General features: G+C 36.9%; 1 protein-coding gene across 3 annotated transcripts; it reads right to left on the bottom strand.

Moving 5' to 3' along the window:
• Window positions 1-111,895: 111,895 nt before the first annotated feature.
• Window positions 111,896-278,932, bottom strand: CTDP1 (CTD phosphatase subunit 1). 3 transcript variants are annotated; one of them, XM_020986907.2, is made up of 14 exons: window positions 278,848-278,932; window positions 259,478-259,561; window positions 257,247-257,340; window positions 254,880-255,011; window positions 251,916-252,066; window positions 244,819-244,909; window positions 241,055-241,221; window positions 238,753-239,829; window positions 232,984-233,094; window positions 227,320-227,461; window positions 225,149-225,379; window positions 194,685-194,850; window positions 169,395-169,567; window positions 111,896-112,945 (listed from the first exon to the last, which is right to left on the bottom strand). In XM_020986907.2, exons 2-14 carry the CDS (start codon window positions 259,516-259,518, stop codon window positions 112,804-112,806), a joined length of 2,718 nt encoding a protein of 905 aa, XP_020842566.1. In that variant the 5' UTR covers window positions 259,519-259,561; window positions 278,848-278,932; the 3' UTR covers window positions 111,896-112,803. The 3 variants fall into 3 exon arrangements, with proteins under 3 accessions (XP_020842566.1, XP_020842567.1, XP_078009681.1); XM_020986908.2 differs by lacking the exon at window positions 232,984-233,094; XM_078153555.1 differs by lacking the exons at window positions 111,896-112,945; window positions 194,685-194,850 and having other exon boundaries at window positions 169,456-169,567.
• Window positions 278,933-288,358: the final 9,426 nt, after the last annotated feature.

Here is a 288,358-nt window from a genome sequence, read left to right as displayed (position 1 = left end):
CAAATGAAGGCTGTTTGATAATTTGTCAGGAATATTGTGATTGTTATTGTTATGAGGTTATCTAATTTGGGGGAAGTGGTTTCTTTATAACTAGAGCCTTAAAGCAATTTGATTTGGTTATCTATTGTGTTCACAGGGCACTTTCTCAATTTCTGAAACTAAAGGAATTTCTGATTTCATAAAACACAGACCAGAAGTTTTCCTGTAGGGATAATATAAGAATTTTATTTTTAGAAAATATAGCAAGGTTTTATACACACATTTATGGAGATCTTAGGAATGGACCTAGCAGGAACATAACATTACCTTTTCTCATTTTAATTCATAAGTAATGGATAGATTATTACTACTAAAATGAAACCCTGAAGAAAGTAGAGAATACATACGATATTTTTTAATTGATTTCAAAAGCTAAGATTACTATGCTATGACAAAAAGTTTTACACATTGCATGCCATAGAAGTAAAAATTTGAAAAAAAATTTTTAGATGAGAAGCATTCCCATTTAAGTAAAGATTTCTTTACACTTCTAGTAATTCTATTGTTTATCTCTGTGATTTTTTTTGAAACTAACTGAAATTTTGAATAAGTGTTAGAAAGTAAGAGGAGAGTGCATGAAAAGGAGAATAAATGGAAGAGGATACAAAAAAGTTTTAAAGGAAGAAGAAAAAAGATAAGAGAACAGAAAAGGGTAATTTCAGTCTTAAGAAAAACAGGTATTGGGGGGCACCTAGGTGGTGCAGTGGATAGAGCACCGGCCCTGGATTCAAGAGGACCTGAGTTCAAATCCGGCCTCAGACACATAACACTTACTAGCTGTGTGACCCTGGGCAAGTCACTTAACCCCATTGCCTAGCCAAAAAAAAACCCCCAAAAAACAAAAAACAGGTATTCCTTGAGATGTTTATTCTCTATCATATCTGGTATATACTTAACACATTTACTCTACTGTAAAATGATCCATGAAAGAAATACTGTTTGTGAGATCACTCTGTTAGTGTGAGAATTTAATTATGATGGTATTTACTAAAGGTCTACAATGCACTACAAACTTCACAAAATAAACAGGACACTTTTGAAGCCATTTTAAGAGCACAATTCACAAATGATGTGTAACATCTAGGGCTCTCCTTTACTTGTGGGCCAGAAGAAATACTACCAAAGTCTAGAGTCACTGTGTGGATCAAGACCCCTTCAAAACTATAGCTAATAAGATCAACCATCATGTTTTCTTTTTACCAGCCAACCAGAGGACATGCTAATTAGCAAAAGATTTATTCCTTCCACATTGTAGTTTTCCCCATTGTGGTTTTGCTATATTATGGATCAGTATAAGAAATTAAATGGGGTTTTTTGGGGAATTTTACAGAACCCACAGGTGACAAGCAAAGGCTAGCTAACGACACAGAAAAAGTTTCAAACTCAGAAATGTATAAAATATATGTATAGTATTACACAATATTAACATATTTTATCTTTTAATATCATAAAAACACACAATTTCTTCTTCTCTGGTATAAAGGGAGGGCCAAAAAATTTTACACAGATTTTAGATATTATTGAGGTGGGGTGGGGCACCATGCTTCTAACCTCCATGATGTGGAAGGGATAAGTGTATAATCAAACACTGTAGCATAGAAAAAGAACAGAAAACATTGTAGCATAGCAAGAAATGATTCCCTTCATGCACACAGAGATTACCATGCCATCAGTGGGGAAGTGCCCATATAACCAGGGAACACACGTGGCTGGCACTTTGTAGGGAATATATGGCCAAGGGGCATAAGAGAAGGATCACACACAAGAAATCTTAGTAGTCGGGGAATGTATGTGGAGGGCACATATGTCAGGAATCCATGTAGCCAGAGCTCATGCATGGCCAGGGCAACTTATACTTCGAATGGTACAGAGTTGCCAGCGTCCTCTTGTTACGTCATTTCCTTGTTCTCTGCTAAATGCTGCATCTCTGTTCTCCACAGGGCATCTCCTGGTCTTCTGTTCACAAGGCTGTGCTCTGCTACTATTGGCTGAGTTTCAGTTATCTAGTCACTTCTGCAATAACTACTATTCTCTAATAATTACTCAAAAGGGAATAGAGAAAATACAGTCCCTGGAGTGGAGAGCTTTAGTGTTTTGAGGACTTAGCTAAGGATCATAGCATTATAGATTTATTGTAGGAATGGGCCTCAGAGATCATTTAGCCCAACTCCTTGTTTTACAGTTGAGTAGACAAGATTAAGAGGTATGAACTGACTTTTCTAAGTTCACATAGGTAGATGGTATCAAGGCTAGGACTTGAAGCCAGGTCCTCTGTGTTCAAAACCAGTACTCTTCTGGAAGCCTTCATATTCATTCAGGCAGCCAAAGAACCAGCATAACTCTCTAGAATAAAATTTAAGGTATTTACTAAGGACCCATAGTGCATTACAAACTTCACAGAATAAAATTAACTCTACATAAAATTATAAAGGCTATATAAAAATTAAGTCTAACCTTTTGACCATTCTTCCTCTGGTGCCAACACCATTACACTCCTATTAAATCCATGATAATGAGACTATAACTCCAAAATCTATTTTGGGGAATTTTTCCCAACCCCCCCATAGGAACTGTGTAGAGCCAGTAGAAATTCGGAATCCCTCTATCCAAAGACGCTCTTTGGCTTGCAAATGAAGCTAGAGGTAAGGATTAAAAACTAAGCAACCATCAACCTCCTGCCTTAATTATGTATTTCTGCCAACAACAAAAATGCTAATCCTTTATCTTGCTACATTTAGCCCTATCACAACCTTGCTAGTTTCCCTACTTCATGTTCTCCCTGCTTCCTACATATATATTGTATATGTACACATATACGTAAAATATATACCTAAATTACATTGTTTCTATTATATCCCTTCTTCCAAACACTATTTTCTAATATTTGTCTGCATGTTTATGTGGGGAAATAGTAGAAAAATTCCTAGGTTGATAGGTCTAACATTTCTAGAGTTTGAATACTCTAAGTCACAATTGTACATTTCCATTTAGATTTTTTCAATTACTTCAAACTCAACATGTTTAAAAAAAACTCCTCTTCTATTCCAGTCACCCAGTTATAAGCTTTAGGAACCATCTTTGACTCACCCCTCTCCTTTGTACCCCTTTCCAATTTATCAATAAACTCTGTCAGTTTTGCCTTTGAGATGTATTTGGCATATACCGCTTGCCCCATTTCCATTGCTATAGTACCCTCATCACTTCATGTCCAGATTACTGTAGTAAACTCACAGAATCTGAGTTAGCAGAGACCACCTCAGTAGTCATCTACTGAGACCTCCCAAAGAGTCCCTATGCCAAAATACTTGCTAAATGATGATCTAGCTTCTGCTTGAATACCTTCATTAAGAAGGAACCCATTACCTACCTAGTCATCTTATCTCATTTTTTGATGCTCTATTTGTTAGGAAGTATTTCCTTTAAAAAAAACAACAACTAAATTTGCTTTTTTGAAACTTTTACCCATTTGGTTCTGATTCTACTCTCTGGAACTAAACAGAACAACTTCTATATGAGTCAACTAATCAACAAGAATGTACTAACTGTTTTGCTGGGTGCTGTGCTCAGCATTTGGAGTACAAATTTAAGTGTGGAGCTCCACCTCTCACTTCAATTGAATTGATCAATAAATGGACTTTATGAAGTTTATAATGTGTAAATGATATGTTTTACACCCTGTGATCTCTTTACAAGGTGTGGACCTGTTTGACAGGATGAGGAAAGAAAGCCAAATGACTGGTTGAGAGGATCACTCACATCTATTGGACTTATATATAAAAATAGCAGTCAGTACAATAGTGACCTCAGTCAACCAATAAACCAGTCTAGTGATGAATCAGTTCTAGTTCAGGGGATTCCAGGTAAGTGCCTAAGAGGAAATCAATTACTCTTGCTGGAGGCTAATTATACAGCTTCTCTCTCTCTCTTTCTCTCTCTCTCTCTCTCTCTCTCTCTCTCTCTCTCTCTCTCTCACACACACACCACACACACACACACACACACACACACACACAGACACACACGTATATAATCAGAGCCTGGATCAGAGAGGCTCGACCACTGGAAACACATTTATCTGGGAGTGCTAATCATCAAAGGAAAGGTAGCTTCATAGATCATGACCCTTTGTGGAGGAGAGTAGTGCTGGCTATGTTCTCTACTAAGGGACTGACTTTCTGCCAGTTCTAAGTAGTCCTATCTCCTTGAAGATTTAAAAGAAAGCAATGAAGAGGTGGGTTGCTTTTCTTGAATACCCAGTTCTAACTCAGCAATCCTGAAGTCTGAAGCCAGTTAGAAGATTTTGGGTCATCACACTATACAAACCCTTGACTCATCCATGTGACTGCTTAGATGAAAACCAAGTAGGGGAAGATATGTGCATTCATCACTTTTGATATACAAAGAAAGGCAAAAATAGCCACTACCCTCAAGGAACTTGTATTCAAATGGGGGAGACAATATGTAAATAAATATGTATTTGTAAGATGTACACAGTGTAGATAGATGGTTTAGGATCAGTTTAGAGGAGAGGGCTCTAGCAACAGGGGAGAATGAGAATAGCCTCCTACAGAAGGTAACATGACAGTTGAGTTCTGTCTTGATGGAACCTGAGTATTCTAAGAGGCAGAATTAAGGAGGGGGAACATTTCAGGCATAAGAGGCAGTGGACAGACACTGCAAAGACACAGATATTGGAGATGGAGTATCATGTGCAAGGAAGAGCAAGGGTCTTGGGGGCCACTCATATCCTAGACGAAGCCTCAGCAATGGAGCCTGAGAAGGAGTGAACAGATAGGTAGGAGAGAACAAGAAGAGATCAGTATCATGAAAACCTGTAGAGGAAGGAGTTTTAAGGAGAAGCAGGTGATCTACAGTGTCAAAGATCATAGAAAGATCAAGAAGAATGAGGACTAAGAAATGATCATCATATTCAGCAATTAAGAGATTTGAAGACAGCAGTTTCAGTTAAATGATCAGCTTAGAAGTGTCTAAGTTCCATGCCAAGAGTATGTTAGATTCCCAATTAGTACTTTTTTTGTCTGCTGGAAAAGGTGAGAGGCAACATGATATAGTTAGCAGGGGTGGGGAACCTGTGGCCTTCTAGGTCCTTGGGTGCGGCCTTTTGACTGAGTCCAAGTTTTACAGAACAAATCCTTCAATCGCTTCATGTCCAAATTACGGTAGTGAACTCTGTTCATCTAAACTGTGAAGTTTGGATAGAGAACTGACCTTGGAGGCCAGTGAAGATAATATGTAAATAAATGCCAGGAAAACCTGGGTTCAAATCATTCTTCTATGTGACTGGCTGCGTGACCTGGGGCAAGTCACTTAAATAGCCTAGGCAACTCCTTCAACATGCCAGCCTTCATTGTTAGTGGGCTTTGCTAATTTCATTGAAATTACAGGTCTGGTTCCTCTCTTGATTACTGAAATGATGGAAATTTCAGACTGAGCAGACAATGTGTGTGTGTGTGTGTGTGTGTGTGTGTGTGTGTGTGTGTGTGTGATGTCCTGTCAGATATCTCCAGAAATGGAGAGGTCTGAGGGCATGCCAGCCTTCTCATTCTCTCTGAAACTACATTGCACATATCACCTCCTACTTTTATGGAAAGACAGAGCCAACTCTGCTTGAGTGGATCTCTTTAACAGTGAATTTTAATTTCATTTTCTAAATTGAAAAGATGACATCTCTCATAATTCTCTACGTTCCCATGGTTTAAATATTTCTGAAAATTTCTTCTTATCAGTGCAGAGCTGAGATTTAGTTAGCACAGGGCACTCTCCTTATGATTGCAGATTGCACCCCATCTATACCTAACTAGATCATAGGTTATAGAGCTAGAACAACAGAGGCCCTTACAGGCCTTATGGTCAAAGCACCATACTTTACAGATAAGCAAACTGAGGATCAGGGAGTTTAAGTCATTTTCCTAAGCCAGTGACTACATAGGTAGTGAGCAACAGATGTAGAATTTGAACCCAGGTCTTCTACTCTTAAGTTCAAGACTCCATCTTTGGTGCTGCCTCTATCATTATGACTCAGTTCCAGGACTAAACTCATACCTGGTCTGTTCAACCTATGTTCTTCTACTTAGCTTACTCTCAGTCAGTCAGTAAACATTTATTAAGCACCTGCTGTGTGCCAAGCACTATGCTAAACTCTGGGGATTAAAAAAGAGCTCCTGCCCTCATGAAGCTCACAGTCTAATAGAGGAGAAAACAAGCCCAAAAAAATGTATAAAATAGTTATATATATATGTTGAATAGGAAATAATTAAGAAAGGCAAAGCACTAGAATCAAGGGAACAGCTTCTTGCAAAAGATGGGATTTTAGTTGGAATTTAAAGAAAGCCAGGAAATTCAGTAGGCAGATATGAGGAGGGAGAGACTTATAGCCATGGGAACAGCCAGAGAAAACTTCCAGAACTGAAAGATGGAGTATCTCATTCATGGAACAATCAGCAGGCCAGCAACCCCGTATCAAAGAGAATGTGCCGGGGAGTAAGTTGTAAAACGACTGGAATAGTAGGTGGGGGCTAGGTAAGGAAGGGCTTTGAACACCAAACAGAGTATTTATTTTGTTTTTGATCCTGGAGGGGACAGGGAGCCACTGGAGTTGATTGAATAAAGAGGTGGTGACAAGGTTGGACCTATGCTTTAGGAAGATCATATTGGTGGCTGAATGGAGAATGGATTTGACTGGGGAGAGACTTAAGGAGGTTATTGAATAGTCCAAGTGTGAGGTGATAAGGACCTACACTGGAGTGGTAATTATGTCAGAGGACAGAAGGGGGTATATTTGAGAGATGTTACAAAAGTGAAATCAGCAGGTCTTGGCAACAGATTGGATATGGGTTGGGAAGGAGGGAGAAAGATAGTGAGGAGTCAAGGATGAGACCTAGGTTGTGAGCCTGATGTACAGGGAGAATGATGTTTTTCTCTACCATAATATGGAAAACAGGAGGAGGAAGAGTTTGGGGAGAAAGATAATGAGTTCTATTTTGGGCATGTTAAATTTAAGATGTCTACTGACACCTAGTTTGAGAAGTCTGAAAGACGGTTGGAGATTTGAGATTGGAGGTCAGCAGAAAGATTGGGGCAGGATAAGTAGATTTAAGAATCATTAGCAAAGAGATAATCCATGGAAGCTGATGAGATCACCAAGTGAAGTAGTATGGAAAAAGAAGAGAATCAGGCCCAGTTAGAGGGCATGATTCGGAGGAGGACCCAGCAAAGGATACTGAAGAGTGGTTAGATGAATAACAAAGAACCAGGAAAGAGTAGTGTCCTAAAAATCTAGAAAGAGAGTATTAAGTAGAAAAGAGTGAGCAACAGTATTAAAGGTGACAGAGAGGTGAGGGATAATGAGGACTGAGAAAAGGCCACTAGATATGGAAATTAAGAGATCACTGGTAACTTTAGAGAGAGCAGTTTCAGTGGAATGATGAAGCCAGAAATCAGATTGTGAGGAGTTAAGAAAAGAATGAGGGGCGAGAAAGTGTAGAGACCTCTTGTAGGCAACCTTTTCAAGGAGTTTAGCTACAAATGGCAGAAGAGATATAGGATGGTAGTTAACAAGAATGGAAGAATCAAATAAAGGTCTTTTGAAGATAGAGGAAACATGGGCACATTTTGAAGCAGCAGAAAATGAGCCAGTAGACAGGGAGAAATGGAAAATAAGTAAAAGAGTGGGAATAACAGAGGGGACAATTGGAGGAGACCAAATGGAATGGGATCTCAGGCATGTAGAGGGAGAGCCTTGGTAAAGAGTAAGGCTACCTCATCATGTTAGGTAAGAGTGAAGGGAAATAATGGCAGAAGCCAAATAAATGATATGAGATGAGGAAGAAGGGAGAAGAGGGAGCTCATGGGGCATGACCTCAAATTTTTTTTTCTGTAAAAGATAATGCAAAGTTCTTAGATGAGAGGGGGAAGGGAAGAGGAAGCCTTGGGAGATTAGGGGAAGGATGAAAAGGTTTGGAAGAGCCCCTGCAGAGGGTAGGACAGTGAATTGATAAGTGAGCTGAAAGATCAGACTCTATTGTTACTAATTGTTTCAAAAATATATAATGTCCTTGATAAATATTTGGGGTTTTTTGATGGCCTGCAATCTGATATAGGCTATATATGTACAATTATATTACACATATTTCCACATTCGTCATGTTGTGAAAGAAGGATCAGAACAGGAAAAAAAAAACATGAGAAAAAAAAAAAAGAGAAAATAACATAACTTCAATCTGCATTCAGACTCCATAGTTCTTTCTGTGGATGTGGATAGCATTTTCCATCATGAGTGTTTTGGAATTGACTTAGATTATTGCATTGATGAGAAGAGCTAAGTCTATCAAAGTTAGTGATTGCACAATGTGGCTGTTACTGTGTACAATATTATGCTGGTTCTGCTCACTTCATTCAGCATCAGTTCATTTAAGTCTTTCTAGGTTTTTCTGAATTCTGTCTGCTCATCATTTCTTATAGCACAATAATATTCCATTACATTCATATACCACAACTTGTTCAGCCATTCCCCAGTTGATGGGCATCCCCTTAATTTTAATTTTTGGCCACCACAAAAAGAGTGGTTATAAATATTTTTGTACATGTGGGTCCTTTCCCCTTTTTATGATCTCTTTGAGATACAGACCTAGTAGTGGTATTACTGGGTCAAAGGGTATGCACAGTTTTATATCCCTATGGGCGTAGTTCCAAATTGCCCTCCAGAATGGTTGGATTGATTCACAACTCCACCAACAATGCATCAGTGTTCTAATTTTCCACATCTTCTTCAACATTTATCATTTCCCTGTTTTGTCATATTAACCAAGCTGATAGGTCTGATGTGGTACCTCAGAGCTATTTTAATTTGCATTTCTCTAATCAATAGTGACTTAGAGCATTTTTTCATATGATTATCGATAGCTTTAATTTCTTCACCTGAAAACTGCCTATTCACATCCATCAATCATTTTGATAAATATTTGCTGCAGATGATTGTATATATGTAATATAGCTATTATTTTTATTATATGTTATATATTGTGAGGATAAGCACACTTCAACTGTCTTTCAGTACAGTATGCACATATGTGTGTATGTTATATCTGTGATATACACAGATATAAAATATGTGTTCATATGGTTAAAATTTTCTTCTTTGTAGCCTTTTCTGAAGCTCATATGGGAAATTCGAGCTAAGCGTATACATGGTCTACTGTGACATCTGTCGTGTATGTGTTGTTCTCATGTCAAACTGTTTCAATAGATTTTAAATAGCATTGGCATAGCATCTGTGATAAAGAACATTTAAAAAGATCATATAAATCTTGCCATGTAGTGATTTACGTCTGCCATTTTGATGAGGCCTGTAAGATTTTTTTCCCCATCTCTTAAAAAAATAGAAACAACTCTTTGTTGTGGAAAGATCAACCCTGAGAGAATGGTAGCTTTGTAATTTGCTTCTTTATTAGACAGTAGTTGTGTTACTACAACTTTGCTGAAAGGCACTGAAGTGAATACAGGGAGTATAATCTTCTTTCCCTAGTTCCAGTTCCAAGAATTGTAGTGGGCAGAATAGAGGCTGCTTTCCTGTTCCCACTGAAGGAAGATGTACTGGATCTTAGAGCCTTAAATAAAAAAGGTCATCCTCAAAACAGAATCTGCTTCACAGAAGACTAAATAGGTTCCTTTTCAGTTAGTTTTCTGTTCAAGGTAATGAGATAAGAGTTTCCCTGAGCCAAGACCAGAACACCTAAACAGCCCACTAAATTGTTATATCTCAACTATTTTGCACAAGGTGAGGTAGGCAGAGGGGAGAAGGACTCAGTTGGAATCCAAGAGCAATAATTCTATAGAAATTCCCAATATTTTCAAACCTCACATTGCTTCTTTTCCTAAAGTAAAGATTCTCTTGGATGATTTCTTTCTTTCTTTCTTTCTTTTTTTTAACAGCAATTCAACAGACATTTATTAAAGATCTACTAAGTGCAAATTCCTATGGTGGGTGTTGGGGATACAGAGATGTAAAAAGATGTAGTCCCGGGGCAGTTAGGTGGTGCAATGGATAGAGCACTGGCCCTGGAGTCAGGAGGACCTGAGTACAAATCCAGCCTCAGACAATTGACACTTACTAGTTGTGTGACCCTGGGCAAGTCACTTAATTCCATTGCCTAGCCTCCCCCCAAAAAAAAATGCAGTCCCTGCCCTCATGGAGCTCACGATAATAATAAGAATTTTAATGAATCTTTTGCTTATGCAACTAAGTTTTAAAAATCATTTTTATTTGGTTAAATATTTCCCAATCACATACAAATTTTTTTCAACAATCATTTAAAATGGAGTTCCAAATTCTTTCCTTCTCTCCTACTCCTCTCCACTCCTTGAGATGGCATGCAGTTTGGTAGAGACTGTACATGTGAAGTTATGCAAAGCATGTTTCTATATTAGTTATGTTGCAAAAGAAAATGAAAAACAAAATAAAACAAAAAAATAAAGTTTTGAAAAAAATGTGCTTCAGTCTGCATTCAGAGTTTGTCAGTTCTCTCTCTGGAGATGGACAACATTTTTCATTGTGTATCTTTTGGAATTGTCTTGGATCATTGTCTTGATTAGAGTAGCCAAGTTTTTCACAGTTGATCAATATTACAATATTGCTGTTACAGTGTACAGTATTCTCCTGGTTCTACTCAACTTACCCTGCATCAGTTGATACAAATCTTGGCATGTTTTTCCTGAAACCATCCCTCTCATCATCTCCTATAGCACAATAGTATTCTATCACAACCATGTACCACAACTTGTTCAGCTGTTCCACAATTGATGGGCATCCCCTCAGGTTCCAATTTTTTGCCACCACAAAAAGAGCTGCTATACATATTTTTGTACAAATAGGTCCTTTCTCCTTTTCTTTAATCTCTTTAGATTACAGACTTAGTAGTGGTATTTCTGGGGCAAGGAGTATTATGTTCCTAAGTTTTAAAAAATTCTTTCCTTTACAACCATATGAGAAAGGCAGTATAAGTTTTATTGTCCCTGTTTCATGGTTGGGGAAACTGAGGCTCTGAAAAGTAAAGTGGCATGCTAAAACTAGTAAATGTTAGGCATAAGCATTTCAGTTCAGGTCTCCTGACTCTTAATTCAGGACATTTTTTTAAAAAGGTACATCACAGGGGCAGCTAGTTGGCACAGTGGATAGAGTGCTGGGCCTGAAGTTCAGGAAAACCTGAATTCAAATCTAGTCTTAGACACTTACTAGCTGAGTGACTCTGGGCAACTCACTTAAGTCTGTTAGCTTCAGTTTCTTCATCTGTAAAATAGCTGAAAAAAAAAAAAGGCAAACCACTCCTGTATCTCTGCCAAGAAAATCCCAAATGGGGTCACAAAGAGTTGAACATGACTGAAAACAACTGAACAACACCACCATCACAGCCTAATAGAGTGCCAGCATGATATAGTGAGTAAAACACTGGACTTGGAATCAGAAGTCTTGAGTTCAAATCCTACCTCTGAGACCTTGTGGCAGAATGGTCATGGACACCTTATTTTATGCCTCTAAGTCTCAGTTCCCTCACCTGGAAAATAGAAATAATAACATTTTCAGTACATACCTTTCAAGGTCATTGTGAGAAAAGCATATTACAATCATTAATATATAGAAATACAAACCATCAATAGGGGGAATATGTGATGTTCACAAAGATAATATGAGGCGAAGTAGACTAAGAGGGCTAAAAGATGCCATCAAAATAAAATGCTATAGGAAAATCTGATGATGGAAAGGCCTTTTAGATACGTAGGGTGGGAACCTTTTTTAAAGGGTTCATAGGTCTAATATGGTCATTTAGGCTATCCCACTGTCTCTGGGTAGGACTGTGCTTTAGTGATGTCAAACAAACTGGCAAAAAATAGAATCAAAATGCTACCCCTTGTGAGTTCCTGCTCTCAGTCACATATATTAGAAGAGTGCATCTTGAGAAAAGGATTAACTTGAACCTTCATGGGAGTGATGAAATAAGTACAGAAGTCTGTGTGGACGATACATGTTGTCAGCAGAGATTTAAAGGTGGGTGGGGAAGATGAACAGAAGATGAGAAGAAGCAAGCTCTTCCTGGAATAGGAGGTAGGCCAAATGGGTTAGGGAGAAGAAAACAAATATGATAGTGAAAAGGACAGAGAGAGAGAGAGAGAGAGAGAGAGAGAGAGAGAGAGAGAGAGAGAAGAAACAATTTCCTTCCAGTTATGAGATATCTGGTGGGTGAGAATGTCAGCCAGTTTTTGCCTTTTATCTCATTCTTAAATCTTCATTGCTTTAATAGAGCATAATCTGCCGCTTCATGGTGCAGTGGGGAATGCTCTAAACTTGGAGGAAGAAGCCTTGGGTTGTAGTCTTGGCTTAATTAAGTTAAATCCTATGGATTCAATCTCCACCACTCTTCTCACAACTGTCCCCCTTTTCCCATTCTCATGGCCATCTTCATTTAGGCTCTTTTAGCCCTTATTGTAATCTACTGTAATAACCTATTTTTATCTTGTCCTCAATGCCTCCTTCCTCTCAATCTCCATACTTCTTCCTAATTGTTCCCAAGGAACAGATCTGTCCATGTCACTCTCCTGACTTATTATTTCCTGTAGGATAAAATATAAAACCCTCTGGCTTTTAAAGCACTTCACAATATTACTCTTATGTATTTCTAGACTGATTTCACAAAACACTCCCTCCCCAAAGTAGCCTAGTTCCTGACACCATGCCTTTGTATAGGTTACTCCTATGGCTAGAGCGCTCTTCTTTCTCCTTAGTACCTCCTAAACTCAACTGACTTCCTTTGAAGCTCAGCTGAAATGCTGCTTCCTATTCAAGGTCTTTCCTGATTCTCCCAATTATTTGTGTTCTTTCTCTTGGCTTGGATACCACCTTGTGTTTACTTGTCATATCTAACATGTGCATGAGATGGCTATCCATGTTGTAGTTATCCCACACCTTTCACACAGGGTGTGTGGTTATCTACTCACTTTTCTGGTCTGGCTAGGTTTTTCTTGCTCTCACACTGGCAGGCCTAGGTTTCCAGAAAAGAACCACAACTATTTAGTTCCATTCAAATTCTCTTGGATCCTAGGTGTTGTGGGGGGAACGTGTTCCTCTTCCCCTTAACCATCAAGCCCTAACTAATGCATTTTCATTTACACAAAGCCAGTTACTCACAAAAACAATGACACTTTTAGATCTTAATTACGACTATCCACCTAACAACAAGGCAAAAGAAATAATAAAAACATCAAAGGCATTCATATGTTAAAACAAATACAGGAATAATTAACATAGTTCACAATAAACTTGGGTCACGCTCTCCAATCAATGCTCTTAGTATATTTGAGAGAAAGTGAGCACACACTCACAGAAACCTGCCGTAGAGGTACATAAATAAGAAAAATCCATATGTCCATGTTATTTAACAACGATGGAACTATAAGCTTGGTTGTCCTCTTTCTGTCTCAGCTATTGTCCATAAAAGTTTCTTGATGAACATATCTTCAGTGCTGAACTGATTCTTCCACTTCTAAGTTGATCCATGCTGTGCATAACTCATACTTTACTAGGAACAGTATCTCAGCTGAACTAATTCATCTACTGGAAGACTTCTCTGATTCCCTGCTTCCAAGTTGTTCCACTATTCAACTAGACTTATTCTCTAATTGCAACTGTAGTGTCTATCACTTCCAGTTTCAAATTTAGCTGATACAAGTCTGAAATGTATCCTTTCACCTCTCTCACCTTTTATCTTTCTAGATTCAGACTTTGAGTCCGCTCTGCGAATGACCCCACCTTAGCTTAAGGTTAGCAACCAAACTCTCATCTTTAGTCTATAATCAGAGAAGCTACATTTGTCCCATAATTGCAGAACAGTTCTGGTATCCAGTTCTCTAGTATAGCACTGCTTGTCATATTCAAAATTCAACAAAGCGACTGTTTGTTTCAGAATTCTGGATAAAATAGATGTAACTCAGCAAAAAACTTCTCCCCATGAAAGAGCAGTACCTTAAAAGGACAGTACCTTACACACACACACACACACACACACACACACAGAGTCCTTATTTATTAATATGAATACGTTTCATTTCACTCCAGTAGAATGTAAGCCCCTTGAGGGAAAGGATTGTTTTGTTTTTGTCTTTCTTTCTACCCAATAGCCTAACATACAACAGGAGTTTGATAAATATTTGTTAATTGAGCTGATTTTACTCATTTGTTGTATGAGTTTGGGCAAGGCATTTCATCTCTCTGAGATTCATTTTTCCTTACTTGTAAAATGAGAGTGACAGTACTTATATTGTACCTATCTCACAGGGTTACCATCACAATCCAGCAAGAATATGTATGTGCAAAGCCACTCTAAAGCATTATGTAAATGTAAGTTATTTTTCATTTTGGTACTTCACTGAATCCATTAATTCATGACCTTAGAATCATCATATTGGGAACCTCATGAAGAAAGGTAATACAATCTCCACTAACACTGCTGACCAACTACCACCAATAGGTTAGGCAGGCCAACTGAAGCCCATTGCTTACTGTAATCTAGAATCGATTGACCCCTCCACATTGCTGCCAATACAATAGTTGTGGAGACCAAAGGGTGGTATTATTGGGAGGTGGCTTGTTTCCTGCCAACAAGAGGGAGGTGAAAGTGTCTGCTCAGCATCCACAGAAAGGGGGTAGTCCCTTAGAGGCTTCTGATAGGAAAAGATTTTGTCTTCCCTCCCCTAGTGGAACTCCCAGTGAGGGAAAAGGTCCTTGTTGGTAGGTAAGAGAACACTTAAGTACATAGTAGATGATGCAGGGTAATTCTCCCTGACTTGTAAAGAGAATTGTTGACTATGCAGGAAATATAATCATTTTTGCAGTAGTCCTGATGTTCCTAGCGCTGCTCTTTCATATGGTCCCCTGTTTACATGGAGATACCCACCGTGAAATGCAAAGATTTGGCACCATCCATTATCACATGGAAATGATCATTTAGACCAGGAACTAGGCCCTTCTAAAGGTGGAGGGAAGGCTAAGTCTGGAATTTCTCATCTTTATTCTTCCATATTTTGTCTCTCCTTCATAAGGCTGTTATATTGTTTGTTTTTGCTATGTTTCTATTTAGTTTTTCTTTTCTTCTATTAGTGCTACCTATATCAGGCTTCTTGATTGCCAGAGGTCAGGGTTGACCAGTAACAGCTCTAAAGTTATTTAAATGGTGGAAAGTCCTTTAGAAGACATTAAAGACCTTACCACCAATGGGTGGAATGTGGTAAGAAGAAGCTCCCACCTCCATAAAAGTTAGTTTTTCCTTAAAAGGCATTGAAACTAATGCTCAAGACTTGATTGGCTAAAGGGGTTAAAGGTTCAATTTGTTGACATTATTTCCTGGTCACCTTAGTACAAAACAGCTATGAGGAGCTGAAGATATGAGCTGATCACCATAAGCTCTTTCTCTGCTGCCTAGAAACATGATCATATTTTCCCCATCTTAAAGAAGAAAAAAAACACCCTCATTTGATCTTGCCATTTTTGCTATCATCTTATCTCTCCTCTTCATAATTAACTTCCTGAGAAGGCCACATACATTTGTGCTTCTTCTCCCTCTCTTGTAAACTCACCGCAACCTAGCTTCATACTTTGTTATTCAAATGAAAATACTTCTCCCCAAGTTACCAATTATTTCTTCTGTAAAATTTCAATTTCATTTTGTTTTCCCCATCATTGTTCTAATCCTCCCACTTCCTCTTCCTGTCCCCCCCACCACTATCGACAAAGCAAGAAAAACGAACTCCCTAATGTAAACATGTATAGTCAAACAAAACAAATTCAAAACAAATCCATATTAAAAAGATATAAAAGTGTACTCTGAGTCCATCACATCTCTAACAAGAGGTAGGGGGCGTGTTTCATATTGAATTCTTTGGAATTAGGGTTGGTTATTTTTTGATCAGAGTTCATAAATCTTTCAGAATTGCTTGCTTTTACAATATTCCAAAAATCTCTTAATCACCAAATCTAACAGGCTTTTCTCAATCACGATCCTTCTTGATTTGTCTCCAAAGTCTGACACTGTCGATTACCTCTTTTTTTCCCCCTGAATAGTCATTCCTCACTAAAGGAGCCATTATCAAATCTCGTCATTTCTACTTTCACAACATATCATCTATACAACCCTTCTCTCCACTCATACAGTTAATCACCCTACTTCAGGCTTAATCCCAGCCCCCCACCCCAACCTCACTTATACTATTGCAATAGCCTTCTAATTGATCTCCCTGCTGAAGTGATTTTTCATAAGACATAGATCTGACCATCCATTAATCTTCACTAGATCTCTATTATCTATCTTGAGGATAATTATGAACTCCTTTGTTTAACATTTAAAGCTCTCCTTACATGAGTGCTCTCTTTAACCATTAACCATAGGTGTCCCTCCAGGCCCCTCTTTTCTTCTCCATTCATACCATCCCAATTGCTGACCTCATCAATTTCTATGCATTTAATTATCATCTCCATGCAGTTGATTCCCAGATCTAAATATCCAGTTCTAGTCTATCTCTTGAGGTTCAGTCCCACATTAACGAACTATTTGGACATCTCTGACTAGACGTTCCATAGGTGTCTCAAACTCAGCGTGTCCATAGCAGAACTCATTATCTTCCCCCTCCCCTCCCCCACCTCTCCTCTTCTAAAATTCCTTATTACTTTCAAAGGCACCCTCATCTTCTTGGGTACTTTGACTTGCAACCTTGGTTTCATCCTTGACTCCTCACTCTCACTCACCCCACATATTCAAGTCCTTGCTAATTCTCATTTCCACCCTCCTAATATCTCTTCTATACAATCCCTGCTCTCTCTGTCCATACAGTCACCACCCTAGTTCAGGCACTCATCCCCTCACCCAGACTATTGCAGTGGCTTTCTAATCGGTCTCTCTGCTAAAGTGATTTTCATAAAACGTATATCTGATCACATCATTTCCCCTACTCAATAATCTTCAGTGGCTCCCTACTATCTCAAGGATAAAACATAAACTCCTCTGCTTGGCATATAAAGTAACCTGTGTACTTCCTCCCTTTTCAGTTTTCTTATACATTGCTTCCCCCCACATATTTCATTCCAGCCTATTTGCTGTTCCTCACACACAGTGATCCATCTCCTGCCCATTTGTGCTGGCTATTCCCTGTATCTGGAATGTTTTCCTTCCCCATCTTTATCTCACATCCTTGGCTTCCTCCAAGACTCAGCTCAAATGCCACTTTCAGCAAGAAATGGCTTTGAGTATTCCATCTGCTTGTGTCTTCCTTCTGAGGTTACCTTCCAACTACTCTGAATGAATATATACATATATAAATAATATATGTAAACATGTGTATATATAAATACATGTCTATATACAGCTACATGTGTATATACAGGCATGCATGTATGTATGTATTTAGTTATTTCCATGTTGCTCTCCACATTAAAATGCAAGCTCCTTGAGGGCAGGGATGAAGAATTGCGATGATGTGGAAAGATTGGAAAGACTGTGAAACATTTGCAGACACATAGTAACTGGCTTTGGATGGTTAACAGCATGGCTGGAGGGAGTCTTTTTCCATTGGCTGCAAAGTCAGAACTGTCCATCCGAGAGTTTTGGCAACTCTTTTTATTGAATTTGAGTCTGGGGGATGGTGACTACTTCACTCTGTAAGTGAGAGATTGTATTGCAAAGAGAAAGGCCTCAAGGCCACCTTCTTCCTCTGAGGTTATATGGACCCTGAGAAAACAGCCCTGGTTAGTCTTTTCATTCACTCTTTTGTAGTCTAGGTGAAGGGAGTTTTAACCTAGAGAGAGTGCCACAGGAAACAGGATAGCAGAAGGCAGGTCCAGTGTTGCAGCCAAGCAGGCATGGATGCGCTGCAAGGCAATTAGTAGTCATTGAGAGTATCCTTTGAGACCTCTTCAGGCTATCTTTGGATGTGAACTTGATGGGACCATTGTGATGTAGCAGCTGAGCTAAGTATGAGTCTATGCCCTCAAATACTGAGAAAGAGGGAGAGCTACCTCACAGACATTGGGGAAAACATTTGTGTGCTTGTTCTTGCAGTATCTTTGAAGTAAACATCCCTTTCTCAAAGCCACTCAGAGTTAAGTTGCTATATAGAACTGGGGAACTAATCACTGGCCCCTAACAATGGGGGTGGGTGTACGGAGAAACAACACATCAGGGAGGCCTTTTAGCTAATGCAGAAAAGAGACACTCTACAATCCACTCCAGGTACCCAAGAACTGTGAGGGAAGTTGTAGTCACTCTAGTTCTGGAACAGAGGGCCAACATGCACATGTTACAAAAATAATTTGATACAGTATTTGCATAGCTCCTTATTTTTCCCAAGGTACATAATCTTTTCTTTTCCTCCAAGAGATTGGTCTTTTTAACATTCATTGATTGGGGGAGGGGAGCTAGCTGAGATGAGTGGGCTGTATTTTCATTATTCATTCATTAAATATACATGTTTTGACATCTTGAACAGAAATGACTTAATCTAGTAACTATGTTTATGCAATGCCCCTTCACAGAAGTTGCTACTAAGCCCAACCTCAAGGCAAGAACCTGACATAAGAAAATTTGGTTTTCAATAGATTGAGTCCTTTAATTTTGAATTCTTTTTGAGGAAAATCACTGAATTAATCAACTATTGCATCTCCTGTATAAATTCTGAGCCATTTACTTCACTTTGATTTCTCTGAAATTAGCCTGTGAAATCAAAAGACAGAATAGACACACACATACACAATTATGTAGTACAAACAACCTTTTTTTATTGGAAGCCCTACTTAAATCACTGCCTTGGTTAGTAAAAGACAGCCACCTACAAGTATGAAATCGCTTTCTTTTTCTGTGGATCTTTAAAAGCTAATGATATTGACAGGTAAAAAGAAGCTGAAGTGTAATAGTAGCCTTCCCTTCCCAGAGGAGATAGTGAAGAGAAAATATTAAGTTTGGAAAATAGACACATCAGACAAGTCATTCAGCAGAGGTGTTAATTCATGAAGGACAGAAGGAATTGCTGCCTCTTCTTTTTTCTCCTGTTCTATACTTAAAAAGCTGATATTTATAGACAATGACTGGGAGGACAGTGAAGGATAGAGGGATTCAGTTGGTGGGGAGTACTAAGAAGATGTTGAGGAAATGATCCAATTATTTTCCAAGTCTTATTTAGAAGGAGAGATGGAAGGATGGGAGGTCAAGATGAGAGAAAGGGAGAGAGAGAGAGACAGAGACAGAGACACAGAGATGGAGAGACAGCGAGAAGAGAAGAGAGAGATAGAATCAGATGGAGAGACAAAGAGATTTCAGAGTTCAGCATCAAAGAGGTTGTACAGTTAAGGGTAAAGGTGAGATCTAAGAGAGGACTGTCACTGTGATGATAACTATAGGTCTTGGGAGTTGAGGAGGTTGATTCAGGGGGAAGTCAGTGTGTTAAAAGGTGCCTCAACATGTGTATTGGGGCAGAAGAGAAGACTCTGAGCCAGGCACTGAACTCCTAGAGAAAAGACAGAAAGTGACCTGATATTGGGTATATGGCTAGTCATCATGACTGAAACCAGGTGATACAAATACAGTGAATCTACAAAGCACAGAGATTGCTGAGTAATAATTGTGAATATTCAGCCTGGAAGGTGGCAGTGAGGAGTGAGGAGTATGTTTACACAGCCCCCTGCTTCAGTGCATTGGGAGACCCAAGAGAAGGAAAACCCAGTTGTCTCGGGTGCCGTTTTCTTTCCGAGAGAGAACCATGTTTCTGTGAGCTCAAAATGAAAAGAGTGAAAGGAAGGAATCTAGAATAGGGGAAGATTTAATTCGCAATAGAACAGAGTTTTATGTGGTACAATGGAAGGGGAAGACAAAGGAAAAGAAAAGTAGAGATCTGGAAGTGGCAGGGGTGAGCTGGAAGGAGATGAGACATCTTTCATCTCATGAGGATAAGGGTACTGTCAAATCAAAGAGAATCAAAGAGAAAATGGGTTGGAAAAATTAGGATTTTGCTATTCATGGGGCAGAGAATGCATAAGTTTATTTGACAAAGTTCCATAATAATGGAGGATAGCATCACCTTATTACTCTCCAAACACCAGGACATAGTGGATGGAGGAAGAAGGAGTCTAGGTTGAAAAATCCATGGTGAGCAAGTGCCCAGTGACCCAAATAAACCCATATTTTAGCACTTACCATGGCACCTGGCATATTAAGTACTAGTGAGTACTTAATAAATTCTTGTTGACTGGTTGACTGACTGGGGGTTGGGTGAGAAGATGCCAGGTGTCTACACTGACAGCTTTTTTCAGATGGTTCGATAAAGTTAGGAAGAGCAGGTCCTTGCACATGCGGCAGCTCCAGGGCAAGGAATCCTTTAAATCCAATCTCTGAAAGGGACCAGATTTGGAGCCTCACCCTCCTTTGTGCACTGATGGTGCAAGGAAAACAGGAGTCTAGGTAATGATGAGCCCTGAGTGTTCAGTGGATGAAAACCTTTGGGCCTCATTATTTTCTTACATTTCTGTAATAAAAGACAGCAGAGTTAGGTCCTAAAACCTGGAGACCTCCAAAGCTACCCTGACAGGTCAACTGATGGAAGCAAGTAGTCCAGCACTGATGGTGGCAAGGTTCACCACTTACTAGCTGGGTGACCCTGGGCAAGTCACTTAACCCTGTGTGCCTCAGTTCCCTTATCTGTAAAATGAGCTGGAGAAGGAAATGGCAAACCACTCCAGCAGCTTTGTCAAGAAAATCCCAAATATGGTCACAAAAAGTCAGACATAACTGAAAAATGACTGAACAACAACAAAAGCTGAAGGTTCAGAGTTCTTATTTCTACTAAGTACCTGCAAGTTTGCAGGACTATTGCTGATTTGTATTGGTAAAGGGAATTTCTTTACTGGGAGCCGCCTTACGGCAAGGAAGTCTCAGGTCTGTACCCTTCCCTTGACCCACCCTGGACCTCAAGGGTCAGGATTCACTTTTGCAAAGTCCACATTGGTTGGTAGCATATTTCAGGGGTCAAGTTTTGTATTTGTTCATTTTTCTGCCATTTCTCATTGAGGTATACCATTACTTACTGTCTGCTGCTTGAGAAGTAACCTCAGACTAGACAGATCATTGGGCAAATCTGCTACTGTGTCTCTTGGTCCCTGCTGAGTTTCTGCTGACATTAAAGCTGCCTGAATGGTTTTGAAGAAGAGTGGGAAGCAGAATGGGGAAAGTGCCAATGCAGGCTGGAGAGAATGTGTTTTACTGTCACAGATGAAAGCTTGAGTGAAGAACAAAGCTGTGTACTCCTCACTATTCAACTTCCAACAGATAGAGACTGATCAGAATGGATTAGCCCCCATCTCCCTTCAAAATAATAGCAGTCAAATTTTCTCAGTTTTTTTCCATAGTATGAATGCTGATGCTGAATATAGCCCAACACTCAGAAATAGGCTTAAACTGATGTCAACATATCAGCAGGATGTAGTGTGGTACAATACAAAGGATATTGTCTCTAGAGGCAGAGGACCTGGGTTCAAATCTTGCTTCTTATTAACTTGGTGCTAAGTGAACCTTGGCCAAGTCAATTAGTTTCCCAGACCTTCAGTTTTCTCATTTGTAAAGTGAGAAGTTTGGGCTAGATGATTTCTAGGATTCCTTGCAGTCTTAATCTTATGATACTGTGAGGTGGGCTATTTCTATAATGAACTGATGTTCAATCTAACTGAGGTCTGAGTTGTTGGGACATGTGTAAATACACATAGCTGAAACATTCCTACATTTAGGAAGCATTTCTTGTGTTCAAGTCACTGTGCTAGGTCCTGGGGATAACGAGACAACTATTTGTGCCCTCAAAGAATGCATAGTTTTGGGGAAGGGAGCAGCATACAATAAATACACTGACACACACCACAAGGAAATCTTAGAAGAGATAGAGACAGAGATACACAGAGACAAAGACAGAAACAGAGACAGAGAGAAGAGAGAGAGATAGACAGAGAGAGAGAGAGAGAGAGAGAGAGAGAGAGAGAGAGAGAGAAGAGAGAGAGAGAGAGAGAGAAAACTTTTCAGTGGAAGAGTGCTTAGATTGAACCTTGATGGAAGACAAGAATTCTAAGAGACAAAGGTAAGGAGGGAGCACATGGGGCTGGTGCAAAGCTATAAGTATTAGGAAATGATTTCGGAGTTTATTTTTTCCCTTGTTTCCACAGTCTTCAGAAAGAAAATAAATTTCACACTTCACTCCCAGAACAAACTCTACAGCATATGGGAGAAATCAGCTGATCTTAATCATGTAAATACTGATTAAAATGAGTCTTTTCTGCACAATCACAGTCACAAATGACTGATAAGGTCATTACTTGTAAAATCACAACTGGGCTTCATCAACATGACACTTCATCCCCTGCCCCCTTCCCTCCACTAAAAAAGGTTGAAAATTGGGAAGAAAAAAAACCAAAACAAAACCGTGAATTTGAATCAAGTGATGCCAACCAACTTGTCAGACTCACTCTTGTCACTTCACTGATTGAACTGATGGATGGTTCCCTTATCTTGTAGACAGGAGCTAAAGAAAATGTATTTTCATGTTCTTGTCAGTATTCTAATGCTATAATTCAAATTCAATTGTAACGCATTGGAATTAAATTGCTGATCTATTCTCCTATGGGGTAGATTTAAGACCATTCTGGGTTGACAAAATATTTGAAGTGGAGACTATACAATTTTCGCTGATTGCTTTCTGCATTCTGTTTGGTTAGGCTGAATTTTTCAACAAAGCTATCTTATTAAAATCCTTTGAGGTGACAAGTTAGATTGCTTCAGTTGTTGTGATAAAGTGAGTAATAAAGAGCACTTAAAGAATATCCATCAATCCCTGATGCAAAAATTAGATGAATGAGCCTAATAGCTAGAATACAGTGTGATTCTGACTTCTTAAGATACAATCTGACATGTACAATAATTAGCTAATTAAAATACAGAATACAGAGCAAATTTAAGAGACTCAAAAGGGGAAACTAGTGGAAAGTTATAGCTTTTCTCTGGAAAGACAACTAAATTGTTACCTGTGTGTATGTGCTATACATGGGGACCCAACTAAAGAAGAGAGGCAGAATTGTAGGCCTTTAGAATTCTGAGTCAAAAGGAAACTTGCAGAGGAATAAGGCTATTTCCCTCTACAGGATTTAGTCCCCCTGTGGCTGAGAATTTTACTTGGATGAATTCTGGGTATAGTGTCAAGAATATTGGACTTGGAGTCAGAAGACAGAAGTTTCAGTCCCAGCTCTACCTTTTACTACTAGTGAGACCTTGGGCAATTCAGTTTTCTCCTCTATAAAATGAAGGAGTTGGACCAAATGGCCTCCAAGGTCTTCTTCCAGGTCTGATTTTTCTACGATCTTTATATCTACCAGACCCTCCCCCCACCCTAACTCAATGAATAGCCAATTCTGTGAACACAAGCTTTTAAGTATGAGACAGTTATTGCATGTGGTGTAGCCAGCAGGCAAAAGCAAAGCACTGTGTTAAGCACAAGAGCTAGGAGTCTTTGCCTCCAAGGTCCACATCCTGACTTATGTCTTGCTGAACTCTGATGACTGGAGGAGAGAGTGAGGCTGATGACTTTGCACAGATCTGCCTCACTTAAATCCAACTCACTTGCAAGTCGAGACATCACCTTCCTGATGTCATTGGTCCTCTTAGAGAAAGATAGATGGACAACAACAGCAACAACCTTACATCATAGCACAATGCTTTGTAAGCAGTAGGCAAGGTGGCTCTAGTAAATGCTGGTTCTCCAACAGCTTGAACTTTCTATAGTCCTTGGAACTGTCAAATAGTTCAATATCAGAAACAGATAGGATTTTATCTATGGAAATAACATTAAAGAAGAGGCATAATCTTCTCTTTTGCCTTTCCACTCTAGGAACCATAGGATCTTTCCATTTGACTTGTAGCTAAAATCTTTTATATGAGTTAAACACATATAAACTCATGCATTCCTGGAAAGCAGGGACTGCTATTTTTCTATTTGTATCCTCAGCATTCAGTACTGTGCATTACACAGAATAAGCACTTAATGAAAGTTTTTTTATCCTTCCATCCATCCATCCATCCATCCATGCAACCATTCATTCATTCCTGAATGGTGCTCTGTTTAATAATTCTTGCTACCTTGCTCTGTGTTACGTACAAATAGCATTGACTTTGCAGTAAGACTAAGTGAAATCAAGAAAGAAAACTTTTACTTGGTATACAGGAAAAGATACATAAGCTTTCCCTACTGACAACCCATATCTCCATTGAACAGGACAGTATAGTGCTTTCCCACCTCCCTCCCTCCGCCTGCCAGTCCATCCTCCAAAATAAGGGAATTGGCTGTTTTCAAAAACAAACAAACATAAATATTTATAAATCATTTGAAAGTGTTACTAGAGTCCTACAGCTTAATTGTAGACAGATTGTTGTTTGCTGCTTTCATTTAAGAAGTAGGTTGGAAACATTCAGGGAGCCTGCAAGAGGAGTTAATAGATAATCTTAAGCAATTTGGTGCCAATTAATTTTGTAGAACATTATGTTTCAAAGGCCAGGTAACCAGGGAGAAGATGTCAGGTAGAAGAAAAATATTTCTGTTACCTCTTGAGTTGCCCCACATGAACTAAAACTAAAAGGGATTAGTGTTCCACTCGGTGGTTGGACTAGGTGATTTCTGAGGTCATTCCAGTCTAAGAATTTATGTATGACCCAGGTCTGCAAGAAAACTCAGCCAGCTCTGCAAAAAAAATTAAAATGTGGGGACAGAGGAACAAAAATATATCATTTACATTATTATAATACACATTCATACACATGTATATAATGTATGCACACATGTATATATGTACTCATATATATGTACATCTAAATGTGTAAATATATGACTTCTTATTCATTTTTTCCTCATACTTAATGCATAATAGTTGTAAAAAGTTGAAGTTCAAATTGAGATGCAAATAATGCTTCCCAAAACAGTTGTTGTATAGTAATTATTTAACAGCTTAAAAATTTTTTTTGAAGAATTGAAAGGAATTTTTCTTTTTAATTTGTTTTTAAATTTTGGGTTCCAAATTCTCTCCCTCCCTCCAGTCCCTCCTGCACCCATTGAGAAGGCAAGTAATATGATACTCCTTACACATATGATGTCACACAGAACATATTTCCATATTAACCATGTTGGGGGGAAAAGCAAGAAAAATAAAATGGGGAAAAATATACTTTAACCTGTACTCAGAGTTCATCAGTTCTTTTTCTGGGGATGGATGGGATTTTTCATCATGAGTCCTTTGGAATTGTCTTGAATCATTGTATTGATCAGAGTAGCTAAGTCTTTCACAATTGATCACTGTTACAACATTGCTGTTACTGTGTACAATGTTCTAGTTCTGCTCACTTCACTTTACATCAGTTCATATAAGTCTTCCCAGGTTTTTCTGAACCCATTCCTCTTGTCATTTCTTTGAGCATATTAGGAAGATTAAATAACAAGCATATAGCACAACTAGCTCAACCATTCTCCAACTGATAGGCAACCCTTCAGTTTCCAATTCTTTTCTACCACAAAAAAGAGCTGCTATCAATATTTTGTACATATAAGTCCTTTCCATTTTTCTTTAATCTCTGGGATACAGACCTACATATTGGTATTTTGGTAATGGGATTGCTGGGTCAAAGGCTATACACAGTTTTAAAGCCCTTTAAGTGTAGTTCTGAATTATTCTCCAGAATGGTTAGATCAGTTCACAACTCCACTAATAATACATCAGTGTTCCTATTTTTCTACATCCTCTCCAGGATTTGTAATTTTCCTTTTCTGTCATGTTAGCCAATCTCACAGTTATGAGGTGGTATCTCAGAATTGTTTTAATTAGCATTTCTCTAGTTATTAGTGATTTAGAGCATTTTCATATGATAATTGATAGCTTTTATTTCTTATTCTGAAAACTGACTACTCATATCCTTTAACTATTTATTGGTTGGGGAATGAACCTTATTTTTTATAAATTTAGCTTCATTCCCTACATATTTGAGAAATGAGAAACCTGATGTAAAAACCCACCTCCCCCCCCTTCTTGCTTTCCTTATAATTTTGGCTGCATTGATTTTGATTATGGAAAACCTTTTTAAATTTCATACAGTCAAAATTACCCATACCTCCTGTAATTATCTTTTCCTCTTGTTTGGTCATAAACTCTTCCCTTATCCATAAATCTGACAGGTAATTTTTTTTCTGTGCTCCTCTAATTTGCTAATGACCCTTTATGTCTAAATCTTGCAGCCATTTTGATCTTATCTTGGTATATCATGTGAGATGTTGGTCTATGCCTACTTTCTGCCAGACTGATTTCCAGTTTTCCCAGAAGTTTTCATCAAATAGTGAGTTCTTGCCCCCCAAAGCTTTCGGTTTATCAAACATTTAATTGCCAATTGTTTAGTGTTTTCAACATCTTTAATATGCTTATCAAGATTATTTTGTATTACAGTAACAGAATGCCATGTATTACATCCCTCACTAGATTGTAAGGGCTGGGGTACAGGATGTGTTCAGGGAAGACTAGTACCTTTGATGCTGAGCCCTTCCTTTCAGGGCTGCATTCCACTTTTGGTGTCGACCTGATTAATCTAACTCTCACCTGTGGCTCCAAGATGCTATAGCACTCTTAGCAGCCACAACCTGGTAAAGTGTTTCAGCAGATGAGCTAAACCAAATTGAGGGTAACTGAGGGATCTCAAACCCATTGATGAATTGGGGTGGGGGGGGAGTGTCTACCCGAAGCATGTGAAGACTTCCCCTGGTGGAAGAGGCAGATGAGAACAATTTGTTCCAACAGCCATGAAGGCAGCTGAAGCTTAACTATATGCAACCTCACCTAGTTTTAGTTTCTGCATCTGTGAAATGAAAGGGTTGGATCAGATGATCTCTGAGGTCCCTTCCAACTTTTGACCCAGGATCTACTTCCACCTCCTATTCCTGCTGGCCTTTTACTGCTTCTATAGTAATCTACCCAAATTTGTCTCTCTATTAATCCTCTAAAATGATTGATTCATCCACCATTTTCTCTCCCCTGGCTCCAGTCAAAACTCCAGTCCCCTTAATGCCAGAATCCCAGCTCTCAAAGGAAGAAAGCAAATTAACATCAGGCATTTATAGCTAAAGGAAAATCAGCTCAGCAACTTAACTATGGCATGTATTTTAGAAACAGGCATTTGTCGTTCCAAGGGTGGGATTTCACAGGCATGGCAAGTGGGAGGGGGAGCTATTCTGAGGCAGGTGGGTTTCCTGATTCTAGAATATTTTATTATGTAGGTGGCTATCTACTTTGCCTAGATATAAAATTGACCCTAGGCTTGGATAGAGCTTAATTCTTCAAATTTAATAGGTTATATTCTCCCTAGTGTCTCTAATCTTTCCAACTATTATGTTAACCACATTTGGAGGAAGACTTTATCCAGGAAGAGTTCTTTATCAGGTGCAGGAGATCAGGTAAACAATTACTTGAGTAAGCAGATAAATAGGGGAGCACAGCTTCCCTCTGTCTTCTTTGAAGATATGCTCAGTGACTCTACAGATAGAAGCTGCCTGCACCAAATTCTACTGGGATTGAGAAGCGTAAACTCGAGTCTAATAGTTAGAGGAAGTCCTCCCCAGGAAGAACAGGATAGGCCATGTTGCTCTGGATAGGTCATGTTCAAAACTGGGATGAAGTGAAACATGCATAGGATGATTTAATAGTTAACGAAATTAGGCTTGATTTACCCATAACATGGAAAAGCTATTTAGCATTGATGCAGGACATAGCTTTCCTGCCTCTGGGTTGGTCTGCCTGTCATATGCCTAAGGAAGTATGGAATCTTTTGCAGTCAGGACACCAGGGAGTTCCATCAAAGACCTGAACCTTAGTCCTCTGAGCCAACTAATTATTTCTGGAGAACAATTTTGATACTTTTAAAGAAAAGCTGGCTTAAGCTTCATAAGGTAAGGCCTGAGAATAATGCTTCTACTAATAGGTCCCCATTTTTATTTCAAGTCAACCCACCGGGGAGGAGAGTTAACTTAAGCTGCTCAGGGTCAGGGTCATAGTGTCCTAGCCTAGTCCAGACACCCAACACATTGAATGGACCTCCATTATCGAGGATTTATGGATGGATATAGACAAGAGTAGCAGGGGGTAAGAAGGCAGATGTGGTTTGCAGCCTATGTCCTTGAAGGGTGTACCCAAATCATGAGATCACCGAATCATCAGTAAATCAAAGTCAAGGCCAGCCTAAGGCAGTGTGTGAAGAAGTTTAGTTTCATCTTTAGAGCCCAACCACATGCCTGCTTTCTAGACGACCCTTTGTTCTAAGAACCTAGTTGTAATCTTAACACTATGTGTTTCCTGGATGTACTAGGTCCCTCTATGGCAGAACTTGAGCTAGATTTGCTTTCCCCTGTTGCATACTTGGCTTATAACCAGGGGTGTGCTGGAGCCAGCTCTAACTAGTTTGCAAAAACCAGCTGTTAAAATTTTCAGTGTGAGCATTTGTACCTTAGAAATCATCAACAGCTACAAATTGGGGCTTGATTTGTTGCTGATTGTCTAGACTTAAGAAAGCAGACTAAACTTAAAAGTATTTGTGCAGACTTTTGTTTTTCTGGAGAGTCTGGTTGTTAAACATTTACCACCACATCCTTGTATTGCTCTCAAAAGCACTGCTAGAACTCAGTAATAAGAGCACAGCAGAAGGCTCAGGGAATGAAATTATCATCAAACTGTAGGCCAATATCAACAACAATAATAACAACTGGTATTTATTAGCTTTAAGATTTGCAAAGTGCTTTGCATTGATTATCTCAGTTGAGCACCGCTAATTAAAACCTTTCCTTTCCCCACAACCCCATGTAAAACTTGCTGTCCTTATAGCCCATTCTTTCAATGGCCCTGTTGGTGAAGGAATGAGCATACATTTACTATGGACTGGTTTATGAGTTGTTGAGTTGCCTCTTCCAAATAAGATATTTATACCACAACAGGAGCTTCTAGAGTTACCTTAACCTGAAAAGAACAAAAATGATTCTGGGAATTTTAGATACTAAGGCAAATTTTTTTGAATCATATAGCCTTCAAAATATTAGGCTAGCCACCATAGGGATAATAATAGGTTGCTTGAAAATGGTGACTCACAGGGCAGCTAGGTGGTACAGTGCATAGAGCACTGGTCTTCGAGGCAGGAGGACCTGAGTTCAAATTTGGCCTCAGACACTCACTAGCTGTGTGACCCTGGGCAAGTTACTTAAACCTCATTGCCTCCTCTTACCCCTGAAAAAAATGTTTAATGAAAAGAAAAGGAGAAAACGGTGGCTCACTTTACTTGCAGAGAACAAATGAGGCACAAGAGAGAATCTGGATCAACAATGACTTGGCAGCCATTGAGCACTTGATCTTATCAATGAATTGGGTGGAATGGAATCAACAGTCTGCAGAAGACCTGGGTGCTTAGGTCTTGGCTCTAACAGAACTTAGACTTACAGAATCTCAGTTGGTAGAGACTTTAAAGACCCCCTAATATCTTACCTATAAAATAATGCCTGTTATTTATCAAATAAGGATGATAATACTTAATGTTACCTTCTTCATTGTCTCTACAAAGGGATGTAATGGTATATAAAAGTGATTTGTAACCACAAAGTGCTACAAAATGTAAAGCTATGATTATACCTAACGCCTCTGAGAGACAACCATGATGCAGGGGATAGAGCTTTTCTTGGAATAAGGAAAACCTGAGTTCGAATCTGGCACATACTGACTATGTGACTCTGGGTGTGTTCTCAGAAACTTTCTAAGACTAGAAGTTAGACAGAAGGTGCCAACCTACATTGGTAAAGGGGGTTCTCTTATTTGGGATTTCTTTAGATCAATGAAGCCCCATGGCCAACCCATCTAATCACCTCATGATTCCCACATCTTCTTGGGCACTCAGAGCTGCCTTCTAATAATTTTGCAATATAAAAGCATTAATTCTTAATGCAAAATACTCAGTGATCTCACAGGTATTTACCAGAACACAAAGGGGTCCAGATCTCATGATGAGTTCCCTGAATGTTCCATGACTAACAACTTTGCTGCAGATTTGAGTGGCCCTGAAGAGCAATTGCATATTATCTAGGGTGCTTTTTACTGATTTATGTCTTTGGAACTTTTATTGGAAGGAAAACAGTAATTTATCTTCTGGAAATGAAAGGTCCTGCAGCATTCTAAACACTAAACTGTGTATCTCCTCTACCATCTAGCCCAGGGCTTTGCATTTAATAAATGTTTGTTGAATGAATGAATGAATGAATGGATGGATGGATTATTCCCCCACCCCCTATTATACTGAAAGCATCTCTAAATTCATATCCCCTTTAGCAACTAGCACGGTGACCTGAGCTTAGGAGACAGTATCATTGCTCCGGTGATATATAATAGTGATTGGGCTTCCCTCTCAACACCTCCCCCGCAACTTGGTAGTGCTCTCTCTCCCCTTCAAATCACTTGGTATTTATTTATATGTGAGCATATCACTGATAGAATGTCAGCTTCTTGAAGGCTAGGAATTAATTTTGTGGTATTTATATCCCCAGCACCTAGGCTTATCCATAGGAGATGCTTAATATTTGCTGAATTGAATTAATCAGTGTTTGTTGAATTGTTGGTGAACAGAATTCTGAGTATTTTAGTACAACAGGGAGATGTAACAAAAGCTCTATAAATAAGATGAAAGTTATAAAACCAGTTAAGTGTAGGTGGGAAAAAGTCATTTCTTTTTCAGCTCAGCAACTGAAAAATACATGCCTAGAGTCCACAATATATTAGCAGTAAGTAATCGATGATTAAGTTTTATAAATTCAAAATGTGCAATTATATAATGAATTCTCAATAAAGAAGATGATGTTCCTTCTTTCCTTTCTGCAAAGATCTCCCAGCCAGTCACAGATGACATCTATGAAAGAAAAAAAAACTTGTTTAGTAGGCTAAAATTTTTTTTTAACCATCAATGGCCATAGAAAAGAATTAACCAAGTAGGAGAAGATTTTGACCTGTTGTATACATGATCTGACTTTTTGTGTTTAAGCAAGAAAACAAAACACGTTGTAAAAAAAAAACACAAATCACATCTACATCTAGGGCTGTGTCAATTTCCTTTTGTGTTTGTCATTTCCCATTAAGAAAAGCCTAAACTGTGTCATGAGATTACATAATCTCAGAACATCAGAGCTGAGAGAGACCTTTGAGATAATTATTGTAGTGTTGTCATTTTTTAATTTTACTTGGATTTGAATGGTTTTCTTTTTAGGAAAACAATACCTTTTTTTGAGTATTTGTAATTTTTGTTAGTATTCTCTACTTTTGTGATTCTACTTCTCTCATTTATAGTTGTTGGTAACTAATCCAAGACAGTAAGGGAGAGAAGGGACTGGCTAGGGAGAATATGCAAAGAGTCCTTAGCTATATACAAGGTGTACTCTACCTGATGCAATTCACTGCCTCAAAGCTTGGTGAGCCAGATTCTGAACATGCAAAATGGAGAGACCTTACGATCCTCTGCTGAGCTGGAACTGATTAGGTATATAAAAAACACTAACCAGACAAAGTGATTTCTCTCCCTGGCAGCACTGGAGTGAGGGGAGAAATGCTACAAGCCTCCTGTGGAGAAAAAGGCTTTGGGCCTTTAATTTCCCCAGTAGCCACTGCCATAAGGCCCTTCAATGCATGACTTTGCTGTTGTATTTCACCCTATTGTGTCTAGTCTTTGCTACTTTCAAACGAAAAGGTACTGGAGATATATGACTCTCTAAGCTTGAAAAGGTTGGGAAGCCATCAGGGGTCTTGGAACTGGAGTCTGTACTAGTCTCTTCACACTTACACCTGGTGAGCACCGGCATAGTCCTGAGTGACCATAAGATCTAGCCAAGCAGTGAATCAACTTGGTAGCTGAGATACCATGTCCTACAGTCAGAGAGTGACTCATGCAGTGGCTGTGCTGTGCTCAGAAATGAACTTGGTGGGGTGAATTCTTTTGCAATAGCCACCTTCAGCCTGAGCCCACTATACTCAGTGACTGAGGCAATATAGGGGAGAGTGTACCCCTGGTTTAGAGGAATGTTTTGTACTTCGGTTCTGGCTTTATCTTTTCAGGAAATATCCCTTCATAAAGGCTAATTTATGTTAGTTGTCAATTAATATCAGAGTGCTAATAACTGCTGATTGATAATGTGGAGAACACATCAGAATGAAGGGTTAAAAGAATCACCTAAACTCTTGGAGAGTATCACTAGAACTCTGAAGGAGAGAAGAAGGAAGGAACTTGATTTACCAATGCAAGTGGAAGTTGAAACAAGAATACTGTACCTCCCTTCCTCATCCCCAGATTCTGTCTGGATTACAGGTGTCTAAAGCCAATTCAGAAAACAAGAAAGCAGTGAGTTTTTGTGCCATTTCTGCTGTAGGGCAATCATGGCACAGAAAGATCTAGTTAACACTGTTGAAACCTGCCATTCTTAGAAAACAAGGGGCAGTTTGTGAGGTTAATGCTTTTTTTTTCTTTTAAAACCAATGCTTTATCTTTGAAAGGAGACTTTTCAGAGATCAGCCTCATTCCCAGAATGATGTGCAGTAGCAACACATTTCTGGGGGAACTGGTCTGAATAACATTTTTCATGATGCTGTGGGACCAGAGAACACACTCCTCATTGGGGAAAGGCCCTCATAAGGGCAGAGAGGCACAAAAAAAAAATTTTTAAGCCATGCAACAAAAGAGAAAGGCACACAGACATCAATGGAGAGAGTCTGCAGTACTACACCAGTGTTTCCTACATACCCCTAGATCATCAGCCACGCTTTTAGCTGGCCCCCACAACCTTTAAGGGAGAAATAATTGTGGATAAAGAGCCCACTTTCCTCAAAACCGCTAATACCAACTACTGACCAAGTGCCCCCAAGGGGCAGGTAAGCCCAAGAACCCTGGGAATTTCAGTGCCTCCTGCCCCAGACCAATCCTTTCAGTATTGCTTTAGAGCCATCAACCCCTTTGAAGATGTGACCTGGCAACTGTTTTTTTTTTCAGGTGCTGCAATCCCAGCCTCCTCAGCAACCACAGCTACTGACGACCCAGAAAAGAAAGCACTTTAACACTCAAGTCCTTGGAACTATCATATGGTTCAGAATAGGAAACATAGGATTTTGCAAGCAGAAATTACATTAAAGATGAGGCATTGATATCTACTTTGCCACTACACTCTAAGAACTATGGGAATTTTCCATCTGATTTGCATCTAAAAGCTGCTATATGTATTGGCTCCCCCAATAGAATATGAGCTCCTTGAGATATGAACCTGTTTCTATTTTTCTTTTTATATCCCCAGTGCTTAGTACAAGCCTTCATATCTTTTGTTCAGTCATTTTAGTAATGTCTGATCCTTCGTGACCCCATTTGGGGTTTTCTTGGCAAAGATGCTCTGCCATTCTTTTTCCAGCTCATTTTACAGATGAGGAAACTGAGGCAAGCAGGATTACAGTTAGTGAGTGTCTGAGGCCAGATTTGAACTCATGAACATAAGTGTTCCTGACTCCAGCCCTAGTGCTCTATCCACTGTGCCACCTATTGGTCCTTTTTGCATATAGTGACTGCTTAATTAATGTTTTTTATTCACTTTAAGAATGTAAACAAAAGGGGCAGCTAGGTAGCACAGTGGATAAAGCTCTGGCCTTGGAGTCAAAAGGACATGAGTTCAAATCTGGCCAGCTGTGTGACCTTGGACAAGTCACTTAAACCCAATTGCTTCATTTAAAAACAAACCAAAAAAAGTGTAAACAAAATTTCAATATGTTAACTAGATGGTACTCTGGGCAAACTTGTATAGCTACTTGTTTTCCAAATGTAAGGTAACCAGGATTGTTCATTAGTTCTGGACTTAGGAAAACATTAGGCATTTACAAGCAGTGTGACCATGGATAAGTCACTCAACCTCTCTGTGTTTCTGTTTCTTCAACTGTAAAATGAAGAAGTTGGACTTAATGGCTCCTTACAGCTTTAAATTTTAAATTTTATGATCCTAGGAATACTTCTGGCATCAATGTCAACATATTAGCAAATTGGTATAAACAACCTCAAGTATATTGATTGGACATTAATTAATAATCCCAAATCCCACTGGCTGAACTGATCATAAAAAATCAGGCTAGGTCAGGCCTGGGGCCCACCATTTATTAGGACCTATCCTTGGAGTACTGATCAACATCTTTAGGTCAATAGGGTACTCAAATAGCTAACTTTGATATGAGCTTGGTAAACAGATGAGAAATCATCCCATGAGCCTCCTGGCTGTCATCAAGCCCAGAATAGGATAACTGTACTCAAACAGGTTACTGCCCTTGTTGGTTGCTGGCTCCCAAATGTCATTGCCTAAAGCTCTAGACCTGACTGCTTGGAAACCACTTCAACCCTGCACAGCACTGGACCACAGACCTGCAATTCCTATTGAGTTTTTTGGGCATGGTAACATAACTTCTTGGGTGGCAGAGTTGATGCTGGACTAGGAATCCCCATCTACTAATCTTCAGGGAATTGGATAGTTTGCATTGCAAAAACCTGGCAAGGAGCTTATCCCTTCTTGGTGATTAATCTAGTAATCTATTGTTGAAAAATATGTTACATACACCAATGTGACTCACAGTGATCGCAGCATACCTAGTATTTCAAATTTATATTCTCTTGTTTCTCTGGGGCAGGTACCTGATAAATTGTGTCTCTTCTCATAATGTAACACTTCGGGTACCTGTACTAAGAAAGCCAAGAAACAAACCCAGAACTTTAATTAAGCTTTAAAAAAAAATCACGTCCTTTAGGTTTAAAAGAATGTGAACAGCCTAGATCTACTGGACAGAAGTGGTCAGAGGTTGGGGGATGGGAAGGGCGAATATGAGCCAGTAAGTGATAGCAGTGATCGACAGATAACTCCTAGACAGAACTTGGGAAGTAATAGAGGGAGGGGGGTGCTGAGTGATTGACAGTTCTCCTGTAATCAATCAACAAGCATTTGTTAAGTGTATACTGTGCTAACCATTGGGGATACAAATATATAGAATGGAATAATCCCTACTCTCAAAAACCTGACTTAAAGGAGCTCATATTCTAACATGGGAAACACACACACATACACATGTGTAAAATATGTACATGCGTGCTTATATATGTATATATACACATAATATATATAGATGTGTACATATAGACACATGCATACCTATACATGTATGTGTTTATGTATAAGTATGTATATAGCTATATGTGAATATATATGTATATATATGTACACATATATAATAAAGAGAATAAATACAAGGTAGTGTGGTAGGAAAGGCAGCTGAGGGATCAGGAAAGACTTCGTGTAGCTGATACTTGAGCTGTATCTTGAAGGAAGAGCGAAAAGTAAATGAACTCTAGTCATGGGGAGTAGCCAATGAAAAGAGACAGAAAATGAAATGTCATGTATGATGAACAAAGACAAAGCTAATTAGGAAGAACTGAAGAGCAGAAGAGTGGGTGTAAGATACAATAAGGCAGGAAAGGTGGGTTGGGGCCAAGCTATAAAGGGCTTTAAAAGCTAAACAGAGAAGATTCTATTTGATCCTAAAAGCAATATGGAGCCTCTAGGAGTATTGAGTAGGAGAGTGAAATGATCAGGTCTATGTTCAAGGAAAATCTTTTGATGGCTATGCAGAGGAAGAAGTAGAGTGGGAAGTGGCTTGGGGCATGGAGACCAATTAGGAGACAATTGTACTAATCTAAGCCAGAGGTGATGAGGTCCCACCACGGGTTATGGCTGTGTGAATGAGAAAAGGAGTTGGCTGCAAAAGATGTGGAGGGGAAATGGCAAGATTTGGCAACTGATTGGCTATGTGGAATGAAGGAAATCATTTACAGAGTCCAGAATAAGGCTGAAGTTGTACACCTAGGAGACTGGAAGAATGGCGGTGACTTTGACAGAAATAGGGAAGTCTGGAAGAAAGATAATGAGTTCTATTTTGGGCATATTGAGTTTGACATGTCTCAGGGACAGTTAGTTTGAAATGATCAGTAGGCAGTTGGTGATGTGGGACTGAAGCTCAGGATTAGGCCTAGACATATAGATCTGGAAGTCTAATTAAATCCATGGTAGACGGTGAGGTCACCCAGAAATAGACTGTGTACAGTGAGGAGAAAGGAGGGCCCAAGACTGAACTTTGGGGGACACAAATTTTTTACCTCCTTCATGTTTCTGTCACAAGAGCAAGGACCCATGGTCCTGACAAGATCACCCCTGGTTACATTTTCATTCTCCTTCCTCCTTACCATCCCCCATGAAAGGTTTCTCCCCTTCTCCTTCTATCACGTAACCCTCTCATAAAAAACAAAAACAAAAACAAAACATTCAAATGTTGTAGTTGTCTTAAAATGGTAGAGGTTGGATTTTTTTTTTTTGAGGAGGGAGGAGTTGGACCAGTGGGGATTGCTATCTGGGTTACTAGGAGGTTAAGTCACTTACCCAGGTTCACACAGCCAAGATTTATTAGAAGTGGGGCTTGGTTTTATATTTTTCTGACTTGGAGGCCAGTTGTCATATCCCCTACTCTATGTTGCTTTTTTTTTAAAAGATGGTGTTAATTGGGGGCAGCTAGGTGGCAAAGTAGATAGAGTACCAGCCGCAAAGTCAGGAGGATCTGAGTTCTAATCTGACCTCCAGACCCTGGAGCAAGTGATTTAAGCCTGATTGCCTCCAAAAAAAAATAGTGTTAATCCAGGCTAAATCCTCAATTGTGGGGGGTAAGATTCTGGGTGTAGACAACCTGAAAAAGAATAATAAAGCCTAGAAACAAGGTAGGAGAATCACTGATCTGAATCTAGTAACTACTCATTTATTCCAAAGGGAAAAAACCCATTTTTATTGTTTTCTCCTAGAATGAGTAACCTGGTAAGAAGAGGCAGTAACTGTCTGGTTTGATAAATGGATACCATTTAGTGATGTTTCTGCTAAAGGAAAAACATGTTTTTACTTCTGCACAGTCCTCAAAAATGTTGATGATAATTCTTACACACTTTCCTGCTGCTGTCAGAGGATGAGTTCCCAATCTTTATTATGTATAAAAATAGGCAGGGCATGTCGAGTAATATAGTGGAAGGGACACAGCACTGGGAGAGAGGATGTGGGTTCTGGTTCTCTCTCTGCAACTGGAAATTGCAATTTGATTAATTTCATATATTCTCAGTGTTGGAACCACAGGGGCCATCAAGTGTAATTCATATCTGACCAAAAATCCCCCTACTCCAATCCTGGCAAATAAGCTTCCCAAGCTTTGCTGAAAGACTTCAAGAGAGGCCAACCAGTCTATCCTACTTTTGGATGGTTATAATGGTCGGAAGGTTTTTTCTTATTGCACCCATCAGCAGCTTCCATTCATTGTTTCCACTTCTGCCCTCTGGGGCCAATCCAGCCAGGTAATTACAATTCTTAATATCTTTTGTTGTTGTTGTTGTTGTTGTTAAATGATGGATTTGGGAAGGGGGTAGAACTAACTCATATTTAAAGGCCCTCCCAGCTCTAAAATTCTTTAATTCAATGAATCAGCAAAAAAAAAAAAAAATCAATCAATTACGTATTTACTGTTTACTCTATGCCAAGCACTGTTTTCCTCATTTTTTTTTAAATCAGAAGGGTACATTTCTATCCACCAGGCATCTATTTTTCCCTTAAATAAATATTCAGAACCCACTCCATCCCTTTTAAAAAAGAAGAGATATCACTTACTTGTCAATTTATGATTTGTAATCAAATTAAGCTCAGTTTTCTCATCTGTCAAATACAGGAGATGGACCTGTTAGTCTTTTCATTCTCTTCCAGATCTAAAGTGCTATTACCCTATGACTTTAGCACTATTAGGGCTCTCAGTTTCCATTATGAGACCTGCTGGTTGTAAATGTAACATTACTACCCCATATCTGAATCTTCTTAAATTTAAAGATAAGTCCAGGTTGCTGGATGATTACTAGGCAGGTCAGGGATGCTAGAGATGAGATTTGTGCTTCAGGATTCAATGGCTTCTGAGGTTCCTTCCAGTTCTAAGATTCTTCGGTTCTGTGAGAGCCATAAGGCACAGTCTGCTAAATTCTACTCAATGTATTATTGAGACCAGTCATGTTGAAACATTCCTAGTCAATGGTGACAAACTGCTAACCTTGAAACTGCCACATATCCTCCAGGGCTGGACAAATGTAATATCAGATTTATGACTCCACCAGATGCTCCTGCTCCTTCAATGCCTATCCTTTCTCTGCCTCACATTACCTTTTTTTTTTAAACCATTAGTTATTTTTAGGGGTTTTTAACCTTGGCCCTTTGAATTTGCTTCTCTCTCTCTGTATATGTATATATACAGAAAGATACATACATATATACAAATATATGTATGTATATATGTAAAAACTATTTCATATATTTCATCAAATATATGTCATCAAATATTAATATATTTCCTATTTGTATTTCACTATAATTGGTTTCCTTTAATACCCTGATGTATTTTACTCTATGCTTTTAAAAGCATTATTCTGAGAAGGGCGTCTTAGATGGCCGAAGGGGACCATGACCCAAAAAAGTTAAGAACTGAAGGGATGCCCACCAATTGGGGAATGGCTAAATAAGTTATGGTACATGAATGTAATGGAATATTATTGTGCTGTAAAAAATGACAAGCAGGTGGATTTCAGAAAAACCTGGAAAGACTTACACGAACTGGTACAAAGTAAAGTAAGCATAACCAGCAGAACATTATTCCCAGTAACAACAACATTGTGCAATGATCAACTACGAATGACCTGGCTATTCCTACAATGATCCCATACGATGATCCAAGACAATTCTTAAGGACTCATGAGGAAAAATGCTATCCAGATCCAGAGAAAGAATGCAGATCAAAGCATACTATTTTTCACTTTTTAAAAAAAATTTTCATGTTTTTTTTTCTTTTGGTCTGTGTCTTCTTTCACAGCATGACTAATATGGAAATATGCTTTGCATGATTACACATTTATAACCTATATCAACCTCAGGGAGGGGGAGGTAAGGGAAGGAAGGAAAAAATTTGGAGCACAACTTTTTTTTTAAATGAACATTAAATTATCTTTACATATAATTGGGAAAATTTTTTTTTAAAAAAAGCTACATTCACAGCATGCCTTCCTACTGATTAAAAAGTGAAAAACTATGTCAAGCGTCTGAATTCATTTCTGTAACACAAAAAGGTTAGTTTTGTTTGTTTGTTTTTGCTGAACCATTATCTGGGGGCTCTGGAGACTGGCAAGGACTAATTCTATTGTTTTAGCGTCGAGAATCATGATTCATTTGGAATGGGTAGAAGAAAACAAAACCAAGCAAAACAAAAGCTGTGTCTGCATCTTCTGTTCTTTCAGGTTCCTTCTGCAACATTTTCTGTTTGTCCCCATTAAAAGGAGGCTGTTGAAGTGAGCAGAACCAAGACGACTTTGTACACAATAACAGCCATGTTATGCAATGATTAAGATTGTTAAACTGAACCCTTCTCACCATTACGAGGATCAAAGACATCTCCAGAGGCCTCGGGATGGAAAATGCTGTCCACAACCAAAGAAAGAACTATGGAAGTCTAATCGCTATCACTTATTTTTACCTTCTGTTGAGTTTTGTTTCATCTTTCTGATGGTTCCTCCTATTGGTTTTAATTTTTACTTACAACTTCACTAATGTGAAAATATGTTTAATAGGTATGTAAATGTAAATCCTATATCAGATTGTGCGCCGTCTTGGGGAGGTTGGGGAGGGAGGAAGGGGGAGAAAAATTTTCAACTCAAAAGCATACGGAAGTGATTGTTGATAAATCAAAATAAATTAATAAAATTTAAAAAATAAATAAATAAAAGGAAGCTGTAAGTCTTCTTGATTTCCAGGAAAGACTTGCACAGTAGGGAAACAAAGTAATTAGACTTAGTAAAGTAAGCAGCTTGGAATCCACATTCAGCCTGGGAGGTCATTCAGCTGATTAGAAATGAGTGATGTAATGCTGTGCTTAGTTATGCATGGATGACAGAGAGAGGGCTGAAGATTGTAGGGGCTAGATCATCAGAGTTCCTGAATGAGAATTGGCCTTTGGAGTCAGAGAGGACCCGATATGTAACATGGAACCATAAAGTAATGAGGCATTATTTATGTAACAACTCATACTACAACTCATCTACCCCAAATGAGTGTTTTCTTTCCAAATGGTCCTCTTGGGAGGCCAATCATGTATCCCAATGATGTTCAAAACATATTCAAAAACTGCATTTGGAGCTACTTTATGAGACACACAAAACAATGTCTCATTAGTAATTTTTGACCAAAAACAGTACTGCTCCCTTGAAAGAATGTATTACGGTCTCTGAATGAAATTCCCAAAGAGCAGTCCAGAAGTACTCTGAAACATGACTGCATCAATGGAACAAGTATAAAACCCCTTATGTAAAATTTATTAACCTCTTTTGTATCATGGATCCCTTCAGCAATACAGTGAAGCATATGTATACGTTCTTAGAATAATGTTTTTAAATGCATAAAATATATAGAATTACCAAGCGAACAAATTATATTGAAATAGTTACTTAAAAAAAAGTTTCTGGACCCCAGGCTAAATTCTGGTGTATCCTTTAAGAACTGTCTTATTACTTTTTGATCACCTCATCTCTTTTCATATAATCCTAGGCACTAGCTCTAGATAGCCCCTTTTGTTTTCACACCATCTTTCAGTCATCCTGGCATGGGAGTTTGTGGTGAAGGAATCAGATGCCTCAGAATGGAGAAAAATCCTAAGTGTAGATGTTTTTACATTAAATCTACCAGTCATAGGTAGGTGGTACACTGCATAGAGTGCTGATCTTAGAGTCAACAAGATTCATCTTCCTGAGTTCAAATCTGGCCTTAGTCACTTACTAGCTATGTGGGCAAGTCACTTAACCCTGTTTACCTCAGTTTCCTCATCTATAAAATGATCTGGAGAAGGAAATGGCAAACCACTTCAGTATCTTTACCAAGAAAACCCTGAATGAGCTTGTGAAGAGTCAGATATGACTAAAAAATGACTCAACAATAAAAATTGTAATGGAGTAATGTATGGAGTGTGAAGGGGGTATAATAGCCAGTTCAAAGACAGAGAGAGAATTGTGTGCTTCCTTATCTTTAGGACTATTGTTAATAATTCTATTTTCATTTTTTATGGTGGGAAAGAACTGGAAACTAAAAGTTTGCCAATCAATTGTGTGACATCCAAATATCATATATAATTTGTTGTGATATATGAATATAGGAATTCTACTGTGCAATAAGAAATAACAAAAGGGACAAAGCCTCAGAAGACTTGTATGAACTGATACAGATTGAAGTGAGCAGAACCAGAAGAACAATTTATGCAATAACAATATTGTAAAGACAACTATAAAAAATAAGGACTCTGACTAGGACCTATGATGAGGCCAGCTACCCACCTCCAGACCAAGAGGTGATAGACTCAGGTGCAGAATTGGGCATTTTTAAAAGTAGGGCTCACCAATTTGGGAATTTGTGTTTTTTTTTTCAATGGGAGGGGCAGGGAGCATGGAAGGAAGAGAAAATAGATCATTGTTCAATGCAAAAAATAAATCAAAATTTAAAAGAAAGGATTCTATTTTCATTATAGTCGCTTGTATAGTTGTATTGAGCTAGGAACTAACTCTAATAATGATAGTACATGTACCCACTAGTTCTTAATTTATACTTATAATGAATGAAAAAAAAGAACATATTAAGTATTTAGTGTATGTTAGGTATTGTGTACCATACTTGGTTTTTATGGTTTCTATTAAACTAAGAATTGTCCTTATAGTCCATGTACTTGATGGTTCTCAGTGAGTACCTCTTATTCTCTCTTCAGTCAAACTCTATTTAGTGTTATTCAGCCTGCCAGGCTTTCTATTGAACAGTGCTTTGAGGATCTGAAAAGCCCTGGGCCCTGGCAGAATAGGGAAACCACAGCTCATTACCACAGTCACTGTCCCAGTTGTCAATGAGTGCTTGACATCTGCTTTCAATGGATTGCTCAGAGGCTGCGGATTCAAGTAATCAGTTCCCTTAATACCAATATATACAAATATCCCCAGGCAAAAACAACTACCCCCAATAAAAGTAGTTAAAAAGCAATTCAAGAAAGTAAAAGCAGGTGACAAGGAGGTTCTCTGAGGTTTCCAGAGCTCTAAGCTAAAGCCCAACATTTATGGTACTTTATATTCTTCTTGCTCAAAGGACCCATAGCTGGGTCCCAGATCAATCCACCTGGAGGCAAAGTTGACTGACTTTGTCTCAGTTGGTTCATAGTTGTCAGGGCTGTTGCTGTGGGAGTGTAAAGTATAACTCTCACCTCACCAGTTTCACCAATGATCTGGCCCTCATTAGTCACCCACTTTCACAGTTTTGTGAAATGTCATGAAATGCATGGGACTTCACCCTTCTTGGTCCATTTCTGTTCGGTCTGCTGGAAACAGTATATGAACTTGAAGGTTCTTGGTTTCAATCCTGGCCTAGCTAAATGAGAAAACTATGTGGCCTTTCTGTACCTCCATTCCCCTTTTCATTAAAGGGGATACTAAATCTTATGCCTCCCTTGCTCCCCCATTATGGAATGTAATATGTGCCAGATTCCTCTGATTTCCCTGGGTGGGCAAAGACATATAGTCACTATAGTCCAGGAGGTATATTACACTTACGTGTAGACCAGGGGCTCCACTGCCCTGCTTTCCCCAGCCTAATGTTTCCTAGAAGACTGAAAGCTACTCACCACTTTGCTGATCATTGCAACTAACCTTAGGATCACTCACCTACATTAACCACAGCAAGTACTGATAGAACTCCATCCTCTAAGGTTTTCAACTGGCCTTCCCAACATTATTAAATAATAACACTGAACAATCATATTTAGTCTCAGGAGGAAATTCAATGAAGTTACAGCAGTTCAGCAAAGGAGGCTTAAAGAGAGCTCCTGTCCTTTGTATTCCAAGTTCCATAAGGCTCATAGGTTGCCTGCTGTTTCTGAGTCCCTGCTCTTAAATGAATTACTAGTTTCCATTTTAACCCCTTCCCAGCAAGGAAGCAGCATAGGGTAGTGGATTGAGCTGGCCAGGAATCAGGATACCCTGGATTCAAGGCCTTTTGTTTTTTGGCCTAGGCAATGGGGTTAAGTGACTTGCCCAGGGTCACACAGATAGTAAGTGTTATGTGTCTGAGGCCAGATTTGAACTCAGGTCCTCCTGGATCTATATCTAGTCATTGGACCCAGATGGCTCTGGAGGAGAAAGTGAGGCTGGTAACTCCCTCGCTTAAATCCAATTCAATTGCAAATCATGGTATCATCTTTCTAATATCATGGTCATCCTCGAGAATGAAGGACAAAACACAACAAGATGTGCTCCTGGAAAAGTCATTTGGCCTCTTACTGGGCCCAGGCAATCCTCTAAGACTTTAAATATAAGAACAATAGATTGGTAGAGAATTTTTTTCTAACTTGGGAGCTCCCTATGCCAATGAAGTCACAGGATGAAGCAAAAAAAAAATGTTTCTGAGTTTGTCATGATGCAGCAAGGTGAAACAGTGGATATATTGCCAGACTTGGGGCCAGGAAGGTCTGAATTTATATTCTACCTCAGATATATTAGCTGTATGACCCTGGCTTTCCTGGCTTCCTTCAAGGCCCAGATAGAATTCCATCTTCTATGGGAAGCCTTTCTCAGTGCCTCTTTATTCCATATTTTACCTTTCTCTGTACCCCCAGCACTTATCACAAGTGCCTGACACATAATGGACTCTTAATAAATGTTTATTGACTAACTGATAACCTCTCTCAGCCTCAGTTTTCTCATTTGTAAAATGGGAATAATACTGCCTATCTTACAGGCTTGTGATGAGGATGAAATCAAATTACATGATATGTAAGCCTTAAAGTGCTAGGTAATTATTAGGTATTATAATTATTTGTTATAACATTGTCAGTTCATTTCAATTATATTCGGTAAACATTTATTGAATGCCTATCATGCAAAGCTCTGTAGAACAGATACAAATATAAATAACAATCCATCATATATTAAGTGCCTGTTGTGTACAGAGCACTGGGGTAGGTGCTGAGGGAGATGCACCATTTGCAATCTAATGGGAGGGATGAGACACTAACACAGAAAACCATAAATTAAACAAGGATCTTAATTAACTAGTAGAAGAGACAAGATATACTTCACAAACAACTATAATAAACCAGAACATGCCATCGAATTTTGTAACTTTGGGAGGTGCTTAGAGATATTTCTAATCCAACTCTCTCATTTCACAAGTGAAGAAACTAAGGGCCAAAGAGCAGAAGAGGCTTGCCCCAGTCATAACAGGGTAGTAAATGGCAGAACTAGTCCTAGAATCTAGGTCATCTCTTTCCCAATCCAGGACTCTTTCTCCTCCACTACACTTTCTCTCTGAAGGAGAGACACAAAGTGCTTTACTATTGGACTTATTTGATACTTATTATGGACCCCTTAAAAATCTCCCTAGACTGAGAATTCTCAATATGACAGATTCACTATACCAGGTTATAGTGAGAACATTGCCTCAACTGTTAGCAATATGTATTTCATTTCTACACTATACTTTTTTGGCAGCCACATTACATGTACCCTTAGTCACTTGGAAGAACCTACTCCTGTTCCAATTTCCCATGTTTCTGTCAAAGATACCACCTTCTTCTAGTCTCATAGAGTCAGAACCCTGGTGTCATTCTCAACTCCTCTCATTGACCCAATATATTGAATCAGTTGCCAAATCTTATTTATTCTTCCTCCACAGCATCTCTCCTAGCCACCATTTCCTTTCTACTCATATGGCAACCATTTTGTTTCAGGCCATCATTACCTCTTACATAGATGATGTAACAATTTCCTTGTTGGTCTCCCAACATCCAGTCTCTCCCGTCTCTAATACTTTGATAACACTCTAAAAATATATTTTATAATAATTGTTGGAGAAGGAAATGGCAAACCAGTCTAGTATCTTTGCCAAGAAAACCCCATAGACGATATGGTCTATGAGGTCACAAAGAGTCAGATGTGACTGAGCCACTGAACAACAACACAACTCTAACCTTTTCACTTGCTTGCTCGAAAAACTTCAGTGCCTCCTTGTCACTTCTGTATTTGGCAGAGACCAAACACAGAATGTTCTATTTATCGTTTAAAACTTCATAATTTAGCTCCAAGCTACCTTTCCAAATTTATTAAAGTTAATATGCATTGATTTAGAAGGTAAAGAGAAACCAGAGAAATGGGCTAGTGACATAATTTAGAAGGCAAGGAGAGAGAAAAAGGCTTCTCTTTTCCTTTTCAGGAATGTTTGAAGAAATGAGACTGGATAGCTTAGGAAAGAACTTGGAAGTAGCTAGAAAGGAAGAGGTGTTTCTATTTAAAGCTAATCTGTATTATGTTACAAAGAAGAGATCTAGATGATGGTAGGTCAATAGAGCACTCATTACTTGCTTATTATGAACTAGTGAATAACCATGCAAAGTGCTTGGAATACAAATACAAGCAAAAAGATAGTTCCTACTTTCTGGAAGCTTACATTTGATTAAGGAAGACAAAACATGAAAGGAGGGCAAGATATAAAAATTTGGACAGTCAGGGTTGGGCTCAGGTCCCAAGTCCCCATTTCCCTGGTTTCTCTTTACCTTTATGCACCCTCAAATCTAGTTGAACCAACCTACTTGCTTTTCCTTTACACATGCCCTTTCATCTCCCATCCCCACGTCTTTGCCCAGGCTGTGCCCTGTGGCTGGAATTCAGTCTTTCTTCATCTCAGTCTCATAAAAATCCTTCATTTCCTTCCAAGTTCAGATTATGTGAGCCATTGCTTACAGGAGGCCTTTCTTGATCCCCTCACTTGCTAGTTAATGCCTCTGCCTGCCCCAAATAGGTGTCTGACATTTATATTGTACATAGTTATATGTGTGCGTGCTGTCTGCTTTTGTAGAATATAAGCTACATGAAGGCAGAGACCATTTCATTTTTGCTTAATTCCTTAGGGGTATGGTAGCCATATGACAGATGAAAAAGGTGGTCTGGTAAGGTTTGGGGATCAAGGAAACAAAGAAAATCCCTGAAAAAAGAAAAAGAAAAGAGTTGGGAGGAAGGAGAGTACAAATGGAGACTGTGAAGACTCATGAAGAGCCGTACGTGTAAATTGGGAATAATTTGCTTGAATTGTGGGAGAAGAATTGTCCTTATTGTTCCAGGTGTACTCAGTACCACCAGCCATCACATTCTCTTTGGATTCCTCCTAATAGCATTGCTCTCTGACTACACAGAACACCAGGATAGAGAAGGAAGGTTCTGATATTCCAGAGCACCTTACTCCCACCAATCCAATCCAACCAACATTTATTAAGCACTTACTGTGTGTCAGATACTGTGCTAAGTGCTGGGGATACAATGAATAAAAAGACAGTCCTTGCCCTCAAGGAGCCTACAATCTAATGAGGGGAGACCCACACACTTAAAGGAGGCAGGGAAGGGGCGGAGGAGGAGGAGGAGGGACACTAGGGGGCACATTGTTCCATAGAGTTGAAACCAGGCAGAGCTGCAGATACAAAGTGGAATGAGATAAAAATCCAGTTTCTGCCTTCTCTATAGGAATACATTGGGAGAAATTTGGTATGCCACCCTCCAGCCCTCCAGTCAGAGGGGAGAAAAGGCTGTGGAGGTGGTGTCAATCAACGGTTGAGTTAACAGCATGATGATGAGATTAAAAGTGAGTTTATCCTGGGAGGGGCACTACACCAAAACAGTCCCGTGGAAATTAAGGGTGTGCCCTGGAGGGAGCCAAACAGTGGATAAAGGGTTGAACTTGGATTCAGGAGAAATCCTGAATTCAAATCCAGTCTTAGACATCCTGTGAACCTGGGCAAGTATTTAACCTCTTGGCAATTCAGTTTCCTTATCTGTAAAATGGGGATAATAATAGCACCTACCTTCCAGGGTTATTGTGAGGATAAAATTAGATCATATTTGTAAAATGCTTTGCAAACCTTCAAGTGCTATGTAAATGCTAGGCATTACTATTATTACTATTACATAATGGGTGGTCCATAAATAGCCATGAGCTGATGCATTAACTTAGAGGGTAAAGAGAAGCCAGAGAAATGGGCCAATGACATAATTGCAAAGTCAAGGAGAATCAGATTTTTTTTCTCTTCTTCAGAAGGTTTGAAGAAATTAGATTGGATAGCACAAGAAAGAACTAGAAAGAAGGGGCAGCTAGGTGGCACAGTAGACAGAACACAAGTCCTGGAGTGAGGAGGACCTGAGTTCAAATCTGATCTCAGACTCTTGACACTTCATAGCTGTGTGACCCTGGCCAAGTCACTTAACCCCAATTGCCTTGCCAAAAAAACCCAAAAATAAAAACTAGAAAGAAGTGATAAAGTCATAGGTGTCTGTTCCTTTTAACAATCTCAAGAGATGCAGTATTTTATTTTGCTACTTGTGCATTCTTTGGTATCTGAACGTAATTATCTTTCTTGTGTTCCTGTTGTCTGGAGTATCTGTAAACTGTATAATCTGTCCACTTCTATGTGTTTTTTGAGCATGAGTGCTTCAAATGTCTCTCTTCTATCAAATATTTATCTTTTTAAAGATGATTAGACTCAGGCTTGCAGGGTATGGCATTTTGGGTTGCACCTTGAGCTCTTTTTCTTTTTGGAAAAATGAATAATTTTCTCTTCTGGGGTTTCTGGTGAGTGACCAAGTCTGTAATTCAAATTTCCTTTCTTCATATTTTAATGTCTTTCTTTTTGTCCTCCACACTGATGGCCTGTCTGCCCTGGAAGGAATTACCTCCCTGTGTCAGCCATTCCACTGAGCTTCCAGTACCCTCTCTGGCCTCTTACAACACTCCACACCAGTTGCCTTGCCCTATCAGGGTACCCCAACATCCTGCTTTGCAACTACACTCTACTGTCTGACAACTTGGTCTGACTCCACCCTAAAGCCAAACCCCAAGGGTCAGTCAGTCAGCCAGTCACCCATTCCTTCCATTGTGCTCTCTGGAATATCTTCTTCATAGGTAATAAACTTGCTTTCATATTAAATCTTTTCCTTTCTCATTCCTCCCAACCTTTTTACTCATTGAGACCCACCTCCTTCCTCATGACATCCACTTCCTTGTCCACTCTTTTGAACACTTCTTGTACTCTCATTGATATCCTCAAACTCCCTGGTCATGATTGGAGGAAGCAGAATTCTCCTTGCTCCCCATTCCCCACTTTCAGGTTCTCCCTCTCATCATCTTAGGAACCTCTCCTTTGAGGGTCATTCAACCCATATTTACTTCCCAATAAACATTCTAGTAGTTGTCATCTACCAAGCTCCAGGATATCTTCCTTCCTTTATCAATTAGTTCAATGTCTAGCTCACAGTCTTTTTCTCCAAATCTTGCCTTCATAATTAGAGATTTCAACATGCATATTAATACTCCTTTAAATACCCTACTTCTTCAATTTACTCATTTCATATGACAAACTCCTTCATTCCCACCTCAGCTATATACATATCCTTCATTTGCCATTACTATATGTTTCACTTCCATGTTTGCGAACTCTGAAATTCTCAGATCATAATCTATCGTGATTCCATATCTCTCTCAGCTTTAGAACCCCTAAGTAAGTCCTTCTTCTTCACCATGATCTTCAATCCTTCCAGTCTTTAGTTCTTCCCAGGCCATCACCATTGCACTAACTATAATCTCCTCTCTTTCTTATCTTTACCCCCTTGCCTCCTTTAATCTATCAAAGATCTTGCCCTGCTAAGCCTTAGCCTTTGGTTGCTCCCACCATCCACTACCTTCACACCTATTCACACATTTTTGAACAAAGCTGGAAAGAAACCCCACAAAATTTGGATGCTGACTGGATCCACTACAGATTTGTACCTCACTACATCCTCGTATATCTCCATTGTTGAATCACTATCTCACTCACCACACCAGCTCTTCTAAAAATTTTCCTTCTTCCTCAAACCTCCATGGCTCTCCTTCTGACATCATCTCATCTGAAAACTTTGCTTCATGTTTCACTTTAGAAAACTGAGGTCACTTACCTAGAGACCTCTCTTATCCCCTGCTCCACATCTCACATCAATCAGAGGCCTTCCACCATTGTCTTCATTTATTGCCCTCTCCTTGCCAAAACAAACTCTTCTATGTGCACAAATGATCTCATTCTATCCCATCTTCTCCAGCAAATTACCCCTTTCTCAAACCTCCTCTCTCACTAACATTGAATCTCACCCTGTCTACTGTCTGCTTCCTCATCACCTACAAACATGACTATATCCTACCTTACTCCCATCTTTGAAAAACCCCTTGGAGGCGGAGCCAAGATGGCAGAGTGAAAGCAGTGACTTGCTTAAGCTCTCCCCCAAACCCTCCAAATACTAATAAAAAATGGCTCTAAACAAATTCTGAAGCAGCAGAACCCACAAAAAGACAGAGTGAAACAAATTTCCAGCCCAAGACAGCCTGGATGATCGATCAGAAAGGTGTATTGTGCCGGGCTGGGAGCGCAGTACAGCACGGTGTGGGCATGCAGGCTGCAGTGAACCTGGAGCAGGCCTCAGAGGACTGAATCTCGGGCAGCTGTGGAGGTTTCCAGACTCCTCAACCCACTAATACCAAAGGCAACTTAGAAGGTCAGTGGGAAAAATCTGTTTCTGTTGCTGCTGAGAAAGGAAGGCGGGGTCTCAGCTCCATTCCCCAAGAGTGTGGCCCTGGGGGGGGCAGCTGCTTCCCCAGCTTCTGGCCCACAGACTGAAGGGGAATCCAGTGGCTGATCAGAGAGGGACTGCAGGGATCTCTTTGCCAGTGCTGAGGCAGAAATCTCTTGCTTTGCCCATGTGTGGATCTGGGTCACAGTTCTGGGCTGCGGTGCTGGGGTGAGGAGGAGCGCTGGCTAGGCGGAGCTTGTAGTGGCTGTGGAGAGAAACCCCTCCTCACAGTTACAGAACAGAAAGGAGTACTTGTGGTCACAGGCCAGGAAAGGAGTAAACACTTTGCCCCTTATCATACCACTTTAGAAGAACTGAAAATTTACAGGTCCCTACAAGTATCTCTGAAAACAGCTGTACAAACCCCCAAAGCTTGGGACAGTACATTCTCCACATTGGAAGCAGACTCTTACCTTCACAAAGAGTTTAAAACTCAAGTAATTGGCCGGATCATGAGCAAGCAGCGCAAAAAGAGTCAGACTATATTATCTTACTTGGTGAAAAAGAAGATCAAAATATACAACCAGAAGAAGAAGACAACAAAGTCAAAGCTCCTACATCCAAAGCCTCCAAGAAAAATATGAATCAGTCCCAGGCCTTGGAAGAGCTCAAAAGGGATTTTGAGAAGCAAGTAAGGGAAGTAGAGGAAAAACTAGGAAGAGAAATGAGAGTGATGCAAGAAAATCATGAAAAACAAGTCAACAGCTTGCTAAAGGAGACCCAAAAAAATACTGAAGAAATAACACCTTAAAAAATAGCCTAACCCAAATGGCAAAAGAGGTCCAAAAAGCCAATGAGGAGAAAAATGCCCTAAAAAGAAAAATTGGCCAAATGGAAAAGGAAGTCCAAAAGATTACTGAAGAAAATACTTCCTTAAAAATTAGAATAGAGCAATTGGAAGATAGTGACTTTATGAGAAATCAAGACACTGTAAAACAAATCCAAAAGAATGAAAAATTAGAAAACGATGTGAAATATCTCATTGGAAAAACAACTGACCTGGAAAATAGATCCAGGAGAGAATTTAAAAATTATTGGACTATCTGAAAGCCATGATCAAAAAAAGAGCCTAGACATCATCTTTCAAGAAATTATCAAGGAAAACTGCCCTGATATAGAACCAGAGGGCAAAATAGAAATTGAAAGAATCCACAGATCTCCTCCTGAAAGAGATCCCCAAAGGAAAACTCCTAGGAATATTATAGCCAAATTCCAGAGTTCCCAGGTCAAGGAAAAATATTACAAGCTGCCAGAAGGAAACAATTCAAGTACTGTGGAAACACAATCAGGATAACACAAGATTTAGCAGCTTCTACATTAAAGGACGCAGGGCATGGAATATAATATTGGAGGGCAAAGGAGATAGGATTACAACCAAGAATCACCTACCCAGCAAAACTGAGTATAATCCTTCAGGGGAAAAAATGGTCATTCAGTGAAATAGAGGACTTTCAAGCATTCCTGATGAAAAGACCAGAGCTGAATAGAAAATTTGACTTTCAAATACAGGACTCAAGTGGAACATGAAGAGGTAAACAGGAAAGAGAAATCATAAGAGACTTATTAAGATTGAACTGTTTACATTCCTGCATGGAAAGATGATATTTATAACTCATGAGACCTTTGTCAGTATTAGGGTAGTTGGAGGAAAAAAATATGTATAGATAGATAGATAGATATATAGATAGATAGATAGAGGCACAGGGTGAGTTGAAGATTAAGGGGTCATATCTGGAGAATAAAATTAAGGGATGGAGAGGATTATACTGGAGAAGAAGAAAGGGAGAGGTAGAATGGGGTAAATTATCAAACAAAAAGAAACAGAAAAGTCTCTTACAGTGGAGAGGAAAAGGGGGAAGGTGAGAGGGAATGAGTGAATCTCATTCTCATAGGATTTGGCTTAAGGAGGGAATAACACACATTCAATTGGGTATGGAAATTGTCTTACCCTACAAAAATAGGGGAGAAGGGGACAAGAGAGCATGATAGAGAGGAGGGCAGATTGGGAAAGGGGTAATCAGAATAAATACTTCTGAGGAGGACAGGGTCAAAAGAAAGAATAGAATAAATGGGAGGGCAGGATAGGATTAAGGGAAATAGAGTTAGTTTTTCACAACATGTCCTATGGAAGTTTTGAATAGCTGCACATGTACAACCTATATTGAGTTGCTTGCCTTTTCAATGAGGGTGGGTGGGGAGGGAAGAAGAGAGAAAATTTGAAACCTAAAATTTTTAAAACATACATTTAGAAGAAATGTTTTCACATGCTCCCGGGAAATAAGAAATACAGGAAATGGGGTACAGAAGTCTATCCTGCCCTACAGGAAAATAGAAGGGGAAGGGGATAAGAGAAGGGAGAGAAAGAAGAGGACAGACTAGGGAAGGGATATTCAGAATGCATGCCATCTTGGGGTGGAGGGTGAGAGGGTGAAAATTTGGAACTCAAAAACTTGTGGAAATGAATGTTGAAAACTACAAATAAATAAATTTATATTAAAAAACAAATTTAAAAAAATTTAAAAAAAGAAAAAGAAAAGAAAAACCCCTCACTTGATCTATCCTCCATACTAGTTATTGTCCTATATCTCTCCTTTCTTTTTTGGCTAAACTTCTTTAAAAGATTATCTTCAATCAATGCCTCCACATCCTTTCTTCTTACCCTCTTCTTTTTATTTTTTTCCAGCCACTTGGCTTCTGGCCTTATCATCCAATTGAAATTGTTCTTTCCAAAATTACCAATGATCTCATAATTGTTAAATCTAATGGTCTTCTCTCAATTCATATCCTTCTTGACCTCTCTGGCCTTTGACATGGTTGATCATCCTTTTCTCCTTGATACTCTTTTCTCTAGGCTTTTGAGACACTGGTTCTCCTTCTCCTGGTTCTCCTTCTCCCTTTCTCATTCCTTTCCTGGAAGGTTCTCCCTCTTCATCTTTGCCTCCAGGCTTCCCTAACTTAAGTCCTAGCTAAAATTCTATATTCTCTAGAAAGTCTTTCCTAGCCCCTCTTAATTCTCTCTGTTGATTATTTCCTATTTATCCTTTATATAGCTTATTTGTTCCTAGTTGTTTACATGTTGCCTTCTCCATTAAATTGTGAGCTCCTGGAGGGCAGGGACTGTCTTTTGCCTTTCTTTGTATCCTGAGCACAGTGCCTGGAACGTAGAAGGTGCTTAATAAATATTATCTCACAACTCCTCAGTCTCCTTTGCTATATCTTCATTCATGTCGTGCCTGCTAAGCATGGCTATCCCCCAAAGCTCTATCTAGGCCCTCTTGTTTTCTCTTTTTATGCTATTTTGCTGGACAATATCATCCTTTCCCATGGATTCCATTATCATCTGCATAGAGATTTATTTATTCAATCTTAACCTCTTTTTTGACCTTTAGTTTCACATCTCCAATTGTCTATTCAACATCTCAAACTGGATATTCCACAAACCAAAACTGAATTCTTCATCTTTCCTTCCAAACCTTCCTTTCTTCCTAACTTTCCTATTGCTATTGAAGGTATCACCATCTTCCCAGTTATTCAGACTCAAAATCTAGATGTCTTCTATGACTACTCACCTTCTCTTACTCTCCCCCCCTCCATATCCCATCAGTTGCTAACTCCTGTTGATTCTACCTTTGTGACATCTCCCTATGTCTTCTCTCTTTTGACACTCCCACAACCCTAGGACATACTTTCACCGCCTCATGCCCAAACTATTGAAATAGCTTTCTGATTGTTCTTCCTCCCTAGTCTCTCCTTATGAAGTAGATTCTCCACTCAATTGTCAAAGTGATCTGCCTAAAACATATGTCTGATAATGTCACCTCTATACAATAAACTCTAGAGGCTCTCTCTTATTTCCAGAATCAAAAATAAAATCCTCTGTTCAGCTTTTAAAGCCCTTTATATCCTTTCTTTTTTTTTTCTACCTTTCCAGTCTTCTTATACCTTATTCTTTTCCAGGTACTCCTTAATCTAGTGATACTGGCCTTTTTGCAGTTCCTCATACAAGATACTCCATCTGTAGATCCCAGACATTTTCACTGGGTGTGCTCCATTCCTGAAATGCTCTCCCTCCTCATCTCCACCTCCTGGCTTACTTCAAGCCTTAGCCAAAAACCTACTTTTTGTAAGATTCCTTTTCCAATCCCCTTAATGATACTATCTTTCTTCTGAGTTTATCTCCAATTTATCCTATTCATATCTTGTTTGCTCTCCATCAGGTTGTGAGTTCAAAAGCAGTAACTTTTTTTTTTAACTTTGTAACTCCAGGGCATAGAACATTGTCTGACACATAGTGGCTTTTAATAAATGCTTGTTGACTTGACTTTTAACATTTGCAGAATTTGCTGTTTGTCATTTAAATTGTTAAATTTAACCCCCATACATGTCCTGGAGTTTGAAGCATAGGATTTTTTTCTTTTCTGGAAGGCAATCTGTGATATTTTTTTTAAATTGGTGCTTCGTTTTCTATATTCAGAAGTTCTGGGCTGTTTTCTTTTATTATTTCTTGCTTTGTGGTATTGAGGTTTTTTGGGTTGTAATATTCTTCTGAGATACATATGGTCTTTAACTTGTGTCCATGCATCCTGAGATCAATATATTTTGTTTATTTAGAGAGCATGAGTTCTTTTAACAATATTGCATTTTGTTTTTCTTCTTCCAGATTGTCCTTCACTTTAGGATAGTTTTATTCCCAATTAGTTGTTTTCTCTTGTGTCTTTGGAGACACTAACTGCCATGGATTCAAGTTTTTCTATTCTGCTCATTATTTCTCCCATGCACAACATAAATTCTCCCGTTTGTTCCCTTTTAGCTTCTGTTTTCAAGATTATTTCTCTCTTGAGCCATCTGGGAACATCCTTTTGCTATTCTGTGCTCCTTTGGAAATCCACAGTGTCTTGTGTCTTATCAAGAATTTCTTCAATTTCCTTTATCTTGAAGTATTTATTTAAATACATTTGGATTTGTTTAGATGTGTTGGTGGCCATTTCTCCTTCTCTCTCTTTTTTAATATCTTTGTTGTTGATTTATGTATTTGGGCTCTAAGTTTTAAATTGGATTTTTAAAACTTCTTTATATTCACCCACCACTCACTTTCTGACTCCTTCCTCTTTGATTGTGGATCAATCCCAGAGGCTAGACTACAAAGATATCTCAGCCTCCCCAAGTCACTGCCTTAAGAACATACTTTCACTTTCTTGTACCTCTCTCTCCTCCACAAGGAGGTGTGTAGAGGTAAGGTCTCTGGCTTGTTCCTACAGAAAGGCAGAGTAAGGGCAGAGACTCTAGCAACACCAAGAAAACTGCTGAGTGGCTCCCAGAGCACAACTTAGTAAGTCAGGTTGTGCTCCTCTTCCTAAGTGCAGGGGCTGGTTAGAGAAGGGCTACTGAGTGATTGTTATAGAGATTTGTCAACTCTGTCCTTAATTCATCAGGTTGTTATTTTATTAGGTTTCTTGGGGACTTGGCCTATGAAGACAGCAATGGCTGCTTTATGTCTTGCACCTAATTCTCCCTTTCAGGGAGATTTTGAGAGTTCATAAGGACTGAAGAAAAGGTCTAGTCCTCCATCCTGCTGGTCATGTGGCTCCTCCACTGGGTGTTCTTACAGGAGCTGTCTACTAAAATATTTTCACAGCAGCATTAGGGGAATGGTTAAATAAATGCTGTTACATTAATGTAACAGAATGTTACAAACAATTAACATGGAGAGTTATAAAGAATAGAAAGAAAGCCCAAAAGATCTTTATGAAATAAGCAAAAAAAAAGTATTACAGACAGATAGGTAGACCTAGACATAGTCACTATTATCCCTCCTTATTTATTGAGGCCTTATCAGCTGCATGGCCACCAGGGTGTAAAATAATGGATGATATCATCCCACTTCCTTTTAGAAAAGGTTAGAAGCATCTTACCCTTTATATTTCCCTCCAAATACTGATGAGCACAGTACTGGGTACTACGTAGAATACAAGGAATACATAATACAAGAAAATCTTCAGCCTCAGGAAGTTTATGATTTAGAAGAGACAGTGGACAGAATACCCAATTGTTACAATTTGGTCAGGTTGTTGTTATTCAGTCATTTCAGATGTGTATGACTCCTCTTGACCTTATTTGGGGTTTTCTTGGCAAAGAGACTGGAATGGCTTGCCATTTCCTTTTCCAGTTCATTTTACAGATCAGAAAACTGAGGTAAATAGGATTAAGTGATTTGCTCAAGGTCACACAGCTAGTAAGTGTTTGAGGACAGATTTGAACTCAGGAAGATGAGTATTCCTGACTCCAGGCCCAGCACTCTATCCACTGTACCATTTAGCTGCCCTTCTTGATCAGATTGGGCATCTTCCATCAAAGGGAGGAGGGCAGATATCCAGACAATAACAGCTAAAATGACTGATACATCCATGGGTGCAAACACTGAATACCAAAGGAATGTTTACCACCCCCTGTTAGCATTCCAATTAAAATTATGCATGATTCATATATTGAAAGGATGGTGGAGTCTACTTTCCCTACGTTGGGGCATTTGTAATGTTCCAGATTCCTTTGTCTGTCCCCCTGAATATAAAATAATGCTTTCTTTGATCTCTTCAGGCTACTGAGATTTAGCCTGTAGTTCGGGGTAGCATTTGTCAGGTGGCACTGATAAATATGCTGCGTCTTCTCATAGGATCCACATAAATGGACACCTAGAGTGGCAACAAAGCAGATTAGTATATGTCTCCTTTTTATTAAAAAAAACCCCAAAGTTTGCAACCAGTGCTTTTTGTACTATCAACAAGCCAAAGTAGTTTGATCAATAGAGTATAAAGCTGCATTATTATTCCTTGAAATATTGGATTGGACTAAAGGAATAGTCATAAAATGCATGAAAAGGAATTAGTCTTTAGGTGGAGCCTGGATGACCACCTGTTGGTTATATAGAAGCGTCAAGATGGAAATCAAGATTTAGGTGTGAGTTGCACTAGATGACCTCTGAGGACTCTTTTAACTCTAAGTTTGTAATAAGGATTGTCACCATGATGTAAAGCTCTCAAGCAAGTGTTGCACATAGACGGGAATAACATTTTTTATGTGTACCTTGTCATGGCACTGGGGTAGGGAGGGGTCAGCCTTACTCTGTGTCCAAAAGAAGCCAGAGACTGAACTTATTAGGTCCATTGCTAGTAGGAAATCTGCTCATTATCCTGAGGAGTTCATTCTGTTATAGGGGGGCATTACAAACCAGCATTAGTCCATCAAGAACAGATTATGCCAGAAAGTCAATCAGGCAGAAATTGGGTTTAGATCAACACTTCATACCAGATTCTACATTAAGCTTTAAATGGATACATTATCTATATACAAATATAATACTTTAAATGGATACATTATCTATATACAAATGTAATATCACAAGCAAATTAGAGGAACAAGGAAAGAGAGCTAGCTACCTTTCACAGCTATGGATAGGCGAAGAATTTTTTACTGAACATGGGTTAGAAAGGATGACAGGAGGTAAAATGGAGAATTTTGACTATATAAAATGAGAAGACTTTGTATAAGCTAAAACTAATGTAGTTATAATTAGAAAGGAAAACAGTTAACTGGGGAAAAATCTTTGCAGCAAATTCCTGTGGGAAAGATCTGACATCTAAGATTATATAGGGAATGGTACAAATATGTAAGAGCAAACCATTCCCCAATAAATAAATGAGGAAAGGATAGGAACAGGCAATTATCAAAAGAAGAAATGCAAGCTATCAGGAAATACATGCAAAATGCTCCAAATCACTAATAAGAATAGAAATGTGAATTGAAACAGCTCTGAGTGATTACGTTAAATTAAAAAGAGGTTGTACAAATAAAACCTATGTAGCCAAGATTATAAGGAAAGCATAAAATTAGAGGAAAAATTTATAGCCAGTTTCTTGGATAAAGGTCTCATACCTTAAATATATAGAGAACTGAGTCATTCCCCAATTGATAAATGGTCAAAGGCTATGAAGAGACAGTTTTTGTAAGAAGAAATCAAAGTTATATATAGTCATATGAAAAATGTTCTAAAATACTATTGATTAGAAAAATGCAAATTAAAACAACTTTGAGGTATCATTTCACACCTATCAGGTTGGCTAAAATGACAGAAGGAAAAAAATGACAAATGTTGGAGGGGATGTGGAAAAATTGGAACACTAATACACTGTTGGTGAGAATGTGAACTGATCCAACCATTTCAGAGAGCAATCTGGAATTTTGCCTAAGGAGTTATAAAACTATGTATACCCACCCTTTGACTCAGCAATCCCACTGTTGGGTTTGTTTCTCAAGATGTTCATGGAAAAGGAAATGAAGCTGCTATGTGTTCTAAAATATTTACAGCAGCTCTCTTGTCATAACAAAGAATTGGACATTGATGGGATGCCTATCAATTGGGGAATGACTGAGTAAGTTGTAGTAAATGATTGTGATGGAATACTACTATGCTTTAAGAAATGATGAGCAAGTTGGTTTTAGAAAAACATGGAAAGACTTGCATGAAATAATACTGGGTGAAATGAGTAGAATGAAGAGAACATTGTGTACAGTAACAGCAATATTGTTCTAAGAGTAACTGTGAGTGACTAAGCTATTCTGAATAATATGATCTTTCAAATCTACCGCAAAGGATTTATGAAGGAAAATGCTTTTCATCTCCAGAGAAAGAAAAATCAGTTCTTTACAGATACATATGGAACTATATATTGTATGGTTCCACATATATATCTGTAGCAAATGTTGGCTTTCTATAATGCAGAGTTGGGAGGGATGGAAGGAGAGAGACAACTTGGAACTCGAAAATATAATAAAAGAATAAATGAAACAGCTCTAAGGTTCTACTTCATACCCACCAGCTCAGCACAGATAAAAGGGAAAAAGACAATTGCTGCAGGTCTATTGGAAGACAGGCACACTAGGGCACAGTTGATAGAACTGTGAAGTGCTCCAACCATTCTGAAAAGTAATTTTGAACTATACTCAAAAGACATCAAACTGTATACATTTTTAACTATCAATACCACTACTAAGCATATACCATCAAAGGATCAAATATATAGAGAAAAAACTCATGTGCACATAAATATTTCTTATAGCATTTTGTTGTTGTTGTAGCAAAGAACTGGATTTATTTGGGTTGGCTGAAACAATTTGGGAATGGCTAAACAAATGATGTTATGTGGATGTAATGGAATATTATTGTGCCTAAACAAATTATGAAAAAAAGTAGTTGCAGAGAAACTTGGGAGGATTTGCATGAATTGATACAAAGTCAAATGAAGATAAGCAGAAAGGTAATTTATACAATGACAAATAACTATGAAAGATTTAATAACAATGATCAATGAAATGATCAATTATAAGTCAAGGAGACTGATGATAAAGTCTGCTCCTTTTCCCTTGGCAGCAAGGTGATGGATTAGAAATATAGAATGAGATATACATTTTCAGATTTGGCTAATGTGGGAATTTGTTTTATTTGACTATGCTTATTGTAATAATTGAGTGATGATGAATGATAAAGAATTTCATTAAGCACTTATTATATGCCAGATACTGTGCTAAGTCCTGAGAATAGAAATGTAAGTAAGCAAGATAGTCCAAGGTCTCAAGGATTTTACATTCTAATGGAAGGTGACATGCAAAGGAAAGCTAGAAATCAGGGGGTACAGTTTGAAAATATTTGGAAGTGGCATGGAGATCTGGTTCTGAGCAAGATAAAATGAAAGCTATTCATCTATTAGAGCCCAGAGTCCTGGAAATAAAGTCCAAGTTTCCACTGGAAGGGGTTGAAGGATATCTGAAGGTGGTTGGAGTCAATGACCTCTGAGGTCCCTTCCAAATTGACCTCTGAGGTCCCTTCCAAATCTAAATTTCTTAGGAAGAAGAGTGACACTTATGTTGGTGCATCTTGCCATGATGAGAAAAACTCAAATTAGGTAAGTTAATTGTACTGATAAGAGAGAGAAAATGCATGTAAGGGCAGGTTAAAAATTTTGCAGAAGATGAGATAATTCTGAATTATATTCAGAGAGGAAGAGGAAACTTGTGAAATGTCCTTTCCAAAGGGAACATAAACCAGCCAGTGAAAGAGCCTAGCAGAAGCAGATCTCTAGATATAACACACCAAATTTTAGGCGGTGATGGGGAAATGTGACAAAGGTATATTTTAGTTCTAAAAATAGGAGTTATTTATCACAGGGCGTTACTGTCATTCCTTCTCCAGAAGGCTAAAGAATTTGTGATCTTTTAGCAGGAAGAAAGTAAGTGAAAGAGCTAGTAAAAATATAAAACCTCAAAGGGTTAATGAAAAATGAAAATGAAAATTAACTAGTCTCACAAGCTAAGTCTTCTGTAAAATTGCAGCCTGTCAGTGACACATGAAGCAAGTATTTTAATGAAAAAAGGGGCTGGGGGTGGGGTGGGAAAAGAATTTACTTTAGATGTAACCCTGGTCACTTAGGTATTCATTTTACATCACATGTTCCAGCACCATGATCAAAAAAGAAATTAGAAAGGATCAGAAACTAAGCAACATTTTGAATTTTGTATCTCTTGGGAATCCCAAGAGGGTGATGGGAACAGCCAACAGATGCATGAAAACAGGAAGTAATCACTGTAGAAACAGACATGGGAAAGCTCGGAATTCCTTCAAACTGAGTGAAACTTTGGAAATGGGTTTATTTGGAAGAAGAACCTGGAAGGAAATACTGGGGCTGGTGCTCTCCATGACAAAAAACATGACAGCAAGTAAGAACATGGTCTCGTTTGTAATATAATCAATGAGGTTTGACTTTATCATTGAAACAATATATCTTCCGGACAGAACAACATATCTAATAGATATGTTGACTGGTTCTATATATAATGGGTTGGAAAGGACATAGTTTCTTAATGTCAAATGTGCTTAAATGTTAATGACCATTAAATCATCTTAACTTTTACAAGGAGAGGCATATATGGTAGAGGAGGTACTCATTTTCCTAAAGAATTGATTCTGTTCTAGCATGACACTAAGAGCCAGCATTAATCCAGTGAGAACATCTTATGCCTGGAAAACAATCTGGCAGAAATTAGATTTAGATTAGCACTTCATTCTAGATTCTACAATAAGCTCCAAATGGATATATGGGCTAGATATAAAAGGTCAAATGACAAATTATAAAAACAAGCAATATGATACCTTTCACAACTCTGGACAGGGGAATATTTTTTTTGATCAGAAGTGAACTAGAGAGCATCATAGGAGATAAAATGGATAATTTTGATTACATAAACATTTTTCTCTGAAAAAAAATTTTAAGTTGAAATCAATGCAGTTAGAAATAGAAAGGAAAACAGTTAACTAGTAAAAAAAATCTTTGCAGCAACTTTCTCTGGGAAATATCTGATTATCTAAGATATATAGGGAATTGAACAATATACTATTTTGCTACATCCTATTTGTATGGCTTTGGGCAGGCCAGTAAACTTTTCAGTGCACTAGACAACTCCTGGGGACACAAATTATTGAGATTCCCACTTATATTAGATGGAGGGAGTTTCTATATTGGAAGTTCACTATGCTAATGAAAATACAGTTCCAGATCCTGTCCCTGACAAAATTCTCTAAAGCATGTTGAATTCTCAGGAGTTCACTGATGAGTCAGTGAGAGCAATTACGTTGTCACAATAGCTATAGTGAATAATAATAGATAAAGAAACTCTATCATTTATGGACCTAATGGTTGTTAGTGGACTGACAGATCCCATATCTTCAAAGAGATGCCATATCACTAGCCTCTGTCAGTACAGAAGATATAGCCAAACATTTCTGATGTGCAAAAGGGATTGCTGCTATTTCTTTCCTGCATCTTAAAATCCTCCAAACAGTGGGAGGGCACCCTTCTTCTGCAGTTATTATGCTCGTTTTTATAGAATACACTAGGCATTTCATCTTCTCCAGTTCCTTTCCACAGAAATGAGGAGCCAGCTTCCTGCAGAGCTCTGCAGAAGCTTTGCACATGGAGAATCAGCCTTTGTTGTTGTTGTTCAGGCTTTCAGTTGTGTATGACTCCTTGTGATCCCATTTGGAGGCCATCTCCAGTTGTCCTGATCTATATCTTGCCACTGGACCCAGATGGTTCCCAGAAAATGAGGCTGACTTTGCACAGCCCTCCCTCACTTAAATCCAATTCACTTGCAAATCATGGCATCACCTTCCTGATGCCATGGTCCTCTTTCAGAACGAAGGACAAACAACAACAAAGACACCATTTGGGGTTTTCTTGGCAAAGATACTGGAGTGCTTTGCCATTTCTTTTTCCAGCTCACTTTACAGATGAAGAAACTGAGGCAAACAGGGTTAAGTAGCTTGCCCGTGTTGAGTTACATAGCTAGTGAGCGTCTGGACCAGCCTCACCATAGTCTATATCCTAAGACTAGCCCTGTAAAGGATGCAAAAGGGAAAGAGGCAGGCATCTGGAGCAGTAAGATGCAATTTTTATCCTCGCTGGTTCCTTCAGGCTTTTGTCTAACTTGATGAATCTGCCACCAGGAGCCCACTTAATATTGCCTGGCAAGGAGAATTGTCTGACAAAAAACTTTCCTTCTTATCAAAAACAATTCTCTAAGGCAACAAATAATAAAAATAACTAACACATATAGTGCAATAAACTTTGGAAAGAACTTTACATGTATTATCTCATTTGATTTGATTTTCAGCCCTCTGTGAGGTAGGTGCTATCACTATCCTCTCTTCATATATGAGGAAACTGAGGTTGAGAGAACTTAAGAGATTTATCCAATGTCACACAACTAGGTAGTGTCCAAGGTAGGTTTCCTGATTCCAAGTTAGACATTCTATTCACTTTGCCATCTAGCTGTTCCTTTTTTTTTTCTTTTTGTAAAGCAATTGAGGTTAAATGACTTGCCTAGGATCACACAGCTAGTAAGTGTCTGGGGCTGGATTTGAACTCAGAAAGATGAGTCTTCCTGACTGGCCTGGCCCTCTATCCACTGTGCCACCTAGCTGCCTGTACCTAGTACAATCCCTTCAAAATACCAAATGTTTAATGAAAACTTGTTGAATTGAATTGAAAGTTCTTATACAAATTCTCACAATGATGGGTGAAGAATTAATAGGATTTCAAGGTTATCTTGTCCAACCCCTTCATTTGTCTGATGAAGAAACTAAGCTCTCCACTAAGAGGGGGAAGCAAACTTAGGAAACTAAGAGAGGCAAAATGATGTGTCCCAGGTCACAGAAAGTAGATGGCAAAGGTAGCATTCAAAACCAAGTCTTCTGACTTAAAATCTATCACTCTTCCCACTACGCCATGCTACTTCTCTTTAAGGAAATCATTTATGCAGCACCTATGATGTGCCAGGCATTTTATCAACATTATCTCATTTGAACCTCTTAACAACTCTGTGAGGTAGGTGCTATTATTGTCCCTATTTTACAGGTGGGAAAACTGAGGCAAATAGAGGTTAAATAACTTGCCCAGTATTTGAGGCAGGTCTTCCAATTCCAAGCCCACCACTCTATCCACTGTGCCGCCAGTGGCCACTTCTCACTTGTCACTTCAAGGGTATATTCTTTTGCCCTCTGGATCCTTGCAGAGAAAAAAAAATGGCCTTTTATAAGAGATCCTATGAGATTCCATTTGATTAAATGTGTTAGAACTTTGACTTCCACAGTAGTACTGAGAGAAGTTTAAGCCACAGACTTGCATGTCATGTAGCTCAAAGTGACCAATGGTTCTTAAGTACTCATCCATCATTCCCATACACCTCTATAACCCAAGCAAAGGAGCTGGTCACTGAGCTTCTTCCTGCCCTCTTTCCCTTTCTACTCCACCCAAATCACATACCTATAAAGCACAGGATTTAGAATAGAGTGAGGTGAAGGGGGAGAGAAGAGAAGTTGGCTGTCCTACATGCTCAAGAACATCAGTCTTGACTTCTAGGTTCAAATCCCCACCTTACAACTTACTACTTAGGCCTTGGGTCTAAGTTGAATTTCATTGAAAGTAATTCAACCTCTCTGTGCCTTAGTTTCCCTATATGTAAAATTAGATGTTGAGCTAGATTACCCTTAATGTTCCTTTAAGCTCTAAAAAGGCTAGTTGTAAAATTTTATAATATTCTGACCTTGCTTCTGAGAGCAAAGCAAACTAAGTAATCAAATCTCTCCATTACAGGGGCAATGACTGTTACATTCTAAAATCTGAATTGACTTTTCTAGAACATATGATCATTATTAGGGAGAAGGAGTTAGGGAGCAGCTGCCCTAGAAAAATGGCCTGGCCACACTTAAAAATCCCTCTGAACTGACATGTCACATTATAATATTACCTGACTTGGGAGAAAATACATTGTCAGCCCACATTGTCTGGTAAAGCTAAAAATCAAAGACCATATCTTTAGAAGCCTCTCATTTCCACACAAATTATTCCATTCTCTATTGGTGAGAGAACACAGGACCAATCTAAAGTGACTTAAGGTTACTTTGAATCTGCACCAACCTGCCATTTTAGAAGCCAGCCTGCTCCAGTGTGAAGATTCAACAGCTTCTCTCCTCTCTCTTTTGAAATAGTGATCAATCAAACACATAAGCATTAATCCATGTATGCTCATATGCCCACTATCATGCTGAGATTATGGGGGGAACAAAAAAGCATATCACAGAATTGTTCCCTTAAAGAACTTATATGTAGTTGCAGAGGCCTAAGTATAGATAAAATGCAATTAGAAAGCAAGAAGAACTAATTATGTGGTAGCAGGTATGGGGGTAGGGGGTAGGTACAGAGAAAGTAGAGAATGGTGCTAGTGTAAATCCCATCTACTTTTGTGTTATCAGTATACCTATGATTTTTTATTTAGAATCATAGATTGTTTAAGCTGGAAAGGGCCTTAGAGGTCATCTGGACCAAGTTATGATTTTTAAAGCTGAAGAAAATGAGACCTAGAAAGTGAAGTGACTTGTATAAGAATGACGCTATTTTGTAACAGGACTCAAACTGGGTCTTCCGACCTTGAATCTAGGACTCTTTTCTTTTTTTTTAATATTGTTTTTTCTCCAACTATATGTTAAAACTTTTTTACATTTTCTTTTTGTTTTGAGTTCCAAATTCTACGTCTCCTTCCCTCCCTTCCCTTCTCCTTCCCTGAGATGTTAAGCAATCTGATCTAGGTTATACATGTGTAATCATATAAAACATTTCCAGGACTCTTTTCATTACACATCCTTCCATTATAGAAATGGCCATGTCTTGATTTCTAATCACTGAATGTTCTAGAATGAGATAGGGGGGAAAACCCCAATAATTTCTAACAGTCTGCCTTGGGCTCACTCTCCCAACTTGTACCAGCATTTACAGGCTGGCTCTCCAGAGGGGTGACAGCTACTACTTTTAGGGCCTCAGAGAAAATCCTGTGGATGACTGTTCTCCTGATACTCCTTCTCCTTCCCTTTAGCAATTAGCTAGTAGATTCAGGGTTTTATTTGCAAAGGCATTTACCACCTTCATCACTACTTCTTTTCATTATTTCCTTGACAGCCCTTTCATATTTCCAGATGACTTTTTTTTTATTTTATCAAGTTCTATAAAGTGTCCTCTTTTACTTGATAATCTTAAAATAAGAATAGAAAGGGAAGGGAAGAATCATATACTAAATAAAATAAGAAAAGGAGGTAAAGGTTAGGGGAAAATATCTCACATCAGGGTGTGCAAGTAGAAGCCTATACAAATAAGGAAGAAAGGGTGAGGGTGGGGGAGTGGATGACACTTAAACTTCACTCTCATTTGAACTGGTCAAAGGAAGGAATAATACACATATGCAGAGCAGGATTTGGAAACATAGAACTGGATCCAGAAATTCATCTCATTCAATAGGGAAATAGGAGGGAAAGGGGAAAAGGGAAAAAAGGGGATTAAGGAAGTGATTGCTCCTAAGCAAAATAAACTCTAAATAAGAACGCAAAAATGTGAAGTTCTTTTTTGTGGTGGCAAGGAATTGGAAACTGAGGGTATGCCTGTCTATTGGGAAATGGATGAATCAGTTATGGTATATGACTGTGATAGAATACTATTTTGCTATAAGAAATGATGAGTGCAAGAGCTACCCAGAGGATATGTTCTAAGAAAATCTGAGAAGGAGGGGGTCACTTCAGTGACTGAAGGAAAGTAGCCCTGAACTGGGCTCTGTAGGAGCAGAAGGATTTTGGCAGCTAGAGATGTGGAAGAAAAACTCTCCAGGTATGAGGCACTATTGAGTCCAATCCCTCATACACAATTGAGGAAATAGAGACCCAGAGAGGATAAGTTACTTGTTCAAGGTCACATAGATATTAAGTGGCAGCGTTATGATTCAAACCTAGTTCCTCTGATTTCAAATCTAGCATTCTTTCTATTGTGTTAGGCTGCCTGAGATGGTAGCACAGCTGGTGAATATTCATGCCAAATATTTCCCAAGTGAATAAAGCATATTGTCTCTGGAAGTCAAACCTCTGTAGCTAGCCAGCACTTGGGGGACCAGCTATGCCCTGGGAGAACATGGATATCTGAAATTTTTGATTGACTTTCAGGCTTATCATCACTAGCTAAAATTGATCCATATGAATTGAAATGTGTATGAAATCTGCTTTTTATGTCCATTTCTGGAAATGGCTATGAATTCCATTTATACAATCATGGCAACAATTCCTTCTGGCTCCTGAAGCCTTCAAGCGTTCTTCTTGCTTCCTCCCCACACCCCACAGCCTCCTTGCTGAAGAGCTGTTCTGGACTTTCTTGCCTAATATTCTTTCCTATGGCTGTAATGTCACAGCACACACTTGCCCTGCTGGAAACCTCATTTCCTCCTGTTTCCTTTCTGGAGTCAGCAGGATCATCACTTTCTTGCTATTTTGTTTTGTCTTGCAGTGCTGCCCACCAGATGCTATAGGAAAGACAAACGTTTCCCATCGGATGCTGCTGGTAGGGAGCTCTGGATAAATGAAATCTATCTTCTTTAAAGATTTGGTTGTGAAAGAAGATACAGAATGGTTACAGCAACATAAAGAAAGTTATCTCACAGAGACCACAAAACTCCCTAATATCATTATTAGTTACATACTGTCAAAGTTAAAGGACACATCAGTTGCTTTCTGTTAGCCCTTAATAAATTAACAGTTGAGGTTGGGGTGGGGAATGTACTTTGTGAGATAAGGGTTTGGGTGAGTGGTGAGACCACACAAAAATGTACCATTCTAAAAAAAAGAAAAAAAAAGGAAATCAAGTGTTTGCAGTCCAAAAGGATTGAATCAAAGGATTCTCTTGAAAAGGTACAATACATACTTCCTCTCACTTCCCCTTTACCACTGTTCAGTCAGGCTTGAATGGATTACCCTAATGTCTCATAGACTTTGCCTAGTAGGGAAAGGCCAAGAAGAGAAAGGAGGAAATTCTTCCCACCTCTGGTAAGTTTGTATGCAAAACTTCTCATTTCCCTGTCTTTCTCTTCTAATTGATGCCCTTCTTGACATTCCCAACTGCTAGTGCCCTCTTCCTCCCCAAACACCTTGTATTTGTCTGTTTTGTATTCATTCTGTATTTATATGTGTGCATATTGTCCCCCTTGATGTAATAGAAGTTCTTTGAGGGAATTGTTTCATTATTTTTCTCCAGCACCTATCACAGTGCTTGGTATATAATATGTGCTTAATAAATACTTGTTAACAGATTGATTGATCAATGTAAAACACACACACACACACACACACACACACACACACACACACACGAAAAAAATTTTTTGGTTATATTGGTACTTTGGACTTTTCCCTGATCACTGAACTCTACTCTGAGGAACTAAGCCTCCTGAATGGACAGATAGATGGCTAGAAAAGCCTTTGTTAAACACTTGCACTGACAGCTGGAGACACAAAGAAAAAGCAAAACAATTCCTACCCCCAAGTAGAAATGGGAAGTTACAAATGGGGGTAAATTTAGGCTTGATGTAAAGAAAAATGTTATATTTGGAGCTTTCCAAAAGTGAGCGGCCTTGAAAGGTACTGAGCTCCCCCTTCACTTGAAATCTTTAAGCAAATGATTCCAGCTCCCATTTTTGTAGCTCTTGATAGTTTTTCAAAGCATCTTACATATACTTAGGGGTGTGCTGGAGCCAGCTCAAACTGGCAAAATCCAAGTATTAACTTTTCAGTGTGAGCGTTCACACCTTGGAAATCAGTAAACAATACAACTCAGTTTGATGGAATGTTTTGTTGCTTGTTTATACTTAAGAAAGTGAGGGAGAAAATGTTAATAATGCAGTTTAAAGTATGTCTATGAATATTTTTCCCCTGAAGAGCTGATTGTTAAACTTTTATCAACATACCCCCACCTATGTTACCTCATTTGATCTTCACAGAAACCTCATGAGGTAAGGGATATTATTATTTCTACTTTACAGACCATAAAATGAGGCTGAGAGGGGGTTAAACGAGTTTCCCAGAATCACACAAGTAGGAAGTGACTAAAGCAGGATTCAAACTCAGATTCATGCTATTCAAATTTCTTACCCAATCCAGGTCCTGGTGGCTATTATTTATCTATTCTCTCTCCCCACCAGGACATTCTCTGTTATTTCTCAATGAGTTTACTGCCTGGCTTATAGTGTTTCTGTCATCCCCATCTCTTGCCCTCTTACTAGGGATTTCAATATGCACATTGATGTCACCTCAAATATTCTAACTTCCCATTTCCTCATTCCACTTAATTCTTATGACCTACTCCTCCAGTCCATCTCATCTATACATAGAGATGGTCATATTCTTGATCTTGTGGTCACCCACAAATATTCTACTTCTTCTTCATGAACTCTGAAATTCCTTTATTTGATCATAACCTTTTACCATTCATTTTTTCCTTTGCCTTGTGATCACTTACTCAGTTTTTTGAATTTCTTGTGACCCCTATTTCTTCTGCCCATCAGCTTTGTCCTAGCTCAGCATTTCTGAACTTGCTACATTCTTCCTCCTTCCCAATTTGGACCCACTGGTCAATTCCACCCTAGAATCCCTTGCCACTTTGTTCTATCACCAATCATTCCTTGCCTTTGGTAATTACATCTCATCAGTTCCCTCAGTTACTTCTGCCCCTCTATTTGGAGGGCTGGAGGGCAGAGCAGAAAAACTCCTTCCCAAGCCTCCCTTTATAGAGGATTCTAAATCCTAGTCATCTCTTTGTTTGCCACCAGCTGCTCTCTTTGGTTTTGACTCTGCCATTAACTTCAAGCGTGGTTACCTTCCCAACACACACACCTTTTCAGCTTTTTTTTTTCATGCATTGTCTTCCTCCATTAGGTTGAGAGCAGGGACTACCTTTCTTTAAAAAAAAAAATAGCACAGTGCCTGGCACATTATAGGTACTTAACAAATGTTTATTGTGTTTATTGTATGGTATGCCAAATTTCAACCCTGGATTACTTACTCTATCAGCCTCCTCAAAATTGGCCTCATTTGGGGGCAGCTAAGTGGCGCAGTGGATAGAGCACCTGGCCCTAAAGTCAGGAGGACCTGAGTTCAAATCCAGCCTCAGACCAAACACTTCACACTTACTAGCTATGTGACCCTGGCCAAGTCACTTAACCCCAATTGCCTAAAGAAAAAATAATTGGCCTCATTTGCATGTTCCCAATTAATATGCTGCATTAGAAGTCAATCCAAGCAAGTTTTCTGCATCAGTCATGTAATTTGTTAACTTTGGTTTAAACTTTGTTGTCACTGAAAAAAGTAGAGGTATACTTGGAAAATACAATAATTTTGGCTATTGATTTGTGTCCTTGAGTGGCGGACAAAACATTTTGGAAAACTCTGACCTATTCTTTGCTTTTACCTTTCTTGTTCATTTATACAAGAAGTCAAAAAAAATTTGGATTTAAGAATACTCAACTCCAAACCTAGATTTTTTTTTTGGTTGTGGGTGGGAGAGGAAGGAGAGTTTGTTGGGCTGTTTCTTAGGAAGACAGCTTCTAAAATAATTCTGCATGTATATTGCTTAGTAATCAAACATTAAGTAGAAAGATGCAAAAATTTCTTAGTTGTTTAGCTTGGCTCCTGGGGTGATGAATCTTTGTTTGGAGAACTAATGTCTATTTACAAACAAGGTTCTGAATACTTGTAGATCTTCTTTAGGGAAGCAGAAAAACCCAAGCCTAAGAATTTTTTACTTAATATTATGACCAGGTATGTGAGGACCTTGCCTTTTAAGAGCATTGGAAGTTTTGGGCCATTCCATAAAAAGAGAGATGGCAGAGCCCACTATTCTCTTATGGGGAAGAAGTACTGTTGTCTGAGGACACCAGGGAGAAGCAGAGAAGAACTCCATGTTGTCATATCCAGTAGTGCTACACCTGGTAGTGATCAGCAGCATCCATAAGAGTGGATCTCTATCATGCAGCAGTCACATGCAACCAGCAAGGACCAATGCTTGGCAGAGACTATGTGCCATACCCAGGTGACTGGTGGATCCTGCACAACTGGCATCACCTACATGCCACAGCAAGCTAGATAGCAGTAGTTCAGCAGAAGCAGCATAATGATAATACCAGAAGACATCAGTGGCCTGGAGCATCAGAGGTTGCTCCTCCAAGTATTCCCTGGCTACACATTGCCTACATGTGTCATTTGTACTCCCTATTTATGTCTGCTTTTCCCAGTGATGGTGTATTTGTGAGAAATTTTGGCTCCAGTTTATGGGTAAAATGTTCTGTAACTATTTTTCTTACTATGTTATTTCATTAAATGCCTTGGCTTTTGAATTAATTGTATCTTCTGGCAAACTGGAAAAAAAAGGATTAGTGATGTCTTGTAAGCTATTCTTTTGAGCAAATGTGGAACCATGGAGTACTTGAGGTAGCCTTTCTGGGAGGGTCCAGTTGAGAACTATCCCCAGGGCTCAATATTCATATTTTAATTTACATAGAGCAGTTCTCTTCCTTCTCCTCAAATACAATGCCTTTTAAAAGTTTTATTTTTTTTAGTAATTGCTGAGAAAAGGCCTATTTACAAAATCAAAAAATATATTGGAGAGTACCTCAGGCATCATCTAATCCAATTTATACGTGAATAGGAATCCTCTCCAGTTTCTGCCAGAAATGGTCATCCAGCTTGATTGACGGAATGGGGAACTCACTACTTTGATCTATTCCATGTTTGTATAATATTGTTGTTGTTGCTGCTGTTATTCAGTTAGTTGTGTCTGACTCTTCACTACCTTGTTTGGCTTTTTTTTTTTTTGGCAGGGATACCAGAATGGTTTTCCATTTCTTTCTTCAACTCATTTTACAGATGAGGAAATTGAGGCGAATAGGGTGAAGTGACCTGCTCAGGGTCACACAGCTAGTAAGTGTCTGAGGCAATATTTGACCTCAGGTCTTCCTGACTCTAGGACCAGCACTCTATTCACTGTGCCATCTAGCTATCCATAATATTGTTAGGAATGTTTATATAATTTATTTGAGTGGGATGGATAAATTTTCCAGGTGATTCCAGGAAGCAGTTACTAATAAATAAGTCTAGTGGTCTGTGGTCTTTTCTGTGCTTTGAAGGAGTTGTTAAGCAGCAATACATTTTTGCTTTCAGGTATGACCTTGTGAGAACAAATCAGGTCTGCTTGGTGGAGATCATTCAAACTTACTGAGAAATTCCCCAGGGATGAGTGAACTTTTGTTGCAGGGGGGTACAGTGAAGGGAGGGACTAAAGTATATGGAATGTTGGAATTCTTTCAGGGAAGTAGGAAATGAATTAACAACATCTTGTTGTGTATCTTACTATTTTTGATTCTGATTTTACATTAAGGAATCTGATATGCATTACAAAGAGAAACCACTCTGTGTTGATGCCTAAAGTATCTCACTTATGCTATTAAGGCATAGTGTATAGAATGCTGGAATTAGAATTGGAAAAAACTACCTCTGATTCTTCCTGGCTATGTGACTACGAGCAATTTACATAACTTTTCTAAGCCTTACTGATCTCATTGTAAAATGAAGTGATTACCTATAATACCTACCTAACTCTGCTTTACAAACTTTAAAGTACATGTCTCTGTTTAACAATAATGCTAACAATAGCTAGCATTTATATAGCACTTTAAGGTTTACAAAGCACTATATCATTTGATCTTCAAGATAATCCTGGGAGGTAGCTGCTATTACCCCCTTTTACAGAAGAGGAAACTGAGGCAGACAGGTTAATTGACTTGCCCATGTCATCACGCAACTAGAGTCTGGTGTTGAATTTGAAGTCAAGTCTTCCTGGCTCTAGCTTCAATATTCTATCCGATGTACCCTTAGTTGCCAATTATTAGTATCACTATTGTTACTTCAAGAGCACCTAATATGACAGGATTTAACTAACTCTTTCTAGCAGTGACTACAAGGTTCAATAGAGGCAGAGAAATTAATCAATCAATAAGGCATGGGCAAAAGCAACAAGGCTAAAACAGTACTTCTGCTAAGAACTTTCTTTTTGTCCCTCAATTTCAGTCTGCGATCATTAGCATAATGGTACCAGGCAGTCTGTCTCATTAAACTAAACAATAGTGTATCAGTCTCAGAAATACCAATTTTCCTATGCATTGACTTACTGGATGATCTAGGCCTCATCAACCAATGGGAGGCACTATTAATATTGCTGTAAAGATTACCTAAAAAAAAAAAGGAATACATACTACTTTGCAAATTAAATAGATTTATAATGCTAGCCTACAGGTTTCCCTTTCATTTTATGTTACTGACATAATTCACATTTAATTAAATATGGAATATATCACTCAAACTTGTCTTTTAAAACAACTATAATGAGTCTCATACAAAGAGTTTCATAAACATTACTGTAGGAGTCTTCACATTGTCTAGTTCGAGAGGAACCAATTGGACTGTACTTTTTTTTTTAACTAAGTGAGGTTCTCATTCAGAGACATAGTAAGGCAGGGATGAGAGAGAACTCTAGCAAGCGAACCAAGGTCTCATAAATCCTAATTCATTACAGGTAAGTACCCCAGAATCTAGTTTTGATTTTGTCACAAACTGAATTGGAGACCCTGGCTAGTACCTTATCTTCTCTATGCCTTTATAAAATAAGGAACTTCATTTAGATCAGGAGTTCCTAATCTGGGGTTTGTAAACTTGTTTTTTTTAAATTGATAACTATTTCAAAATAATTTTGTGATATTATGTTTTATTTTGTTCATTTAAAAATATGATTATGAGAATGGGTCCATAGACTTTACCAAAGTCCCAAAGATCTCCATGACACAAAAAGTCAAGAACCTCTCATCTAGATGGTCTCTAAGGTCCCTTTCCAGCTCTAGAACTCAACTAGTTCAGAGGATGTCTATCCGAAACATGTGAAGACTTTCTCCAAGCAGAATGGGTGGATGAAAACAATTTGTTCCAATGGCCACGAAGGCAGCAGAAGCAGGTGCCGTGGAGTGTTTAGAGCTTGGTTAGACATTGAAGATGCCAAGGTTATCCATGTATTCTGGGCCAGTCGCCTTGACTTTTGTCCTTCTAATGGACTTTAATGACTCTGGAAGAGAGAGTGAAGCTGAAGAATTTATGCAACCCTACCTCACTTGAACCCAGTTCAGACACAAGCCAAGACATCACCCCTTGCTATCATTGGTCCTCTTTGAGAAAGGACAAACAACAGCACTCAATTATTCTAGATACTGAGAGATAGTATGGAAGCATGGATAGGATGGGCTTGGATGCCGAAAGGCTTCATCTGAGTCCTATCTTTAATACTCATTGTCTATGTGACCATGGGCAAGTCACTTAACCACGGTGTGTCTCAATTTCCTTATGTGTCAAATGGGAAGATAGTAATATTTCTTATATCACAGAATTACTGGAAGGTCCGAGTTTTCTGATCTCAGTGGAACCAGCCATAGCTTGTGCCCTTGTGATTTATAACCATATCTTTGCAAATTCCAAGTCACTTCCGCCTCACCATGAAACACTATAAGAGGATTTTTAAGTATGTAAATATAGGCTGCCTCTGGATTAGGAGGTTCCCCCTCATTGAGGTCTTCAAGAAAAGGTTGCTTATCAAATGTGATGTAAAAAAAAAAATTATGTCAGATATGGGTTGGACTGACGTCAGGCACTGGGCTAAGTGCTTTACAAATATTATTCCATCTGATTCTCATAACAACCTAAGTGCTGTCATTATCCCCACTTTTCAAATGAGGAAACTGAAGCAAGTTAAGTGTCTTGTCCAGGGTCATGCAGCTAGTAAATGTGTGAGACTCAGATCTTCCCGACTTCAGGTCCAGGGTTCTATCCATATCATATCTATAACTGCCATATTCATAGAAACATAGACTTAGAACTGGGAGAGAATCTTAGAGGTCAGTGAATACAACTCTATCATTTTACAGATGAGGAAAGTGAGGCTATAGAAGCTAAGCGACTTACCTAGGGTCACAGAGTGTTGGAGGTGAGATTCAAACCCAGGCTTTCTGGGCCTCTAACACTCAATTACACCATGTGCCTCTATGACTGCTATGATCTCTTCCAACTCCAAAATTCTGTGAGGTTCATAAAAACTTAAAAATACTATAATCATTATTGTTATTACATACTAGGTTCTTAAAAAAAGTGTTTGTTGAACTGAATTGAATTGCTGGCCCTGAGAGCCATTTCCCCACTAGGAACGGGTCCTTGGCATATGTCTTCCAGCTTTGCTGTTAAGTGCACACAATAAAGAGCCAACTGAACTCTTGAGGACTGAGTGCAGCTTTCTGGCAACACAAAATGGCTCCTGGAATAAATTACTAGAAATTATCTGGTTCCAAGTCACGATTATAGCAGAGCTACCTCTCTCTCAAAGTATTTAAAGAAGGCAGTGACTGTTAACACCAAGGTCAGACAAATTACCTGATAATGATAGTGCACTAGAAGATTTTATTATAATAATAATCAACGAAAAAAGAAATTATTCTTCTACTTATTCTCCAAGTGCTACATACTACTTAGCAGTTATTACAGCATCATGCTTAGAAACAAATCCAGCCCAGTAATGGCTCTGCTCCTCAGTAAGGAGGAAGTAGCCAAAACCTACTTAACATTTTTCAAGAAGGAACACTCCCAGTGCTATTATTTTAAAAGTATAGCTCTTAATAATTATTCCATATTCATCGCTTGGAACACCATGCCCACACAATCTCCTTGCCTCTGTCAAACATGCTGCTAAAAACCTATTTTTATGTTCTCAAAATTTAGGCTCATATCAACTTCTCAATGCAATTATTAAAGTCGAGTGCACCTCATTGTTCTAAAAGGGATATGTTTGTGAAGCAGATGATACCAACATTGCAGAGAAAAGCTATGCCGTCTCTTCTCCCATATGTTTTCTTCTCTCATTGTAAACACATCTTATTATGGAGCTGGTTGCTAGAACTGGGCATAGGAACAGACCTAGGGACAATGATTTACTCTCTATGAATACTATAAATTTGAACGTGGAAGATCAGGCCTCTTGGGAAATAGAAGGGATGTCGATACAGTGTTTGAGAAGATTACTCCAAAGAAGAAAGACTGGCTATGGGAGACTTTATCACCCTATTCTGGTGTGATGACTAAAGAGTTCTGAGAGACATAGTTTCTGGGCAATTTAATAATTTTATTAATAAGACCAACAGGTTATTAATAAAAGTATGGTCATTTAGCCATTTCTCTTAGACCAAAGACCCCTAATGGCTGTGGGGTCATAGTTTACATGCCCTTCGAAGAGGTGTTTCCAAGGGGTGCCTACTCAACTCTGATTAATTAATCATATGGGAGGTGGGCTTTCTCGGGGTGTATGACTTAGGTCACTTAAATCTCAGGCAAAGAGGCATCAGTGGTCCAAACATTTTGCCTGCCGAGAGTCCCCAACAACCTCAAGAAATAGATATCCAGTCTTTTGCATCAAGAATTCCAGTGCAAAGAAACTCATCATTTTAGACATCTTTAACTGCTAGGAAGTTTTTCTTTACATTAAAGTCTTAATCAGTTTCTCTATAGCTGCCACCCATTTCTGCTAGTCCTGCTTTCTGGGACCAGAGTGAGCAAATTCAATTTGTCTTCCATACAATAGCCCTTGAAACACTTGAAGACAGTTGTCATATGCTCACTAAATCTTCTCCAGGCTAAACATCCCCAGTTCTTTCAAATGATCTTTGCATCTTATACTCTCCCATCTTCTGACCATTCTGGCCACTATCTTGGGGATGTGCGCCAGCTGGTCTCTGTTGAATATATTATTACATTCAGGGTGACTAGAGTGTGGTGTGACTAGAGAAGAGTATGATTGAACTCTTACTTTCTTCATTCCAGTCTCTTTTAATATAGCTAAAGATATCACTACTTTTTAGCTGGCATATCCCATTATTAATTTACATTGAGGAAGAAATACATGAAAGCCCACAGAAAATTCTCATAGATTCTAATATCCAACTATGTTTCAAAGTCAAGCCCACTGGCCTATAGTTAGCAGAATCTATTCTCTTATTAAAAAAATAAATAAATAAAAAAGAAGGAACATTGGTCTTTTTTCAGTCCTGTGGTACCTATCCCACTTGCCACATTCTTTTAACATTCACTTACAGTGGCTCAACAAAAATATCTGCAAGTTCTTTCAGTTCTCTGTAATGTAGTTCTACTAGTCCAGAGGATCTGAACTCATTAAGAGAAGCTAGCTACTCTCTTACTATCTTCTCACTTATCTTAGGCATCAACTCCTTCTGAACTATTTTTATTTCATGGTTTCCAGTCCAAAGATCATTCTTCTTAGCAGTGAAAACCAAAGCAAAATAAAATTGAGCAGCCGGCTCTCTCAGTCTTTTGTTATCTATAAGCAGCAGTTCTATCTGTTTCTTTGATCTCCCCATTTTCCCCAAGATGTTTTTAACAGCTCCACTTCCTTTTTGCTGTCCTCACCTATCTTTGTCAACTTTAGCTCACTTTGACCCTTATCATACCTGCCTCAATTCTTATAGGACCACTATATTTTTATGCGATTTCAATACCTGCCTTTGCTTTGAGCTAATTGTGTCAGCTGGTTGACTATTAAGGATTAACTCACCTGTGGAGGTTTTTAAGCTATAGTTTTAGGAGTTCAAACTTCCAGAGTACCTTGAATCTGTGGTACCTCCTGGGAACTGAACCTGTGAGTGCAAGTTGGGGGTAGAGAGACAACCCCAGAGTGGGTACCACACAAAGGTTTTTTAAAAATCTAAGTTGGTTGACAAGTTGTCATTACATCTACATCAGTTTCTTTTAGACAACTTCCCCTTTCCTTTCTCATTGGAATTGTTTCTCTTTGTTTCTTTTTTATTTCTTTTTTGAGTACTTCCCAATTCTTCTGGGTTGCTTTCCCTTGTAGGGTTTAAGGCCTTGGAATCATTTTTCTTATTCTTTCTCTGAATCCTCTGAAATGTCTTAGTCTTAAATATAATTGTGTCAGTTCCCTTTGTCTTGATTGTGTTTCCACATTTTCCATGTCTTCATGCAGAGCCTGAAGATTCAGATAAATGACCCTTAAGTAAAAACACATTCAAATTCCTCCAAGGGAGATTGGTCTTCAATTCAGCTAAAGTGCATCCTAGGAAGATAGCAGGTAAATATAGCCAGCAAGTTCACTGGGGTTTCAAGAGCTTGCTGTTAGGGTTGTCTTTGCCCAAAAGGCCCACAGCTGGATCCCAAATCATTCCATTTGGGGCCAAGGTTAACTCAAACTGTCAAAGATCTGCTCCATAGTTTCTTCACTCACAAAAGCTCTGATTGCTATGTGGGGAGTGCTCAGAATATGTGGGTACTCTGTGAAGCTCTTTTTGGACTTCCTCTGGGAGAAGTGGTAATGGTGGGAGTCTCTCTTCTCCCAGCACCTAACTGCACTCACGTGGAAGCTAGAGTATATGCTGACGTAGGTGAACCTCACTCATGATCTCATATCAACCAGAGCTCTTTGAGGGCAGGAAGTATTTTTGCCTTTCTTTCTATCCCTAGCACTTAGCTAATGCCTAGCACATGGTAAGTAAGCACGTGTTAAGTAAGTGCTTAAAAATATTTGATGAATTTACTTATATAGGGAGAGATGCTGGTTTAAACACATTTTCTTCCTGTTTTCCTGGCAGTCCTTGTCAAACAGTGAGTCTTTTCATCAATAGTTTGTGTTCATGAGTTTATCAAACCTGAGTAGTAGGTCTATGTCACTGATCTACTTTTCTATTTTTAACCAATAGCAAGTAATTTTAAAAAATTTTAACATTCATTTTAAAAAATTTTCAGTTCCAAATTCTCTCCTTTTCTTTTCACCCTCCCTCAGCCCATTCAGAAGGCAAGTAATATTATATCAATTATACATATGAAGTCATGAAAGACATATTTCCATATTATCCATGTTGCCAAAAAAAAAAGCAAGAAAAATTAAGTGAAAAAAATATGCTTCAATCTGCACTCAGAGTTCATCAGTTCGCTCTCTGGAGGTAGATGTTATTTTTCATCATGAGTTCTTTGGAATTGTCTTGGATTACTGCAAAATCAAGTAATTTTGATGATTATTGCTTTATAATGTGCTTTGAGATCAGGAAATAATAGACTTTCATTCTTATTTTCCTTCCATTATGTCCCCTGATCTTCTAGATCAGGAGTCTGCAAACAGCTTGAGGACCAAATTCAGCTCTGCCTGTTTTTGGACAGCCTATGAGCTAAGAATGGCTTTTATATTTTTTAAAATACAATAACACTTTACTTAAAAATGTAAAAAGCTTTCTTAGCTAGCCAGCCACATAAAAGCAGGTGACTGGCTGGATTTGGCCACTGGCTACAGTTTGCCATTTATTCATTCTTCCAGATAAAGTATTGTTATTTTTCTAGTTCTATAAGGTAACCCCTTTGTAGTTGGATTAATTGAGCACTGACTATGTAAATTGATTTAAGGTAGTATTATTTTTGCTGTTGTGGCCCAGATATAATCAGTTTACATATATTTAATTTAAGTCTTCCTTTATTTCCACAAAGTGTTTTTAGTGGTATTTATATGAGCCCAGTGTGTATCTTAGTAAACAAATTCGATCATTTATGCTTGTTGTAGTTATTTTAAATAACCATTGTCTCCTCCTGGTTTTTCTTAGGTCTGTATAGAAATGTTGATGATTTTTATGGATTTATTTTGTATACTGCTACTCTGTTGATGCTGTTAATCATCTCATTCTGTTTCTTCAATGATTATCTAGGTTTTTCTAAGTAAATCATCATTTGCCATTTAAGTAAACTCACTTTGCCTCCTCTTTGCCATCATGTTATCTGTGAATGGGGATTATTTTGTTCTGTCATTGACAATGCTTGTAGCTTGAATTTCTCTCCTATCTTAACATTTTAGTTGGCCCTTTTAGTACCATGTCAAATAAAAATGGAATGTAAGGCATTTATGCTTTACCCTTCCTGTACTTTCTCAGAATGATGCCAGTGTTTTTCCATTACTAAACCTTAGTTTTGATCATATTTAAAAGGCATTATGGTGCAGTGGAAAGAGTGCTAGAGTCAGATGACTAGGGTTCAAATAATTGGCTCTACCACTTATTACCTGTGTGACATTGGGCAAGATCTTTCATCTCTTGAGTTCTTGGTCTCCTCATCTATAAAGTGAGGTGATTGGACTAGATGTCCTCTGAGGCCCCTTCTGGCCTGTGAATGCTTGTTTCATTTTAAATATATTCAAGAATGATATTTTGCTTCTGGTCTTTTCTATATCTATTAAAATGATCACATGGTTGTTGTGGTTTATGTAATTATGCTAATTGTTTTCCTAATATTGAACCTTTCTTGTTTCTTCCACTGCTTGGTGGATACAATTTTCATTAAAATAAACCAATATATTGTTTTCTGTTCACCTTTACACACTTGTCAGGGTATTCTTCTTAATGTAGAAATCTAATCATGTTAGTCCAGGAATCAGATACCTTCAGTGACAAGCCACTGCCTAGTGGACACAATATAAATCCATTAGCCTGTCATTCAAAATCCTCTAAGGTCTAGCTCCCATCTACCTTTCCAGACATTTCTTATTAGTTCTCTTCACATAGTCTATATTTCATTCAAGTTAAACTACTCATTATTCCATTTCTCCTATGCACTTATTATAACCTACCTTGTACTAAAGTTAATTGCGTATCTATCTTGTTTGACTCCTGCTCCTAAGATTCCAAGTTCCCTGAGGTGAAAAAAACAAAAACAAACTAACAAAACAAAACAAAAAAACCCAACAAAAATATGTTTCTTTTCTTCTGTATAGCCCCAGTACCTGATACTGAGCCTTTTTTATATTATACACTTATATATTCACAGAACAGGATTGAATTTGTATCCAAAAATCTTCTTTAACCTATGAGTTAACTTTGCTCATAGACCCTCATGGCTTTGGACTCCTATCACAGAGATGAGACTTTTAATGATAATTTATCAGTCTTGGCCTGATTGCCCCTATACAGTTAAAAAATGGAGCACTTCTAAAGTTAAATCAGACCTAGGTAATCAGTTACCATCATGAAAATAGATGAAGCCAAGAAATAATATTGAAACAAGAACACATTTAATGAGGATAGACACAAATTATAAGGAAATGAAAACAATATCCATGCATAACCCTGCATCAATATCATGTTCTCCCACTTCCTCCTACCCTTTGCCCCCAGTAGATATGGGAAATGGAGTCTTCCAAGAGACTTGTGGATTATATAGGATCCTTCTGAAGTGAAAATAAAGTGGAGAGAGGTGAAAAACTTCAGTACTTATAGCTTTGGTGTTGCTCTTTGAAAACCATCCATGCCATTCATTATCCATTGCCTGATATTTGTAGCTCACCTGGCCACTGCACGTCTCTGGTGGCTCTTAGTTTGTTTTGGCTCAGGCAGGATACCCAATCTCTGGCACTGCTTCTGGCTTTGCTTATCTCAGAGAATGACCATTCATTTCCATGAGATAATGACACAAATGAGAGACATACATACATACACACACATGCCTGGCACATATTAGGCACCTAATAAATACTTGTTCCCTCTCTCCCTGGCCTTCCCTGCCATGCCATTAAACTAGTTTGCCTCTCTTGATGACCTTGGCATAGGCATTCATCTCTTCTCCATTGCCTTGGCAAGGACCAATGTTTTCACTGAAAGGAGAGAAGAGTCACTTACCTCACTCTTCACAGGAGAAAACCTCTTTATTTCTTACATATGCATATTGAGAGACATAGAAACCATGCAGCTCTGAGGTTAGGGAGGCAAAGTGTAGGGAGGGATTGGCACCCAGATCAATCCTACCCAATGAAGATTTGCCAGCTACATCCAATTATTTTTTGGACATTTTTTTCCATCTTAGAGTTGTCATTGTCTCTCTCTTTCTCTCTGTCTCTGTCTCTGTCTCTCCCTCCCACCTCTCTCCTCAAATAGAATTTTAAAATCTCACAAGAGTTTGTTTTTCTTTAAGAATTGTATTTTCTTTTTTTATTTTTAAAGGCTTCAATCTCCACTCTGAGTTCAGCAGTTTTCACTCTGGAGGTGGATAGCTCTTTTCATCATGGGTTCTCTGGAATTGTCTTGATAGTTGTATTGATCAGAGTAGCTAAGTTTTTCATGGTTGATCATTATTCTAATATTACTTTTACTGTGTACAATGTCCTCCTGGTTCTGATCACTTCACTTTGTATCAGTTCATGTGACTTTACCCAGGCTTTTCTGAAACCAACTCCTTCATCCCTTCTTACAGCATAATAGTATTCTATCACAATAATATACCTAACTTGTTCAGCCATTCCCCAATTGATGGCCATACCCTCAATGTCTCTTTGCCACAACGAAAAGAGCTGTGATCAATAATTTTTTTGTGTATGTGGGTCCTTTTCCTCTATCTTTGTTCTTTTTAGGAGGTAGACCTGGTAAGGGTATTCTGGGTCAAAGGGTATACAGTTTTAAAGTCCTTTTGGTATAGTTCCAAATTGTTCTCCAGAATGGTTGGATCAGTTTACAACTTCACCAAGAGTGCATTAGTGCACCTATTTTTCCACATCCTATCCAGCATTTGTAATTTTCCTTTTCTGTCACGTTACTCATCTGATGGGTATAAGGTGGTGTATCAGAATTGTTTTAATTTGCATTTCTCTAATCATTAGTGATTAAGAGCATTTCTATGTAACAATTAATAGCTTGGATTTCTTCTTCTGAAAATTCCCTCTTCATATTTTTTTTGTTCATTTATCAGTTGGGCAATGGTTCTTATTTTTATATATTTGTGAAATGAGATCTTTATGTGAAACTTGCTATAAATTCCCCCCTCCCCCAAGTTTCCTTCTTTCCTTCTAATTTTGGCTGCATTGATCTTGTTTGTTCAAAACCTTTTAATTTAATATAATCAAAATCATACATTTTACTTCTCATTATCCTCTCTAGCTCTTGTTTGGTCACAAACTCTTCCCTATCCATAGACCTAACAGGTAATTTTTTTCCATGCTCCTTCAATTTGATTATGATGTCAAGCTTTGTATCTAAATTACATACCCATATTGACCTTATCTTGTTTTATGGTGTGAATGTTGGTCTATGCCTAGTTTCTGCTACATTGCTTTCCAGTTTTATCAGCAGTTTTTGTCAAACAGTGAGTTCTTGCCTCCTAAACTTGGATCTTTGGGTTTATCACACTAGATTACTGTAGTCATTTGCCTCTGTAAACCTAATCTCTTCCACTTATCCACCACTCTCTTTCTTATCTGGCACCAGATTATTTTGCTGATTACTGCTTTATAATATAGTTTGAAATCTGGTACTGCTGGCTGCCTTCCTTCATGTTTTTTTTTTATTGATTCCCTTGATATTCTTGATCTTTTGTTCTTCTGGATGAATTTTGTTATCTTTTCTTAGGTCTATGAAGTAATTCTTTGGTATTTTGATTGGTATGGCACTGAATGAGTAAATTAATCTAGGTAGAATTGTTATTTTTATTATACTGATTCAGTCTACCTATGAGCAATTGATATTTTTCCAATTATTTATATTTGTCTTTGTGTGAAAAGTGTTTTGTCATTGTGTTCATATAGTCCTTGGATTTGTCTTGGCAGGTAGACTCCCAAGGATTTTATATTGTCTGCAGGTATTTTGTATGCAATTTCTTTTTCTATCTATTTCTGCTGGGTTTTGTTGATAGTATATAGAAATGCTGATGATTTATGTGGATTTATTTGATATCCTGCAAGAGTATTGAATTTTCTTAGAATTGACCTGTGACTTTCACTTAATGAGTGTGTAATATTTTTCCATTAGGATACAGATTTACAAATCTGCAGCAGATGAGTTATTGGTGAAATGTTGAGCTTATTTCTGTTTCTAGAACACACAAATCCTATTCCCAAAACTTTCAGTAAAAGCATTTGTATACTCAGAGCTCAGTCTTCTAACATAGATTTGAAACTCTTGAGTGACATTTAAAAGTCAAATGGCCTGAATTCTTTCCTATTGCATCTTAATTATGATGCTTGACGCCTCTTCATGGAACTCTAAATGACATACTCTTTTTAAAGTATTTTTAAGCAGTAGTTTTAAGAAAGAAAATGTGGGGGAAACCTAATAAGCAAAACCTTTTTTTTTTCAAAACAGAAGCTGACTCTTCCCTTTCCCTCCCCTTCGCCCTTTCCCTGTCTTTCTTTCTTCAATTCCCCAGTCTCTCTTTGTCCCCTTGACTCCCCCCCCCCTTTTCTCTTTGGCAAACTGTCAGACCATAGGAGAATTATCCATCCTCTGGGAGCAGGGGAGAGATTGCCTAAGTCAGAGTCACAACTCGCCAGCAAATACTTTCTCTATTCTTATTTATGGCTTCAGTGCCACGTTATTAAATATAGTTATTTGTCAAAAGGAAAATCTCTTGACTGTGTGGTCAGTTGAGTTTCTGAAAACCTTGAGGCCCTCCTTGTTCCATCAACATAAAGTGTTTTCTGGTAGCAGCTTACTAAGGTTCCTTATGGATTCATTCATGCTGCAGATCAGGAAGCTAACTTAATCCTCTAACTGGCTTGAGAGTAGGGAGGAGAAAGTGGAAGGGAAGTACCTCTGAAGAATGTGGAGGTTCTAAATGCAGAATATCTTCAGCATATTGGATATGGATAGATGTGACAAAAGGTTTATCTTTGGGACATAGGGTGAATGGGTCACTCAAGAATGGTGGAACCTTAAGTACACAAAGGAGGGAAACTTAAAGCCCTGTCAAGTAGGTAAATCATTAGAAGCCCTTCACTTTTTAAATATCTCCTAAAGCCCACCTGTTTTTATAGCTATTAATGGTTCTGAGTTTCAGAGAACTGGCATAGGGTCCACCCCCACATAGCATTAATAGAAGATTTCTGTGCAGGCAGTAATATCCCAAGCCCATTAAAAGCCACCAAAACAAAACAAAGGCTCATAAGGAGACTGCATGTTTAGGAAATGCAGTAATTTGGTGTGTGTGCCCATGTATTCTTTTTCTTACTGCATTGGTCACTTTTGTAGAGAGGCTATAATTAAAATGTCATTTCCTAAAGTACAGAAATTAGTCCTTGAAGGGTATTTTGTGTAGGCCAGAAGGAGGTGGGAGTGGCTGGCAGTACATGGACTGAGCTTCAGCAGGAAATCAATAGTCTTTCTGGGATATATGAGACCAAAAACATTGCCCCATCCCCCCAGAAATGGCAACTACTTTGGATTTAGGTAGCTATTTTTTAAGTCATTCCTCAATTTCTTTGCTGGTAGGGCACGGAAACCAAGACTGAGCGATAGAGAGACCCTTTCTTCTTAAGCCACTTCCGTTTTTCCACCTTTAGCTTTGGGAAAAGTAATCATTTGTGTGAAGGATGGGTGGGAGTAGGACGACAGTGGAGGCAAGAAGACCAATTTGGATGCCATTACATTCATCCAGGTGAAAGCTGATGAAGACTTGAATTAGTGTTTATTTGAAATCATTGTCATTCACTTAAAAAAAACCCAAAAACTTGTCTACTAGATAGCAGAGAGGCAACATATGTAAAAGATAAAGAGGTAGAATTGGCAGGACCTGACAAATGATTTAATATGGGAGGTAAGGGAGAAGAAAAAGTCAAGGATAATATGACGTTATAAGCCTGAGTGAACTGGAAGGATGATGGCACTCCCAACAAAGACAGGGAAATATGCCCCATGTGAGATTCTGGTAGGATGTGCAGGTGCCAGGTAGTAATGAAGGAACAGATTTAAGAAGAGAAATTAAGACTGGACAACTAGATATACAGGTTTTTAGATTTGTCTGGTTAGTGATGACAAGTGAACCCACTGGAGCATATGTGATCAGAGGGAAAAGAAGGTTATGACAGAACTTTGAGAGACATCCCCCACTCCCCACCACATACTGCATGTGTACCCTTTACCATGGAAAATATTGCTACCAGAGACAATGCTTAACTTGCTTCTGTTTTCTTAAATAAAGAAAATTATCTTTAGTTAGGATAGTACTGGAAATTGAAAAAAAATTAATACCAAAATTAAGTGAGGTGATGGGTGATAGGAGAGCACCGTTAACTTCTATTATTATTTTGTTAAATATTTCCCAATTACACATACATTTTTTTATGTTCACTTAAAAAAACATGAGTTCCAAATTCTCCCTCCCTATAAAACCTGCACCCCCCCTTAAGAAGATTAGCAATTTGATGCCAATTATACATGTGAAGTTATGTAAGACATTTCCATACTAGCCATGCTTCAAAAGAAAACACAGACCAAAAAAAAAACCCAAGAAAAAGTTTTAAAAATATGCTTCAATCTGTATTCAGGTTGATCAGTTCTCTGTCTAGAGGTGGATGATATTTTTCATCATGGGTCCTTTGGAATTGTCTTGGTTCATAGTTTTGATTAGACTGGCTACATCTTTCAAAGTTCATTGTTCTTACAATGTTGTTATTACTGTGTGCAATGTTCTTTTGGTTCTGCTCACTTCACTCTGCCTCGGTTCATCTAAGTCTTCCCAGGCTTTTCTGAAACCATCTCCTTCATAATTTCTTATAATACAATTATATTCTATCACAACCATATACCATGACATGTTCAGCCATTCCCTAACTGATGGGCATTTCCTAAATTTCCAATTCTTTGCCACCATAAAAAGAGCTGCTATCAATATTTTTGTTCAAATATCTCTTTTTTCTTTTTCTTTGATCTCCTTGGGATACAGACCTGGTAGTGGTATTTCCAAATCAAAGAGTATACACAGTTTTATAGCCCAAAAGTATACCCAAAGTATAGTTCCAAATTGTTCTCCAGAATGGTTGGACCAGTTCACAACTCCACCAACAGTGCATCAGTGTATCTATTTTTCCTCATTGTCTCCAGCATTTGTAATTTTCCTCTTCTGTCATGTTAGCCAATCTGATAGTTGTGAAGTGGTACATCAGGGTTGTTTTAATTTGCATTTCTCTAATCAGTAGTGATTTAGAGCATTTAAAAAATGTAACTAATGATAGCTCTGGTTTCTTCTTCTGAAAACTGTTTGTTCATATCCTTTGTCCATTTATCAACTGGGCAATGACTTTTCAAGAATTATTTATTTATTTTTAGTTTTTAACATTCACTTTTATAAGATTTTGAGTTCTAAATTTCCCTTCCTCCCTACCGTCCACCTTCCCCAAGATGGTAATCTGATATGGGCTATACATGTACAATCATATTAAACATATTTCCACATTAGTCATGTGAAAGAAGAATCAGAATAAAAGGGAAAAACCATGAAAAAGAAAAAAAGAAGGGAAAACAGTATGCTTCAATCTGCATTCAGACTCCACAGTTATTTCTCTGGATGTGAATAGTATTTTTCCTCATGAGTCCTTTAGAATTGTCTTGGATTATTATGTTGCTGGGAATAGCTAAGTCATTCATATGTACATCATTGTATGATATTGCTGTTACTGTATACAATGTTTTCCTGGTTCTGCTCACTTCACTCAGCATCAGTTCATGTAAGTCTTTCCAGGTTTTGCTTTTATAAAAAATGCTTATTTATTTTTGGTTTTTAACATTCACTTTTATAAGACTTTGAGTTTTATTTTTTCTCCCCCTCTTTCCCTTCCCTCCTCCCCAAGATGGCATACAATCTGATATAGGATATACATATACAATCATATTAAACATTTCCACATTAGAATGACTCTTATTTTTATAAATTTGGCTCAGTTCCCTATATACTTGAGAAATGAGGCCTTTATCACAGAAACTTGTGGTAAAATCCCATCCTCACCCCTCAGTGTCCTTTTTATTTTGGCTATATTAGTTTTGTTTGTGCAAAAGCTTTTTAATTTTATGTAATTAAAATCATCCATTTTACTTCCCATGATCCTTTTTATCTCTGGTCATAAACTTTTCCCTTATCCATAGATCTGGTGGGTAATTTTTTCCCATGCTCCCCTAATTTGCTTATGAGAACATCCTTTATGTCTAAATAATTTATCAATTTTCACCTTATCTTGGTATATGGTGTGAGATGTTAGTCTATGCCTAGTTTCTGCCAAACTGCTTTCTAGTTTTCCCAGAATTTTTTTGCCAAATAGTGAGTTCCTACCCCCAAAGCTTGATCTTTGGGTTTGTCAAATACTAGAATACTATGGTCATTTACTACTTTGTATTGTGTATCTAATTTTACTTTGACCCACAACTATTTCTTAGCCAGGACAAGACTGTTTTGATGATTACCAATTTGTAATATTGTTTGAAATCTGGAACTGCTAGGCTGCCTTCCTTCACATTTAAAAAAAATGGATTCCCTAGATATTCTTGATCTTTTGTTCTTCTGGATGAATTTTGTTATTATTTTTTCTAGCTCTATAAAATAATGATTTGGTAGTTTGGTATGGCACTAAATAAGTAAATTAACTTAGATTGAATTGTTATTTTTATCATATTGGTTCAGCCTACCCATGAGAAATTAACATTTCTACAATTGTTTAGATCTTTTTTTGCATGAAAAGTGTTTTGTAATTGTGTTCATATAATTCCTGGGTTTGTCTCAGCTAGTAGATTCCCAAGGATTTTATATTGTCTGTAGTTATTTAAAATGGAAATTCTCTTTCTATCTCTTTGTGCTGGGTTTTGTTGATAGTATATAGAAATGTTCATGATTTATGTGGGCTTATTCTTTATATTCTGTAACTTTTCTGAAGCTGTTAATTATTTCAACGAGTTTTTTAGTTGATTCTTTTGGGTTTTCTAAGTATGCTATCATATCATTTTCAAAGAGTGATAATTTTGTTTCCTTGTTGCCTATTTTTATTCTTTCAATTTCTTTTTCTTGTATTATTGCTATAGCTAGCATTTCTACTATAATATTTGATAATAGTAGTGATAATAGACACCCATGCTTCACCTCTGATCTTACTGGGAAAGCTTTAAGTTTATCCCCATTACAGACAAGGCTTATTTTTGGTTTTAGATAGATACCACTTCTCTTTTTAAGAAAGACTCCATTTATTCCTATGTTTTCTAGTGTTGCGTTTTTTTTTTTTTTTTAAGGAATGGGTGTTGTCTTTTGTCAAAGGCTTTTTCTGTATCTATTGATATACTCATATGATTTTTGTTGTTTTGTTATTGATACAGTCAATTATGCTGATTGTTTCCTAATACTGAACCAGCCCTGCATTCCTGGTATAAATCTCACCTGGTAATCATGTATGATCTTCATGATATATTTCTGTAATCTCCTTGCTAGTATTTTTTTTTAAGGTGAGGCAGTTGGGGTTAAGTGACTTGCCCAGAATCACACAGCTAGTGAGTGTTAGGTGTCTTCATTGGTGGTGCATTCACCCTTTTCATTTGATGCTAGTAATTTGGTTTTCTTTTTTTAAATCAAATTAACCAATGGTTTTTCTAGTTTATTGTTTGTTTTTATAAAGTAGTTCCTAATTTTATTTATTATGCTAATTTTCTTTTACTTTCAATTTACTTTCAATTAATCTCTCCTTTGATTTTCAGAATTTCCACTTTGGAGTTTCATTAAGATGTTTAATTGATTTTAAATCTGTTCTTTTTCTTTTTTTATTGTTGTATGCCCAATTCATTGATTTGCTCTTTCTCTCTCTTACTAATATATGCATTTAGACATATGCCTTTCCCCCTACGTACTGCTTTGGCTGCATCCCACAAATTTTGGAATGGCTTGTCATTTTCTTTAATGAAATTATTGATTGTTTCTATAATTTGTTCTTTGACCCTAATTCTTTAGGATTAGATTATTTTGTTGTCATTGTTGTTTAGTCAGTTTTCAGTTGTATCCTACTTTTTGTGACCCCATTTAGGGTTTTCTTGGCAAAGATACTAGAGTTGTTTGTTCTTTCCTTCATTTTACAGATGAAGAACTGAGGCAAACAGGGTTAAGTCATTTGCCCAGGTTCACACAGCTAGTAAGTGTCTGAGGCCAGATTTCAACTCAGGAATATGAGTCTTCCTAACTCTAGGCCTGGCACTCTATCTACTACACCACCTAGTTGATTAGTTTCCAATTACTTTTTAATGTATGCTGCCATGGCCCTTTACTGAATGGAATTTTTATTGTATTATGGTCTGAAAAGGGTGCATTTAATTTTTCTGCATTTGGTCATGACCCTTATGCATGGTCAATTTTGGGGAAGGTGCACTATACAGCTAAGAAAAAAAGTATATTCTTTTTGATTCCCATTCAGTTTTTTTTTTCCAGAGGTCTATCGTATCTGACTTTTCTAAGATTTGATTACTTTGTTTCTTATTTATTTTATGGTTAGATTTGTCTAGCTCTGAAAGGAGAAGTTCAGGTTCCCCATTAATATAATTTTACTATCTATTTACTCCTATAATTCATTTAACTTTTCCTTTAAGAATTTGTATGTTATACCATTTGGTATATATGTGTTTACTATTGATATGACTTCATTGTCTATAGTGCCTTTAGCAAGATGCAGTTTCCTTGCTTAACCCTTTTAATTAGATCTATTTTCACTTTTGCTTTGTCTGAGTTCATGATGGCTAACCCTGCCTTTTTTTTTACACCATCTGAAGCATATTAGATTCTGCTCCAGCCTCTTATTTTAACTCTGTGTGTTTGTTTCAAGTGTGTTTCTTATAAATAACACATTGTTGGATTCTGGTTTCTAATCTATTTTGCTATCCAGTAAGCTCTTTTTCCATTTGGCCAACTTTGCTTTTTAAGTAGTTATTATTCCTCCCCTTTATAGTGTTTTTTTTAAAATTACATCTAAAGGCCAATTTTAACATTCATTAAAAAATATTGAGTTTCAAATTTTCTCCCTCTTTTCCTCCTTTCTTCCTTCCTTCTCCCCTTCCTAAGATGGTAAGCAATTTGATATAGGTTATATATTTGCAATCATGTAAAACACATTTCCACATAAGCCATGTTGTGAAAGAAGAAATAGACCAAAGAAAAAAAAAGATGAAAAAAATAAAGTGAAAATAGTATGCTTTGATCTGCATTCAGACTCCACTAGTTCTTTCTCTGGATGTGAATAGCATTTTTCTTTGCAAGTCTTTTAGAATTGTCTTAGATCATTGTATTGCTGGGAATAGCTAAGTCATTCATAACTGATCATTGTACAATGTTGCTGTTACTGTAAACAATGTTCTCCTGGTTCTGTTCATTTCACTTTGCATCAATTCATGTAAGCCTTTCCAGTTTTTTCCCCCTGAAATCTACCTGTTCATCATTTCTTATAACATAATAGTATTCCATTACATTCATATACCACAACTTGTTTAGCCATTCCTCAATTGATGGGCATCCTCTCAATTTCCAATTCTTTGCAATTAAGGAGTCATTTTCATCAGTGAATTATTGTATTTTTTTCTATTTAGCCAATTTTATTTTTTAACCTTTTTTTCAGTATTTTTGTGTCTCTTTTATCAAGCTGTTTATTGTCTTTTCATAATTTTCTTCCTTTGCTCTCATTTTTAACCTAATTTTTCCTCTACCACTTATATTTGATTTTGAAAATAATTTTTTTCACTCTTCTAGAAATTCTTTTTGGGACTATTGTTCAATACATTTTTCTTTGAGTTTTTGCTTGTAGCTGTTCTGACTGCATTGTCTTCTTCTGAAGTTGCATCTTCATCTTCCCTGTCACCATGGTAGTAAATTTTTATGGTCATGTTCTTTATTTGCTTGTTTTTCCATCCTATTTTTTGATTTTGAACTATATTGTAAAGTTGGGCTCTGTTCCTGCCATAGAAGGTGGAAAGAATACTGTCTCAAGCTTCAGGCTTTTTTGTACTGCTGTTCTCAGATGTTATATCTGCAGGTTTGGAGGTTTTTGGTGCTTCCAAGGTGGTATGATCTGGAGAGAAGTATGGTTACTGTTTCCTGGTCTGCACTCTGATCCTTACCCAGGAAAGGCTCCTGATCCCTTAAGACTGCAATTGATACTGCTCCTCAGGGTCCCTGATTGCTTGGGACTGTAAGTGATACTCTTTCTGAGGGATCCCACTCCATCTTGACCGAAAATGTTCTTTTCCACCCTTGAACTATGACACAGAACAGAGAAGTGGGTATAGGCAATGGATTTGCCAGGTAGCATCTGGTTCTGTATCCAGTGCTAGAATAGGGTTCTTCTACAAACCATTTCCAACCATTTGCCTGATCCCCTTACCATCTCTGGCTTGAGAGTTCCTGAAGCTGCTGCTTCTGTTGCTACCACTGGTGTTTCCTCCATATGGACTCTGGGCCAGCCTCCATCCCTCTGTCATAGATCTCTCTTTTAGATCTTCTAAATTGTCTTGGGCTCACTCACACCTTTTGTTAGCTCTGCCACTCCAAAATTTTATTTCAGATGCTATTTTAAAGCTGTTTGGAGAGGTTGACTGAGTGCTTTCTCTATTCTGTCATCTTCCACTTGTCTGCTTTTAATAAATTCAAATCACCACCCCTTGACAAACTATATTCCAGGGTATTATGAGAACTGAGTCATTACCCTTTTAAAACACATGAAAAAAAGAGTACTCCATTGATCTTTGAAAATAAATGGAAAAATAGAAGAAATGAAACAACATGAAAACAAGCAACTATCTGAATTCTTAAGAAGGGAAGAGAGTGAGGTCTTTAAACTAGTCCTACAAGTCCTAAAAATTGACTTCAATTTCAGGCAAAATCCTAGAACGCATTTATAAAAGAAAGGCTTGCAATGATTTAGAAGGAGAAGATCACTAAGATCATGACTTTATCAAAGATAATTCATGCTAGACTAATCAGATTTCTTTCTTTTTTCCTCTCTCTCTCTCTCTCTCTCTCTCTCTCTCTCCTCTCCTTCCTCTCTCTCTCTCTCTCTCCTCTCTCTCTCTCTCTCTCCTCTCTCTCTCTCTCTCTCTCTCTCTTCTTTCTTTCTACAAGGGTAACCTGATAAAGGGAATGCCTTACGCATTAGCATGCCTGCACTTCAGCAAAACATTTGACAAAGTTTCTTCTACTATCCTTGTAGACAAGGAGACATTTGAGCCAGTAATAATTTCTTTCCCTCTCTTCTCCTTGTATACCACTTACGTCCTTAATGAGTACCATTAGTACTGGCTATTTGTGCAGGACATACAGCCCTTCTGTCTCCCACCACTGAGAGCTCTAGGAGGGCAGGGATATGAATATCTTTGAGAGCTCTCAAATACTACCAACAAAAGTACATGAAATAAAACTAGAAATCTCTCACAGCAAAATCAAAATGAATAAAAATATTAAAGAAATGAAATTAGCAGAATATCAGAATGGGGAAAGGAGCTAAATATATCTTCTTTTTCAGGCGATTGGGATTAAGTGACTTGCCCAGGGTCACACAGTTAATAAGTGTCAAATATTTGCTCTGAGGTCAGATTTGAATTCAGGTCCTCCTGACTTCAGGGACAGTGCTCTATCCACTGCGCCACCTAGCTGCCCCTAAATATATCTTTTAAGAGATGGAGGAACTGACAAAGGAAAATTCTATTCTGGATCCGATTTTTACCAATAAGAAGGAACTAGCAGAAATGATGGGAACCTTGGAGGAAAGTGACCATTCTATTTTAGAATTTGGGATAGAGGAGCAGATGAAAGCCAGCAATAGTTTGACGTGTGATCTAGATTTTTGAAGAGCAGATTTCAGAGGGGTCACAAAAAGTATAGGCAAGATTCAATTGGCTAAAATTCTAAATGGAAAGTCAGTAAAGAAAAAGAATACAGTGAATAACAAAGTGTGAGATAAAGCATGTGTTTTCAGACATGGCCAATATGCTAGTTTGTTCTGTTTGACTGTATTTATTTGTTACCAGAGAAGGAGGTAGTAACAGTGACATTAAAAAAAAAGTTGATAAAGCAAAGCTTTTTAAAAAGTCATTCAGTCAATAAGCATTTATTAGGCATCTGCACCGTTAAGTGCTAGGGATACAAAGAAAAGCTAAAAGGCAGACATTGCTAATGACTAATCTAATGGGGAGACAATAAGCAAACAAATAGGTACAAAAAAAGCTTTATGCAGGATAAATGGGAAATAATTAAGGGAGAGAAGGCACTGGAATTAAGAGGAGGTACAAAAGGCTTTCCATAAAGGGTGGGATTTTAGTTGGGATGTAGAGGAAGCCAGAGAAGATAAAAGGCAGAGACGAAGAGGGAAAGCTTTCCAGGCATGGGCAACAGCCTGAGAAAATGCCTGGAGATGAGAGATGGAGTATCTTGTTTATGCAACAGCCTGGAGGCCAGTGTCACTGATTTGAAGAGTAAATGGAAGAGAGTGAGGTAAGAGGATTGGAAAGGTAGGAGGAGTCTAAGAAGGACTTCGAATGCTAAACAAGAGGATTTTATATTTGATTCTGGAGGCAACTGGGAGCCATCAGAGTTTACTGAGTAGGAAGGCAATGTGATCAGATCTGCACTTCAGAAAAATAACTTAGGTGGTTGAATGAAGCCACCAATTTGGAGTGGAGAAAGTGAGGGAGATTGGAGTTGGGAGAGGCTTGAACCACACAGACCCATCAGCAGACTGTTGTGGTAGTTCAGGTTTGGGGCGATGAGGACCTACACCAAGGTGGTAGCAGTGTTAGAGGAGAGAAGGGAGAGTATTTCAGAGATGCTGCAAAGATGAGATCAACAGCCCTTCATAACAGATTGGATATGCAGGGCTGGGGCAGGGGATGGAGGGGTTAGAGTTAGTAAGGAGTTGAGGATGACAGCTAGGTTGGTGAGCCTGGGCCACTTGGAGGTTGCTGGTGTCCTCAACAACAAAAGGGGAATTTGGAAGAAGGGAGGAAAAGTAATGAGTTTGAGTTCTAGATGTCTGAAAGGCAGTTTGAAGTCTGAGATTGGAAGTTGAAAGTCAAGGATGAATAGGAAGCTCCTATAGGGAAATAGATTGAAAGTTGGACACGATCTTTGAGGTAATTTAATCCAGTCCTCACATTTTACAGATGAGGAAACTGAGGCAGCATGAGTTTAAGTGGCTTACCCAAGATTACAGAGGTAGCCAAGCCAGAATCTGAAACCAGATGCTCTGACTTCAAATCCAGCTTGCATTCTACTTCATCATGATGGCTCCCCACCCTCCCTAAATTAAATTCTGAATACACAAAGAGAAACAATTTATATGAGGACAAAAAAGCAAATTGTCTGAAGAGGCCTAATTGGATGTACTGAGAAATCAACCAATCAACTCAGATGTTTAAATGACATTCATAAAAGATGGAAGCCAGGAAAGCTTGGAAGACAAAGAAAGCATATGGCCTGGTACCACATCAATGTAGAACTTGAAATGAATTGAAGCTGTAGAAGAAAACTAAAGACAATAACCTACGGAGCAAAGAGGTTAAGTGACTTGCCCAAGGTCACACAGATATTAAGATGTCTATTGAACACCTGGCAGTTAGGAGTTGAGCCCAGTTTCTATCACTCCAAATCCAGTTTTTTTTCATTTTCTACCAATGTTCTTCCTTAAAATGTGGCACACAGACTATTAAGTACCATATGAAATCAGATAATTTATTGGGGGAAGAGAGAGGATCAGGGCAGGAAACATCCAGAAATAACTACGATGCAAAAATAAAAGGCATGAATAACATTTATTAAAAAAAATACACAAGAAATAAAAAGTAAAAAATTGGCACCTAGAATTGAGCCTTCTTTGCCAGGACAAAGAACAGTGATACTATCACTCACCTCATTATTCCAAGATGCTGCGCTTCTCTCTTAACATGACCTAAAATCACTTTTTTAGATGCCATGTCAACTGCTAACTCATATTGACCCTAAAGGCCATTAAAATTCTCAGATCTTTTACAGATGAAATTCTGTCTTACCAAGCCTCCCCCGTCATACACTTTTGACCTTGACTTTCATAACTCAATAAATTGTATCAAATTCAATTCAGTTTTGACATTCTAGCCTGTCAGCATATCTTGAATGTTCAGCATGTTAGCTATCCCTTGCAGCTTTGTGTAATTTGATAGGCATGATAGCTACATCATACCTATGTATAGCTTTATCCACGTCACTGACAAGCATGTTAAATGGCACAAGATCGATTTTCAAAGAAAGAAAGAAAATAGAGACTACGAACTACATAGGTCAGTGAGTCCTGGAAAATTCTAGAAAATATTACCCATATGGTTAGTGAGTTTCATCAAGGAAAGGTCCTATCAGACTAGTAAGGCAGACTAGTCTTAATTTCTTTTTTTGCAGAAATTCAAGATCCAGAAGCAAGTAAACATAGAATGCTTTTTGATAAAACCAAGGACACCAACTATTGGATAAAGATTCCCTATTCAACAAAAATTTCTGAGAAAATAGGAAGGAAATCTGGAAGAAAATATCTTTAGACCAATATCTAATACCATATTTCACAATAAGTGCCAAATAAATAGGTGACCTGAATATAAAAAGTCAAATCATCTTAAAAAGTTAAGGAGAAAGGAAGGAGAGTCCTATCACAGCTATGGTTAGGAGAAAGGAGTCTTTATTTTTAATTGAAAGTATTTTGTTTTAATCAGCCAAAATTTGCCTTCTTACTTTCCCACCGTAACTCTTATCTACAACTGAGAACACAAGAAACACAAAACCCACCACAAATGTATATGGTCAATTAAACCAAATTTCTACATTGGCCATGTCAAAAAAAAAAACTGTCTCATCACTGCATTTAGAGTCTCCTACCTTTCTATCCTCTGGAGTCATGGCTGATCATTACACCAATAAAAGTTCAGTAAAATAGTGTTCCATCACGTCTATACATCACAACCTATTCATCCCTTCCCCAAGTTATGGGTACCCCTTCAGATTCTCATTATTTACCATCTCAAAAAGAGCCATAATTACTTTTGTACATCCTTAGAGTTTATTTTACTTAGGATTAATTCCTCCCTTAGTCTACCTTCCCTCTAATTTCCCCTCCCCCTCTTTCCTCCTATCTCCATTTCTCTGTTCAGTGAAATGTATCTCAGTACCCAACTCTGTGTGAGTATTTTCTTCTTTTGACCAGTTCAGATGACAGCACAGTTCAAGTGTCAGCATCTCTCCACCACCCTCTCCTCCTAGTTTGTATAGATGTCTACTTGTATACCCTGATTAAGGAGATGATTTTCCCCAGCTTTCCTTTCCGTTCCTCTACAGTGTATTCCTCTTCACCACTCTTTCTATTCTCCTCCTAAGATCATCTAGACATAACAGAACCATTCCTAGGCCTCGTCTAATTGCACTCCCACTGTGACCCCTAACAATGATGGACAGATGTATCCCCCCATATTTGAATGTAAGGAGTTTATCCTTGTTTAGTGTTTTATCACTTTTCATTCATGTTTACCTTTTTATGTTACTCTTTACTCCTATGTTTGCTTTTCAAAGTTTCTCAGCAGCTCTAGTCTTTTCAACAAGAATAGTAGAAGTACTCTCTTTCATTAAAGATCCATTTTTCCCCTCCTCCAATAGCATTACACTCCTTTTTGCTGGGGAAGTTTTTTTCGGCTGTAAGCTCACATCCTTTGCTTCTCGGAATACTGTATTTTAAATTTCCTGCTCCTTTATAGAGCTGACTATTAAATCATGTATGATGATGACTGTGCTTCTCAGTACTTTAATTCTTTCTGGCTGCATAGAGTGTTTTTCTTTGACCTGGAGATTCCGAATTTTGGCTATGATGTTCCTAGGAGTTTTCATTTTGTAGTGATTTTTTTTAGAGGTGAACAGTAAATTCTATTTCCATTTTGCCCTCTGATTCTAAGAAATCTGGGTAGTTTTCTTCCAACATTTCTTGAAATAGAGTGTCTAGGGTTTTTTGTTTTGTTGTTGTTGTTATTTTTTGTCATGGCATTCCAATAGTCCAGTGACTTCTAGATTTCTTCTCACTATTTTCTAGGGCAATTTGGTTTTTTTTTGCTATGAGATAACTTATGCTTTCTTCCTTATTTTCAGTCTTTTGACTTTGTTTTAATATTTCTTATTATCTTATAGAGTCATTGGCTTCTATCTGGTCCATTCTAATTTTCAGGGATTTTGTACCTCTTGTCCCAAAATGTTAATCACTAATTCTTTCTTCCATAGCTCTCATTTCTTTTTTCACTTTTCCCCTCAAGCGCTTTCTTTTATAAAAGCATTTTTAAATGCTTACTTCATCTTTTACAGGAATTCTAATTGACTTTTTGCCCAAGCTATGTTTTTCTCTGTGACTTTGTTTGTAGATGTTTTGGAATCATTCCTTTCATCTGAGTTTATGTCTTGAGCTTCTCTGCCACCATAACAGCTCATTTTGTGGGGTTCTTTCTTTGTTTGCCCATTCTTCTAGTCCACTTTGGACTTTGGACTTGATGTTAGGGCTGGGCTCTGCCACACTTTTGGAGGGAAGGTCTGGGCTGGCCATGTTGTTATTATATTGGGGATATTGAGTGTTGTTATTCCAGGACCTCTGTGACAGGCTGGGAACCTGCAAGCTTTCACTGCTACTTTTGGCTTTCTCCTTTCTCTACACACTGCCCAGGGTATATCTTGCCCCCATGCAGGTCTCCTTCTTAGTCTGCCATAGATCTGTAACTCAGACCTGGATAGTTCTGGATAATAGGCAATAAAGCTGCCAGTTCACCTCTGTCCCCATTACAGTGATCCAGTATGCCCTAGTATGGGTCTAGAAATCTCCTCTTGCCCTGTATAGCCTCTCCCTACACTCTGGAGTGCTTATGCATGTTTTCCTGGCTCAACCTCATTCACAATGTCTACAGATCTCTTTATCTCCCTTTCCTGAGCAGGGCTGCACAAATTATTCATTGTGCATTGATTACTCCAACAAGATTTAGTCTGGTGTACTTTCTAGATTTGTTTGGAGGAGTTTGTGGACCAGAGATTGGCCGTACTACATCTTAGCACTCTGCCATGTTGGCTCCACCAGCAAAAAAGGTTCTTAACATGGGATAGAAGTGGTTGTAGAAGATAAAGTCGACAATTTCTAGTATATAAAATCAAAAAGCTTTTGCACAAGCAAAATCAACACAGTTAGAATTATAAGTATAGAACTATAAGGAAAACAAGTGGGAAAATGTAGCATATTTTTCCAATGATCTTACACGTAAGCTATATGTGTGAACATATGTCATATATATCAGTATGTGACATGTATACGTATATACACACACATATAGATATGAATTCTTTTTATATCTTGGGTATAAATATCTAAATAGTTCTTGTACATAGCAAATTGCTGGGTTTTCTTATCCATTCTGCCACTTTCATATTGTTTAATTCATACTTAAGATTATAAGATTATGATTGTTTGCTTTTTTCTGTATATTTCATTTGTATTGATTTTTTTTGCTCCTCTCCTTTTTAAAATCAGTACTTTGTGATTGTCTTCTTACACTATCCTTTGATATTAGCCTATTTTCACAGGTTTTCCCTTTTCCCCTATTTGTCTACCCTATCTCAAGTTCCTTGACTTTATTTAAATTGATAAATGAAATGAAAAATATATATATTTCTCTCTTTTGATCCTTGTTTTCCCCCACCCAGTTAAGTATATATTTTAATATCCACCTTTCTCCCAATCCCACCAAATGTGTTTTGTTCTTATTTCTCTTCTTTTCCACTGTTATGAATTTTACTTCTAAGTTCATATGTGAATAATCCATACTACCCATATATCCTACTTGTTTGTTCTCGCTAGAATTCCTCATGTAGTTTCTAGAATGCCAAGAACTCCTTCTTCTATCCCATTTCTATTCTATTGAATTTGTATCTTTCCCCATTTTTTATGCTGTGCTTCACTCTTAGAAACAACAGTTCATGAAGGAAGCCATATTGAACAGTAGTGTAATATGATGACCATCACTCTCTCCTGATGTATGAAGCCCATTCCTACCTCTGCCCTTACCAGATCATCATCCTATATCTGGTTCTGTTGCCCCTTCCCCTCAGAATTCTGGGTTCCATCTGCTTTATGCACTCATATGCTCCCTCACCTAGGATGAGATCATAGGAGGTTCAGTCAGACAACAAACATTTATTAAGCACCTACTAGGACATGGGAAATGAGTAAGTTGAGAAACTGGAGTTTAGGGTTTTTGAGTATCAATATGTATGTTGAAGTCCCCTAATGTTAGGCAGGAGGTGTTGGGAGGAATGTAATATTGAGCCAGGCAGGCACTGAACTTAATCTCCCAAAATGGAGAGTGTCCTAGAAATCTATACATAACAGCTACTAGAATCTTTATTAACTGGTAAACATGAATTGAGTGAGAATTTGATACACAAATGTACAAATTCCACTCTCCCAACAAAACCCATTATATAGGTCCCTATTTCTTTTTTTTAATCCTAATTTAAAAAAAATTTAAACTAAAACTTAAATACACAATAAGAAAAGAAAAAAAAGCATTGTCATGTGCATTTGTAGAATGTAAGAGAGGATTCAAAATATACAGCAATAAATTTCCATTTCAAGAAAGCCTATATAATAAATACTATGCGTTGTGTTGAGAGCCGTCCATCTTTTCTTTGCTTCCTTGTAAGTTTTCTTTTCTTCTCTGCTGTATACTTTTTAATTTGTTCTTTTTCCCTCCTTCCTCCCTGTCCCCCTTCTACAATTAAACTGGATTTACACACACACACACACACACACGCACACATATATGAGATACAGACACAAAATATATATACATACAAATACCCTTACATACATACCCTTACTTACATATACTTAGATATCTATACTCACATAGAGACATATAGATTCATATGCATCTATGTAAGGCCATATGATACTTATTGGTCCTCTGTTTCTCTGAGGGGGGATAACCTCTTCCTTCATAAGTCCAAGTCTTTCCATATTTTTCCAAGTCCACCAAGTTATCATTTCCTACACCACAGCAATATTCCAACCTTATACTGTCTAGCTATTTTAAATAGTTCAAAACAATGTTGATGGATATGGCTGACACATAGTGTAATTTCCCTATTTTTTTCTTTTGATTAAATCTATTTTAGCCCTTACTTTGTCTAAAATCATGGTTACTACCCCTGCCTCATTTTTCCTTAACAAATTCTGCTCCTGCTCTTTATTTTACATTTGTGCATCTCTTATTTCCTCTCTCTCCTAACTTCTCTACTTTACTTCTACCTGCTACCTTGCCCTTCTATTACTTAACCTACCCTCCCTCCAAGAATCTCTCCCTTATCCTCCCATTTCCATTAATCTAAATACCCTTCTATACCCCCTTTAACCTATTCCCTCATCCTGCTCTCTAAAGATCCTATCTCCTTAGCATTTTATTTCTTTCTGAATTTAGAAGACTTTTATGCTCTTGTAGATATTGTTCCCTCTTGAACCCATTCCTGATGAAAGTAGGTTTCCAGAACTACCTGCCTTCCTCCCCCATCTGATTCCTCTGTATTGTTGCTTCCTCTTGCACCTCATTTGTATAATTACTCTTTTTAGCTGCTCCTAAATGGTTTTACTTTTTAAAATCATATCATACTCAGGTCTAACCTAATTACTAATCTTAGACATATATTTTATATTTCCTCCTATAAAAGGTAAACAGTCTGTCCTTATTAAGTCCCTTGCAGTTAGTCTTTGGTATGTACCTTATATTTCTCTTGGCTCTTGCTTGTCAAATTTTATTAAGTTCAGGTTTGTTTTTTTAAACAAAATCCCGAATCTGACAATTCATTACATGTCCATTTTTTTCATTCGGGATTATGCTTAGCTTTGCTGCGTATGGTATTTTTGGCCAGAACCCCAGTTCTTTTGCTTCTCAACATATAGTGTTCTAAGACCTGTGATCTTTCAGGGTCACCACTACTAGGTCTTGTGTGATTCTAATTGTGGCATTGTCATATTTAAATTGTTATTTTTTCTCATTGCTCATATTTTATCCTTGAGCTGGGGATTTGGGGGTTTGACTATGATATATTCTTGTGGTTTTTCCTTGTAGGATCTCTTTCAGGTGGTGATTGGTGGATTTTTTTTTCTATTTCTACTTTCCCCTCTAATTCTAATGCTTCAGGACAATTTTCTTTAATTATCTCTTGCATCTTGCAAGAATCTTACATGTATCAAGATTCTTTTTTTGATCATAGCTTTTAGGTTATTCTTATGTTTTCTTTTCTTGATCTGTTCTCCAGATCAATTGTTTTTCTTATGAGATGTTTTCCATTCTCTTCTATTTTTTCATTCTTTATATTTTATTATTTCTTGGTCTCTTATAACTTCACAGGCATCCCCTTGCCCTATTCTGATTTTCAAGGAGTCAATTTCTTCCTTAAGATTCTGGTTCTCCTTTGCTAATTGGTTGACTTTCTTTTCACAATCTGTTTTGTTTTGTTTTGTTTTAGTTTTCCCCTCAATCTCTCTCACTTGATTTTTAAAGTCTTTTTTAAGTTTTTCTTTTTGGGCTGGGAAAGACGGAGGGAGCCTCTGCTGACAAGGAATGCCAGGCCCAGCTGTGCTGTGGAGACTTGGCCCTGGAAGAGAAGAAACTAGTACTAGCAGGTGACCCTTTGACGTTACTCTTTGGGGTTTCTATTTGTTTCCTAAGAGTGTTTCTTTACTTCAGTTTCCTTCTCTGAAGGTGAATTCCAGTCTTCTCTATTCCCACAGTAACTCTTTGGATTCTTTCCATGATTGGATTCTTTCTCCATTGCCTGTTCATTTTTTTTTTTAGGAGCTTACTTTTTGTAATCACCTCTAGTCCTGGGGTATGTGGGATGGTGCATCTGGCCTCAGGTCCTCTTTCAGTCTTCCTCTCTGTCCTGGAACTGAAACCAAGACCTCCAGCCTCCTACAAGTGCTTATAGTCAGTGGCTCCCAGCCCCTCTGCTTCTGCATTCACTGGGTGTGTACTAATTTCTTCTCTTCCAGGGCCAAGTCTCCACAGCACAGCTGGGGCTGGCATTCCTTGTCAGCAGAGGCTCCCTCCATCTTTCCCAGCTCAGATGCTCCACTCCCTTCCCTGTCCTGGGAGTAAAAGTTCTTGTGGCTGGGGCTGAGGCAGCCTCCTAACCCAGCTAACCCCATTAAGCAGAACTAGCCAGGGACCAAACCTCAACCTGGGATTTTTCTTTAGATCTCCAATCGTCCCAGGAGGACCACTGTTCTGCCTCAACTCTTTATTTTCAACTGCTCTATGTTCACCCTGAGGCCGCTATTTTGTCTTGGTTATGGGGGAAATCTGGAGAGCTTGGAATTTTCTGACCTACTCTGCCATCTTCCCAGAATCCTCTCCCCCCTCCTTCTCTTATACCTTTACTTTTATCCTTTTTTCCTCACAGCCTCAATTCTAATTATGAAATTACACAAATCAACTACAGTTATCCTTTCCACACTGAAGGGGTTAGGGGCACATGCCCCAATAATCTGGAAAATCTGTATAAAATTTTTTGGCCCTCCCATTGTACCAGAGAAGTCTGAATGTTTTCTTTCTTTTTTTTTTGGGATGTTTACAGAACTTATTGTAAAATTTGGGTTGCTATTATACAATATATTTTATGCATTTCTGAGTTTTCAAACTTTTTCTGTGTCATCTGCTGGCTTTAGCGTGTTGTCTGTAGCTTCCACAAAACTCCAAAAAAATTCCCATTTAATTTCTTATGTCAACCTGCAATATATTGAAACCATGTTGGGGAAGGTTGCAATGTGGAAGGGATAACTGTTATTCCTATTCTGATCCCCTATGGACTGAGTAGAGGTGTATTTCTAGCTCCCTTGTTTCATCTTCCTTCTCCTGTTCCCACATCTTCCCATTGTGTTATCCTCCTATTAAACTGTATTGATTCACTTGTAGGGGGTCATGGAACTTAATCCATGGAATGTATTAGTTCAGTTTTTCTATTCTCCTGATTCTTCAAGTTCTGCTTAAATTTTTAGCCCTCCCTAGGTCCTTAATTTTCCTTGATGGTTCCTCTTTGTTCTTTTAGCCTTCAATTCGATTTCTTTCTTTTTTAATTATTTATTTTTTTTGGCGAGGCAATTGGGGTTAAGTGGCTTGCCCAGGGTCACACTGCTAGTAAGTGTTAAGTGCCTGAGGCCGGATTTGAAATCAGGTCATGACTCCAGGACCAGTGCTCTATCCAAGTCACTTACCTACCTGCCCCGTTTCTTTCTTTAACAATAGCCTATATACATGAAAGGATTTGTTTTGTTCCTCAATTTTTCTTGATAATTGTATTTATTCCCCTTCATTTTGTTTCTATTTGTGATGTTTTCAAGTTGAGTATTTTGTTCACCTCTGTTTTTAGGTAGGAGTGCCTCTCATGTTTTAAGTCAATCCTTTTATCTTTTGATGATTAGGCTCAATTTAGGCGCCAACATTATTTTTGGTTGCGACTTGAGCTTCTTTGCTTTTTGGAAAGGGTACAATTCTAGTCTTATGACTATGAAAAAATCCTGAGTTATTTGAATCAGTGATCCTTCATATTTGAAAGCTTTCCTCTTTGCTGGTTATAAAGTTGTCTGTTGAAATTGTGAAATGATTACTACAGGCCCTTGGAGTTTCAAGGATAGGGTTATTCTCTGGTGAATCACAGATCTGTTGTCTGTATTGAAATTTTTTGTGCAATTTTCTTGTAGTTTTCCTGCAGCATAATGTTCAGGGTTATTTTTTCCTTCTTCAATTTGTCATGTCCTTCTGTGAGACCTATAATCCTTATGTTATCTCTGTGCACCTGTTCCTTAAGTCAGATGGTTGGATTTGTCTAAAATTCACATACATATTTTTTTAAATTGACTTTTGTTTCTTTGAACAAAATTTCTTCTATTTCAGGAATAAAATGATGGAATTTCCATCATTGTGTTTCAAACCTGTGTTAGTCTTTACTTCTTTAAGGGGATTATCTATTGTGTCTTCTAAGTTCTGAATTCTGCTAACTCTGCTATTGTGTTTTAAACTCTGAATTAAGAGCTGTGATTTCCGACCTAATTTCATTTGTAATTATCTTCTTTTATTTCCTTTATTTGTCTATAGAAACATTCTGGAATTTCTTATTAGTGGTTTGCAATATATAATTTTTTTAAAAAGACTTCAAAAAACAGAAGTAAAAGATGTAACAAAGTAAATGTATGATAGGAAGCTGGATTGGTCATGTGACAAGGGTGAAAGATAATAGGTAGGCAGTGAGAGGGCTCTATTGGTGCCCTTGAAATATCAGGAGGAAGCAAAGAAAGCCTCCAGCATATTAGTGGATCCCTTGTAGAGAACTCATATGAGGAGAGACAAAGCTTTCACAGGATGGACAGGCACGGATGGGTTGCAACTTCCATCATGGGAGGCAGCTTCCAGATCAATGAGATCATAGATTCCTTTGAGCTGGAGCATCATTTAGATTCAGCTGGAGCCATATTAGAATATGAAAAAAGTGGGGACAGTTAGCATATTCAGAGCATAGAACTTAGTAAACCAAAAATGTGAGTTCATTTCTGAGGCCAATTAGCATTAATCAGAACAAAAAGAATCATAGAGAATGTGCTAGAATGAATCTCAGACCATCTAATTTAAGGGTTCTTAACTTGGGATTGGTGACCTAGTTTTAAACTCTAAATAACTATATTTTAACATAATTGCTTTTCTTTGTAATTCTACATATTTTATTTTATGCACTTAAAATTTTATTCTGAGAAGGGGTCCACAGGTTTCACCAGATTGCCAAAGGGGCAGTAAATACTAAAAATGTTAAGAATTCTTGCTCTAGTACAACTCTTTAATTTGATAAGGGGAAAAAAACAAAACAAAACTTAACAAATATTGGAAATTGAAAGGGATAGGCATATGTATTGTATACCTCCCATTCCATCTACAAGGAAAAAAAACCCTCGTATATACCTGTTATCTTTGTGTAGGAAGGGAAGGATGTAAGGATACAGAACAGTACAGTAGAAATAAATAACACTAGATTTAGAATTGGAGGAACCAGATTCCCATCCCAGCTCTGGAATTTTACTACTTGAGACCTTAGGCAAGTAATGAACTCTCTGGGCCTCAGTTTCCTTCTCTGTAAAATAAGGATATTGGACAAGATGGCCTCTTATGTCCCCTTCAGCTCTAAATCAATAATCTTATCATCGACAAATCTGCAGCTCTTTCAAATGGAACACCATAATGTGAATTGCATGTGAATTGTGTTAGGCAGAGCTATTCATTCCTAAAGTTGTCTTTTTGGTTCACATCTTTCCTCAGTGGTTAGTTTGATTTAAAACAGATTTCCTTAAGCTGGGATCTGTGAAGTTTTGGACAATTAGATTTCAATATAATTGGTTTGTTCTTTAACCTATATATTTTATTCATTTAAAAATATTAGTCAGAGGAGTTCACAGGCCTCACCAGTTAGTAGGGTCCATGACACAACAAAAGGGTAAGAATCCTTGGTTTAAAAAGACTTCTCTACTAGCTTTTTCTGTACTGTGGTCCGTATATAATTTCAAGGGTAAAAAAAATGGCATCAACAAAGCACCTAAGTAAATGGATGTTGTCAAAACCAGGCTGAAAGTGTGATGATGTTGATGAAGATGATGATGATGACGATATATATATTCCACCACAAATAACTGAGAATAGACAAACATGCTTTTGTAATTGCACTTGAGGTGAATCAGTATAACAAAGAATGAAATATGCATTCCAAGCTAGGATGCTATCTGTGCCATTACAACATTGTATAACTTCAGGCAAAAAGGCCCAACTAGACCAGGTCAGCCATATTTTTTCCAATAGTGCTAAGTGCTGATAAATTGAACCAGGCTGTCATAATCACTACCCAAGTAATTTTTTAAAAATTTCCTTCTTTCTAAGGCTATGCTTCTTATTTAACTTTTTAAAAATTTCGTTTTTGGCTACTCACCAAAGCAATTTATTACTCTCTTTCATGGTCTGCCATTTCACCTGATGACTTGGGCATTGTATTTCTCCAAGCAGGAAACAGAGCTGATAAACAGAGGCCTTCGTCATGTGGCGGAGCTGGCAAGAGAACACAGGAGGCTAGACTCCTTGCTTCCTCCTGCTCCATTAAAGAAGCATTCCCACACCTGTATTTAAACTCTATTTTAGGGAGAAGCATAGGAGTATAATTTAACCTCTCCACAAAGTGAGAGGGGAATTACGGATTAGTAACCACATCAAAGTTTCTAAGGTAAACTCAGATTTCTCTTTTCACTGAGAAACAAATTGGCAATGATATCTGTAACAGACAGAAAGGATCCAGCTGACCGATGAGCAGCTAATGTTCCCAGGATACATATTCCTAAGCTATTCAGAGAAATTTGTACGGAGAACAAAGGCAAATTCTTCTTAAAGGATAATCTTAATATTAATTGGAAAACTGAATAAATTAAAAAAAAACTACAGTGTACCTTATCAGTCCTTTTTGAGAATTAAAAAAAAAATTAAAGTCCCACTTTTCAGACTTCAATATATTTTAGCACTCAACTTTCAACCTCCAAAAGTATTAAAAAAAAAATTCTTCCATTTTCTTTGAGGTAGTTGAATCCTTGATCAAAGAAAAAAGAAAAGGACTTATATGTATAAACACATTTGTAGCAGCCCTTTTTGTGGTATCAAAGAACTGGTAATCAAGAGGATGCTCATCAACTGAACAGTTGTGGCATACAATTGTGACAAAGTACTATTGTGCTATAAGAAACGATGAGGGAGGTGTTTCAGAAAAACATGGCAAGACTGATGTGAAGTGAACTGAAGAGAGAAGAACCAGGAGATCATTATGCACACAAACAGCAATGCTGTAATGATGATCAACTGTGAAAAACTTGGCAATTCCAAAGGACTCATGATCAAAATACCATCCACCTCCAAAGAGAGACCTGATGAACTGAGTGCAAACTGACATACAATTTTCCCACTATATTTATTTTTTACAATTGGCTAGCATGGGAATATGTGTTGTATGATTTCACATGTATAATTGATATCATATTGCTTGGCTTCTCAGGTGGAGAAGGGAGTGGGAGAGAGGGAAAGAATTTGGACCTCAAAAGTTAAAAAGAAAAGACTGTTAAAAAATTAATTTTAAAAAATAGATATTAAATATTTGAAAATGTATTTTGTCAAATTCCTTAGATCAGTGAATATTAAATAATGCCCTCTAGTGGGAGAAAAAAAATCCCTTTAGTTTTATATTAGGAAACAACCTCATATCATCATATGAAGGAGCAATGAGTTTTTGAGAAGACCTTATTCATGTATCCACTCCTTGCCTTTACATAAATTAACACTGAAATTAGCCTGGGAAATATATTTTTTAAACTCACCCACATCCTTGCTATTTCTTGTTTAGTTGCTAACCCTTCCCAAATAGTTATCTTTTTAATTTTTATTTTAATAAATGAGGAGCTTGATAGAAGAAACCTTACCTTGGAATGGGAGTGTGGAAGCATGTTAAAAAAAACCTTTCAGAATGGCAGTATGGAAGCATATTAAAAATCCTCTTTCTAATTAAAGTGAAAATATTAAGAAATAAATATTTCTTCAGCCTAAAGTCCTTTCCAGGCTTTTCCCTTTAGGAATATGTACATGTAGAAGGTCAAAAACAACAACAAAAAAAAGCCATGCGAAAACAGATTAAAGGTGGTAATCAAACAGAACAAAACTTCTAGAAATGATCTTTTCAGAAAAAGACTTGGACTCTACTAGAGTTTGTTTTGCCTACATTTTCAAATCTATTTTGGCCACTAGTTTGCTCTTTACTTTTCCTAAAAAACCTCTATTGATGACCAACAGCATTGTTCACAAGTATAAAACAAATTTATGAAGATGATTTGTAGTAGAAAGTTGAAATTGCATGTATTCAAATTAAATTCAGAATGCCAATTTAAAATTTAACTAAATGTTTTCTTGCCCCAAGACTAAATGTCTTCAATATACTTAATGATAGTAACCTACAGCTCAAGATCTAAATGATCAGTGACTTCTTATTGTAGCATCCTGAAATTGTTCAATATATAATAATACTGTATGACAAGTAAAATTTTTGCATTTGCATTTTTATTTCTGAAAAAAAGCAATCAACTTTCATGAATGAATTGTCAACCAAAGTCGGGGTTAACAACCCATCTTGCTTGTGTAGGAATACTTATGGCAAAAGAGTGTGTGTGTGCGTGTGTGTGTGTGTGTGCATGTATGTGTATATGTGTGTGTGTGTGTGTGTGTGTGTGTGTGTATGAGAGAGACAGACCTCGTTGGCAATATGGTGATGCCTATGGAGCTCTTCTTAGAATGTTTGCTGCCTATAACAAGTAAAGAAAATGCTAAAATTTCACTTAGAAATTAGTGGGGAAAAAAGATGTCTTTTTTCCTATCTAAGTTCACAGACTTTCTGAAATCTATCCACAGACCTCAGGTTAAGAATCCCTATTCTGCAAAAGTGGTCTCATGTTCACAATTCTATCTCTGCCTTGGCTTTTTCTTCTTACTTGGGATTGCCTGTCAATACCACCATCCTGACTGCATAAAACTCTGAAATACTACAGGGATTTCTCATTGAGATGCAATCATTCAAGAGACTAACCTAACCATTCATGTCCAAATAACAAAACAGATTAAGAATGCACACTGCCGTATCTTACTTAATGGTATTCTAACTCAGCAGGCTCCCTGTCTTAGACAGGTGCTATATAGATGGAGAGGCTGAACCCCAAGTTGAACAGGAGGTAACAATTTGACAGTGTTGCACTGTCAGATGATCTTAAGTTCTCCTTGTCACAAAAGACCACCTTTTCAACACTGCTATATTTCTGTTGCTGCTATGTGTCTGCAAATCATGGAATATCACAATCTCAGTAGAATCACAATTGTGGATGACTATTCAAAGTGCAATGGAAAGTCACAAGGAGGGCAGAAGTAGACTGACATATTATGAACAATGATTTGTGGTTGAAAATTACCATGACATCCTTAAAACATGTATGACTGGAAAAGAATTTGAGTTTATTATATAATCTGTTAGAGAAGGATAGGTTGTGCTGCAATTACACCCATAAAATGTTTAAAAAACAACAGAATACCTCTAATATGCAACATAGATCCTGTGAGGACTTATAGAAAAGCACAGACAAGAATTGTTCAGGATGAGAGTACATGGATAGGTTGTAATCTATAATAGCAGAGGGATCACAGAATTAGAGCAGAAAGGAATTTGTCATGGAATCACAGATTTAGAGCTAGTCCTAGCTTCTTATCTTGCAAATAATAAAACTGAAGCTTGGAGAGGTTAGGGGACTTAACCAAGGTCATACAGGTACCAGAAAGGCAGAGCTGGAACTTGACCTCAGGTTCTGTGACTCCCAGCACTTTTTTTTTTAACCTAATTCTACCCCCGCTCCCCAACTTAATCAAAATCCCTCCCCCTCAGTACCCTAAGCCCATCACCTCCCAGTCAGGAGGTAACATTTTCCACTGTAACATTTTCATTTTTTGGAGGTCCAATCTCATTTTACAGGTGAGGAAATTCTGGCCCAAAAATAAGTGACTTGGCTGAGATCACAAAGGGATTAAGCTGCAAGTCCAGCATTTGAACCCTGGTCTTCTGACTCCAAATTCAGACTTGGCTATTTCTCTACTAATGAGGGAGTATTTGTCTTAATTTGATCACAGACAATTTAATCAATTTAAGGTGGATTTTCTTTTTGAATGGAAAATCTTTAATGTGTTTTGAAAACCAGATGTAGATTTCATTGCTGCTATAGCAAAAGTACATACAACAAAGAAATAGCAATGATGCATTTAGTGAGATTAAGACTTTCACTACAGTTTACAGATTTTGAATCTGTGTTTAATGAAGAGTATGAAGGTCTATCTGATGTTGTCTTTTGATTGTCTTAGTTTTTTAAAAAGTTGCTTTAAATTAGCCTTTCATTTTATTTCCAAGTAGCCAGTTACCCGGGGAAAAATAGACAGAAGGGAAATTTGCTCTGCAACTCATGCCAAGAGAGTGCTTTCTGTGAAGTGGTGGTCATAAGAGTAACAGAGAAGTTTCTAAGAAATTAAACTATGATATTTTCAATACATTTTTCAAACTCTGATCTCCCCTATTCCAAAGACTACTTCAAGGCCAAGACTACTTGGCCTTCTATGCTTCAAATACAGTTGGAAGACAGATATTAACATTGACAACCTTAGGCAAATAAATGCAACAAATACCAGAGTTGATCATCACTCAAAATTACCTTCATTGAACCAAGGTAATAATTGGTAACATAATTGGTTCTAGACTCTAAAACAAGCCATTCTATCAAATAAATTGAAACAAAAAACTCACTTAGGATTTCAATAAGTCTTTGACCCCATTCATGCAGATGGATTAGTAGGGAACAGTCTAGTTCTGGATTTGGAGTCAAACTACCTGCATTCAAACCCTGGCCCTGCCACTTAATCCCCTTACCAGCCCCCACCAATCCTTCCATTCAAGTTTATCCACAATTTAGACTGAAGACAACAGGTGAAATACTCTCATACATTTTTGAGTAAATATGAAGTATAACACTATTTTCAACTTCTGGGAAAGTACTACTCAAAAATGCCTCCTACTGAGTAATTGGACACTTTGAAATTTTATAGTGGATCTAAAAAATGGAAAGGGATATTCAAAGGAATCAATAAGCCAAGACTGCCTTAACTCAGCGTCACTCAAGAAGTTAAGAAATGTGTGACAAGGCTGAAAAGCCTTGTAGTAGAATTTTTCAGTCTTAGTTGGAACACCTATTAGCCAATTTTGTCTCATGCTAGCTAAGAGTAAAGTTGACCAAGAAAACCATATGGAATAAACAATAAACAAATTTGAAGTTCTGTTTGCTAAAACCAGTAACAGAAGTATAATATGTGGAAGACATTTTTCTAGGTTTTGAAAAAAAAAAGTGTCTTGTGATCATCAGGCAACACTTGTAGCATCTTGCTCTTCTCTCTAAAGTTCAGAAGTCTATTAAACTCCTTAAAGTTGTTCAATTTTATTCTACTCCTGGCATCTTTAGGTTCTTTCAGAAATTCAATTATAAATCATCCTCTGAAAATTTTTTATATCTTGTAGTAAGCTCCCCGTTGAAAAATAAGTAGAAAGACTGTGAAATTTTAAAAAAATAATTTTTGATAACTTAAAAACTTTTTCAGTGAAGTATTGTTTAATTATCTGTATTAGCTTTGTGACCAAAACAAAACAAAATAAAATAAAATGACATCTGCACAGAATAAGACAAGGCTTTAGCAAGAAAGATTTGCTACTCTGCAGAAAGGCAGATCGTTCTTAATAAAGTTAGTGCTGAAGTAATAGGTAGATAGATGAATTGCATCCATCTAATCAAAGGAATGTCATAAAATGCACACACTACTTCAATTCACAAAAGAGAAGGGAATTTACAAAATGGATCTTTATTAAATGAAAGAAAAATCTGTTTGGTGGGTCAAATATGAAATAGAATATACAAAAACTTTACATCAGATCTCTCAGCCAAAGAAATAAAATCCTATCTAAGATAAACTAGCACTCATTCCTTTTATGAAGAAAACAAATGCGTGAATAAGTTCCTTATGGCAGTACAGGATGGCAGAGCACATATACTGTGCTAAAATTCCAGGTTACACAGAAGCAAAGTTTAAAATCTAAACAATAGTCTTCTAAAGAGCCCAACTATTTCAGAAAGTAACGTAAAAATAGAAAATCTGATCATTATGTATTCTTTCGGAAGCAAGTGACGTGGATGTCAAGTGCAGAGTTCATGAAGCCTGCATATCACATTTTCAGTTTCTATACAAATATAAAGTGTTTTGCATTTTAAAATCCTTTTTATATTTTTGATAGCTTTAGCTGTGAAAAAGCATGACTAGAATCATCAGATTCTTGCTACATCATTCCTCTTATCTTATCTCTTCCCCTGAAATCTTTTACTCCAAATCATGTGCTGTGGTATTAAAAAAAAAACACAACCCTGCAATGTGTCAATAAATCACAAACCCTCCTACTACTATATATTCTGTAAAATTCAACACTTCTTTGGCATTGCACACTAATTCCCCTTTTCCCCTTTTAACACTTTTGCTATTTAAAAAAGTATACTTTGACTGTAGTAAAACACCTTAAAAACACCTATTTCTGATTGTGTAAAATAATGTGTCGCCTTTTGGTGTTGATTTACAAAATATACATACTGGCTTTGAGGGACAAAAAAAAATAACTTGAATGCTACCATATGGGGCTCATTTGAAATCTGTGATCTGTTACAAGAAATAAAACATAATTACAAATCCTCCTCCCTTCCAGATGTCACATGAAGTCATTCAACTCGGCTTCAAGTGCAGCTGCCATTTCATCTGCCTCTGAGCTGCTTCCCTCCTCATCTTCATTACTGGACTCTTTACTAGATTCACTGGCAGCATCGTCCTCATTCAGCTTCCGCTTGTGGCCTCTGTAAACGTATTTAAAAAGGGTGAGATTACAGGTGTGCACTCAAAATACTGCATCACAAAAACTGTACTTTTAAATGTACACTTACTTTAAAAATCTGTGAATTAAGAAGAAAAATATTGTATTAGTCCTAACAAAACTCCAAAATCTGTGATTTCAAACAGTGAGGGTACTCCCTTCCTTCATCTATGCCGATCACAAGCCATCTAGCAGATGGTCTTATCCTGGAGAATTTCTGTGCTTGAAAGACTTGTCATTCTTTGGCCAACTTAGGGATGGGCTCTTCCAGTGTAAATAAGTTGGTCATTGAATAATAATCCATGACCAGGTCCATTCTAGAGTCTTTCCAGCTGGTGGAGCATATGATAATAATGGCAAGCATCTAGAAGGCTCTTCACACTACACTAAAGCATCAATGTAGGATGTACATGGATGTAATCAAAATCTATGATACCAAGAATGTTTAAACCATCCAGGCAATGCACACCAGAATTACCAGGAAGAAACTTTAGTTTCATTCTATTCCATGGCCATAGGCTACTATTCTAATGCCAGTCAGATAAGTGTTGTCACAACTTAGCAAGAGGATTTGGTGAAACAATGTGTCTCAGTTAAGAGAAACCCTCCATCAGTGGGGTGCATGGGGAAGGTACGCACGCGTGCGTGCGTGTGTGTGTGTGTGTGTGTGTGTGTGTAGGGAGAAGGGCAGAGATAACTGAAAATACATATCCTGATGTGGATTAACTGTTTTTTATATACAATGGACAACATATGTTTTAAAGGAAGAAATCTGACTCCTCTTGAGTGCAGAGACTTCTTTCCTCTTTGGTAGTCATGTTATGAATTTGGGAATGCATGCACTCATCTTGGGGTGAATTCTAAATTATAAGCTTTAAAGAGTGTTAAAACGGGAGTTCTCTGTCACATGCAGGCTTTTGGGAAAACTAGTTAAAGTGAGACACATAAGGATCCTATGCATACTTGGAAATGAAAAAAAAATTATAACCTATCCTTTCATGTAACAGATCTGTTGTTCACAGCACAAATGCAGGCCTGTTTTTTCAACAATTCGTGGTTGGCTGGCCTTAAGCTTAAGAGTTATAGAACCTCGAAATGATATAATCTGACTAGAAAAGATAAACAGATTAATGTCTAATGGCAAACAAGAGTGTTTATTTTATTTTTTGAGGAAGAAGGGAAATACTCTAGGCCTCCTGTATTCTCATAATAGTCCTTAGCCTTATGTTTCTTTCCTGGTATAGAAAGCAATTTAATGTTTTAACTTAAAAAAAAATCAATAGTATGTATAGCATTGTGTGCCATAGTGAGTTTGCACCACAGAAGTTTGTTTTTCAACTCAACAGGTGTTTCGCTAATAAGACATTTATATTGTGGGTATATAGTTCAGCAGTATTAAATATTTAAATACCATGTTAGTGATTATGTGAATGATTTGAGAATTTGTAATATGTATCTCTATTTTACATTATCTCAAATTAATAAATGATGTATTTTATTATGATAAATTATAATAAACAATGTAACTGCTTATTAACATTGTGATTATAACATGTAATACTAGAAGTAAAAACGGCAATAGTTGTAGCATCTGTCACTGCAAGATATTCTTTTATTAGCTAAAAGCATTTCAACTTTTGATGAAACGAGAAGGCAACTGTTTATTTGTTCACAGAAACACTTGACATTTATTAAGCACTCAAAACGTACTAGTATAATTGAGTTATTTATAGGGCAGGAAGTGAAGACACACGGACAAGCGAGACCACCGTTCAGTAGCAGCTATAGCCTGCTGTAGCCTTCTTATATAAAATAGATTCTATACAATTTCTATACAATAATAACCAGGCTAGCATGGAAGCTACTCTCAAATTCTTTTATCAGTTTAGAAAACACATTCTATATCTTCCTTCACATGACCACAAATAACCTCAACATGATGTTCCTTGATGGCCACAAATGATTTACCTCCTACTTAAAGGCTCTCAGAGCAGTGAATTAACGTTTTGGACCAGATGTTTAAAATACTGAAAATGAGCATCCATTTAACAGATACACAGTTAAGACTTCCACATTGTGAGTATTCCCACTGCAATTTTGCTGTATCATAGATTATAAGAAATGAAATGGGAAATTTTGGGGAGTTTTGCAGAAGCCGCAAACAACATGAGAAGGCCAGCAGAAAACAAGGAAAAAGTTCAGAAAGTCAGAAACGCATAAAATATATGCATAGTATTGTATAATACCAACCCAAATTTTACAATAAGGTATTGTAAACACCCCATAAAAGAAAAAAAAGGCTTCTTCTCTGGTATGAAGGGCCAAAAAATTTTATGCAGATTTTCTAGACTGCAGGAATGCCATGTTCTTAATCTCCATGATATAGAATGGATAACCGTATATGTGTGTGAGGCATTATTTTAAATTAATTTCGCCTCAGATGCTTACTAGCTATTTAACCCTGGGCAAGTGACCTCTTGTCAGCCTCAGTTACCTCATCTATAAAATGGGGATAATGATAACACCTACCTAATAGGTTGCTGTGAGGACCAAATGAGATAATATATGTAAAGTGCTATCTTCCACATATGCTGTGGAAAATACAAAGATGAACAAGGATTGATGTCCGCCTTCAAGGAATTCAAAAGACAGGCATACAAATTAATATGTTAAAAGACAGTATGAAATTAGTGCCAAAAGAGATGTATAGCAGCCTTAAAAGAAGGGAAGACATCATTTTTACTTGAAGTGAACAGGCAAGGCATCATGGAGAGGAGCATTTCAGTTGGATACTAAAGGATGGGTCAAATTCCAACATGGCAGACAATAAGACAGGACAGCGTAACCATAGGGAATATAATGACTTAGTCCTGGCAGCTTTTAGATTTGAAAATGAACAATAACTAAGTGGATTTGGTAGCAGCTAAATAACATACATTAGCTGTCCCCTGGCAAAAGAAAATAGAAATTTGTTTTCTCACCTCTAGAATGCTGCCACAAATTTTTTTATTTCAACATCAGTCAAAAAATGCTATTTGATTACCATATAAAAACTTCCCAACCACTAGATCAAAAACATTCAGTTGTAAATTGATACTAACTAGTGACTTAAACTGCTGAGGAATTTAATCAGAAAGTTAGCTTTTCCCTAGGGAGCTACTAAAAGTAATCACTTTTATTAATTCCTTTATTAAACAGTGAACTAAAAAGAATGCTAGATTATAAGATTGGCAAATGTCACTAAACTTTATTACTGATTATTACTGAATAAGTTTCAATGGCAGTTTGAAATATTTTCTTATTTCTTATTAAACTAGTCCTGATTATGTTTCTAAAGCAGCAACATTTCAGCCAGCTAATTCAAAGACAAACAGTCTGCAGAATCAATTTCATACTGTTTTAATCTAGTCATTTTCTAAGAAAATGCAAATTCACTAAACAGTACTTTTGGAAATGTTCTTCAAAAGATCGGTGACCTCACTGATGTGGATGCCCCCAACCCATTAGCACAGACCGCGATCTACCCATATCTTCTCATGCTCTCCGACTTGTTCTGTGACTTCCCCAGAGGGTCCACTCGAAATGCTTTAAATCTGATTAAATATTATTATATTCTACAATATAGTATTCTGAAGAAAAAGAAAAACTGAGTTACATGCATGCCTACACACACACACACACCCCACAACCCCTACTAATCTTCTTTTCTCTTAATGTGCATGGTGAGCTACTAGTCTTCAGCTCAACACATAAAACAAATTCCTTTTGAACTTTTTTGTTCTAGTCATTACGATGTAAACATCTCTTCTCACCCCGTTCTTCCCCACTACATTCTACAGCACTACTACAAGGCTTGAAAACAATTTTCTGATTTGAATTTTTTTTTGGTTAAACGAGCTTGGAAATGGGTGAACATCAACCTTTGCATCTTTTCCAATTACTAGTCAGTACATGCTTGATTTCAAAGGCTGGCATAAATTAATTTTTAGTAGGAAGGGAATGGAGACTTAAATTATATTTCCCAGTTCTACCATTCATTAGCCATATAATTATATGAAAATAATTTCTCCTTTTTTTGCCTTTCCCTTCCAAATTCAATGTGGATAATTATTTTCCCTCTATGTTAGATCTAATGGATTAAGAAAATTTTTACAAAAATCATTGTTATTTCAAAAACTGAGGCGTTCTCTGTAATTAACAAAATTATCTGCATGAATTTTAAGGAAATATTTAATTCTTTCTGCCCTAAGGAACAACTGCATTTTGTACTCAGGAAAAAGTTTTGGTTCCATTAGTATGGAACCAGAAAGATCAGGCTCAGAAAGGCAAGCAAAAACCAAAAATAAGATATCTTAATTTAAATTTATTATTATTAGAAATTAAAAAATTAAAACTGTAAGGAGTCCTTATGTTTTGGGTAAGGTTTTCCTCTCTTGTACTGTGAGGAGAATTTGATTTTCCTATACAAATAAGGGCATGACTAAGGGTTAAGTTCCTGACCAAAGGTGAATGACTTAAGTGCCTAATTTAATCAAGTTATATATATCACAGAATAAAGGTTTCTAAATTATATAAACCTAAATGAGTAATGAATCCCTTAAAAGCACAAATAATAAAGTGTCATAAATATAAACTGTAAAAAGTTCTCTTTTATATTTCCTTTCTTATCTTTAATGAAATAAATCAGATGACTGAAAAAACCTCCAGAACAATCAGGGGATCTTGTAGGGCTTTGGGAGAAATCTTCACAGGTATCTCTAGGAGACTTCTGAGGATGGCTTACAATCACCTGTTGTTGGCTTTTTAGAAAAAGTGATTCAGAGGTGTCTGTTTTACTACCTTCTTTTTCTCATTGAAGATGTACCTATAGTAAGCACAGACATTACAGATCAAATTGCTAACTTCTCTCCAAATTTTTAACATTGGTGATCACCCCCTCCTTCTGGGACAATCTTTCCCCCCTTAGCTTTTATGAACATTGCCTTCTCTTGGTTCTCTCTGTCTCCTTTGCTGTACCCTCCTCCCCCAGTCCACTAATTCCCCCACCCACCAAATACACTATTCTGTTGGTGGTACCACCAGCCTTCCACATGCTCTGATCTACAGCCTCAAAGTCCTCCTCAACTTTGCTACTTCCCTCAACTCCTACAGCCAATCAATTGCAAGTCTTATTATTCTAACCCGCCAGCAACATCTCTCATCCATATCTCCACTCCTTTCCTATAGTTTAAGCACTTACCACCACTTGCTTGGACTACTGCAGTAGGCTTTTATTTGGTTTCCTTGTATGTAGTCTCTCCCCTCTTTGATCAGTTACTGTCTACACAGCTACCAAAATGACATTCCTAATATATGGGCTTAACTGTGTTATTCTAACCTCAAAATCTTCAACTGATTGCTGTCTTTAGGATAAATTTTTTTAAATGTTAGTCTGCTGGTTAAAGTCTTACATATCAAAGGATATGAATAAATAGTTCTATCAATCATATGAAAGAATATTACAAATCACTAATAATAAGAGAAATGCAAATCATTTAAGAAAAACTATGAAGTTTCACTTCATATACAACAAACTGGCAAAGATTACAAAGTCTAGAATGGTCAGTGTTGGAGGGGCTGTGGAAAGATGGCACATTAAGGCACTGTCCAACCATTCATGAAGGCAGTTTGGAATTAAGTAAATAAAATGACTAGACTGTCCATATCCTTTGACCCAGAGGTCAAAGGGACTGAGGGTCCACTGTTAGGCATAAAACCCAAGGTGGTCACTGGGGAGGGGGTGGCACTAGAGGGGAAGAACAAGAATTTAGTATGCTCTCCCTCTTGAAATTTCTTTGTATTTGTAATATTTTGCATTGATTTATCTGTGTGCATGTGGTATCATCCTAGTAGAATATAAACTCCACAAAGGCAAGGACTGTTTCATTTTGGTCTTTGCATCCCTAATACCTGGAAGAGAGCATGGTGAACAATAAGCACTTAATAAACATTTGTTGCAATGAACTGAAGTTGCAGGTTGTTGTTCATTTTGCTACATATGAAACAGAAGAAAAGGATTTTGGAGGCTGAGTTACTCTATCATCAGCACTAGCTTGGATTAAGACATTATAAAAGGCATAAATGCCTTTCATGGCCAAATGGCCAAATCTCATTTCCACTGAATTTAAACTCCTTTGATCCTTTTAGCATACTGCTACTTCAAAGTGTCAAAAAAAACTTTGGGTCAAATGGTGAGTCTGATGAATCCTATAATAAAATTTGTTACACACCTACTATGCCCTAGACAAGGCAAAGCAGCAGACATTTGCTAAGTGTTAACTACAAGCTAGACACTATGCTGTGTCCAGCTGAGGGAGCTATAAAGATAAATGAGACAAAGTCTTGACTTCAAGAAACTTACAATCCAGCAGAGATATTTGGATATGAATATAAGTACAGTTATAATACAAAGTTAGGACTGGCTTTGGCTTTCTTTGTATTCCCAGAACTTAACAGGCAGCCAATAAAAATTTATTATGCTCCTACTATGTGCTAGGCACTGTGTTAAGCACTGTTGATACACAGAAAGGCAACAACATTTACACAGGATAAATTGGGGGTAGTCTCAGAGTTACCAAAATTAAGGAGGACTGAAGTCTGAAGACTTTAGCTGAAACTTGAAGGAAACCAGGGAAATTAGTAGGTAGTCTACCTCTTTGTACCTTTTAATTTTGAGTGAAGAGACTGGATTAGAGCTGCTGAAAACTATATGATGAACTCTCATTTTTAACCTTTTTTCAAATCTGGTGTTTACTTTGACCTTTGTTCTAACTAGCCTATAGTCTAAGTGCTCATAGATAACTGCTCATGAAATGAACACTACACATACACACACCCACACCCACCCCCCTTTGCTTCCTGTTAGTTAAGAAATTGTCAGGGCAGCTAGGTGGCGCAGTGGATAGAGCACTGGCCTTGGAGTCAGGAGGACCGAGTTTAAAACAGGCCTTAGGCACATAACACTAAATTAGCTGTGTGACTCCGGGCAAGTCACTTAACCCCAATTACCTCACCAAAAAAATTAAAAAAAAAAAAGAAAAGAAAAGAAAGAAATTGTCCACTTAATTTTTCGGACATCAGCACGGTGCTCATCATCTCCATGTTAACTCTTCTTGAGGAAATTATAACATGTAAGTGCAAAACTTGTGAGTGATCTTTGGCCTTTTTTAGTTCTTTATTTTCCAACATGATTTTCACTATCCTGCCTTTCTGCATTAAAGTCATAGTGTAAGAAAATATATCTAGACTTTGTTTCAGTGACTCGCTGTGTTACTTTGAATAAGTCATTGAATCTCCCTGGGCCTGTGAGAGCCCATTCAGCTCCAACTCCACAGCCCTATGATTTTGTTGGTTTCTTCGGAGGTCTTCTTTAGCTTCTCTGAAAAGAATGTTGGTATCTAAGTTCTAATTATCTTGATAATGGCAAGTCTAATTGCTTATTATAAGCAGTAAAAGTGAGAAGAGATAATCAAGCATCCTGTGAAATGAAATTTCCTGTTGCCTTTGGACACAGAAACCTAAGACGGTAAATCTTTTATTCACAAGTGAGCTATTTTTCCATTTTAGCTGCAACTTCTTATGAATTCTGTTTATATCTATATTGAGAATATCACTAGGGATATGGCTCAATTCCTTCAGCAATGTGTCAGTTGACTGAACAATGCTCATAAATGTCCTAATAGTTACTATACAAAGTCTAAAGTACAATATTCTTCAGTACCAAGTATCCACAAATGTGAGAAATAATTCTAGGCTAAAAATAAGGCCATTTAAATTTTCACTATTATTCTGTTTTAGATTATAGAAGTTTTTAAAATTAGGTTTTAAAAATAGGTTGTTCCATTTTCCACCATAGGTTTTTTTTCATTTCCTCCCAGTCTTACCATGTGGCAAAGTTTTTTGTTCATTGATAAGGTAACCATATCATATTTAGTATAGACAGAATCCAGTATATTATGTGACCAGTTAAAGTCTTACATATACCATGTGAGCAAAACAAGAAACCTGATGGGGACGGGGCAGGGGGAAGAATGTGTTTCTGTGAACTTGTTTTTTAAAAATATTTTGACTACCATCTATTTCAATACTGTCAGTATCTTGTAATCCTACATATTTTATTTTACGCATTTAAAAACATTACTGTGAGAAGAGCTTTTGCCAGGCTTCCAGAGAGGTCCATGATACAAAAAAGTTAAGAACTCTTATTAATATTAGAACAAATGAGATTATTCATTTTCCTAGCAAATATTTCTAAAATTGGCAGTGCTGAATAATGATGATGATGATGATACTAAAAACAATTTCATATTCAAAATATCTAGGTTGTTTTTTTTCTATAAGGAAGAACAATTCTGGGTTAATGTTTTTATTCCTAGCCACTTATTCACATCAAACATATGCCTGCATGTAAATTAGGAAGACAATATGGTATAATGGAAAAAACACCAGGTTTAGAGTTAGAATAACTAAGTTTGAATGCTGGTTTCTTTATCCTTGTGTCCAGACATTATGTGACCTTGGGCAAGAAGACCTCTATGGGCTTCAGTTTTTTCATCTATAAAATGAAGGGGCTGGGTCACGAGATGATCTCTAATATCTCTTCCTGTGATTCTGTGAGGAAAGCAGTGTGATGCAGTGGAAAGTTTATTGAACTCTGAGTCACCAGGGCCATGTTTGAAATCCAGCTCTGGCAGAAATAGGGTATAGACCAACATCTCACATTGCATTTTGTTGTTGACATTCAGTCGTGTTTGACTTGTCATGACCCCACATACCATAGCACACCAGGCTCTTCTATCCCCTACTCACTCACTCACTCTCTCTCTCTTTCAAAATAATTCACTTGTTTTTAGTTTTTGACATTCACTTCCATAAGATTTTGAGTTTTAAATTTTCTCCCCCTCCCTAAGATGGTGTGCAATCTGACATAGGCTCTGCTTACACATTCATATTAAGTATATTTTCCCATTAGTCATCATGTAAAGAAGAATTAGAACTAATAGGAGGAATCAAGAGATAGAGGAAATAAAACAGAACAACAAAAGAAAAGGAGAGCAAATAGTATGTTTCCATCTGCATTCAGACTCCATAGTTCTTCCTCTGGACGTGGATATCATTTTCCATCATGAGTCTCTTGGAGTTGTCTTCGATCCTTGCATTGCTGAGAAGAGCCAAGTCTATCAAAATCAGTCATCACACAATGTGGCTGTTACTGTGTACAATGTTTTCCTGGTTCTGCTCATTTCACTCAGCACAAGTTCATATAAGTCTTTCCAGGTTTTTCTGAAATCCACCTGCTCATCATTTCTTACAGCACAATAGTATTCCATTACATTCATATACCACAACTTGTTCAGCCATTCCCCAACTGATAGGCATCCCCTCAATTTCCAGTTTTTTGCCACCACAGAAAGAGCTGCTATAAATATTTTTGTACATGTGGGTCCTTTTCCCATTTTCATGATCTCTTTGGGATACAGCCCTACAAGTGCTATTGATGGGTCAAAGGGTATGCACAATTTTATAGCCCTTTGGGCATAGTTTCAAATTGCACTCCAGAATGGCTGGATCAGTTTACAACTCCACCAATAATACATTAGTGTTCCAATTTTCTGACATCATCTCCAACATTTATCATTGTCCTATTTTGTCACGTTAACCAATCTGATAGGTGTGATGTGGTACCTCAGAGTTGTTTTGATTTGCATTTCTCTAATCAATAGTGATTTAGAGCATTTTTTCATATGACTATAGATGGCTTTAATTTCTTCCTCTGAAAACTGCCTGTTTATATTCTTTGACCATTTATCAACCGGGGAATGACTTGTATTCTTACAAATCTGACTCAAGTTTTCTAAATATTTTAGAAATGAGGCCTTTATCAGAGACACTGGTTGTAAAAATTCTTTCCCAGTTTTCTGCTTCCCTCCTAATCTTGGTTGCATTGGCTTTGTTTGCCCCACTTTCTCTTAAAGTCTGTCCAAGTTCATGTTCACTGTTTCCATGACACTATCTATTCATCCCATCCTCTGCTGTCTCCTTTTCATTTTGCCTTCAGTCTTCCCCCAAATCAGGATCTTTTACAATGAGCCCTCCCTTCTCATTATGTATTAAGTATTTAAGCTTCAGCTTCTGTATTTGACCTTCCAGTGAACAGCGTGCATAAAGTACTGCCTGTATCTACTTTTGCTTCCTTGACTATACCAAAGCTTTTGACTGCGTGGATCACAACAAAATGTGGCAAGTCTTTAAAGATATGGGAGTACCAGATCATCTTACTTGTCTCCTGAGGAACCTGTATGCGGGCTAAGAAGCAACAGTTAGAACATGGAACAACTGATTGGTTTAAGATTGGCAAAGTAGTACGACACGGCTATATATTGTCACCTTATTTATTTAACTTATATGAAGAGTACATCATGTGAAATGCCAGGCTGGATAAATCAAAAGCTGGTTGCTCTTAAGGTAGCTGGGAGAAATGTCAACAATCTCAGATATGCAGATGACACCACCCTAATGGGAGAAAGTGAAGATGAGGATGAAAGAGGACAGTATAAAAGCTGGCTTGAAGCTTAACATTAAAAAAAAAACTACAAATAAAAAGACCCAAAAAATTAAGATCTTGGCAACTGATCCCATCATTTCCTGGCACACACAGGAAGAAGAAATAGAAGCAGTTTCAGATTTTGTATTCTTGGGCTTAAAGATCACTGTAGGCAATAACTGCAACCATGAAATTAGAAGATGCTTGCTCCTTGGAAGAAAACTATGGCAAATCTGGACAGCATACTAAAAAAACAGAGACATCACCTTGCTGACAAAGGTCCATATAGTCAAAGCTGTGGTTTTTCCAGGAGCAATATATGGCTGTGAGAGTTGGATTATAAGGAAGGCTGAACACCACAGAATCAACACTTTTGAACTGTGGTAGTAGAGAAGACTTTTGAGAGTCCCTTGGACAGCAAGGACGTCAAATGAGTCAATACTTACAGAAATTAATTCAAGCTATTCACACTGTATACTATGATAAACTCCAAATCGATACATAACTTGAGACATATAAGGTGACATGAGTAAACCAGAGGAGCAAGGAGGAAATTGCCTTTCAAATTTGTGAAAAGGGAGAGAGTTTATGACTAAAACAATATAGAGGATCCAAGATAATAAAACAGAACAATTTTGATTATGTAAAATTTAAAAGCTTTTGCATAAAGAAATCTAATGCAGTTAAAATTAGAAGGGAAATAGGTAACTAGGGGGAAAAACCTTTGTAGACCTGATACAGGTCTCTTATTCAAGATCTAAACTGAAATAACTAGAATTTATAATTCAAAGGATATGAGTAGGCAATTTTCAAAGGAAAAATCCAAGATATGAACAACATATGAAAAATGCTCCAAAATCACTAATAATTAGAGAACTATATATTAAAGCAACTCTGGGGTTTTACCATACCTAACAGAGTGGCAAAGGTGATAAAAATGGAAAATAACAAATATTGGAGGGATTGTGGGGAAAATAGGCATAACGGTGCTGTGAATCGGTCCAGACATTCTGGAAAGCAATTTGGAAGTAATCCTCTAGTTATCAAATAATATACAGAAGCAAGGCCAAAGGAGCAGGGGCTGTTCTCAAAGAACAACACTGTCCCACAGAAATGGCGATTATGGGAGAAGAGATGCCAGTGGAGAACAGCATAGGTGTGTGATCTTCATTGTCCCTAGTTCTATGGACAGGTTGGTGGCTTCGGCATGCAGCTAGATCTGCACACTGATCCAAGGCCTCCAAGCCACTAAGGCTCCAAATTACAGTGGACACAAAACTGGCACTACGAGAACACTGCCTTGTCACCTGTAAGGTAGGGCAGTGAAGCTAGCCTGGACCACTGAAATCAGGTTGTTTTTTGAATTGCCTAATAAGGAAAGAGGGGACAAGGTCCCAGGAAATTTAACTCTAATGGTGCCACAGCTAGCAAGCATTAGGGGAGGGAGGAATGACCCATCCGTTAAGCTTTACATTACATGCATTCTAGGGACTGGTTTCACTGGCTCACAAATACCCTTTGAATTGTTACTAGGTCCATATCCTAAAGAGATTAAAGAAAGGAAAAGAATCTATGTATACAGAATATTTATAGTAACTCTTTTTACAAGTAGCCCAAAACTAGAAACTAAAGTGGTACCCTACTATTAAGGAATGGCTAAGCACAACATGGTATATAAATCTAATGGAATATTACTAGAGGAAATGAGAAAATAGATAGTTTCAAGGGAAACTAGGGAGACCTCTACAACCTGATGCAGAATAATGTTGCAGAGATCTAGGAGACCAATTTATATAAAGACACCAACATTACAGAGGAAAAACAAATTTGAAAGAACCATCTCTGATCACTACAATGGTAATCCACAAGTCCAGAGGCTTGATGATGAATCACAATACCTACTTCCTGAAAAAAAATTATGGACTTAATTAAAATGCACAGTGAGACACATATTTTTAGAAATGGCTAACATGAGAATGTTTTTCTGGGTTAAGCATATGTTATGAGAGTTTTACTTTTTATTTAACAAAATTATTCCATGAGGAGATAATAAATGCTCCTAAAATCAACAGAAACCCAACTCTACTATTTAGTATCTATGTGACCTTAAAAAGGGGAGTTTCTAAGGTTTTTTTTTAGTGTTAACTATTTGAAAATGACAATAAACTAAATTTCAATTTCACACTATAAATGGGCTACTTTTCTCTTAAATGATTTATATATATGTATATATATATCCTACATATAGGATTTATAATTTTATTTTTAAAATTAATATGCTTTCAAGTATTGTTTTACTGTTTATTATTGTCTTAGGAAGAAATTATACTTTATTTAGTAAAATGCCAATAATAAAATTTACTGTCATAGGATCAAATTTGTTATACCACTGGTCAAATTATGTTCCCAATTATCTCCTTCACTGAAATAAGGAAAAGCATTATTCTTGACCTTGACAGTAATATCAGAACTATAAGGAACATCTAAAGTTTGTAAATAATTTTAAATAACAAAAAAATATAGAATGCTTTTTAATACTCCAGTTAATATTCTTCATGGAGTTAGTGAAATATTTATTGCCCATAGAGGTACGGAACCTGGGGCCTCAAGGCCACATATGGCCTTCCTCTTGTGGCCAAACTTCCCTTTAATAGGATTTGTTCTGTGAAGTTTAGATTCAATCAAAGGGCCACATTTGAGGACCTTGAGGCCACAGGTTCCTCAACCTTGCACTAGGATCTTTTTTGATTATACCTTTACAAACTTAAAAAAAAAAGTGCTTTCACGTATGACATATTTCCTCAACAGTGAGTATTCTAAGGATATGAGAGTTCTCATTCTATTTTTACTTTCCATTCCACATAATAATGATAATAATAACACCTAGCATTTGTATAGCACTTTAAGGTTTGTATTTTATTAATATTATCTTGTTTTATTGTCGCTACAACTGGGAGATAGGTGCTATCATTATCCCCATTTTACAGATGAGGAAACTGAGGCAGACTTAAACAGGGTGACATAGCTATTAAGTGTCTGATGAAAGATTTGAACTCAGGTCATCCTTTCATTCTTTTTAGCAAGCAAAAGTATGAGGAATTACCTTAAAGGACAAACCCAAAGGAGGGGGAGGGGAGAATGAGTGTCAATCTGTGGACTAGTAAATCACAGCAATAAATTCTGAGATTTATTCTCTTCAACCTCTTTATTGATGTCCTGGACATTGAAAGTTTGGGAGACTGTTAATATCCCTAAAGAGAGGAATCAAATTCATAGTCCTCCTAAGAAATTAGGTAGTTTATAAGAACAATGAATTTCAATATCGACAGTTGTAACCTAGTACTGCAGGTATAAAAATTCAATTGTACAACATATGGGAGATGGAAGGCCTGGCTAGACATAAAAGTAAAGCAAAAGGTCAACAATCATTGCTAACCACAAACTATGAATCATCAGTGAAGTACTATTAAAAAGGGGACAATGACAAATCAGCTCGCTTTAAGTAAAAATGTACATATGAAGGCTCTGAATGCATCCTGCATTAGTCAGCTCCTATGACAGTACTGGGTTCAGGTCTGTCGACTACTCTTTAAGATGGATATGAAGGAACCAGAGTTTTAGAGAAGAGTGGGGAGAAAAACTAGTAAAGGAAGCATGAGTTCTATGAGCAGACTTACAAAGGGATTAGAGCTGTTTATCTTAGAAGAAAGAAGGCTAAGTCATTAAAGCTTTGAATCATATAAAGGGTTTTAAATTAGAGAGATGCAGATTAATTGCTTCCTCTATCTATGAATGACCAAGAAGAAAGAGGTTTAAACCAAATCAGAAAGAAAATAAAGAACATCTTGTGCAACACAATAAAACAAGGAATATCAAAAGGCAATAGTGAAATCTCCACATCTAGAGATCTTTGATACTGAACCCGATGCAAAAAGGGTTGCACTGTAATTCTCAGTCTTAATATCTTTACAATTATTGTGATGCCTTATTCTTACACACTCTTCACCTACCCTCACCTTGTAGCAATGCAGAGAAACACATGAACGCCAAGTACACTTGAAGGATTTAACGGCTTACGTGCCTCTGGGTTTCAATTTTTTTGCCAAATGTAACAAATTCTGTTCTTGTACAGGCCAAACCAAATTATATTATTAATAAGCCTCACCCTCCCCCACATGACAAATAAGCATTCTTCCAACCTATTCTCCCAGGTTATCCTATTCTCTTGGCTTTGGGAAAGGCCAGCCCCCAATATACAACCACATAGTGTCTGCTTTTGTAATTAGGCAAAAGTTAGTTCCATCTGGGTATTTTTCATCATTACATTAACATGTATGCCTAGCTCTGCTCATTCACTTCGGTAAGCATTGTATGTAAGAATGGTTTCTACTTCTCATGTTATGGACAAAGTTGGCATATTCTCTCTTCTCAAATTAATAACTTATTTGGGTACATCTTTTAGAAATATCCCTTTAGGAGGTAATTGGCTTTGTTTTTTGTTTTGGGATGCCATGGTATTTGGCACATTATCTTGCATGTAGTACTCAAATATTTGTCTAATTGAATTGAATGCTCAAGGTCAGGCTCATTATTAACCATTTCTAGCATATAGAACCTATGACAGGAAACGCTTTTTTTTTTTCAACACACCAGGAAAATTAATAGTCTGATTAAAGTCCTCATCACCTGCTCAGTATTGACCTGAATAATTTAAATGTATCCAGAGAAATCTATGCCAAGTCTTGGGAACGCATTACTTATGACTTAAAAGCTGCAGACCATTCACTCTTGTGTCATCCATCCAGTCCAAGGTCAATGACAGCTCAATGCTGCTATTTCTCCGCAAGCTGACATTTTCTGTAAAAATCCTTTCCTGAATCCCTAAGAAAATTATTTACCAAGTGCCTGCTGTGCCTACTACTGTGCAAGGTCCTAGGGGAAACCTATTTTTCAAATGCACATGGTACTGATAGACAGGAAGAGGGCATTTACCCTGATCTTGAGCTACTTGGAACCTTTTGGGGTTAGAACACAAATGATGTTAATATATGGTTTTCTAAGTTAATATGAAACCTGAAAGGATCATTATATACAGTTTAATGCCCTCTACTTGCCTTTCTATTTGAGTTTGATACAGCTGGTCTAGATGACTTTTTGAAATCTATTCTAGTCCAACATTTATAATTCTAAGTATGAGATAAGTTGGCTTAATATGAAACAAGGACCCAGGAGATTTGGATTCCATTACAAAAGCTAATATTTATTCATTGTATGACTGTGAGCAAAAAGTTTTTATCTATTTTATTTTGGGGGACTGCAGGGTTTCAACTTTTAAACAGAATGAATACTCATTGTTTTATGGAAATGCTAAGAAAAATAACAAGGTTACGTCTTAGAAAAGCTGTCAGCTTTTTGGAAGAAAAATCTCATTAACCAGATAAACAAGTACTGCTTGGCTAAAAACTGGAAAGACAACAACAGCCCAAACACAGCTCTTTTTACATTTTCTGACTTAATAATCATAGAATAAATCAAAAAGCTGACAGGTATACTTCTCCACTCCCAACATGAGATAATGTCTTTCATTTGTGCTTAATATAAGTTTAATTGAAAGAAACTAATTTGCAGCACCTTTTACAGCCCACTCAAATATCATTCTGAAAGGGAAAAACATTTGCTTATGTTTTCACAGGTTTTTAATGATTACATTCACAATAAATACCTATAGATCAGAAGATGATAATTTAATTCCCCAACGAAGTATAGAATCAATACCTTTATCAACTAGGGCTCCCCTCTTGAAAGGGAGCCCAAGCAAACAAATGGAAAGCTTTGGTGGCAACCTGCCTAGAAATCCACCAGCTAAGGTTTTGAGATCTATGGTTAGATACTGAAGCCCAAGCCTCACTTAGTCACTGTTTGGGATCTGATGGCTCAGAGTGAGTATAAATTGCAATTGCTTCTGTTTTGGCCAGAAATCCTCAGGATCTTCCCCTCATAGATTTTTTTTTTTGACTAGTAAAAGAGGCCATTCTTTGCCTCATTTTTACCTAGCCTTAAGTCACTGAATGGGCATTGTCTCAGTCAAATTGAGACCTGGGAAAGACCTTAACTTAAAAAGGCCAAGGTCTTTCACTGCATCTGGGGCCATCCCTAGGTGTCCTGATCTATATCTTGCCACTGGACCCAGATGGCTCTGGAGGAGAAAGTGAGGCTGGTGACTTCGTACACCCTCCCTCACTTAAATCCAATTCACTTGCAAGTCATGGTATTTCCTTCCTGATGCCATGGTCCTCTTTGAGAACAAAGGACAAACAATAACAACCTAGATCCTTAAGTTACTGAGTTCATGGTAGGGTTGGGTTTAGAATTCAGGTTTTTCCTTACATCACACTACCTGGACTAACTTCAGCTTTGCTCCTAATTGCTTGTGTAACTTCTGGCAAACCACAATCTCTGTGGGCCTATTTTTTCATCTGTAACATGAGAAGGATTGGTTCAAATGGTCTCTAAAATTCTATACCTATCAAAGCAAAACTGGTAGAGTAAATCTGCTGAAGAAAAAAATGTGCATGTATACGTGTATATATAGATAAATGTGTATATACACATATATATTATATCTTGTGTTTGAGATGTATAATTAAATTTAATTAAAAGGTAGAATAGAAAATGATTTGTAGTTCAAAAATCAATTTTAAAACCCTGACACTTAGAGGTCTGAGATCTTAAGCAAGTCATGTAACCCAAGACGGCAGCCAGACACAGTGGACAGACTGCTGGACTTGGAGTCAAGAAGACCTGAGCTTGAATCCAACCCTGGACACTTACTAACCATGTGACACTTGGCAAGTCACACTCTTTCTTAGTTTCAGTTTCTTTGTATATAAAATAGAGATAATAGCACCTAACTCACAGTGTTGTCTATAAGGAACAAAAGAGATAATTATATGTGTACACACACACATACACTTAGTGCATTTTACTACATAAATGTTAGCTATTATTATCTTCCTGGGAGGTGTCTCAGTTTCTCTACCTGTAATGTGAATAGGTTGGACTCAACCTCTAAAATTCCTTCTACCTCTAGATTGATGAACCTATGAATTTAACAAATATTTATTATGTGCAAGGCACAAATACTAACTAGGTACCGGAGGGAGACAAATAACGCAGGACCTGCTCTCAATGACATTACAGTTTGATAGGGAGGAGAGGGACAGACATAAACAGATTCACAAGTATCAATGATCAAAGGGAACCAAGAAGTGGAAAAGAAAGAATGGTACAGGCAGAAAGCAACAGAATCACTGAGACTGGACAGTGTCATCAGGATGTGCCTTATGTGTAACAGAGATGCCTAGATTGAAATTCCATCTTACATCATATCTTTGAAGAGGCAAAAATGGCATTGAAAGTCATCTGAGTCCAATCATATTTTATAGATGAGGAAATCAATCACCAGAAAGTGACTTCTCCAAAGTAATAAAGTTCCAAATAGAAGAGACAGAATTCAAACTCAGGCTCTCGATGCCAAATGTCGAACCCTTTCCCATAATTTGCGAGGTACATCCCCAAATAACTTTCCCATCAACATGCCAAAGTGGTATTTTACCAACTTCAATTTAAAAAGGATTTATTAAACAGCTGTTATTTGCAAGTCACTGGAGATACACAGGCAAAATTGAAAGCAATCCTTGCCTTTGAGGAGCTAATAACACGAATACACATAAATAAGTACAGTATAAGGAGAACTGAAGAAGGGGAGAACACTAGCAACTGGATAAATCAGGGAAGGCTTCATGGAAGAAGAGTACTTGAGCCTTGAAGATAAATATTCTGAAAGGTAAAGATGGGAGAAGAGTGCATTCTAAGCAAGAAGGGATGGCCTATACAAATGAACTTTGCATGAGATAGTGCTGAATTTGATAGGGAGGGAGAAATAGCTAGTAGTCTACTTTGGCTTTAATGTAGAGTCCATTGATGACAGATGATAAATATGAAATAAAGCTGGCTGCCATATCATAAGGAGCCTTAAGTGCCATGCTGAGTTTGTATTTTATCCTGTAAGATATGGGGCACCAGTTGTTGACAGTTGAGACAATCCAGCCTCAGACACTTACTAGCTGTGTGACCCTGGACAAGTTACCTAACTTCTGTTTGCCTCATTTTCCTCAAATGTAAAATGGGGATAATAACAACACCTGCCTAGAAGGGTTGTCATGGGGATCAAATGAGATAACATTTGTAAAGTGCCTGTCATACAGTTGGCACTGTATAAAGGCTTATTCCTTTCCTTCCTCCATCTTAAAAAATTCCCAGATTTTGGAAGACTTATATAGTCTGACACTGAGTGAAGTGAGCAGAACCAAGAGGACTTTGTACACAACAGCAGCCACGTTATGCAATGACTAAGAATGTTAAACTGAACCCTTCTCAGCATTATGAGGATCTAAGACATCTCCAGAGGCCTCAGGATGGAAAATGCTGTCCACATCCAAAGAAAGAACTATGGAAGTCGAATCGCTCTCACTTATTTTTACCTTCTGTTGAGTTTTGTTTCATCTTTTTGATGGTTCCTCCTATTGGTTTTAATTTTAACTTACAACTTCACTAATGTGAAAATGTGTTTAATGGGTATGTAAATGTAAAACCTATGTCAGATTGTGCGCTGTCTTGGGGAGGGTGGGGGGAAGAAAAAGGGAGAAACAATTTTCAACTCAAAAGCATATGGAAAAAAAAATTAAAAAAATAAAAATTAAAGAGATTTGGGAAAAAAAATTCCCAGATTTTGAGGAGTCAGCTGTAGAACATCTCTCAAAGTGATGTGTCATTTATGCATGCTATTTATCATGCATGCACAATTGCCATGAGATAATTATATGAATTATGTGATGTGTCAGGTTAATTTTGTTTTAATTTTATGGTAACAGTCAACTATTCGCACACAAACAGTTCTCTGCTCTCTTCTCACAACTTTAAAAATATAAGAGAGAACTCTAACCCATATCCTGTGAGGTTAGTTTACATTATCAGGGAACTCTGGGTTGAGTTTGAGTACCCTGAAAGGGCCTTTTTCAACCATTTCTCTCAGACTGTTAATGATCTGAGACTGAGGTCTCAGTGAGACCTGATGGCCTGAGGGCTTGGTCTCAGATTGTCCTTTCTTGGCCAGTGACAGCTGTTCTTTGACTGCTTCAGACGTGTGAATTCCAGGTGAGGAAACGCCTACTAAATGCAGAACTGCAGTATTACAATTAATATGATTACCATAATAATAATGATAATGACAATGACATTAATAATTATCATAGTATTTCTCTATCCACTGTTCCAAGTTGCCTTTATGTCCAGTTAAATACACTTTAAAATCAGTTTGTAAGAACAATACTACCAAAAAATACAATACTAACAAAACATTTAAGGAATTATAGCTTAATATTAAACTTGGTTTGTCAAGTCTGGATTATGAGCAAAAAATAACTTGTAACGCCCGAGTGTTGGAAGATCTGATGTGAGGTTTTAGCTCCAATACTAGTCACTTAACGTTTCTGATTCTCAGTTTTCTTCCATCAGTATAAAGGGGATAATTACATTTGTACAATGTACTTTGAAGTGGCAAAGATGTCAAAGAGTAAGAGGAAACAATACAGCTTAGCTGTCTCCCATTACTACTCCAACAATGACCAAGGAAGAGCACTAGAATGAGTGCTGATCAAGAAACCCAAGGAGAAAATATAATGGGTCGTTTTTTCTAGGCCAGCTAAGTACAGGGAGCACAGAATGAGGACTAGCTGGTGGCTGTTGCTTTGATTCCCTTATAATAAAGAAAAACATTTACACAAAATCAAAAGAAACAGCAACCGAACCTGACAGTGAATAGATAACATTCCATACAAATATGAACACTCTCACCATCCCCTTCCCCCCACCTCTTTATTAGGAGGAGTGACCTGAGTTGAATCATCAATTCTCCAGGGTGAAGGCTGGTAGGCACGACCTATATTTGATGAAGCTGAACTGGCTCTGTGTGATCACTGCTTCCTTCCCTGAAGGCCCATTAGCCATTAGTGGCTCAGCAATCTGCTGGTTCTTTGCTCTGAGAAGTAGTTTATATGGGCCTGACAGACTTGAACACGTTAAGATTGGCTGGATGTTCTCTTACTATATTCTAAACTGATCTTGGGTTTCAACTCCCTATTATTCATTTCTGTTCTACTGTTTCTGATCTAAAAGCTCATTTTCCTGAAAATGAAAGCTTGTGAGAGTTTGTAAGAGAGAATCTCTCAGAAGTGAAGCCTCCTCAGGGAGTCAATGGTTCTTGTCAATAGTTCTTGATTGTTGCTTTCAAAACCCTCCCCTGCTCAGACCCTGTTTTTAAATACTTAGCAGAAAGAATAGTCTGCCCCCAGCCTGAACTGCTTGCCCTTGAAAAGCTTCCTGCCTTTTCTTGTCTCTGGGCAAACTTGTGTCTCCGTGAAATAGACTGTACCCCCTGAAAGCCCAGCCAATGGGATAAGGGGAAGGGGGTTAGGGAGGAGGAACTCATGTTAGGGTATAAATAAGCCTTGATTTCTGTACCAAACTCGTACTCTCCTGGCCCTCAATGGCGACTAAGAGGGTACCCTTTCTCATAAGAAAGCAATAAACTCCTTTCTACTTTCAAGGTATCTGAGTCTTTGTTTTTAATTTTGAGTAAGTGGTCTCTGTCCCACACAGTTGGGAGCTCTCCTGGATTTCCCTCCTTATCTGAGAAGGCCCTCCCAGCTAGTCCTAGGACAGGCGCCAGCCTGCCACTTTCCGGCAGTCCGAGGAATAGTTTGGGAGTTTCCTTGCACTTTTAAGGAACGGACCGAAAAGAGACAGATACCTGAAAGCAGAAACCTCGGAAAGGGAACAACGACCACCACCTGCTGAAGCATTTGAATTGGTCACATTAAGTTTGTTCACACAGGCCTAGGTAAGACAAGATCGGTGAGCCCCCGTAAAGAGGGCAAGAACTACTGAGTCTCTGGGTGACCGGGGAAGGGGAAACAAGGCTGAGCTTAGTGAGGCAAGATTGGTGAGCTTTCTACAGAAAGCAAGAACTACTGAGCCCTTGGCAAGATCTAGCCAGCCTCCCCTCCCATAAGGGGGCCAGATTGGTGGGTTCTCGAAAGAGGACAAAAACTAGTGAGCCTCCACCTCAAGGCAAGAACTGGTGAGCCATGTAGATGTCCAAAAGAGGGTAGTCAGCAACACAGTTCCTTTCTAGATGTTCCGGACGATAGCTAATTGGACTTTGCAAAGTATAAAGGGAAAGATAAAAAGAAAATGATTAAATATGATTTGATGATTTTACAGCAATTTGTAGGATGTCTGTTTTTGTGTTTGTGGTATGAATGAGTGTTCCTATGTAAAGATATGTGAAGTAGGTAAAACGAAGGAAGGAAAGTTTATGAGAGTAAAAGATTTGGCACCTAATCTTTTCTGCCTCACATAAAAGAGAAAAGTTTTTGTGTACCAGAACACAACCAAAAGGTAATTTAATTCATTCTGGTAATATTTTAAATGAAATGTGATGTTACACTGTTTGGCACTAAGGTAAATTGGGAAAATGTATGGATGTGAAATTTGTTATGATTGGAAGGTGCCTAACATAATGCCTAGCAGAGGGCAGACACTAAAAATGTTAACTATTATTATTAGTTCCTTAATTAGATGTGACCAGTTGGAAACACATTTGACAGAATTGGAGCCACCTGATGGGTAATGTGTCTATTTCAAGTTTTAAACCTCTAGTATTGTTTCAAATTGGTAAACTTTTGTATTGTTGTTATTAAAGTGAACTGAAAGAAACTAAAGGACAGTGGAAAATTGTGTAAAAAGAATTTGGGTCCCATTTGTTTGAATGAAGGGGGTTAGGATCTGGGCACGAAAAAGGAAAAACCCTGGACTTTCCCACAAGGCCAAATCTCTGGCATTTGCCTCAGGTGGTAATCCCATCAACTGGCCTTTCCTTGTGGCTACACCCAATCTCCTTGTCTTACCTCCCTATGGCCCCTGGCCTTTCCCCCTCCCATCCAGATCTCCCCGCTAGCATAGATGGGGGTGGGAGTGGCCCCAGGAGACTGGACCTGGCGAAAGAGCTAAAGAAAGACTTTTATTGGGTCTGTTTTAAGTTTTTATAAGTACGTGGAACTTGATGAAACATTTGCTTGGGTTCCATGGGTTTAACTGGAGCTGGTAAATATTCAAACCTTTGTGGGGAGCAGTGCAAGCTGCTGAGCATACTTGCAAGAAAAGAATAATTAAAAAAAAAGTCACCCTTAGTAGTTACAATTTACTTACTGTCAGCAGAAATTTAACATTCTCCTGACTAGGTTACAGGCAGATTTCTATGCTACCTTTTGAAATGGCATCATTGTCTTCTTATTCCTAATTGAGTTTAACAGCAGAAAAATTAATCAGGTTTAGTTTCAGTTAGGACAGCATGCCATATGACTGATGAGCACCACAAGGAAAACTAATGGTTACTTTTAATGTGTTAGTTAAAAGAAACACTTTTCTTTTGTTCCAATAAAGCACATTAATGGTTGTTTAATTCTGATGTATTGAAGAAATAGCATACTTGTTCACATTTTGGGAATGGAAAGGAAAAGCCACAATTCTTATGTCAGATATCCATATCCTTGAATTTTGAATTTTGGGATTTCAAGCAGAGCTGAAAAAAATTACAGGAATTTGGATTTCTTAATGATCAGATTTTGCTATTTCAGAAAATGAAAAGTTATTGAGTATTTATTAAACACATCACCCTTTTTTTTTAAAAGGTTAGTTTTGCTGGAGTGTTTAAATTGAAATTATTTCATGGATATTGCATGCCTTTTTTTAAAGGCATCAATAAGTCATCTTGAACTAAACCATTACATTTCAAAGACTGCCCTATTTTGAGGACTGTCATGAATCTTATTATTTCTTATATGACATAATCTGGTAAGCAATTGTATTAGTTATGTTCTGGAAGGGCAATTTCTTTTATAACGTAGAATGTTGTTAAAGTAATTGTGCCTTCAGAGAAAAGTGAAAAAGGAATGAATCGGGGCTGTTGGAGCATTCTATATGGTCCTGTTTTGCAACATTTCCTTTTAAGTATTGTAGTTTAAGAAATGAGAACTTCCAAGTTTTGTCTATGTTTGAAAGGAAGTTTTAGCTGGGATTATCTGGAACTAAGTTATCTGAAGTTACTGTTTTGATGTTAAAACCTAGAATTGTTAATTGTTTACTGTGTGGAAAAGGAGTAACTGCCCATTTAAAACAGTCCTGCTTGGGAAGACCTGATTGATCTGAGTGAAGCCTCAGCTGAGAACTAAAGCAGTTACTCAAAGAACAAGAGAACTTTCTGCCATCTACTTCTAGCACCACCAGAGAGTTCCCATTAAAAGAGGTTCCTTTAGCTCAAAGAGAAATCGAGTATGTGAATGCTCCCCTCAATAGTTCAGAGATTAGGAATTTTAAGAAGGATATGAAGAAGCTAATTGAGAACCCCTCGTGGGTCACTGATCAGGTCAATCAGTTTTTAGGACCTAATCTGTATATTTGGGGAGAAAATGGCAGCGATATTAGATATCTTATTCACAGGGGAAGAATAAGATCAGATTCGGAGGGTGGCGATGAAAGCCTGGGATGCTGGCCAACCTGACAGCACAAGGAACCGAGAGGAGAAGAGAAGCTCCCCCTTGTAGACCCGAATTGGGACCATAACAACCTGGCCCACAGAAAGAACATGAGGAAATTACAGGGAATTAGAAATGCCTGCCCTAAAAGCCAGAACATGATTAAGGTGATGGGCATCAAACAGGAAAAAGCGGAAACTCCCTCTGCCTTTTTAGACAGGCTGAAGGAGAACATGAGAAAGTTTCTGGGGTTAGAACTTGAGGAAGGAACATACAAAGCAGAGCTCATCTACCCAGAGGAAAGAACTTGCAGTTCCTAAACAATGAACTTGGCTTGCTGAGAAGTTGCAAGTTTCTAATGATTGGCTTTTACAGTGAGACAAGCTTAAATTTGAGATGTGAGTCCTGGTAAATTTTCCCGTAATTTGTGAAATTTGCTGTTTAAGGTAAAAGGCTCTTGGGACTACAACCAATTTTGTTTTGAGTTTGAATTTGGGTATAGTTGTCTGCACTGAATCAGCATCTGAGAGAGATGCCACAAGCACTCAGAGGGAATGTGATCCTGTAGGTGGAGGTCTGCATCTGGTAAAAAAGCTGTGAGGATAATCTTAGCCTCAATCTAGGATGGGATCCTCCTGGCTCAATTTCCCCATTGTGTTCCTTTAAGAAGAAATGTTTCCCACCTGACCATTCCTGAGTCTGGCTATGATATGGAATTGATACTGCATGATTGGAGAACTGTGACTCTTATCTGAATTCAAACAGAGCTAAGGATGTTCTATCTCGTCATATTTGGCATGTCACATGTCCCTGCCCTTTCCTTTTATAGTAGATTTCTGTGATAAAAGAAGTATGTGAGATCTTGCTGTTTTGATCTGAATCTGTAGTCATCTCATGGCCTAAGTAAGAGTAAAATCGGTGTTTGAATTTATCATATGTAAAAGATTCAATTTCTGAAGTATAATTAGGGGATATGTTAAAATGCAGAATATGTAATTGTTAAAGGCACCATAAGAGTGATAATTTCTATATGTGATAATATGGAAATGCAATTGATGTTATCTGAAGTTTATTGTTTTTGTTACAAAAGTTATTACTGTTTCTAAATTGCATTGTATTTCTAAAACTCTTAGATTGTAAAATTTGAGGGAAACTGTTATTATCCTACTCCTGCGGTGTGTCTCCCCTGTATGCAAGACTCCTTGTTCCCCTTGGTTAAGAGAGAAGGGAAAGGAGAAATCAAGCTGATGGTTCTGAAGAGTCAGGGTTGGGTGCCAGTCCCAGACCACCCTGATGGTTATTAAGATTTAGTGGGTGTGAGGAGGCTTCAAACTGTAAGAAATGAGAGGGGGAAATGTGAGAGATGATCTCTCAGAAGTGAAGCCTCCTCAGGGAGTCAATGGTTCTTGTCAATAGTTCTTGATTGTTGCTTTCAAAACCCTCCCCTGCTCAGACCCTGTTTTTAAGTACTTAGCAGAAAGAATAGTCTGCCCCCAACCTGAACTGCTTGCCCTTGAAAAGCTTCCTGCCTTTTCCTGTCTCTGGGCAAACTTGTGTCTCCGTGAAATAGACTGTACCCCCTGAAAGCCCAGCCAATGGGATAAGGGGAAGGGGGTTAGGGAGGAGGAACTCATGTTAGGGTATAAATAAGACTTGATTTCTGTACCAAACTCGTACTCTCCTGGCCCTCAATGGCGACTAAGAGGGTACCCTTTCTCATGAGAAAGCAATAAACTCCTTTCTACTTTCAAGGTATCTGAGTCTTTGTTTTTAATTTTGAGTAAGTAGTCTCTGTCCCACACAAGTTGAATTGTTTTGTTTTCTTTCCATCATAAAACTCATTCAATCCAACTTAAGACAGCTATTTCCCCTATTTCTCCCATCTAGCCTCGAGCTAAAAGTCTCAACCCTCCCCCCCTCCCCACAACTTTGCTGTTGTTAGCATTACTTGCCAGCTTCCACTCATTTTGACCTCTAACTTCTGACAGTATTCTTAGAAGACCACTGATAAACCATGCTGTTACCTTCCCTTGCTTTCATATCTTATATGTGTATTTCAAAAATACAAGTCAGTTGATGACCTCCACATAACACGCTCAATCTTCTTGGAAAAACATCTTTTCTTCATCTAGATTTTCTCTTTGAGCCTTCAAAATTTCCCATGTGCTGACTTGCCCTACAGAGTATCAGGCCATGGAAGTCTAACTATCCTTTCTCTGAATCCTTTGAAGTTTGCTGTCCCTAAATTTAGGCTGCATGTCAGACTATGTCTGGCTTCCCTCTCCTCTTATATCTCAAAATCTAAGGTGGACTAGACACTCCACTCTTCTCCCAAGGTTTCCAGCATTTCTACTTCAGTAGGCAGTCTTCCGTTGGTCAGAACTGACTCTAGAACAAGAGTTCCCATTGTTAGTTCCTCCTCTTCTACAAAGATAAAATTATCATTAAGGTAAGCCAGGAAATGACTAGTTATTTTTCTTTTGATAGAGAGCTCCAGAAAATGTCCAGATAACCAAAGTTATCTATCACTACGATACCATGCTTCTGCATCAGGCTTATGACCTGTTTCCCAAACTCCTCTTCTAGTGATTCTTTCTGTCCATGTGGTCAATAGTATAATCTGATGACAACACTGTTTCTGTGTACACTTCTGCTGTATTTATTCAAATGTCCTTGCCTTTATCTCCTTCTCATATTTCTAGATTTCCTCATAAGCATACCTTTCTTATTACATACAATGCCTTTTTCCCACCCTTGAGCCTGATCCCCATCCATTGTGTTCCTATACCTTGCATGATTCACATTCTAGTCAAAGATAACGAACTCATCAAATTTCAGATATCCAAATGATATCTGTATACAGAAAGACAAATTGTAGCTCATTTAGATACCTCTGAAATGAACATGAAGTTCTTAAAAAAAAAAAGGAAAACTATTAACTACAAGAAAGAATGCTCTAAATTACTAATAGATGAAGTGTAAACCAAAACAACTTACACTGCACACTTAGCAAATTGGTGAAGATTGATGAAGATGGGAATAGTCAATGTTAAAAGAGTAATGGAAAGAAATGCAAATTAATGCACTGTTGTTGGAGGTGTGAACTGGACCATTTTGGAAAGCAATTTGGAATTATGCTATGAAAATGACTAAAATATCTTTATATCTCAGTCAAAAGACTGAGAGATTCCACTGCTAGCTAAATGAGGCAAATGATTTCTTTTAAAAAAAAAGGTTCTACATGCAGTAAATATTTACAACAGTAATTTCTGTGGTAGCAGAGAAATGAAAACCAAATAGATGTTCACTGATCAGGCAACAGTTCAACAGATCATGGAACAATGTGAATAATAATGTGTTTGATGAATACAGACAAAAATATAAAGACATATGAAGTCATGAAAACTGAAGCACACACAGGAAAAGAACAAATATGAGGACTATACAGTGTAAATAGAAAAGCAACAAAACAACAGAAATTGAATACTGTGAAATTATAATGATTAAGTTGGTTTCACGGTGATACAACTGATATTTGAATCCAATGACAGCTACAGCTTCAATTGCTTTGAAACACCAATAATATCCATATGTAAGGTGCTGAGTGGTATTCTATTATTTCTATTTCTACCCCAGTGAAAAACAACATTTGGGGCTTAAAATATCAACCATTGTGAGTAGAAATCATCAACTGATATTAATTCACATATGCTTTTCAAATATGTTGCGAAAAACTATATTATTAGCTGGCAGTTATCCTCCTATATAAGGGGAGATTAAAACAATATATTGAAATGACTATATTTATATAAAGTTCTAAGAGCTTAACAAATCAACCTCTGGCTAACTATAATTCTCATTTTTAGATAATATTAAGTAAATTGTGAATCCTTTATTAAATAACAGAAAATTAGTGCCAACTACAGAGAAACAAAGGAAATCTTTTTAAAGTTTTACGACACTGCTTCTGGATCAACTTCAAGGAAAATAATTCTGGGTGGTTAATTCAAACTATGGTAAGGAATAATTTCATTTCTTTTTCAAACTGAAAAGTAAGCACCAAAAATGCCACCATGGCATTTGTTATATGTGGAACATGACATTTTACCAAGGATGGGGAATTAATGAGTATAAAAAAATTTAAAGTACTGACTAAAAAAAAGACCTGTTTTTTTTTTTAATTTTTAGAATTTATGCCACAGTACTTTTTCTTACCTGTAAGAATGGTTTTAAATAATATTAATGTCCATTCAATGTCAGGTTGGTTTCAGAAAAAAAATTCAAAGAATAAGGGTAATGGCAGATATTCATGCTATCTGAAAACACTCATGAAATTTAGTTAAATAGTATTCTAAATTTATTTGCCTGAATGATTTTATATTGACTTAATACATGTGAAATATAATTTGTCTTTGACCCAGATAAATCTCTAGGTCATGATTTGAGAATATTTTATAGAAAAGTAGGCAGTGGCACACAGTGGTTAACCTTTTTTTTTTATTAAAATAAAATTCAAGTTATGTGGCAAGTTAGAGGTGAAGGTACCTTAGGCCTCCTGAATTTAAGTATGGTTTAAATATTCTTTTTGACCTTCATGAAGTGATAACTATGCATCAAGTAAGTAAGATCTTTGTAACTAGGAAGAGGGGAAAATAACAAAGTCCACTAGCAACCTTTGTTGGGTAAATAATAGTTCTATGAATCATAATTTGGAGCATGCTGCATTAGATTATGTTGTCCTGCAGAGTACATAAGGAATGAGAGCTTATTCATTGATGGATTTTCAAGAGCTTAAATTAGTTATGATATGCTCTTTTCCCCTAAGTAACTTCTTAGCTCTCAAAAAGAAAACTACAGTACAACACGTATAATAACTATGTTAAAGGGGAAGTCATTCTGCTAAAATGTACTCATCTAAAACATAAAGAACACATTTAACAACACTTGATGATAATGAACTCTGAATATAAACTGTTTTTAAGGTTAGGTACTGAATATCATAATTTCTAGATAAAATTAACAGAGCTATTGCTAAAATTTTCCCAAAGGGATAAAGAAAAAAAATACTCCAAATACTCAAGATACAATTTAGCTGATAACATTCTATGCATGAGGACTTTTTTTTTTAACTCTACAATCTTTTCTCAGAAGTCACTGGCCCAGTTTAAGCCAAAACGTGACATGAAGAAGCTAATACCAAGGCTGCCCTATGTGGCTCTGTGATATCAGAAAAGACTTGGAGGTGATTATGATGTGTGAGAAAAAAGAAAAGAACAGGAAAAGAGAAACCAAAAATATGCCTTTCTGCGGTAACTACCATTTATGTATGAACTTGGGTCTACTATATGACAGTGTAATTGACTGCTGTCAAATATTGACAATTCTCTTAAATGAATGAATAATTTTCTAAAATTCAAACAGCATTAATAAAATCTTATGGTTGAACTACTACCTTTAAACTTTATAGTCATATACAATAAGTTGTAAGTTTTTTTATTAGAAGAAATTCCATTATATTTAAGAAAATATGAATATATTTAACATAATGCTGGTAATAATGAAAGCTGAATATCAATCATTATTATTATTCTGTTTAATGATAGCCTTTTCACAAAGACTATTCATAATCTTCAAACCAATGTTGAACAATCCACCTTCTCCTCCAAAATGAACATACTTACAAGATAAGACAAACTTTATGGTTTAAAAGGACTTGCTTTCTAATTCCATGCAACAATGCTTGGGGATACAGCACTGTGGCTACTGTGAGGCTCAGGCATGTTCATCTGAAAGCCATTCCAAAGCCCAAATTACTGTAGTTTTACTTTATGGATCATTTAAATTTCCTATGCATTTGTGCTCAAACTGTGGAAGAGCTCTAGTTTGGCAACTATCTCAAATACTACAAAGAACCTTAACTCAGAGGTTCTTAACTGCTTGAGGGACAATGGAAAGGCTTCAGGGGAGTCCATGAACTTGAATGGGAAAATCTTTATTTTCAATAACTTCTAACTGAACTTCAGCATTTCCTTCAATTAAGAATGTAGGCAACAAACATTATTCTAAGAAGGGACCCAAAGGATTTATTTGATTACCAAAGGGTTCAATGACACACAAAAAAGAAGTGCTGACATAATTTAGACACTCTACAACTTCAACTCTGTTTTCCTTGTTTTATTCTTTGGGGCCAAGCAGAATAAACTAAGAAAAGGCAGGAAAAAACTGCCTTTTTCCAAAAGGCAGACCTTCAAATACCTAAGGATAGTTATGGTGTACTCTACATGTTCTTTTCAACCTAAAAACACCCCTAGTTCATTCCACTAATATTTATGTGGCATAGCATCAAAGACCTTTGAATTCTATTCTGGCAGCCTTGCTCGAGATGAAATGGGAAGCTCTTCAGATAAAATTCTGACAATTAACAAGTAATTCTGATCAGGAAGGAAAGGGTGGCTAGCTAAAAATGAATGGAAGAGAAAACCACTTATAAAATGCTTACTATGTACAAACTTCTGTGCCAGGTGCTGAGGGGTACAAATGCAAAAGTAAGAAAATTTCTGATCTCACAGGAAATTCACTAACTTAGATTTTAGAAAAATATATATTAAAAATGGAAGCCAGGAAGGAAGACAAGCATGAATACAAAGGTATGACACTTTTTTAAAAAAAAGGTTTTTAAAGCTTCAGACTAGGAAAAAGGACAAAAAAAGAACTGAAATTCAAAATAAGTGAAGAGATGGTTGGATGGCATCTAGCTACCCTCAAAGAACTCAAGACATTTGCCTTGAATGAACTACATCTTGATGTACTCAAAAAATAACAACCCCTCCCCAACTATGTAGATATGATTGCCGAGTTGTAGATGAACTTTGAAAAGGCACAGAAAACAAAAGGAAAGAAAGGAGACAAATGGCTAGACTCTCAGGACTGCTGCAGAAGTTAGAATATATGACCGCTGATATCCCTTCCAAGTCTCAGATAAAAAAAATACTCTGTGAGACTGTCGATGTCCTTCCTAAAAATGGCACCCAGAATTGAACACGTCACATATATTTGATACTGACAAAGTACAGTGAAATATTACTTCTCACATTCTGGAGACTATGCCTCTGTTAATATAGGCTAAAATCATACTGGTTCTTTTGACAGCACAGTTGTAATATATTGATTTACACTGGGCTTGTAACCCACTAAAATTCCCAGGGGAGGCACAGAGATCAGGGAAGGTCCCATGGAATAACACTTAATTTAATTTTTATAGAAAAGTTATAGGTTCAACAGTCAAAGAAGGGTAAGGTTGCAGGGACTTTCTTTTAGAGAAAGTTAATGAATAAAATCCTTTGGCTTTTCCCTTCAACACTCTTCATTCCAATTTAATAAAAATATAATGATGTTTCTCCTATTCAAGAATCAAAGTATACTAAATAGTATTTTGAATGTTTTTAAATATACATGATTAAGTTCTAGTAATTAACACTTATCTCAAAAATCAGAAACAGATGGCCATATGGCCCAGTTAATAAATGTCTATAATTGAAACTGACTTCACATTCTCTTTGTTTAATACATAATATTTACATTTTGTTTTTACAACCAACTGCATAACTCCAGAGAGAAATACTAATTGGAATTCAATTTTGGAAAATGCTCAACTCTAAGAAAGCTTCATATTCCAGTCTTTTGAACTCACTGTTGTTGCAGTATTTTCTATTAAAATGCTGGTGATATTTATTAAAATTTCTTCAGGTCAAGATGCACTTAAATTCATGTTTTAAGCTATTAAAGTTTGAAACTCTTAACACTTAAAACTGTTGTTAAGACTTTTGTGACACTGTGTAAAGCATATATGTTTTCTTATGCTAATAATAATCAAACTAGAACTTTCTTAGGTAAATCTGTTCAAAAGATATAACCTTTTGTGAGCTAATAATCTTCATATACACATTCATTCAACATAATAAATTAAGTAGGAATCCTATAAATACTTGATTGATTTTTAAAACAATTTAAGAGGATCTACTTCATTCCATAATAATAGGTCTTTCTAATTTCTAAAATAAGGATGTTTCGTGTTTAATCTGCTTTATTTAGGTTCTGACTGTAAACAATAACAAAAACATGAATTATCTTTAATTTCAATCATACAGCTGAGAAAATTAGTTTCTAATGGACCAAGCTTTAACAAACTATGCTCCCTTTCCTTCCTTGTAATTTCATGGTTGTATGCCTACAGAAAAAAACCTTGCTCCAAAGATGTAACAGAAATAATCCTAACATTCACTTCAAAGTGCATATTCCCCCTTCTCTTAATGCAAAATGTATGCTTTTTTAATTTTACCATACATCCCCTGTAGGGTTAGTCAAATGGACAATTCAAAATGTGTGAATAAAATAGAAAAATATGTACACTACTCTGTTAACATACTTTTAACACCACTGAAAGCTTTATGAGCTAGTACATATTCTTTTCTGGTCACAATGTTTTTAAACTCTTTGCAAGGCTGCTTTATTTTATTTGACAGTTTTAGAATACATTTATGGTCAGACTTGAAGTTAGTAACACTCTTGAACCTACTGATAAATAAATTGCTCTTTTTTTTTTCTTTTTGAGGTGGCAGTTAAAGGAAGAACTGTAACTAGGGAGGCTTTAGCCCAGCACACAAATATCTGGGAATGAGGAAGCACCAACTCTTCCAGCTCCCAAAGTACCACCTCTGTTCCCTTGCCAGGCCCTAGAGTTTGGTTACTACAACTCCCTGAGCCTTCTTTCTTTCCCTGCCACTCCCCTTAGACTTTCCCTAGGAGTTAGAGGCTATTGGCTGTATCACCAGGAAATGGGATTTCCCTCTCTCTTTGAATGAATGCACCTAAATCAAGGCGGATGAGGCTTGAGGATTGGTTTAACGTTTCCTAGCTGCAACTCTGAGAAAAAGTATTCTATACCAAGTTATAAACTCAAATTCAAATAATCTACCTAAATTACTATGATATATAAATGTGGCATGAATCCAAAATTAAATTTCCATTTTGGTTTACTAATACCTAAATCACAAGTTCTTATAACCTATAAGTCTACTAACTTGCTTATAAAAAAAAATTTCCCCAGATAACTAGTTCAAGTATAATTGTTTTCCTTTTTACTTCTATGCATTTTAACTGAAGCATTTAAAAACATTCTTCTAAAATGACCACAGGCTTTAACAGACAGCCAAAGGAGCAGTTCATGACACATACAAAAAAGATTAAAGACACCTGTTTTAAATGAATGCTAGATCCACTTAGGGCAGCTAGGTGGTACAGTGGCTAGAATGCCAAACCTGGAATCAGGAAGACCTGAATTCACATTTAGCCTCATACACTAGCTGTTTGACCTCATGCAAGTCCTTAACCCTGTTTGCTTCAGTTTCCCCTTTTGTCAAATGAGCTGGAGAAGGAAATGGCAAACTGCTCTAGCATCTTTGCCAAGAAAACCCCAAATGGGGTCACAAAGAGCCAAAGAGTAAAATGCCTGAACAACAACTTAGGTGTAATTAAGAACTGCTGCAAAATTTGATGTCCTTGTAAGTTTGAAATAATAGTTTGAATAAAACTACTATTTGAGTTAATGCATTTTACAACTATGCTTATTTAATCTTTTTGACTGGAAGAATTTCTAAGTATTATCTTTATAATATAGCGACATTTTTACTGTCGAATTATTATTCAATTTAGTTTCTTTATGCTTGCTTCATTTCCTACACAAGGTATCCAAAAACAGTTTTTCCTGTCAAACACCACATAGGAAAATTTCAGGCTATTTAGATTCAGGTCGGATTTTCCATTATTTTATATTCCACTAAAAATATTTCAACATGAAATGCAAAATTAGGCTTTAAATCTCATTAAATGTATACTCTAAATCATGAAAGATACTAAATAAATACTGTATTGTCAATTTCTCTAAGATGTGAGGTCACTGCAAAACTCTAATGACAAAATAATCATTACAGTTAATACCACTGATTATATCTACATTAATTTCTACCAGGCAAGTTTTGGTGGCTTTTTCATGGACGTGAAAACAATCAGTAAATGAGCATGCCTTGTATATAAAGCCTGGTTATCACAATTCAAGAAATCATTAAAGAAATATTAGAACAAGAAGGCAAAGTAAAAACAGAAAGAACCCACCTGAAAGAAACTTCAAAATGAAAATTTCCAGGAACAATAACTAAAATACAGAGTTTTCAGGTTTTAAAAAAACCCAAAAACTAATGCAAGCAACCAGGAAGAAAGAATCTAAATACAGAGGAACCACAGTCAAGATTACACAAGAGTTAGGAGCTAACACTGTAAAGGAGTAGTGAATATGGAATAAAAGCTTCCCAAATGCAACAAATGTAGGCCTATAATCAAAAATAACTCAACCAGAAAAAACTGATTATAATCAGGGAGAAAAAACAGACCTTCAATCAAACAGAAGACTTCCATCATTCTTAACTGAAAGACTAGAGGTAAATAAAAAATTTAAAATAGAAAGAGAAATATAAAAAGATAAATAAAAGTGAATAATCAGAAGGGAGTAAAGAGTAAGAATCCATGATTAAAAAGGGACAGGGAGCAAAGAAAGGAAAAGGTAGAAGAGAACAGAATCAAAGGAAATGCACAATTCATAATTATAACTGAATGTGAATGGGATGAACATATCCATAAAATGGAGGAAGGCAGCAGAATTAATTAGAAAGTTTGTTGTTTTTCAGTCAGGTCCAATTCTTCGTGATCCCATTTGGAATTTTCTTGGCAAATATACTGGAGTGGTTTGCCTTTTTTTTTCTCCAGCTCATTTTTTACAGATGAGGAGGTAGGCAGAGCCAAGATGGCGGAGTGAAAGCAGTGACTTGCTTGAGCTCTCCCCCAAACCCCTCCAAATACCTGTAAAAAATGGCACTAAACAAATTCTGAAGCAGTAGAACCCACGAAAAGACAGAGTGAAACAAATTTCCAGCCCAAGACAGCCTGGATGGTTGATCAGAAAGGTATATTGTGCTGGGTGGGAAGAGGAGTGCAGTTTGGCACGGGCGCGCAGGCAAAACAAGCCTCAGTGAACTGGCACAGGCCTCAGAGAACTGAATCACTGGCAGCTGTGGCGGTTTCCAGACCTCTCAACCCACAAATGCCAAAGACAACTTAGAAAGTCAGTGGGAAAGGTCTGTGACTGTGGTGAGAGAGAGAAGCGTGGTCCCCACCCCAGTCCTACAGCACAGCCCCGGGCTGGTGGCTGCCTCCAGACCTTCCTGCCCACAGACTGAGGGGAATCAGAGGGGGATTGCAGGGATCTCTTTGCCAGTGCTGAGGCAGGAATCTCTTGCTTTGCCAGTGCTTGGATCTGGGTCATAGTTCTGAGTGGCAATCCTAGGGCAAAGAGAAGTGCTGGCGTGGTGGAGCTTATAGTCGTGGTGGACAGGAAATCCTCCTCACGGTTCCAAGGCAAAAAATAGTGATTGCAGTCACTCACAGACCAGAGCACAGGCCAGGAAAGAAATAAACACCTCACCCCTGAAAATTTACAGGTCCCTAGAAGTATCTTTGAAAACAGCTGCACAAAATCCCCAAAGTTTGGGACAATACATTCTTCACACTGGAAGCAGACGCCTACCTTAACAAAGAGTTTAAAACTCAAGTAATTGGCTGGGATCATGACCAAGCTTCGCAAAAAAAGTCAGACCATAGAACCTTTCTTTGGTAACAAAATCAAAACATACAACCAGAAGAAGACAACAAAGTCAAAGCTTCTACATTCAAAGCCTCCAAGAAAAATATGAATCAGCCCCAAGAAAAATATGGAAGAGCTCAAAAAAGAGTTTGACTATCAGACTGGCCAACATGACAAAACAGGAAAATGACAAATGCTGGAGAAGATGTAGGAAAATTGGAACACTAATGCATTGTTGGTGGAGTTGTGAAATGATCCAACCATTTTGGAGAGCAATTTGGAACTATGTCTTATCCACTGAGCCACCCTAGCTGCCCCGGAATAAAAAGCAGAATCTAATAATACCTTGTTTAAAAAGAAATACACCAGATACATAAAGACTCATAGAAGCAAAATAAGAGGTTGGAGCAAAAACTTATTCTTCAGCTGAACTAAAGGGCTATAAAAATGTGCATACCCTTTGACCAAGCAATAGCACTTCTAGGGCTATATCCCTAAGAGATCATACAAATGGGAAAAGGACCCACATGCACAAAAATATTCATAGCAGCTCTTTTTGTGGTGCCAAATAATTGGAAATTGAGAAGACGCCTATCAATTGGGGAATGGCTGAGCAAGTTATGTCATATGAATGTAATGGAATACTACTGTGCTACAAGAAATGATGAACAGGCTGACTTTAGAAAATCCTGGAAAGACTTGTATGGTCTGATGCTGAGTGAAGTCAGCAGAACCAAGAGAATGATGTACACAATAACAGCCAAGTTGTGCAATGACTAATATTGATAAACTTAACCCTTCCCAGCAATACAAGGATATAAGACATCTTCAAAGGCCTCGTGATGGAAAATACTATCCACATCCAAAGAAAGAACTATGGAAGTTGAATTGCTATTTTTTTCCTCTTCTGTTGAGTTTTGTTTCCTCTTTCTGGTGGTTCCTCCTAATGGTTCTAAGTTTTACTTACAACAACATTAATGTGAAAATATGTTTAAAAGGAATGTATATGTATAGCCTATATCAGATTGTGCACTGTCTTAGGGAGGGTGGTGGGGAGGAAGGGGGAGAAAAATTTTAAACTCAAAAGTACATGGAAGTAGGGGCAGCTAGGTGGCGCAGTGAATACAGCTCTGGCCTTGGAGTCAGAAGGACCTGAGTTCAAATCCAGCCTCAGACACTTAACACCTACTAGCCGTGTGACCTTGGGCAAGTCACTTAACCCTGATTGCCTCACCAAAAAAGCAATAAATAAATAAATAAACAGATAAATAAATAAATGTACATGGAAGTGATTACTGATAAATTAAATTAATAATAATAATAATAATAATAATGATAATAACAACAAAGTTTGAGAAACAAGTAAGAGAAGTAGAGGAAAAACTGGGAAGAAAAATGAGAGTGATGCAAGAAAATCATGAAAAACAAGTCAACAGCTTGTTAAAGGAGAAAACAGTACCTTAGAAAATAGCCTAACCAAAATGGCAAAAGAGGTCCCAAAAGCCAATGAGGAGAAGAAAACCTTAAAAAGCAGAATTGGCCAAATGGAAAAGGAAGTCCAAAAGCTTACTGAAGAAAATAGTTCCTTAAAAATTAGAATAGAGCAACTGGAAGCTAGTGACTTTATGAGAAATCAAGACACTGTAAGATAAATCCAAAAGAATGAAAAAATAGAAAACAATGTGAAATATCTCACTGGAAAAACAACTGACCTGGAAAATAGATCCAGGAGAGAGAATTTAAAAATCACTGGACTATATGAAAGCCATGATAAAAAAAAAAGAGCCTAGACATCATCTTTCAAGAAATTATCAAGGAAAACTGCCCTGATATTTTAGAACCAGAGGGCAAAATAGAAATTGAAAGAATCTACTGATCACCTCCAGAAAGAGACCCCAAAGGAAAACTCTTAAGAATATTGTAGCCAAATTCCAGAGTTTCCAGGTCAAAGAGAAAATATTGAAAGCAGCCAGAAAGAAATAATTCAAGTATAGTGAAAACACAATCATGTTAGCACAAGATTTAGCAGCTTCTATATTAAGGGACCACAGGGTATGGAATGTAACATTCTGGAGGGTGCAGGAGATACGATTACAACCAAGAATCACCTACCCAGCAAAACTGAGTATACTCCTTCAGGGGAAGAAATGGATAGAAGCCTTTCAAGCATTCTTGATGAAAAGAACAGAGCTGAACAGAAAATTTGACTTTCAAATACAAGACTCAAGTGAAACATGAAGAGGTAAACAGAAAGGAGAAATCATAAGAGACTTATTAAGGTTGAACTGTTTACATTCCTTCATGGAAAGATAATATTTGTAACTCATGAGACCTTTGTCAGTATTAGGGTAGTTGGAGGGATAAAATTATATGCATGTATATAGATAGATAGACAGATGGCACAGGGTGAGTTGAAGATGAAGGGGTGATATCTGGAGAATAAAATTAAGGGGTGAGACAGGATTATACTGGGAGAAAGAGAAAAGGAGAGGTAGAATAGGATAAAAGTAAATAAAGTGAAATGACTTGCCCAGGGTCACACTGCCAGCAAGTGTCTAAGGCCATATTTAAACTCAGGAAGATGAGTTTCCCTGACTCCAGGCCTGGTGCTCTATCCACTCAGCCACCCTCGCTGCCCTGGAATAAACAGTAGAATCTAATAATACCTTGTTTAAAAACAAATACACCAGATACATAAAGACTTATAGAAGCAAAATAAGAAGTTGGAGTAAAAACTTATTCTTCAGCTGAACTAAAAAAAAAATCAGCAGTAGAAATCATGACTTCAAATGAGGCAACTGTAAAAGAAGACTTGATTAAAGCGATCAACATGGGAACTACATTTTGCTGAAAGTTACCACCAACAATGAATTTTAGTACTTGACATTCATGCACCAAATGGCCTACCATCTAAAATACTTAAAGGAAAAGGTAAACAAATTACAAAGAGAAATAGTAAATCTATAATAGTGGGGGGGGAGCCCCTCAATATACCCCTTTTAGAACTAGATATTCTAACCAAAAAATAAACAAGGAAACACAATAAGGAACTAAACAGAATTTTACAAAAGTTAGAAATGATAGAGTTTCAGAGATTTTGGAAGAGGAATGGAAGGGAATATACACAAAAAAGTGGTCATTACAGCATAAAAATCTTTACAGAAAAAAAGTGGAAAGGAGGTAATATATGCTACAGTAGTTTGAAAGGATGGCATACTTTAAAAAAAACAAGGTTTGTTTTTAAATAATAACACAGGAGAGATGAACGTGTTTAAAAGTGGCAGGGAAAGCATTTACAGATGGGGAGACATTGAAGATGGGGATGGGGGAGAAGAATGACAAGTGGAATAATTGATGGAATAATTCATGTCTATCAGGGACATGAAAGTTCAGGGCACAAGTTGGGGTTAAGAAAAGAACCAGGGGAATAAATAATTAGAAAAGAGATGGGAGCAAAAAAAAGAAAAAAAAAGGAGGAAGGTGATAATAGATATAGAAAGGTCCTGAGTCATGGAAGAGGGGAGATGAGGAAGCTCACAGTAAATGGCCTCATTTTTTTTCAGTCAAGGTGAAGGCAAGGTCATCTACTGAGAGAAGTTTAGAGCAGAGGTGTCAAACGTGAAGCCCACTGTCCACATGGGGCCCACAACATTCCTGAGCATGGCCACGACAAGACTAATGCACTGATGTATTCATAAAGATAGAAATCTATAAATGTGTGGTTTTCTAGGTCAATATGTGACCTACAGGGTTTCTTATATACAGTTTAGTGGCCCTCACTTCTATTTGAATTTGATATCACTAGTTTAATGTTATCACAGTTAGTCCTGGTGATGGAGGATAAGCCCTGGAATAGTATCAGATAAAGTAATCCCAAGCAGTAGCACAGTCAGAAGTGATCTTACGCAGGGGAAAAGGAGAAGAGTGAAACTTAAGTAACAGCAATTGTGAGAAACTCTGGAGTTCTGGTGGCCACCTACCTAGAGCAATTGACAATATATAAGTACAAAATATATGCTGATTCTGCTTACATTACCTTTAATCCTCTTCACTACCAAAGTTAAATTTCTCAACTCTTAGTTTTGAAACTCCTTCAATAGTCTGTTCCATTTAACTTCAGCTTTCAATTCCATGATGAATCTCTTTACTCAAAAAAGAAAAAATCATATTACAATTTATTTTATTTCCTTTTCATGATCCCTGTTTTAAGACTTCCTCTTATTTCCCAAAGCATTTCCCTCAAAATAAATTCATCAAAAGATTAATCAGAATTTCCACCTTTTTCAAAAAACATAAGGTTTAAATCTTAACTGGTTCTAACAACTAAGAACTCACTCCTCTCTATTTAAAAAAAGAATGGGAGAACGTGAATTATAAATAAATTCTGGTTACTTCCCAGATATCTTAACATAAAGATAGTATCTTCTTCTAGAATCTACTATGAAGAATGTGGAGCCATATACTATGTGTCTGCTCAAATATAAACTGCTAGAGATAACTGCCTTTTTTGGGAAATCCTAGATAACCTTACTGCTGATGCTGATGAGATTAAACACAGGTGAAGGTACAATTAGTTTTATCAAAATTTATAGGATCATAAGATTTAGAGCTGGAAGATGTCTAAGCTCTTCAATTTATCAAGGAAATGTGGCATAGTGGATAGAATGCTAGGCCTGGAGTCAGAGAGACTTGAGTTCAAATCCAGTTTCAGACACTTAACCTGTGACCCTGGGGAAGTCACTTAACCCTGTTTGCCTCAGTTTCCTCATCTGTAAAATGAGCTGGAGAAGGAAATGGTAAACCACTCCAGTATCTTTGCCAAGAAAACCCCAAATGGGATCACGAAGAGTTGGACATAACTGAACAATATCCCTTCCAATGTATGATCCTACGATCTTATGATTTTTCTGATTCAGTTTAGAGTAGATGCCATTCCCTAACAGCACATATGGGAAAACATGATATATGATTGTTCACAATGAAAGATTTCTTCCATTGCATGAAAATCCACTTATTCCTAATGTTTTCGATTTAAACAATTTAAGTACTAAAACAATCATTATTAACAAATTTTTCTGCAGTATTTTTATCATTGGTCTTAATATTTTATTATCTAAACAGACTGACCTTTTAAAAAAAGGACTGGCCCAGGTAAAGGGGGTGAAGGGAATAAGCATTTGTTATGTGTTTAGTATGTCCCAGGCACTGTGCTAAGTGCTTTACAGATGTTAACTCATTTGAACCTCATAACCACCCTATGAGGTAGGTGCTATTAATATCTATTTTACAGATGAGGAAAACTGAGGCAGACAGGAGTGTTAAGTGACTTGCTCAGGGTCATACAACTAATAAATGTCTGGGGCTGGATTTTAATTCATGTCTTCCAGGCTCCTGGCCTACCACTCTAGTCACTGCTCCACTTAGCTGCCTTATATATAGATTCTACTACCCAAATTCTATTACCCAGAAGAAGCAATTCTTATGAGTGGGGCTTTTCCTGTTATCATATAATGAATCAATGAGGGCTTCACTGGATTCAGATGAAATGAATGAGGAGTAATGGACATTTTAAGTATAAGCCCTTGCTTGTGTTTGAAAGCTATATGGAGGAATTTGTGGTTTAAAAAAAAATAAAGATTTCAGGGGCAACTAGGTGGTGCAGTGGATAGAACACTGGCCCTGAAGTCAGGAGTACCTGAGTTCAAATCCGGCCTCAGACCAAACACTTGACACTTACTAGCTGTGTGACCCTGGGCAAGTCACTTAACCCCAACTGCCTAAAAAAAAAAAAAGATTTCTTTATAGAACTAGATGTGCTTAGACACACATATAGGAAAAATTAAATAATAGAAGCTTAGATAACAAAAACCCCACAAAACTTCAAGAATATATATAACTTTAGTATATCCATTTATATACATTTCCAGAGTTTTCTTTTTAGAGAACAATCTACCACTGTTCCTGTGTCTTCCTAACTGTTCATGGTTCAGATGTCTCACACTGGGAGCTGCCACTTTACAGCTGGAAATCCAATGAGGATGATTTTTGAACCTGATTACTATTTCATGTGTTAAAAATGAAAATGTGTGGAAACTTTCTCAAAGCTTTTTTTTAAATAACAGTATAGATATTTTGATTCATCAGCTAAAATATACAAAATTTCCAAATCTAAGTTAGAATCTACTTCATATAAAATATATAATGAAGATAAATGGTTTTAACTGAATAATATATCTTTTTTCATTCTTCTTCTTCCTTTTTTTTTTAATTAAATAAATTCAGATCTTAGCTCTGATAAGCTAATGGTCTAATTATACACAGACAGCTAACTCATAGATAACTCCCACATTAATAGCAAGTCTTTTCCTGTCTATTAAAATGTGGTCAATTTCATTCTCAGTGGTGTTTATCAATGACATTATGCTGATTGCACCTAACTGCAAGACACTGGCTACAGGACCTGCTGGAAGAAACTTACAGTCACCCAAAGAGTTGGCCTGTTCATTCACACAGGAAAGACTAAGTGGATGAAGAATGTCTATTTGCCATATTTCAAACTGCATTTGGATGCTCATCCCCTAGATTTTGTCCAAGCTCTATTGAAGATATACCTGGGGGAGGCTGAAAAAATGGAAATTAGTTGGGTCCAGAGTTCAAAAGCTGAGTGAGGTGGATTGTATTAGGCAAATAGCAAAACTCTTCTACTGATCCCAACCTTCCCATGAGAGCAGAAGTCCATATCTTCAATGCTAATACTGTGTCAGTTTTGTTTTATGGCAGCAAAATATGGTATAAAACTGCCTCCAAAGACCTCATGATGAGTTGTACCCAGAGGGGAGAGGAAAGGTGAATGGTAGATTCTAGAAGTATGTAATATATATCCAACAAGGAACTCAAAAGAATAGGAGTAAAGGACAACATCAAGGAACTTTCTGGCAGAAAAAGAAGATGGTGATGTGGCATGAGCACAAGGTTACAAATGGACAGCCAAAAGCGTTCCACTGGTACCCCTGTGATGTTAAGAGAAAGAAAGAAGGCTTCCAAGAATGTCGGGTACATAGGATGTACGGTCATGGGCAGGTTGTGATTTGTATTGCTGGAAGGGTCTCCAAAATTAATGAGATCACAGGTCTCTTTGAATACTTGGAGTTCCAACAGGAAGGACAAAGAAGTTCCCTCTAACTTATGGCACAATAACTGTAGTCTTGAAAAGAAGTTGCTATCTCAAGTGTACAATGGGGATTACTGTTTACAAATACTTGTTTGGTAGAGATAAGATGCTATATTAGAATGATAGTCTTAGAGCCAGGTAGATCTGGGTTTGAATCTTGCCTAAAATACTACTAGCTCTGTGACTCTAAGCAAATTACTTAGGATCCTATATGTTAGTTATTACTATTAATAAAAATTCAAATAAACAGGTTTAATTATCTCAAACTTTTAAGTAAATTGTTTTATGTCAGACTGAAAAGACTGAACTGATTCTATATCTTTTTTTTATTGATCCTATTTATAAGCAATTGATTTTGGCCCACAACTGATTTTGTCCTGTAATTGCTTAAGTGATTATTCTTTGTCTCTGAACTTAGTTCAGAGATTCAGAAGGTCTATAATGGGTTAAGTTCTAATCAGTGATCTATTCTTGACTCACGGAATTTAACTGACTTTGGGGAATGTGTGTGAACATCAGGGAGTTGAGTCTAATATCTTTACACCACCACACTATCCTTCAAGGATGTCTGGTTTTGTTATCTTGCACCTAGATAGATTTTCAGGAGGGAAGAAGGATTGTTGCTAACCCCCATTGTTCATATGCCAAATGTACACTTGCCTAAAAGCTACTTTAGAGAGAACTCACACAAGTCAAGTGCTTATAAGGTGGTCAGAAGAAACAATATGACACTCTCAAGGTCTTTTTAAAGAACTTTGGAATTGATTGTCAATTCCAGGACTACCTAGCATGCTGTGCCAGCATCAAAACAGGTGCTGTACTCCATGAGCAAAGCAGAACTGAAGTAGCTCAAAAGAAACACGAGATGAATAAATTTAGAGAATGTTCACATGGACTTTTTGTGCCCAACCTGTGGTAGAGCATTCCGAGCTCGTACTGGTCCATCAAACACAGTTGGACACACTGTAACTTGACTTTAACATAGTGATGTCATTTTGGCCCTCTTGGAGAACAAAGGACAACAACAACCAACCAAACTTCTAACTAATCATGTTGTTCTCCACACTTCAGCTTTGTAACCAATCATGTTGCCCCAAACCCATGATATCATCTACACCGTCCTATTCTTTGTTTTTCACTCTGCAAAATTTATAAAAGGGAAACTGTCCTCTGGCTTGAGGTCTTTGGCATAAATCAGAGGTAAGCCACTGACCCACTTTACAAAGACTTAAGTTATTGATCATGGCCATATGAAGCATTTGAATCTTGATCATATTTTAATAATCTTCCCAACATGGTAGAATATAAGGCATCAACAGAGACATTATGCTTAGTATTCATGTCTTTTGTAGCGAGAGGTATGTGACTGCTAAGACTGAAGCATGCTATTTTTCACTTTCTTTTACTCATTTTGAGTCTTCTTGTACAAAATGACTAATATGGAAATGTTTTATATGATTGCACATGTATAACCTGTATCTAATTGTTTACCATCTCAGAGATGGGGGAGGGGAGGAAGGAAGGAAGAAGGGGATAGAATTTGGGACTCAAAACTTAAAAAAAATGTTTAAAAATGGCATGTAATTGGGGAAATTTATGTGTATATACATATATATATATATATATATATACACACACACACACACACACACAAATTTAGAACATACTGAAAATACATGAATTAAAAACTGTTCTCCATAAGTACATTCCGGATAGTATGATGAGAGGATGAATTATCCCCAACATTCTGAGGTTAATATCCTAGAAATCATAATTTCCCACAAAATGTTCCTGGGTGTAACTGTAATAAAATAAACAAGTTTTATAGGCCAACAAAAGGGAAAATCCTGAAATGAACATTAAATTGGTTCATGTTATAACTATTACATTTTCTCAAGCATTAAAATCTGGAGGCCACAAGATTCATTCTTTGGGAAAGTAGATATGGAAAAACTGTATTAAACTAAAAGAAGGTCAATCAAGAGAGCAATTAACTATAAAATGCTATTATAATTTTAATTAAAGCATTACTAAAAATTTTAATAAATTGCCATGTACATATAAATTTTCTTTGCTGACATAGGCAACATTTCTAAAAATGTGAAATTCTGTCAAATAAAACATAAAAAAAGTTTTCTTGTTTACATTGGGCTCTTATGTTGGTCTCGTGCGGAGTAAGATTACTATGGCAACAACACATAATTAGAGTAAGATTAACTTATCTCATAACGGTCTAATCCTCCCTTTCCTGCTTTTGGATGAACTATCCTACCCTTGGTAATTTCTGTCTCCTAAAGACCTTATTTTTTTGTACTACATGATGGGTCAGTGGTACTTCAGTGACATAATATTCAGTGTGCCTTGCTAAAAACCCTTTGTGATATAATATTCAGTGTGCCTTGCTAAAAACCCTTTGTGATTTTATCGGTGTGGAGAACTGCATTCAATGTTAGTAAGATCTGTACTCTTAGAAAAAAATTCATAGAAAGTGGCATGTCAAAACATTTATTTGTTCCACTTGAACTTTTAAATGACATATGTAGTAGAACAAAATCATATGTAACACTGAGTAATCAGAAGTTTTGAACACATCACACACTGTTAATGTTTTCATTTAAAAATTTCTTTATATATCCCTATATAATCCACTTATCCAATTTATATGATTAAATTCAGCAAATAATTAGTTTTATCATGACTCCTATTACTGATAGATTCATCAAAACTTCAGATATCTAGATAATAATTCCCATAGTTGACTGCTGTTATTTGTTTGTATGAAATTACCACTTGAGGCAAGACTATTTATTGCCCCTACCCCACAATTTTACTTTGAAATGTAATTAATTTCTTTTTTACATAACTTTCCCTCTGGTAAACTCTCTGATTAGTAGCAACAGCTAGAGGTATTCTGAAGGTTTGGTCAAAGCATTTCAAAAAGCCATTAGATGGTAGCTCCTCAAGGCCAGCGACTAGTTTTTGCCTTTCTTTGTCTCCCTGGAATTTAGCACAGTCCATGGCAGGTAGTAGAAGCTTAATAAATGCTAATAACTGACTGAAATGCTTTTTGGAAAGGCATGTAAACTTCTGATGAAAGTATGAGTTTTTTAAAAATTATTTTTTGTTCTAAATGCAACACCAAATAAAATGAGTAGTTTATTCATACGCAAAGTAGAAAAGAAAGAGTATTGATGGTATACAAAAATGTGAATCTCTGGTATGTACAGCTTGCTTTTCTTCTTAAGTATATAATATATTCAACATTTATCTTTTGAAACTGTCTTGTTTTTTGCTGTTTTCTTCTAGCCTTCCTTCTGTTTCTCTTCTGTGCATCAAAAAATCCTTCAAACACCCTCTTTTCTTTTTTTTCTTTTGGCAAATCTAATCCCTTTCTCTCCCTATCATTCAACTGAATTTTTTTTTCTTTTTTGGCTAGGCAATGGGGTTAAGTGACTTGCCTAGGGTCACACAGCTAGTAAGTGTTATGTGTTTGAGGCGGCATTTGAACTCAGGTCCTCCTGAATCCAGGGCCGGTGCTCTATCCACTGTGCCACCTAGCTGCCCTGAATTTTTTTTAAAAAGCAAAAAAAAAAAAAAACTTCCCCTTTACCCCATCCCTCGCAACTAATATGCATAGTCAAGTGAAATAAATTCTCATGTTGGCCACGTCCAAAAATGATGCCTAATTCTATATCTAAAGTCCATCATCTCTGTCTTGTGCACATAGCATCCTTCAGCACTGGCCCTCTGGTATTAGAGTTGGTCATTGCATTGATTATAATTCTTAAGTTTGGGTCTGGCTGAGGGGAAGACAAGAGGGGCTAGGAGTGGAAGTTATTTACGTCCAATGTAGGTCATTGGTGTGCTGAAGTACACTCCTGTTTTATTCCCCTCTTCTTCTAGGTATGGGGAGGAGGGAGAAGAGTACAAAAAGAAAAAAAGTTTAAGAGAACAAGATGAAGGGAAACAAACAAAATTAAAATGTTTTTGCACAAACAAATTCAATGAAATTAGAAGGGAAAGTTAACTACAAAAAAAATCTTTGCAACAAGTTTCTCTGATAAAGGTCTCATTTCTGAGATACATAAAGAACTGATTCAAATTTATAAGAATAAGAAACACTTTCCAATTGATAAATGGCCAAAGAATATGAACAGTTCTCCAGGGAAGAAATCCAAGCTGCCTATAATCATATGAAAAATGCTCCAAAAATCACTATTACAGAAATGCAAAATGAAGCAAATCTGAGGTTCCACCTCATCTAACAGACTGATAAAGTTGATAAAAATTATGATGTTAGAGGGGTGGTTAGAAAACAGCACTGATGCCCTCTCAATAGATTTGTGAAATGAGATAGTCATTCTGTAAAACAACTTGGAACTATGCCCCAAGTTTTTAATTAGTGAATACCCTTTGACCTAGAAATACTACTAAGTAGTACCCACAATAATTAGGCAAATAACTAGGCCACTACACCAAGGAAATAAAAAAAAAAGGGAAAAGCAGGGCAGCTAGATGGTGCAGTGGATAGAGCACCGGCCCTGAGGTCAGGAGGACATGAGTTCAAATCAGCACTCAGACCAAACACTTGATACTTATTAGCTGTGCGACCCTGGTCAAGTCACTTAATTCCAACTGCCTAAAAAAAAAAAAAAAAAAGGAAAAAGTCCTAGATGCTCAAAAATATACATAGCAGCTACTTTTGTGGTACAAAGAACTAGAGATTAAGGGGGTACCCATCAACTGGAGGAATGGGTAAACAAATTATGATATATGAATGAAAAGAAACACTATTGTGCTGTACAACACGAGGAAAGATGCTTTCAATGAAACCTGGGAAGACATGTATGGTCTGTGGCAAAAGTGAACTGAGAAGAACTAAGAGAACAATTCATAATATCAACATTACAAAAATGAGCAATTCTGAAAAACTCTAGGACTCTAATCAACACAATGACCAATCACAATTCAGAGACATACTATGAGGACCTACTTCCTGACACAGAAGTATGGGCTAACATGCAAAATGAGATATATGCTTTTGGGCATGACCAATAAGGCAATTTGTTTTGCTTAACTATGTTTATTTGTTACAAAGAGTTGGGTTTTTTCCCCAGGTAGCATGGGGGAAGTGAGAGAGAAAAATAAAAGCTTGACAACTGAGAAATATAAAATTTAATTAAAAATAGTTTGAATAGAAGTAAATTCTGAAAGAAACAGACAAACACGAAAGTTTCTAAAATAACATGCTGAATTTATGATACACTTTTAAAAGCATACTAAATGCTCTATTTTGTAAATGGAAATGTTTACTTTTGGGGGTGTTTGTCAAGTTCAGAACAAAAAAAAATTAAATTAAAAATCCGATTAGAGAAGGTAAGGTGAAGGGCATGTAAATATAGCCTACTTATGATCACAAACTTTGTTATCTTCCTCCTCAATACAGTGCTTTGTACAGAATAGGTGCTAAATATTTACTGAATAGATGGATCCCATTTTATTGTTAAAAGATATAAATGAGGAAATATATGGTAATATTGAGTCTAATTTACTTCGGCAGAAACATGCTTATTAGTGTCCAGAAAGGATGCCTGTAAGCTCCTGCTATTAGGCCTCACATTTTTTGTTCATACCATAGATAGGTGACACAGGTGATAAATCGGGAAGACCTGAATTTAAATATGGCCTTATACATTTACCAGCTTTGTGATCCTGGGAAGTCACTTAACTTCTCTCTGCCTTAGTTTTCTCAACTGTAAAATGGGGATAATGATAGCATGTATCTCAAGTGGTTATTTTACAAAGTTGCTGTAAGGATCAAATGAGATAATATTTAGTACAGGGTCTGACATATAGTAGGCACTTTAATAAATGCTTGTTTCCTTCCACATCTCAAACCTGTTTTTTTTTTTAAATTAGTGGCCATGTTCACAAACGTATGTTTCATTATGCATTTTGATTTCATCATCTGTCAGTGAGTAGCACTGCCTCAGCACTGGTTTTCTGCGAACATGGTTGGTCAGAGTCCTTAAGGCTTTCAAAGTTGTTTGTTTTTACAGTGCTGTTTTTTATTAGATAAATTATTCAAGTCACTTGAGTGTTCCTTCAGAAGTTTGAGATGAAAAGGAATGAGAGAAAATCGACTGTTAGGCCAGAGCTAAGTAATGGAGCCTTTTTGCCACTATTGTAATTTGGCTAGCTTGTTTTCATCGTACTAGATAAGGACACAGTGTCCAAGTTATAATTTTCTAGTTCTTTGAGAATGAAATCTTTGAGGGAACATGTTTATTTGAACAATTATTTGTAAGTTGCTACCATTTATTTGTCTCTTCTCTGGCCTACAGAATTACTAAAAATAAAAAGTTGACGTTTCCATGGTTCCATGGAGTTTACAAAGTACTTTCCATACACCATCTCATCATTTCACTGGAGCCTCTCTATCGTTATCGCTGTAGGCATTACAGGTGTCATTATCCCTTTTTTCCAGACAACAAACTGGAGTTTCAGATGATGAATTTGAAGGCAAACTGAAAATTTGGCTACACGATTTGATCATACAGTTAATAAGTGTCAGGGATGGGATTCAATCAAACCCACTTCTTGGCTGATTCTGTATCCAGTACAGTATTCTAACAATTCTGTCATGTTGCCTCACAACAACAAACACCCAAATAAGGATATGGTTATCTAATTCTTCTAGAATGTTATATCTTACTTTCTTAATGACTCTCACAATAGCATCTTAAGGAGGGAGTCTATATACACATATTTTTAAGAATTTTAAATTATCCCACTACACTTAGAACTATATTAGGCAAAGAGTAGATATTTAAATACTGAACTGAATATTCAAAACTCAGTCAGCAGGAAACAGGGGTTTTTATAATAGCATAGTATGACAACTTTCAACTAGAATAAAATGGACAGATGCTTCTCAAATACCAAAATAATTTTTGTCTAAGCCAGTTTCTGTTAAGGGCATAGCACAGTGTCCCAGACAGTATCTTGCATGTAATAGGCAATTAAATATTTGTTGATTTGGCTAAGGAACTTATGCATGTGCAAACAAAGAACCACATGTCCTTCAATCTATCATTCAGAAAATCATTGTCGAATTCAAGTGAAATTAAAAAATTCTACAGAACAGCTTGCCAATGTGAAATCAGCAAGATGTGCAGGCAACTAGAACACTTACGTTCAAAACTAAAGCTGAATTTTAGTATGAGCGTGCGATAGCTCTTAAAAAAAGAAAAATCACTTTTAAGTGCTAAAAACGTCACAAATTTGTTAAATACTCTACATGCAAAGAATCTGTTTTGATTTTGAATGAAAGCATTGTTAGTAACTTGAAACAATCTGGTGATCCTCAAACTCCTATACACTTATATTTGAGAAGTAGGCAAGTTTTAAGCCTGAGTACAACAGTATCTACCTACCCAACTCCTTTAGATTTCCTTTTATTTGATATTTTTTAGGTAGGGCAGGTAGATGATCCAGTGGATAGAGTGCTGGGCCTGGAGTCAGGAAGACTCATCTGACTGAGTTCAAATCTGGCCCCAGATACTTATAGCTATGTGACCCTGGGCAAGTCACTTAACCCTCTTTGCCTCAGTTCCCTCATCTGGAAAATGAGCTCAGCTGGAGAAGGAAATGGCAAACCACTCCAGTATTTTTGCCAAGGAAACTCCAAAAGGGGTCACACAGAACTGGACACAACTGAAAATGACTCAACAACAACAACAACAACAAAAAGTAAGTCACAGTTGCCTTAAAACACAATGCCCTACTATGGCAAATAACAAAAACTCCAAATTCCATGCTATTATAAAGCTCATTATGTTCTGTTTAAAATGGCAGAGAAGTGAAATTACACATTTTTGAAAAATTTCCATTTAAAATGACTTAAAAACACACACATACAAATTGTGGTATTCAGCTATTTAAAACTGGGCCATCTAGAAAGATTCCTTCCATGAAACCAGATGGTTAAGTTTTTAGAAGAAAAAGGAATAATATGTTTATCTCAAATGTAGAATGGATATGACTTTCTATTCAAAAAATCTACAAGACAGATATGCTTCGTCAGCTTTAATTAAAAAAAATTTCTATACAACCAAAAACAACAAAATTTTTAAAAACAGACTGGGAAAAGAATTTCTGGCAAAGATGGCAGAAAAAAACCATCTAAAATACTAAGAAAACCTTAAAACTGTACAAAGGGAATTCCTAATGCATAATGGATACGTAGTTGAAAGTTTTAACATAAATTTTAGAAGAGTTCACTCACTAACAAAGAGATACAAATTATTACAATTCTTGAGATACTACCTGAAACCCAGAAAATTGACAAAAATAATTAAAATTAAGACTAAATACTTGTGGGATCATGCAAAAAAAAAAAAAGGATCCACACTCATTGTCAGTAGAATGGTAAACAGAAAAATTTTTGGAGACCACTCTGGCAGTACAAAGTAACAAAACTAGTCATATCCTCTGAGTCAGTTACATGTCCAGTTTAGCTATCCACACTTGGGTTCATCATCTGTAACTGTATTACTTTCTTGATTCTGAAATCTTAAATTCCTCTTTCTGATCATGATTTCTTATCCTTCAATTTCTCCCCTCTTTCTCATTCCTTTAAAAACCATTCTTCATCTGCTACTTCCAGTTCTAGATTCTAGAACATCACTTCTGCTCTGGCTTTGCTTTCTTCTCTTGAGTGTCACAGAAGACTAGCTCAACTATGCACTGTGATAAATCCTGAATAACTCCCCATACATCCTGTCCCACGTTATCTTTGTATCAACTTTGTCAAACCTGGATTCTTCATTAACTGAACTATTCATTTTGCTCTTAAATCATGATACAGAAAATTCTATAACCGTGGTGATGAGGGTAATCTATAAATTTGTTATGTTAGTCACAGTACACCACAGGTAATAAGAGGTCATACAATAAACCAATCAGAGGATTAAGGAAAGAAATATTTCTATATAAATAGAAAAGTTTATGCATAAACAAAAAATTAAAAATGAGAAATTTAGTTAAAATTAGAAGTAGAACTAACTAGGAAAAAAATCTTTGTACAACATTTTTCTGAGATAGTCCTCCTATTCAAGATACACAAGGAGGTGATCTGCATATAACAAGAATCATTCCCCAATACACGAATGGTCAAAGTATAGGAACAGTCAGTTCTTAAAGATGTTCAAGCTATTGATAGCCTAATGAAAAAACTCTCCAAATCACTAATAATCAGAGAAAAGAAAATTATAACAATTCTGAGATTCCACATCATACTCACTGGATTGGCAAAGATGACAAAAAAACAAAATTACAATTGTCAATCAGTTAATAAGCTCTTTCTCAACTGCTTATTTTGTGCCAGATACTGTGCTAAGCTATGGTGATATAAAGACAGACCAAAATAGGATCTCTGTTCTTGAAGAACTCACATTCTAATGGAGGAAACAACATGCAAATAACTATGTATATATAAGATACATATAGAGAAGATGGAAGATAATTTTCAGTGAAAAAGCACTAGATGCAAGGGAGTGGGGACAGGACAGCCTAGGAGACACCTTCTGCAGAAGGTGGAATTTGAGCTTGAGTCTTGAAGGAATCCATAGAAAGGGACAAGAGATGAGAGGGTAAATCACTCCAGGCATGGGAAACAGTGCAGAGTTGGGAGATGGAATGTCATGTAAGGAACAGTTAGGACTGTCAAGGTAGGAAGGTGTCAGCTTCTGGAGGGCTAGAGATGCCAAATGAATGATTTTTGTTCGTTTGTTTGATCTTGAAAGTAAAGAGGAGCCATTGGAATTTACATAGGAGGTGTGGAATGACACTAGGAAAATCATTTTGGCAGCTGAGTGCAAGATGGATTGGAGTGGGGAGAGAGCTGAGGTAGGGAGACCATCTAGAAAGTTATTGCAATAGTCCAAGAAAAAAGGTGATTGAGAGCTTGTACTACAGCACATTAGGGAATAAAATGCAGTTGGAAAGACAAGGAAAGATAAGTGAAATCATGAAAGCTATTTTTGACCTCCCTGACTTCCTTCTAGATTCAGCTCAAATGATCCCTTATATAGGAGGCCTTTCTTGGTGCCCCACCCTTTCCTCCCCCATCCGTTTTCCTCTATGGTTACCTTCTTTCTACTCTGTGTGTATCTTCTAGGGATCTATTAGTTTATATATTGTTTCCCTTATTACTATGTAAGCTTCTTGAGGACAAAGACCCTGGTTATGCCTTTCTCTAGATCCCCAGCACTTAGCATGGTATCTGGCATATCGTAAGTGCTTAATAAATGCTTGTTGATTGACTGATACAACTAGCTCTAGAATTGATAGTCTCTTATATTTAGTGATTATGTAAACCTGAAACTATCATTTGTAAAAAATAACTTAGGAAACAAAGGAAAGGAATTATCAACTTGGAACTTGAGAAAAGGATTTATGAATCTCATTTTTTCTTTTTGATTTAGCAATTTCTTTTCCGAAAATAATATGACATAATTTACTCACTCTGAAGCCTGGATAAATGCGTTAAGACAAGTCTGACTGAGAGCTACTATTAACTATAGGATAAATAAAGTCAATATTAAGGCTCAGATTGAGCAGCTTTCTTTAAGTGCTGAAATCTATGTAAATTTAGAAAGAACAACCAAAAAATAGTTGTATGCAACTGAAAAACCTTAGCTAGCAGTTCTTTAGATTTCAACAGAGTTAATGAAATTCTATCCCCTGCATGGTATTATACAGCGTAGCAGGGCACTGAGAACAAGCAAATCCATACTGAGGTTTCTGCCAGAACCATTAATCAAGGTCTTACTGAAATATCACTCAAAGAATATATTGCTTTAAAGCATCAGTACAATTGCTTCTAGATGAAAAATGCCCACCTTATCCAATGGACTCACCAGGAGAGAAGAAACAACTTGCAATGGCAACAACAACTTCTACAAAAACTTTTTTTTTCCTGACAACTTCTCCAAATGGAAGAAGAGCAGCTTGCCTGCATTGGGCAGCCCTAAAAGGTATACATTTCATCATCTTTTCTTCATGTTCCTAGGAGGGACAGCTTTACTGTCCCAAATCTTTATGTCATGAATGTTACCTCCTAGATGCTTGGGAACCTTACTATGTTCTGCAAAAAGTACCTGAATTTCCTGATAAACTTATGAGCATTCAATGGAAAAGAATGTTTTGTGTTACTGCTTTCCTCTCACCTAGTTCCCCACTATTTCTTGCAAAGGGGTTTAGGTGAATTAATAAAGCCAGTAAGTTTTTTCTTCCTCTTTGGTTTTTTAGTAGCTCTTCCTACCCTCAAATATTACTGTGCAAGCCTAGGTAGTGCACTCAATAGAGCACTGGACCTAGGAGCTAAGAAGACCTGAGTTCAAGTACAGCTTCAGGCACTTACTGTGTGACTCTGGGCAAACCACTTAACCTATCTGTCTCAGTGTCCTCATCTGTAAAGTTGAGATAATCACAGCATCTACCTCTAAGAGATACTGTAGTAATCAAATGACATAATGTTTGTAATGTGCTTTTGAAACTTTTAAGCACTATATAAATGATATTATTACTTAAGACAAAGTTTAAAATTAGTTAATTTTCTCACACTGTCCTTATGTTAACTTGGTAAAAATTACGTTACATGCTCCCTTATACTCACATGTATATCTATGTTTTAGGCTGCACTAAGGGGAATAGAGACACAATGTTAGATAATGAGGTATTGAAAAGGTATACTTTCAGATAAGATGAAGATAGACACTTAAACTTTAGGACTTAATGATATTAGTTGGACTTTTAGACAGTATTATTCCATTGTTGTAATACAGTCCATTCATTCAGAAAACATTTATTCTATGTACCAAGTCACTGTTTGTGATCATGGACTTTGCCTTGTCAGGAAAAACTTCTTGACAAGAGGAGCTACCAGAAAACAGAATCAGTTCTCTGGGGAGATGATGAGTTTCCTGACATGTGGATCTACAAACCGGGGCTGAATGACTGATCATTTGTCTAGGATGTTATAGAAGGGATAAATGCTTTAAACAGGGATAGAACCAGGTGACCTCCAAATTCCCAACTAGAATTCTATAATTTCTTTCAGTAACTTATTGTGGAGCAGGAGAAAGGAGGGGAAGAGGAGAAGAGAGTACATATGACTTTGTGGATGATGATAATAAAAATAATTGTTATTATTATAACTAGCATTTATACAGTGTTTTAAGTTCTGCAAAGTATTTTACAGATATTATCTCATTTGACCCTCCCAACAATCCTGTGAAGTAAATGCTATTATTAGCCTCATTTAACAGATGAGGAAACTGAGGCTGAGAGGGCATAAGTGACTTGCCCAGTGTCAAACAGCTAAACAGCATCTGAGGTAGGATACAAACTCAGGTTGTCCTGACTCCAAATCCATCATTCTATCTACAACATCACCTACCTGCCTAGGCTGCATACATTCCTTTGTAAAACAAACCATTTGATTTTTTTTGACAGTTCGTGCTATGAACTCATTTCTTATACTGAGTTTGATTCTGATTTTGTACCTTCCACCCAAGTATTAAAAGTGTAGGTTGACTTGGTATAGAGGACTTAAAAAGAATATTTCTACTTCATCTTCTGCATGCTGGTGAATAAAGTACAAATAGCTTCATGGTTGTCCCCTTGCCTAAGCTCCAGTATTGCAGAGAGAGAGAGAGACACCAAATAAAAGAATGATGTTAGCTGTGGCCCTTGGTTCCCACATAAAACCAATATCTCAGTTCTGTTATTCATCTGTATAAGGTGAACCTGTGAACTAACCTTCCATTTAGCTGAAATCCTTCATGTCTTCTAGCTTCATTCATAGAGAAAAAAAAAGTTGGAAAAGGAGACAGATGGAGCTAATAATCCCAGTTTTTAGAAGATCCACAAGACTATCACAGACACAGAAGGAGTAACAGTAGTTAATCTCTTGGAGGAATACTGTTAACCGCAAAACATTCCCTTCTGTACCATCTCATCTCTGTCAATCTGTTATTGTTTGTAAATACAGTGTGCAGTGAACATCTGCTCTAAGTAAACAAAAATCAAACACTACCATGTATTTCTTTTATATGAGATTATAACCAGCTTCTATTTTTGAAAGTTGAGATAATTTCAATGAAATTCAAGTTAATTAGTGATTATACTATTAACAGGTAAAAATCTTGAAAGAATAAACGATTTTCAGACTTAAATCTTAAAAAAATGAAACATAAAACAAAGCAAAAAATCTCACATCATTAAATTCTAGCAATTTCTTTTTGTTTTCACATAAAGAATTCTTACCTGGGTATACTGCCTGTCAGGCTTCTTTCACTCGACGATGATGATCCCGGTCTTTGTTCAATTTTTGTTCCAAGATTCTCAGTTTCACCCTTCTGGGGTTTCTCTCCCTCTTCTTCTAGCTTCTTCTTTTCTGTGTCACTGTCATCACTCCCTTCTCCTAAGATGTCATCAACCTATCAATTGATCAAGAGTCAATATGTACATGAACTGATGCAAAATAAAGCAAGCAGAGCCAGTAAAACAACATACACAATGACTACAACATCGTGAATGGAAAGATCAACCACAAAACACGCACACACATCCTTCTCAGCTCCTTTACAGAGGTTTAGGGTTGATAAGTACGGCATATTGTATATAAGGTCAGATTTTTTTTTGATGTGCTAATTGGTTTACTGATTTTTTTTTCTTATTCCTCTCTTAAAAAATTCTTTGTTATGATGGGTAGCTCTCTGGGAGGGGGAGGAATAAAGTGATGGGAATTTTGGGAGACATAAAAACAAAAATATCAATAAAAATCTATTTTTAAAAAAGTTAATGTGTTCTTACATGTTTTCTTATATAGTTACTAACTCAGATATTAATGTACCCACACAAACAGGGCAGTAATTCATAGATTCCTATTTTAAAAATCCATGAAATAGACATATGAAAGATATGAATTTTAGACATTTATCAAAATTAACTAGACACTTATTCCCATGATATAACTACATGCTAACACTTAAAGATGACCAGTAACTCTTTAAAATTACTTATGATAATGTGAAGAGAAGTAAAGTACGGTAGTCTAAGGAGCATCAGATTTGGAGTCAGAGGACAGCAACTACTAAATAAATGTATGTTGAACTGAATGTCACCATTAGTTTCTTAAAATATGAATGTGTGAAAGCCCACTACAGAAGCGACTGAAGGATCCCTGCCCATTCTGTCCTGTTATATCAGCAGCTGTTTCAGACCTGTCATACAGCCCACTCCTGAATGGCTTATAAAGAAAGGACACAGAGACCATCAGTATGGTTACACTGTAGGAAATCAACCTTACAAAAACACTTGCTATTATTTGTGGGCCCACTGTTTTGCTAACTATTAATGTGTGATTGCTGTGAGAATTTTTTTTTACTAAAATCTGTAGGTTAAGTTGAACAGAACCAGTGTCATCCTTGGGCAAAGCATTATATCATAAGTTCACATAACTTTCTTCTCCCACTCTTCTGCCCTCCACTTTTCAACATACCCACATTCCAATCCATGGTTCTTATACGTCTTTCCTTTTAATAATCCCTTTATGATCCTGCCTCTGAAGTTGAAGTTTGTTTAGTCTGTACTGATTTTCATCTCTAACTCTACCACTCCTCTTAAAACATGACTTTCTCATTTCCCTGTCTCTGCCTATTTCCATATTGAGTTTAATGTAGTTTTAAGCCAAATTATGAGTACATGTGTTGAACCCTCCTTTGTTTAATTCAGATAAGAGTGAGGTTTGTGAGATGACTATCTATCCTTACTCCCTTCTCCATCTCATACACCTCAAATGTGAGAAACACTAAGCTCCTCCCTCTTCTCAATTTCTTCACTAATATACTCCTCCTTTGTTTTGTCCCCATCTTTCCCATCTCAAAATCAACAAGGCAGAACCAAACTACCCTAAGTTCCATGTTTGTCTTTCTTTTAAAATTTATTCTAAACCTAAACACATAAACACAAAAAAGAGATATCATTTCCATATGTATAGCACAACACAAAAAAAAAGATTTTCTATATAACTGTCAATGTCCACTTAATGTCTCCCGCTTTTTAAAATGAGTATAAGGAAGGGGGCAGCTAGGTGGTGCAGTGGATAGAGCACTGGCCCTGAAGTCAGGAGGACCTGAGTTCAAATCCGGCCTCAGACACATAACACTTACTAGCTGCGTGACCCTGGGCAAGTCACTTAACCCCAACTGCCTTAAAAAAAAAAGTGTATAAGGGGCAGCTAGGTGGCGCAGTGGATAGAGCACTGGCCCTGAAGTCAGGAGTACCTGAGTTCAAATCCGGCTCAGACCAAACACTTGACACTTACTAGCTATGTGACCCTGGGCAAGTCACTTAACCCCAACTGCCTAAAAAAAAAAAAGTGTATAATAAATTCTAAGTGTTTATTTCAAAACTGTCCTGGTTGTCCATTCTTCCTTCTGAACTCCCTTCTGTTGTGTTCCTCATGTTTGTTTTTCTGTGAACCTTTGAGACAGTGACATTTTATTCACTTATATTCACTTATTAGAATGTAAGTATTTTATCATCATTTAACCCCTTCTAATTTCTAAATGGCATTTTACCTTGCTAAGTTTCTCTGGTTTCCTGTATTTGCACTTTAATGATTTTACCCAACTCTGATCTTTTTATGAAGAATGTTTGAAAGTTCTCATTTATTAGAGGGCCGCATTTCCCCCTGGAGGCTTATACTCAGTTTTTTCTCAATAAATAATTTTTAATTGTAATACTTAGTTTTTTTGCCTTGTTGAAGACCATATCCCAAGATTTCCTCTTCTTTGTGGTATGTGCAGTGTAGTCTTGTGTGATCTGGTATGTAGCTCCTTGGTATTGGAACTTTCTGGCTGCTTGAAGTATTTTCTTTGACTGAGATGTTCTGAATTTTGGCTAAGATATTCCTGGTTGTTTTCTATTTGGGATTTCTTACAGGAAATGACAGGTAGTTCTTTCTATTTTCACACGTCTCCTGCTGTGCCCCCAAGTGCTCTGAAATGTATACTGATAGGACCTGTTTCCCTGTATAGTGAACTATGAAGTGGGACAATGGTAGTGCCTCTGTCCGTCAATACTACTCTTAGGGTCCAAATCCTGCAGGATTCAGGGCTCATTTCTAAGAGCTTGTGTTGATTGTCTCTCCCCACTCCCACTCCCACCCCCAATTTTCCCTGTAAAGATATCTCCATCCTTGCTTACAGAGTTCCCAGGTTTCAGGACATGTTCATCAGAGATCATTTCCTTTGTTATGTGTCTTTCTCTGAGCACCCATAAGCTTCAGGCCCTATTTCCTGGAGCTTATTCTGTCTTCAACCTAGCCTGCCCTTGTGATTCCACAGACTTCTGTCTTCTTGAAAAATTTTGGACTGGATGGAGAAAGCTTATTACTGTTCCTCTTTATTCTTCTTGATCACTATTCTATTTAGTGCTCTTCTGCTGGGATTCTTGTGAAAGAGCTGGGTCCTTTAGGACCTTTCATTTCACCAGCTTAACCTGAAGTCAGGCCATAGTATTCAGAGCTAAAAGCGATCAGCTAGTCCTGATGTGTCAAACACATGGCTTTCGGGTTCAGTGAAGCCAGCAATATGCAATGTTTCCCAAACCAGATTAAAAGCTAATTTGGAAACATTTAACAAAATAAATAAAAACACAACAGAATCTAGATAACATGTGGTTTTCAATATATGGCCTGCAGAGACAGTTTAGTTGCCCATTCCTATTTGAGTCTGACATCACTAATACACTTCATTTTACAATCCCCTCATTTTAGAGATGAGAAAACTGAGGCCCAAAGTTATTAAGCAACTAACCTAAGGTCAGACATTGGGGGGGGAATGCAAATGCAAATCCAATATATGGCAGCTGCAATCAAAGCTTGTTATAATTTTGATATAAGAGGCATGAAAAATAATACCAATGCAAGCAGGGACATTTTACACATTGTTGACTTCAATACTGCCCAGAAGGAAGAATCATGCACGGCCCATCCCTTGATAGTCTACATAGTAAAATATTCTAATATATGATACAGAAAAATGTATCAAATCTCATTTTAAAGAGGTGATCTTAAGCTAATGTTACATTAGAAATAAAAGTGTGTTAGTTTACTTTTAACATAGCCATATATTCTCATAGTTAAAAGAAAATATAGAAACACTTAATGCTAAGTAGTCAAATTTCATTTCGAAGTCATTATGGTTAATTTTAGGTTTTATTATTAGGTGGTTACAAAAAGCCAAGCATAAAACCAAAAGGCTTTCCTGAGGAGACTAACAAGGTACTTAGTAAAGAAAATCAAGTTTATTCTAAAATATCTTACTGGGATTTATTTGGCTGAACTTATCCATTGGTGAACTGCTTGACTGGTACTTTTTGTATAAGTGAATTGTGTACAGAAATATTCTATGTCTTGATATTCTGTATTACTGAGTCCTGTACAAGTACAGATAGAACATTTAATGTGAGAAATCTGGTATCACTAGAAATATTCAAATTGTTCTTTGGCACTCAAACTGACCCATAGTGCTTGTCTAGAGGAACTGGGCTAAGCTTTTTGTATATTTGCTTTACACCAAATATATACACGCAGGGGCTGGCGGGGGTGGGGAGAACAGGACAAGAGAGGGAAAGGAGGGAGAGAGGGTAGGAAAGAGAAAGAAAAAAAATACATACATACATATATCTGTCAAGTGAGAGCAGACTAGCTAGGTTTGGAGAGGCTCGTGACAAGGCTGGTCACAAGAGATGAATATTTTTTTAGGCACAGAAACTGTCAAAGACCATGTAAAGACATAGAGGAATTAAGAACTATGTTGGTGGAAGTGTACACTGAAGAAAATCCTTAAAATATTGATTAATCAATCAGCACAGATTAAAGCACCTACTACGTGCTAGGTACTGTGCAAGGTTCTGGGGCTACAAAAACAAAAGTAAAACAGTACTTGCCTTCTAGCCATGGAAAACAATATGTAGGTAATTTGGGGAAAAGGAACAAGCAGCTGGAGGAATCAGGAAAAGGTTTGTGTAAGTGGTAATGCTTGGGTATTCTGAAAGATAGGAGCCAAAAAGGAGTTCATTCCATGCACCAGGAACAGTCAGCACACAGAAAGATGAAGTGTCAAGTATAAAGAACAATAAAAGAAGCCCAGTTTTTCTGGACCATTCTATGCATAGTTGGAGATTCTATTTGACCCAAGAAGCGAGCCACCGTAGTTTACTGAGAGAGTAGTGACAAGGTCAGACTAGAGCTTCAGGAAATTCACTTAGGCTGTTGTTTAGAAAGTGAAGTGCAAGGAGGAGAGACTTGAGGCAAGAAGACCAACTAAAGATAATAATGACCGTACGTAACTATCTTGTGTTTATGTAGATGAATGGCAGGGATTTTACAGTCTTCAGGATTCTGCTGCTCTCAGCATATTTCTCCTACAGAGAACTTGTGGCAGAACTTCCAACATTTAAAAAATAAAGATCATCTAAATATAAGTCTGTTGAATAATTTATTCTCTTATTAGGTAACCACTGTCATTATTATTGATGTTAAGATGATCAACAAGTTGCTAAAGAACTAAGATTCCACAATAATTCCACAATAAAATATGGGTCAGGTTTTTTTGGCAGACCATTTTTAACACAATAAAACCATCTGTTTACATAATCACAAACTGAAAATATTCAATATGGTAATATAAAATTATTACAGAATTTCTATTGTCTGTGGACAAAGGTTAAAAAATATATCAGAAACCAGTATCTTTCTCATTTTAGATGAGTTTAATTGTCAGGGAATGACCAGTCAGCATTTACATACAAAATAAGATATTTTTTAGCAGTAGAAATATTTGTACACCTGCTTGTTTAAAACAGATGTCATGCGTCACTTCTGCTTCCATATGAACAGATTCTGTTGAGATTTTTTTAACTAGTAATATTAGATAATTATAGATAGTGGGAATAATATTTGGACTCCACTACAATAAAGTTGTTGAAGAACAAATAAAATAATGTATACAATTATCATTATGATATAGTTCTAATTAAATTATAGGCAATGAGATACAAGTTTAACTGGCATAGATTCCTGAATAAAAACTTAGGTTTTGAATTAAACGTTTTATTATATAGGTGAAACACAAAAAGGAAGTAAGGCTGATAAATGGATAATAAAGACAGACAAAACCAGGAAAAGAATTAGCTAGGAAAAGGAAGATAAAGGAATAAGCCAAATAGCTGAGTTTGTGATCTTTGGTGTTTCTATGATACCTTAAATTAAAAAAAAATTGTTCTCATTTACTTTCAGCCATGAGTTTTAACTTCCTCCTTTCTTTAACTTTTCTGTTAGCTTCTTAAAGATAAGTAGGTCAGGAGCAACTACATGGAGCAGTGGATAGAACACAGGCTCTGGAGTCAGGAGGACCTGAGTTCAAATATGGCCTCAGACACATAACACTCACTAGCTGTGTGACTCTGGGCAAGTCACTTAACCTCAACTGCCTCACCAAAAAAAAAAAAAGATAGGTAGGTCATTTGACAAATTGGAGTTTCTTCTGCCTGCCTACTGACAGATATTAATAAATAGTAAAAACAGTTAAAATTAAAGCAGAAGAGAAAAGTAATCCACATCTCATCAGCAACTCAGCAATATGCATTATAAACAGCCTCCAATGTATGGGTTCAAAAGAGGCAATAAAGATGGCACCATCCAAATGTTCTACATTCTAAATACTAATTTAGATAAATTTTTTATTAAATTTTTATTAAAAATTTCAAATAAAGATTACATAGAATTTGGTAGTATTTAATTTATGCAGTACTTAATAAACATTTACAATCAAAGTAAATGCATATTTTACATCTCTACCTCCTCCAGGATAATTGTTTTTTAAAGGTGAAACAAAATAAAACAAAATAGGCAGAAGGTAACTGCTAAATTCCCATTTGGGATATTAAAATTTTATCTAAGCTATTAAAATATAAAGTAAATTATACAAAAATGTTCCCCTCATTAAGCTTGTTTTAACATGGCATAAGGAAGCAATAATGAGGAGAAAATGTTCTAACCTAGTGTTTTTGGCCTTGTTCTTAACTACATATTTGACATCGTTCATAAAGGCTTTGACAGGGAATGCTTTGTTACAGGTTAGCATGGTTGTTCAAAAAACTCATTTCAAATGTGTGATTTTTAAAAAGTGAAAATGTGTTCATGATGTAGCTATTTCTAGCTAACATAAAAACTCAAAGATAACTATCACTAATGGGGGGGGAACCTTATTCACACAAAGTTCATTACAAAATATTAAAACTAAAACCTTAGTATAATTTCAGAACAGGATAACTCAACTGTTTACTCTTAAAAATGTCTTAAATGAAATGTACTCAAATGATGCATTTAACAGAAATTCACTTACTGAAATAAAAGGTGTTTTTAAAAAAATTGGCCTCTGTGCAAAGTGGTAAGGAGACAGAAGAGGGCTTATTATTCAGTATTGAAAATACTATATTGGATTTATAATCACAGTGTAGGTGGAAAGGAAAAGGAAGATAAATACACAAATAGTCATGATACAAAACAGATCATCTGAGATACCTTAAAGCCTATCTAACTTCTTCACTCATATTGCACAGAAGGGGTAAAGAATGGTATGCAGCATCATTTCCATTCCACTTTTCTATAAACCATGAAACTTTTTTTTTCTCCCAGAACCACCTGCTTTCTCTCCCTGGCCTTGAAAGGTTATTTTGAGGAAGAACACATAGAGAGTAAAGAACATTACAACAGCAGTGTGCTCATGGCAGTGTCCCTACTGCTGTGACATGAAGGAGCGTAGGACAGGACTGTGAGAATAAGAGAATAGTCAGAGAAGAAGAAGGAAGAAGAGCAAAGGATGGTAATGTATATGTAAGGCATTAAGGTGACTATGTGAGTATGTGTGTGCTCTCTTGTGTGAAGATGTAATGTGAAGAAACCAATTCAGGTTCTCAAAAACACACAGGAGTTTTCCTTCAAGGCTATATGGCCAACTTTAAATGACAAGTAACTGCAGGTAAAACTTACTGAATTAAGAAGAAACAATAAACATAGAGCCCTTGTGAAAAAAATAATATCCTGGGTTTCTATCTAACCCCATCCCTACCCAATGTTGGGGGTGGGGGAAGGATTTAATTTACATGAGGTATGATGAATTGGTCTCATTTTCTTTCAGCAAATTGACTTATGATCTGCTTCATCTATTTTCAGTCAACTGCTCAATGGGCATGCAAGTAAGTCACTGAGGCTTCATGGCAAAATGAAATATGGTCTCCATAGTGTCTCTATTTTATTAGAACATAAAAATGTTGCTTCATTTTTACCAATTTTCAAAAAACCAATAAGAGACCACTTATCTTTTTAGAATCAAGATGCAACTGGGCAAAGTCTACGACTTCTGTGCTAAAATCACATACTTCCCAAAATGAGTAAGAAAAAATGTTCTAAGACAAACCTGGGGTACTCTAACATGAGTTCAGAAAATAATAAGCTTGGGACAGCCTTGACATTTAGCTTATTGCAATACATGTCAGAGACTGATTATCAAAAAAGAATAAAGGGGAATCTGTTTATAATATAACTGTCACAGAATTAACATTTTAAAAAAATTGATTTGACCTTAGAATAAGATATTAGTTGTTGGGAGAAGAGGCAGTAATATGGGTATGTGCTTTTCTCATAATACTTTAAGTAATATATGCAAAGCTTGGAATGAGAATAGTTTTTGCTTAAGTGCATACCTTTCTTGTCCCCACAAACCTTCATGTGGATAAAAAATGAAGGGGTCAGCAAAGACTCACCATATATTCCCTGTCTGCTGGGCCTTAGTCGTAATCATATCCACAAGAAGAAAAGGAAAGACTATTTAAAGCAATGTGGAGAATCATGTCTTTTCTAAATTAACTACAGGCTCTGAATCATTACTGAAAATACGTAGTTAAAATATTAGGATAAGTGTTGACAATGCAGAGGAAAAAGCAACAAAAGAAACATCTGCTGATGTAAAAGTAATGCCAGAAGTCATTGTTCACAAATCTGATCACACCACTAAAAATACAGTACTAAGATTTGCTATTTTCGATGCATATAAACTCCTTACTAAATAAAGAATACATCACAGAAAGAATTGAGAGTACAAGAAAATATTTACACAAAAAATCAGAAATATCTATTAATGTTCATCAGGCATAAAAACTGCTGACATTTGTTTAGCACCAAGTTTATATACATGATCTCATTTCACCTCATAAACAAGCTTATGAGGTAAACGCAGCAGGTATTACAGTCCTATTTTACAGATAAAGAAAATGAGGCTCAGAGAGCACAGGCAATTTGTCCAAGTCCACAAAGCTATTAAGTTATCAGACTCAAGAGTCAAATCTAAGATTCTCCTAAGTCCAGTGCTCTTTTCACTACAGAAGTTAAAACACTGATATTTGTAGAAGAACCAATGCAATGTTCCAAAAGGAGAGGAGAATGTCTTTGGCATTGTATAAACTTGCTTCGTTCACATTTCAATATCTTAAAGATAAGAATTAGGGTAGGCAAATCATCATCTCATTAAAAACACAAACTCTGTTCTAAGGAAAAGATACATCTCTTATGCAATTCACATATGAGTATGTACTGTGGTTAATACTTCAGGGGGAGGAAAAGGCAATTATGTGAAAAGAAATTTTTCATCAGATCATACTGGCGCCACACTGAGAACAGCTGCTGTACTTGAATGAGGAAAATGTGGCAATGTGAAAATATCATGGCAGTTATTATCGAGACTTTTCCATCAATAATCATGTCAGTGTCAGAGAATCTTATAAAATGAGTAGACCAGTTTCACCTATAGCAGTAATTAATACCACTATTATTGCCTGAGAATCTGTCATCTAGAACTGTTGCTCTGGGGAATGATGGGGTTGAATTTGAAAAACATATTAGCTATGAACTATAATTAGCTCACACCAAACTGCCTTTTCATTTTCATTCACTTGTTGTAACGGTACTACCACTGCCGGAGACTGATAACTTTCTCTCCATTCTATACTCATCCTAATGCAGGCTCTCCTCACCTCTACCTGGACAATACAGTAATAATGATAATAATAGTTATAATAACTGATTGTGGTGAATGTAGTTTCTTCAATCCAAACTATTACATACACTATCAATCTGTTTTACCACATCACTCCCAGGCAAAAGAAGGAACCTCCACATTTGCACTGACATCACATCAAAGATTCTAATACACCTACTTAACCTGGCCCAACTTACACATCTAGCTTTACTGTCCACTATTCCCTAACACAAACCCTCTATTTTAACTACTCTGGTTGTATTATTGTACTCTACATATAAAGTTCACTTTCATTGTCATTTCTTTGCTCCTGTTTTTCTTCCAACCTTGAACAAGGACACCAATAATAACAGCTAGCATTTACATAGTGCTTTAAGGTTTGCAAAGCACTTCTCATATATTTTAACTCATCTGACCCTTGTAACAACCCTGTGAGGTGGATGCTATTATCACCATCCCCATTTACAGATGAGGAAATTGAGACAGAGAAAGGTTAAGTGACTTGACCAGGGTCATACACCTAGTGTCCGAGGCAGGATTCAAATTCAGATTTTCCTGACTCCAAGTTTCAGACTGTATCCTTTTGCACCTATCAGCCCCCAACCCTTCTATATAACCAAAATCAACTCACAACTTGCTCCTTAATTCTTTGTAGTTTTTTCCCCACTCTATACGTGCTACGAGAAGCACCCTCTCTACCATGACTAATGATGTCCTCATTAACAAATCCTACATCCTTTTTTCAATTGTTATCCAGTTGATCTCTATGAAGCATCAGACGTTGAGATGATAGCTAAAACCATGAAAACTAATGAAATCACCAAGAGAGTACACAGAGAAAAGGGAAAAGGACCAAGGACAGAGGTATGGTGCACGCCCACACCTTGGAGAGGCTGGAGAAGGAGGTAAACATGAATAAGTGATCTAGCAATACAGACTGAGAAGGAATAGCCAGACAGAGAAGAGAAACAATAAAGAACAAGCCCTATCATTAAAGCCTGGGAGAATACTGTATCCAGGAATAGGAAGTTCTCAGCAGCAGAGGTCAAGAAGGCTGAAAACTGGGGCAGCTAGGTGGCGCAGTGGATAGAGCACCGACCCTGGATTCAGGAGGACCTGAGTTCAAATCTGGCCTCTGACACATAACACTTACTAGCTGTGTGACCCTGGGCAAGTCACTTAACCCCACTGCCTAGCCAAAAAAAAAAAAGGCTGAAAACTGAGAAAGGGCAATTTGGCAATTAAGAGATGAGTGGTAACCTATGAGACAACAGAATCAATTTAGCGATGAAGGCAGAAATCAAATTGCCAATCTACGAGAAAATGAACATTTGTTAATGGATAGTTGCTTCTTTTAACACTGTTTCTTTCATACATCAACCTAGCTCAAAAAAGAAAAAAAAAAGACTGGATATGAGTTAGAGTACACAATATAGGTACCAGATATATAATACTATTATGAACCACCCAGAATGACTGTATGTGGATAACATGAAGGAGATTTTTAGGTGACAAGATTTTTATGTGATATCAAGCAATAAACACAAGTGAGTTAAAGGAAAAACAAATTCTGCCTTTGTTTTGCTACTTTAAAAAATTTTAAAGAATGACAGAGTACCAGGTGAATCCATATCTCTACTTAAGATGAAATCTCTTTAGGGACAAAATAACGAAAATAAATACAGTTCTTAGTACTTATACACACACACACACACACACACACACACACACACACACACACACAGTATTCAAATTACTCAATGACATCTTTTCTGGAAAAGAATCTTATTTTCATACAAATTTTACCTTAATCACATTTTTCTAAGGCAGTGGGAAATACACAACCTATTAACTTTTTAAAAACTAAGCACAACAATATTCTCTGGGAAGAAATGGTCATACTGGTCACTTGGCACATTATCTAAACAAAATTACCTTGTTTAAAGGGATTAAAGAAAACTGTCACTGCTCTTGGGCTGCAAAGAAGAAATTGAGAGTATTTTTTTAAACTTCCTACTATTTTTGAAAATCGCTCTAAGTGCGTGTTTCCTTTGCATCAAGAGAAAACCATTTCTGAGACCTGCTCAAACATTTTTTACTTTATAGAAAAACATAATTTGAATTTTAAAAATTGGGTAGGAAAGGAAAACATTTTATTTGCCATGACAAATATTTATGCTAACAAACAATGTAAACTATCCTGATTAACTCTGTATTCTACAACTAGAAATTATCTTGAAAAAAATGTCCATTTTTAAGAATTCTGCTTCATTATCTTAAAGCTGATTAGTTACCTTGTACTTGGTAATGAATGCTACATTTTTGTTAGCTGGCACATAAGGCAATTGTAAAATGTTTATATCCCCATGATGGGACATATACAAAATGAAGAGATCAACTCATAAGCAGTAACTGATTCTCAATTGGTGGGTGCATGTGTTTGTAGATATGTTTTCAGAAAAGTTTCACAGATTTCCTCACCTAAATGGCTTATTTCCCTAGTTGGAAAGGACCAAAATCATTTATTGGATTTTTACACAGGTAAAATTTCATTATAACAAATGTGACATAGCAGAAGTCTATACAGCACTTCAACAGACACAAGAAGTTCTATTTAACAAATACTTGTATAAATATTTTCTTTGGTTAATATCCATAAAAAAACCCCACATTATCCTAATTGCAGTTACTAATTCATTGACTGATTTACCTGTACCAAGTTTATACAGTTATGCCTTGGGTTTTTTTGTTTACTTAAAAAAAATTTTTTTTGTTAAATTTTTTATTTTTAACATGTGTTTTTAAAACTTTGGGTTACAAATTTTCTCCCTTTCCTCTCTCCCCACCCACCCTCATTGAAAAGGTAAGCATCTTGATACAGGTTACAGATGTGTAGTCATGAAAAACACTTCCACAGTAGTCCTATTGTGAAACACTAAGTATATTTCCCTTCATCCTATCCTACTCCCCATTTATTCTATTCTCTCTTTTGACCCTGTTCCTCCTCAGAAGTGTTTGCTTTTGATTATCCCCTCTCCCAGCCTGCCCTCCCCTCTATCAACTCACTGCTCTCTTGTCCCCTTCTCCCCTCATTTTCCTGTAGGGTAAGATAGATTTCCATACCCCATTGTGTATATCATTCCCTCCTTAAGCCAAATCCTATGAGAATAAAATTCACTCATTCCCTCTCACCATTCCCTATTTCCCCTCCACTGTAAAAGCTTTTTCTTGTCTGTTTCATGTGAGATAATTTACCCCATTCTACTTCTCCTTTTCTCCTTCTCCCAGTATAATTCTCTCTCACCCCTTAATTTTATTTTCCAGATATCACCCCTTCATCTTCAACTCACCCTGTGCCCTCTATCTATGTATACATACACATAATTTTCTTCCCTCCCACTACCCTAATACTGACAAAGGACTCACGACTTACAAATATCATCCTTCCATGCAGGAATGTAAACAGTTCAACCTTAATAAGTCCCTTATGATTTCTCTTTCCTGTTTACCTCTTCCATGTTTCACTTGAGTCTTGTATTTGAAAGTCAAACTTTATATTCAGCTCTGGTCTTTTCCTCAGGAATGCTTGAAAGTCCCCTATTTCATTGAATGACCATTTTTTACCCTGAAGGATTATACTCAGTTTTGCTGGGTAGGTGATTCTTGGCTGCAGTCCTATCTCCTTTGCCCTCCAGAACATTATATTCTATGCCCTTCGGTCCCCTCAATGTAGAAGCTGCTAAATCTTGTGTTATCCTGATTGTGTTTCCACAATACTTGAATTGTTTCTTTCTGGCTGCTTGTAATATTTTCTCCTTGACCTGGGAACTCTGGAATTTGGCTACAATATTCCTAGGAGTTTTCCTTTGGGGATCTCTTTCAGGAGGTGATCGGTGGATTCTTTCAATTTCTATTTTGCCCTCTGGTTCTAAAATATCAGGGCAGTTTTCCTTGATAATTTATTGAAAGATGATGTCTAGGCTCTTTTTTTTGATCATGGCCCTCAGACAGTCCAATAATTTTTAAGTTCTCTCTCCTGGATCTATTTTCCAGGTCAGTTGCTTTTCCAATGAGATATTTCACATTCTCTTCTATATTTTCATTCTTTCAGATTGGTGTTACAGTGCGTTGATTTTTCAAATTGTCATTAGCTTCCAATTTCTCCATTCTAATTTTCAAGGAAGTATTTTCTTCAGTAAGCTTTTGGACTTCCTTTTCCATTTGGCTAATTTTGCTTTTTAGGGCACTCTTCTCATTGACTTTTTGGATCTCTTTTGCCATTTGGGTTAGGCTATTTTTTAAGGTGTTATTTTCTTCAGTATTATTTTGGGTCTCCTTTAGCATCACTTCAGTTTTTCCTCTACTTCTCTTACTTTATGCCTTGGGTTTTACTTTAAGCTCAAATATTTGCTTTTCAGGAACCTGGCTTCACAAATTCACAGAATTTCAAAACTGGAAAGGAACTCAGTGCCCACCTAGTCCAACCTATATCCAAGAAAGAATTGCCTCTACAACATACCTGATAAATACTTGTCCAACCTTTGCTCAAAGACTTCTAATGAGGGCAGCAAGGAGGAACTGACTACCTCTCAAAGCCACACATGCCAATCTGAATTGGGCCTTCAGCTGCAAGGTAGTCCTTTTATTCAACCTCCATTGCCTATCTCACTCCCAAAGAAGTCAAACCAAATCTGTTACTTCAAGCATGCTATAACTTCTCCTCCATTCTCTCTCAACTGAAGATTTTAACTTTACTTTGCTGATAAAACTGTGGCAATTAAATGTGAGCTCTGACTTTCCCACTCTCTTCATCTTATCTTTTGTTCTTTTCCCCAGTCTCTGACAAGGAGGTGGCCCTTCTCCTTGCCAAAGTCAACCCTGACACATTCATGTGCCCTTGATCCCATCCTCTCTGATCTTCTCTAGCAGAATGCATCTCCCCTTTCCCTCTTCTCTCTTATGTGTTAGTTTCTTCCACCTTCAAAAATGTCCAAGTCTCCCCTATCCTTAAAAAAAAAAATTAACCTTCACTAGACCCCACCCTCCATTTAAGCAATTGTCCTATATTTCTCTTCTCTTTCCCAGTCATGCTCCTCAATAAATAAATCAGTACATAAAAAAATAAAGGAGCTATCTACACTGCCTGCCTCCATTTCCTCTTCATTCTTTGCAATCTACCTTCTAACCTCATCAGTTAGCTGAAACTGTTCTCTCCAAAGTTACCAATGACCTTGAAATGGCCAAGCCTAATGGTCTTTTCTCAGTACTTATCCTTCTTGACCTATCTGCTGCATTTGACACTGGTGATCACATTTTCCAGCTGCACACACATTTTATGCTCTCTAGGTTTATGACATTACTCTCTCCTGATTCTTCTTATACTTGTCTGACCACCCTTTTGTCTTCTTTGCTATGTCATTATCCATAAAGTTCCTCCTAATTGTGAGTGTTCCCTGAAGTTCTGCCCTAAACCTATTTCTCTTCTTGCTCTAATTTCCCTCTTGTTAACCCCTTCAGCTACCATGAGTTTTAACTATCATCTCTATGCAGATGACTCATGATCTATACACACCCTGCCCTGTTTCTCTCCCCTGAACTTCAGTCTCACATCACCAATTTCCTATTGCATATTTCAAACTGCATATGCTGGACACATCTCAAATGTAACATGTCTGAAACTTCACCCATTTTTCCCCCAAGCCCTCTCCTCTTCCAGAGTTTCACATTTCTGTTGAAAGTACCTTCATTCTTTTAATCTCCCAACTTAACAACCTTGGTATTATTTTCAACTCTTCACATGTCCACTTGGTGGTCAATTCTTGTCATTTCTACCTCCATAAAATCATCTATATATGTTTCCCTCTTTCCACTCACACAGCCACCACCCTGCTGCAGGCCCTCATCACTTTTCACTTAGATAACTGCAAAAGCCTCCTAATTGGCCTTCTGGCCCAAGGTTCTCACTATGCTAGTGATATTGATGCCAAGGTCATTCACCATAAGTAAGACCTTCTTGGATCTATCAAACACACATGTGTACACATAAACATAGTGTATTCATAAGTATATGTCTGTCTATATACGTGCATACATACATTATATTATGAACTTTAATGCCAGCTAAATCCCTAACTGCTTAAAAGCAACCCTTAAACATCTGACATACAGCAACAGGCCCATCAGATAATAATAGCGTTGTGTGCACAAATTCTTTAATTTTAGATGTAACATAAGAACAAGCAGCAACACAACAAAGATCAAGAGTTGTAAACTGAACAGCAAATGTCAAACTTGTTCTTTTTTTGGGACAAAAGTTTTTCATAAGATTGGAGGCTCTACTGCTACATTTCTCATATAATCCACACCTATTAGCACTTGCATATGTTTGATAAATGCTTGGAAAATACAGGGAAACTATCCCACTGAGCATTTTGCACTAATGAAAGCAAAGATGCTGAGTATAGAAATTAGAGAAAAAGTAATGGTGCTCAGAACAATCTACTTAGCAGACAAAAGCAGAATACCTTCTCCTAGAAAAACAGAGAAAAATAGTTAACTAATCTGATTAAAATTTCTTCAATGCTACTATGCCAATTCAGTACAAATAACTGAAATCTCCTTACTGGTGGGAGGGGAGCAACTGGAGATCTCTGGTCACTTCTCTCCTCCATCCTAAAGGGTTTTTATGGCTATTACTTTGGCTTCTGCACCTCATTAGCAAGTAGAAAAATGCGACTTTTTTTTTTAAACCATTCCCTCCCTCACCTCATGCCTCCCATTGCTCTCCTCCCCAACCCTAAACTTTGATGTTTCACTTCAACTTTGGCCACCTTATCAATTATGTCCTCTGGATTGCCAGTCCATAAATAACATTCTTTCCTTCATTTTAGATCTCTTCCTTCCAACCTTTTGGCCCTCAGAAACCTGGCTTCACACAAATCACACTACCACATACCATAACATATAGAACTGGCTGCATCTTCTTTCATACTTCCTGTCACACTAGTCTTTTGTGTTACAGAGTTACTTCTAAAATCTTGTCACCACCACTCAACAACCTTTCCTCCTCCTCTGAAGCTCATGCTATCAAAATTTTGTCTAATCCTCTAGCTCTAATAAATCTAGGTAGTTTTCTTAAATAAGTTCAGGCAGTTGTTTGGTTATGCTTTTCAGGATGTCTAACAGTACTTAAATTATTTCTTTCTTGACCTATTTCCCAGGTCAGTTGCTTTGAATAAAGATACCTTGAGCTTTCTTCTAATTTTTTTTTAAACTTCCTCAATTTGTTTTAGTATTTCTTGTCTCCTCTGTTCACTCTGTTTTTTTAGGTAATAAACTATATGTTTAAGGTTTTTCATTTTCTGTGCCAAGACAAGCATCCTCCTTTCAATTTTTTCCTCTTAAACTCTCATTTCATTTATAATATAATTTTTAAAATCTCATTTCATTATGTCCAGTAACTATTGTAGTCCTTGTATTCAAACCATTATTTTTTCCTCTGAAATTGTGGTGGGATTGCTCTCTTCATCTGCATTTACCTCTGGGGTTTATCTTAAACCCCAATTTTTTTTTACTGTTTAAAATTTTTTTTTCTGTTTTCTCGTGTTTTCAGCTTCAGTTCTTGGATTAGGATTTTTGTTCAGGCAAGCCATCCTTGTACAGATTAAGTAGGCTTTTTTAAAAATCTCATTTCTTTCTAGTTTGGACACTGCTGCTACTGCCTATGTAGATGAGGTGGTTGGTAGAAAGCCCTATGCTCTGCCTCTTTTCAACCAGTTTCCTGGTTGTCCACCAGAGGTTCTGATCTCTGCTGGCCTTTCTTCTTCTTCTTGAATGATTCCCAATCAGAAATTGGTTTCATACCCTGCCGTGGCCATGACAAACCCCATGCTGGAGATTAAACTCATCTCAAGCCTCCTGTACATCTCCCTTGCCCTGATGCTACAGGTGCTTAGTTGGCCTGTCCGCTTCTTTGGATCTGAGGGCTTTTATTTTATTTTTTTTTGGGGGAAGGAATAGAGCGTTAAATAGAAAACTTATTTATTTTTAGTGTTCAACTATACATGTTAAATCATTCAAAACATATTTCATATTAGCCATGTTGCAACAAAACCCCAAGAAAAATAAGGCTAAAAAAATATGCTCCAATTTGCACGAACAGGTCATCATTATCTCTCTGGAGGTAAATAGAATTTTTTATCCCAAAGAAATTGAAAGTTGCACGGTAGATGTAAATAAGTCACTTCACATCAACAAGGACTTATGAATAATAAATAAGAATGATGAAATCAAAGACATATATGACCCCAAAAGAAGGTAGGCTTGTCCTATAATAAGAGCGGTGGATAAAAGACAGCTATCCTTCTTGTTGCACTGGTATCATCAACAAAACATTAAAAGACCTAGAGGAAAGTCTGCAGCATGATGCATTGATCCTCTATGGAGGATTTATGAAAGGACAAGGGTGAGCACTGCACAGCATAAGACAAAGAACCTACACTTGTACAATGGTACCTGAGGCCCAGGTCTTGTCTCTGCCACTCAACCAAAGTCAAAATCTTTTTAGTCATAATCTCTCTTTTCTTCATCTATAGAATGAGGGATTATACCATATACCTCCAGGGTTTCAACCTCATAACCTTATAAACCAACAAGATTACATTTCACTATCTTTCCTTTTTTAATTAGATTTTTAAAAAAGTTACATGTAAAGACAAATTTTAACATTCATTTTTTTAAACTTAACGTGTCCAGAACAGAACTCATTATTTTTTTCTCCCTAAATCCTCCCTGCCTCCTACCTTCTTTATTACTGCAGAGGGCAACATCATCATCCCAGTCCCTCAGACTTGCAACCTAGAAGTCATCCAGAATTCCTCATTATCTCTCATTCCCTCCGTCCCTGTCTCTATATCCAAATCTGTTGCCAAATCTTGAAGGTTTCACCTTTGTAACACCTCCCAAATATGTCTCCTTCTCTCCTCTGACATTGCCACTACTAGTATAGGCTCTCATCATGTTATATCTGAATTACTGCAACAATCAGGTTGGCCTGCCTGCCTCAAATCTCTCTCTACTCCAATTCATCCTCCATTCAGCCACTAAAATGATTTTCCTAAAGTGCAGGTCCTATTTACTTACTACTTTACTCAATAAACTCCAGTGGCTTCCAGCAGCAAATACAAAATGCTCTGGCATACAAAGTCCTGCACAATCTATCTCCCTCCTTCCTTTCCAGTCTCCTTATTACACCTTATTCCTCATCATATACTTTGATTCAGTGACAGTGGCCTTTCTGGCTGTTCTAGGAACAAGAGAGTCCATCTCTTGGGCTTTGGGCACTTTCTCTGGCTGTCCTCTATGCCTGCTTGCAGTGCTCTCCCTCCTCCACTCTGATTACTGATCTCCCCCTGGCTTCCTTTAAATCTCAACTAAAATTCCACCTTCTACAGGAAGCCTTCCCCAATCCCTCTTAATTCTGGTGTCTTCTCTCTGTTAATTATTTCCTATTTAGGCTGTATATAATTTCCTGTCATATATATATGCACATATATGTATATGTATATATATATACACATATTTGTTTGCATGTTGTGTCCTTCTAATGATCATAAGCTCCTTGAGGACAGAAACTGTTTTATTTCTGTCTTTATATCCTCTGCATCTACACACAGTTGGATTGATATCAATGTGTAACATCCTCTAAAACATTCAGTCAACCCTGTACTGAATACAATTGTAGATACAATCTAATCTCACACAGTTATGAATTATAAACTATTAGAAAGCAAATGTTAAGAGTCCTCTGACATATATAGTATTCTTACTTTCTATAATACTTATTATAACGGACTCAATTATTTGGCTAACTGCTAGTAAAGGTACATTTAATGTCTCAGTTCTGGAACAGGTGAGTTTGTCATCTTCAAGCATTTCTTTTCTTTCACAGGCAAACACAAACATGTGTGTGCACACACATTTCAATGGTAGGAAGTAGTGGTGTCATTAATTTAAGAAACATGAAATTCTTCTCAGGCCTAAGTGAAAGAATGTGGTATGCAAAAGGATGCTCTCTTGTTTCAAACAAGTTTTTTCAAATGACAGATGAATGGTAACGATCACATAATCTTACCTAAAATAAAAGAGAATCTAGAATGCCCATTTCTTATTCTATTAGATAGACTCTAAAACTTAGGTCAACCTCACTTTGGTACCTTCCTGTTTCTTAAACATCAATGACTGGTCCGCTTGGTTAAACTACTGAGCTGAAATGGATCTCCTTTTAATATCCATTTACCCATTGATTCCACTATAAACTCTGGTTTAAAATGAAGTCTAATCACTCAACTACATAACAACCCTCCAAATTAAATCCCCAAATATGCCTCATGTGAGCCCTACCATGTCCTGATATTCTTCAAATGTCAAGAGTTATGGCTTCAGGTCTCCATACTATCTTATTTGCCTTTGTCTATATGTACCCAAGCTTGTCAATATCTTTTATAAAAATTGGGCCCTGGGTAATAGAATAGGCAAAGAAACAAAGCTATCACTCCTTGCAGATGATATGATGACATACTAGAGAATCAAGTATATCTAGTATATCAATACACACACACACACACACACACAACACACACTAGTGAATCAAGTAAAAAACTACTTGAAATAATAAGCAACTTTAGCAAAGTTGCAGGTTATAAAATAAACCCACATAAATCACCGGCATTTCTATATATTACCAACAAAGCCCAATAGCAAGAGATAGAGAAATTCCATTTAAACTTACTGTAGACATAAAATATTTAGGAGTCTACCTACTGAAACAAACCCAGGAACTATGTGAACACAATTACAAAACATTTTCACATAAATAAAGTCAGATCTATAAAACTGGAAAAACATCAATTGCTCAGGGGTAGGCTGAGCTAATATAAGAAAATGACAATTCTACCTAAGCTAATAACTTATTCAGTGCCCTACCAACCAAACTAACCCCAGCTTCTGGGATAAGAACTCACTATTTGACAAAAACTGCTGTGAAAATTGGAAGAGTATGGCAGAAACTAGGCACAGACCAAAATCTTACACCAAATCCCAAAAATAAAGTCAATATGGGTGCATGATTTAGATATAAAGGCTGATACTTAGCAAACTGGGAGAGCAAGGAATAGTTCACCTGTCAGATTTGTGGAGAACAGAAGAATTTATGACCAAACAGGTGAAAGAGAATATTATGAAATGCAAAATGGATAATTTTGATTATATTAAATTGAAAAGTTTTTGCACAAGCAAAGTCAATACAACCAGGATTAGGAGGGAAGCAGAAAATTGGGAAAGAATTTTTACAACCAGTGTCACTGATAAGGGCCTCATTTCTACAATATATAGAGAACTGAGTCAAATTTATAAGAATACAAATCACTCCCCAATTGATAAATGGTCAAAGGATATGAACAGGCAGTTTTCAGATGAAGAAATTAAAGCCATCTATAGTCATATGAAAAAATGCTCTAAATCACTATTGATTAGAGAAACGCAAATCAAAACAACTCTGAGGTACCACATCACACCCATCAGATTGGCTAACATGACAAAACAGGACAATGATAAATGGTGGAGAAGATGTGGGAAAATTGGAACACTAATGCATTATTGGTGGAGTTGTGAACTGATCCAACCATTCTGGACAGCAATTTGTAACTATGCTCAAAGGCTATAAAAATGTGCAGCCCAGTAACACCACTTCTAGGGCTGTATCCCAAAGAGATCACAAAAATGGGAAAAGGACCCACATGTACAAAAATATTTATAGCAGCTCTTTCTGTGGTGGCAAAGAACTGGAAATTGAGGGGCTGCCCATTAACTGAACAAGTTGTGATATATGAATGTAATGGAATACTATTGTGTTGTAAGAAATGATGAGCAGGTGGATTTCAGAAAAACCTGGAAAGACTTATATGAACTGATGCTGAATGAAATGAGCAGAACCAGGAGAATGTTGCACACATTAACAGTCATGTTGTATGATGACTAACTTTGATAGACTTAACCCTTCCCAGCAATGCAAGGATCTCCAAAAGTCTCATGCTGGAAAATGCTATCACATCCAGAGAAAAAACTATGGAGTTTGAATACAGATCAAAACATACTATTTGCTCTTTTTTCCCCCTTCTGTTTTGTTTTGTTTCCTCTTTGTTGTAGCTCCTCCTATTGGTTCTAATTCTTCCTTACAATATAACTAATGTGAAAAAGGTTAATAGGAATGTATACAAAGAGCCTATATCAGATTGCATGCCGTCTTGGGGATAGGGGAGAAAAATTTAAAACTCAAAAGTGTATGGAAGCGATTGTTGAAAACTAAAAATAAATTAATAAAAAAATTAAAATAAAAAAAAAGTGGGGCCCTGAACTGAACATGATACTCCAGATGTAGTTTGACTAAGTATTATGAGTGGGCTTTGCTAGCCACTGTTTTCTGATACAGGCTGTAAAATCTGCCTCACAATTTGGGTGACATTGAAATAGGAATTTCTGCCCAAAAAAGTAAGGGTTAATGATGGACCAAGCTCTAGGTGCAACTGAATTAATTTTTTACTTATTATTTTAATATCTATCACAACCATGTTTAGCCTCTTAGCTTGCCTCTGACATGTTCAAACATTTTAATATCCTTTGTGACTTTTCTTAAGAAGCCTTACAAAACGGGCTTTGATGTTTCTTTTCTAAGGTACAACAGCTTCTTCAAAGTTGCTCTTGAGACAGATAAACTTCACTGGGCAAGGTACCTGCCCTCTGGTAAGAGCTGTTTCTTATGGATGCCGAATATGTGTCAAAATTGAACTGTTCCCTAGACTTATCATGAGTTCAGAAAAACTGTTCACAAACTCAGCCAAGTGTATGCTGACTAATAAGCACCATCTTCAAGTTAAGGATAACAGAATATAAACTAGAGAGCAAGGACTGTTTCATTTTTGCATTTGCACTGCATTTTTGTACTGTATTCCCCCAAACATATTAGGCACTTAATAAATACTTGCTGATTATGTGTATGAGTAGTAAGTAATAATTAAACAAGATTGGGCACAACAATAAATATGGCAATCCTCAAAATCATCTGTTACCAGTATTATTTTGTAAATTTGGGCATCAGTAAAATATTTATATACTATAAACTATGTTAGAAGTGAGGCATTTCCCTCTAGAAACAAGAATAAGCAAACTGAAGACTACCATATTACAAAGTTTCTGTTGTCCCTTCCCTGAAACATAACAAAATGGCTCCTTCCCAAATAGGCCAGTGACTATATAATTGTGAACTTATCATGACTCCGTGTTTTCTGTATATAAAGTACCTATGGGAAATAGCTCATATTCAAAAGTCTATTGAAACATACAGCCATTATAAGCTAGCTATTTACTGACTTGTAAATTGTAACCATGCACATATTGTTCCATGACATTATAAAACACAAAAAGCAATAAAGGAAAATTATTCAAAGAAAATATTTTTCTTGATTTCTCAATTATTATTTTCTTTGATCATCATAAAAGCTTTCCCCAGATATCTAAGTAAGATGTTGGAGAGTACATTTTATCTAATCCATAAACTCCAATGGTTCCCTTTTTCCTCTAAGATAAAATAAAAGCTCCTCCATTTGGCTTTCAAAATACTTCATAATCTGACCTCAGGTAACCTTTCCAACCTCACTATACATTAGTCTCCTCACATCCTATGGTCTACTCAAACTGGCCTCCTCTCTGTTCATGTCACTGTATCTTCTAACTCCATGTCCTTGCACTGTCATCTCCCTTGCATGGAATGGACTCCTCTCTCTCTGTCTCTCTCCCACTACCCAGAATCTTCTCACACCACCTTCTACATGAAGCTCTTCCTGAGGCCAACTGTTAATGCCCTTCCTCCTTAATGACTTTCTATTTACTTACATGGGTACATGTTGCTTCCAAGAGAATGTACACTACAGAGAGAGACTGTTTCATTTTTGTGTCTATTGTATTTTTTCATTGTATCCTCCAACATACAGTATGTACTGAATAAATATGTTTATTATGTATATCAACAGGAATTAAGCAAGGAGGCATAATAATTAAGACAGTAATCCTGAAAGTAGCTTGATACTAGTGTCATTTTATACATTTTAGTATAAATAAGACTAAGATGATAATATATAGTTTCTGATAGGGTTAAAAATAAACAAAACATTATTTTTCATTAACACGGTCCATTATTCTCTCAATCTAAATATTATGTAACATTTTTTCCTCCAAAGCACAAAGAACTAAATTAATTTAGCTGGTTAAATTAAGTTTCTGAAAGACGTTCAAGAATTAAGAAATCAATAACAACTTTCACCTTAATCAGAATCATCTGAAAACCTTAAATCAGTGTTGTAAATCTATATATGGTTACCACACAGAACCAAAGAATGACAGAACCATAAGAGCCCTTACATTAGAGAGTCCCAATCTGGTGACTGGGAAATTACTGAAAGAGGAACACAAATCGCTAAGTAAACAAAACTTGTCTACTGGAAATCTTCTAAATATGTGTATTACAATTTTTTTCAAAAATATGCAAGTGTTACTCCAGTTAATAAAATCTAAATTCACTTAAAAGCATTCCTGAATTCAGACTAAAAAAAATTAACCTATTGTGTTGGGGATACCATTGCTAATACCTTTCTAATTTAACTTGACTAAACTGTGGTAAAAATCTTAAATCTTAATTTGAATTATTAAGTTTCAGGTTTTTTTTTTCCTCCAAGGAAGAAAACCACTATATTTAGTCTGTATTTAATAACAGACTGCAGATTCCACTGCCATTAGACCCACAATGCAACATTTAAAAAAAAAGTTAGTCTAAAATTATTTAATTGTCTAATAAAGCAGCATAAAAGCATCAGGAGTTAAACTCTCCACATAACACAAGATAAAAAGTAAATTATAGAAGCTAAAATGGTATTAAAATACATTAGGAAAGATCATTATCACTATACTACAAACAGATATTTTTAACAGCACTATTACTGGGCTCTTAGCCTAGGTCCACTTGTTTTGCATATGCATAATGCAGTAAAAATAGCACATAACGGGAAATAATACCTGCATTACAAAGTGCACACATGACATCTTCTGCCGATATCACTGAGTAGTTTCATGGATCTAATTTAAAATATTTCATGATGCCAGGAGTTCTAATATAAAGGAATATGTAAACATAAAACCAACAACATAAATACAGTAGTATTTCAATTTTGCTTCCGCTATGCAAGTACCAAAATCTATAGAAATAAAACTCAGCTAGAAGAGAGAATGCTCAGACACAAAAGTAGTTATCAATTATTACTGCCATCAAAAACAGCCAGCACTTCTGTTTTATATTCCTAAAACCATTTCTTTAGATTCCTGGCATTTGGTCATGGCTCACCTCTTTATCCATACTTTCTAAATCCTCTTTACAAAGTGTGTATAGCGGCATTGTCTCAGACATACTTGGCTGTCGTTTTCTTCTGGATGGACCAGGCTGCTCATCTTCATCTTGATTGGCTGACATTTCTTCATCAAACATCTGTTGTTGATGTGGTTGAACAACTCTGAAAAAATTTCACAGGTCCCATATGAGGAAAAATTGTTTGAAGTGCATCATTTCAGCAATGAATCAGATTCCCGACTCTTGGGAGTTCACAAATAGAGAAACACCAACACAGTAAAATAATTCAGTGTAGTAAAAAATCCATAAGGTTTCAAAACACTTTCTCATTTGGTTGCTTTCCCTTCATTATTTATTTGTTATTCTGCTTACAAAAAGGATTAGAGAAACCCCATTAAAACAGTTCTTACCTTTAAAAAAAAAGACACAACAACAACAATAACAACAAAACCTTATGAAGGTTAGGACCTATGTTTAGATTCTGTCTCTGCCACTTGTCACTTATATGACTGTGGGAAAACCACTTAACCTCTCCAGGCTTCAGTTTCCTCTGTAAAATAAGAGAATCGTACTAGATTACCTCAAAGGTCCCTTCCAGCTCTAAGACCATGACTCTTAATCACAACAACAAAAGCTCCCCCACACCCCGAAAAAAAAAAGCAAAAATAAAACAAAACAAAAACTACAGAATCAATGGCCCAACAAAACAGTTTTTGATGTTTGCTTTTAAAGTTCAAGTGGTGGTGTTTATCTTTTATTGTTTTTTCCCCTCATCATCATAAATAGTACGAGTTGAAGGAAGAAACAACTAGTCAATTTAGTTTAAAAATAAATGTTAGGTCATCTCCTTTTAAAATAAAAAAAAACTCAAATCCTTAGCAGCATCCACTGTTAGCTAATAATGTCCAAGAGGGACATGTCTGTTTTTAACTTAGTGGTCTATTTGGTCCCTGAGTATTCTATTCACAAAGGGATGTTTAGCCCATCAAGATGTCACCTGATGAGTGTGGCAAACTATTAAGTAAGATTCTATCTTATTTCCAAGATCAATGATGGCTATTTACAAAGGAAAAAAAAAAGATCACTTGAAGTCCAAAGAGCTCCTAAGGAGGACAGCAAACAAAATTATTTAAGTTGATGTAGAAAAATCAGCACAGATATGACCTTAGTTGTTTTTTAGTTGTATCTGACTCTTTGAGACCCTACTTGGGGTTTTCTTGGCAAAGAACCTGTAGTAATTTGCCATTTCCTTCTCCAGGTCACTTTACAGATGAAACTGAGGCAAACAAGGGTAAGTGACTTGTCCATGGTCACACAGCTAGTAAGAGTCTGAGATCAGCTATGAACTCAGGAAGATGAGTCTTCCTGACTTCAGGCCTGGCATTCTATCCACTGCACCACCTAGCTGCCTCCCTGATCTACTACTCTTCAAACAATTGATGGAATACTAATCACAATAGCAGGGGCTAGTAAGGAATGTAATTATCTTAGCTAGCAGAATTTCTCTAACACTAGCTTAAGTAGCAGCAGCCAAATTGGTTTACGATGTACTATATTTACATCTACCCAGAATCCCGGGATGAGAAGCTGGCCTCAGCTTTATTTAACCTACACTGCGGAAAGCAAACAGTTTAGGAATATTGCTCAGTTGACAGTTTTCCTGACAAGGGGATAATTTCCCACCTAGAGCAGCCTGAATGTTTGGACGAAAACAATTAAAGGATTGTGAATAGTAGTGAACTGCTAAAGAAATAAGAACTCTGAAAATGAAGGCAGCAATAGGTGATCAGTCAATAAAGGTTTGTTAAGCACCTACTATGTGCAAGATACTGTATTAAGCACTGATAATTTACCCTGAGAACCTACAGATTTTTTAAAGATCTTTCTCCTTCTTCTGCTGTTATTTCTCCCCTGCTCACTGACCCTGTTCTTTATTCTTTCTACATTTTCTTCCCCTCTCTTCTGTTTTCCCCCTTAACTATCTAAGACACATTTTTAAATTTAATTTGTTAATTTTATGGCTCCTATAAACTTCAAAAGATGATGTAGACAATCAATATTTATCTTTAACAACAAACTGATTTTTAATTCTACATAAGCTCTTGTGTCTTCCAACCAGTCAGTGACCCTTGATAGAATAAACAAGATTCTTCACTCTTCTGTCATTAAAGTGGAATCTAGTTTAAGAGGAGTCCAATTACTGGGGCTTCTTCCATTTCGTATGAATAAACACAGATTAAGTACTTTATAAAGGCTTGTCTCCACTTTGGGTTTTCACAACACTACCCTCTTAACACCACCCTCTCTTGATTCTCCTCTCACCAGAGTCTGTAAGAAATTTTACCTCTTTCCACATCTCCAACTTCAAGTAATTTATATGATTCCTGAAGAAAATAATTGTCATCCCTGTTTCTCTATTACCTCTGTGTGTGTGTGTGTGTGTGTGTGTGTGTGTGTGTGTGTGTGTGTGTGTGTAGGGCACTGGGGTGTGAGGGTGCTGTTAGGAACTTGGAAGCAATATTGATGCCATCTGGGCTGCAAGGACGGGAACATTATTATTCTAGGCTATTTACATGCAATCATCCTGTAGACAGATTGTGCATCTCTCTTCTGCTGTCTTAGATAAAAGGGAAATGTATGGAAAGATGATCTTTTCCTAGAATCAGTAATAAGTAGAATTTATATTTAAAATGTAAGTTCTGAACATAGAGCTCTCGTTAAAAATGCTTTCTTCAATAAAATTTAAGAACTGAAATCCTTGACTAATGAAAATAGGAGCCAGGAAAGTGATAGTGATTTAAAAAAAAAAATTAATGGGGTCAAGTTGTAGGGCTTTGGAAAACTCACATATAAATGAATCATATTCTGCAAAAGCTTTCAATCACCACATGACACAAGTTATGTGTTCTTATATACACTGTCTTATTTGAGCCCCAAGGCAACCCTATGAAGAAGGTAGCATAGGTTTTAAGCCCTGTCTTACAGTTGAGAAAACTGAGGTGAGGAGATGAGCTCTAGGTCACAGAGCTGCTAAGTTCCACGGAGAAACAGCTTTGAGAACAAGTCTAGTATTTAGTTGCCATGAGAAGTCAAATGAAAAAACTGTTGGGAGGAGGCAAAACTTTAGAGCCAAATGTTACACAGGCCACCACCATAACCAGATACAAATGCAATTGGGAAATAACAACAAAAATACAAAAACCCCTTAGATAACATTAAATTTAAAAATTAAGTCAATATGTGCCTGCAGAGAGGGATCCTTATGTATGGATTAGGGTCCCTCCTTTCATTGGAGTTTGACACAGACTGTTCTAGAGTAACAAATTAAGGGAATGAATAAAACAACAATAACAACAACAAAAACCCAGTTACTAAGCACTGTGATGAGCACTGGATATAAATAGAAAAAGTAAGACTGTTTTCAAAATTGTCATACTCTAATTGGGGGAGACAGCACACAAGGTCAGATGGAAAAGTCTGGGAAATTCTAGGAGTTCAGTGATGGGGCAGATGGCAAGACCAAGAAATCTTTGTTACATAAGTAGATCAGGAGAGAGAGGGTGAGAGTGTGTACGAGACAGAAACAGAAACACACACACACACACACACACACACACACACACACACACACACACACACACACACAAGAAAGCACTATAGCACACAGAGGCAGGGCATATGGTAAGGACTACAGGGTTTTAGAAGGCAATGCTAGGGTAGATGGTAAGACCTAGGAGTCAGTCCTTTATCTCACAGAAAGGAATGGAGCTGTTGATTACCACTTCCAAACCTTAAAAGCAGTCAAGAAATCCCAAGGAAAGTATAGGGTGCCCCTTGCTCTCACGGTAGCGAGAAGTGAGGGCTATAATTTAGTTGCCTGGCCAACCTGGATGAGATCTAGAGTGGCCCAGGGCCAAAGGAACAGGCAAAAATGCAGCGAAAATTACATAAATAAATTGGGGGGCATTTGGGGGAGAAACTTATGTGACGTGGAAAATAAAGTTTATAATTTAAAAAAAAAGAAAAAGAAAAGAAATTATGTCTCAGAGAAGCTAAGGTCTTTGCCAAAGGTCTTTAGCCAACAAGCAGAGGGACCAGAACTAAAAGCTGGGTTTTCTTCCTCCTGTATTGTTTTTCCTGTTACCTCATGAAAAATTAAGCTATAATTAACTGTGATAGCTAAGAGTTACATGCTAACATTTAAAAAATTATCAATACGCTTTTCAGGAATCTCTTAAGTCAGTCTACTTTTATTTTGTAATGATTAAGTGACATTAGGGATATAACTGATTAGACCTGTTCCATTCAATTTTCTATTCAAAAGGTATGCTACCATTCATGCTCAAAATACTCATATCTTTACATGATTTAGAGATACTCTTTTATATTATGCTGGAAAATTGTCACATTTTCTATTGTAAGTAGCTTCTTGAAAACCACTCTCCATAATGGTACAATATGCATTAATAATATATAAAATTATAATACACATTAATATGGAATAACATTCTACACATTTTGCTGCTTTAGAAATTTTTTAACTGGCAATTCCTACACTCTAAATGAGGTTTGTTTCTACTTGTTAACTGCTCTCTAGAATACAGAAAATTACATGTGAATGTATTTAAACCTGGAAAACTTTTAGCCTACAGAAGAGAATGGAATTTGGTCAAGATAGTAGCTGCCTAATTGGGATACTCCTAAGTGTCCTACACTACCTTGTACTGATTATTTTTGCACTACATTTCCACTTGTAATCAACAAATCACCGTATAACAAGCACATATGAAAACTGAATTAGAGAAACATAATACACTAAAACCTTAATAATTAGGGAAAGGCCTTTCTGAAATATTATTAAAGTTGAATTACAGAATTAAAGAGTAGTTTTCATTGTTTTCCATACACACATAGCTAGACTAAGTATACAGAATCCAACTTCTGCTTTAATGAAGAGTTGAGACTGATCTGATACAAAGCACTAACTAGTCTGAACAATACAGATCTGTTCTCATACTGCAATCAAAATATAAACTGCTTGAAAATAAAATGGTTTGTACTCTTGAGAAGGAAAGCATTTCCCTTAAATTTTGTCTAATTTATACATCTGATTAGCAACCTCCTTTTTTTTTCCATCAAGAGTATAAAAGTAAACTTTAACCTAGAGTCAGTTATCACAAATCACAAAGTCCAAATCACCATGAATAAAGAAAAACTTCACATAACATTAAGACTCTTGACACTTGATTAAATCCACCACTACTATGTAGTCTACAAATACACTAAGTATGAAAACATTTAGCCTTGAGAGGAGCTACACCATGGAATTTGGTCAGGATCTTAGCTTGAAAAGAAATTATAACCTTTCAATTATCAATTTAGAAAGTAATTTTTCTGAGAAACATTCATTTTTGCTTTCTGAGAATGAAGCATATATTTTTTGTTATTTTTAACAAAAGCTTAGAAACATAATATTTTATATTCATTTAGATGTGGTCAGCTACAAAAGAGTAATAAACAAATTTAAAACCATAGGATCTCAAAGCACCCTTCAGGAAATCCAAGGAACATTTAATATTTTATTAAACATGATCTGAAAAAGCAAAAAACATCAATTCTCACCTGTTAGAAATTGTCTCCTCCCTTCCTGAATGGAAAATATGATTACTAGTGAAAGGAAGTTTTACATATAAGGTAAAAATAATTACTTTAACTGCTACATGTCATGAGTAACTAATAGATTAATACCTAATACATAGAACAGCAAACTCGTGTAAAAGAAAATAAACATCTTTCATTCCTTTAAAAAGCATTTACACTACGGATTAGAGAAATGCAAATTAAAATGACTCTGAGGTACCACATCTCACACTTATTAGATTGGCTAATATGACAAAAAAAGAAAATGCTGGTGGGACTGTGAGAAAATTGGGATACTAATGCACTGTTAGTGTAGTTGTGTATTAGTCCAACTATTCTGGAGAACAATTTGGAACTACACCCAAAGGGCTATAAAACTATGCATACCCTCTGACCCAGCAATACACTATTAGGTCTGTTATCTCAAAGAGATTAAAGAAAAAGGACGTATTTGTACAAAAATATTGATAGCAAGTGTTCATATGATGACAAAGAATTGGAAAGTGAAGGGCTATCAACTGGCGGATAGCTGAACAAATTGTATATGATTGTGATGGAATACCACCATGCTATAAGAAATGACAAGTAGGATGGCTTCAGAGAAACCTGAGAGGACTTATATGAACTGATGCAAAGTGAAGTGAGCAGAACCAGAATATCATACACAGTAACATCAATATTGTAAGGATGATTAACTGTGAAAGACTTAGCTACCATGATCAAGACAATGATCTAAGACAAGTCCAAAGGACCCATGATGAAAACTGCCATCCACCTCCAGAGAGGGAACTGGTGAACTCTGAATGCAGATTGAAGCATACTTTTTCACTTTATTTTTATTGTTTTATTTTGTTTGTTTCTTTGTCTTACCACATGACTGATATGGAAATGTTTGCTATGACTACACATATATAATAGAAAACAAAGTGCTTGCCTTAATGGGGGCGTAGGCGGGGTGGGAGTGGTAATGAGGAGAGATGGGGGGAAGGAGAGAATTTGAAAGTCAAAACTGTTTAAAATGATTGTTAAAATTTTTTACATAAATTGGGAAATATTTAATGAAACAAATAAAAATAATTTTCAAAAATAAAGTGCATTCAGCATCACCAACAGGATCAATTCATACAAAACCACCTTGGACAAGGTGAGAGCAAGATGAAATATGATGAAGTAACAATTTTATTACATTAGCTTTAATCCTCTGTACTTCACTAGAAATAATAATGTTACAGTGATAGAAAATTACAGAGCAGTTCCATCATCAGAAGGAAAAATAAATGGAAACTACTCAAACAACAGAGATTATAAACAAGTAATCTGGATATTACAAATAAAACTAGTTTTCTTCAAATTTCTTCTAAATCCATTTCCTCTGAACCTTTCTCTATATTTAAATTTTCTGTCCAATGTAATTTTCCAGCAGGTGGAATTCAAATTTGCAATTTAACATGGGATAAATTAGAAACCCTAAAGTCTTTGAATCATCATAAAGAAAAATTGTGTATACATACAGAGACATTCATAACAATCATAAGCAAGAACCAACTGTATTATTATTCAAATGTAGTTTTAGTCATTAAAATGGACTTATTATTATAACTTGAGTGCATAAACATTATGTAAGATAAAAGCAAAGGACAAGAAGAAACAGATGGAGTTGTGATACGTAATGGTAGACAGAATTCTCACATTGATATAATCATGATCCATCAGAAAAGAGCAAATACGAAGAAAACAGTTTTTGTCTCATACATTGAGAGTGAAATTAGGTTGATTATAAAAACACAACTACCATATTATATCATAAAAATCTACAGTCTGAGAGAGGAGATTTTTTTTTTGATGCTGCAGAGGTGAACTTTCAATTAACTGGAAATTTAGACCATGCTATCTCTGTACTTTGTTACGCCAGGAAGCTCCTTATGAGAAGCTATGCAAAGGGATCAATAACTCATCAAGAATTTATAAATTAAAAATGCCTACTACGTTCTACTCACTGTTGTGAGGTGCCAGACTGGGAAATTTACAGAAAAATGTTTTGTGTAGTACAGCCTGGGCCATAACAGCAGGCTCCTATCTCTATGAGTACAAACCCAATAAATCTGCTGTATCACCCATGAGCAAAGTCAGGCTCTTCCCTCCTTAAACCCCCTCAATCAGTCAAAATGCTCAAGGATCCCAAAGCATTTATGTGGGAGCAGAGATACCATACTACCTTAGACCCACTAGGAAGCAAGAAAAAGCGGTACAACATCAGAGCCAGGACCTTTCCAACATTAAAAAGTGAAAGGGAAAAAGCCACATTTTTGCTGTTGCATATCACAAACTGAATCAACACTATAGGTAACTAGTCATCCAAAAAATAGGTAGAGGACTAGCATGAGTTTTAGATGTGGTTATGTGTAGCTTCTGATTTCCCAGACCTCCTGAGGACTAGGTTGTGCAGAATATGCTTCAGCTCTATCAAATTCATTACATGGAAGTTTTGTGCACAAGTTCTTTCTTTTTAGATAAGCATGTGATACTAAGTAGTAGAAGTTAAATATGTAGGATAGATCACCACCACTTTTCCTTTAGTCCTACAGACTGAAAATAGTGTTAGTTCTGTGAGATAAGTGGACAGAGTAGAAGCTTAGAGTATAACTCCAAATCCAAATCCAGCATTCTTTCTATTCTGTCATGCTGCACATAATAGACCACATTAAATGTGAAAATAGCATGAAGCCTGGTCTAGAGAGAGCACTTAATGAATGCTTGTTGTTTGACTACTCTCTACCACATTGCAGTAGTAATTCAAATGAACATCTCCCTAAAGGCAGTAGTAATTTTAAAACCAGGAAATGATGCACTTTGATGTAACTCAAACTTGCAAATTAAAAAGATGAAACTTACACAATATGTCAAACTTCTTGTGCAAATTTCAGCCCTAATTGTACAAATTTTTCTCACAAGAAACTTCTAATAATTGAAATATTTGCCTCTTTTTAACATGTTACTTGGAACTGAACTAGTGCTTTTCACATGTAAATTATGCACATTTTGGAACAAATCTGCTGTTATCTACTGCTGTATTATTAGTGCTATGAACACACTGTCTTATTTTTTACTTAATTCAAGTTCAGCATACCATCTGCAAATCTGTTTTCAGACAACACTTAATTATTTTCTCTCATATATCTTTGCAATTCTATAGTTTATTGCCACTTATTTCCAAGTACAGCTGAGTGATTCAAATGCTTTTTTTTCCATTAAGCTGCATGTTTTCCATGAATTTTATGACAATATGCCTGGATTTTGCTCTTGATTTTGACCAAAGAAAAACAGAGTCAAAAGCTTATGGTTTTATGCTAGAAATAGTATAAATAATGGATTTTTAAAAATCATCTAACCTATACATAATTCAGATCTTGCAAATAAATACTTTAACATGACAATATATAGTAATATAAGAACAAATCAGAAACTAAATTTCACAAGTATTATATTTTATATAAAAGTAATGATCTCAAACTGCCACTATACTTCCATTATTCAAAGTATAAGATACTGAATAAAGCTCAGGGTCCATATTTTTTTTAAAAAAATCAATACTGGGGAAAACGCTCAAAGATCCACATCTCAACACCCCCTCTACTGATGTAGTTTACAACCTAAGCTTTAGACTTTAAACTTTTTCTTAAACATTCTTTATTATGAACTTAATTAAACAAAAATATTTCAATGTATGAAGAACAAAAATGATTAAAAATACAACAGAAATTTTAAATATATATAATCTTTAAAAATATAACAGAAGTTTATGGTTATACATATGGTTATACATATACATATATGGTTATACATATGGTCATATATATGTGTATATGTGTATGATGTATATATTAAATTTAACCAAGTAGCAATAAAATTGCAATCTGTGTTATCTTTTGAATTTTTTTCTTCTTCTGTGTATATGTAAATGTTTCACTGATGCTCTTTTTTTTTTCATTTCTGTAATTATCTGTTCTGCTATTCAGTCATTATTTTTAGTTGTGTCTGACTCTTCATGAACCCATTTAGCATTTTCTTGGCAAAGGCATTGGAATGGTTTGCCATATCCTTCTCCTACTCATTTTACAGATGAGGAAACTGAGGCAAACAGAGTTAAGTGACTTGCCTAAGGTTACATAGTTAGTAAATGTCTGAGGCCTGATTTGAACTAAGCAAGACAAGTCTTGCTAACTCCAAGCCCGGCAATCTATCCACTGTGCCACTTAGCAAACAAAACACATTGACCCAGTGGCCATGTCTGAAAACATATCTCATTTGGTACCTTTGATCTGCATCCTCACTGCCAAGAGAGCCAAGGCATGCTTCATCATCAGTCTTCTCCGGTCAGGATTGGTCAATGCACTGATCAGAGATCTGACACCTTAACACTATTTTTCACGAGCTGCTACAGCTAAAATAATTTTTCCCTTGGTGACGAACCTTGTGTTAATAAACTTCTCCAAACTAAGCTAGGGTGATATTTGGAAGGTGACAATGAAGTCCATTTCTAAGGCTATACTCAAATCCATTCCACTTTTAATAGGGCTAACAGACCTTGAGTTCCACTGGCATATCCTTTGAGAACACAGTTGTCACATGCCAGGATGAGGCATGATAGGGCATAAACTGACAAGAATAAAAAAAAACAAAAAACAAACACAGCACTAGAGTGATATTAATGAAAAATAATAAAATATGAGTAGTCAACAAGATAAATTTTCATTTTCTTCTTAGAAACTTACAACTTACTACATAAATTACATATACTCAGGATTATATCTAAATAAAAAGTACTTTACTTTGCAATATAAAGTGATAACAACCTTTTTTTGTTCTTTACTGATTCCCCTTCGTGCTCCTTTGTCCATAAACAAGTAAATGATATTTGACCTTTCAAAATCTACTTTTAAGAAACTGCATCATATTTCCCATGGTTCTAGCACTTGTACTAACTAGGACAAACTATAAGTGTGGTCTTGTGAGAATCTGGAAGGATTTCCCAAATGTTCTGTGAGTGATATTTTTTGTGGTAGTAGTGTTTATAATGTGACAATATCCATACTAATGTTCTCTGACATGAATAATTCTATCTCCTCTCCAATCCATTCTTCACATTGCTGCCTGAGTCATATTCTTAATGCGCTGCTCTGATGTCACGGCTTTATTAAAAAATCCTTCAGTGGCTTCTTCCTGCATACTAAATAAACTCTGAATGTGGCATTATAAGTACTCCCCAGGTTCCCAGCCTTATGTTAGAAGTGGCATGGCATAGTAAATGGCATCAGACTCAGAATTGGGAAATCTGTCAAATTCCACCTCAAGATGTTTACTGATGGATAAATCACTTAACCTCTCAGAGACTCATTTTTATCTTCTTTAAAATAAGGATTTTTCTTTCACTACCTATCTCACAGGGGTCTATATGAGTAAAGTGCTTTACAAACTATGTAAAGCATAGTACATACTATTTCATTTTATTCTAAGAAAATTAAACTATTCTCAATTTATCAATATGTTTGTTTCCCTTGACTGTCATGATCCTCCAGTAGTGGAAGCACTGGACATATCAAATGTACAAGGACAGGAAGTCAACTTAACAGTCGGTCAGAAAGATTTCACAGGACATCTATGTTAACACTAGGTTCTGGGTGGGAATACCAGAGTAGAGAGGAGTAGTCACAATCATGAGGGAGCAGGTTCTTACCTGAGTAAGAACCAGAGGCTGGAGCAAGAGAGAAGTAACCAAACATTTCCCAGATCACAGCATCTTGGAAGCACTGAAAATCTATAGGCCCCCAGACTGAGGTATAGATGCTCATGCTGATCATCTCCCCCACAGAAGGAACAGAGCCCAACTCTAATATAAAGGTCAAAGTCAAGAAACTGGGTGGGAAAATAAGCAAACAACAAAAAGAGAACTTAAAAAGTTTCTATGGTGACAGGGAAGCTCAAGACAAATCTAGAAGAAGACAATTTGAAAACATCTAGAAGTAAAGCCACAAAGAAAAATGCACATCGGACAGAAACTCAACATGAATTCCTAGAAGAGCTTTTTAAAAAAAAAAGAGAGAGAGAGAAATAAGCCAAATAGGAGTGGTAGAGGAGAAACTGGTATAAAAAAGGTGAGAGCAATGCAAGAAAATTATGAAAAGAGAATTAACAGCTTGGTTAAAAAAAAGTACAAAACTTCCTTAAGATAACTTTTAAAAATTAGAATTGTTGAACGAGAAGCTAATAATTCCATGAGCTAACAAAAAACAATAAAACAAAGTCAAAAGAATGACAATGAATCAGAGAAAATGTGAACATAGCAGAAAAACAAATTAACCTAAAAACAGAAGCAGAGATCATTTAAAAATTATTAGGAAAAAAAAATGATTAAAAAAAAAGGAGCCTAGACATAAATATTTCAAGGAATTAAAAAGAAAAACTGTCCAGATATCACAGAACTAAAAGACAAAGTAGAAACTGAAAGAATCCACTGATCACCTCATGAAAGAGATCCTAAAATGAAAATTCCTAGGAATATTATAGCCAAATCCCAGAGCTCCAAGGTCAAGGTGAAAATAGAGCAGTCAGAAAAAAAAAAAAAAGAATTCAAATACCATAGAGTCATAATCAGGATCACACAAGATTTAGTGGCTACCACTCTAAAGGAGTGGAGGGCTTGGAATAAGATATTCTGAAAAGAAAAGAAAAGAAAAAAAAGCTAGGATCACAACTAAACAAAATCTACACAGCAAAACTGAATATAATCCTACAGGGGAAAAAAATGGATACTTAATAAAATAGAGGACTTTCAAGCTTTCCTAATGAAAATTCCAGAGCTGAATAGAAAATCTGACATTCAAACACAAGACTCAAGAGAAGGATAAAAAGGAAATCATGACTGAAAAATCAGCAGGGACTTACTAAGGTTAAAAAGTTTACCCTTCTTATATAGGAAGATGATATATGACGATATATGTAACTCAGACAAAGAACATGGCTGTAAGTCTTTTATTCTGGGATGACCTCAAAAAAACAATGGGAAGGGTAAGAATGAGGGAGGCACTGAGAGAGGAAGGAAGAGGGAGAATGGGGAAATTTATCTCACATAAAAGAAGTACACAAGTAAGAGTTTTTAAAATGGGAAGGAAATTGGGAGGGAGGAGAACAGGCAACACTTGAATACTTGAATACTCCTCTAAACTGGTTCAAAGAGGGAAGAATACACACACAGAGTTGGGCATAGTGATTCATCTTCAACAGGGAAGCAGGAGGGGAAAAAGTTAAGAAAAAGAGGAGAGGTATATGGTAACAGGGAGGGTAATTTAAGTAAGGTAGTGATAAAAAGCTAAACAAATTGTTGGGGAGAGGACAGGAAAAAAAAGTTTACCCTTCTCAAAAAAGAGGATAAACTGAAGAGAATAGGATAGAGGGAAACACACAGCAAATACAACTGTGAATATGAATGAGTTGAACTCACTTATAAAAAAGGAGGATAGCAGAATGGATTAGAAACCAGAATCAAACAATATGTTGTTTACAAGAAACACACTTGAAAAAGAAAGACATACACAGAATTAAAATAAAGTCCCAAAGCAGAATCTACTAAGCTTCATCTGAAGTTAAAAAAAAAAAAAAGAAAAAAAAGGTAGGGGTAGCAATCATGATCTCAAAGAAAGCAAAAGCAAAAATACACCTAACTAAAAGATATAATTAGGGAAACTACACTTGGCTAAAAGGTACCATCAACAATGAAGCAATATTAATATTGAATATATATGTACCAAAAGGCATAGCATCCCAAATTCTTGAAAGAAATAGACAGTAAAACTACACTGGTAGGAGACCTCAATTTACCCCTTTCAGATCTAGTTAATCTAACTATGAAATAAATAAGAAAGACGGAGATGAAGACAATTTTAGAAAAGTTAGATATGATCGACCTCTGGAGAATACTGAATGGGCATAAAAAGGAATGTATCTTTTTTCTTAGTTACATATGGCACCTTCACAGAAACTGACTCTGTATAGCAAATGCAGGAAAATAGAAATATTAAAGGCAGCCTTTTCAGACCATAAGGCAATAAAAATTACATTCAACAAAGGGTCTTGGAAGCATAGACTAAAATTAATTGGAAACTAAATAATCTAATCCTAAGGAATGAGTGAGTCAAAGTACAAATCATGGAAACAATCAATAATTTCATTAAAGATGATGACAACAATGAGACAACAAACCAAAATTTATGGGATTCAACCAAAGCAATAGTTAGGGGAAATTTGGTATCTCTAAAAGCTTACATCAACAAAAGAGAGAAAGCAGATCAACGAATTTGGCATGCTACTGAAATAAAAAAGCTATTAAAAAATTTAAAAACCTAACAATTAAGTACCAAAATAGAAATCCTGAAAATCAAAATTAATATAATTGGAAGTAAGGAAAAAAATTTTTGAATAAAACTGGGAGCGGCTTTATGGGGAAAAAAACCCAATAAAACAAATAAACCACTAGCTAATTTAATTTAAAAAATATAGAAAACCATATTACCAGTATCAAAATGAAAAGGGTGAATGCACAACCAATGAAGATGAAATTAAAATGATTATTAGGAGCTACTTTGCCCAACTGTATGCCAATAAATCTGATGATTTAAATGAAATGGATGAACATTTACAAAAATACAAATAGCCCAGATTAACAGAAGAGGAAAAAGAATACTTAAGTAACTCTTTGTTAGAAAAAGAAATTGAACAGGCCACAAATGAGTTTCTTAAGGGGGAAGAAAAAACAAAACTCCAGGACCAGATGGATTTACAAGTAAATACTACCAAACATTTAAAGAACTATTTATTCCAATATTAGGTAAAATGTTTGAAAAAATGGGCAAAAAAGAGTCCTACCAAATTACTTCTATGACATGACTTTGATACCTAAAGCAAGAAGAGCAAAAACAGAGAAAGAAAACTATAGACCAATTTACCCAAGCAATATTGATGAAAAAGTTTTAAATGAAATACTGGCAAAGAGATTATAGCAATATATCAAAAATTTCATTCACTACAACCAGACCGGATTTACACCAGGAATGCAGGGTTAGTTCTATAACTACAGAAAACTATAAGCATAATTGACCATACCAATAATAAAGACAACAAAGATTGTGTGATTACATTAACAGATGCAAAAAAAGCTTTTGGCAAAATACCACACACATAGGAAAATGGGGGAAAATTTTTCTCACAGTATATTCCTGTGGTAAAGGTCTCATTTCTCAAATATATCGGGACCTAGGCCAAATTTACAAAAATAAGAGCCATTCTGATTGATAAATGGTCAAAGTATATGAATAGGCAGTTTTCAGAAGAAGAAATCAAAGCTATCAATAATCACATGAACAAATGCTCTAAATCACTAATAATCATAGAAAGGCAAATTAAAACAACTCTGAGGTACCACCTCACACCTGTCAGATTGGCTAATAAGACAGAAAAGGAAAATGACAAATGCTAGAGAGGATGTGGGAAAAGTTACACTAATGCACTGCTGATGAAGATGTGAACTGATCTAACAATGCTAGAGAATAATTTGGAACTATGCCCGAAGGGCTATGAAATTGTGTGTACCCTTTGATTCAGCAATGCCACTACTAGGTCTGTACTCCAAAGGGATCAGAGGAAAAACACCTCAATGTACAAAAATACTTATAACAATTCTTTCTGAAATAATTGGAAACTGAGGGGATGCTCATCAATTGGGAAATGACTGAACAAGTTTTGTCTTCTCTATTTTTTTTTTGGCTACTCTGAATCTCCTTGAATGGATGAACTTGCCTAAAATATGTATTTCTGTCCATGTGTATAGGTGGCACAATGGATAGAAATGCTAGGCCTGGAGTATCAAAGACCATTTCAAATCCAGCCTCAGACGCTTATTATCTGTGTGACCCTGGGCAAGTCACATAACCCTCTTTGACTCAGTTCCTCATCTGTAAAATGATTTGGAGAAGGAAATAGGAAACCACTCCAGTGTCTTTGCCAAGGAAACCCCAAAGAGGTACACCAAGAGTTGGACATAACCAAAATGACTGGACAACAATGACAACATACACATCAATTTCCCCCCCCTAAAAATTACCAAATTATCCAAAGCTACTCTAGTTTCTAATCTTTTTGATATGGGGCATATTTTTGTTCTACTTCCAAAAAAGTACTCTGAAATAATTTTTTTAAATTTCTTTTGAGTGTACTATTCTATTTTTTCCTAATGAAGTATGCATTTTGTCAACATTTCTTCCAGATCTAATTTAAAAGTTATTATTATGAAATAATAATTCATTTGTATATTGCGCTTTACGGTTTTATGAAAACCTTTCTTTGCAACAACCCTAAAGTAGAATAGCTGTACTTTCACCCTCATTTTGCAAATGAAGAAAACTAAAACTGGAAGAAGCTAAACTGACTTGGTCACGGTCACACTACTAAGTAGCATGGCTGGGACTCAAAGCCAGGTTTTCCAAATCATCTATCGCTCTTTTCTTTACATTGTACGACCTTTGCCAAAGATGCTTCCAGCACTATCAGTTACTATGCACTATCAGAAGCAAATCCAGTATAATTCCCTTTAATTCTAAAATTGTTTAAGAAGCAGCTATTTATATTGTGCACACACACTCCATTTATGTGGTAAATCCCCCATTATAAACTACCTGTCTTAGTTTGGAAGACTGATCAATACATCTGTTGCTCAGCCTCATTATATAAACTATTGGGATAGTACAATTTAACTTTTTTTAAAAGTATACAAGTTCTGTTCAGAGATCTCCCAGTAACACTTCATCTGTCTGGCAAAGATTTCTAATACTTTTTCTCCTCCTCGACTAACTCTTCTAGTTCCTTCACTTTAGCCAATAAAGAACAAACCTATTCCTTATGGGCCTCTGGTATCCTGTACCAAATACATCTGTAATTTTAAGAGAACAGGGAGCCTTCTTTCGTGGAAATCATCTCCTCCAGTGCAGATTGATAACTAACTTGTAATTTTAGTCTTAAAGAGTTACTTGAGGCACCTAAAGTTGTCTCATATTACCTGCCAAGAGCCCTTTCTCAGTCTTTATCCTTGACCACTCTAGCTTTTAACACTACTGACTACTCCCCTCTTCCTGAACATTCTTCCATTAACTTTTGTGACGCTGCTCCTTGGTTCTTCTTCTACCCATCTGACCTCTCTTCATTCTCTTTTGCTAGATCGTCCTCTCACCCACTGAGTTTGGTTGTCCTCCAGTATTTCATTCTAGGACCTCTCTACTCTGTAATTGCTCTTTTAGTGATCTAATCACCTCCTATGGAGAAATGAGATCAATCATTAATCTTTATAGAGGTGACTCTCAGCCCTAACCCCTCTGAACTCCAGTATATTACCAACTGCCAGCTGAACATTCCCACCTGGACGTCCCAAAGGTATCTCAAATTCAATACAACCTTTTAAAATCCTACCCTCTTCAAAACTTCCTCACCATTGATGGCACCACCACTCTTAGGAAATTATTGCAATCTATGCTTCTAATTGGTTAAAACTAGACTGATCTGTTAGTCTTCTGTTAATAAACCTAAGCCTACTTCATCTAAAAACAAATCTTTCATTAGAAGAATCAAAATCTAGAATCTTTGAATTAGAGACCTGAGAGCTCAATTGACTCCTTAAAGCAGAAGCCTCCTTTACAATATCACTGGGGAAAAATTGATCATTCAGCCTTTGCCAGAAAACTGTGGGCCAACCCATCACTTCTCAAAGTATCACCTGCCAGTTTGGGACAGTTTTAATCATTAAGAAAGTATTTCTTATGGAAGCAAGAATTATATACCTATAGCATTCTCATAAATGATTCAATTCAAGTCAATAAACGTTTATTAAATGACTACTATGTGCAAGGTACTGTCCTAGGTTCTTAGAATACATAAGGAAAAACTGTCTTGCTGTCCATTAGCTGAACAACTCTTCAAATATTTGAAAAAAAAAATCACCTGATTCTCCTTCACTACCCTCGGGCTGTCAACCTCAGATACAATTCAGTTTTATCAACAGGTGTGGAACTTTCTCAATCAATACAGATCACCAACCAGTCTGTCACCTAGTAAATAAATCCTTAAGGACTACTGAGAGCACAAAGAGTTTATTTACACAGAAGGTGGATTTGAATTCCAGTCAGTCTGTTTGTAACAAGAATTTATGAAGTACTTACTATGTGTCAGGCACTATGCTAAGCCCTGGGATATAAAGGTAGAAACAGTCTAGCTATAAATAGCTAGGCACACAGAAGATATGGAAAGCAACATGAGGGGAAGGAATTAACAGCTGAGCCTAAGTCCTGTTGCAGAAAGTTGGGATTTGAGCTCAATCTTGAAAAGCAGCAAAGAAAATTAAGAGACAAAGGTCACAATGGCAAAATATTCTAAACATAAGGCAGAGCCAGTGATAAGGTACAGAGATGGGAGATGGAATATCAAGCTCAAAAAATAGCAAGTAGGCAAGTGTAGTTGACTTATATTGCATATAGAAGGAAATTAAGTGTAAGAAGCCTGAAAATGTATAAAAGAATCAAGTTATAAAGAGCTTTAAATGCTAAATAGAGGTCCCTGAACGTGATTCTGGAAGCAAAAGGTAGCCACATGAGCTCACTGAACAGGAGGAGACATGGCAAGACTTTCATTTTAGGAAAAATCATTTTGGCAGCAAAGTAGAAGATTGATTGGAATGGGGAGAGATTTGAGCAGTGGGAACAATTAAAGGTTATTGCAACAGTCCAGGAAGAAGTGGTGAGGGTCTGAACTAGAGTGGTGGCCATGTGTGTAAAGACAAGGGAACGTATCTGAAAGATGCAGTAAAGGTAGATCTGGAAATGTATTGACCATGCAAGGAGAGTGACAGCAAAGAATCAAGTGTGACACCAAAGTTTCAGGACTGGAAGGATGGTGGTACTTTCGATAATATTACGTAAGTTCATAAGATAAGAGGTCTTGGAGATAAAGATGATAAATCTTGTTTTGGATATGTTGAATTTAAAATACCTATAGGATCCTGTTCGAGTTGTCCAAAAACAGTTGGTAAGCAATGACTAAAGTTCAAAAGAGAGCCTAGGGCTTACTATATAAACCTGATCATCATTACCATAGAGATAACAGAATCAAAATCTAGCATTCTATCCAAGAGGCCATTCTTTTATGCTATAAACATCCTTCTTGAAATGTGGTTTATTAAAAGGAGAAAAAGCACAGTCAAGATGGTAGAATAACATAAAGATGAAGTGCCTTATTCCTCTCCCAAAGCTTCTCCACAAATAACTAGGAAATGCATCAGACAGAACTCTGCTTGGGAAATCCAAGAAAAAAATCAGAGAGAGTCATTTTTCTAGCACATGAAGCTTAGGGAGACAGACCTAAGGGTGTGAGGACACTGGGGATGAGTCTGCCCACGAGTGTGCTACAAACTGTGCATCCAGTTTCAGGTTAGACTGAGGAAGGGATATAAGAAAGGAGTGAAGGAGAGCAATGGTCACTGGCTATATAATAAACATGGAACGTGTTCAGAAATAAACAGTCAATATGTGGCTCTGATGCCAGAAGCAGAGTGGGGACTTGGTTCTAGCCTCTAGTCATGGGTGCAAGCCTGCAACTGAAGAACTAGAGCAAGAGTCCCAGAGCAGAGGGGAGACAACAGTTTAGCCACACTGCACTAGCAGGCTAAGAATCGCTCAGTCCAGCAGCAGTGTACTGGAATGCCTGGCAAAAGACAAGACAGACCCAAATCCAGGTCATAAAGTTACAGGGCTCAGACCAAGAGGGCAATAAGCAGACTTTGCCCCAGATCACATCACTTTAAGAGTACTGGAAGCTACTCTGCCCTTTGCCTGAGCTGTGAAAGCACAGCAAGACGTAAGAAGACAGAAGCCCAGATCAGACATTTACTACAGAAGAATACAGAACATAGAACATAAAGTCCAAAATAAAACAGCAGGTTGGAAGAGTACACAAACGAAAAAGAATTACATCATAAAGAGCTACTCTGGTGACAGGGAAACTGAAGACACAAAATTCAGAAGAATGATTCAAAAACATCTATAAGCAATACACCAAAGAAAAATGCAGAATTCTTAAAAGTGTCAAAGCAAGAGTTAAAAAAAAACGTTTTTATAAATGAAATGAGATGACCAGATATGAGATAGAGAGGATCATGGCAAACAAAATGGATAATAATTTTGATTACATGAAATGAAAAAGTAATTGCACAAACAAAACAAATCCAGCCAAAATTAGAAGGAAAGGAGGAAACTGGAAAATTTTTTTACCAGTTCCTCTGATAAAGGCCTCATTTCTTAAATGTATAGGCAACTGAGCCAAATTTATAAAAATAAGGGCCATTCCCCAATTGACAAATGGTCAAAGAATATGAAAAGGTAATTTTCAAAAGAAGTCGTCAAAGCTATTAATAATCATATGAAAAAACTGCTCTAAATCACTAGTGATTTTGTTGTTGTTTAGTTGTTTTCAATTGTGTCTGACTCTTCATAACCCCCCTGGGTTTTTCTTGGCAAAGGTACTGGAGTGGTTTGCCATTTCCTTCTCCAACTCATTTTACAGCTGAGGAAACTGAGGCAAAAAGGGTTACGTGACTTTCTCAGGTTTACACAGCTAAGAAGTATCTGAGTCCAGATTTGAATTCAGGAAGATGAGTCTTTCCCCAAATCAAGGCTCAGCACTCTAGCTACTTATGATCTAGCTGCCCCACTACTAATCAGAGAAAAGCAACCTAAAAAACTGTGAGGTACTACCTCACACCTATCAGATGGGCTAACATGAAAGAAAAGGAAAATGACACTTGCTAGAGGGGATGTAGAAAAATAGGTACACTAATGAACTTTTGGTGGAGCTGTGAACTGGTCCAACATTCTGGAGAATAATTTGGAACCATGCCCAAAGGGCTATAAAACTGTGTATACCATTTGACCCAGTAATACCACTAATAGGTCTATATCCCAAAGAAATCAAAGGAAAAAAGGACCTCCATGTACAAAAATATCAACAGCAGCTTTTTGTGGTGACAAAGAATTGGAAATCAAGGGGCTCTCCATTAATTGGGTGATAGCTGAACAAACTGTGATATATGACTGTGATGGAATACTATTGCGCTATAAGAAATGACAATCAGGATGGTTTAAAAGGGAAGATTTATATGAACTGATGCAAAGTGAAGTGAGCAGAACCAGAACATTTTACACAGTAACAGCAATACTGTAACAATGATCAGTGAAAAACTTAAGTTATTCTGACCAATACAATGATCTAAAACAATTTCAAAGGACTCTTGATGAAAAATGCTATCTACCTCCAGAGAGAGAACTAATCAACTTAAGGGCAGACTAAAGCATATTATTTTCACTTTCTTTATTTTTCTTGCTTTTTCTTTTTTGGCAACATGGCTAATATGAAAATTAATTTGGCATGACTTTACATGTATAATTGATACCATATTACTTGTCTTCTCAATGGATGGGGGAAAGACTAGGGGAAGGGAGAGAATTTGGAACTCAAAATTTAAAAAATGAATGTCAAAAACAGGTAAATGAAAAAGATGAAATGAGAGTGTCGAGGAAAAATTAGATAAGAAATGAAAGCTATAGAAAACAAGGAAGGGGAATTAACAGCTCAAAACAAAGATACAAAACCCTGCCCAAGAAAATAATACCCTACAAATCAGAACTGAAAAATAAAACCTAATGACTCGAAGAGACATCAAGAATTATTAAAAGGAAGTAAAAAGACTGAAAAAAAATTAGAAGAAAATGTGAGTTTAACAGCAAAAACTGACAGAAAACTGACGAGAAGAGATAATTTAAGAGTCATCAAGTACCTGAAAACCATGACTAAAAAAAGAACCTTAGACAACACATTATAAAAAATTACAAAACTACATAGAGTTCTTAAAACCAGAGGGCAAAGCAAATTAAAAGCAAGAATCTGCCTCCTACTTCCAGAAACTCTAAAATGAAATACCCAGGATTATTATAGTCAAAATCCAGAGTTTTCAGGTCAGTGAAAAAATACTATAAGCAGTCAGAAAGAAAGGATTCAGCTACCGAAGAGTCACATTCAGGATAACACAAGATTTAGCAGCCACCAAAATAAACAATCAGAAAGCTTGGAATATGATAATCCAGAAGGCAAAAGCTCTAGGCTTAAAATAAAAAATAACTTACCTACCAAAATAAGTATAAGCCTACAGGGGAGAAAACAGATCTTTAATGAAATAGAGAACTTTCAAGTATTCCTGATGAAAAGAACAGAGCCCAGTGGAAAATGTGACATATACAAACACAGGAGTCAAGAGATGGATTAAAAGGTAAATATGAAGAAACAATCTTAAAAGAACTAAACAGTGTTATACCATTTACATTTTTAGAGGGGATATGAAACATACAGTTCCTCAAAACTATATCATCATCAGAGGTCATGGAGGGAGTTTAATTAGATAGAGAGCTTAGAAGTGTTTCTATTATATTCCAATAATCTTAAAGAATTGAAATGGTAGAGTTTTGTTTCCTCTTTCTGGTGGTTCCTCCTATTGGTTCTAATTCTTACTTACAACATCACTAATGTGAAAATATGTTTAATAGGAATGTATATGTATACCCTATATCAGATTGTGTGCCATCTTGGGGAGGATGGTGGGGAGGAAGGGGGAGAAAAATTTTAAACTCAAAAGCATTTGGAAGTGATTGCTGATAAATCAAAACAAATTAATTTTTAAAAAAGAACAGAAATGGTAGAAAAGAATACACAGGGAAAGGGGGGAAGTCAGAGAGAATGTGGAAAATTATCTCATGTAAGTAGAGTACACAAGTAGAAGTTTATACAACAAGGAAAAGAGAGTTAAAGGGTCAGGGAGTAGAGGGAAGAATACACACACACACACATACACACACTATGTGTGTGTGTGTGTGTGTATATATATATATATATATACACACACACACACACACACACACACACACAACACATACATATACATCATTGGGTACAGAAATACACCTTACCCAACAGGGAAATAGGGAGGAAAAGAGTTAAGGGAAAGAAGGACATAAATATGGTCTTGATACCAAAAGCAGGGAGAGTTAAAACAGACAAAAAACAAAAAAAACCCTATAGACCAATTTCCTTAATGAATACTGATGCAAACATTTTAAATAAAATATTAGCAGGAAAACAACAGCAAACTATAGATCAAATTCCTTAATGAATAATACAAAGATTTTAAATAAAATATTAGCAAGAAGACAATAGCAAACTATAGACCAAACTCCTTAATGAATATTGATGCAAAGATTTAAAATAAAATATTAGCAAGAAGACAATGGCAATACATCATAGAGATAACATACTATGACCAGGCTGAATTTATAATAGGAATGCAAAGCTAGTTCAACATCAGAAAAACTGTAAACATAATTCATCATGTTAATAATAAAAACAAGAAAAATCATACTACTATATGAAGAAATGCAGAAACAGCTTCTGACAAGATACAACATTCATTCCTATTAAAACACTAGAAATCATTGTAAAGGAGGAGCTCTTCTTATAATGATAAGAAATATCTATTCAAAACTAAGAGTAAGCAATAGCTGTAATGGGGATAATCTAGAAGTCTTTCCAATAAGACCACAGGTAAAGCAGAGATGTCCATTATCACCATTATTTTCCAATGCTGTACTTGAAATACTAAATATAGCAGTAAGAAAAGGAAATTGATGGAATAAAAATAGTCAAAGAGGAAACAAAATTACATATTTTTTGCAGATATGATGTCTTTCAAGAACTCTAATAAGTTACTTTAAAAACTATTTCAAACAATTAACTGCTGGAAAGCTGTAGGATATAAAATAAACTTATATAAATCATTGACGTTTCTATATATTTAGAAAAATGTAGCAGGAAGAGATAGAAAGAGAAATTACATTAAAAAACCAAGAATATAAAATACTTGGGACTCTACTTGCCAAGACACACAGTAATTATATGAACACAATTACAGAATATTTTTTAAACAAATAAAAACAGATATAAATAATTGGGGAAAATATTAATTGCTCATGGGTGGGCTTAGCCAATATAATGAAAGTCACAATGCTAACAAAATTAATTTAGTCAATGTCATGCCAATCAAATTACCAAAAGATTACTTTGGTGAGCTAAAAAAAAAATTCATCCAGATAAACAAAAGGTCAAGAATATAAATGGAAATAATGAAAAAAAAAAGAGAAGGAAGGGAGCCTGTGAGTACCAGATCGAAAACTATATAACAAAGACATAATCATTAAAATAATTTCATATTGGGTAAGAAATAGAAAGGCTAATTTATGGAACATATCAGGTACATAACATACAAAAGTAGAACAGCATAGTATCCTAGTGTTTGATAAACCCACAGATCCCAGCTGTCAGGGCGAGAACTTGTTATCTGACGAAAACCATTGGGAAAAATGTAAAGCAGTCTTTCCTAGATATAGGACCAACTTTTCATTCCACATACCAAGGCAAACTTCAAATGGGCATATGATTTAGACATAAAGGGTGACATCTCAAGCAAATTAGAGGAGCATGGAAGAAATTACCATCATATATATGGAAAGGGGAAGACAACCATTTTTTAAAAAGAGACAGGTTCATAGGAGGTAAAATATACACTTTTAATTACATAAAATTTAGAGGTTTTTATACAAACAAAACCAATACAACTAAAATTAGAAGAAAAGCAGAAAACTGGCAGAAAATATTTGCAGCAAGTATTGCTAATAAAGATCTCATTTCAAAGATATATAGGAATATACACACACACACACACACACACATATGTATTCATACATGGAGTCAAATTTATAAGAAATAAGAGCCATTCCCCAATTGATATGTGGTCAAAGGATATGGATTGGCAATTTTTAGAGGAAGAAATTCAGCTAACAATAGCTCTGAAAAAAATGCTCTAAATCACTAAAAATTTGAGAAATACAAATTACAGAAATTTAAAAATTAGAGAAAAATAACTCTGAAGTACCACCTCATATCCATCAGATTGGCCAAGGTGACAAAAAAAAGTAAAATGACAAAAGCTGGAAGGGATGTGGAAAAACTGGTACATTACTGTACTGCTGGTGAAGCTATGAACTGGTCTAGCAACTTGGCACTATGTTCCAAAACCCATTAAACTGTGGACACCCTTCGACCCTGCAATACTACTACTAATTCTAGTCCCAAAAGGGATCAAAGAAAGGGGAAAAGATAGCATATGTTCAAAAATATTTATAGTAGCTCTTTTTGTGGTAACAAAGAATTGGAAACTGAGGGAATGCCCATTGATAGGGGAATGATTAAATGAGTTATGACACATTAATGTTCTAGAATATTATTCTGGTCTTAGAAATGAGAAAGGGGTTGATTCAAAGAAATCTGGGAAGACATATGAGGCAATTCAAAGTGGTGGGCAGAACTAGCATAACAATTTATAAAATGACAGTAATACTGTAAAGACTCACATGTATAAAAATATTTATAGCAGCTTTTTCTGTGGTGGCAAAGAACTGAAAATTGAGGGGTTGCCCATCAGTTGGGGAATGGCTGAAAAGTTGTAGCATATGAATGTAATGGATTACTATTGTGCTATAAGAAATGATGAGCACGCAGGCTTCAGAAAAACCTGGAAAGACTCATATGAACTGATGCCGAGTGAAATGAGCAGAACCTGGAGAATGTTGTACATAGTAACAGCCACATTGTACGATAACTGACTTTGATAGACTTGGCTTTTCTCAGTGATGCAAGGATCTAAGACAACTCCAAGAGACTCACGATGGAAAATGCTATCCACATCCAGAGAAGGAACTGGAATCTGAATGCAGTTGGAAACATACTATTTGCTCTGCTTTTTGTTTTATTGCTTCATTCTCGTGGTTCCTCCCATTAGTTCTAATTGTTCCTTACATCATGACTAAAGGAAAAATATGCTTAATATGAATGTATAAGTAGAACCTATATCAGACTGCATGGCATCTTGGAGGAAGGGGGGAAGAGCGGAAGGGAGAGAACATTTAAAACTCAAGATCTTATGGAAATGAACGTTAAAAACTAAAAATAAATTAGTAAAAAAAATAATACTGTAAAGACAAATAACTTTGAAAGACTTATGAACTCTGATTAACACAATGACTAGCTATAATTCCAGAGGACTCATAATGAAATGTATTATCCAGCTCCAGATAGAGAAGTGATGAACTCAGAGTGCAGAAGCCCACTTTTTTTTGGTAGGGAAGGAGGATGATGGCTAACAATGTGAATTTTCTGGCTTGACTATAAATAATTGTAACGGGCTTTTTTATTCTTGATTTCTCAGTGAGAGAGAGAGAAGGAAGTAGAAGGGAGGTAATTCAGACCTGAAAATATTTTTTTTAAAAATGGTTTATTAACTAATCATGAAACATAATAGAACAGAATTCTCCAGATGTAGCTTGATCATATAACAGAATGCTCACTTTACTCAGTAATTTTGGACACTATAACTCCATACTGAATGAAGCTTATGATTATGTAAGCTTTTTGAACTGTAATGACACATTGCTGACTTGTTGAGCTGGAAGTCCATCACAGTAGTTTTATGCCTATTTTATATGAAATGATTGCTATCTAGAGCATCCCCTTATCCTGTAAACGAAAAATGGAAATTGTGAGCACAAGAACTCATCCTATCGTGAGTCAGAAGATCTGAGCTTGAATTCTAGCTCTCTCTTTTATTAACTGAGTGACCTTCAGTCAGTCATTTAACCTCCCTGGGCCTCAGTTTCCTCACCTATAAAATGAAGGGGCTGGACTAAACGGTGTCTTAGGTACCTTCTAGTTCTAAGTTTACAACATACAATTACTACTTATTTTTACTAAATTTAATCTTGTAAGCTTCAATTCATTGTTTCAACCCATTTCATTCTTACCTCCCTTACCTCTAACTTTTCATGGTATTAATTATTTGGCAAGCAATGCTAATTTAATGATAGCTGCTCACATTTTCATCCTTCAATACCCTTTTCCCTCAGGTGTTTGAAAGTGATGACAGGTGAAAAAGTCACTAATTTGGGCAGACAATTATTGAAACTTTACACAATATAAATAAAACATAAATGGCATCGTATACAAGTACGATGTCCTTTTCTACTAGTGTCAGAACTCTCATTGCAGGAACTAAAAAGCCAAAAGCATTAAGATTTCAAAGGTAAACAACAGGACCAGATAATATCAAGTTGCTTAATAACAAAATTCTTAAATGTTCATAATAGAAATATAAACAAGATCTCAATATCTACTATCAACGTTCAGGCTTTCTTTTAAATCACTCTGAATTTCTAGCAATCCTGAAACAGTGCAAAAAATATTTTTATAAATACATGAAATCTCTCCCATACAATGAACTTTTTTTTTGTTTTAGGCAATTGGGGTTAAGTGACTTGCCCAGGGTCACACGGCTAGTAAGTGTCAAGTGTTTGGTCTGAGGCTGGATTTGAACTCAGGTCCTCCTGACTTCAGGGCTGGTGCTCTATCCACTGCACCACCTAGCTGCCCCGAACTTTTAATTAATCAGTTTAATTAACTAGTCTTTCTTATTACTCACTTGGCAAGTAAGAATTACAAATATAGAATAACACATCCCACTCCCCTCCCCCTTCCAAATATCTAAATACATCATTTTATTCCTACCATCATATAAAATGTTTCACCTAATATAGTGTAAGAAAATGGGAGGGGGGCAGGGAGGAGAGAGAACCACATCAGATCAGTCAGTACTGTTAAGAGTACACATGAAAAAACATGTGGGACAAAAAAATTCCTTCAGTGTATATACTGATATGTCTTATGGGTTTTGTGCCCCTATTGCCAATATTAAAGCAACTTACTTTCCTAAAGAATAGTTTTGTTAAGTAAATGCATACCATAATCAGCATATTTCTCAAGAAGGATAAAATGGCTAAATAAAAGAATTACAGACAGGAAATAACCTGATAAAAAATAATCACAATATTTTAATGTTAATTGGTTTGTGCAATAAAAGAACAAGTATGATAAAAGGTGGCATCCCACTACAACGACTTTAGCAAAATTCAGCAATGCATTAATCCTATTCAAATAATAGTTATATTTTAAAATGAACAACCACTCAATTATCTCTGGATCCAGTTCAGTTTATAAGAATTCATGAAATTCTTAAGAAAAAAAAAAGATTGGCACAATATACTCAGCCAAATGTAGCCACCCCCACCACAAGAAAATCTATTAATATAATTTCTATCCTTCAAAAATCTGAAAAGTGCCTGAAACAATCTTTTCTTTTCAGCTGCTCTTGCTGAATAGCTGCTGTGTTGACTATTTCAAAATTCCTTATAACCTTATCATTTACATAGAATAGCAGGCATCAGTCTCATTCTATTACAGCAGTGATTCAGAATAGAAACTAAAAAGATAAAAAGAGAACTACATAAAAATCACTTGGATTGAGAGGGTGCTATTTCCACAACTTATAAAGAAAAGGGAAAAGGTAAGAGGAAAGAGACAAAATAATAAATTATTTTTATAATGAAGGCAAGAAGGGAGGTAGAAAGAAAGACAGTCTTATAACATAAAAGAAAAGGTAATAACTGGCCATAGTTTCAAGAGAATGTTTAAAGGGAGGTGGGGGTGGGGAAGGAAAGACAAGAAAAAAGGGAAAAATCAACATAACACCACTTAAGTTAGAAAAATAACAGGGAGTAAAGTCTAATTATGTAAAATGTCAGTAAATATTAAATTATTAGTGAGAAAAGTCAAATCTAAATCAACTTTTACAAAACAAATAGGACTTCCAATGAATTCTCACTAAAGTCCGAAGAACATGAACATCTCAGATGTTAGAGCAGGGCCCTACCCAGACTAGCCTGTAAGTTCTATTTGGACACTGGCCTGGTTTGGAAGTAACACAGATGGTCAGGTTCATAATCATAGAATTTCTGCTCATCAGTGCTACAAGGTAATGCCTTTGAGGGAAAGGCTTGGAAAGCTCTTGTTGGCTTAGTAATCATTTCCTTTCAGCAGCTACTGCCTTCTCCATTTGGTGATCAGTGCTTTCTTCAGATCCATTCATAAAGGTCCACTGATGGCATCACTATCACTCCCCTTTAGAACATTTGGAAACAGGGCCTACCTAACTGAAGTACAGCTCATTAATACAAGAAAGTAATTAAGCACTTGGCAAAGAAAGAGTCCCTAATTTTGGTGCTTGGTGACACCTTCATAGAAATGGCAGTGGTTAGGGTTATGAGGCTTTCATGGAGATGGCAACACAGTGTTCATATGTGAAGGGTATTATGTTCCCTTTCTGTTTATAGGGACTCAAACTTAAAGGGCAAAAGATGCTTTGGGCAGGGGGAACCAGTAGTGTTAACTTCCCGCCAGCTTGCATCATACAAATCTCTCTGCCTGTAATTTGACTGAAGCAGGTAGGGCAAGGAAGGGGAGAAAGGAGAAGAAATTCTGGGACCGTGTACACACAAGTCAGGAAGCAGGATTAATTAAAGCTATCCCAAGAAGCAGCACAATGCTGCAATGTCACACCTCAAATACTGGTCAAACCATCTTTCCTGACACTAAGGAAGAAATTAGTGCAGTAACACAGATTCCCAGAGTTGGAAGGCACCTTTGAGGTTATCCAGTCCAACTGTACCTGGAAAAGAATTCCATCTACCACATCATCCATGTTATTACCCAGCTGACTCTTGAAGCTCTCTAGTGAAGGGAACTCAGTAATTCCTGAAATGGCCAATTCAATTTTTTGGAAAGTTCTCAATTGCCAGGAAGTTTTCACCACATCAAGTTCAAATCTCTGTCTCTGTAACTTCTACCCATTGCTCTCAGCTGGCTTCTGGGACAAGGCTAACAAGTCTAATCCTTTTTCTTTATGATAGGAGTCTAGAGGGAATGTTTCACTTGGATTTCCCCAAATCTTCTCAAACATATATTAACATTCTGTTATGCCTTGCTGGAAACAATAACACTTTATAAGGTGTCTGGTTTTCATCTAAGCTACCCAATGTCTAACCCATCTTTGATTTGCTTATGAAGAGTAAAGGTTATTTGGGGTAACGTGACTTTGGATAAGCTCTATCACCACGTGTTGGGGGTGGATTACTATCCTAGCTCGACACCCTCCACACAAAGATCAAAGGAAGGATTTTTTTTTCTTTTTTTGGTGTCAAGAAGATACCAGGTATGACATAACCATTCAGCTTTACTGTTCTTAATTTTGCAGTTTACATTATGTAGAACCACTATGCTACGAGTGTGCTCTGTGACTCTGTACAACTAAATATTGTTTGAATCATGTTTCAAAAGGGATTTTTGAGTCTTGAATTACAGAGTTTTTCATTGTTATAATTCCTTGGTCATGAGGTAGTGATTGTTCAGTGCTTGAATACCAATGGTAAATAAACTGGTATGATTTATTAATGGATTAGTGGGTTATGGTTTAGCCCTCAATTACTTAAGTTTGAATTTAGATAGCCCAATCCAAATCCTCTGGCCAGAAAAGGAAAAGTAGCAAATTCCTTAACTTCATATGCAAATATACTTCAGAATTCTTTAAATATAATCATTTTGATAACAAACTGAATTAACTTTAGGAAAATTTTTGATTTTGAAAAATGATTTTTGACAATCTGATAGGTCCAGAACTACTAATGTACCTGAAAGAAGAATGTTCCCCGTGGACTGGTAATGTGACAGGAGAAGCTGGTGACTGGATATATAGAGACTGTCCAGAATTCTGAGTCCTTTTTCTGATTAGCTTCCCAGTGTTAGAATCATAAATTCGAACTTCTGGACCAGGTTGACACTTTGGATGGATAGGTGTTGGATGAAACAAGGCTGTTGGAAAAGCACTCTGTATATCAGGAAATGTTGCTGGACTATTTTCCCTGTTGGATAAAGATTTAACAGTTTTAAATTAGAAAATATTTTTAATATTAGTATTCAATGGAAAACAAGAATCATGATTTTCTATTAAGAACAGGCTCCTCATGTCATCCAGAAAAAAAAATGTTGTAGGAACCATAGCTAACTGACTAATTATTAGCAAATTGTTCAGGTTAGGCATATTCAACTATGCTCTGAAGATACTATAAAGTTGCGCAATAATTTGGGGTTCATGAAATCTTCAAAGAAGTAAATAATAAACTGCCATGATATGGAAAACAGTTACACACCAGTGACCATTATTACGAGGAACAGATGTGTGATACTGCCCCCATTAGGACTTTGGATGCCAGAAAGTATTGGGAACCATTATAGGGTACATATCCCACAGATTTCCTGTAATAAATTTTTTCTATTTATCTAGCTATGACATTCAGCCTTCTGGTTAGAAAATTTTTCAACTCTTCCAAGCCTAGCAGGGCTAAACAAAACATGGTGCTTTTGATTTCTCTATAATAAACATACTGAAGGTAGACTCTTGATAAAAAAAAAAACAATTAATTTTGTTTTTAGCATTTAATACATGCTTCCAACTCCACTTTCAAAAGAATTTGTAATATTCTTATGAAAGAACGGCTAAGGACATGTAAGGTAGAAAATAATATCTAAATTTCGTTCACAAATAAAAAACTATGCTGTAGTTTTTACATTAGAGTATCAATATGATTTCATTCTAAGATGCTATGTTCTAGTTTCTAGGCTAGAAGAGAGAGATTTTCTAGATTCTGGAGACCTCAACTCCCTCTATTATTTTTATACCAGCTAATATATAAATAAAGATTAATCTTTTAGCTCAGACATAAGAGATACCAATACATGTAACTAGATTTATTTTCTTGGGGTGGTGGGGGTGGTGGTACAAACCTTGTGATCTCATTGTTATAAGGAAATCTCCTCTCCCAATGAAGATCAACTGCTATGCAATTTAGTTGGGTTTTTTTACATTCATTTTTAAATTTTCTGTTCCAAGTTCTCTCCCTTCCTCACAACCCACTTAAGACAAGTAATATGATACCCATTATACATGTGAAATAATATGAAACATTTCTGTATTAGCCACATGCAATTTAGTTTAAACAGTTATCTGGGACACTGAGAGGTTAAATGATTTGAACAGGATATGCTGCCAGTGTATGTCAAAGATAAAACTTTAACCAGGTCTCCTTAACTCAGAAACTGGCTCTCCATTTACTATGTGATGCTGCTGTCTCTGATTAACTAATCTTGATTAACCACTTTAACAGAAAAGAGCAATGGGGATAATGCAAAATGTCGGGTGAAACAAATACATTTGGCTTTGACCAAATAAAACTAGAATTGTGAAGTTATGAAAAAACATCAAGGTACATTCTGAAAACAAGAAGGGACAGAACCGCAAAAATGAAATTGCCTCTAGATTGATTAGTTACATTAAAAGGAAACAAATCTCAGACTGGAATGGGGTGACATGATGAAGGGACAAAATATTTAAAATGAGAAAAGGGGGTTAGGTGATGGTAAATTACTAAATGTTAAGATGTAAAACCCACTAATTAATGGGGGGTTACTCCCCCCCACCACCTCTGAAGCTTTCAACCTTTGTTCATTCAAAAGAAAGAACCTGAAGTTTTGTTCTGAAGTTGAAAAATTAATGTGTCCCTAGATTTATTCTTCTGGCTAAGTAATAATAAATCAGTTGTGGAAGGAGGGGTAAGGTGATATCCTGAGCTTCTTTTAACATACCACACTGCCTTTCAAGAACAATGAACTAAGTAAGTGAAGCAAACTAAAAGGCCATAGGATTTTAGAGATGGAAGAGAACTAAATCATCGAGACTGACTTGTTTTTTTACCTACATATGAACGGATTCAAGAGGAAAACTGGAAAAGTTAAGCATTTTTACCTTTGTGTTTTGATGTAATCCTCCTTTAGAGGGAAGAGTTGTTCCTCTACTTTGTCCCACCTTTCCAAGCAGCTCCACAACCAATCAGGGTTTACAACATGGAGATGTTTACACTCTTGAGCTTGTCTTACTTTCTCTGTGCCTAGTGTTAAAATAATCACTCTAAAAATTAATGTTTAAGTAGTGATCTATTTAAAACAACCCCATGACTGCCCCCCCCAAATAAAACATTAAAAAAAAGTGCTACCAAATTGCTTTCTGGCACAATTGTGTTTTTTGGTCTCTTATTTGTCTCATCATTCCAGCCATCTTCTTGCTATCTTCCTTGCTACTACTGCACCCACCAGAGACCATGCCATGGAGGAACTAAGCCATTTATCTCTGAAATTCACACACTGGGTCCCTGATGTCATGACTGGTGAGAGCCAGACCTGAATGTGCTTCACCATCTTCTTTGCAAATACCACCCCCTCCCGCCCCGCCCAAGTTCCCAAATCTTGTACATGGCTGTAAAAGCCATACTGCAGAGTTTGCATCTTATCCAAGAAGAAATAGAGAGTCATTCAAGGCTTCTGAGCAGGAGAGAGGCATAATCAGTTATGTATTCTGGAGGAAGATTATTTCAGCAGCTGTGCAGAGGATTTATTAGGAAAAAAGAGAGAATAGAATCTGGGAGAATAATCAGGAGGTTATCATAATAATCTAGTGAAGTGATGAAGGTCTGTACTAGAGTGACGGGCTTGTAGGTGCAAATATGTGAAGTGAGATATTGCAGAGGAAGAATCAACAGAACTACAGAACTATTTGGATGTGGGTGTAGAGAATCAGAATATAACTCTGAGGTCACAAACCTGATGGGCAGCTAGATGGTACAATGGGCTTGGAGTCAGGAAGACCTGAGTTCAAATATGACCTCACGCACTTATCTGTGTATCCCTGGACAAGTCACTTACTCCTGTTTGTCTCAGTTTCCTCATCTGTAAAATGAGCTGGAAAAGGAAATGGTAAACCACTCCAGTATCTTTGCCAAGAAAACCCCAAATGGGGTCACAAAGAGTTGGACATGACTAAAATAACTGAACAACAACACAAACCTGAGTGCCTACAAGGATAAGCAGCTAGTTGGTGTAGTGGATAGAGCTTTGGACCTGGAGCTAGGAAGATCTGAGTTCAAATCCAGCCTCTGACATAACTAGGTATGTGACCCTTGGCAAATCACTTAACCTCTGCTTGTTTCAGTTTCCTATCTGTAAAATGAGGATAATGATAGCACCTACTTCCCGGGGACATTTAAGGATCAAATGAGATAACATTTGTAGAGTGCTTTGCAAACCCTAAAGTATTATGTAAATGCTAGATGATGATATCACCATCATCATCATCATCATCATCATCATAGAGCCTTCAACAGAAACAAGAAAGTTTGGAGGAGGGGTGCATTTAGCGGGGCAAATAATTAAAGGTCTATTTTAGACATATAAGATTTAAGGTGAAGATGGCCTACAGGCAACTGACAAGGTAAGAATGGAATTCAGGAAAGAGATTAGAACTAGATATAGAGAGATCTGGAAGTCACCAGAGTACATAAGAGAACTTAATCCATGGGAGCAGATGAGATCACCTACAGAAATCAAGGAGTAGTCAGGCAGGAAGGTGAAGAATCAAGACAAAGCAATACCCCAGAAGCCAAAGGAAAAGAGTACCTAGGAAGGGAGAATGAACATCAGTTTCAGAAGTTGCAAAGAAATCAAGAAGGATGAGGACTGAGAGAAAGCCCTTACATTCCATAGTTAGGAAATGACCTGAGGAACAGTTGCATAAGTAGTAGGGTCAGAAGGCAGACTACACAAGGTTGAGACATGAGTGGGAGGCTTTGACATGAGTGAGAAATTGAGATATAAATGGGAACATGAGCGTAAATAGGGTTGTAGGAATTTATAAAACAGAAAATATACAAGATGCTAGCTAGAGGGCATAACAAGGTATAGGGAAGGAATTTAAAGAATGAGAGGTGCAGGGAGAAGATGCACAATTGTAAGCAGCAGGGAAGGAGGCAACAGATAAGAAACAAACGAGGATGGGGTGGGAGTGGGAAGGAACTGACTGAAGGGGAAAGCTCTTGGAGGAAGCAGGAAGGGATCAGAGTACAAGGAGAGGGGGAGTTACACTTCGGCTAGGAGGGCCTCCTCTTCTTCCTCAGAAACTGCAACACAGAATGAGAGGATAAAGGACAACATAGAGGAGTTTTGGAGAAATGAAAAAGGAGAGGGAGAAGGAGTTCACGATGCATGACCTCAGTTTTCTCAGTCAAATAGGAAAATTCCTCTGCCAAGAGGAAGGGAAAGGCTAGAAAAGAACAGAAAAGGTTTGGAATAGCCACTGCCAGAAAAGGGAAAAAAAAAAGGGAAGTCTATCTGGGAAACAGAAAGTATGCAACTGCAAAGGTCTAGTTCAAGTTAAAGTTACAAGTAAAGTTAGAGTAAGAAGGTAAAGCTCAAAGGACATTTACTCTGACCCTTCCTTTCTCTTAGGTCTTAGTCAGCAGGGTTGAAAGACTTCTTCCAGCAACATTCAAAAACATGGGAAAAGGAGTAAAGTAGGAAGATGGAGTAGGTAATCTAGTGTTACAGTTTGGTAAACTATGGATAGTGACAAGATAATGGGGTAAATATTCAAAAAAAAATCGTATATAGTTTAAAGCCTTAAATTGAGGGAAGGAAAATGAACAAAGGCAAAGGTACTGATGGGCCAAAAAAGAGATAGATGTGCTAGAGGTCACAGTGAGGACAAAGAATAGGTTTAAGAGGAGTGCAGGTGACAAAGAGATGAAAAGATAAGAGGAATTTTAAAACTCGGGACCATTAATGTAGTAGTTACAGGTAATGGCAAAATCTAAACTATGACTACCTCTATGGATGGCTGAGATGGAACAAAGTCGTTAGCACAGCACATTAAGGTTTGCAAAGTGTTACCTCATTTATATTTAACAACCTTGTGAGATATGCACTACAAGTATAATAATCTCTATAGATAAACATAAGCTAGGAGAGGTTAATTAACTTACCCATGGTTACACTAAATACTAAATTATACTATATACCAAATGTTATACTATGTACTAAAAGTTAAGAGTAAGGATTTGAATCTGACTCCAGTCAGGCCTTCTTGACACCAGACCTAGGACTTTCTCTTATACCACGCTGCCTGTCACATGCAAGGCAAGAAAATTTAAGATGCTGAGGCTTAAAGAGACCAGAAGAGTTGAAGCAGTTCATGGACGACTGCTACTGCTTTATGCCATGTGCATTTCCACTTTGACCACATTGCCTACAAATCTGCAGCACCAACAATGGTACCGAGAAAGTTTTTAGGGGATTTAAAAAGAGGGTTTGACAGGCAGCTGTTTAACGGATTGTTCCACTGGCAATCAAGGGATTATGTTTTCCTTGTGGTGGCTCAAGGGATATTAACAAAGTTTTTCCAAATTTCCACATTACTGACAAAGGAAGCACCATCCTTCCTGTCATCCAGGCTTGTAACCTAGGGGTTACCCTTGATTCCTCTCTTGCCCTCACCCCACCTATTCAAAGGTTAAGTCTTGTCGCTTCTACCTTTACAACATTCCTCATTTGTCCCCTTCCCTCCAGTCACTTGGATGTCATTCAGACTTCTAATTACCTTATGCTTAGTCCTAGACCAGGGATGGGTAACCTATGGCTGCTAGGCCACACGTAGCCCTGCAGTTCGGTACTACCTTTTGACTGAGTCCAAGTTTCACAGAACAAATCCTTTTATTAAGGGGATTTGTTCTGTGAAGTTTGGATTCAGTCAAAAGGCCACACTTGAGGACGTAGAGGGCCACATGTGGCCTAAAGGCTGCAGGCTCCCCACCCTGCTCTAGACTATTACAACAGACTTCTGCATCAAGTCTCTCACCATTCTAGTCTTTCCTCCATTTAACTGCCAAAATTATATTCCTAAAGCATAGGTCCAACCATATCACTTTCTACTCAAACTCCAAGAGGGAGGATCAAATATGGCTTTTAAAGCTCTTTATAACCTGGCCTCTTCCTATCTCTCCAGCCTTCATATACTTTACTCCCCTCTGTCTACTCTTTAATCTAGCAACACTGGTATTCTGGCTGTTCCTTCAAAATGACATTCCATCTCCAATTCCACGATTTTTCAATGGCTGTCCTCTAAAACTGAAATGCTCTTCTGCTTCACCTCTGCCTCTGGCTTCCTTCAAGACTCAAGATTAAATCCCACTTGCCACAAGAAGTCTTTCTTTGTTCTACCTTTTCTGGTTCAACCCCCTGCACATTACTAATGCCTTCTCTCTAGGATTATCTTCCATTTACACTGTATAAATCTTGTATGTATATAGTTGTTTGTATATCATTTTCCCTTAGGAATGTGAGCTCCTTGAGGACAGAGAGCACATTTTTGCTTTTCTTTGTGTACCCAGCATTTGAGACAATGCCTGGCACATAATAAGGGCTTTGTGATTGATTATGCCCCAACAGACTAGTAGCAGAGAACATACAGAACTGTTTAAGAACTTCCACACTATCATATAAGAAGTTTGGTGGCCTTTATTTCGGTCATGATGTCAGGAGGCAAGTTCAATTCTGTGGACTAAATGCCTGCAAGAACCCAGAGAAAAACCACTTGGGTCATCATTATCATCATCATCATCACTATTAATAGCTAGCATTGGTAACAATAGCTAGCATTTATATTGTGCTTTAAGGTTTGCAAAACATTTTACAAATATAATTTCATTCGATTCTCACAACACTAGGAGGTAAGTGCTATTACTATCCCCATTTTATAGATGAAGGAAACTGAAGCAGACAGTGATTAAGTGACTTTTTCACATAGCTAATACGTGCCCCTGAGCAGATTTGAACTTACATCTTTCTGATTCTAGGTCCAGCATTCAATCTCCTGTACTGCCCAACTGCCTCCTTTCTAATTTAGTATTCTAATTAGTGTTAGAAGAGGCTCTCAGGAAAACGGCTCTGCTATAACAAGTGCTCCATAATTAACTCCTCACTACACTCAAACAACTATTTTAACGCTAGGTTCTTCTCAAAATTTAACCTTACGCTGGGATGCCACCAAGCCACCTCCCTCAATGCCAAAGTGCAGCACCCTACAAGATTCCTGAAAGAAGAAGAATGTCTTCTCCTCTACAAATAGCAGGAAGATTTATAAAGCTTTTGGCAGTACTAGTTCTTCCACTGACAGGAGGAGATCTGGTAAGTTTAGAGTAGGGACCCCCTATGACAGTCTGGTAAAGTCTATATACTCCTCGGAATAATCTTTTTAAATGCATAAAAGACAGGACTATAAAGAAAAGCAATTATTTTGAAACAAAGTTGTAATTTTTCACCCATCAAAGTTCACAGGTTTCCTGAAATTTATTCAGACTCCCAACAGGAAGGGTTAAGAGGTTAAGAGTCAGACAACACAGAAATCTTGAGGGAGATAAGTTGAATAAGTTTTCTTTACCTACATCAACTCCTAACACCTAGTACTATATCCTGGCAGCCTCAAACCCTGACCATTCCCCCTGCCAGGTTCCTCTCAAACATTGTTCATTGTCCATTTCAGGTTTTGAGGTTTTGTTCTGTTTTTCCAAGTTCTTTTAACACTGACCTGTACTTCTGGCTTCTTCCAGCTCACTCATTGGTTCTCCTGATTCTTGATATTGGCTTCTCATACCCAACTGCCACTGTGCTGGGACTCCTGTTACTCTACTCCCTTGTCCTCAAGCAAGAGAAAGTTTAATCAGCATATGCTATGTCCAGTGACAGTCCTTGTTAGACAACCAGACTGGGCTTCAGGCAAGGGCAATGCCGAATAGATCAGTACAAACAGGATTTTAATAGAGAAGTATATGAGAATATATAAGGAGGAAAATTAAAGATTAGACACAGTATTGCCTCAAAATAGGGAGAAACAATTAAAAGGGAAAATAACCCTGTAGAAAATTTTGTGAAGCCAAGCCATATTATTCTAAGACTATTTGTAAACAAAAGCAGGCCAAGAAGGATAAATGGAACAGACATGGAAGCATTTTTATAATTTTCTGTCATTGGCATTAATAACAGAATGACCACATTTGGGCTCTTTCACTGCTATGTTATACATACTATACTTGAGATGTAGCAAAAAAAAAAAAATGCCTGGCTCTGACCAAGTACAAACAGAAGAAATCTTTATTTGGATCTGATACATTTTAAAGCTCCTCAATCTCATAATTTCTAAAAAGAAGATCAAAAAAGAATGGAAAAAAATATCACAAAGCAATGCTTTAAAAAAAAAAGTAACGAAGACTACAATGGCATTTCCCACCCTGGACTCAATAAAAGATTTCAAAGGGGATGGTTCTAAGCCAGATACTTAAGCAACTGGGCATCAGGAAAAGTATCCTAGCAGTTGATGAGATGAGCAGCAACAAGCACTGGAACTGGGTAATATAATCAAATGGCATGAACTTCAAAGAAAAAGAGTTTGTTGAGTGATAGTGGGAAAGAATGAATTTAAAAGCAGAGAAAAAGAAGTATATTTATTCCTTGAGAGACAGTAGCAAAGATATGATATCTTCAGGGGGGGAAATGGGAGTGATAATAAGGCAAAGGGATTTTTGCCTAAATAAGAAAGTCAAGAATGACAGGGATTAATAGAGGGAAGTTGGGTAGGGGGGCTACCAAGGAAGCACAAGCTTGCAGAATAAATCAGCCCCAAGGTTCTAAATAAACAGTGGTGTTAATTAGGCTTTCACAGATCCCATTGTCATATGAATACTACCAGCTCCATTTAAACAGTGAAGGTTTGCAGGTTATGGAAATTCAGAGGCTTGGGGTTAGGAGAGGAGGGGAGTACCTTAAAACAAATAAGACACAAGTAGTGATCAGAAAAAAATAAAATACATTCTCACAAAATGCTCAATTGCAAGAGTATTTAACTTAAGCAATTTTAATTTTTGATGAATACAGTATATCTGATAAAGTATACATTGCACATTTTCCTGTAGTCTTATGAGGAGAGGGGTTTTCCCTTTTCTCTAAAGCTAACCCTTCTTACCCACGCTTTTTATCTTTTTCCAATCACTTCTTCATTCAGAATTTTCATTCCCTACCTCTTCCACTAGATTCTTTGCTTCTCATACAGGTTTTTCCTTCCTAGGTTGGCCCTGCTGCTAACTCTAGTCATCATCCTATTTCTCTTTTGCTGCCAGTTATTAAAGTGTTCCTAGTATTCTGACAGGATAGTCTCCAAAGTTACCAGCAACTTTACTGTTACAAATGACTTTTTGTTTTTTACTCACTGCACTTTGCATCTGTTCCTCTGCCTGATTTCAACTCTGCAGAATAAGATGCCTCTCTCAAGATAATTGTTATCACTTCTAAACTCACCAACCTGTAAGCTAACTCAAGCTTTGATTGATACGTCCTGCCTCAGAGCACTGGAGGACAGAGTAGAGTAGCAAACTCCTCTCAATGCCTTCCTATATGGAGGGCAGGAAGAAACTGGAATCTCAGCTTACACTATGCTGGTCTGTCTGGTTTCAGTTCCATGCAACAAGATGTCCCAGGGCCAGGTACTCTGTTATTTCCCTCTCCACACTTTCCTGTTTCCTTTTGTGTAGTTGTCCCCTCCCTAGACTGTAAACTCCTTGAGGGCAGGGACTGCCTTTCTTTTTATTAACTGTATCACCAATGCTTAGTACACCTCAAAAGAAGAATACCAAGGATTTTGTGACTGACTAGATTAAGGAAGGAAAAATTCTGACTTCGAGGATTTGTGATTTGGAAAATGGTTTTAACAACTAAGTGACATAGAGAAGAGAGTTGGGAGGGGAAGAATAAATCTGGTATTGCACATATTAAGGGTGATCACACATCACTCAAGTAGAATTATGAAGGAAGCACTTAATAAAAGCTCATTGGATTGGATTTTTGGTCTATTCTTCCTTGATTTCATTGCTGCACTAGACATCTTGAAATTCTCCCCTTGATTTTTCTGCTATTACTAAATCACAAATTTTCTACTTCTAACACAAAAGTTCTTATCATTTTTCATGCCATGGAACACTCTGGCAGGCTAATTAAGCCTACGGACCTCTTCATAGGACAATATTTTTAAATGTATAAAATAGAATTATAAAAGAAGACAATTATATTGAAATAGTTATCAAAATATAAAGGAAGGGAAGAAAGGAGGGGGAGATTGAATGGGGGAGGGAGAGAGGAAGGGAAGAAGGAAGGAAGGAAAAAAGGAAGGACTTTCCTATTGTTAACTTCAACCCAGTTTCTGTCACACATAGATTACTGCAAAAGCTCAAATCTAGGCTCTCTTGCATCCAACCCATTCTACGTATTACTCTAAGATTAATCTCCCTTGAGAATAATTTTTTCCATAGCATTAATGTGCTCAAAAGCCCTCAATGGTACCCTATTTTTCTGACTGCCACTCCTTCAATTTTGTTCCACCTAAACTTCCTATTATTTACCAACATGTATGCTCTAGTTCTAGTCAGGCCAACTTCCTCATTGCACAATGAACCCAATGGTCATAGTACAGAATAAAAGCAGGAATGGGTAAAGGATAAAAAAAAAGAAGACCCAGGGCCAGAGGAACTAAGACAAAGCTGAGTATCCAAAGAGAAAGATACAGGAACAGGTGAGGTCTGGAGGAAAAGAACATTGATTGGCAAAAGCAGACAGGGTGACTAAAATCAGATCATAAATTCAACGCGAAGGAACATGTCAGTGTTAAAAATTGGGCTCAAGAAGGATTAAAGCCATATAAAAAAGCAAAGCTCGATAGATTAGGAAGATATCAGAAATCATGGCAGACATTAAATACAGAATTCAGGGAAACAGCTTAGGCAACTGTGAGTCAGAAAACTGAGGCAGAAGACATTCAAGAACCTAGGAAAGGAGACGAGTTGGTGCACAATCAACAAGCAGGATGATACTGATGCTAATGATCTCTTACTTGCCTTTTCTCGATCAACTCCTTCTGGACCACACTTCAGTCTCACCGGATAACTTCTCTTTGTAGGTTTTCAAGTCACTATTCTTCTCCTGACTCTACTCCTACCTGTGTAACTCTAGTCTCTCTTGTTGGCTCGCATCCAAGTCATGCCTATTAATTATGAGTATCTCCAAAGATTCTATCCTGGCACCTCTTCTTTTCTCCTTTGCCATCTGTATTATGCTCGTTAGCTGTCATGGGTTTAATCATCATTTCTATGCACAAGACTGTCAGATCTATATATCCTACCCTAACCTCTCTCTTGCTTTCCAAGTCTGGCATTACTGTCTTCTGGAAATCTCAAACAATATGCTAAACCAGAATTCAATGTCTTTCTCCCCAAGTCCTTCCCTCTCCCTAACTTTCCTATTTGAGGGTACCACTGTCCTTTCTCAGTCAACTAGGCTCACAGCCTTGGGCCTTGCTGTCATCCTTGACTTTTCATTTATACTCACTGTACATACCTAATCAGCTGTCATCTTTTTTGTTTCAACCTTCACAACATCTCTTATATTTGTCCCCCTCTTCCCATTCACATAACTGCCACCACAATGCAGGTCCTCATCACTTCAAAGTTATTGTAATAGCATTCTGGTTAGTCTCACAGTCTCAATCCACAAGGTGGTAGTAGCTGATCTCCATGCCTACAATGCTTTCCCCTCCTCATCTTAACCTTGGTTTCCTTCAAAACTCCTACTTTCTGAAAGAGGCCATTCTCAGTTCCTCCCATTACTAGTGCATTTCTTCAGAACTGCCTTCCATTTAAACTATATATAGTCTTGATGTACACAATTCTTTGCATGTTGTCTCCCCCATTAGAAATATGAGCCCTTTAGGTATGATGTTTTGCCTTTGTATCCCCTGTACTTAGCATAGTTCCTGGCACACAGCAAGCACTTAATAAATGCTTTCTGACTGACCAATACTGAGGCATTCTTATACCTCAGGCCTTTAAATTTTATTGAAGCAAAAATAAATATCATCACAATTAGTCTAGTCCTTTCAAGGAAGCAGTTGGCAACTCAGGGTATTATGAAAGAAAAAACTATTTATGGCATACAAACTTTGAAACAAATTTCTTTTTGACCCCATATTTTCATTATCTGGAAATCCATATCCACTTACACTAATCTTAACTATGGATCCTTCAAAAGGCCCTGCTCACATTCCAACTCTTTCATGAAAGCCTAAATCTAACCTCACAGCTTCGTTAATTTCACTCTTCTGTGAAATTCACAGTTAGCACTTACTTATATCTAGTTCTGTATTGGTTTCTGTTTCATCGGTAGTCTCTTCTCCAAAATCAGACTGTAAGCTCCTCGAGGTAAAAACAAAAACCAAAACCAACCCCCACACACAAAACCAAGACCAAAACTAAAACTCATATGCTCAAACAAGTTAGTATGCGGCAAATATTTAATAAATATTTGATGCTCCTTCATCACACAGGGTCCCTTTTAAACACACTGAGTATTTCAACAAAAGAACAACAATAAAAAATCCTTTCCTCTCTTTTTGACTAAGTACAAAGATTTCAAGTTCCACTCTGGTATTTAAAAATATGCTACACCTAAAATCAAGGTTTTAAATAATGTAATGAGTGATGAATGGCAGGAACAGGAAAGAAATAACCCATGTAAATGCACTTCTGACATGTTATTAATCTGCTCCTGCTTCTACATATGCCAAACAAAAAAAGTATACATACTAATTAGAGTAAACTCTGCCATTCATTCTTAACATAGTTGGGGGGGGGGAGGCAAAGAAAGAAGAAAAACATCAGTACTATCAGGACATTATATATGGGTTCAGTCTTCTCAAAATTTTTGCATATGTCTTTCAGACCTCAAAGTTTTGGAAGCATTTTAACCAATGGCCCTGACTACCATTGTTACATGCTCAAGGTTCTCAACTTCACATGCCTAAAAAAGGTTTTTAAAGTTTATGTCCTGCCAACACTATTCATTTTCATTTGTCGACTTATCCATATGAAGGAGAGTAAGTTTTATTAAAATGCATGCTCTTTGAGGGCACAGGTCATCTTAATTGTTGTATATCCCTAGTGCATAGCACATCATAATTGCTTAATAAATATTTGTGGAAGTATGGAATACACAAAAGATTAAGTAAACAGGTTTGAATTTATTTATAAATGATCAACTTATTCTCTCCTGAAATGTAATGACCTGGGAAATTCATTTGGTATTTCAATGTTGAAGAAATACACACTAACCTTAAGTCAGCATGATAATTAAAGAGAAAAGCCAATATAGAAATATTTACCACCTTAAGTGTTCTGGAAAAGCTAGATCCAAAAGAAAATATGGCTGCAAAGTCCAAAAAAACTTGACATTATCAGTCCAACAAATTTCAACTACTTACCAGCCCTTGCTGCAATAAGGTGAGTTGCTTTGTTGGGATCATCTGCACTCAATATCAAATTCTTATTGATCTTAGCTCCAAGTGCTGTTGCATGATAATGTTCTCGTGTCCTTTCTATTGGATAATTTGTTGGACATACCCCACTAAATATTATGGTAACACCTGCCAACACCTTACTTTTCAGTTCTGGTACTATTTTCCGTATATCAGGTGCTTCTTGGATCTCCTTATTCAGGTATTTATCATACTTTGTGTAATAATCATTATGTACTCGAACAAGGATCTCTTCAAGGTATATGAGATGATCATCTTCATCATTATCTTCTTCTTCTTCCTCTTCTTCTTCCATGCTCTGATCTAAAGATTCACCCACTGTAATCCCAGATTGTTCACTATTCTGGGACTCTGTCTCTGCTTCTTTCTTGTCTGCACAGCCATTTCCCAGATCACAAAGGCCATCCTGTTCACTTTCTTCTGGGACTTCAAGGTCATTGCCTTTGCCATGAAGATGTACGCTAGGTCCAGACTCTGTGGAATGATTGACTTCAACCATTTTCTCCCCACTTGTATCTGCACTGTCCTGTTGTTGAGAAGTCTCTTCTTGTGTGGCTTTTGACTTCTTCCAGCTTCTCTTCTCCTCATTTTCACTATCAGATGCAGAAGAGGAAGCAGATTTGTGACCATCTAATTCACTGTTACTTTCACTGTCACTAGAGAGTTCAAAGTCCAAATCATTACCTGCATTGCTTTGGCCAGGATGTTTTTCTGATAATGTTCTATCATCCTGTTCTGAAGAAATCTGAGATTCCTTGGCAGTTATCAAATCATTAGCACTAGTAGCATCTGTTATGTGATCAGTGGTACCATGGAAGGAATGTCTCTCATTTATTTTATCACTAGAATTTAAACACCATTTGGAGGACTCACTGTGTACAACCTTACTACCATTCAATTCCTTTGTGGATTTCCCAAGGCCATTACTCTGTTCTTCTATAGAAGAAATGTTCTTTCCATCTTCAGCATCTTTCAGGGATGTGGTTTGTTCTGAGATTTCAGCTGTTTTAGAAGAATGATTGACTGTATATGTATATAAAAGGGGAAAAAGTTCCCATAATTAAAAAAGGCCATAATAATTACTTTAAAGCAACTTCCCTTCCCATCCTAATTCGCCCACTCAAATACTATATATTTAATAAAAGAGTTAGGTGATGATCTCTTATCATTTAAGTTGTTATAGTCATTCAACTTATCCCAGAACTTCAGTTAGGCACTCTGAAAATTGCATTAAAGAACAGTACTAAGATATAATGTAACATAAGTTACTGTTGCAGTATACAACAAGTTATGTGAACAGAATAAAAGCAAAAGATTTAAGCATTCAAAATTCTTAACTTGTCTTACGGTGAGTAAGGAATGTACTAATCATATTTTCAATGATGAATTTTTTTTTCCAAAGAAAGCTTGGCTCACAGTTCAGTTCTTTTAGTTCTTTTTTTTTTTTTAAAGCAATTAGGGTTAAGTGACTAGCCAGGGTCACACAGCTAGTAAGTGTCAAGTGTTTGGTCTGCAGCCACATTTGAACTCAGGTCCTTCTGACTTCAGGGCCAGTGCTCTATCGACTGCGCCACCCAGCTGCCCCTTTTTAGTTCTTACTGTGGAATTAGGTTAGAGGTTCTGATTACTCAAATTTCTTAGAAAAGGGTCCAAAGATGTACCTCCCTTGTTCCAAACTTAAATCTACAGCCAACAGAAACAGCTAATTTTCTGGAATAATTCTACTTTGAATATGAAGATACAAACATAGTGCCTTTTAAGGAGTAGCAATACATCAGCAAATCAAGGATCTGGTGTGCATTGACTGACGCTGAACACAATCCATCTATAACTTCATAGATAAAGGCTTAAAAAGGTCTGAAACTCAGCACAGTTAAGTGATTTGTTCATGGTCAAAATGCAAGTAAATGTTAGAGTACAGATGGAACCTAGGTCTTTCTGACTCCAAATCTAGCACTCTCCTCACTCTGCCATACTATTTCTCTCCTTAAGAAACACTGGGGACAAATCTCTATACCAGAGAAAAATGACAGTACTCTTTTTTTCCCCCTCAAATGTGAACTACTAGTAGAAAACAAAGCAGAATTAAACAATACCAATTTAACTACAAATCTTTCTCTAATACCATAAAAAAAGTTCTGAATTTTCTATCATCTAAAGTAGATACATAAATAGCACATAAGTATATAGAATTATAAAGCAAAATGTTAACTTGCAAATTTTTTGAGAAATGTCAATTGTTACCCACCTTTCTTTTTCGTTTGAGTTTCCCTGGATCCAGGGGGTGCATTAATATCTCCTATGCCCTGAAAGTATACATATTTCTTTACAGTTATCAAATTGGGCGCAAACTTCCAGACATCTTCTCGGTCATCAATAATGCAAACCATTGAATCTCCACACGGGAAAAGATTTCTAAAAGGAAAAATGTGTCTGAGTACTATTAGCACAATTTTAAAAAAATCTATTGGGTTGACATTTGGATTAATCTTTTATTTTTGGTCAACAAGGAGGTTTCTCCTGCTGCACTTCTCTCCATATATATATACACATAGATGTATATATACTATTGAGATGGCTGAGAAGCAATACTATGAATAAACAGTCCCTTTCTGAATAATTTACCAATCTCTCACCAAAAAGCCTTCTTTTCAGTTCTTTATAAAAGAACCAATGCAAATTTTCCAATCTCCTTAAATTCTTTTTTGAAAATATGAAAATTACATTTTCTCCCAATGCTTTTGGACTTCTAAGAAAGGTAAGAGATTCTAGTTACATATAAGACATTGCCTTCCTTTAAAAAAAAGTGATAGGTCATCTTTTCTCTAACTGTGTTCATGTTTGTATTGGAAGTTTGCCAATCTTAAAACAGGCATTCAAATCTGATCAGCACAATGACAAACCACAATGCCAGAAGACCCATAATGAAACAAGCTACTCATCTCCTGAAGATAACAGACTCAGGGTACAAAGAGACATATTCAATGCAGGAATTAGCTTTGCTCAACTATGCATATTTGTTACAAGGGTTTTCTTTTTTCTTTTTCAATGGGGGAGGGGAAAAATTGGGAGGGAGAGAAAATATTTTTGTTTACTTAAAAATTAATTTAATTCTTAAAACAAGCATTCAAACATTAATCAGAACATGTCTATATAAGAGTATACATTTACAATAGATATTAATGAATACAGAATTTAGCTTTTAACTGCAGTGCTAACTTAGCAACTCTGATACAGAACACATCTCTTCTCCCTCTTCATATCCCTAGTTCCAATAACTTTTGGCTTCTGACACAAGGTAAACTAAGTTTTAGAAGAATGGATATGAAGCAGTACTTGGCCAGAATGATGTAGAAGTAGGCTGAGTAATTCCAACCACAAGATCAGTAAGCCAGCACTAAATTTTCTAGTTTACCCAACTTCTCCCCATATTTCCTTCTTCAAAATAAAGAGTGAGCATGGAAAAATAATGGGAGAAATGCCCAACAGCTCTAGGTCTATATGACTCTACTTTTCTGATTCTCATTTGGCACATTTTAAGAGCAACAACCAGGGTAAAACAGATCTTTGAAGATCCTAAAGTCGTTTAAACATATAAAGGCTGGGGGACAAGTGGAGAGAGGAGAATGAATGGTGTAATTCAGCTAGCTATTTTTCTTGAGGGAAAGAGGGGGAAAAAAAAGGTACTTGATATTAGGGAATTTAGGGGAAAATTAGTGAAAAACTGGCCACTTTTTGCATGGAGGCGGCAGTGCTTGTTCATACCCAGGTGTATCTATGCTGTCTCCCTCTCATGTTAACCTCTAAAATGTTCTCTTCTCTCATCCCCATAGCAATTCTTTTAACGAGGAAGTGAAGTGATTAAGATTTTATGTACCACCTACTATGTGCCGAATGCAGTGCTGAGTGCTTTACAAATACCATTTTATCCTTATTACCACAACTCTGTGAGGCAGGTGCTGTAATTATCCTCATTTTACAGTTAAGGAAACTGAGGCAAACAAAGGTTAAGTGATTGGCCCAGGGTTATGTAGCTGGTATGTGAGGCCAGATTTGAACAGTGACTAACACATAGTAGGCACTTACTGAATGTTTATTAATTGACTCCAGGAGAACTTCCTACTGAGAAGGAAAGATGTCACTGAAATAAATGGGCACTAACTACAGAATCCATTCTAAGATCATTTAGAATTTTTTCTCTCTAACAAATTAGAGGGAATTTTTAATCTATTTTATATATGTAACCTGTCCTTCCAAGTTTCCAGACTACAATACCATAATGCAGATAAAGTCTTACCTTGGAACTTCCCTCATTGCCTGGGTTCTTCTCATACTGGATTTGTCCTCCTTCATTTTAAATAGAGACCCAGGCTGGCCAACCTTCATTCTCTCTTGGCTATCCTTCTGACTTTCCAAACATCAACACCATACCCTGTCTGACCACCTTCATCTTCTACCCTTGCCACACTTTTCAGCTCCCTTTTGTATGTGGTCTTCTTTCATTAGAATGCAAGCCCCTTGAGGGCAGGAACTTTCTTTTTGCTAGTATTTGTATTTCCAATACTTTGCATAGTGCCTAGAATATAGTAAGGGCTTAATAAATGCTTGTTGCCTTGTCTATTTTCTTAATGTAAAATAGGGAAGCTTATCTAAGGGTGACTTATCTGTAAATCAAGGCAAGACAAGGGGATAAACATCAACATTATCCATAAGGTTCTGCCTAATATCAACATTTAAGGTAAAAACAAGAAACTTCGGATGAGGGTACAAAGATTATTTTTTGAGACAAAACCTCAAATACCTTTTAGGGAATAAGTAGCATTTCCTAGAATAAAAAAAAATAAAAACCAATTTCTGTTCAAACAGAAAGGAAAACTCTCGTAGGAAACATGGATAAGTAGGCAGGATCAAATAGAAGCAGGAGTAAACTCAAGGCATAGAAAAAAAATAAAGAGATGGATTTGGGATGAAGGAGTCGATAATGTAACTGATGATTTTGTAAGCCACTGCTAGGTTAACATATCGGTTCCTTAGAAAATGAAAATCATAAAGCTTAGCTATAAATATCATAGAAAACTTAAAATCCGTGCCTTAGCAAAATGGCTTTACTCATATATTTAGGGTCAAGTTTGTAGGGTTTATACCCGTCCAGACTCTCAGTCCTTTCCTTTTTCTACAAGCTGTTCCTCTTCTGCTTCTATTCTTTAGTGCCTATTCCCATCACTTAATATCCCCCTCCCCTGCTTCAATGTTCCCTTAAAACTACACTGTTCTTTACTCTCTCAAATCTGAACCTCACATCTTAGTCTTCATGTATCATCCACCTGCACTGTTCATAGGACTTTATGCTGGGCACATTACAGAAAAAAAATGAAAATAAATATTCTCAGAATTGGGAATATGAATTACAACACACAGAAATCTACATATCTTGCCCTTTTAGGAAAAAAATTCCACAGAACTGCACAAACATTGCAATGAGCTGTCACTCATGACCACCACCCCACCACTACCTTTGAATGTTGATTTAAGCAGAGGGGCCTTTGGGAAAAGACAAAAAGGAAGGAAAAAAGCAAAAGACAAAAGCTAAAGGATGTTTTGAAATATGGAATAATTCACTTAAGTAATGTTTAAGGTTTACAAAGCACTTTACCACCAATTTTCAGATGAAATAGGTAGTATTATTAGGTCCATTTTACAGATGAGGAAATTGAAAGCACAAAGATTTGAACCAGAAAAAGAATCCACCACAACAAGAGTACCATGGCTAAGTACTAACAGCAAGAATAATTAAGATTTTTTTCCCCCATCAGAATACAAAGTTGTTACTTGTTTTTCAAAATTAAATAAACTTTAATAAATGAACGAGAGGGGAGGAATTAAATGGATCCATAACCTATATTTCTTAAAATGCAAATTTTACAGTGGCAACCAAAAACTGTTCTGTTCTCAGAGAAAAAAATAAACTGTAATGTGATGACTATAACTGTGCACATACAATCATATACATACCTAAGGTTTCCCGTTTTAGAAAATGGGTCAATACACTCATCTCTTGATAATATTCGATGAGAAAAAAGCTTCTTTTCAGGGTCTAAAAAACCTTTTTAAAGAAAAAAAGCCGAAGTTAAAGTATTTCTAAATTTCATTTTATGCAGTATTTTGCATAGGCTAAAACCTTCTAAATTTCCTTTGTAATGTCACAGACAAAAAGCATTATGGTGGAAAGAAATAACATGTGCTTTCAGATAAAACTGTCACTAAACAGGGTTTTCATTTTTCAGGTTTTAACACACACACACACACACACACACACACACACACACACACACACACCCACACCCCTGTATTCTATTAGAGGAGACAATAAGGACATGTGTAAATATATATATATATAAAAATATACAAGACATACACAAAATAAGTACAAGTTAATTACAAGGGAGAGAGAATCTGAAAAGGCTTTAATGCAGAAGACAGTGTCTGAGCAGCATCTTAAATGGAGAGACTCTAAGAGGCAGAAGAAAGGGGAGAATGCATTGCAGGCCTGGGAGTGCAAAGGAATTTTATGAATTAAATCCATGGTGGGTGATGAATTCACCAAGGGAGAAAGAGGAGAGGTCAGGACAGAACTCAATTTCCTTATTTATATCAATCAACCAACAATCTTATATTAAGTACCTGTACTTAATATACTGGGCACTAGGAATACAAAACAAAAATGAAACAGCCCCTGTCCTCAAATGGCTTCCACTCTACAGAGGATGGCAACATATGTACATGTAATTATATACTAAATTAATACCAAACAGCTTGGGTGGGGAAGCACTAGTGGCTGAGGGGATCAGGAAAAGCATCATATAGATAGCGGTGTTTGAGCTCAGCTTTCAAGGAAACTAGGGATTCTGAGAAGAGGCGATAAGGAGGGAATATATTACAGGAATGAAGCAAAGTCTGTGCTAACAACCAGAGATAGGAGATGGAATGTCAATCTGTAAGGAACATCTAGATGAATAAAGTTTCTTCCGACTTTAAATCTAAGACTCTGTGTTCCTCCTAAAGATATACCTAGAATGCTTCATCGTAGCATGGAGGTAAGACTGACTTCTTGAAGGTTATGTGCCAATACAGCACAAGCACTGGCAGGCCTTCCCACTGTCACAGGATTAAGAGTATGGACCCAGCAACAGAATGTGCCTGCTCCCAAAGACCAGCCTAGCTCAGCTTACAGGTCACCTGGCTGGCCAAACATGGAGGCTAACCTTTTGGGCCACAGAAAATCAAAATGGCTGCCTACTTCAGCATGTGATGATAAAACTACATCAGTGATGGAAATTACCATAGGAATGAAATGAAGGTTCTTTAGAAGTTTTATACTGTTAAGTTATCATGGTAATTAGATGGAAGATAGAGAATTTAAATGGATGCTATACTATTAATATAACAAATATTTTAAATTATAAACATTTAAAAGAAACGTTATTTATTTCATTGTATTACATAGCATATCTATCACTTTATAATAGGTCTTTATTGCTATTTTTTATTATGCCAAAAAAAAGTAACTGGTAATATAATTACTCAGTTTAGTAGGTAATCAGGAAAACATGAGCTGTCTACATGGTATAATCTCATTCTTATAAGATGTTTTTAAAAGGAACACTTCAGTATTGCCATTTTATTTAACTTTACAATTTTTATCACTATCATATATTACCTTGACAAAGCCCTACAAAAATCAAGTTAATGCAAAGAAACTCTATATTAAAAAGTGAGAGGCCAGAGATAAGGAATGGGTCTGTGACTTCATGATCTAGGGAACCCTAGGGTGAGGAAATTCTCCTTACCAATGCAGGTCAGCATTTTCTCTGCAGCTTATAATCTTAGCAAGTTACTCTTTAGCATGAAACCTTTAATTTTATTACACAGCTAGTCAAGAAAAATAATTCTTATAAATACATTCATTTATTGGCTCATGTAGAGTACAATTTTCCCGAAATAGTTGAGTGTAACTATACGCAACATGTTCTTTCATGTTATACAATAACATTTTACTTTTCACATTTGTTTAAGAGAAAACATTTGTTTTCCTCAGGTGCTTGAGCTAAATGCCCATCTAATAGAAACAATCTATCAAGGACAATTTTCATAAATGTATTTTACATTTGAGAAAGAATCATGCTAGAATCAATCTATGGCATAAAATGAGCTCTGAGTTACTGTATTAGTTTTTTGCTTTATAAACTCAATTCACTTCTACTGTTCTAATTAGGATTTACACATTTAGTCATAAGTTTATTTTATTTAATTCTAGGAAGCAAGTTAGCTACGACGTACAAAGAAATTAAGTTGTCACTTTTTATATTAGTTGTAAGAAAAACTGATACAATGGACATAGGTATAATAAAAAAAGTAGGAGAAAAAATGTGTTTTTACAAAAACAAAAAAAAACACCAAAAAAAAGAAAAAAATATATATACACACATATAGTTCTTCCTGAAAAAAATCTGTTACAAGATTATATTTGAAGCATAAAATTCAATAACAAGTCAATTTCATTGGACCAATGAATGGCAAAATGTTTGGTTAGAAAATATACTAAAATAAATATTTTAATTGGAAACAGGAAAACATGTACATGAAATAGGTGTTCATAATTAAGATTTGCGTGAGATATAAAATAAAAGTAGTTTCTCTAATTGCACAATTAATTTTTTTCAAACTTACCTGCCCTAGAACACAAGCAACATTCTAAATTATCTTTCCCCCTGGTTTTTCCCTAAAAGCTCCCAGTACATATGAAGAGTTACGAAAGTAATTTCTTTACTCAGCTACTATAGCTTGAATGATAGAGTAAGATGATTTCTTTTCACTCAGCAGCTCAATAGAACTGACAGTTCCCAAAGATTTCAATTTATGATACGCTGTCAATATTTTCACAAGCAGAATTACCTTATACAATACAAAAATAAATTTATGCTTTTTCATAAATTATTTCACTTGTGCCTCACAAGAACCCTGTGAAGTAGGCAGGTCAGGTATGAGCCCCATTATAAAGATGAGGAAATTTAGGCTCAATGATATTAACTTGCCCAAGGTAACACTGCTAATGGCAGAGCTGGGACTCAAACTCAGGCTGTCCAACTTGTATTCTAAAACTCTTTATCATGGGGCAGCTAGGTGGCACAGTGGATAGAGCTCTGGCCTTGGAGTCAAGAGGACCTGAGTTCAAATCCAGCCTCAGACACTTGATGCTTACTAACTGTGTGACCCCGGCAAATCACTTAACCCCAACTGCCTCACCAAAAAGCAAAACAAACAAACAAAAAGAAAAAAAATGTTTATAAAACTCTTTATCATGTTGCCCCTCTGATTTCATCATAATTCAGACTTTAAAGACAAAACAAAAAAGTCTCCACTGACTGAAACCATATCCTTTACCTTATTTCATTAACCGTGTCACTACTGAAAGCTAAAGAACTTTCATAAATGAATGTGTAGTATACAGATTAACCTAAGATTACATTACATTTGCAATACAGCAGAATGAATAAAGCATTGATTTGGTATCAAAGGACCTGGGTGTAAATCTGTAACCTTGGGAATGTCACCTAGCCTCTTTGAGCCTCTTTATTTGTAAAATGAAGGGGTTGGACTAGAGGTCTTCTTTTAGACTCAATTCAATCTATGATCCTATCAGATTTTACTCAATTTTACACATTAACTCAACTATATTTTCTAAGAAATTACTTTCACAGTGTGGTGCAGTAAATGCAATATTGGAGTTAAGAGTCAGAAAGACAGGGTCAAATTCTAGCACTAATATACACTTGCTGTGTGTTCCTGGGTAAATCAACTAACCTCTCTGAGCCTCTTCTTCATCTATGAAATGAGGATAATACTGACAAAATCTATTCTTCATAGGGTTGTTGGGAAGATCAAATAAGAATGTCTATAAAGTGCTTTGTAAAACTTAAAAGTACTAAATAAAAGTCAGCTATTATTATACAGGGAAATCTAAAAACACTTCCAAATTATAATTCAATTGTTCATACTAAAAATGTAAAAAGACAGGAGCTAGTTCTACTTAAAACTAAATAAAGAGAAATGATATTTTTTTTTGGTTGTCATCTCTACAATCTGGCTCAAATCCAGCTCAGCCATAAGGGTATTTATCTTTGGGATTCAATTCCACTCAAAGACCTCCGAAGGTGGTCCAGCCTAGACCTTAGAATTCACCTGGCCTCCTGAGGCTGTCCAGGCTGTGAGTATTCCAATCTAGAATGACTTAAGAATTAACAGGCTAGAATTCAATAACCTTTCAAAGGATGGGAAAGGGGAGAGTCAGGGAAGAAGGGAGGGGAAGGGGGCAAGAGACTACCTGATACTTCATTGGGCTCTTTACCAGCTCATCATGTAGGAAAAGTAATAAGTTAACATTCCACTGAAAGACAATGTTTGCTTTTTAAAGAGGAGATCAAGTTTTCTGGGTTTTTTTGCACTATAATCAAGAAATAGGTATTACATTGTAAGAGCAAATGAGCCACCCAGTGGCTAAACTTTAAATAAAGCTTTAAATGAATAAAAGGTCTAGTTGTCAAGTTCTCAACATTTCTAAAATAAAAGGTACATGGTTCCATATGCTTTATCACAATCTCAGGTTTAGAAGTAGCTTAGGTGGCTATGTAGTCCAACCAATACCAGACCTATTATTTTCCTAAAAGGGTCATTCTTCCATCAGTAAATTCTAATATCTCTGTTAGTTTGATGATCAAATATAAACTCTTGTTCTCAACCCTACCTCTTGGAATTTCTAGTCTCCTTCAAAACTCAGCTCAGGTAACACCTGTTACATTAAGTCTTTTTTGGCACAACTAATAATGCCTTCTTAACCTCTACTCCCTCCTAGGTTATCTCAAATCTGTCTTGTAGAGCTTTTTTATAAACACCTACATACATGCATACCCTATTAGAATATGAAGGCAGGAACTGTCTCATTTTATCTTAGTATCTCCAGAACCTAACTTACCCCTCAAAGGATATTCAGGTATTGGTTGGACTTGATGGCCCAACAGGTCACTTCAAAGCTAAGATTCTGTGGCATTTCATATATAACCACGTTCCTTTTACTCCAGAATTGTTGAGAACTTCAGTGCCTAAGCAAATGTCCTTCAATTTTTACACATTTTTATGGCTTTTTAAAAGTTTAGCCAATAGACAACTCATCTGCTCTTATAGTAGAGTTTCTTGATTAAAGTGCAAAAAAAATCTCTTCTTTAAAAGCAAATATTTTCTATCAGTGAATGTTAACTCATTACTTCTCCCAAGTGATGAACTGATAAAGAGTCTAATGAATGTATCTAGCAGTATCTTGCTTACCATACCCCTCTCACCTCAACCTTGGCAAAACTACTAAACTCTGGCCTGTTAATTCTTAAGTCATTCCCAGAGTAGAATACTCACAGCCTGGACAGCCCCTGGAGGCCAGCTGAGTTCTAGGGTCTAGGCTGGGCAACCTTAGGAGATCTGGAGTAGAATTGGATCCCAAAGATAAATACTCTTGTGGCTAAGCTAAATTTGAGCCTTCAAAATAAGAGTCATAAATATATTAAGAGTTGGACTAAAATAAACTCAATCATAAAAAGGCTTGGAATACTCTAAAACTATTTTCTTTTTTTTTTAAAGCAAACCACTTAAATTAAGACTTTTTCTACAAAACTAGAAGACATCCTGTAAGTTATAATATAAAGCACTCAACGGGAAAAACAATTACCAAATTCTGAATCAAGGTTTTGTTTACAGTTCTATGTTAAACAATAATTTTAATCTTTTGCCTTGAATGCTACAAGTTGGATTAGGGAAAGGCATCTATCAAGAGCTCTGTGTAGTCCCCTTCTTGAACCTTATAAAATAGACATATTTAATGATCCTTCTGGAACAGATGAATGCCTTTTAACTTTGACCTCAATTCCATACAATGAACTAAAATAAAAAATATTTTCTCATAAATCATTTCTACGACCAACACTGCCATCAAGTGTTCAGCACTGCTAAAGCTAAAGTAACTTTTATTTTACATGTCCCATAAGGTGACTAAAAAATACAATCCCAAATGACACTTGCCTAAGCAATCACAAGAGAATATAAAATATTCAGTGTTAGCACTGACCAACCCAGTGGCCTGCCTGGTATCAAGTAAAACAGGCTTATTTCACAGAAGGAAGTATTACTTAAGTGTTCATTATAGGTTAAAACAAAACAAAACAAAACCCTGCCAAAATGTCCTTCAGTCTATTTCTAAAATTATTTCCAACTAAGGAAAATAGACAAACATATTTCTACACTCAAGATTGCTACCCTGCCAGGGTCATTGTGAATAAACCAGACTGTGGTCCCAAGGTTTGGGACCAGGAATGGTCCCCTTCTGACCAGGAATATAGGCATTCCGACCAAAAATACAGCGAGTGGTAACTGTGTTAACAGCAAAAGTAGCTATTCCAACCTGAGACTGACGCTCACGTTATACAAGGTGTCCCAAAAGTCTTTGTGCAGTCTTCATCTTTAAACTTTAAGAGTTTAATACTACATAAAGATTTTTGGGACATCCTGGATCTAACTGGAAGCTGAGTGCTGTGACTGAAAATAACATATAATACAAGAGAGTAAGGGATTTGCTGGCCTCCTTAGCCACTATGATTATTTATCGTAAGTATTAAACCAAGACAGTTCAAGAAAGGTAAAAAAATGCTTTAGCTTTGATTTACTGACTCAATCCTTATAGAACTCGGGGCTATTCTTCTACAGTATTTGAAGAATGATAATAAATCAAGATACTGCATAATGTAATACAAAGAGCAATGGATTTGCCATCAAATACTTAGGTTCAAATCTCAGCTCTGATATTGTGACCTTGGGTGTGTTACTACCACTGCCTAGCCCTCAGTTTCCCTGTATGTAAAATTAGGGGGCTGGACTAAGAAGCATTCAAGTTCCTGCTAGCCTTAATTCCTATGCTCTGCATCCTAGTTAAAGGTATTAAAATAAAAATAATAGTCACATTATGTCAAATTAAGCAAAATGTTTCACAGCTTTTTAATCACACTGCTTACCTGCAATGGTATGTGCATAAAGCCGGCTACCAAAGGTGAAAACATGCAATTCATACAGTTTGGCAATCTTTTCTAGGAATTCCTTGCAATGAGGACGTAATCGAGTATGTAGCACAGGTTCACGTCGGCCTAACTGAAAATGAAGTATACCCTAGGAGGAAAGAAGAAAAACTGGTGAAAGAACAAATCATGGGAGAGTAATAACCTATCATCATTAAATTTTCTTTCAGTCTTGTTAGGGACAATACCTTTCAAATGTTGCTTGAGTTGGATCCTGTTTGTTCTTAATGGAATATAATGTTAGAACTTCTAAATTATTGGTTACAGTGGACCAAATTATCAGCCCACTACTATTTATTAGTTGCCCATGATATGTTTAAAAGAGTCTTTATAAATAGTTTCAAAAATAAGCATCATAAATAGTAAGCAGGTATCATGCCAAAATATCTGCTAAGCATGCATCTCATATAACAATTTGCTCTGCTTTTGAGCTCTCCCCTTTCCCTTCTTCAGATATACAAAGATGTGATTTTTTAAGTTCCAGAATTTTTAATCCCTATTACTGTTTTGTATAATGGTGAAGATAAGTTCCCTAAAAGATTTCATATAAAAGTAATTGCCTTCTTCATATTGTAGTTATTTCAAAACAGAAGACCCAATTCATGTGATACTTGAATAAACTGATGAATGTTAATTACAAAGCTACTGAAAAACAAAATGAGAGGCAGTTGTAATGGCTATACATACATAGAATGTTTGGGGGTTTTTTTGGATGAAAAGTTCTTAGGACACAAATAGGTACGGTAAACTTTACAGAGAAGGCTTAATTTATTAAAGTTTGCATTGTAAAAATTTTTTTTAAGGAAATGCAGTTTTAATTTTAAAAAAAAACGTAAAGCATCCAGAAAGAGGTCTTACAAGGTCAGCTTTAAAATGTATTTAAGACTTATTTGTGACTAGCATTATTATCATGCTTTCATATAAATTATTAATGTTAATAGTTCTCCAAAGTTAAGTAGAATTGTTATCCACAATTCAGTTCATGATATTAACTTATTCATTATAATTGAAACTGGGCAAACTTCAGCCCAGACCAATTCAAATAATTATAAACTAGGCCTATGAAATCTATAAAGACTTAATAGTGTGAAATTAAGCAACTTTTACTTTATCTAGTTTTTTCCCCCCCCAAAAAACAACCCTTTAAAAACCCTTAGAAATATAACTGTGCTAGTTTGTGATATGTACATAGCTTTGTTATTTTAAAACTACTGCTGCCTACTAAGGGCAAACAATTTCATTGCTGGCCATTTAACTAGAGATATCATTATTTTCCTGGGAAACTCTATTGATTGTTATCAACTTTAAGAGTATTCTTGCACCTACTTATTCCTAAATTTGTCTTGGATTAAAACACAGGTCTCCAAATGTTACAACCATCTTGAATGCTTTAATTTAAAAAAAACTCCAAAATATAACAAACACAAGTCGTTTTTACAGAGTGGATTAAGCAACTACAAATTAACATACTCCTCTTCCTCCAACACACTTTTTCACATATCTCTTCCCAGATTAAATCCACTTTAAAATGTCAATGACAACAGGACAAATTCCAAATTCAGAATTATAATCTCAGCATTGACCACAGATTCCACTTTGTGAGTGACCTGCTACAACAATGTTCCCCAAACATGGTGATTGAGCCTTCAATCAAAGACCTCTAGTGAAGGAGGACCAATTGCCATCAGCGGCAGCACTGTATACTACCACTCAAAAAGCCATTATTAGGAAGCTTTTCTGTATTTCAAGCCAAAATCTACTTCTACCATTTCTACCAATTTTTCCCATTTTTGCCCTTATTAGGCATGACCTTAAAGGTTCTCTACCTCCAAACTACCTCTCCAGGACTCATTCTCTCTACTCATCTACAACAACCCTCTGCTTCAGCCAGACTGGTGTGCTCATGGTCCCATAAACTAGCTACTGAGCATCCCTACCTTCTTAGTTTCATTCATGACTTTCCCTGTCTTCCTTAAATACAGTAGTGTCAAACTTAAATAGAAACAGAGGCCACTTATTAACTTAGTATTAAAATGTAATGTTATCTGTGATTTGTTGCATTTTTATTTATTGTGTTAAATATTTCCCAATTACATTTTAATTTGGTTCAAGCTACATGCAGGAGTGATGTGGCCACATCTGGGGCTAGGTGTTTGACCTCTCTGCTTTAACCTATCTTAATCCTACTATCCATCAAGGCCCAGATCAAATAGTACCTCTCTGAATCTCTCTTTGACCAAGCTAATTCACAATGACTCCTTTTTCCTTGAAATCTTTATTTCACTTACTGTTACAGTGCCATGTTAATTATTCTTAAATGTATCCTACCTTCAGTTTGCATGCCATCTTCAGGAGTAGGGAGGAGAAGGAGAGGGACAAAATTTTAAACTCAAAATCTTATGGAAGTGAATGTTAAAAACTAAAAATAAATTATCTTTAAAAATGTGTCTTATCTTGTCTCTTCAATCAGACTACAAAAGCTCCTTAAGATAAAGACTCTATCATAAGCATCTTGATATCCCAAATTAACACCAAGAATACATTATACATGGTAGTCATGGGAAAAAAAGTGAAAAAAGTGTTACTTGACCAAATTTAAAGGTAAGATGAATTCTCTTATCTTTAGTACAGTCAAGTCACTGCAGTGATAATACAATATAAATCTATTCCAATAAACTAGAAGGTTCTGGATGCACTGAAATCCAACCAGATACACTCCCTGCCTTGAAAATATACATAATACCATTTAAGGGATCTAGTTAATGTTGCAAATAGGACAAAGGAAAAAAATGGAAACAAAGAATGATAAAATATAAGACTTACTCTATCCAAAGAGATAATAAACATTTCAATAAAACAGAGAACAATTACTGAATTATTTGTTACATGTATCATATCATTTACTTTGTTTGACATCTGTTGACAGCGCTGCTGCTCTGTAGTATGAATTAATGTTTGATCCAAATCGACCATGAGGACAAGTTTTCTGTTTCGGTGTAGCCGTTGCTGGTCTTCTCTGCCTAGTTGTTCAGCTTGCTAAAATGCAAACAAAACAATAACAACAACAAAATAAGTCATAAATTAAAAGGCTTCAGACCAAGTAGAGATTCAACCACTTTTAAACACCAGCAGACACCAGTAGAAAGCTGGCTGATACTTTTTAAAAAGAGAGCTAAGTTTAAAAAAAAAAATCCTAAGACTGCCTTCCTATTACAAAATAACCTGCAGAAGCACATATATATTTTAATAGGACAACCCATCTAATAAAACCGCAATTACTAACACTTCTAAATATGATTAAGTGCAAAATATATACAAAGTCTAACGGCTGTTTCTTCTGACTTCAAATATTGTAACAAGTATAATAAGTCATATCTAGCATATGACAGGGTTACATGCTCCTGAGCAAACATCTCTTCAGAAACAAGCTACTACAATAAATGAATTATTTTTAGTAGAAAAGACAATTCAGGAGTAGTTAAAACACTCGGAGCACAAGAATGAGGTATCAATGGGTTGCAATTTGTACTAGTGGAGTGAGTATCCACATCATACTGAGAAAGACAAAATACTAATACTGAGTGATTGCCATTAGCAGGCCATAATTCCCTACGACATGAAACTTTCCCTCTTCCTTCATACTGCTCTAATCTCCCTTCTAATTTATTTTTCCCCATTCTTTTTTCTTTCTCTTAACTATACTTCATGTCTTTCAAGTACACAGAGCATATCAAGGAAAGTTACTAAACAGAAGAGTATAATCAATAGGGAAAATTTTAGCATTATAAAAATAGAATACAAAGTTCTTTTTTATCTTATAATAGGAAAGGTTAGGGGAAAAACAGAAATAAGTAACATTTCCTTCTGGAAAGTATTAATATTTGAATTTAGAGTTCTCACACAAACATACAAAAATCACCACAAGTCTTCTGCTTTTAAGATGTAGGAATAAAAAAAAAGTTTAAGTAGGTATTGCAAACACCTTTTGTATAAAAGAACATGGTAGAAATGTTATCTCTTCTGAATATCCCAGATGAATAATGCTACTTTAATAATTAAACTCTAATAGCTTTACTTAATAACTATATCTGATGGAGAGAAATATTAGAAAAGGTACAAAATTGTTTTCCCAACACGTCCCATACTACTTTTAAAAATTCTAGGAGCGCAGCTAGGTGGTACAGTGGATAGAGCTCCAGCCTTGGAGTCATGAGGACCTGAGTTCAAATCCAGCCTCAGACACATGACAGTATCTGTGTGACCTTGGGCAAGTCACGTAACCCCAACTGCCTCACCAAAAAGCAGGAAAAAAAGTAAAAATTAAAAAATTTTTTAAAAAATTCTAAAGAGCTTGATTATAGCTGTTAATGAACATATCCTGAATTAAAATTAAAACAGGGAGGAGAGGCAAATAATATTGGGGAAGGGAAGAAGAAACAAAGTGGGAATGAAAACTAATCAATTACCAAGTATTTATTAAATGTCTGCTATATGCCAGATACTTTGTGACAAACTGGAATACAAAGACAAAAATTAAACTCTCCCTACTGTCAAGGAGCAGCCCTTCTATTATAAAAAAAAAATGACAACACTGGAAGATGAATGCAAGACAAAATTAAACTAGAAAAGCAAGAATGCACCCTTTCAAAATTACTAAAAAATGTTTTTTTACTATTTCTGAGAAAATCCAAAATAGCACTGCTTAATTCCAAAAATCAGAAACATTAACTAAAAGAGACTGTTAATTTAAATCCCTAAAGCATATTCTATCCATGAGTTATAGCTGAATCAACAGTGGATTTTAAATTAAGAAAGATAAGGCAGAGGAAATAGTTATTTTACCATGACATGAAAACAAAGTCAAACGTGACAATAACATTATGTACTAAGTAGCTTCCTACTCAATACAGGGAAGAAATTTTTTAAAATCTCCTACAATGATTAACTTGATGTAACTATTTATTAATACTTCAGTAAAATGTTGTCATTCGAATACATAGTGCTATCTAGAAAAAGAAAAATGAGAGAACACAATTATACCCCAGTAGCCAGCTTCGCATGAATATAATAGACTGGTTGAAAAGAATAAAAAATTTACAGTTAATATTAACATGCAGAAATTTTGAACAAAAGAAAGGTGATTTTAATATCTCTCCCTGTACACTCCCTCCAATTATGGTGGCTTACATGAAACAGAAATTCTCCTCACTTTTTTTTTAAAGAAAAATCCATCAAAATCTTCCTTCTTTTGCCCCAAGTGACTAAACTTACCTCAGAGCTAACCATCAGTTCTGGCACACTGTGCACCATGGAGACAGTTGCTGTGGATAATGGCACTTGCTGTTTTCCATTCTTATTCTGTAGCCTTTGTTTAGACAGAGGGGGAAAAAATCCAGTTTCAATAAAGCACATTTCAATACTATTGAGCTACATGCAGAATAGCTGCAAATTACACATGATAAAAAGTCATCACTGGGTTTTAGGATTTATTTTTGAATATAATATTCTAAGAGTCGCTTTAAATATATGACTACTGAAATGGACTGAAGGTCAGAAAAAATTAAACAAATAATCAGTTAACTATTTCTAAAATTCTTTATGAAAATTAAGCTAAAGAAATTAAACCTGAAAATATAAAATTAGATCTTAAATGATAGCTCAACCATAAGGAGTTCAAAAAAAATTTTTAACCAGATAAACTATTTTTATTTTATTTACAAAGTAGAGCAAGCAGTTTTATTTTAATAATTATTCCTTTTATCCCAAGTTACTTAAAAGTATAATACAATAAGAATCCATGATTTTCTAGCTAGTAATTCTATCTGTTGTACTCTAGATGTTTCCTTAATGAAGCACAAGGATAAACATACTTTGTTACCTGCTAGGAAAACAAATTTTAAAAATTTTGTTATACTTCTAAAAGTATATAATTTTCCACATTATTGTGACAGAATTCATAATAACAATCAATGCTTTACTGGAAACAATGTATTTGCTTTTTACTTGTTCAGTATTTGAAAGAGATCAAGGGATCACAATGGCCTGAAAATAAAATAGTACTGCTTGCCTCATTTTTATACCAGAAGGATTAAGTGTTTTATCACAGCTCTAAATCTATGACGCTAAGATTAATGCATGTTATTAGACACACATATTCCCTTCTAAGTTTTCAACAAAAATTAGCACTTCAACTTCTCCTTTGGAGCTCCTACAAGTCTAACACATCTTAGCATTATTACATAGCATGTAACACCAGGGAAAAACTAGGTTGTCCAGCACACAAAAACCAAGCAGCAGACAACACTGAGGAAAATCTGCTGGTAGTAATTTTTCCAGATATTCCACTCATTCATCACCTTCAAATAAGGCCTTGATTATATAAAAGGCCTTAATGGATGCTCTATGTTCTTTGTTCTCTCCTCCCTTTTATAGTTACTAATTGTATCTGAACAATCATTATTCCCTGTATTTTACAAATTCTCTAGGAAAATTTTAGTGTCGGAAAACTGTGAAAGGAGGTTAACGTTGACCCAACTTCAGAGATTTTTTTCCCCAACTTCAAGCAACTATTCCATGACATAGTATTTAGTCCAAATATTATGTCACATAATATCTAGTCAAATGCTGTAAACAAAGTAGGCATAAGAAACATTATAATGAAATGGTCCTAGTCACTCTCTCATTACTCCCAATATTCTGGATGAAGTGTCCATCCCATGAGGGTGAGGGATTAAGAATTTTCTAAATGTTTTAGCAAACCATGTCTGCCTAATGTGTTTATTTACCCCATTAGCTAGATCCTCAAATACAGGATCAAACTGCTTTTCTTAGCTTCTAAGTTAACAGGTTAGAAGTAGTATAACTACACACATTTGAATATGCACTAAATTCTTCATGTTTAATTTTTTATGGTTAAAATTGTTTACATGAAAATCAAATTAAGATAGCCAAAGATTTTTTTAACCAATGTAACAGACTTGGTAAAATATTCATAATCCTAGATTTGTTTTTGCTATGTCTGACTTTTATTCACCTAAAAAAAATTAAATTTTGATCATTTAGTCCTGACCGGAAGACTGGAAGACAGACAAATAAGTGCCAATTCAAGCTATGTCGTGTTCCTCCCAGGCTTTTGGCATGCATAATTCAAAGCTTTTTATATCTGTCTGTCATCATGTTCACTTCTAGAGAAACTACAAGGTCAAGCAGTTTACTTTCTTAATTAAATTTATAAGCCTTCAAACTAACAATAAAAAAAAAATGAAAGAAGCCATTTTTAATATAACTAAACAAAAAAGTCTTAAATTTGCAGTTAGTATCAATAATATCAATGATAAATATCAATGATAAATAGGAGACCAAAAGAGATCCAAGTTAGGTTTATTTATTTTTGTTACTACACTGTAGCCATGATAGTACTTCAAGTACATTATCTTCTTACCGATTTAATCTGCTTATTTTCAAACAAATTTTATGTATTTTTCATCTACAATTATACTTACTGTGTTAAGTCTTGACCACATTCAGCACATAAACCTTTCATAACTACTGGGTGGCTACATCCTTCTAATCTCACCAGAACACCTCTGAAAAACAAAGTGACGTGAAACATTTTAATAGCATAATTTCTATGTAAAATCAGTGTGTTCTGCAGTATTTGAGATTAAAAAAACCTCTGAAAAAGAAATACATTGAAAAATAATATTTAATTAAGAAATGATGCCTGATTAAATCTTAAAACTACTATTATACTTTAAAGTACAAAATATTAGAAAATATCCAAAAAGGTATGTAAATTTTCCTTAGATATCATTCCTACTATACAGACAAAAATCTAGCTACATTTTTCCACCACAATAAAACCACAATATTTATAATTTTATACATAAGCTTTTTGTTTTTCTTATACTTCACTCACCACAAAGCTACTTTTTGTTATCCCTGAAAACAGTTATATGGTTATTTGATATACTTTTACAGGCATTAACACAAAGTTAAGAACTAAATTTATACAACCCTGGTTTAACAATTAAGTTTAAATCTCAACATGTCTAGGGACAGCAACTTCCATCTCACAAAGAAGCCCATTCCAATGGGCAACTCTAACAGTGACAAAGTTATTTCCTCACTCTTACTTAAAATCTAACTCCCTGAAACATAGTTCTGTCATCTGAAACTAGAATGACACCAATTCCTCTTCCACAAAAGGGCTCTTTGTCTTCTCCAGGCTTAAGTTCCAGTTTATCTTGCTACCTCTTATTTGACATGTTTTCCAGTCCCATCACCATTCTGGTTGTTTTCCTCCTTACTTAGTGACATTTCTCTTAAAACGTGATGCTCATAAAGGAATACATTGCTCTCTATATATAATCTGTCCAACAAAAGCTATAGTAGTACTGTTAATTCTCTTTTGCTATACTTCTCTTGTAACATCAGTAGTTTGTTTGTTTGTTTTTTTAATATACTTCAGGGAACAATATACAAAAGCTGAGCCTTCCCACTATTTCCGGATGAGAGTGGGATGCTATTACACAAATTTATGCTATACAGACAACAGTAGTCACCCCCTTTTTTTTGGCAGTCACAATACTCTTAAGCCTGTAATCAGCTGGGCACTCCCCAAAGTTTTGGTTTTTTTCCCCCATATTTGCAATGTTTATACACCATCATGTATGGAAAAAACTTTAGCCTAAATGAATGAGCTTACATTTATGATTATTCAACTTCATAGTGCTAAATTTGGACCTGTAATCAGAATCCAAAGAATTAAGTAGAATTTTTTTTCTTTAAGTAGGAATATCCTAAGGGGGGGGGGGCGCAGATCAAAATCAGGTTGTTTCCATTTATATCAGTTCTTGTTAAAAACAAACAAACCAACACACCCACAAACCATAAAACACCACAACGTATAAAGAGGCTCTCATTCTAACTTAAGAAACATTAAGTCTCATAGGTAAAAAGTAGTATGGGGCAGGGGATTGAGGACTAACCTTAGAGTCAAGAAGATGTGGTGTAAAACTAGGTGATTAGATTAAATGGCCTCAAAGGTTCTTTCCAGCTCTATATCTGTGATCCCATGACCAGAGTTCAAGTCCTGTTTCTGACATTTACTATCTGTGGGATATTGGGCACGTCACTTGAATTCCCAGTGTCTAAATGTAGACCAGTCACCAATCTGCTGCAGTGGAAAGTATTTCCACATCTGGAGTTCTTTAGTGAAATCATATACATACACCACCCTCCCCCCCCCCCCGAACAAGAACTACCATAAAAAGCAGAAGTCTTTGGAAAGTAGGCTTTAAAAGTAACTCAAATGTCTATACTCTTTGATCTACAGATCCCATTGTTAGGCATATATCCCAAGCAAGTCAAAGACAGGAAAAAAAATGTCCTATATATACAAAAATATTAATAGCAGCCATTTTACAGTAGCTAAAAACTAGAAACAAAATAGGAAACCACTGATTGAGGAATGGCTAAAATTGTGACACCTGAGTGTAATAAACGTTATTATGTCTTAAGAAATGGTCAACATGAAGAATTCAGAGAAGCATAGGGAAGACTTAAATTAACCAATTCAGGATAAAGTAAGCAGAACTATATAAACCATATGCACATGACTACTATATACACAAAACAAATCTGAACACAATATAATTATAATGACAAAATCTGGTCCCAGAGAAGAACTGATAAAATGTACATCCTTCATCACTCCATTGAAAATGTATGGGAGTACTAGCATAGAATATTGCATATGCTACCAGACACAGTACACTGTTGGTTGGTTTTCATCTACTGCCTTTTTTCTCCATCACTTTAATTTTTTTTGCTACAAAGGACATCTAGAGTAGGGAGTGGGGGGGAAAGAGATTTATTTAGCAACGAAGCTGGTATAAAAACAGAGGGCATCAATAAAAATAGTATTTTATATGTATGCAACATAAAAAAATAGCATGGATGCTAAAGTCAGGCTTCTTTATTCTGATGTTATAGAATAAGCGAGTTAGGGGCACTGACAACTCCACCTCAGCAAAACAGGGAAATAGGGAAGACAGGGCTCTGTGTCATAAATCATTGATCTCCCTTTTTTAAAATTTGTGTATCTGTGTAATATTTTCCAGAAAGTTTTATAAGTAGGTCACAAAAGGTTACAGACTATAATGACCACTCATAGAACTAAACACACCCAAAGTCATAGAATGACTTTCATATATGAATGGCTATCTTTACTTGTCTCCTTTCCTTAACTCCAAACAGCACTAGACAGCAAGCAAACTGTTCTGGGGGTTGACTTCTCACTTGATGGCCAGCAGAGGGAACCCTCTGACCTAGCATCTTTTCTACCACCTTTCTTCTGCAAGGGGAAAGGATTATGTTCCTACAATGGTATTTGGAGTTACAAGGGTCATTAGTGCCATCTAGCCCAATCTTCTCATTTTACAGATAAAGAAACTTGAGCCCAAAGAGGTTAAATGACTTGCCCATGGTCACACAGGTATTAAATGGTAGAGGTGGGATTTGAACTGAAGCCTTCAAACACAGTGCTCTTTTCTGTTTCCCCACTACTCATATTCAGTTAAATTTTACTCTTACAAATAAATATCTTTTGTAGACACATCAAATTTTCTCATTTTTCCCTCTTTCCCCTTTAGAATCCAACTCTTGACCAAAAACAGTTTCCTTCCTCCTTTTCATTTTACCTGCGGATTTTTAAAAAAATCTAATTCAAATATTTAAGCAACTCTGGGGGAAGGAAGATACAAAGTTTAGATAAACTAGTTGTCATTGCTTACACTGCCTCGTGGGGGGGATGATACACAAATAACTGTAACATAAAATAATCCATAAGTGCATAAGAGGTATGAGCAAAATATTGTGTGATGGGAGTAGGGGAATAGAGGGATAGGAAGCAGAGAACCAAGGAAGGCTTTCATAAGCTGAGAGGGGTAGGAAAAAAAAAAGAGAGCATACTAGCTATCTGTTGCTGTTAGTCATTTTCATCCATGTACAACTCTTTCCTGCATGTCAGAAATGTCCAAAATTTAATTGGGCTGCCTCTGGAATTTTGTTGTTATTGTTCAGTCATGCCAAACTCCTGGTGACCAAATTTTTGGATTTTCTTGGCAAAGATACTGGAATGTTTTGCCATTTCCTTGTACAGGTCATTTTACAGATGAAGAAACTGAGGCAGAGGGTTAAGTGACTGTAGAGGGCCGGCTTTGGGGAGTTGGAGGGCTTAGGCCAGCCCGGGTCTTACCTGCTGTTTGTACTAAGCCTGACAGCTGTGAAACTCAGGATGTCGGCTCACCACCCCCCCTGTTCCATGTCTTGAGAACAGGATGCAGGAAGGAAGGAAACGGATGGGGTACAGGACAGGACACAGGAAAGAATGTAACAGACAAGGTACAAGGAAGTAAGGAAATCACTTAATTAGATTTGTACTTTTCATGAATAATAATGTTACTATTGCTTGATCCAGTACTATATAAGCCTGAGCCCTCAGATCAGTAAACAGAGTTTGTTCTTCACTGCTCTCACCTGGCCAGTGATTCTTTCTCTCTTCACACTCTGCCGGCATCAGACCACAGCTGGGGACGCAGGCGCTCCCGGCAAGTGACAACCAAGGCAAGAAAAGTAAGAGATCACCAGGTTGTAGAGGACCTTAAATGAAAGTACTACACCAGTTCAAGTGAATGGTATTAAGTTCTAGAGTGGTTTGCAAAAGAAACAAAGGGGAAAAGTGCAACAAATATTGTGAAGGCAGAATTAGCAAAATTTGAAAACTGGTTGGAGAAGAAAAGAAGGTTGGGGGGAAGCTACATGGCACAGTGGATAGAGCACTGGCCCTGGAATCAGGAGGACCTGAGTTCAAATCTGGCCTCAGACACATATCACTTACTAGCTGTGTGACTCTGGGCAAGTCACCTAACCCCAATTGCCTCAAAAAAAAAAAAAGAGAAGGTTGGAAAATGTTTGCAATAAATTATCAGGATGAAGTAAGGAAGAGGAATAGGTTTAGGCCACACTGAGTCTGAGGCCCTTGTATAACATCCTCATAGAGATGCCCTGTACAGTTGAGATATAGATTATGTAGGAGTCATCTGCATATAGATGATAACTGAAAAATGAAAATTGATGAAATAAGCTATTTGAAAAGCACTTAGCACAGGGCCTTTCACCTGGTAGGTGTTTAAAACTTACTCCCTTCCCTTTCCTTTTGAAAACATATAACTGAATAAAATTGTAAAGGAAAAAGTATACAGACAGAAGACTGACACGGTCAGAACTTTGGGAGTATACCCCTTTAGGGGGCTAGGAAGAGAAGCTCACAAATGAATAAATGAAAAAGTATAAAATTAAATAAGGAGGATGAAAACTGCAAAAGGTCACTGGATTAAGGAAAATTCCAGAGAAAATTTAATGAGACACATCAACAAGCCCTCTTCTAACACAGCAAAGGTAGAGGTATGTATATTACTAGGACAGAATATCATATATGTTCCCTGCCCAGTCTCTGTATCAAATGTTTTTCCTAAATGTTCTCCTTTGTCCCACAGGAAGAGGTGGGAGGCGAATTACTTCAATATCAAGACAAAAAGATATCAATAAAAATTTAAAAGACAAAACAATCCAATCTAATACAAGCAACATTTGTTGCACCTATTATGTGTGCCAGGCACTGTGCTAAGTACTGGGGTGAAAGAAATCACTAGATTTCAAAATTAAGTTACCAGTAACTTAGGTTACCAGTAACCCCAGAGACGAACTTCAGTGGAAGCCAAACTGCAAAGACAAGTCTAAAAAGTGAACAAGTGATATGATACATAGACTTAATTTTGATCAATGGGCATGAATGAATGGAAAAAAAAATAAATTTATTAAGTATCTGCCATGTACAAAGCACTAGAGATACAAATGGAAAGGTAAGACAGTCTCTTTTCTCAAACAATCCTAATAGAGAAGATAAAGCATATGGAAGGTTTCAGGTATAAATAAGATGGAGAGGTTCCACGGTCCTTAGGGTTTAAGTACAAAGCAGATGGTAATACCTCTTCTTTAAAGTCATTTCCATCGACAAAAACCATCAGTTTTTGATGTTAAATTTTTAGACAAAAACTTTCTTTTCTGGGTTCTCAGTAGCTGTGACTATATCACCTGCAGGAGCAGCTGCCAAGCTGTATGAGTGCGTCCATTTTAATCAAGGAAGCAGAATGCTAGGTTTGGAAATGAAATTAAACAAAGAACCAGTGTCAACCTCTAAAGGCCTTTACAAAAGTCCAAAACTCCAACTACTCGATAATTAAGACTGCTTTCCCTCAAGTTTAACATAGACACTTTTTACTAAACTTGATTTTATTCTATTACTAATATTGCAACGATGTTATTTTCCATTTTTCAATCATAAATGTAAAGAATTACAACTAGTTCTTGACCCACTACTTATAGGAAAATGTACTCTAATTTCCATTCAAATGACTTACAAATAAACTTTATGAACACAACCTATTCATAAATTAAAGTTAATTTTGTACTCAACCCTAGTTCACAACTTCAGTGTTATCTTTGATTCTTTACTATCTCTTCACCCCACAAACAAAACAACATAATAACAGCTAACATTTATATATATTTTATATGTATATGTGTGTGTGTATGTGTGTGTGTGTGTGTGTGTGTGTGTGTGTATATAAATTAAAAATTTGCCAAGTACCACGCTAAGCACTTCGTAATTATTATTTCATTTGACCCTGGGAGGTAGGTGCTATTATCCCAATGAAGACACTGAGGCACAGAGAGGTTAAGTAACTTACACAGGGTCACACAGCCAGTAAGCATCTGAGGATATATTTCTCTCTATTCCCGTCGCACTTAACCCCAGTTCAAGTCTCTATCATCTCTGACCTAGACTATTGCATTAGCTCCCTAACTGGTCTCCCCACCCAATCCATCCTTCCTGAAAGTTCTAGTCTGTCCATGTCATTCCCTACTCATTAAATTCCAGTGATTCTCTATTACTTCTAGGATCACATAAAGTCCCGTTTGGCATGTAAAGTTCTTCCCAACCCACATATCACCTTCCACTCATTACTACACTCCACACAATTCATACCTGTCTACTACAAGGCCCTATCTCCAACTAGCTGGCCCCCATGGCTGGAATCCCTCCTCACCTCCACTTCCTTAAATCCCCAGCTTTCTTCAAGATCGCTTGAAGCAGAAGGCTTTTCCTGGGTCTCTTTAGCTGCTAGTGCCTTCCCCTCTAAGGCTTTTTGGCATCTACTGTGCATCTGCCATATACATACCTACATGTACGTGTTGTCTCCTTCATTAGGATATAATCTTAAGAGTAGGGACTATTTTTGCTTTTTCTTTATATCGTCATTGCTTAGGACAGTACCTGGTACAGTATGAAGTAGGTAAGAAATGCTTGTTGATCGATAGAAGTTGACCCCAACACCAAGCTTAAATTTGCCTCTATCATTTCTTCTACCCACTGCTCCTTCATCTGCCCTCTGGGACAAAATAGAAATAGAATCATTTTTCCACATGACAGCCCACCACAAACCTCAAGAAAGCTATCATATCCCATCCCACTCTACCCTCTACCTGGCTCTCAGTCCTTTTCTCTGTTTAAACATCCCCAGTTTCTTCAACCAATCTTCATATGACTTTTACCAGACTAGTTGCCCTGCTCTGGATACCCGCAGCTTATCAATCTCTTTCTTAAATCAAGATGCACAGAATTGAATACAACACTTCAAAATAAGGTGGAATAAGAGCAGAGTACAGAGGGAGTAGAGCTTCCTTATTCTTAGAAGTTATGCCTCTTTGAATGCAGTTCGCATCTACATTATCTGTTTTGGCAGCCATCTCCCAGTGCTGACTTGTATTGGGCTTGGAGGCCACTAAAACCCCTACTTTTTTTTTCCAGACAAACATGCCATCTAATCATGCCTCCCCAATGTATTATTCCTAATCCTGAACTGTCTAATGTCACTAGGTCAATATATTTGTCACACTGACCAAAACAATGTTAAGATCAATAATGAGTCACAGAGGTAGACTTCTCTAGGCCATATCACTTGAACCTAATAGTTTGAAAAAGGGAGATAAAGACTTTCTATTTCCATCATTAAGTCCAAAGGTGCCTTAAGACGGCATTGCCAAGGAATACAGCCAATGAATATAGATTTCTTTAGCATCCTATGCCTAAACAAAAATTCATTCACCAAGCTTCGAGTACCTTTTGAAAAAAAGACGTACGATGTATGTGGTAATAGGACAGGAAACAAAGGAGGGCAAAACAAGGTATCACTGATTTCCATAAAAGCAATTACTCTGTTTGATACTATTATTGCATATCAACCCCCCCCCCAAAAAAGAGCAATGTTATAGAGAACTGAAGCTATGACTAAGAAGGTTATTAAATACTAGAGAGATTGTATTCCTCCTGGTTTGGCCATCAAAAATAAAAATACAAAAATCATGAAATAACTCCTTAAATAATCACTCTTTGTATTAAAGCAAAGAAGCCCAAAGCTATCCTTAGTAGTTTTTTACTCAGTACTCATCTTCAATGAGCAAATTAGGTAAATTAAGTCAATTTTTTTTCTGCTTAAGCACAATGTAAAAAAAATTGTTATGTAGGGGCAGCTAAGTGGTGCAGTAGATAGAGCACTGGCCCTGGAGTCAGGAGGACCTGAGTTTAAATCCAGCCTCAGATACTTGACACTTACTTGCTGTGTGACCTTGGGCAAGTCACTTAACCCCATTGCCCAGCAAAAAACAAACAAAAACAAACAAAAAATAGTTATGTAAAAAGAGCACTGGACTAAGAGTCAAATTATGGTTGAGTCCTGCCACTATTCAGCTATGCAACCACGAGCAAAAATTTTAGCTTTCAAAAGGGGCCCATTTTCCTCCTCCATGTGTTGGACCAAAGCAAAGGTTAACTTTTTTGCGTCACATCAAATGACATACTGTTAAGATGCTTAGCACAGTGCCTGGCACATAGTAGGCACTATATAAATACTTATTTCTTTCCTTTCTCCTTCCCTCATAGACCATTTTTAACAGTCTGGTAAACTTATGGGACCCTTCTAAGAATATTTTTAACAAAATAAAACTCATAGTTACATAGGAAACATTATATTGAAACAAAGATGTAATTTTTTCCCCATCTAAGTTCCACAGACCCTAGGATAAGAACTCTTAGACCAGTGTCTTAAGTCCCTTCCTACTCTAAAATTCTAAATTCCTTTATTTTAATGTAAATTTTGCTATTATGAAAATTCCATGAGTTTTAAAAAAAAACTTTATTACTAAGATTCTTTGGTATGATCATTATGAATTATCTACTCTTTTACTCTTCCATCGCCCACCAAAAGAAAAACTTATATTCAGCCTGAAAGTAAATGACACCAATTTGCCACTAAAAGTCTAGCTATCAGAGACAGAGCTGGGCCTAACCACAAATAGAGGTAACCAGCATGTTAAGTGTTCAACAATTTGGTCACTAGCCATCTACGAACAATTTCTCAGAGTTGTGGTTGAGGCAGAAACCCACAAAACAACTGAAGTTTAGCTACACTGCAGAATCTGAAAGGGGTCAGCTTAAAGATAAAACAAAACAAAGTGGAAGATAAAATAAATATGCTTAGCCTCCCTCAAGAAAATCCTAATACAAAAATATAAAATTATGAAAATTTATTTCTAATGCTTCTTTACAGCATTCCTTTAAAACTGCACTTTCCTATTAAGTCAATTTATGAAGAATATGTCTTTTGAGCTACTTAGATTATCTTTTTTAAAATAAGTTTTTATTGCTGCCTTCTGTTTCTTATATCACCATAGTTATCAAGTATCTCCCCCTCTTCCCAAAGCCATTCTCTATGACGAACAGTATTTTTACAGAGGGAAAAAAAACCCAAAACCCAGCACAACTGATATTCATTGAAAAAAATCTGAAAAGATGTGCAATGTGTGATTCCTATGGACCTCCCACCTTTCTGAAGAGGTGGGTTGGAAGTGTCCCATCATATCTCTTCACCTGAGTCTGCTTGATCTTTATACTTTTATTATATTCTGATTTTTTTTTTGGCTGTGTAGTTGTTCTTTCCATTTACATTGTTTTAGTTATTGTATATATTTTTATTGGCTCTACTTTCTTCACTCTGCATCAATTCATATAGATCTTTCCATGTTTTTCTGTATTCATCACATACATCATTTCTTACAGCACAGTATTATTACAGTCATATAACACAATTTGTTTAGCCATTACCCAATCGAGGGGTATATCCTTTATTTCCAATTCTTTGTTATCACAAAAAGTGATGCATAACTATTTTAGTGTATATAAGGACCACACAAATTTTCAAAGTAAGATATCTATACTCTTGTCTTCTTTGCCTTTTAATTTTTCCATATATACTACCAGTATGGTAAAATGGTGGGGTAAACAAAAATACATGTTGCCTGGACAGTGGCATGCAGCCAACCAAATAAGTTCATCAATACGTATATCATGAACGAGTGTAGCAGATGGACAATGAGATGGGAAAAGGCTTACAGGGGAAGATCGGGCTGGACTTCATTTCAGAAACTACACAGTTCTTCCTATTGTCCCAAACAGCTCACTGTCACAAATGCTCATTTTCTATCATCAGTATATCTCTCCCAAGTGATTCCATGCAAGTCATGAAATAATTTAGATGAATAAATAACTAAAAAGGTAATATTAAGAAATATGATATGCACAAGTAGACAGCAGGCTGTTATCAATAATGGTGAATACATACGCAAAAAAATGGTATAAAAGGTATATATAACTAAAAAAGGAATCCCATATAAAGTCTGAAGATCTGTTTGAATCCTGATTCTGCTACTTACTTCTTTGGCCTTGGGCAAGTCATTTATTGGAGCCTCAGTTTCCACAACTCTAAAGTCCTTTTCATCTCTGCATCATAAAATGTGCTTTTCTCTTTTAGCAAAACAGAGAGACAAGAGAAAGGCCTTTACTAAGTTAGACCTGTCCTTTATACAGCACAAAATAGGAAGGCATGGAGGGGATTTCAATATGCACTGAGTCAGTCCCAAAGCCTCACAGTCGAAACACCACAAATCAGAGGTTGAGAAAAGAAGAACAAGCATAATCAACAAGTGAAGCTCAGCAATTTCTCATCCCAACAATTATTTTTGACTTGAGTTCTTCACCTTTTTTTAGTCCCAGCCCAAGGGTGTCTCTGGTGAAGGCTATGGACCCCTTCTCTTAAGATTATGTTTTTAAAAGTATAAAATATATAGGATTATAAAAGAAATCAATTATATTGAAATCCAGTATCAAAATATTAAAAGAACAAATTCACCGACCCTAGCTTAAGAATAAGTTTTAACTGGAAACCATATATTCAGAAATTCTTCAGGTATCATTTGTTAACTCAAAAAAAAAAGTTTTGTTCTGTTTTTTAAATAACAGTAGCCAAAATACATGCTTATGCTAAGAAATCAATGTCTGACAATACATATTATACTTTCTTGGATCCTATAGAGCAGTGTTGTCACACTCCAAAAGAAAAAGATATTGATTTAGAAAACCACAAATTAGCATTCTTTATTTTGTTAAACATATTCCAATTACATTTTAATCTGATTTAGGCCTCACTCAGAAGTTTTGCTGGCTGCTTGAGGCCCAGGAGCAGTGACTATGACACCTCAGCAAAGAGCGTCTTTAAACACCAAACATTCTACAAGACTCACAGTCTTTAAATAAGTTTAATTCCAAAGTACTCAAATAAAAAAATTAACACCAATACCACCAACACCCCACATATAATTTGCCACCATACAACAAATGAAGTAAAAAGTTTTAACTGTTTCCTGTTAAACTATAACTAGACTTGAAATATAAGCAACTGTTAGTTTAATAGGACCCACTGGGCTATGTGATACTTTTACACCCTGCTGAGTTAAATGTGATCTTTTGAGCAATAGTCAACAGGGAAGGAAAAAAAACAGCTTAACTAGAATTAATTTTTAAAGCAAACAAGATCACTGATGCCAGTTTGAAGGGGGGAAATAGGAAAAGATTTTAGAAAACATCCAAAAAGCCTAAACTATTATAAATAAAATTGAAGTATTAAGTAAGTTGAGTTTGCAAAAACATTATTTCTTTAGACTTTTGGAATGTTTCTAGTGTTCTAGGTGAATGTTTGCACCAAATTTCCTTACCCCTAGTCTTCTGCTTCTAGAAAATAAAATACAAAAGCAATTTAATAATTAAACTAATACACTGAGGTTTGGTCTTAAAGATAAATTTATCTTCTTTTAACTAGAGAGGTCCCTCCCCTTTCCCCACTAAAATCCTGTGATGCCTTATGGAAATGATCCTGGTATGCCAACAGAGAACAAATTATGGCAGGTCCAAGTTAGGACTCTTAAGTATCCAAATGGTAACAGATCAGGGTACTTAAGGACTAGTGTAGTTAAGTGCAAGTAACCTAAAGCTGACCAAGTGATGGGTTTTTGGTGATAGTCACAGAAACTAATGAAAACTAAAATGTAGAGGGACTTGCAATGTTTCATCAGAAGAAGATGTGTCAGAAGATCACAGATTTCAACCTAGAAAGTACCTCAGCTGTCAAATAATCAAATAATCCCAACTCCATTTTAAATATAAGGTTATGAACTAAAGTGAAGTGACTTATAAAGTGACTTGTTCAAGTTCACATAGATATTTAACTCAAAATAGAGACTCTTTATTACACCACAATGTTGCTACACCAAAGGAATCATGGCTTCTTGAAATACTGGAGACTATTGTCATACCATCATAAAAATTCTTCTTTTGGAGGATAAACACAATCTTCATGCTTCAATAGTAACAGTCGTCTCCAAACTTACTATTACAGACACTTGGAGATGATTTCCAATGACCTCTTCTCACATTTGCCTTGCCCTGTTGGTTTTTTGTTTGTTTCTGGTCATACCTTGTGTTGTGCAACACAAATAGGATATTCTGTGCCATGATAGCAATGTCATAAAACAAAAAGTCAAAAATAACAATGATTTTCAGTTCTAGGAACGAACAGGTTCAAATGGTGTTAAAAATTCTCAAATCAAAATTAGTTTAAATTTTACTTCAGTGGCAATTTCACAACTCCTAAAACACTGGAAGTTTCTGTGACATGCACAGCCTCAAAGCTACACAAATACCAGACTTATGCCCTCTGTAATTACACCTACTGGTTTAATGGAAAGATGACCAACCTTGGAACCAAAAGACTTGGGTTCAAATTCAAGCCAACTCTACTACTTACTAGCTGTACAACTTAAGGAATTTAAGATTTCCTCATCAATAAAATGGAGATAGTAAATCTGCAATGATAATTCAATCGTTAGGAGGATAAAACTTTAATGTAAATTGATTTAAAAATCTTAAATCATTACATAAACTACCACTAAGTTTAGGAATATGCTCATATTTTACTGATATAGACTAATCTCTAAAATACTCAAAAAGCACATCACTTAAAGAGGAATAGCATGGAAATTCTTTAGGAAAAGATACCAAAAGAATGCTGATCGAATAATCCAAGTTAAGAATTGTTTTTTAAAAATTGCCTCACAGGCTTATAATTTTCAAGCTAACAAAACTTTGTTTCATTTCTCTTTAATATCATGCTTTATTTAGTAAGCAATACTGAAACAATACAATGTCAGATTACATGAGATCTTCCTTTTCCTTAACATTATTTTAAACAATTTAAAACTTATTATTTTAAACAACTTTTTAGTTTTAATGTTGGCCACTAATATTATTTGTTGTGTCACCCTGCACAAATCACTCATTTCTATGCCTCATTTTCCTCATTTATAAGATGTGGAAATTGAACTAGATGATTGATAAAGTTCTTTTTCCAGGTCTCCAGTTTCAGTTTAATAATTCAGGCACATATCACTAATATAATTTAACCTTCAGATTAGTATTCTGACAAATTAACTAGTACAAGATTTTGAATTTTAAAAAAACAATAAGTGAAAATTGTATATCAGCAGTCAAAATGTGAATATCTCCCTCAGAATCTATTATTTACCTTTATTTTACAAGTTTTAAAAAGTTTGATTATTTTATTGTTTAATATCTGCTAGAAGCAGATGGAAAAGCAAATTAGAATGGGGAGGGAGAGAAACAGAAACAGTAGATCTGTTATAGGAAAGCACAGAGCTGAAAGTGATAGATGGCAGCAAGATAAGCAGTAGAAAAAGTTTTAAAAAAAGAAAGAAACCCAGAAACTCAAACACATAGAGAGCAGTCTCGAGTCATTTAGTGATTTAGTGCAGGAGAAAATAAACTTGAACAGCTCACAAAATCAAGAGCACTGTTGGATTAGACAGGACTCCCAAAGGCTACTCAGAACTTGAAGATCTGGTTCAACCCTCTCATTTAAAATGTTAGAAAATAAAATTTAAGTTTTTTTTTTAAAGAAACTAAGACCACATTCAAAAACTGAGGTTCATAATGAACTCAAGTTATCAAGAAAAGACTATGTCATGTTTACCATAAACTGTAAGACATCACAGAAGCATAAGTGACTTGCCCAAGGTCACACAGTGAATATGTATTAGAAAAGTAATTTATACCAAGGTCTCTTCTGATTCCAAGTGAAGTACTCTGAACACTATCACAATGCCTCAAAAATTAGCATGTATGAAATGGCAATGTCACACGAAGAAAACTATGAAGGAAAAAAAAACCTCAGTTTTAAGGCCTGTTTCTTAATCACAAGTGCCCACCTATGTGAAAATAAACATCCTTTGCTCCTACTGAAAAAGTCAGGCATGCTTGTAGAAATTAAAATACATCATTCCTTGGCACACACTAATGACTATAATGAAGCATTAAACTTCAGTTCAAACAAATATAATTAGAGCTGCCAGAAGAAATGCAAACAGGGCCCTAACTAATGACTTTGCTAAATGGTCTTTCCCTAGCTAAGCCTCACCAAAGATGAGTTCTCACAAACACTATGGAGCCTAATGAACAAAGCAGGAAAGCCCATGCCTAGAATACATTCTGTCCTCACTTCGGTCTCTTATAATTCATTGTTTCCTTCAAAACTATGATTAAGTGCCACCTTTTACATGAAGCTTTTTCTGATCCCCCAGTGACTAGTACCTCCCTTTCCTCCTCCCTCAAATTACCTTTAACATATTCTGTATATTCTTATACATGTATATTATCTTCCCCAAGACAATATAAATTTCCTTAAGTATTGTCATTTTGTCCCTATTCCCTTAGGCCAAGCATAGAGTAGGTACTTAATAATGCTTGCTGATTGAGAGAATTGAGTATATAAAGATAGACACGCACGCACATTTTGTAGATAATGGAATCTTAAAGCTAAGAGAGGCATCCTTGGAGATCAACCTCCTTCCTTTTATAGATGAAGATAGGACTCATCCAAAGATATCTCCCAAGGTCATGACACATGGAGAATTAGTGGCAAAAAGGGGACTCAAAACACACAAAAAACATGTCATGTAATAAAGATCAGGAGTAAGAAAAGTTGCCCAAGGAAGACATTATCATAGCTTATATCAAATTACTGTGTCAAATCCTAAAAACCAATTCTTCCTTTGACCATTCCAGATACCATTCCATCTCTCTCCTCCACAAACAACTTCTTGAAAAAGTCATCCATATCCAATGCCTCCATTTCCTTACAACCCACTGCACCTTTAACTCCTACCATTCTACTGAAACTGCTCTCAAAATGCCAATGACCATCTAACTGCCGATTCAACAGCCTTTCTTATGGTTCTTTTTCATTTTCCACCGGGATTTGACACTGTTCTGCCATATCCCAGCACTGAACAGGATTTTCTTGGCTTCGGAGAATATATACTTTCCTAGTTTTCCTCCCAATTCAATAACTACAATTGTTGTCTTCACTGGCTCCTCATCCAATTTTATCCACCATGTATCTACGTGCAAAGCACTGCACTAGTAGAGAGGCTGAGGAAGGGTGTTGCTTACTACTGTTGCCCCAAATGATCTTCTCTTTCTTCTGCACTCTTTCTCCCTGGACAATCTCATTCACTCTCTAAGGGTTTTAAGGGATTCCTCCAATGCAGAAGATTCCCACATCTATTATCTCTCCAATCTAGCCCTCTCTTCTGAGCTCTGGACCTGAATATTCAAGCCTATGCTATACCTCCAACACGATAGCCACCTCCAACTCAAAATAACCAACACTATTCTTCTTATCTTTTCTCCAAAATTTGCTTTTCCTTCTGACTTTCCTACTTCTATTAATACTACCAGTCATAGGTCATCAATGTTCTAACAATCAGCTTTTCAAAACTCTGATTCTTTCCTCTCTACCTTACATATCCAACCCACTGTGAAGTCTGGTTAATTATATCTCTACAAGCTCTCTCATATCCATCTTTCTCCTATTAATGCCATATCCACAACCCTAATAACATTTGCCAGGACTATTGCAACAGTCTCTAAATAGGTCTTACCACCCTCTCTCTTTTCCAAAATATCATTCAAACAGCTGACAGACTAATCTTCTTTATGTGGCTATCTGGCCATGTCAATATTTTGTGCTCAATTCTTCCGGAGATCCCTCTCCCTATTAACTACTAAGCAAATTTCAAACTCCTCTGACATCAAAGGACCTCCAGGCCATCCTCCATTAAGCTGCCAAAGTGGCCTTCATAAAGCATAAGTCTGACCATGTCATTTCCCTTATTCAATAAACTTCATTGGTTTCCTGTTGCCTTCAGGGTCATGAACATAAAATACTCTGACCTTCAAAAACGTTTCTAGCTTTCTTACACCTTACTCTCCCAGTTTGCTCTGTGATCTAGTTACTCTGGCTCTAGCCTCCTTGCTATGGATCACATATAACACTTCATCTCCAGACTTCATGTATTTTCACACATTCCTGGGCATCTCATGCCTGGAATGCTCCCTCTCCAGGATTCCCTGGCTTTCTTCAAGTCTCATCTAAAATCCCACCATCTGCAAGAAGCCTTTCCCTGTCTTCCTTAATGTTAGTGACTTCCCTCTGGGCTTATCTCCAATTAATTCTGTTTATATCTTGTTTGTAAATAGCTGTTTGCATGTTGTCTTCTGCATCAGACTGTAAGCTCAACTCCTGGCACATAGTAAGAGCTTAATAAATGTTTGCTGACTTGTCCTGTCTCCACAAGTGGAACCAATTTGCCCAGTCTTATTTCATATTACTTCCCTCCAAATACTTTATGATTAAGTCAAAACAGACTATTCTCTGTCCTCCAAATATATGCTGTACCTTTGCTTTTAGTGTTCCCTATGCCTGAAAAGACCTCCCTTTCACCTCTTTACCTATTTAGCCCAACTAAAATGTAAACAACTTTGGACCTTCACATTGCTTTGCAATTCTTGAATGGCAAATGCTCACTACATATTGTATTTATTTGCTAATGTTCTATCCTCCATTAGTCTGAACTTCACAAAGGTTATCTAAAATATTATCTAATACTCATATCTTGAACTGAAAGCAAAAATATACCAAAAGATTGACATTCCTGTTAAATTTAATTCCAATGGCGGGAAAAAAAAGTAATGTCAACACAGACAATGTAAAAAGCACTGAATCTGATGTTCAAATCTCTTCTCTTACCTGTCCTTAGCTGTATGATCTTGGGCAAGTTACTTAACTTCCTTGGGTCAAAAGTTTCCTCATCTGTAAAAAGAAGGGGCTGGACTCTGAGCTCCCTTCCAGTTCTAGATTTATGATGCCATATTATCACATATATATATATATATATATATATATATATATATATATATATGGAATAATAACAACAAATGCTATTGTAAGCAACTAAATTGATTCGTTTTTACCTTTAGGCTAAACCCAAGTTATCTTTGTGGGTTGTAATTTCATTGGTGTAGGGAACTGAAAGTGAAGGAAATCTCTCTACCAAAACAAATCAGCTACTATTCTGTAACTCCTAGTCTTAGAGGGTTGCCTAGCAGATTGAGGTTAACTGGCTTGCCCAGGGGGACACTGCCAGCATGTGTCAGAGGTGGAATTTGAATATAGTTCTGAATGACACTCAAGATAGATTTCTACCCTTCACATCGTGCTTCCCCTAAGGTCTTACAAAAAAGTTAATTTATGATATTTCAACCAACTGCAAAAAAGTATACTATACAAAAAGCTGACCACTCTCCACCATCACCACAAAACAAATAGCATTACTTTAAACCCATGGGAAAAGAAATTAATTACAGGCCAATTTTCCTTAGAGCCACTGTACAGTAAAGAATACCACAAGTTCAAGATCTTGATGAAAGGAATCTAAAATATGTTGGAGAAAAAAAAAAGTAGACGTTTCAGCAGTGGATTCTACCACTCAAGTAAAATGATTATTTTTTCACCTTTAATTATCTTATGACTCAGTATATGGGTATATGGTCAAGTATATGATCACAGAGTTTGAAACAAACAAGTACTGGGACAGGATAGAAGTCTGGCCAGATTCAAAAGCTTGATATAATTTTATACTCCACAGAGATCAGTCTCATACATTCTTCTTGGCTATGATGCACAATTGTATCACATTTTTATAACTTAGTTTCACAAGATTAGAGCTCAGAAAAGAAAGAGGGAGAGACAATACTAAATACCAGCTCAATTTGAACAAATTAGTGTATCAAAACAATACCCAGTTATGGTTCAGATATAAGCATGTATACATATATAGTATGTGTATATACACACATATACATAGATGTCTATATATTTAAACATAGATCTATATATGTATATATTTCAGTATCACAATTTTCTGTTTAAATCTTAAAGTCAAATTTTTTTAAAAAGAAGTGGGATAAATATGCTTGGTTTTCTTAGATCCCCCAATCCCCCCAAATTTTTTGTAATACGAAAATAACAACCACAGCTTTCTGGCTACAGAAGAAAAAAGATTTGTTCAAGAAGAAAAAATCAGATTTAATTTTTAAAAAAAGCTTTTGTGTGTCCAGTTAGTAAGCAGCGATTTAAAGGAGATAAGTCCAAAGTTACAGAGAGTAAGGTGAGAATAGCAAAAATATAAAAAATAAAAAAGCCAGATTTCAAGGCGAATGAGTTTTTCTTTCCCTAAAGAAACGTCAATATTTGATAGATTAAGGCATCTCTGTCAGAAGTGAGCCTCAGAGACCTCACAACAAAAAAAGGATCCTCTAACTATTCCTGAGAGTAAAAGAGCCTTATTTTAATCACGTTATTTTCCCCTTTAAGCCCACCTGCAGAGCAGCGGGTGGGGCGGGGAAAGAGGGAGGAATAGAAAAGCTAGGATGCAAGACAGCTCTCAGAACAGCACCTGCCACCTCCTCGCACATTCTCGGGTCGGTAAGAGGGTTTAACTACAATGCACCAGACGCAGAAGCCCCCCAGCTCGGTGGTCCTCCCGGATGCCTGGGGGTGGGATTGGGAGGAAGAGGAGCAGAAGGCCAGAGGGCGTGCAGGAGGGTCCCGGGACCATAAAGTTAGAGACCATGGAAGTTCTCGGTTTTGAAGAGTTTCTCCGCCTCCGCCCTCCAGGAAAAAGAACGAAAACACTTGGGCTCGGGCACAGTCGTTAGTTCCCTCTGTCTCCTTCCTCCTCATCCTCCTCTCCAGGTCGGCCCGGGCCAGTCTCACGGGGTCGTGAAACAGAAACAAGTGGGTGCCCAAAGACGCCTGCGGCTGTCGGATGAGGAGGAGAGCCTCCCTGGGCCGGCACCTATCACGGGGTGGAAGGTCGGGGAAGGGGGGGGACCACGGGAGCGCGAGTACCCCCCGGGTACCCCCAGCAAACCGCTTACCCTGGGGGGACCACCTGTCCCAGCTGCGCACACAGCTCCAGCACCACTCCGGCCCTCTCCGACTTCACTCTGCGCTCCGCCAACCGCTGGGTCCGCCCGCAGCCGCCGGCCTCCGGGCAGGGCGAGGGCTCCCCGCGCTGGTTCCCGCACAGGTGGGGGCTCCCATCGCCGCCGCCGCCGCCCCCTTCTCCCTCTCCTTCCCCGGCTCTCCGGCGCGCATTGCAAGCCGGCAGCGCGCCCGCTTCCCCGCCGGCGGGAGGCACGATAGGAGACACACAGCCAGCACCGTGCCGATCTGCACCGCCGTGCCGGCCGCCACCTTCCACTCCAGCAGCCTCAGCGGCCTGGGGCCCGGGCAGCGGATCTCGGTCACGGCCGCCGCCAGCCCCGCTGGGCCCTCAGCAGAGTCGGCCGGGGCTGGCCCCTTGGCGGTGGTGGCAGCTGCAGAGTCCCCGACGCCGCCGACGCCGCTGCTGGGGTCTGCCTGCGCCTCCATCACCCTCCCGGCCGCGCGTCCACCGGGCCCGCTCCCCTGCTCCGGCGCCGCCGCCTCTAGTTCCAGGGGGCTGGGGGTCAGCACGGCGCGCGGGGCGGGTCGCTATGGCAACGCGCTCGCCGCGGGCTCGAGACCAGGAAGCGAACAGAGGAAGGTTAGCCCTCCCCCAAAGGGGGAGAGGGAAATAGCGACTTCAAGGGAAGGGAGGCGGAGTGGAAGGAGAGGTTAGAAAGAAGGTGTGAGAAAAAGTAGTAACTGTTCCTTTAGGAGGGGGTCAGGAATGGGGAGGGAGGATGGAACACGGAGAGGGAAGGCAGAGTCGTAAACGCTTGCGTATTTAGGGCCCGGCTTCCATTTAAAGCCACAGTAACGCGGAAATCCCAGCGTCCCGGGTGTGGGGCAGGGGCGTAAGTGGTTAGTTCAGCTCTTCCCGCCCTGTGCTGGGCGAGTCATCTCGCGCCAGTTCCCCCAGTCCATGACGACTTCCTGGAGAACGTGATGACCTCACGGAGGGGAGAGGGCGTGGCCAAAGGGGCGGCTTCTCACGTGCTTCACCCAGACCGCGTGTGTGTCTGTGGGCGGGCGGCCTGCGTGTAAACACTCATACGCGCACGTACGCGGGAGGGAGGGCCACGGAGTACTGGGAGCCTGGGGAGGGGACGGCCGCGTGACCAACTGGTAGCGGAAACGTCCGAGGAATAACCCTCACCGCGCACGAAACAGCGGAAGCAGTTGTACTGAAGCCCTCGTGGTTACTCGCAGAATGTCCGCCCGCATGAGGACTACGAATCCCAGCATGCAACTGTCCCCAGTGATGTCCGGAATCTGGGCTGACCGACTTCTGGTCCTTGTTGATCTTCCTCTCGCAGGTGAATGCTGGGACTTGTAGTCTTTTGAGGGACGAGTCCTCCCTACAAAAGCGGAGGAAGGCGAGCGAATGTTTTGCGCTTGCGTGTTCAATGCCCTGGGAACTTCGCGGAGAGCCCTCCTGCGGAAAGAAATTGTAAAAGCATCTCTCGGTCCCTTGTTATTCTTTGATCTCATGCCGAAAGCTGCCTGGGAGTTAAACAAGAAATGGACTTTAAAGCTTCAGATTTGGGTTAGGAGGAATATTGTGATATGTGTCCCATTTTACCTATTGTCCCCAACTCAGGACCTTGCTAAGGAACTCCACTCAACCCTGATTCTAATGGAGAGATTTCCTAGACACTTAAACCTCTCCTTCCACAGTCAGAAAAATTGTACCATAGTTTCAGGAGTTATTTACACTCTTGTTCTTTCTGTTTTAGATAATGCTGGTAACTCATTCTATTAATGGATCCATCTTTATCACAAAATAATGGAAACCAGCCTCCTACTGAGTTCAGAAGTAGTGGGGAGGTTCCTAAAGAGAACCAAATGCCCAATTTCAATCGGAGAAACACTAATTAAAACAACTGCTAGGTACAGGGCCCCCTGAGGATGCAAATACAAAGGAAACATTCTCTGCCTTCTAGGAGCCTGCATTTCTACATGCTTATTAACCTGAAAAAGGAAAGTCCACCATTGGCAGCATCTGGTCTGAGCAAATTAGGCAATTGCCTAGGTAGAGTTTTTTGCAAACCTTATGTTTTAGGCATACTCAGGTCCCCAGATCTTTTACTAAGGTGCTATAGAGTCTGATAGTTCACTATTAGTGATTTCTACTTTGAGTTAAATCCCTCCATGCTTATTATTTTAAAGCACTAATCCTAATAAGAACTCTTTAGTTAGAAAGCACTTTCCGAATTCAATCTAGATCAAATGATTAGTAGCTAGCTTTAAGGGGTAACACCTTAGTGCGAATTCCTTTATCCCTTGAGATGGAAAGACCCAGACTACTAAGTAGGGAGTTCGAGACAAACTTCCCATTTTACAGCTTTTCCTGGCAAATCGCCAGGCAAACATTTTCATCAACGAAAGTCTACTTCCCTGTTCTTTTCCTATGCATCTTCGCTCTGAATCACGCAAGGCAGAAGTGTCAGACACGTTGGCCACATGTGTCCAGCAAAACTCTCCATTGTTGAGAGCAAACCAGATTAAAATGTAATTAGGAAATGTTTAACAAAATAAATAAAAATGCAGCATAGATAACGTTAGTTTGTGATTTTGTAAATCAATATGCGACCCCCAGGATCGTTTTTTTATTTGAGTTTGATACCACAATGTAAGGCACAATTTCAAAATGTTCTCCCTACACTGCCCATACTCTCACCTCAACTTTAACGGAGAAACAAGAAAAGAAAACCCCTACCACCTAGAATTTAGGCATGCCAATTTAGCAACTCTCTATTCTTGGACCACCCAAACAAAAATGAATTTTCAGTACCTCCAGAGGGCCCTCTTGCAAGGGGCTCTTCTCATCGCAGAATGGAGGAGACACCCTAGGCTGCCAACTGCCACCCACAACAGCCACCTCTGGGCTGCCTGGGGCTTTGGAACCTTCTAGGGTTTTTCTGGCCCTGATGTTCCAGTCCACCTCTTGCTCTAAAGATGTCACATCTGCCAGACTAGACCCACCAAAAAAAGCTCCTGGTCTCAGCTCCTAAATAACCTGCAGTCAAGTTATGGGAGACAAGTCCAACACAAGAAGCAATTAACAAATTAATGGGCAGTATATAGTTAAGGGTTAAGTGAGGTGGAACAGAGATGGAGAGCATGGGAGTGTCTTCAAGCAAGGATTAATGATACCTTAGAATTAGATACTGTTTCTCAACTGTGGACCAGACAAACCCGCAAAATATTTTTACCTAGTAAATAAAATTTTTACAACCAAAGGCTTTTGCTCCATAAAATTGATAAACTTTAAAAACCTCTTTCTTTTGCTCATTCACCCCTGTATCCTGTTCCTGCCAGCTTTGGCTTCATTCTTCTTCCCCACCCAAGGGTTCTTAAACTGGAGTTGATGAACTTGATATATATACACACATTCATTTGTGTGTATACATATATGTGTGTATTATGTAGATAATCTATATGTGCTTTTATATGTATATAAGAACACATGCAAGTATATTAATAACCAAATTTCATTATAATTGGCTTCCTTTGTAATGCTTTGTATTTTATTTTAAAACATTCTGAGAAGGGGTCCAAAAGTCTCAGCAGACTACCAAAAGGGTTGATTACACACAAAAAAAGGCTAAGAACCCCTTCCCCTAACTGTGATTTTCTCCCCCCACCTTCCTTCTAGTCAGTGAGAACCACTCACGCTAAATGGAGAAGTCATAAGTAAAGAATTTAGCTATTTTAGCATTCTACAGGATAGCAATATACCTTGGGTTGGGTTGGGTTGGGAAACAATAAAACTGCCTCCTCTCCAAAAATCCGGAAAGTTAGTGATTGTTAGCTGTCAGGCTCTAAATGCCAGGAGGCCTTTGGTACTTTGTTCTTGGGAATGATCACCTTGCTCCAAGTGTCTGTGCATAGAGAAGAAACATTCTTGCTATCCTCACTACCATAAAAGCTTGTTGATTCAACCTTTGTGACTGTGTGAACCATTGCTTAGAACTGGTGGGGAAATCAGGCTCATTGTTTTCACATCCCCAATAAAGTAGGGAAAGCCAGTATTACCTGTAATTTTGTGAAATGTCAAACTCACAAAGGGCAATTAATTATTTTTATAACCTAGTCTCTACCCCAAATTAAAATCTGCTCGAATTTACAGAAAATATGCCACAAATTGAATCTTGATGATATCTTAATACCTTCTTGGAGTCTTCCAAGTTTCATCAAAAATTAATTACTTATAAATATATCTTTGAACAGAAAGAAAGAAAGAGAAAGAAAGAAAGAAAAGAAAGAAAGAAAGAAAGAAAAAGAAAGAAAGAAAGAGAAAGAAATTATTAAGTTCTTCAACTTAAGTTCTTTCAACTTTAAATAGTTCTCGCTATTGCCTCTAAGATCAAACACAAGATACTCTGGCTTTTATTACCTGGCCCCCTCCTACCTTTTCAGTCTTCTTACAACTTATTTCCTGCCTCCATACACATACTTTGCAATCCAATGACATTGTTGTCCTTGCTGTTCCTAGCACATAGCATACCATCTCCCATCTCTATGTATTTTCACTGGCTGTCCCCCTGTGCAATATTCTCTCTTCTTTTTTTCTGCCTCTTGGGTTCCTTCAAGTCTCCATTAAAATACCACTTTCTACAAGAAACCTTTCCCAGGTCTCCTTAATCATAGTGTTTTCCTTCTGAGATTAGCTCCAATTTATCCTGTATATATCTTGTTTGTACATTTATACATTGGCATGTTGTCGCCCCCATTGCAATATGAGTACCCTGAAGGCAAGGACTTGATTTTTACTATATGCTAAGCATTGCACGGAGCCCCAGGGATGCAAATAGAAAAACTGAGGTAGTATCTGCTTTCAAGGAGCTTGCACTCTAATTGTAAGAGATGACACGTAAAAGTTCAGCTATCAGAAGAAAAGAATCAGAAGCCCTAAGGGAACAGCAAAGTCCAGTGGTCTTTAGATTATATAAATAGGTAAAATGACGTGCTAAGAGGAAGAGTGGATGGTAAGGCCTGAAGGACAACAAGATGGCAAGGCCCAGTGATCCCCCATATCACCAAAAGGAATAGAGTTGTTGACTTAGCTCTCAAGCAAGATGAGCAAGGGAAAAGTGTCACATGGTAGTGACAGGTCCTCCCTCTGCCTGGATGGATTCTGAGATGGAGAGAGTTTGGGGGAGGGCCAACAGGGGAAGGGAAGGATGGAAGTGATGGATCTTTTCTACCCTGTGTTCCTGGGTGGGTTCTGAGAGACAGGTTAGAAAAAAAAGAAAAGAAGAGAAGATCAGACAAGAGAAGTCAAATCCTAGCACAGAGCTTTAGAGGGTTTTCCAGTGGCAGGGAATAGAGTACGGATTATGTTTCAGCAAAGAACACTGAGAAAAGAGCAGACAGGTGGGAGGAGGATAAAGAAAAAAAAATCACAGAAACTCAGGGAAAACAGAGTGTCTAGGATGAGAGGATGTTCAGTAGATGTACAGAGAGGTCAAGAAGGTTTAGCTCTGAGGAAAGGCCACTGGATTGTACTTGTATCAGCAGCACCTAGCAGAGTGCCTTGGCTCACTGATATTAAATAAATGATTATTAGCTGTCATTCTTTTCCTCTCATCCCACCCCCAATACTATATAAGCTCCTTCTCTGCTGCCTACAAAAAATATGCCAGGTCTTCCCATACTTAAACAATAATCTTCACTTAATTCTACTGTCCCTTTAGGGTCCCATCTCTCTCCTTTGTATCACAGCCAAATTCATAGAAAATGCTGTCTAGGGCAGCAAGGTGGGGCAGTGGATAGAGCACTGGTCCTGGATTCAGGAGGACCTGAGTTCAAATCTGACCTCAGAGACACAACATTTACTAGCTGTGTGACCCTGGGCAAGTCACTTAACCCCCATTGCCTAGCCAAAAAAGAAAAAAAAAAGAAAATGCTGTCTACCATCTGACTCCAGATTTCCTCAAATATCTTCTTAATATCTCCCCCTCCCACTTTTATCTTGTTCCTCTTAAATGATGTACAGCCACACAGAGTAGTATTCCATGGATCTCATCCCATTGAATATCAGTGATACTCGTGAGGTAGAATTTATTTCTTTGTGTTGAGCTTTCTACTTCATTTTGCTTGTTACTCTTATTTTGGGGTGTTTGTATATAGACATCTGAACTAGAAGTTCTTCTGGCTTCCATTAGAGGAGATTATAGGAGGAGGAAGATGGAGAGGAGAAGGAGAAAGATAAAGATAGGAAGAGAAAATGGAAGAAAGCCTGAGTCAAGTCAGCATAGTTTGGAAATTACTAAGAAGTGTTGTGGTGACCTGATCTGAATAAGGTGAGGTAAGCCTACCACCTATCAAAGACTGATCAAGAAATCTGGCTCAGAAGTGTAGCAACAAAACAGAATTTGATTCTCTCTATTCCAGAAAGCAAAATCCTTATTTTAAACATGTTATTTCCCCTCTGATAGACATGAAATGTCTGTTACATGTTTTGGGGTTAGGGACTTAAATTTAAATTCATTCTCTTGATTTATAAATGTTTTATTCATTTATTTCAATAAATATATGATTTAAATAAAATGTACTAAAATCAAACATATGATGATAAATTTGAAATGGATAAATGATTTGAATATAAAAATCACATCTTCCTATTAAAGGGAGAATATTACAGGATGAAAGTTTAAGCTTTCACAGTGACAGATAAGGAAAAATTTCTAGGCATGGGATAGAAGAGACCAAAAAGGGAAAAAAAAATAGACCATTTAGATTATATAAAATAAAAAAAAATTATGCACAAGTAAAATTAATACTAAATGCAGTGTGATTTAGTGGCCAGAAAACCAGCCTCAGAATCAAGAAGACTAGCTATGTTACTCTGGGCAAGTTACTTAAACTCTCAGTTTATCAGGAAGATCTTTAAAACTGTAAGCTGCAACACAGATGCCAGTCTACATTGGTAGAGGGAGTTGCCTTTTCTTGAGCTCCCCATAGCAATGAAACCTTAGGGTTTGTTTGCTTGTTTTTTTTTAATCAATGCAGCTAGAATCAGAAAATATATATATAGATTGGAAAAATGATCTTTGCATTAAATAAAAAAGTGTAATGTCCAAAATCTATAGGGAATTGCCACAAAAAGATGACCAAGCCATTCTTCCATAGACAAAAAACAAAAATAAATTAACTAAAATGAAGAAGAAAAATATTCTATCAATAATCACCTGAAAAGATTCAGAATCATCAACAGTCAGAAAAATTGAAATTCAAACAACCTAGAAGAGGCTTTCATCAATCTAGCAAAGATGCTAAAACATGGAGATGCTAATTGATGGCAGGCCAACAGGAAAGCTGACACACTGTTTTACTGCTGGTGGAAGTGTGAGTTGGTTCAGCTGTCTAGAATACAATTTAGAACAACAAAATAGAAGTTATCAAATTGTTGATACCCTTCGTCTAACCCTCGGATTCTACTACTAAAACTATATTGCAAGGAGGTTATTGACAGCCAGAAAAGACCTTCACATGCAAAAGTATTAACAACATCATTATTTATGATAATAAGAAACTGGAAACAAAATGCATGTCCAATGATTGGAAAACAGTTGGACAAATTATAGTGTAAGAATGTGAAGTGTTATTATTCTGCCATAAGGAATGATGAATAAAAACATTTCAGAGAAATACAAGATCATATGAAGTGATATAGTGATGTAAAGTAGAGAAAGTGTAGCCAAGAGAACAATTTACACAATGACCACACCTATGTAAATCAAGTCAACATGGAAAGACAAAAAAAAAAAAAACCCTCCAGTCGGTTGCAGTAGTCTTAGTTTCATGTTGTCTAAATGAAAGGACACATCCCTAATTCTGTTAATAACTGATAAACTATTTTGAAGGTGTATACTTTGTAAGAGTTTTTGTTTGGTTTTCATATCAAACAACAGTGCCACCACATCTAATAATGATTCATACTTTTTTTTTGAGATAATGAGGTACTCCTGAAAATGAATGGTTTCTCTTTAAGTTAACATTTGTAGTCCATTTCTCTAAGAAAAAAAAATACACATTCGAGGTACCACTGCAATGTTTCTGATGAATAGTACAGTTTATCATTACTGAAAGGAATACATGTCATTACTGAAAGGAAGTCAGACACTAAAGGTTATTCATTTTAATTACATTTCAAATGCAAAATGAAATCCATTTAGTCTGTCTGCTTATTTTAAAGAATGAAAATAAGAAAATAATATCCATCAGCAATTCCTACTACTGAGAACAAGTTGTGAATCTATTTATGGAATCAAAAATTGGATTTTTTTTTATTTCTGAGGGAAGATGATAAAGTAAAATTGTAAGTAAAGAAGTCACTGAAGGGACTGTTCATTAAGAGTGGCACCTATCTATTACCTATATGTTAAAACTATCACATAGCTCAGGCTTAACCTTGGATAATATAAAGGATATCTGAGGACTCAGTGAGGTTATCACCGCAGGGGTACACTTGCTGGAAAAATAAGATAACACTTACTGGCAAATCTGGAATTGGAAATTAGAAGGGAATCTGTCCATTCACAGCATTGGTCCATAAAAATAAGCTTTAGCTCATGCATACTTAAAAAAAAAAACTACTAGCCTAAATATGATACCATAATATATTAGGTAGTTAGATGACACATTTGGGTACCTCATTACTGGATTCAGTCCTGCCACACACATGAGTTTTGGTGAAAAGTTTTTATATGTGAATTCCTACTTCCACATTTTAAAATGTCATACAAGATATCCAAAACTGGAGAAGTATTCATATCAAAAGTTGTGGTATTTTCCTTTCCAGTTAAATATGTAGCTTTAAAAAATTATAGTTCTTACTGAAATCTAAGCTGGGTGATACTTTACACAAAGTGACATCTACATTTAAGAGCATATTATAATTATCACAGTATTTGTTGAATCCTAGAAAATAATAAAGGGGTAGCAATGAATACAATGCAAGGCCTGGAGATGGGAAAACTCATCTCCCCAAGTTCCTCAAATACTTACTAGCTGTGTGACTCTGGGTAAGTCACTTAACCTTACTTGCTTCAGCTCCTCATTTGTAAAATGAGCTGGAGAAGGAAATGGAAAACTAGTACAGTATCTTTACCAAGAAAACCCCAAACGGGGTCACAAAGAATCAGACATGACTGAACAATAAAAACAATAATAAATACCATAGAGAAGACAGGCTGCTGTGTTGAACTTATGTAGATCAGGAGCATCAACTTCAAATAGAAACGTGGCCACTAAGCTGCATATGAAATATACAAGTTAATAGTGTCTATGTTTATTGTATTTTTATTTGTTGTTCAATGTTTCTCAATTACATTTTAAGCTGGTTCTGGCGGCACTTAGGAGTGTTGTCCACTGCATGCCCCCATCGGCCTCATGTTTGACACCTCTGAGAAGATAATAGTTCTGTCAGTAAGTTTAGCTTGGAATTTCCTGATT

The sequence above is a fragment of the Phascolarctos cinereus genome, unplaced genomic scaffold (genome assembly GCF_003287225.1).
Source record: "Phascolarctos cinereus isolate Bilbo 61053 unplaced genomic scaffold, phaCin_HiC Scaffold_4;HRSCAF=312, whole genome shotgun sequence".
In the NCBI taxonomy this organism is placed as follows: Eukaryota; Metazoa; Chordata; class Mammalia; order Diprotodontia; family Phascolarctidae; genus Phascolarctos; species Phascolarctos cinereus.
This window is presented reverse-complemented; position numbering and strand designations above follow the sequence as displayed.

Excerpts from the sequence above, each read along its gene's own strand:
- CTDP1 (XM_020986907.2), bottom strand. The coding sequence starts at position 259,518 with ATGAAAGGTTTATGTGCTGAATGTGGTCAAGACTTAACACA. Across the intron at positions 241,222-244,818 it reads TCTAAAACGGGAAACCTTAG|AAATCTTTTCCCGTGTGGAG; the intron begins GTATGTATATGA and ends TTTTCCTTTTAG. Across the intron at positions 225,380-227,319 it reads GATTACATCAAAACACAAAG|GGAAAATAGTCCAGCAACAT; the intron begins GTAAAAATGCTT and ends TTTATCCAACAG.